Raw genomic sequence first — 284,362 nt, forward strand, 5'->3', positions numbered from 1 at the left:
CTCTCTGAGCCCCTTTCCCTGCCTCTTGTTGGGGTAATGGCTGGGGAGGTGGAAAGAAATCACGCTGAAGGACCTCAGTTCCAGGCTGGCGCCCTGGTGAGGGCTGGTTGGATAGGACCCCTGAAGACTGTGTGACCCTCATGAGCAGAGCCATTGCACCCACCCACAAGGGGCCTTTGGGTGAATTAGAAAAAGGTACCTTGGCTGGGTGCGGTGGTGCACACCTGTAATTCTGGCACTTTGGGAGGTGGAGGTGGGCGGATCACTTGAGCTCAGGAATTCGAGAACAGGGCAACATGGCAAAACTGTCTCTACAAAAACTATAAAAATTAGCTGGGCATGGTGGTGTGTGCCTGTAGTCCCAGCTACTTGTGGGGCTGAGGTGGAAGGATCGCTTGGGCCCAGAAGCTTGAGACTGCAGTGAGCTGAGATTGTGCCACTGCACTCCCTCCTAAGCAACTGAACAAGACCCTTTAAAAAAAAAAAAAAAAAAGCAAAAAAAGAAAAAGCCACCTGTGCAGTTCCCCAAAAAGTAAAACATAGAATTGTCACATGACATGGCCCAGAAATATACCGTCCCTAGGTATATTCTCCAAAGAACTGAAAGCAGACTCAAACAAGTACATTGCCTTAGTGGGAGCCTGCCATAGTCTAGGTGGTTTTTAAAACAACAGAAATTTATTTCTTACCGTCCCGGAGGCTGGAAGTTCCAGATCAGGGTGCCAACACGGTTGGATTCTGGCAAGGGCCCTTTTCTAGGTCACAAACTGTAGAATTCTCACTGTATCCTCACATAGCAAAAAGAATTTGAGAGCGCTCTTCAGGGTTCCTTTAAAAGGCCACTAATCCCAGCCAGGCACAGTGGCTCACACCTGTAATCCTAGCAGTTTGGCAGGCCGAGGCAGACAGACTGCCTGAGCTCAGGAGTTTGAGAGAAGCTTGGGCAACATGGTGAAAAAAAAAAAAATTAGCCGGGCGTGGTGGTGAGCACCTGTAGTCCCAGCTACTCGGGAAGCTGAGGCAGAAGAATTGCTTGAACCCAGGAGGCGGAGGTTGCAGTGAGCTGAGATCATGCCACTGCACTCCAGCCTGGTGACAGAGCGAGACTCCACCTCAAAATAAATAAATAAATAAGGCCACTAATCCCATTCACGAGGACTCCACCCAGGACTTAACTACCTCCCAGGCACATTGAGGGTTAGAATTTCATATATATATATACCTACATATTTCCCACTTAGAGATGGGGTCTGACTATGTTCCCCAGGCTGGCGTGCTGTGGCTATTCACAGGCACAATCCCACTACTGATTGGCACGGAAGTTTTAGCCTGTTGCACTTTCTTTTTTCTTCTTTTTTTTTCAAGGTGGAGTCTCACTCTGTCCCCAGGCTGGAGTGCAGTAGTGCAATCTTGGCTTACTGCGGCCTCTGCCTCCCAGGTTCAAGCGATCCTCCTGCCTCAGCCTCCTGAGTAGCTGGGACTACAGGCGTGCACCACCACGCCCAGCCAATTTTTGTATTTTTAGTAGAGACAAGGTTTCACCATGTTGGCCAGGATGGTCTCAATCTCCTGACCTCATGATCCACCCACTGTGGCCTCCCAAAGTGCTGGGATTACAGGCGTGAGCCACTGCACCTGGCCTACACTTTCTACCTGGGCAGGTTCACTCCTCCTTAGGAAACCTGATGGTCATCATATTGATGACCCAGGAGGTCATCATACTGATGCTGAACTTCGTGCAGACACCTGACAGGCATAGTGCACTAAAGCCCAGAACTCCTAGATTCAAGCAACCCTCCCACCTCAGCCTCTGGAGTAGCTGGAACTACAAGTGTGTACCACAATGCCCAGCTAGAATTTCAACATACAAATTTTGGGGGACACAAACATTCAGTCCATTGTATACATGTACATACACATTCAAGTAATATTATTCATGCTGAGTGTGGTGGCTCACGCCTGTAATCCCAGCACCTTGAGAGGCAGTGGGGGTGGATCACCTGAGGTCAGGAGTTTGAGACCAGCCTGATCAACATGGTGAAACCCCGTCTCTACTAAAAATACAAAATTAGCCAGGCGTGGTGGCGTGTGCCTGTAATCTCAGCTACTCTAGGGAGGCTGAGGCAAGAGAATCGCTTGGAACTGGGAGGTAGAGATTGCGGTGAGCTGAGATCTTGCCATTGCACACCAGCCTGGGCAACAAGAGCAAAACTCTGTCTCAAAAAAAAAAAAAAAAAAAACAAGCAATGTTATTGACAACAGTGAAAAAGTGGAAGCCAGGATCGGTGGCACATATCTGTAGTCAGCTTCCTATCTACCAGGCCAGTCCTCAAGCACCTGGTTACCAGGAAGAAGAAACAAAAATTGTTAAAAGCACCCTTCCTCAATGCATTTTATATCCATCTGTTAAAACAACTGCCATCATAAACTGATTCTGTAAGAATAAGACATACAAATGGAATCATACAATATGTGGCCTTTTGTGACTGCTTCTTTCACTTAGCATAATGTTTTCAAGGCTCATCCATGTTGTAGCATTTATCAGTACAATATTTCATTTCATTTTTTTCTTTTTCAGACAGGGTCTGGTTCTGTTGCCCCTCTGGAGTGCAGTGGCACTATCACGGCTCACTGCAATCTCTGCCTATAGTGATGATGCGCATATAGTCCCAGCTACTTGGGAGGCTGAGGTGGGAGAACTGCTTGAATCCGGGAGGTGGAGGTTGCTGTGAGCCAAGATCGCACCATTGTACTCCAGCCTGGGTGACAGAGCGAGATTCTGCCTCAAAAAAAAAAAAAAAAAAAGGCCAGGTGCAGTGGCTCAGCCTGTAATCCCAGCACTTTGGGAGGCCGAGGCAGGCAGATCACGAGGTCAGGAGATCAAGACCACAGTGAAACCCCATCTCTACTAAAAAAATACAAAAAATTAGCCAGGCACGGTAGTGGGTGCCTGTAGTCCCAGCTATTTGGGAGGCTGAGGCAGGAAATGGTGTGGACCCAGGAGGCGGAGCTTGCAGTGAGCCGAGATTGCGCCACTGCACTCCAGCCTGGGCGACAGAGCGAGAATCCGTCTCAAAAAAAAAAAGGACTGGGCACGGTGGCTCACACCTTTAATCCCAGCACTTTGGGAGGCCGAGGCAGGGTGGATTGTGAGGTCAGGAGATCGAGACCATCCTGGCTAACACGGTGAAACCCCATCTCTACTAAAAATACAAAAAATTAGCCGGGTGTGGTGGCAGGTGCCTGTAGTCCCAGCTACTCGGGAGGCTGAGGCAGGAGAATGGCATGAACCCAGGAGGCGGAGCTTGCAGTGAGCTGAGATCGCGCCACTGCACTCCAGCCTGGGGTACAGAATGAGACTGCATCTAATAAAAAAAAAAGAATGTCATATATTTGGAATCATACAGTATGTAGCCTTTTCAGAATAGTGTCTTTCATATGGTAATAGGCATTTAAGTTTCCTCCATGTTTTTCCATGGCTTGTCAGCTCCTTTCTTTTTAGTGCTGATTAATATTCCATTGTCTGGATGTACCACAGTTTCTTTCTTTCTTTTTTCTTTTTTTTTTTTGAGACAGAGTCTCGCTCTGTCACCCAGGCTGGAGTGCAGTGGCGCGATCTCCACTCACTGCAAGCTCCGCCTTCCAGGTTCACGCCATTCTCCTGCCTCAGCCTCCCAAATAGCTGGGACTACAGGTGCCTGCCTGCCACCATGCCCAGCTAATTTTTTGTATTTTTAGCAGAGATGGGGTTTCACCATGTTAGCCAGGATGATCTCGATCTCCTGACCTCGTGATCCGCCCGCCTTGGCCTCCCAAAGTTCTGAGATTACAGGCATCAGCCACTGTGCCTGGCCTTCTTTTCATTTATTTATTTAATTTGAGACAGGGTCTCACTCTGTCGCCCAGGCTGGAGTGCAGGGGTATGATCATAGCTCACTAAAACTTCAACCTCCCTGGCTCAAGCAATCCTTCCACCTCAGCCTCCAGAGTAGCTGGGACTACAGACACATGTGACAATGCTCAGGTAATTTTTTTATTTTTGGTTTTTTTTTTTTTTTAGAGATGGGGTCTCACTATGGTGCCCAGGCTGGTCTCAAATTTCTTCTCCTTTATTATTTATTATTTATTTATTTTGAGACGGAGTCTTGCTCTGTCACCTAGGCTGGAGTGCAGCGGCGCGATCTTGGCTCACTGCAAACCTCCATCTCCTGGGTTCCAGCGATTCTCTTGCCTCAGCCTCCTGAGTAGCTGGGACTACAGGCATGCGCCACCACACCAGGCTAATTTTTTCATATTTTTAGTAGAGACAGGGTTTCGCCATGTTGGTCAGGCTGGTCTTGAACTCCTGACCTCAAATGATCCACCCTCCTCGGCCTCCCAAAGTGCTGGGATTACAGGTGTGAGCCACTGTGCCCGGCCTCTATTCTTTCATCTGTTGACTGACACCTGCATGCTTTCCATCCCCAGGGCTTTGAGGCATGAGAAGTTCTGCATTGTCTCCAGCAGAGGGGGCGGTTGGGTCCCAGCCTGTTCTTCCAGTAAAGGGAAAGGGTGGCCTCCGGGAGGGGTTTGCTGGAACTTTTGCTTCGGGCCTAGCAACCACTTGGGCTGCTGCTGAGGGTGTGTGACGGTGTGTGTGTGTGTTTTGATTTTAAAATTACTTCTAGGCTGGGCGCTGTGGCTCACGCCTGTAATCCCAGCACTTCGGGAAGCTGAGTTAGGAGGATCACTTGAGCCCAGGCGTCTGAGGCTGCAGTGAGCTAGGATTGCAATAATGCACTCCAGCATGGGTCACAGAGCGAGACCCCCATCTCAAAAAATATATAAGTAAATAAATAAATAATAGAATCATGTAACCACACTCAGAGAACAAAGGAAATTGAGGGGGAACATCACCAAAAACCCCACTTCTCTGTTATATTTTAGTTTTGAGATTTAAAAACATAATATGGATTGGGGATGATGGAAATACTTGTTATCTAATTGTGGCGATGGCTTCAAAGTATACACAGATGTCAAAACTCATCAAATCGCACTCCTTATGCGCAGTTTATGACACTTCAATTATACTTCAATAAAGTTGTAAAAAAAAAAAAGCTGAGTGTGGTGGCTCACGCCTGTAATCCCAGTACTTTGGGAGGCCGAGGCAGGTGGATCCCCTGAGGTTGGGAGTTCGCAACCAGCCTGACCAACATGGAGAAACCCTGTTTCTACTAAAAATACAAAATTAGCCAGGAATGGTGGTGCATGCCTGTAATCCCAGCTACTCGGGAGGCTGAGGCAGGAGAATTGCTTGAACCGGGAAGCGGAGGTTGTGGTGAGCTGAGATCACGCCATTGCACTCCAGCCTGGGCAACAAGAGCGAAACTCCGTCTCAAAAAAAAAAAAAAAAAGATTGTAAAAAAAATTTTTTTTTTTTCTTTTCAGACAGAGTCTCGCTCTGTCATCCAGGATGGAGTGCAGTGGCGCAATCTTGGCTCACTACAAGCTCCGCCTCCTGGGTTCAGGCCATTCTCCTGCCTCAGCCTCCGAGTAGCTGGGACTACAGACGCCCACTACCACACCCGGCTAATTTTTTTTTTGTATTTTTAGTAGAGTCGGGGTTTCACCGTGTTAGCCAGAATGGTCTCGATCTCCTGACCTCATGATCTGCCCGCCTCGGCCTCCCAAAGTGCTGGGATTACAGGCGTCAGCCACGGCACTTGGCAAAAAATCTATTTTTTTTTAAATTACAAAAGATAGGTGGGTTGGCTTGTTTGTTTGTTTTTTCTTGAGACAGAGTCTCACTCCATCACCCAGGCTGGAGTGCAGTGGCGTAATCTCCCCTCACTGCAACCTGCGCCTACTGGATCCAAGCAATTCGCCAGCCTCAGCCTCTGGAGTCACCATGCCCAGCTAATTTTTATATTTTTGGTAGAGACAGGGTTTCACCATATTGGCCAGTCTGATCTTAAACTCCTGACCTCAAGTGATCTGCCCGCCTAGCCTCCCAAAGTGCTGGGATTACAGGCGTGAGCCATAGATAGGCGTTTTATTATGAAGAATTTAGAAAAGCATGATGATGAAGAAAATAAATGTCACCCACTGCTCATAGACAGCTGTGGAGCCCTTGGTGAAGCCCCCTCCTCCTGCTGAACCCCTCAGAAGGCTCCTGGGGTAGTGCTCAGGGCCCATCCAGCCTCCAGCTTCTGCAGCCAAGCTCCAGGGCCCACCTCTGCCCTGCCGGCCTCATGATGCCAGACTCAGCTAGCATCCTTCCCACTGAGGGAACAGCAGCTATCAGCATGGGGCTCTGCCTTCTTCACTGAGTCTTCTCCGCTCAGACTCCAGGGTCCCCATCATCTCCCTGGCCAGTCCCTTCTCAGTCCCTCTGCCTCTACTTCCCTCCTAGTCCAGTAACTGTCCCTTCTCCACCCAGCCTCACGCAGGCAGGGGGAGAGTCTCCAGCCCCGTGGCAACAAACAACAGCGATTCACTGGCAACACTCCACTTTCTCTCTGAGGTCTTCATTGCTCCTTGGTGCAACAGGGTCACCCTCTGCCTGATGCCTGCTCATGGATGGGCTATGCGGACCTGAAGCCCTGTGCAGGCCCCTCTGCTTGCCTGTTGCAGTCACCATCCCAAAGTCATCCCCATGAGCTGGCCTCCCTCTGTTGGGGAAAAGCTGGGTGTTGGGAGAGAAGCTGAGGCCGGGCTTGCATGTCTGCTAGACTTGCTGGCTCCTTCCTTCTGGCACTCTCATTATCTCAAGTAGCCATATGTTTCAAAGAAAATGCTAAACTGTCACAGCTGTAGCTCATTTGCTTGATACACCGCTTCCTTTCAACCCCCACATCCTCACCACCTGTTTCTTTGTTTGATCACCAATAAATAGCATAGGCTCCTAGGGCTGGAGGCCTTTGCAGCCTCTATACTAGCGTTGGCCCCCTGGTCCCACTTTCTCTCTTGCCTTTTCTCACTCCTTTGACTCCGCCAGACTTTGTCGCCCCCACGGCCTGGTGTTGGGTCTGATCACCCCAACATCCCTCATTCCCCACACCCACTCCATCTACAAGTCCCATGAGTTTTACTTCCAGAATGCTCCTGAAATCTAACCCCTTCTCTGGGGTACCTTGCTTCTGCCCTATTCTGGGTCACCAATGCCTTCCTCATGAACAATTGCCACAATCCCCAACCACTCCCCCTGCTCCCACTTCCCACGCCCAACCTTCCATGCAACAGACCCCAGCAAGTCACCCCGCTTCCTGTGCGGTTGAATACAGCAGCCACGGTGGCCATTGAAACTCACTAACACGAAACCAAACATTCAGTTCTTCAGCTGCCCCAGCCACGTTTCAGATGCTCAGTAATCATACGGGGCAGCTCGTGGCTGCCACATTGTGCAGCACAGATTACAGAACATGCCCATGGTACTGGAAAGTTCTATCGGACAGTGCAGGTCTAGAACCTTTGAGCAGCTTTTCCTTGCATTTAGAATAAAACCCAAACTTTGTACAGGCCTACAAGGCCCTGCCTCACCTCTGATCCCACTTCCTACTGCCCACACCAGCCTCATCTCCCAACCTGGCTGCTCCTCAAACAGAACTTTGAAGCCTCCTTGTCCTTTGCCTACCTGGTCCTTGTCCTTAGGACCAGCTCAGGCATCACCTCCCCTGGCAAGCCTTTGCCCGAACTGTGCCTTCTCCCACAGGACACACACACCTTTGCTATAGCCGGGCTGTGAATGCCTTATCACTTCCTCCCCCATACACAGGCATCGCTCTCGGTGACCTATCTGCCCTCCAGGGCATGCACACATCTGGTTCCTCATTCCACCAGACCTGGTTGAGCACTTACTCTGAGCTCACTATATGAGAGACATAGGGGAACAAGACAAACAGGTCTGTGACCTTGCAGAGTTTAGATCTAGTTGGAACAGACACTGAGTGGGGGATTACAGAGTGTTATGTGTGTCTAAACCCCATGCCCATGCCCATGCCCTGCTGCATTCCTCCCTATGGAGGGAAGGATGATAAGAAAACTGCAGGAAAGGCCCAGAGGCCCAGGATAGGGGTGCTTTCAGGGAAGTCCTGAGGAGAGAACAGTGTCCTTGGGGCCAGAAGAGGCTGTCCCACAAGGGAGAAAGCCACTATCTGGACGTGTCCTTGTGTCTAACAAAAAGCCATTTGCTATGCCAAGAGAACAGAGCATGCAAACTCAAACTAAACAGCTTCAGAGTTTACTTAGAGACAGGGTCTTGCTCTGTTACCCAGGCTGGAGTGCAGTGGCGTGATCCTAGCTCACTGAAGCCTCAAATTCCCAGGCTCAGTGCAATCTTCCCACCCCAGCCTCCTGAGCAGGTAGGACTACAGGCACAAGCCACCATGCCAGGCTAATTTTTAATTTTTTTTTGTAGAGATGGAGTCTCACTATGTTGCCCAGGCTGGTCTTGAACTCCTGGGCTCAAGCGATCCTCCTGCCTCGGCCTCCCAAAACACCAGGATTACAGGCATGGGCCACTGTGCCTGCCTTTATCATACCCATTTTAAAGAAGAGGCCATTGAGGGCTGGGTGCAGTGGCTCACACCTGTAATTCCAGCACTACAGGAGGCCAAAGCGGGCAGATCACGAGGTCAGGAGTTCAAGACCAGCCTGGCCACCACAGTGAAACCCCGTCTCTACTAAAAATACAAAAAACTAGCTGGGCGTGATGGCAGGCGCCTGTAATTCCAGCTACTTGGGAGGCTGAGGCAGCAGAATCACTTGAACCCAGGAGGCGGAGGTTGCGGTGAGCAGAGATTGCGCCACTGCACTCCAGCCTGGGCAACAGTGTGAGACTCCGTCTCAAAAAAAAAAAAAAAGAGGCCACTGAGCATGAAAGCACTGCTCAGTATGGAACTACTGGGATTCCAGCCCCTTTAGTGGCCAGGGCATCATTTGCATCTCAGTTTCCTCACATGCAAAATGGGCTATTTGCAGCCTGATGGGAAGGGGATGAGAAGGTCCGCTGGGTCCAAGGGACCAGGATGGCAGGAAGTTAGCAAGGCCTGCAGAGGGCAGCAGTGAGCTGCGCACCGCCCACCCAGCCTAGAAACTGGGGCCCATGGGTTTTCCAGGGCAGGAATGTTCTTCAGGGGCACCAATATTAACAGGCAGTCACGAAATCGACCCCTACACACCATTTATCAGGGTGTGTTTTATGTTTGCCCCATCTGGGCATTTTACACAGGACGCTCTCAACATTTTGTACCGTGGCCCACAGGACTGGGTGGAAGACAGGACAGGACAGCTCAGAGCAGGGAGTGAAACAAAATCTTTGATGGTTCTCTAGGGAAGCCTGGAGATCTGAGACAGGGCAAAGAGCAGGGAGTCTGATGAGCACAAACTTAAAATACCCAAACCAGCCTGCCGGGTTAGGGGAAAAGGAAGCAGGATTGGGCACATGAAGAACAGATGACAAAACTGAGGCTCAGAGAGGCTGAGGAGACACTGCTGAGGTCACACAGCCAGGAGTCGGCAGGAAGACCTGAACCCAAGCAGGGCTGGCCTGGCTACTAGCCTGGGCTCAGTCCTTTAGATTGGACTTCAAAGCATCTGCTCCAGATGACGCTGGCATTGGGAGGAGGGCATGATAATCCCTAACATCCACACAGGGACAACAGCACTTGGAGGTGGATGTTCTTCTCACTTCAAGGAAACTGAGGCAGAGAGGGAGAGGTGGTCAGGACTCAAGCCCAGTAATTCATTTGCCAAATCCTGTTTCCTTTTCCCCTAACCCAGTGGGCTGGTTTGGGTATTTTCATTTTGTGCCCATCAGATTCCCTGCAGAGTGCTCTCCACTGTGTCTCAGATCTCTGTGTCCCTACAGAACCACCAAAGATTTTGTTTCACTCCCTGCTCTGGGCTGTTCTGTCTTCCACCCAGCCCTGTGGACCTCAGTGCAGGCTGGCGGCCCCCTTAGAGGGAGGCTAATCAGGGAAGTTCTGAGTCAGGTCGTCCGGGAAAAAAACTACATTGACCTCTGGAGCTCAAGAGAGGCCAGGGGACAAACACATGGCTCTGCACACAGGAAGGCAGGTGTGGGTATTGAGTGACCTGAGGGAGAAACCCCTACTTATCATCCATCATGTGGTCCTGCTGTGACAGACCCGTGTGGCAGCCACCCACAGCAGATCCACAACGTGAGAGGCCCGCTGAAACAAGGGTGCTGGCATTGGTTACTCAGCCTGGCCCTCCCTGCCTCGCTGGCTGACCTGCCTGGTCCTGGCCTCTCTGTGAGTTGGGCCCTGCTGGGTGGTCCCTAGTGTGCCCAGCCCTGAGGCTGGTGAGAAGCCGGGCTGTGAGGTGTGAGGAACTTACCTTCGTCTCCATGGAAGGTGCCCTCCCCATCGTTGGGCCAGATCTGCCTGGTCTTGCAGACGCCCACGATGGTGGCCTCTGACACGACGACTGGGCAGTGCCGGTGACGCTTATGGCACTGCGGCGTGGTAGGGGCAGAGGGGGGAGGTTGCTTCTGTCCGAGGACTGCTGCGAGTTCTGCCAGAGAGAGCAGCTCTTGTCCCGGAATATGAGGTAGGTGGTGGGGCTTGGGGACACGCGGCTGGACTGGCCGGAGAAGTCCTCCTGGCCGGAGGGGAGCCAAGTGTTCCTGTTCCAGGACTGCAGAACTGGCCCAGACCTCTGTATTGGAAAGGTCTTTATGGACCAGGGAGTCCGGTGTCCTTTTTATGGGGGACCCCTGGGCTGCGAGTTGCACAGTCCAATTCGCTGTTGTTAGGGCCTCAGTTTCCCAAAAGGCACAGGGACGGGGGGAGGGTGGCGGCTCGATGGGGGAGCCGCCTCCGGGGGGCCCCCCCGCCCTGTGCCCACGGCGCGGCCCCTTTAAGAGGCCCGCCTGGCTCCGTCATCCGCGCCGCGGCCACCGCCCCCCGGCCCTCCCCTTCCTGCGGCGCAGAGTGCGGGCCGGGCGGGAGTGCGGCGAGAGCCGGCTGGCTGAGCTTACCGTCCGAGGAGACGGCGGCGGCGGCGGCGGGGCTGTGGGGCGGTGCGGGAGCGAGAGGCGAGGAGCGCGCGGGCCGTGGCCAGAGTCTGGCGGCGGCCTGGCGGAGCGGAGAGCAGCGCCCGCGCCTCGCCGTGCGGAGGAGCCCCGCACACAATAGCGGCGCGCGCAGCCCGCGCCCTTCCCCCCCGCGCGCCCCGCCCCACGCGCCGAGCGCCCCGCTCCGCCTCACCTGCCACCAGGGAGTGGGCGGGCATTGTTCGCCGCTGCCGCCGCGCGGGGCCATGGGGGCCGCCCGGCGCCCGGGGCCGGGCCTGGCGAGGCCGCCGCGCCGCCGCTGAGACCGGCCCCGCGCGCAGCCCGGCGGCGCAGGTGAGGCCGGCCGCGCCATGGTGGACCCGGTGGGCTTCGCGGAGGCGTGGAAGGCGCAGTTCCCGGACTCAGAGCCGCCGCGCATGGAGCTGCGCTCAGTGGGCGACATCGAGCAGGAGCTGGAGCGCTGCAAGGCCTCCATTCGGCGCCTGGAGCAGGAGGTGAACCAGGAGCGCTTCCGCATGATCTACCTGCAGACGTTGCTGGCCAAGGAAAAGAAGAGCTATGACCGGCAGCGATGGGGCTTCCGGCGCGCGGCGCAGGCCCCCGACGGCGCCTCCGAGCCCCGAGCGTCCGCGTCGCGCCCGCAGCCAGCGCCCGCCGACGGAGCCGACCCGCCGCCCGCCGAGGAGCCCGAGGCCCGGCCCGACGGCGAGGGTTCTCCGGGTAAGGCCAGGCCCGGGACCGCCCGCAGGCCCGGGGCAGCCGCGTCGGGGGAACGGGACGACCGGGGACCCCCCGCCAGCGTGGCGGCGCTCAGGTCCAACTTCGAGCGTATCCGCAAGGGCCATGGCCAGCCCGGGGCGGACGCCGAGAAGCCCTTCTACGTAAACGTCGAGTTTCACCACGAGCGCGGCCTGGTGAAGGTCAACGACAAAGAGGTGTCGGACCGCATCAGCTCCCTGGGCAGCCAGGCCATGCAGATGGAGCGCAAAAAGTCCCAGCACGGCGCGTGCTCGAGCGTGGGGGATGCATCCAGGCCCCCTTACCGGGGACGCTCCTCGGAGAGCAGCTGCGGCGTCGACGGCGACTACGAGGACGCCGAGTTGAACCCCCGCTTCCTGAAGGACAACCTGATCGACGCCAATGGCGGTAGCAGGCCCCCTTGGCCGCACCTGGAGTACCATCCCTACCAGAGCATCTACGTCGGGAGCATGATGGAAGGGGAGGGCAAGGGCCCGCTCATGCGCAGCCAGAGCACCTCTGAGCAGGAGAAGCGCCTTACCTGGCCCCGCAGGTCCTACTCCCCCCGGAGTTTTGAGGATTGCGGAGGCGGCTATACCCCGGACTGCAGCTCCAATGAGAACCTCACCTCCAGCGAGGAGGACTTCTCCTCTGGCCAGTCCAGCCGCGTGTCCCCAAGCCCCACCACCTACCGCATGTTCCGGGACAAGAGCCGCTCTCCCTCGCAGAACTCGCAACAGTCCTTCGACAGCAGCAGTCCCCCCACGCCGCAGTGCCATAAGCGGCACCGGCACTGCCCGGTTGTCGTGTCCGAGGCCACCATCGTGGGCGTCCGCAAGACCGGGCAGATCTGGCCCAACGATGGCGAGGGCGCCTTCCATGGAGACGCAGGTGAGTTCCTCACGCCACGTGCGTGGGCACACCTGTACGGGGGAGGAAAACCATAGACAAGTAGGGGATACAAAACAGAAGTTGGGAGGGAGGAGTGGATAGTTTTGAGTGATTATCAGGTGCACTTGTGGTTCACGCGGATCCTGCACCCGAACAAACTCCATCCCCTCCTCCTTCCTGAATGCATATTGTTAGTGTTTGGAATGGAATTGGGTTGAGGATGGTCTTGTGAGGGATGGGAGGTGGTTTGTTCCTTTGGTTCTAGAGCAATGTGTTTGTGAAGTACAGCTTGTGAGTTGGAGGAAGATGCTTCAGGCAGTAACCTCCTTGCTATGTGCTCTCTCCATGCCGGGCAGTGAGGATGGCATAAAAGCCGGAGTCATCTCTAGCGCCCACATCGGATGCTGTTAGCAGGGACTGATTTATGTCTTGGGCATTCCCCGCCACCCCACTGATCCTGTTCTGGAGGGATTATATGACACGTTTGTGAAACCTGAGATATGCTAGCTGCTCCTAGGCCATAGAAGTGTCAGGTTTGCTTGCTAACCAGCAGTCCTGAACACAAGTCACAGCAGGTGAGAATAGGAATTAGAAGGAAGTGAGGCGACAGGCAGTTGTGACTCAGTGGGCCACCGAAAATCAACTGCATGGAGATTTTATCTGGGGGTGAAGCAGAGCCACACCCGTTCTGATCTGCCTGGCTTTGATGGGAGGCTTCACCCATGATTATTCACCACCAGGCTCCTCCATGGTGGTAACCCAGCCCCATTTGCTGACCCTCCAGTGTGCTCCTGCTGGCTCATCTTGCCAAGGATAAGCACCCACAGGTGCTTATTTGGGGCCCCCAATCTGTGGTCAGATTCTAGCACTAAGATTAAAACTGTGGGATTGTACGCCTAACTTCTGTGCTAGATGCAAATACCATCAGGCATTTTGGGTCATGGGACTATGTTTTGAGATCCAGACACAGTTTGCCATTGGGGTAAGGAAAGGGTGTGTGTGTGAGGCTGTCGGGAATCTTTTGGAGTCCTGGTCCCTGTTAAGCTCATCTGGTTTTCTGCTTCATTGATTTTTCTTTTTCTGCTGAGGGAGGAGTTGAATGTGCTTGGTTTGTCAGAATCCTCTTGAAACGAGTGAGGCTATTTTTGGCTCTTAGAGCTGCTGCCTTTTTGTGGTGGGCACTCTGTCCTGTTTGTTTTAGGTACTTCCAGTTGCTGATCTTCCATTTGCAGCTGGAGTTTCCTGTGGTGCACGGCTCCGACCTGCCGTCTGGCCCGGCTGCATTCCCCAAGTCCCTATGTGGGGGCGGGGTGGAAGGCTGTACTATTCAGAAGCCTGCTTTGCAGGCACATCAGCTCGTTCGGGGTCTGGAGGATTGCCTTGTGGTTACTGGGCACCAGCCTTGTCTGGCCAGCTGTTGGTCAGGTGAGCCAGCTTGAACTGGCCCTCAGTGCCATGGTGCAGGCGAGTTATTAATAAAGAAGAAAATGAGAGGTTTTTAGGGAGATGTGCAAATTGAAATTGATAGTCTTTGCTGGTGGAGAATTCTGGGTTTCCAGAACCTTGGGCCTAGCCTTTCCTACAGCTCCTATAGACTTGGCCATGTTGGCCACATCACTAGACGCCGAATGCAAGTCAGTAAATGAAAATAGGAATTATTATAGAGGGATGGAAAGCCCAGTGCCTTGAGTCACACAGGGCAGGTCCTCAGGAAATGGCTGAGGAGGTAATTTTACCACTTGGACCCACTTTTAGGACTTTCTAGATTCTTCTCCGAATGTCCTCAAGGTCCCACAGTCTCTTTCCCTTTAGGTTTTATTTTTTCCCCTTAAATGTTTTGTTTGTTTTTTGTTTTTAAGAGACAGGGTCTGGCTCTGCCATCCAGGTTGGAATGCAGTAGTATGATCATAGCTCACTGCAACCTCAAAACTCTTGGGCTCAGGTGATCCTTCCACCACAGCCTTTTCAGTAGCTGGGACTGCAGGCTCAAACCACTATACTGGGCTAATTTTTAATTTTTTTTTTTTTGTAAATACAGGGTCTTGCTGTGTTGCCCAGGCTGGTATCAAACTCCTGGACTCAAGCATTCCTTCAGCTTCAGTCTCCTGAGTAGCTGGGGTTACAGGGATGAGACACCTCACCAGGCTTCTTAGACGTTTTTAGTAACTAAGGTCACTTAAACATTTTTAAAAGGGATTATTTTCCCTCAGACAGTTTTTCTTTTTTAAGACTTACTTTTTTTAGAGCACTATTAAGTTCACAGCAAAATTGATCGGGAAATATAGCAATTTCCCACATACTCCCTACCCCTACACCCCCACAGCCTCCCCAGTTAACATGTCCCACCAGAGGGGCATGTTTGTTACAGTCCATGAACCTACCTGCATTGGTGCCTCATTATTACCCAAAGCCCAGAGTTTACATTTGGGTTCACTCTTGGTGTTGTACAGTCTATGAGTTTGGATCCTGTTATGTTTTAAAACTCCTGCTTCTTTTAGCCCTGGGCACCTTGACACTCTGCCTAGCAGTTTCCCCTGACGTGGGTCCATGTATGGCAGGCATGGAAAGAGGAATCCTCACTGGCTCAGCCATCTGTCTCTGCCTGTTTACTGATGTTCTTTAGAGGGCTGTGGAGCCTGCTGGTCTGAAAAGGAACAATGAGGAAAATCACTCATGGGGGTGGGAGGGGGGGAGGAAGTCGCCCTAATGCTCTGCAGTGGCAGATGTGGTGGCCCAGATCTAATAACCTCAGAATCAGTCTGTTTGGATGAATGGACCGTCCCATTTCCAAGTTGAGGGCCCCTCAAGGGAGGGGGCCGAAGCCATCCCTGGGCACGGTGACAAAGTGCTTCCCGTAGAGCCCCTCATGGGCTCATCTGTCGCCCTGGGGTGGGGCTGCCCATTTACAGGTAAAGACACAACTGGGAAGTGGCAAGGCTGGGATTCTGGGTCGCTGTGTGAATGCAGAGCTGTTCGGTTTGGAATGTGGTGGCCCTGCGGTGTTCTTCCCACTACCCCACACTGCTACCTGCAAAGCACAACTGGGGAGGTTCAGGGGGTCCTTCCAGTCTTTGCACCCTGGGCCCGCCTGTGGGGGTAATGATAGACGGCTGTGAGCCCTGCTGTAAAACTATGCAGAACCCGGCTGGGCGCGGTGGCTCAAGCCTGTAATCCCAGCACTTTGGGAGGCCAAGGCGGGTGGATCACAAGGTCAGGAGATCGAGACCATCCTGGCTAACACGGTGAAATCCCGTCTCTACTAAAAATACAAAAAATTAGCCGGGTGTGGTGGCCGGCGCCTGTAGTCCCAGCTATTCGGGAGGCTGAGGCAGGAGAATGGCGTGAACTAGGGGAGGCGGAGCTTGCAGTGAGCCGAGATCGCGCCACTGCACTCCAGCCTGGGCGACAGAGCGAGACACAGTCTCAGAAAAACAAAAAACAAACAAAAAACTATGCGGAACTCACAGAAGGAGAGTGTGGTTCTCTTTGTTTTGTTTTGTTGTTGTTTTTTTTTGAGGCGGAGCCTCGCTCTGTCGCCCAGGCTGGAGTGCAGCCGAGCGATCTCGGCTCACTGCAAGCTCCGCCTCGGCTTCACACCATTTTCCTGCCTCAGCCTCCTGGGTAGCTGGGACCACAGGCGCCCACCACCACACCCAGCTAATTTTTTTGTATTTTTAGTAGAGACGGGGTTTCACTGTGTTAGCCAGTATGGCCTCGATCTTCTGACCTCGTGATCCGCCCGCCTCAGCCTCCGAAAGTGCTGGGATTACAGGCGTGAGCCACCGCGCAAGGCGGATAGTGTGGTTCTTGCGATCTGGGAACTTACAAGTTACCGGAGGAGAGGGAGAGGCACACATGTATGTGCTCAAGGGAAGTGAGATCAGAGAAGCTTCCGGAAATGGCAGGACTGAAGAGGACTTGATCAGTCAGCAGAAGTTGGAGGGCAGAGAGTAGCCGTTTGCCCTAAGGAAAAATGGCAGCAAAGGCCTGGGGCCACCCACGTCTGCCCTGTGATTCTAGACTGTGTGCTTTTCTTTAAATGGTAAAATATGCTTAACTTAAAATTTACCATTTTTGTAACTTTTAAAAAGTTTGGTAAAATGCACATAACAAAAGTTACTGTCTTAACCCTTTTAAATTGTTTCTTTGGGTAAGGCCAGTCAAGTGAAGCAGTGGAACATTTTAACCATTTTTATCCATACAGTTCTGTGGTGTTGACTACATTCACATTGTTGTACGACCATCACTACTATCCATCTTGAACTTTTTCATCTTCCCAACTGAAGCTCTGTACCCAATAAATAATAACTCCCCATTCTCTGCCCCCAGCCCCTGGCACTGCCATTCTCCATCTGTGTCTCTGAATTCAGCTATTATAGATACCTCATGTAAGTCCAGTCCTGCGACATTCGTCTTTTTGTGATTGGCTTATTTCACTGAGTGTAATGTTACCAGTGTTCATCCATGTGATGGCAGAAATTGTGTGGATTTTTTTTTTAATGGAGTTTCACTCTGTCGCTGGAGTTTCACGCTAGGCTGGAGTGCAGTGGCATGATCTCTGCTCACTGCAGCCTCTGCCTCCCCAGTTCAAGCTTCAAGCTTCAAGATTCTCCTGCTTCAGGAGTTCAGGATTCTCCTGCTTCAGCCTCCCGAGTAGCTGGGATTACAGGTGTGCACCACCACGCCGAGCTAATTTTTGTATTTTCAGTAGAGATGGGGTTTCGCCATGTTGGCCAGGCTGGTCTGGAACTCCTGACCTCAAGTGATCCACCCGTCTTGGCCTCCCAGAGTGCTGGGATTATAGGCATGAGCCACTGCTCTGGGCCAGCTCTGTGCTTTTTGAAGGCAGGAATAACTGGTTCATTTCTGGGTGTCCCGGGAGCCTGGTTCTGAGCTTTACACATAGCACATACTGGAAGAGCCCTTCCTCCTTTTCATAGCCCATGGGGTCAGGACTGGGGACTTTTACTGATCATTGGGAAGTGACTTATCAATTACTCGGTCTTTTTCTCATTTCATCCCTGTAGTTTACTTTCTGAGGATCTTTTTTTTTTTTTTTAAGTGGCTTAAAATACCTTTTTTTTTTTTTTCCCCATGGTTCTCTGGTTGGCTAGGCAGTTTTCCTGATGTGGGCCGACTGGGCTGAAATAGGATGGTCTAGTTAGCCTCACCCACACATTCTGTGATTGCAGGCTGATTGACATTGGGGAGGAGGGGCTGTCTTATTTGTGTTGCAGCTGGCTCGATATCAGTTGGGACAGCAGACGTTTCTCCTTCTCTTTCTCTCTCTCTTTTTTTTTTTTTTTTTTATAGGGATTGGAGCTCCCTATGTTGCCCAGGCTGGCCTCGAACTCCTGGGCTTAAGCAATCTACCCACCTCAGCCTCCCAAAGTGCTGGAATTACAGGCGTGAGCCACCACACCCAGCCTCCTCCTTTTTCTTTTTTTCCCCCATTGAGACATAGTAATTGTACCTATTTAGAGGGTGTGATATTTTGATACATATCTGCAATGCATAATGATCAGATCGAAGTGATTAGCATATTCATCACCTCAAACACATTTATTATTTGTTTATGCTGGGAGGTCTGAGGAATTCTTGATTCAAACACCCAGCCCAATGTGCCTGTCAACTTTCTTCCAGGTGTCAGTTGTGAGACAGGACAGATCTTGTATTTCTTCATGGACTTCCTGTGAGTGGCTGCCCTGTGTTTTCACATTTTTATTAAGCAGCTTAATTTGCCCTTTGGATTCCGGTGATGTGTTGGCGCCAGAGTGACCACTGCATTGTTTTTCCCTTGGGTGATGGGCTGGACTGGCAACCAGTTTGAGTGAGTAACTGTGGGGCAGAGAAAGGTCACCTGGGCCTGGAGTTGGCTCCATCGTCATCTCTTAAGGCCAGAGCCTCGTGGCCACCTCTCAGTTGAGTACAGGCTCCTTTCCATGGATGGAGACAGAGTGGGCAGATCTGGGTGGAGTCTGAGGCCGCTAAAGGCATCAACAGCACAGAAGCAGAGTCTAGATCAAATTTTACAAGCGTTCTCTGGTTCAGGAAGGCTGACTTGTTTTGGGAACAGAATGGAGCATTCTGAAACATTTCGCTGAAGAAGGAGCTGGGAGTGCTGTTGATTTGACTGGGTTCAGGGGAGCATGCCTTATCCATGACTCCCTTTTGCTTAGTTTGTTGCTTCTAGCTTTATAGCCTCCTTCCTTCCTTGGTTGGAAGTCCTGTGGCTGGGAGGGCTTGTGTTTGTGACTGCTGACCTCACCAGGACAAAGAGCCCAGGTGAGCTATGTGCTTGAGCACACTTGGGAGAGGACACAGCAGTGCATGAGGCCCAGGCTGCAGCTCACCCCTGTGGTTTGAGAGGGTCCCCTGTTTAGAGTGAATGAATGGGCATCTTGGAAGCTTTCTCAGGTTACCAAAGAGTAGGTCTGAGTTTTGGCTGAGGCTGCTGCTGAGGCTGTCAAGACTCGGGGAGGGGGGGGAGTGGATTAAATTAACTGTGAACCCCAGGGAATATCTTGACCCTGGCTGGAATACAACTGTTGTGGCTCAAGTAGGTTTTTTTTTTTTCCCCTTTTGAAAAGTGTAGTTATTTTAATTAAAATACAATATCCATGTAACATGTTAGAAGTTTGTTATTTTTATTATTGTAAAATTTATATTATATTTTTTATTTTTTCAAGACGGGGTCTCACTCTGTCACCTAGGCTGGAGTGCAGTGGCACGATCTAGGCTCACTACAACCCCCGCCTCCCAGGTTCAAGCGATTCTTCTGCCACAACCTCCCGAGTAGCTGGGATTACAGCTAATTAGCCCAGCTAATTTTTGTATTTTTAGTAGAGACAGGGTTTCACCATGTTGGCCAGGCTGGTCTTGAACTCCTAACCTCAGGTGATCTGCCCCCCTCAGCCTCCCAAAATGTTGGGATTACAGGCCTGAGCCACTGCGCCCGGCTGAAATTTATAAGATGCACCATTTTCTCCATTTTTAAGTGTACAGTTCAGTGGCGTTAAGTACATCACCTTGTTTTGCAACCATCACCACTTGTCAATTTCTAGAACTTTTTCATCTTCCCAAACTGAAACTTCATATCCATCAGACTTTAACTCCCCATTCCCCCTCATCCCCAGCTCCCGGAAGCCACCGTTCTACTCTGTCTCCATGATTTTGCCTCTCCTAGATGCCTCATGTAAGTGGAGTCTTATAATATTTGTCCTGTGTCTGGCTGATTTCACTCAAGCAGGGCTTTGAAGTTCCCCAGGGCGACACTCTCAGTCTTTTCTGTTTTTCTTTTCTTGAGACGGAGTTTCGCTCTTATTTTGCCCAGGCTGGAGTGCAATGGCACGATCTCGGCTCACTGCAACCTCTCCCTCCCAGGTTCAAGTAATTCTCCTGCCTCAGCCACCCAAGTAGCTGGGATTACAGGCGCCTGCCATCACACCCGGCTAATTTTTTTTTATTTTTAGTAGAGACGGGGTTTCACCATGTTGGCCAGGCTGGTCTCGATCGTTTGACCCCGTGATCCACCCGCCTCGGCCTCCCAAAGTGCTGGCATTATAGGCATGAGCCACCGCTCCTAGCCTAGCCCTCTCAGTCTTAAGACTGAGTTAACTCCCAGCTCTGATCCATCACAAGGGTGTTCTCTTCCGGAAAACACCCGTTAGCAATGGCGATCTTCCCTGGGCCTTCACGCCCTTAGCTTTGAAGTGGCCCAGAGTATTAGTTTGCCAAGGCTGTCCCATAACAAGATACCAAGACTGGGTGCCTTAAATAACAGAAATATATTTTCTCACACTTCTGGATGCCAAAAGTCCAAGATCAAGGTGCCAGCAGGGTTGGTTCCTTGGAGGGCTCTCTTTGGCTTGCAGGTGCCATGGTCTTGCTGCCTCTGCACATGGTCTTTTCTCTGTGCATGAACTCCCCTGGCATCTCTCTGTGTCCAAATTTCCCTTCTTTTTTTTTTTTTTGAGACGGAGTTTCACTCTTGTCACCCAGACTGGAGTGCAATGGCACAGTCTCAGCTCACTGCAACCTCCACCTCCCAGGTTCAGGCAATTCTCCCACCTCAGCCTCCCGAGTAGCTGGGATTACAGGTGCCTGCCAACACACCTGGGTAATTTTTGTATTTTTAGTAGAGACGGGGTTTCACCATGTTAGCCAGCCTGGTCTCGAACTTCTGACCTTAGGTGATCTGCCCTCCTCGGCCTCCAAAAGTGCTGGGATTATAGGCATGAGCCACTGCACCCGGCACAAATTTCCCGTCTTAAAAGGACACCAGTAAGACTGGATTAAGGTGGGCAGTAAAGACCCCTGCTTTAACTTAATCAGTTCTTGAACGGGCTTATTTCCAAATACAGTCACATTCTGAGGTACTGGGAGTTAGAATGTCAACATATGGGGAGTGAGGCATGGTTTACTTCGTAACACTTGGTGAGTCCGTTACTGGGCAGCAGAGGAAAGGGCTGCCAGGCAGAGGGAGATGGTGCTTGTGCCGGCTCCCTCAGATGTGTTAGGAGGAGTGTGAGCCAAGCGTCCTGTGGTTTTAGGCAGCCTAGAGGGGCCTAGAGGACACTGAGCCAGGCATCAGGAGGGCTGCGTGCTAAAGCTTCATGTGCTGCCATCTCTCTCCACATCCAGAAAGTAGGGGTGGGAACAGGTCATTGCTAAGGTTCTTTCCTTAGCTTCTTTAATTTTTTTCTTTAAATTTAAAATTTATTACTTTTTTTTTAATAGATAAAGGGTCTCGCTCTGTTGCCCAGGCTGGAGTATAGTGGCATGATCATAGCTCACTGTAGCCACAAAGTCTCGGGCTCAAGCGATCCTCTCTCCTCAGCCTCCTGAATACCTGGTACTACAGGCGCGTGCCACCATGCCTGGCTAATTTTTAATTTTTGTTGAGACAGGGTCTTGCTTTGTTGCCCAGGCTGGTCTCAAACTCCTGGCCTCAAACGATCCTTCCTGCCTCGGCCTCCCGAAGTGCTGGGAATAATTACAGATGTGAGTTACTGCACACAGCCTGAATTTATTATTAACACAACTTTTTCCATCTCTTTTCTGTTTATCTTGGTTTATGTCTCCCTTATTAAAAACGAAGGCAACCACCTCTCCCTATCCAATTGCTCAAAGGTATTTATTGAGCATCTACTTTTTGCCTGACACTATCTTTGTGGAAATCCTTTCTTCCTTATTCGTTGATTTATGGAAAGGCTGATCTCCAAGGGCCTTGTCTTTAAAACAACAACAACAACAAACAAACAAAACCTTTCTAATGTCAAAGCATTTTCCCCTGCGTATCTTTCTTTAACGGTATATTTGCAGCTGTTTCCTGTTAATCCTTTGTCTATCTGGCTTCCTTTTTAGGGTGATGGGATCCTTAAGCACAGAGTATGCCCTGCTGTAGTGTCCTGCAGGATGGGCCACACTCTGGCCCTTTAACAGTGTTTGATGTGACGATGCACCTGAGCCCATGGAGGTCTGTGTCTCGGGCTCCGTGGGTGTTTGCAGATTGAAGATGGAATGATACACACCATCTCTGAGATTTTTATTTGCTCAGACCTTCCCCAGTTCTGGCCCAACCCCGCTTAATCACGTCTAATAAGTGGTGGTGGGTTTTTGGGGGCCTAGTGATACAGGTGGCCCGGCGATGAAACGTTGGCTTTGGAGATTATCCCGCTGGTTCTGTTTCCTTCTTTGCTGATGATTGGTACTCCCTGGCTCACCCTTAGAGAACTTCCCGAATCCTCAGACTGGGGCCTGCTAATTAGCTGTGTTGGGTTCTAGCTCTCACTGCCACAACTTTGCAAAATGACTGTAGATGTGGATGGTGGCTGGTGCCCATGGGCAGAGTAATCAGCACATTCATAGACCCACCTTCCTGGGGCTGGGGTGGGAAGACCAGACACCCCACTGAAGTAGTAAATATGACTTTCATGGAGGCTGCTTCATGGGCCCTCGAAAGTTTCTTGTAAAGTGGCTGGAGCAGGATTATAATTATACTCCCTGCACTGATTGAGTCTGAGGGGGTATGAGACACTCTGGCCTGGAGTAACCTGCCCAAGGTCAAGTGGTTGGTGGAGGGGCTGGCGCTGCCTCTCTCCTCAGACTGAGTGGTTGTGTTAATCACATGAGAGCAGACACAGAATGACTTTGCGGAGGTGGAGGAGACCTGGATCATTTGCTCAGCAAACCAGTTTGGGGCACCTGCTGTGTTGGGCACAGATGGTGCTCAGTACAGTCAGGCAGGCCTTCCAGCAGGTCGGCTTTGGTCTGGTGGGAAGACAGCCTCATTAACCTAAGTGCCATGATAGAAATCAACTGGCCCCAGCCTTTAGTCTGGGTCTTGAAGGTGTCAGCTGTCTAGGAACATGTTTCCCCTCTCTTATTTTGCAAATCTCCAAGATAGGGATTTCCTGACTCTTGATAGCTCCTTCTGGGACACTTTGGTAAGGCTTCTCCAACAAGTTGTGTGGCAAGGGGCCCAAGAAGACAGAACTGTTGGAGGGGCGCTGCCCATCCATCTGCTTTTCCCACCAACAGTCAAGGGCTGTGAATGCTGACCAGCTGCTGACAGTGGTCTGTTGTGCAGGTTCTGGGAGGGGCAGAGGGACGAGGTCTGGCTGGGAAGATGTAGCGGAGATACACAGAGGTAGCCGGCTGTGTGTGCACAAGGCCAGGTGCAGGGCCCAGAGAGCCAGGTGAGTGACCAAGGAGCACTGGGAAGGAACCATCTCCAGGCAAGGCCAGGACACAGCCAAGGGGACCCCAGAAGAAGAGAGGGGAGCCTTGTGCAGCAGTCACAGAGAGAGAGAGCCAGGCAGAGCAAGGAATTGAGCAGCCCGGGGAGATCCTTGACTCAAGTGCCACTGTTGGCTCAAGAAGAGCTTTTGAAGATTCACTTCACTTTATTTTATTTTATTTTTTTTAGAAGTAAATTTATACTTTTATTTATTTTTCTTTCTTTTCTTTTCTTTTTTTTTCTTTTATTTTTTATTGATCATTCTCGGGTGTTTCTCGCAGAGGGGGATTTGGCAGGGTCATAGGACAATAGTGGAAGGAAGGTCAGCAGATAAGTGAACAAAGGTCTCTGGTTTTCCTAGGCAGAGTGTTTGTGTCCCTGGGTACTTGAGATTAGGGAGTGGTGATGACTCTTAACGAGCATGCTGCCTTCAAGCATCTGTTTAACAAAGCACATCTTGCACCGCCCTTAATCCATTTAACCCTGAGTGGACACAGCACATGTTTCAGAGAGCACAGGGTTGGGGGTAAGGTCACAGATTAACAGGATCCCAAGGCAGAAGAATTTTTCTTAGTACAGAACAAAATGAAAAGTCTCCCATGTCTGCCTCCCTCTACACAGACACAGCAACCATCCGATTTCTCAATCTTTTCCCCACCTTTCCCCCCTTTCTATTCCACAAAACTGCCATTGTCATCATGGCCCGTTCTCAATGAGCTGTTGGGTATACCTCCCAGACGGGGTGGTGGCCGGGCAGAGGAGCTCCTCACTTCCCAGCAGGGGCAGCCGGGCAGAGGCGCCCCTCACCTCCCAGACGGGGCGGCTGGCCGGGTGGGGGGCTGACCCCCCGACCTCCCTCCCGGACGGGGCAGCTGGCCGACCCCCCCACCTCCCTCCCGGACGGGGCAGCTGGCCAGGCAGAGGGGCTCCTCACTTCCCAGTAGGGGGGGCCGGGCAGAGGCGCCCCTCACCTCCTGGACGGGGCGGCTGGCTGGGCGGGGGGCTGACCCCCCCCCACCTCCCTCCCGGACAGGGTGGCTGGCGGGGCGCGGGGCTGACTCCCCCACCTCCCTCCTGGACGGGGCGGCTGGCCGGGCAGAGGGGCTCTTCACATCCCAGACGGGGTCGCGGCCGGGCCGAGGCGCTCCTCACATCCCAGACGGGGCGGCGGGGCAGAGGCGCTCCTCACATCCCAGACGGGGCGGCGGGGCAGAGGCGCTCCCCACATCTCAGACGAGGGGCAGCCGGACAGAGACGCTCCTCACTTCCTGGATGGGATGGCAGCCGGGAAGAGGCGCTCCTCACTTCCTAGGTGGGATGGCGGCGGGGCAGAGATGCTCCTCACTTTCCAGACTGGGCAGCCAGGCAGAGGGGCTCCTCACGCCCTAGACGATGGGCGGCCAGGCAGAGACGCTCCTCACTTCCCAGACGGGGTGGCGGCCGGGCAGAGGCTGCAATCTCGGCACTTTGGGGGGCCAAGGCAGGCGGCTGGGAGGTGGAGGTTGTAGCGAGCCGAAATCACGCCACTGCACTCCAGCCTGGGCGCCACTGAGCACTGAGTGAGCGAGACTCCGTCTGCAATCCCGGCACCTCGGGAGGCCGAGGCTGGCGGGGATCACTCGCGGTTAGGAGCTGGAGACCAGCCCGGCCAACACAGCGAAACCCTGTCTCCACCAACAAAATACGAAAACCAGTCAGGCGTGGCGGCGCGCGCCTGCAATCGCAGGCACTCGGCAGGCTGAGTCAGGAGAATCAGGCAGGGAGGTTGCAGTGAGCCGAGATGGCAGCAGCACAGTCCAGCTTCGGCTCGGCATCAGAGGGAGACCATGGAAAGAGAGGGAGAGGGTTCGGCATGAGAGGGAGACCGTGGAAAGGGGAGGGGGAGAGGGAGAGGGAGAGCTCACTTCACTTTAAAGGCCTGACATGCTTCCGTGTTTAAAGTGCTGTTGGGGTCAGTTTGTATGCCCGTAGAGTAGGGAGAGATTTTCTGCACATGACGAGGTATTGATGAGCATTCGAAGCAACCTACAGGCAACATATGTTGACAGTGCAGACTTTGAAGGGAAAAGATCTGGATTTGCACAGAGACCTGGCACTTGCCACTGTGTGGCCTCGCACAGGGACTTAATTCTCCCTTGACTTCTGTCAGCTGGAGAGGGTGACCCTTCCCCTTGGGGGCTTCGTGGGAGTAGCGGGTGCAGACCATCTGGCCTCCTGTCTGGTCTCATAGAGTCTCCTGTTCATGTATCTAATGTCAGTTGATTGAACATCACTTAGCAAAAAATCTTAAGAAGAAATGCATAATTTAGTATGGACATTTCACTCACTTGGCTCAGCCATTGTATAACCAGTATGAGCTCCGGGGGGACCCAGGGGTGTGCCAGGGCCCTCATTCTCCTCCTATAATCCTCCTGGGCTGAGTGGAGTTCTTACATTTTGAAGGTTATGCAATGGACTGCATGTTTGTATCCTTCTGCAAATTCCCCTTTTGGGGAGAGGCTGAGTTGCCCTGTGCTTGAGGGAGCTGGGCAGATGGTACTTTGTGTAGCCTGCTGCATTTTGCAGAATGTCTTCTCTCACAGGGGTCCCTGTGGAGGAGTGACAGGAACCCTCTTAGCTGAGTGTTGGGAGGTTTTAGGTGGAGGGCTCAGGTCACCCCCAGGGCTCATTTGACTCCTACCTTATCTGGGTAGATAGGATCATCTTTGTCCCACAGTCCTTCCCAGTATTGTGAAGTGATGCATTGGCGTGAGCCCAGGGGTGCCAAGGGTGGGCTGGCAATGCCCACATCCAGTTCTCTGTCCCTGAGGCATGGAGGTGGTTGTGTTGGACTCAGAGCCGCCGTCTGACTGGTTGGAAGCCCTGCTCTGATTTTGTGAATCACCCTAGTTAAGTGGAAGCTCAGCGTAGCCTGTTCCCTCTGTGGGGGTGTGCAGAAGCACTGTTTATTTTTGCCCACATCTTAGAGTGATAAATGGAACTCATTTATGAATTTTGACTTCCAAAAGCTTTCCACTTTCTCCCTTAGGAACATGGATAAAAATTGTCCACATTTGTTTTTGGAGACATGGATTGTTACCTGAAACCTACTTTTCAGATGTTCTTGATGTGAAAACTATTGCCAGGCTGGGCGTGGTGGCTCCTGCTTGTAATTCTAGCATCTTGGGAGGCTGAGGTGGGTGGATCTCCTTTGAGATGGGGTCTCGCTCTGTTGCTCAGGCTGGAGTGCAGTGGAGCAATCTCGGCTCACTGCAAACTCCGCCTCCCAGGTTCACGCCATTCTCCTGCCTCAGCCTCCCGAGTAGCTGGAACTGCAGGCGCCTGCCACAACGCCCAGCTAATTTTTTTTTTGTATTTTTAGTAGAGACGGGGTTTCACCGTGTTAGCCAGGATGGTCTCGATCTCCTGACCTCGTGATCCACCCGCCTCGGCCTCCCAAAGTGCTGGGATTACAGGCGTGAGCCACTGTGCCCGGCCAGGTGGATCTCTTATTCCCAGGAATTTGAGATCAGCCTGGGCAACATAGCAAGACCCCATCTCTACAAAAAATTTAAAAGTGAGCTGGGCATGGTGGCATGTGCCTGTAATCTCAGCTATTCTAGGGGCTGAGGCGATAGGATGGCTTGAGCCCAGGAATTCAGGGCTGGAGCAAACTATGATTGCACCACTGCACTCCATCCAGCCTGGGCGACAGAGCAAGCAAGACCCTATCTCTAAAAAGCAAATAAATAAATACACATAAAAACCATTGCTTTTTTTTGGCCGGGAGTGGTGGCTCATGCCTGTAATCCCAACACTTTGGGAGGCCGAGGCAGGCAGATCATCTGAGGTCAGGAGTTCAAGACCAGCTTGGCCAACATGGTGAAATGTCGTCTCTACCAAAAATACAAAAATCAGCTGAGCAGGCTGAGAGCAGTGGCTCACGCCTGTAATCCTAGCACTTTGGGAGGCCGAGGCAGGCGGATCACCTGAGGTCGGGAGTTTGAGACCAGCCTGACCAACATGGAGAAACCCTGTCTCTACTAAAAATACAAAATTAGCTGGGCGTGGTGGCACATGCCTGTAATCCCAGCTACCTGGGAGGCTGAGGCGGGAAAATCGCTTGAACTCAGGAGGCAGAGGTTGCAGTCATCCAAGATCGCGCCATTGCACTTGAGCCTGGGCTACAAGAGCGAAACTCCGTCTCAAAAAAAAAAAAAATATATATATATATATATATATATATCAGCTGGGCATGTTGGTGCATGCCTGTAATCCCAGCTACTCAAGGAGGCTGTGGCAGGAGAATTGTTTGAACCCGAGAGGCAGAGGTTGCAGTGAGCCAAGATCTTGCCACTGCACTCCAGCCTGGGTGACAGAGTGAGACTGTCTCAAAAAATAAAAACCGGCCAGGCGCGGTGGCTCGCACCTGTAATCCCAGCACTTTGGGAGGCCGAGGTGGGTGGATCACCTAAGGTCAGGAGTTCAAGACCAGCCTGGCCAACATGGTGACACTCCATCTCTACTAAAAATACAAAAAATTAGTTGGGCATTGTGGCAGGCGCCTGTAATCCTAGCTACTCGGGAGGCTGAGGTAGGAGAATGGCTTGAACCCGGGAGGCGGAGGTTGCAGTGAACCGAGATCGTGCCATTGCACTCTGGCCTGGTCAACGAGTGAAACTCTCAAAATTAAAAACAAATAAAATAAATAAATAAATAAATACCACTGCTTTTTTCATAACAGGTACAAATTTTAAAGAGAAATAAAAAAACATTGCCATCTTCAAATCTCCACAAAAATGGAAAGACTCCTGTCTTTCCATTCCAAAGTGCCAGTCAGCCACTTTCTGCAGTCGCCGTGATCCCTTCTCTCTCCCTCATTTTTAATGCGTGTTTTTTTAAATTGTAGTAAAATACACATACTCTAAAATGTACCATCTCAACCACTTCTCAGTGTGCAGTTCAGTAGTGTTAAGCCTCCAGTGTTTCATAAGTGGCAGAGTTGATGGGAAAACACTGATCTTCAGGAGGGGTTTTTTTCAGTGCCAGCGTCCCTCTGGATGTGCAGGCAGATAAGAAGGTGGCTCAGACACAGTCCTTAAATAGGTGCCAGGAGCCAGCAGGCCAGGGTGGGAGCTGGGACAAGCAGGCACCTAAAATAACGGTAACATAAGGCAGGTGGCGAGACTCTGTGGATGGATCAGTGCCAGGGGCTGTGCGGGAAGGGAAACCTTAACATCTGTCCTGTTTCTTAGGGGAAGAGGTTGTGGAGGGGAGGGTGTTCCAGGCAGGGAATGTGGGCAAGAGCTCGGAGGCTTGAAGCATTCAGTACAGTCGTCGCTTGATATCCGCAGGAAATTGGTTCCAGGACTCCCTTGGGCAGCAGTCCCCAGCCTCCTTTTTGACACCAGCGACCAGTTTCATGGAAGAAATTTTTCCACAGACTGGGGGTTAGGGGATGGTTTCAGGATGGGACTGTTAACAGCTCAGATCATCAGGTATTAGGTTCTCATAAGGAGCCCGCACAGCCTAGATCCCTCGCATACATAAGCCACAATAGGGCTTCTGCTCCTGTGAGAATCTAATACTGCTGCCGGCCTGACAGGAGGTAGAGCTTAGGCAGTAATGGAGCAATGAGGAGCAGCTGTAAATACAGATGAAGCGTCACTCTCCGCCTACCGCTCACCTCCCACTCTGCAGCCCAGTTCCTAACAGGCCACGGACTGATACCAGTTCATGGCCCGGGGGTTGGGGACCCCTGCCCTTGGGGATCCCAGAATCCTTGGATGCTCAAGTCCTTATGTAAAATGGCATAGCTAGCTTTTGCATATAACCTATACACATCTTCCTGTACACTTTAAATCATCTTGAGATTACTTATAATATAGTCATGCACCACATAACGACATTTTGGTTATTGATGGTGATCCCATAAGATTATAATACTGTGTTTTTACTGTACCTTTTCTACATTTGGTGTGTTTAGAAACAAATGCCACTGTGTCACAATTGCTTATGGTATTCAGTACAGTAACATGCTGCACAGGTTTGTAGCCTAGGAGCATTAGGCTGTACCACATAGCCTAGGTGTGTAGTAGGCTCTGTCGTGTAGGTTTGTGTAGGTACACTCTATGATGTTTGCATGAAGATGACATTGCCTAATGATGCATTTCTCAACATATCCCCTTTTAAGCAAGGTATGGCTTTATCTAATACAATATAAATGCTTTGTAAATAGTTGTTACAGTGTATTGTTATTACATTTGCATTATTCTTATTGTTGGTTATTTCTTTCCAAATAGTTTCATTCTGAGGTTGCTTGAATCTGCAGATGTGGAACTTGAGGCTGTGGAGGGCCAACTGTATGCTCAGAAAGTAGCAGGCTCTGGTTGGAGAGTTGGTATAAAATAAAATATGGGCAACAGGGAAGGTGAGGGATAGGAGAGTTGGGGTCATCCTATGTGGGTCTCCAAAGCCAGGCTGAGGGTGTTGTGCTTTCTTTGAGGATGATAGGGAGCCACTGAAGGTTGTTAAGCTGGAGAGGGGATGCCTTTGGAGCTTTGCCTTGGGAAGGTGAGTTTGGCAGAAGTGTGTGTGATGGTCCAGTGGGAGTCAGGTACCTGGAGCTTTTGTCTTGAGGGGTGGTGGGGAGGAATGGGGAGGGATGGAGAGGACAAGGAATATGAGCTGATTCTGGGGAGGGGGTGACAGAAAGGGAGGCTGTATGAGCCTGGGGATGGTGAGCGCTGTGCTGGCAGGTTTCAGGGCCTTTCGGAGAGAGGACCAGGCCAGGAATGGGGAGGAAGGACAGAAGCGTGGGTTGCGGAGGGTGTGTGGAGTGGGGGGCCGGAGCAGGCCCTCGGGCCTTGCGTCCTGGGGGAGGTCACGTGAGAGAAAGAAGTGGAGGAGTTTATGTTGCAGAAAGGCTAAAAGGAAGTGACTGTTAGGAGGTTATGGGATAAAGGGTAGAAGCCAGGCTCCAAGTGAGTGTAGGAGAGACCAGAGCACTAAATTGGACCGCAGTGTGCAGCATTCTGGCAGCAGGGAGGAGGGGGGTGGGGATTCAGGATTAGGGTCCGAGTGCTCCCCGAGTGTCCACCGTCGGCCTGCTCTGTTCCAGGGGCAGGGCCACATCTTTGTCTGTGTGCCGAGGAGGGGACTGGTGGGCTGGAGTCCCAGGGGGAGATTATTCCAAGTAGGGGCTCCAGAAAGATGAGTGATGTGTTTGGGTCTATGGGAAGGTTGGTGGCCCCCACAGAGAGGTGGCTGGGTTACTACTGAACAGCTATCGGGGTGATATGGCTTTGCAGGGGTCCAGTCCATGGGCCTGACGTGTTGTAGCTATGCTTTGAAGGCATTTTCCTGGTGGGAGGCCACCGCAGGTAAGGGGAGTGAAAGGGTGGCTATGGCTGCTGTTCCCTGTGGCTGGTGGCCATGGATAAGTGAAGAGGAACGTGGTGCTGGGCACCATGCTGGTGGTGCCTGGGGCAGAGCCTGGCCTTGTGGGGCTGTGGAGCAGGGTGAGGATCTGGGATCTAGGACTGCTATGCACCGGGCCGAATCATGATACCCAAGGGAGGCATCTTGTCCTGGAGCAGTTGCATGGGCCCGCCCTTGTTCCCTGGAGCAGCTGGTGAGGTACTGTTAGAATTTGGCCCTAACAGGACTGGGCACAGTAGGTCACACCTGTAATCCCAGCACTTTGGGAGGCCGAGGCTGGTGGATCTCCTGAGGTCAGGAGTTCAAGACCAGGCTGGCCAACATGGCGAAACCCAATCTCTATTACAAATACACAAAAATTAGCTGGACGTGGGGGTGCACACCTGTAATCCCAGCTACTCAGGAGGCTGAGGCTAAAGAATCACTTGAACCTGGGAGGCAGAGGTTGCAGTAAGCCAAGATCACACCATTGCACGCCAGCCAAGGCGACAAGAACGAAACTCCGTCTCAGAAAAAAAAAAAGAATTTGGCCCTAACAAATGCAGGTTGTGATTATTAACATAAGTCTGGTTTCCTCTCTCATGGCATTTCTTTAGTGGCCAGATGGTGTGAGTGGCTCCAGCAGACTCTTCTCTGTGCAAGAGCCAGGAAGGCTCTAGAAAGGAATGTCTGAGGAAGCATCGGAGACTGGGTCCCGCCATGCCTGTGTCATCTCCTGGCTTCCCCGGCCCTTGTGAGCCCCGCGGTTGCTTATTTATCCTGCTAAGGCCACAGTCTCAGGTTCCAGAAACTCAGGCAAGGAAGTCTGGGAAGGTTGATGGGGATGGGCTGGCGGGCTGGGAGAGGTGCTTTGTTCACTCCTCAGGAAGCTTGGGGCTTCTTGTGGAAGCATCTGCTGCTTTGGGCTGGGCAGCTACGCCCCTCAGAAAGCCAGCTAGGGGTCTGCCGCCTAATACCATGGGTGGAAACTATTGCAGTCAGCTGTTGGGATGCAGGGGAAGGTATTGGTAGGACTGGGGTGCCCTGTCTCCTTTGTCCCCATGAGTGCAGGGGATAGATCTGAAAGGAGAAGGGAAAATGGATGTTTTCTTCTTTGTCTCTCCTTTCTCCCTGCTCTCAAGTCTGTGAATTAATTGGAGTCATTCCCAAGGGAAGAGGGTCACTTTATTGAATTTTAAGACAAGGCGGGGCCAGGCGCGATGGCTCACACCTGTAATCCCAGCACTTTGGGAGGCCAAGGCGGGCAGATCATGAGGTCAAGAGACCATCCTGGCTAACACGGTGAAACCCCGTCTCTACTAAAAATACAAAAAAAATTAGCCGGGCGTGGTGGTGGGTGCCTGTAGTCCCAGCCACTCAGGAGGCTGAGGCATGAGAATGGCGTGAACTCGGGAGGCAGAGCTTGCAGTGAGCCGAGATCCACCACTGCACTCCAGCCTGAGTGACAGAGCGAGACTGCGTCTCAAAAAAAAAAAAAAAAAAAAAGACAAGGCATGACGGCATGACACTGACGAGACCTTGGACATCAAAGGCTGGAGCAGGACTTCCTCCTAGGGAACATCCTCAGATATGTAGATGTCACCGTGTGGGCTCAGACATCCAGGGTGGACCAGAGCCGGTGGCTTAGGTCTGGTGGTCTGTCCCTGACTGCACTTTTTTCAGAGCTGTTTTGGTTTGAAGCTCAAAGGGGGCTTTTTATTTATTTATTTAGAGACAGAGTCTTGCTCTGCTGCCCAGGCTGGTGCAGTGGCACACTCACAACTCACTGCAGCCTCAACCTCCTGGGCTCAAACAGTCCCCTCATCTCAGCATCTCAAGTAGCTGGGACTACAGGCATGCACCACCATGCCCAGCTAATTTTTAAATTTTTTGTAGAGACAGGGTTTCACTATGTTGCCCAGGCTACAAGAGGACTTTAAATTTTTTTTAATTAAAAAAAAATTTTTTTTGAAACAAGGTCTCGCTCTGTCGCCCAGGCTGGAGTGCAGTGGTGCGATCATGGCTCACCGCAGCCTTGGCCTCTCCAGGCTCAGGCGATTCTCCCACCTCAGCCTTCTGAGTAGCTGGGACGACAGGCACATGCCACCATGCCCAGCTAATTTTTGTATTTTTTTGTAGAGATGAGGTGTCTTCATGTTGCCCGTGCCAGTCTCAAACTCCTGGGCTCAAGCGATCCACCCACCTTGGCCTCCCAAAGTGCTGGGACTCCAGGCATGAGCCACCATGCCTGGCCAAGGGGGCTTTTCAAAGGCTGGGCTGGGCTGTTCATTTGGAAAAAAGGTTGGGGATGTTTTCACTTCACCAGGAGTTCTGCCAGTCAGCAGGCTGGTACATTAGGAGCCCAAGTTTTGCCTGGTGCTGGTGGACGTGTCCATGCCTGAGAAGCCGTAGTCTCCTAGTGCTTGGTGCTGCTAAGCCCAAGGAACAGAGTGGTTACAGGAAATGGAACATTTAGTCTGGCAGAGGCCAAGGGCAGCAGGTCCCTACTCTGGCTGCCCATGTAGTTAAAAAGTCACACACGTGCACAGCTGGTCTGATTAATGAGTTTGTTTTTTGATGTCACAGTTTCTGGGCACAGCAGAGCTGGCTCCTCTGCTTGGGGTCTCCTCAGGCTGCAGTTGAGGTGTTGGCTAGGGCTGCATTCCCTGCTGGGGCTTGGGGTCCTCTTCTGAGCTCACCTGGGTTGTTGGCAGTGCTTACCTCCTGGCAGTTGTAGGACTGAGTCCCCATTTCCTTGCTGGCATTGGCTGGAGGCCCCTTCTAGAGCCCACCCTGTTCATAGGCAGTTCACACACAGCTGTTTGCTTTTCTCTTCTCAGTGAATCTGGTTTTTTTTGTTTTTTGTTTTTTGTTTTTGAGACAGAGTCTTGCTCTGTTGCCCAGGCTGGAGTGCAGTGGGGCGATCTTGGCTTACTGCAAGCTCCGCCTCCTGGTTTCACACCATTCTCCTGCCTCCGCCTCCCGAGTAGCTGGGACTGCAGGCACCCACCACCATGCTCGGCTAATTTTTTGTATTTTTGTAGAGATGGTTTCACCATGTTAGCCAGGATGGTCTCGATCTCCTGACCTCGTGATCCGCCCTCCTCGGCCTCACAAAGTGCTGGGATTACAGGTGTGAGCCACCGCGCCCGGCCAAGTCTGGGTTTTTTGAAAAGCTCCCTGGGTGACTTGACTCTAGCCCTCAGGGTTCAGACCCTTTGGTTTCTGGGAGTCTGTGGACATTGGCTGCAGGTTTTGAAAGGCTGGCATCTCAAGAGGGGAGCAGATCTCTTCATGGGGAAGGTTTCTGTGCAGTATGAGGAAGGTTTAATTTTCTTGCCAACTTTTGAGATAATTATGTGTAAATCTTTTTTATATAGTTAAGATGTTGCTGTGTAGTTGGGTGTCCGGCCTTTGTTAGTTAATGTGAACGTTTCCATGTATTAGTAAATCTTGTGTAAATATTATTTTTAAGGGCCTTATTATTACTTTGTAGTGGAGTTATGGTTTAATTTATCTAATTCTAATGAATTTTTGTTGGACATTTCGAGTGGTTCTTTATGCAGCTGGTTAGTATAATGTTTCAGTGAACTTCTCTCTCTTTTTTTAAATAGCTTCACTGAGGTGATTCATGTACCATACAATTCAACCCTTTAAAGCAGCCAATTTAATGGTTTTTGGTATATTACATTATTAATTTTTAAAAATTGTGGTAAAATATATATACAAATTTGACATTTTAACCACTAAAAATTAAAATTATGGTAAAATAACATAAAATGTACCATTTTTAGCCACACAGCTAAATGGTGTTAAGTATATTCCTGTCATGCACCCATCACTACCATCCATCTCCAGAACCAAAATCTGTACTCATTTCCACCCATTAAACAACAGTGCTTCTTCCCCCACCCCCAGTCCCTGTAACCAGCATTCTCCTTTCTATCTCTATGAATCTGACGACTCTAGAAACTTTAAGTGGAATCATGCAGTATTTGTCTTTCTGTGACTTATTTCACATAATGTCCTCAAAGTTCATCTGTGTTTTACTGTGTTTCAGAATCCCTTCCTTTTTAAGCTTGAGTAATAATTCAATTGTTTGTGTATATATATTTATATATATTTAATCTATCATTCATTGATGGGCACTTGGGTCATTTTAACCATTTTTAAATGTACAGTTCAGTGGCATTAATTACATTCAGTGAATTTTTTTGTGGGGTTTTTTTTTGTTTGTTTTTGAAACAGGATCTCGCTCTGCCATCTCACTCTGCATCTGCACTGGTGCAATAAGAGCTCACTGCAGCCTTGACCTCCTGTGATCCTCCCGCCTCAGCCTCCTGAGTAGCTGGGACTACAGATGCACATCACTACACTCATCTGTCGTTTTTTTCTTTTTGTAGAGACAGGGTCTTGCTGTGTTGCCCAGGCTGGTCTTAAACTCCTGGGCTCAAATGATCTGCCCGCCTTGGCTTCTCCTAAAGTGCTGGGATTACAGGTGTGAGCCACCATACTTGGCCAAGTGAATACCTTTTTATGTGAGTTTCTGCCCATGATGGGGTGGGCCTCTGTCACTGGATTTACCAGGTCAGAGAGGTGGATGGTCTCTTAAGACCCTTGATGGCTGCTGCCAGGTCACCTTCCAGAAATCCTGCCCCAGTTTGCCCTTGGCTTTATGGTTAACCGCCTGCTCTTTTTTGACTTTTTTCTTGCCCTCCTTCTGTTCACAGGATTGTACTGAAGCAGTTCCATCAGGTGCTAAAAAGTCTGAGCTGTGTGGGGCCTTACCCTCCAAAAATCCAAAATTGTGATGTGGGATTTTCATTCCAGAGAAGCAGAATCTGAGATTAAGGTTTGCTTTGGGTCAGAGGAGTCTCTGCTAGACTGGGCTCCACGGTAATTCCCGATTCCTTGATGACCCTCGAAACAGCCCAGCCTTGATAGGGAGGAGCCCTGAGCTGGGGTCACACTGGTCCACTCTCTCATTCAGGAAGTTTCCTGAGGCCACTGGCTGTGTGACACTCAGTTCTTTGTCAGCGCTGTGGTTCTTGGTAGGGAAAGAACTTACTGTCCCCTTGTCTGTTGTGAAGTTTGCTAGTTTATTGCTGTTGTGGGCTGCTTGTAACTGAATCTGAAAAGCATTTTGGCTTCTCTTCTGTGCATCATGAGTTAGGTCTGCCAGATAGCATTGTCCAGTTAATTCTGGCTCATGGAGTTCCTGCTTGGCTTTCATTGAAGCTCCAAGGAAGCAGAAGGCCATGGCAGAAAAGGGTTTCTACAAAGGGAAGGGGACTTGCATGGCTGCACTTGGCTGGCAGAAGCTGGGCTGGGACGGGAGGACAAACACCTCCCTGTGCAGGCAGTGGGTTCAGATGGTCTTGGCTGGAAGGAGGGCAGATAATGGTGAGACCACATTTGGAGGGAGGGCAGCATGGTGTCACGGGCTTGGGGAGGAAAGGAGAGGAATGGCCCCTTCTTCAGCACTGACTAGTCATCCTGCACCGTGGAGGGTGTTCCGTCTTATTTTCCAGCGCTCACAACTAGGAGCCAGCAGTTCAGTTTTAGCCATCCCAGCTCATGGATTATGGAGCTGGGACCCACGCTTGCTCCTCTTCTTGCTCTGTGTTGCCCATCTTAGCTGTGCCCTTGGCCGCCACTCTGACTCCACTGAATCACATAGACTCCTTGGGCCTCTGAATTCCTGTCCGTAAATGATGAAGCTGAATGGCAGCATTTTTAAGATCCGTTAGTTTTGTGATTCTAAATAAAATTAAGTCATGTCGCTCTGAGTTCCCAGCAAATTATTTGGAAATCCCTCTTGGTGGATGTCCCAAAGCAGCCTTCCTGTAGGATACTGGTTGTGTCTGGCTTCCTGCAGTGATGTGGATTGGGGTGGATTGGCCTCTGTGTGCACCCTTAACGGGAACCAGGACACTGCTTTGCTGGCTGATTTGTTGTCCTCCTTTACTGCCCACTGGCCAGTCTACAGGTCACCACCAGGACTGGAACAGATTTCAGAGGCCGTGCAGGTTTCATCTGGGGCAACGTGCCAAAGTGCAGAGCGTGGGCAGCGGGAGGCCCTGCCGTCCGCATGGATGGGGGAGACGGCAGCATGGGGGTGTCTGCCAGGGCGGAGGTGATGATGTGCAAGCAGGTGGTTGGCAGCAGGAGGCCTGGTAGTGCTAGCTGGTGTCTTGCCAGCCAGAGCACAGCCCCGCTTGGTCAGGAATGCATGTGCTGAGGCCAGCACTGAGATGAGCAGGCATGCGTGTGTGGCCACCCCTATTTCTGTGCTATAGTGGGAGGAGCACATTAGGTACTTTGAGGCCATAATTTACCTTTGTTACAGATGACCAATTCCCCAACAGCCTCCCAGCCTTTTGCAGGCCCCACCTGGGATCAGAAGGCAAGGTATCCTTCCTGCAGGGAAAGCCTGTTAGTCTTTCCCGAGCATTCTTAGTGCCAGTTGGAGTAGGGGCTGTCTTGGTACTGAGCTGGCCGGTGCTGGAGATGGGCTGGTCAGTCTGGAGGGCATAAGGACAGGAAGGATACCGGCACTGAACATTGTCACTCCTGTGGGGGTACAAATGCCTCAGTGGAAGCCACGCTTTCCTTCAGAATATTGCATTTGGTGGGCCTGTCTCAAGGTGCGCTTTGACTCCTGAAGACCCTCCTTCTCCTCCTCTCACGGATCTGCCAGTGTTCCCTCTCTGGAAGGCTTGCAGGAGAGACAGGATCCCTCCCTTTCCTGGAACTTTGCACTTGGGTTTGGCTTTGTGCTTTGTAAGGGGATCCCATTCAGCGTCCAGGATCCAAGCCTTGCTCTATTTCTGCAAGGAGCTGGTGGTTGCTGCTCGCCAAGGGGATACTCAGACAGCCAAAGCCTAGGCAGGATCAGAAGCTCAGGCAGCAGAGCCAGGATTTGAACCAAGAATTTTTTTTTTTTTTTTTACTTTACTCTACAGTGTTGGGATTGGCTGAACTTTCCTTAAATGACCGGATAGTAACTAATTTTATCTTTGTGGCTGAGAGGCAAAATCGACGCTACTTTGTGGATACTTACATAACCATTTGGAATGTGAGCATGTGAAACTATAAACAGCATTCTTAAGGCCTAGGTCACATGAAAACAGGTGGCAGTGGGCTGGATTTGGCCTGTGGGCTGCAGTTTGCCAACCTGTGTTTCACAGCGAGCTGCCTCCAAATGCCTGGTGATCATGCAATCGATGACAGAGCCAGGTGTGGGCGTCTCACATCTGTGCTCAGGAGCTCACAGGAGCTTCTCTCCTATGGAACCTGTGAGGCAGGTAGGCTAGTCTTCCAAACCCCATGAGGATTCTTTCCTCAGAGAAGTTGCCGGAGGTGAAAAAGCTGGATGAGAGATGGTCACTTGGTTTCTAACTTCCCTTTCTCTTCCCTGTTTCCTGCTGCCTCCCAGGGCTGAATGAATATTCCCTGAAACAAGGCTGGCCATGAGCTAATAATCATTGAAGCCAAATGATGGGGTAATGGGCATTCATGATGCTGTGCTCTTACTTTTGTATTTGTTTGAAATTTTCCAGGATAAAAAGTTAAGAAAATAGGCTGGGGGCGGTGGCTCATGCCTGTAATCCCAGCACTTTGGGAGGCCAAGGTGGGCGGATCATGAGGTCAGGAGATCGGGACCATCCTGGCTTACACGGTGAAACCATGTCTCTACTAAAAATACAAAAAAAATTTAGCCGGGCGTGGTGGCGGGCACCTGTAATCCCAGCTACTCGGGAGGCTGAGGCAGGAGAATGGCATGAACCCAGGAGGCGGAGCTTGCAGTGAGCCAAGATTGTGCCACTGCACTCCAGCCTGGGCAACAGAGCAAGACTCCGTCTCAAAAAAAAAAAAAAAAAAAGTTAAGAAAATAGTCATTCATTGATTAAAGTTACCAAAAAACCCTTCCACATTGAGAGAACAGGGTGTTAAAACCCAGAAACCTTTTCAAGCCCCAAGATGAGCAAACTTGCTCCTCTTATTTCCTAGCAGCAGATGTTCCTGAGAAAGGGGTAGCTATGCTTGAGCCATTCCATCATTCATCCAAGCCATCCATCTATCCATCTATTCATCATCAATCCAAGATCCAAACATTTATCTATTTATCTATCCACCCATCCATCCAACCAGTCATACAACCATCCATTTAACTATTCTTTATTCATCCATCCAACTAAATCTATTCATCCCTCTGTCATCCATTCCTCCCTCCCTCCCTCCCTCCATCCATCCATCCATCATCTAACATCCAGCCAACCATCCATCCATTCAACATTCAACTATCCATTATTCACTCATCCATCCAAACATGCATCCATTCAGTCATCACCTATTCATCCATCCATTCATCCTCCAACCATTCATCTGTTCATTTGAAGTTGATGTGACACCTACTGGGGTCCAAGCACAATGCTTAGGCCTTGACTTTGTCCTTGACCTCAAGGAACCCATAGACATATATTAAAAACAGCTGATAAAGGGGTGCTGGGATGGAAGTGAGTACCAACCAGGCACTGAGAAGTGACTGACTCTGCTGGGTTAGCAGAAGGAAGACATTAAGGAGAGGATGGCCCATTAGTTGGATCTTGAGTGGACTCAAAAGGAGTATATTGTAATCCCAGTACTTTGGGAGGCTGAGTTGGGAGGGTCGCTTGAGCCCAGGAGTTCAAAACCAGCCTAAGCAACATAGCAAGACCCTGTCTTTACAAAAAATTAAAAATTAGCCAGGTGTTTTGGTGCACACCTGTAGTTCCAGCTACTCTGGAGGCTGAGTTGGGAGGATCGCTTGAGCCCAGGAGTTTGAGGCTGCATTGAGCCATGATTGCACCACTGCACTCTAGCCTGGGTGACAGAGACAGACCCTGTCTCTAAAAAACAAAACAAAAGGAGTATGTTAGGCCATTGTGGGGGAGGAGGAGAGGCCTTCTAAGCAGGGACTGTCACAAAGGAATGAAAGAGCCTAACAGCCTGGCCTGCCACAAGTTTCTCAGACACTTGGGATAGCTGGCACATGGTGTTGGGGTGAGAGACCAGCTGGTGATGATGTGGGGTGGTCTGGTGTTGACCCCCAGAGGCCAGAGAAGACTTCTGCATGGAGGATGGAGTGAGCATGGAGTGTGCGACTGCCATAGGCCCTGCTCAGTGCCCTACACCCCGTGTGTGCCTGTGACACCTTATGGCCTATGCACCCCATACACACAGCTGGACAGCAGACCCCAGCTGCTCTGGCTGAGGCAGGTGTGCCCATCTGTACCCACCTTTGCTTTGGCTCATTGGCTCCTGGTCTCCTGTTGCCGAGCACCTGTCTAGGCAGAATGATGTTTTGTGTCTGTGCAAAATAGACACGCTGGAGCTTCGTGTTTGCAGAGCTTCATGCTTCAGTTGGTACCTTGTGAGGCTTGTGTGGGCAGCTGTTCAGAAACCTCAGTTGGGCCCTCTGGCATTCATGAGAACCTTGGGCTGGAACCCACCCGGCTGGCAGTGCAGGAGAGCAGCCCTTGCCCCTCGAGGGCCTTGTCCCTTTCACCTGTGCCGTGTCTGTGTGACACTGAAGCTCTGTCTGGTGCGGGTTGAAGTTTGTGACCCCCGCTTACCAGGCCCAGAGCATGCATGGTGGACTGTGGGAGATAGTCATTGGGATTTTTCATTTGATTTTATGTTTTGTTTTTAATCAAGGTAAAATACATGTAACATTTACCATCTTAACCATTTAAAAATAACACAGTTCAGTGGTGTTGAGTATGTTCATGTTGTTCAGCCATCACCATCTATCACTGAATGTTTTTGTCTTGTACAACAAAAACTCTGGACTCAGCCAGGCATGGTGTCTCATGCCTATAATCCCAGCACTTTGGGAGTCCGAGGCGGGCAGACCACCTGAAGTCAGAAGTTCAAGACCAGTCTGGCCAACGTGGTGAAACCCCATCTCTACTAAAAATACAAAATAATTAGCCAGGCATGGTAGCGGGCGCCTGTAATCCCAGCTCCTCAGGAGGCTGAGGCAGGAGAATCACTTGAACCCGGGAGGCGGAGGTTGCAGCGAACTGAGATCAGTCCACTGCACTGCAGCCTGGGCAACAGAGCGAGACTCCGTCTAAAAACAAACCAAAAAAAGCTTCTGGACTCATTAAATATAAGCTTTCCATTTCCCCTCCCCGCGGCAACCACTGTTCTACTTTCTGTATGGATTTGGCTACTCGAGGTACCTCATATGAGTGGATTCATACAGCCTTCGTCTTTTGTTCCTGGCTTATTTCACGTAACGTCATGTCCTCAAGGTTCATCGGTGTTGTAGCATGCATTAGAATCTCCTTTCTTTTGGCCGGGCGCGGTGGCTCACGCCTGTAATCCCAGCACTTTGGTAGGCCGAAGTGTGGATCACCTGAGCTCAGGAGTTCGAGACCACCCAGGACAACATCATGAGACCCCATCTCTACTAAAAATACAAAAAAATTAACCGGGTGTGGTGGCACACGCCTCTAGTCTCAGCTACTTGGGAGGCTGAAGCAGGAGAATTGATTGAGCCCCAGAGGTGAAGGTTGTGGTGAGCCGAGATCACGCCACTGCACTCCAGCTTGGGCTACAGAGTGAGACTCTGTCTCAAAAAAAAAGAATCTCTTTTCTTTTTAAAGCTGAATAATATTCCATTGGTAGATACACATTTTGTTTATCCGTCTATCTGCCAATAGACACTTGAGTTGCCTCCACCTTTTGGCTATTGTGAATAATGTTGGCAGGAACATGGGTGCACAAATTTCAAGGCTTGTTTGCTAATTTATTTATTTATTTTTATTTTATTTTATTTTATTTTTTTGAGATGGAGTCTCGCTCTGTTGCCCAGGCTGGAGTGCAGTGGCACGATCTCGGCTCACTGCAACCTCCCCTGCCTCCCGGGTTCACACCATTCTGCCTCAGCCTCCCAAGTAGCTGGGACTACAGGCACCCGCCACCACGCCTGGCTAATTTTTTGTATTTTTAGTAGAGACGGGGTTTCACCATGTTAGCCAGGATGGTCTTGATCTCCTGACCTTGTGATCCGCGCCCAGCCTATTTTTTAATTTTTTTAGAGATGGGGTCTTGCTGTGTTGCCCAGGCTGGTCTCAACCTCCTGGCCTCAGGCCATCCTCCTGCCTTAGCCTCCTGAGTAACTGTGATTACAGACATGCACCACTGCGCCCCTACTCAGTGGTATTTTTCTCATATCAGATTTTTACATTATTTGCTCCTCACCCACTTAACAGCTATTTGTTTTTCAACCAACTTCCTTTCGTGTTTCAACAAATTTCCAATTATAGTAATTTTTACCCTAGAAAAAAGAAATTATGGGTTGAAGGTAAAACAAAAATACATATCTTGTGAATTATCTTTTCTTTTTCAAAAATCTTAAAGACTTAGGCTGGGCACAGCAGCTCACACCTGTATTACCGGGAGGCTGAGGCAGGAGGATTGCTTGAGCCCAGGAATTTGAGAGCAGCCTGGGCAACAAAGTGAGACCCCATCTCTACAAAAAAATTTAAAAATTAGCTGGGCATGGTGGCATGGACCTGTAGTCCTGGCCGCTTGAGAAACTGAGGTGGGAAGATAGCTTGAGCCCGGGAGGTCGAGGTTGCGGTGAGCCACAATTGTGCCACTGTACTCCAGCCTGGGTGACAGAGTAAGACCCTGTCTCAAAAAGAAAAAAAAAAAAAAAAATTAAAGGCTTGAAAGATGTCATGATGTCATTTGATGGTTGTATATGTGCACGTATGTGCATTCAGGTGTAATTTACAGACAATGAAAGTCACTCTTGGTATACTGTTCTGTGAGGTATGACAGCGTTCTGTAGCCATTACCTTCGTCCAGATACACAGCAGGCCTATCGCCCCAGAAACTTGCATTACCCCTTGTTCCTTGTAGGCATTTCTCCTACTTGCAGCCCACGACACCACTGATGTGCTTTCTCCCCTTACAGTTTAGCCCTTTTCCGAATGTCGTATAAATAGAATCCTACAGTGTGTAACCTTTTGGCTCTGGCTTCTTTCACTTTGATAATGCATTTGAAATTCATGCAAGTTGTGTGTACCAATGGGGCATTCCTTTTTATTACCGAGGATTATTTCATCCCACAGGTGGGTCAGTACTGTTCTTCCCCTTTCTATCCCACTAACATCTTTATTCAGATGTAACATACATACCATAGAGTTCACCCGTTTAAAGTGGACCATTCAGTGGTGGTTAGTATTATCTCAGAGTTGTGCAGTCATCATCACTGTCTGATTGCAGATCATTTTCATCACCCCCAAAAGAAACCCTATACCTATTAGCACTCTCTCCCCATCCCCTTCTTCTGTTAGTCCTGGCAACCACCAGTCTGCTTTCTGCCTCTATGGATTTGTCTTTTCTGGGCTTTTCATAAATGGGATCACATGGTACATAGCTTTTGGTGACAGAGTTCTTAGAGCTTCTCTTTTTGTTTGTTTTTTGTTGAGACGGAGTCTTGCTCTGTCGCCCAGGCTGGAGTGCAGTGGCGTGATCTCGGCTCACTGCAAGCTCCGCCTCCCGGGTTCACACCATTCTCCTGCCTCAGCCTCCCAAGTAGCTGGGACTACAGGCGCCCGCCACTACACCCAGCTAATTTTTTTGTATTTTTAGTAAAGACAGGGTTTCACTGTGTTAGCCAGGATGGTCTCAATTTCCTGACCTCGTGATCCACCTGTCTTGGCCTCCCAAAGTGCTGGGATTACAGGCATGACCACTGCGCCCGGCCCTTTTTTTTGAGACAGTCTCACTCTGTTGCCCAGGCTGGAGTGCAGTGGTACAGTCTTGGCTCATTGCAGCCTCCGCCTGCCGGGTTCAAGGATTCTCCTGCCTCAGCCTCCTGAGCAGCTGGGATTACAGGTGCCCACCACCACGCCTGGCTAGTTTTTTTTTTTTTTTTTTTGTATTTTTAATAGAGACAGGGTTTCATCATGTTGTCCAGGCTGGTTGCAAACTCCTAACCTCAGGTGATCCACCCGCCTTGGCCTCCCAGAGTGCTGGGATTATCTTAGAGCTTCTTAATAGAAGTCCTATCTTCCAGGCCACATCTCGCCCTCCAGGGGTAGGGGCTGGTGGAGCTGTTCTCACTCAGTTTGTCCTCAGTTCCTCCTTGAGCCTGGACCCTTCCCTCTAGATTTGGGGCTGCTCCTCTCAGAGTGCCCCAGAACAAAACCCCCTCTCTGTTCCCACTTCCCGCTGTCTGCAGGACTCCCCTGCCCCATAACCAGGGTCCTGCCAGCCCTACCCTCAGCCTCCCATAAGGGTCTGAAGTGGCAGGTGGATGGGAAACTGCACTCTCTGACCTCTGCCAAGGGGACTGCTGCTTTCCCATGAGCTTCTCCTCTTCCCGTTGCTGGTTTCTTCTTTGTTATCTTTGCTGCTGGAGTGGTCAGACCCTGGGAAGCGGGCTGGAGAGAGGAGAGAAGCCATCGAGCCACATGGACCCCTACAGCCCGGAATCTGAGCTGTGGTAGGATTGGCTGCGATTGGGATTGGCAGACACACTGGGTTTGTACAGGAGGGGACCCCGAAGGATGGGCTGTGGTCAAAGTGGGATCCCTTCACTGTCCATAGTCCTTGGATCTGAAACTGCTGACAGGTGCCCCTGGGAACTGCTGTGGTATTTGGAGTCTATAGAGACACCCATTGATCAGGACCCCAGGGCCTTAACAGGGAGTACACTGGCTTCTGGGAAGCTTGATGGAGTTGTTGCTGCATAGGTGTAGAAAATCCCAGCAGTGGAGTAAGGCCTGGAGTAAGCCCCCACTGGGCTCTGTGGGGCCTGGGGCAGCCTCCTCTGTTGCAGGGCTGCCAGCATCTCCAGCAGAAGTGCAGTGCTTGCTCTGGGGACACAGGGGCCTTTTGGAATGAGCATGTGGACTTGGCTTATGGATTGTGCCTACCCCAGAGCGTTGCTGTGTCTCTCAACACACACAGCTTCCATGGGCTGCTCACTCCAATTCTGATGGAGAGGGCATTTATGACTCTGTCCGTTGGTTTGTTTTCTCACTGAAGAGGAACATAGATGCACCTGCTCTCTGGGCAAGAGATGTGGCAGCTGCAGGCTGCACACCCTGTTCTGAATATTGCCCAGACCAGAATATGAATTACTTGGTCATAAATCAGTGTCTTGTCTGCAGAAGACTTGGCAATGTGAGGGACGGCAGCTTTAACTTGATTCCTGGGAGGCTGCCGGCCTCAAAAAGGACAAGGACTGGCAGTCAGATGGGCATTCTCTCTAATTTGGGAGGCTTTCGGGCTTCCTCACGGAGTGCTGCTCCTGGGGATGTACCACAAGAACCTCCCTTGTCTAGTTTTGTTCTGACTCTTGGGCTCATTCACCTGACTGTCTCCTTGCTTGTCTGGCTCTCAGGAAAGCCTTCCCGGAGAGGATGTGGCTGACCCCTGCAGCCATCTCTCCATAGACAATCATGGCCCTGAGCTTGGCTGTCCTTGGTTGGGTACATCCAAGGCTCTGCCTGCCAGGGTAGGCGCTGGCCAGGCTGTGGGATGGCAGCGTTGCTGACTTGTGCTCCTGAGTCCTGGGGGCCCTGAGTGGGGCTCCATGCAGGAGTCAGGGGCTGGGCTGAGAGGTGTGGAGAGTCGTTCCCTTAATGGATGGTCAGGCACAGCAGCTATGGGCTCAAATTCCGGAGGGACGCTGAGCCAGGTCCCAGCCTGTGCACTGAGCATGTCATTCACTTTGAGATCCCCTCTAGGGTAAGGCACACCGTTAGTGGATGTGCCACTAAGAAGGAGGCAGCAGGCTGAGCGTGGTGGCTCACGCCTGTAATCCCAGCTCTTTGGGAGGCCAAGGTGGGAAGATTGCTTGAAGCCAGAAGTTTGAGACCAGCCTGGGCAAGAAAGTGAGAGCTCATCTCTCCAAAAAAACGTGAAAATATTAATTGCTGGGGCGTGGTGGTGCATGCCTGTAGTCCCAGCTACTCAGGAGGCTGAGGCAGGAGAATCGTCTGAATGACCCAGGAGTTCAAGGCTATAGTGAGCTATGATTGCACCACTGTACTTCAGCCTGGGCAACAGAGCAAGACCCCTGTCTCTTAAAAAAAAAAAAAGAAGGAGGAGGAAGACAGTACTCCCAGTTATCATTGCGAGAGGCAGAGACGCGAGATTCCACTTTGAATTATGTTGAAATTTGGGGAAAATGCGTGCCTGATAATGGATAAAATACAGTAAGTTTCCTCATCTGTGAAATAGAAATCCCACTAGTCGTTGACTCAGGAACTTGCCGTGAAGATTAAATGAGATGATGTGTGCAAAAAAAAGCACCTAGCGTGGCTGCTGGCATGCCCTGAGTGCTTAATAACATTTGTTATTCTCATTTTATTGTTGTTATCGTAGTTGCTGTTATGACAGATAGCGGGAGAGGATGTTGGCTGCTTTATCAGCTGGCTGGATGTTTGGTGTTTGTTTTTTTGTGTGTGTGTGAGGGTTAAAGTGGGAGATGGGAAGCTGTCTTTTTCCATCAGAGTTGGAAAGGCCCGGAGTGTTCATTTCTCAGCAATAGTTGTTTTCAAATGGTTTTATTTTAGGGATAGATCCCTTCTTTGCCAATGGTATTTCAGATGACCCCCCAGTACATGAAAAAGATGAAAGAGGAGCCACAGGTCCTGAAGCCTGCCCAGCTCAGCCTCCCCACCCAACCTGGGCTCTGAGGACCTGGCTTGGGAGGTGCTGCTCTTGGCAGCCCCAGCCTTCCACCTCTGTGGCCTGTGCCATGGCCGGGAGGACCTGCATTTCCTTCGGACTGTCTCTCTGCTCAGGCGGATTATTTCGTGCTTCGTGTGCCCTCCCAGGGTAGGGACGGGGAAGCTGTGAGGATGCTCTGTGGGGATCGGCTCCCTATGTTGTCCGTGTCTTCTTTTAGGTGGAGTTGGCTAGGCAGGGAACCTGGCATGATTTCCTTCTCAGAGCAGAGAAACAGAGTCGGCGTTTGTGAGCGTGCATTGTCCAAACCTGCATTTGGAAGGGGTCAAAGTAGGCTGGGCTTTGTTTTTACTTTTTCTTCTTAAATTATGATGAACTATACATAATGTAAAATTTACCACTTCAGCCATTTTTAAGCATACGATCGATCCATGACATTAACTACATTGATGGTGTTGGGCAACCATCACCACTATCTATCTCCAGAACTTTTTCATCTTCCCCAGATTGAAAGTCTGTACCCATTGATAGCCAGTAAACAACTCTCTACTCCCTCCTCCCTCAGCCCCTGGCCACCACCATCCTACTCTATGTCTCTATGAATTTGACTACTCTAAAGACCTCATATGAGTGGAGTCCTACAGCGTTTGTCCATTTGCATCTGGTTTATTTCACTTAACATAATGTCCTCAAGTTTCATCCTTGCCGTGGCATGTATTAGAATTTTCTTCCTTTTTAAGGCTGAATAATATTCCATTATATGTCTGCACCACATTTTGCTTATGCATCCATTGGTGGATGGACACCTGGCTTGTTTCTGCCTTTTGTAAAGCATGCTGCTGTGAACACGGGTATACATGCTTTTACTCTTGACCCCTTGCAAACAGGTCTGTCTTGCACATGTGCTCCAGGTACCACTCAGCCATCTGCTCATTAATGGGAGAGGGGAGAACCTTCCCGGTTCTCTTGAGTAACTACCGTGATCACAGCTTTCTGGAATGTAGCAGGTTACTTGATAAAGAGGGCGGGAATTCTTAGAAAGGACGGTTTCTGGCTGCAAGCCCCATACCTGTTTTCTGCCACCTTCTCTGCCAAGGGAGCTTGAGCCAGCCATTTCTGGGAAGTGGTGAGCCTCAGATTTGGTTCAGGGAAGATGGGAAGTGTTACAGTGTAATTCCATCTGCTGATGGGGACAGGCACAAACCTGGTGGCTTGTTGTCCTTGGGCCAGTCAGTGATGAAAGCAGAGTGGCGGTAGGACAGGGACCCCGCTTAGTTATGACACTGCCTCCTAAGTGGAACTAAGTGGAAGGTCTAGTAGGGCCTTCTTCGTGGGTTGGGACAGTGGTTCTGCACCCCCACTCAGCAGCTCAGGAACTGAAGTTAGAGCCTGCCTTCAGGGGATGGGCATGTGTACAAGGGATAGGGGACCAGTTAATCCAGGAGTTAGATGGTGACTGAGACTCCAGGAATTTCCCCTTTCCTGTAAACATGGGTCATTTTCTAGAATTACCACGTTCCCTTTAATTTTGCCATGTTTAGGAAATCTGGCTGAGCTGGTAATTACCAAGTCTAACTGAGAAATGTCTTATATGTAACCTTCTGTTTCCCTTGAGTGTTTCGGAGGAAGCTGTGGGCACGTTTTATGGATAGGTGCTCCGAGTTCTTTCCGCTTTGGTCCAGCCTGAGTGGCTCTGATAAGCATTGGCAACACCACCGATTTTTGTGGGGCCTGGCTTCAGAACATGAATGTCTGTGTTTCTGCAAAACCAAGTGTACTCACTGCCTCCTTTTAAAATCATGCTACAAGGATGTCTTTCACTTTGAATTCTGCGCTTGCATTGTTCAAGAGGCATCACCATGTTTATAACCTCAGACGCAGTAATTCCACCCTAGGGCATTTTCCTAAGGAAAATTGCTTCCCCCTTTTCCTTTTTGGTAGTATTATGTGAAATTATTCATTGTATTCATAACAGTGGAAAGCTGGAAACAAACTGAGCATCCTGTAATACAAAAGGGGTTCCATTAGCTTGGTAGACTATTCTGTCATCATCCGATGGTAAGGATGAAAATGAATTAGCAACGTGGAACATTGTCATAAGTGGAAAAAGTGAGATGCTCAAAGTGTGATGATTTGTATCAGTCATCTCTTGCTCGGTAACAAACCATCCCAAAGTTTAGAGGCTTAAAACAATGCGATTTAATCGCAGTGCGATCTAGCTTGGTATGAGGTTCTTCTGCTGTCACACAGGCTTGGTCACGTGACTGTATTCAGTTTGTGGTTTGACTGCCGCTGGCATCCGAGGTGGCCTAACCATTGTAGCTAAGGACTTGGTAGGGACACCGGAAGGCTGAGACCTCTCTCTCCTTGTGGTCCGTCATTGTTCTGCAGTGAAGCCTGAGTTGCTTCTCATGGAGGCTAGGTTCCAAGAGCAAAGGTGGATGCTGCAGGGCTTCCTGAGGCCTGGGCTATGGAACTTCTCAGCTGAACTTCCACCGGATTCTGTTGGTACAGTGTGTCGCAAGTCTTGCCCAGATCTAAGTGGGGGTAGAAAGCTGGACTCTACCTCTTGATGGGAGGAGCAGCAGTGTCATGTGGACACACGGCATGGACACAAGGCATGATTCTCAGGGGCTCTGGTGATTGCTCCCACCACAGGATTTTAGTTACACAGTCACATGACAAGGACTGGAAGTGATTGTGGGAAAATGATCCTAGGCCATTGGTAGAGGAGGTGAGGTTGTGGATGACTTTTTTAGATTTTTGCTGTTGCCATGTTATAGTAGGCTTAAAGTAAAAAATCCTTAGCATGTTATCCACTGGACTCCTAGTTCAAGATTGCTGGGGTGTCAGATCCACTGTTAGGTCCCATAAACTTGCAGGCTCGGCCAGTGCAGAACCTCTGCAGCCTGGCCTTCGGGAAGAAGACGTCCAGAGATAGTGACCACACCATGGGGTACCTTCAAGCTCTGGTGCTCTCTCTTCACCTTGCTGACCTCGATGGAGTGGATAGGCCTTGGGTTCAACATGAATTGACCCAGGCCATGGGGGCATTGGTTGGCTTCCTCTGTAAGGTAGGCGTGGGGCTCAGCCTGCAAGAGCTGACCATACTTATGTAGGATTAGGGGGCATCGGTGGGAACCCTGGTGTCCAAAGACAGTATTGTCTGGTTGACTGGAGTTAGGGAAGTGGATGGGGAACATAGAATTGTCAATCCTTCAGGCTCCTTTTGAAGGTCATTGTTTTCCTAAACAGATGGTTATTTGGACTCTTACAAGTTCTCTGTAAGTTTGTAAATGTTTGAAAATAAAAAGTGGAATAAATAAATAAATACATGGGAAACCGCACTTTGCCTGCGTGTGGGATGCTCGTGAGACCTGGAGGGAGGGCACTGCCATGAAGGCAGGGATCCCGGGTAGGCGGTGATCTGCAGCTGTGGCCGCCTGCTCGGACAGGAAAGGCCTTGACGTCCAGATCCTGCTGGTGGGAGAGCCGTGGCCCAGGCTCCTACATTGCCTTGGGGAGGAGAGTCAGGCCCTGCAGGGAAGGGTTGTGAACCTGCTCTAGGCAAATGGGCCTGGCTCCTGGGAAACTTCGGGCCTACAGTAACCCTCCTCTGACCAGAGGAATCCTTCCCCTGTCACATTGGCGTCCCTCCCCTCACCGTTCTCTTCATTCTGGACCCCCTTGTCATCACGACGCCGGTGCTGTCTCTTTGGTGTGGGGTTTGTGCTCTGACCTGACCCTCAGGCCCTGCCAGTGCCCTGGCTCCAGGAAGATCTGGGCAGGCAGGTCTGAGCCCCCGGAGCTGGGTGAGCATCTGGGGCATGTGAGGATTGCAGGAGGTGACCCGGGACAGTGCCTGACGCCCAGGGTGACCAGCAACTGTGTTCCCTTCCCTAACCCACCGGGTTTCAACTTTTTACTTGCTAGCCATAGACCTCTTAATCAGACAACATCCAGGGGAACCCCCATTATATAAGGCTGGTAAAGCTGGTGGAAGCTCTCCCACCCACTAGTTGTCCCTGCTCAGCCTTGGCACGGGGCCACTGTGGGACCGGAGAGCTGGGAAGCCACCACCTCAGTCCCTGCCAGTCTCTGGTCTGATGGTGAGGAGGGGTCTGGCCTGCTCAGTGGCAGGGTGCGGAGGTGAGGTTGGTGGCTGTTCTTCAGCTGTGGGACTCATGTGGGGACAAGCTGAACAGTGTGCTGATCTCTGATAACCACTCAAGCCACAAGTGACTGGACAGGCATGGACCTGTGTCCTCATAGTGAGGACCCATGGGGCTTCACCCAGGACAGCCTGGTTCGCCTGCCCTCCAATGCTGGTGGAGGGGAGGCAAGGCAGAGGGGACTCCTGTAAAGGGCTGTTTTTTTTTCTGTCCTGGAATGAGCACGTTCTGAGGGTGAGTGGCTGTCAGCAGTTAGGAAAAATTGCCTGTTGACTTGTTTCATTAAGAGGCCCCTTGCCGAGGGTGAGGTCGCAGCCCGGCCCTGCTCAGGGAGGAAGCGGTGTTTACAGAGCGGCCAGCTGGTGCCGGGTGAGGAGGTGGCTGATCCCTCGTTATGGAGCTGAGAGGGCCTGCGGCTTCCAGCCCATTCCTGCCATGCCGCTGCCCTAATGGCTGTGACAACGGATGGATGGATGGACGGAGGGCCAGGCCAACCAGGCAGTGAAAACAGGAAACCTAATCTTTTAAAAATAATCCAGGGGGAGGGGAGAAAGTGAAGCAGCAAAGCCCTTAAGCCAACAGATGGCCCTAGTGGGGTGTGTCTTCCAACTGGGTAGGTGCTTCTCAAGGCTGAAAATTCCAGTGAGTCGGCGAAAGCTGAGCGTGCCCACCAAAGACACTTGAATGGGCGGCTGGCATTTTCAAGGTCTGTTCCTTATGTTAGACGATGTTGTTTTAGCACAAAGCCTCCTCCCGGATCCCAAGCCTCTCCCCACCATGGCTCCAGAGTCATCCCTATGTGGAACCCAGCGGGGCAGTCTGACCTTGTCCCTTTGGCTGTGACCGTGTCCCACCCTTGGCCTCTGTCCCTGGTTCCTGCCCAGGTCCACTATTGCATGGCCAGATTCATCCTCACAGGGACCTGACCGCTGTTCCCTTCTCACAAACCTCTGAGTTGCCCATGGGCTGAAGGTCAAGGTCACGCATCTCAGGCAGGCAGGTGTGCAGGACCCTCCACGCTCGTGGGCACTGGCGGTGCGGGAGCACAGCTCCCTCCTCTCTGCTAGCTCTGAGAGTCCCCCGCCACCCCTCTGTGTGCTTCCTGCACCCCCTCTCCTTGCCTAGAATGTCCCCGACAATGTCTTCACTTGCCCAGCTCTGTCCTCTGTGTCCGGCTTTGAGGCTACTTTCTGCAGTCACCACTGTTGTCCCACCCCATGTCGTTCTCTGTCCCCGACCTGCATGTAACCTGTTTCCCTCCTCCGGCCGCTCTCAGCCCCTCCTTCATGCCTCCTTCCTGCACCATCTGGGCTCCCTTTGGTACTTGTGTGTGCACCGCCTTCTTGCCTCCAAGTCTGCAGTTCCTGGAGCATTGAGTCATCCTGTTACCATTGCTTCTGACTCGGAGGACACGGCCCCTTGGGGCTAGCTGGTGTCATGTGTGGCTGCACAGAGGGGAGGGGCTGTTCTGCCACCTGCCCTTTGAGGCTGTCTGGGCACGGTTCCCTCTAGAGCTCCATGTCTAGCAGAGCATGCAGGGGTCCTGCTGTGCCCCCACTCCCATGGTGCTTGAACCACTTCACCCCTTGCATGGGGACCAACAGGATCTACCTCCCTCTGTCGAATGTACTTCTGAAAGGAGGAAGGTTACATTGAAGTTTCACCTGCCGTCCATGGGATTTTGACCCTGCTGTAGTGACAGCTGCATGTTTGGTTCTAGGGGAGGAGGGGTGAATGACTTACCTTGGAGAAGCCAGAGCCAGGTGTCAGGGAATGGCCTCTGTGTCTGCCACCTCCTGCTGCCTCTCTGCCTGGGTCATTTGGTTCAGTGGCTATAACTGTCTTGGAGCAGCATTTGCTTCCAGGTTGGGTTCAGGTATGAAGTGCTGAAAACATGGGAATCCCTGAGCCCAGCCCCACCCAGGCTTGGTCTGCTAGGGGAGCTGGAAGCAGGGCTTCTGAGGCCCTGAGGCTGCCTGGGGAGTGCGTTTCTTCTCCACCCACTTGCAAGCTCAGCTCACTTCCTCTTACTGTATACTTGGTGTTTCATTCACACTCCTTGCAGCATGCTTCTGGGATATGATGAAAATCAGCTGTGGGTGTTGATTTCGGAGCTGGGCAACGATCCTCTCTGGACCCGCGTTCCCATCTGTAAGATGGGGGTAGTAACCTCCACCCTCACTGCTTCCTGGAATTGTTGGTGCATCAGAGAGAGCAGCCAGTTTGCACTGTGGGCTTCCAGGGAGATTTATTTCATGCCATGGTTCCCCTTATGGATAAGGGGCTAGATTTGCTTTCTTCATCGGATTGTCCCCGGGGACACACACAGGAGTTGCTCTCACGTCGTTGCCTCTTGGTATCTTTGAAGCCTGTCTGTTAGAACCCACCTCTTTGATGGTAGGGCAGGATTTGCAGAGGTGATGGCCTCTTTGGGTTGAATTTCTCACTCTAATGGGCTCACAGTACCTTCTGATTACCTCCTGGTTCAGCTTCCTTGACAACAAACTAGAATTGCTTCAGATGCAATTCTTCCTAGTGCATGAGTAATTCATATCCACTATTTGCTCCCTCTTTTACAAATTGGAGGATGGCGATGCAGATGGAAGATGACCTGCTCATGCATCAGGCCAAGACTTCAGGCTTCCGAGGCACATGTTTGAGGTTGAGCCTCCCTAGGGAGAGTGGAGTCACCTTTGCTTTGCAGAGGAGCCATGGGGGACCATGTCTCAGCACCTCTGAAAGGTTTTCTGCCCCATCCAGTCTGCTGCTTCTCTCCCCTCCCTCCTTCACCCTGTTCCCCTTCATCAGGGGTGTAAATGATGGTCTTCCTGTCTCCCCATGCACCTCCCTTAGGACCAGAGCAGGTGGGAGATGGCTTCACAGGAGGGGTCCAGGATGATAGGTTTGGAGCAAAGGGCTGGGGGCTTCTGGGGAGCCCCATTCCTGCGCCTCCATGCTGAATGAAGAGGCCACACGAGGATGCTCACACTGCTCAGTGCTTCTTAGAGAAAGCTGCTGGCTCTGATTAGGTCTGGTAGGGGGCAGGGTCCTTATTTCTCAGGACTCAAGACAGATGCTCAATCAATGGCAAGAGTCATTTTTGTTTTCCCGCCAGGCTCACTAGAGTTTCTGTCTCTTCCCACTTTTCTTTGTGGGACAGCTTTCGGGAGGGTGGGGTTGTCTTTGTTATGAGAAGTGACAGCCAGATGGACTCAGTGGCTCACACCTGTAATCCCAGCACTTTGCGGGGCCGAGGCAGGCAGAATCTGAGGTCAGGAGTTCGAGACCAGCCTGGCTAACATGTTGAAACCCTGTTTTTACTGAAAATACAAAAAATTAGCCGGGCGTGGTGGCAGGCGCCTGTAATTCCAGCTACTTGGGAGGCTGAGGCAGGAGAATCACTTGAACCCAGGAGGCGGAGGTTGCAGTGAGCTGAGATCACGCCACTGCACTCCAGCTTGGGCAACAGAGTGAGACTCTGTCTCAAAAAAAAAAAAAGAGAGAGAGAGAGAGAGAAGTGATAGCCCTCCCCGTCTTCTCACCTGTCACTCCTCTTGGTCTCCCTGTGGAGCAAGTTTCCTGCAGTCACTATGTGCTTTGTTCACTTCTACATCCACAGTGCCTAAAACAATGCCAGCACGTAGTAGGTGCTCAGTTAATGCTTGCAGAGTTAACAGGTGACACACCTGCCTGGCGCGTCTTGGGCCCCTTATTAGGCACAGTGAGGCATAGAAAACTGTCTGATTCCGGCCGAGTTTCCAGGCTAAGTGGGAAGGTGGAACACAGCATATGAAGATTAAAATGAGAAGTAAAGTGATAGTTCACAGTATGTTGGTGGGAAAAGGTTGATATGATTGTCAGATAAATTGCACAAGTGCTAAGTGCTGAGAAAGTTCAGAGCAGGGGAAGTGGTTCCCGAGGAAGGAGGCAGAGGAGTGTAGATTTTGTAGAGAAGGCTAAGAGAGGGTGGGATTTGGCAAAGGGCGAAGGGTAGAAGGAGACATGACCTGGGAGAGGGGAGCGTGGCAGGGGCCCATGGGCTTCAGGGCTGTGACCAACAGCATGCTGGTGAACAGACCAGACGTGGGCTATGTTGTCTGGGCCTGTGAAGCTGAGTTCAAGAGCCCGAGCCTTCCTCCCTCATGCCCATGCCATTGGAACCTTGAGGTGGTTACCTGGGCGGAATTCCTGTCCTGGTCTCTGGGCAGCATCTCTCCTGCTTCTGATAAAGACTAACAAGGTGTCTTAGTCTGTTCAGGCTGCCATAACAAAATGCCAGGCTGGGCTGTTTATAAACAAGAGAGATTTAGTGCACACAGTTCTGGATTTGGGGAAGTTTGAGATCAAGGCACCTACAGATTACATGTTAGATAAGGGCTCCCTGCTCCATAGATGGCATCTTCCTGCTGTTTTTCATGTGGCAGAAGGGCCAAAGAAGCTCTCTTGGGCTTCTTATTGTAAAGGCATTAATTTCATTCATGAGGGTTCCACCCTTACGACCTCATCACCTCCCAGCAGCCCCACCTCTTAGTATTATCACATTGGGGGTTAGACTTCAACATAAGAGGTTTGGTGGGGGATACAGTATTAAGTCCATAGCACAAGGGGTGACACCTTGGAGTGGGTGGAGGGTGACCACCTAGCAGTGTGACAAGAACTCCACTAAGGGAATTGGGGTGTGAGTGTGAGCATGTGTGAGTATTTGTATGTGCACACTTGTGTGTGTACATGCATATCTCCAAGTGTCCATGTATGGCTGTGTGAGTACATGTGCCTGTGTGTGGCCCATTGGGAGACAGGAGCAGGGGCCTTGAGGCTGGGCTTTGGGCTTTGTATACATTTCTTAGCATCTTGTAGATGCGGATGCTGACTCCCTCCTACGGTGCCTCTCAAGATGAAATGAGAGCATATCCAAAGCCCTGTGTGCACAGTCGCTCCCTTCTCCCCTCTTCTCCTGGTATCAGCCCACCTATTCTGGCTGGCCGGGCCCTAGGCTGCCAGTGCAGGGGGTACTGAGGGAGGAGTGCTCAGGCAGGCAGCAGAGGCCTGGAGAGCCTGGCTCTGTGGGATCTGTGACCTTCTCCACTCCAGTTGGCAAGGGTCCAGGTGAGTCTCCCACCCTCCCAGTGCACAGCGAGATTTCAGGTTTTGTTTCTAGACCCTGATTGTCATGTGGTTTTCACCCCGCCTCTCCTCCTGACATTGACAGTGGGGGGCTTTGATTGCTGTCCTCCCTGTAATGGGAACACTTTGCTGACCTTTTCCTTCCTTTCCCCACTAAATGATTCCTGGCCAAGGCCCTGCCTCCCCATGGGGAGCCGCCTCTTCCTGCCTTTCCCAAAGGCACAGGCCCTGATGCCCAGGACCCCATGTAGGACACACAGGGACAGACAGGAGTGCCCTTATCTCACCCGCTGGTTTGGAGGGACAGTTTATCTCTCTTTTCCACATGGTCTAAAGGAAGCTGGTGCTGAAATGGCAGAGACAGGGACTGACTCCACAACAGGAAGACAGGCTCGGGCGCAGATCTCTCGACTGTGGCCGCCACACAGTGGTCACTGCTGTTGTCCTGGGCCACCTCTCTGATCCCCAGGGCTCTCCTGTCCCAAGTGGCTGCCTGAATTGGTTTTTTGCACCGGCATTTATACCTTTACTTGGTTAGTGATTCTTAGAGTTCTTTATGGACTGTAGGGGGAGGACCGAGGTCCAGGTGGTGGTGATGGCTGCTTTCTAACTGGCAGTCCTGGGCAGTGCCTTGGGGAGGATGTCATTTCTTCTAAAGCTCAGCTCTCACTTGTGCCTCCAGGAGAGTCAAACTGCCGCCTTGCTCTGAGCCATCTCAAAGTGAGGTGAGCCACATTCTCTCAGCAGGGTGGTGGGTTGGCTGATGACTTGAAGGAAGAGCCCACTCCCTGCTTACCCACTCTCGTTTTAATAAGCCAAGTCTGCCCAGAGACACTGGCCTCCTCAAAGGAGGAAAGACGCCCTCCAAAACCTGCTCAGAGGCCGGGCGCTGTAGCTCACGCCTGTAATCCCAACACTTTGGGAGGCCAAGGTGGGCGGATCACTTGAGGTCAGGAGTTCCAGACCAGCCTGGCCCACACAGTGAAACCCTGTCTCTACTAAGAATACAAAAATCAGCCGGGCATGGTGGCACACGCCTGTGATCCCAGCTACTTGGGAGGCTGAGTCAGGATAATCGCTTGAACCCAGAAGATAGAGGTTGCAGTAAGCCGAGATCACGCCACTGCACTCCATCCTGGGCGACAGAGCAAGACTCCATCCCCCCCCAGAAAAACAAAACCTGGACAGAGTGGCCCCCTGCAGGCCCCCAGCTTCTTGGGGCTGGAGCAAGTGTTCTTATAGATGTCTCTGGTCGTCTTGGCCACTGGCTCGGAGACAGCCACCGAGACCCGGCATTTGGAGCAGCTGGCTGGGATGCTGCAGGGAGGGGTGTCCAAGCAGGAGGCAGCCAAGCGTGCCTGGAGCAAGATAAGATGAGCTCCCCTCTGAGACTTGGTATTTTCTGTTCGATGAAAGGAACAGTCCAGTATTTGAGACAGGAGAACCCGAATTGACTTGACTGGTCTGTGGTGCTTTTTTTTTTTTTTTTTTCCTGTGCCTTGATTCTTCCATTTAAATACAGAGGACACCTGACCCTAAGGCGCATGGACCAGAGACATCATCTGAATGAACCCAGAGTAGCGTGCATGGTGATTAGTTTGAGATTTCCTCTCTGTCCCCATCTGGGCTCATTTTCACTGGATGGACCCCACCATGCCTCTTAGACCCTGCCTGTGGCAGGCTGGCCAGCCCAGGTGGAGGGCATGCGCTTTGCCAAAGGCGAGACCGCTGGCTGGAGACTGGACTGCGGGGCCATCCTCCAGGCTCTTGCCTGGGGACCTGGAGGATGTGGCCCAAGCTCAGTCTCCTTCAGTCTGCATTGGTGGTTAATCAGGACATGGGTATGGGGGAAATCCCTGTAGGTCTGGAGGTGGCTGGGATGGCCCAGGGCTTGTTTCTCACCCTTTACCTCTAGTTTATATCCCACTGACACCGAGGTTTATTCGCAATGCACTTCAGCAGATAGGGTGATGGGGTAGAATCACAGAGCTGAGGAGTCCACGGTAAAGAATTCCAGGTCCCTGTGCTTCTCCTGCATCCCAGCTCTTCTGTCATTGGAAGGCAGTCATCCAAGACTCCTCCCTTTTCTGGCCTTTGCTGTCAGGGAGCCTGGGGGCCAGTTCACTATTCATTTTGCACAGTCAGTGCATCCCAGGGCATGAAACACGCTTTGAGCCTTCATTTTTGTTTTCTTCCCAGTGGCCTTATTTTTACACTGTTTGATTTCTTAAGGCTGCTTTGGATCCTTTTAAAAGTAGGCGAGTGAAAAGCTACACAAACAAACTCCTGGGCTTGGCACCCTCCTGTGCCCACATCCGGCGCCCTTTCTTTGGGACCTGCCGGAGCCTGGGTCCCCTGGCAGGGTGGGGCAGGGTAGGGTGGGGTGTTGCCTGAGAAACGGTGCAAACCTTCTTGCGCTCCGTAAATGATTCATTTCCTTCAAATGTCCTATGCTGTTTTCCAGCAGAATCTCCATTATGTATGAATCAAGATCCTGGCTGACATTTTCTGCCTCGGCTGTTGTGAGCTTTTCCGTCAGAAATATCCTTCCCATGGGGCCTGAAGTAATTATTTTATATTTATTGGCGTTAAGTGTATGAGAGAGAGAGAGAGAGAGAGAGTGTGTGTGTGTGTGTGTGTGTGTGTGTGTGTGTGTTGGAAGTGGTGTATCAGCTGCCACATAGTAAGACAGCAAAGGATATTCTTTTGTCTTATGGTGTTTTACCTGTGCTGATTGGTTCTTGGCAGCCTTTAAATGCCTAGGCAGAGAGGAAGAGAGAGGTTCCTAAGCTTCATGGTGAATTTCTAAGTCTGTGTTGACTGCGGGAAACATATGAGGAAAGGATGGTGGTTGAGGCCTCTCCCTCACATTTAGGCCAGGGGTTGGCAAATTGCAGCTTAGTCCTGTCTGCTGCCTGTTTTTGTAAATAAAATTTTATTGGAACACAGCTTGCTCATTGGCTTATGTATAGCATTTGGCTGCTTTCATGCTATGATGGCAAGGTTGAGTAGTTGAGAAAGATGCCATGTGGCTTGCAAAGCTGAAGATATTCATTAGCTGGCTCTTTCCAGGAAAAGTTTGACCCCTGCTTTAGGATAAAACAGAGAAATGGAGAGACATGGAATAGCAGAGTATCTTTTCAACTAGGTTCAATATGAATGAACAGCTCCCCGCAATTGCACCTGAAAGGGGCCAGAAGTCCTATAGGTTTGGGTTTGGGGGAGATTGAAGTTAGACTTGCTTGGTTCAGAGACCAGGCCAGGATCGAGCATTTGCCATTGGTGACGTGGAGGTGTCTGGAGCAGGATCCTTTTAAATAGGCAAGCTGCTTGCTGGGAACACAGTTCACCTTAAGCTTTAAAAAAAATTCCTTCAAAGCCAAAAACCATGCAAATATGGAGCTGCCTGACAAGCCGAATGATTGATAGGGTAGAAAATAGGGTCTGTCATAAAGTATTTGAGGAGGTGGATTTTTACAGCAGGGAGAAGCAGGCTGACAAGTGCCACTTGTTAATGGTGACTACCACTTTCCGTACCTACTGTGTGCCAGGCATAGCAATAGACACTTTGTCATAGTGTTCAGTCTAGAAACAACCCTGCTAAGTAGCTCCCAGTATTCCCCAGTTACCAGTGGAGGCTCCAAAGATATATCTTTTGTGTGAATTGCACAGCCCACGATCAGGGAGGAAGCCATCCCCTGTGGTCCAGCCCTCTGCACAGGGAATGGGGGAATTAGCTGGAATTGCAGCCATCCTATAGGACATAAGGAAGAACATCTTGACTGTAAGCATGGTTAAACACTGGGATGAGCTGTCAGGGAAGTGTGAGAGATCCCCATCTGGGAGGAGCTTTGGAAAGGAGAAACATTTGTAAGTCTATTTTCGGCTTTCAGCTGCATGGTGACACAGGGCATTGGCCTTGATGGCCTGTAGGAGATCTTGTGACCTTTCTGATTTCAGCATTCTCTCTCCTGTCACATCAGACCCTTTGCTGGTTTAGATCACAATAGTACTGTCAGTGCTGCACCCTTTCAGAACTTCTAAGGCCATGAGTTATTGGAGATTCAGTTTCCAGGGTGGTTCTTGAACCTAAGAAATCTTCTAGAAGCCTGGGTCACGTTGTGAGGTCCTTGTGCCTGTTGAGTCGTGGTTCTGTCTGCCTCAGGTTACTGTTGGCCCCAGGGCTCTTTTTCCCGCAGGCCTTAGTTAGCACCATGAATGGTTAGGGGTATGGGGGTCAGGGTGAGTGGTCACCAGTGGGTTTCAAGGGATTGGCCTATTTCATCTAAGTTGCCAAACTTACGTGCACAGAGTCGTTCACAGTATTTCCCTAGCATCTTCTTAATGTGTGTGGGATCAGTAGTGATGTCCCCTCTTTCATTTCTGATTTTGGTCATTTGTGCCTTTCTTTTTTTGTTTGTTAGTCTGCTAGAAGTCTGTTATTTCTTTTTGTTGGGTTTACTTTGTTCATCTTTTTAAAAAAATTTTAGAGACCTTTCCTCTTTTCTGATATAAGCATTTGATGCTGTAAATTTGCCTCCAAGCACTGCTTTAGCTGCATCCTACAAATTTTTATATATTGCATTTTTATTTTCAGTCATTCCAAACCAGTTTCTAATTTTCCTCGAGACTTCCTTTTTCATCTATGGATCATTTAGTAGTGTTTAATAGTAATGTTTCATTTCTAAGTATTTGGAGGTTTTTCCAGGTGTCATTCTGTTACTGATTTTTAGTCAAAAATAAATGTATTAGTTTCCTGTTGCAGCTGCAATAAATTGCCACAAACTTAGTGACTTCAAACAACAAAACATACTACCTTACAGTTCTGGCCAGAAGCTTAAAAGAGGCCTTATAGGGCTAAGTCTTAGTTTTCCTTCATCTGAGAAGGTCTTTATTTTGCCTTCATTCCTGAAGGATATTTTCATTGGATATAACATTCTGGGTTGACAGTTCCTTTCTTTTAGGACTTTAAGATGTTTCATCCTCTTCTGGCCTCTATAGTTTCTGATGGGAAATCTACAGTTACGTGAATCCTTATTCTCCTGTATGTAATATGTTTTTCTCTGACTGCTTTCAAGACTTTTTTCTTTAACTTTGGTTTTCCGTACTTTTATTATGATATGTCTGGCTGTAGTTTTCTTTATTTATCCTCTTTGGGGTTCACTGCATTTCTCGGGTCTGTAAATTTATGTTCTTCCCCTAATTTGGGAAGCGTTCAGCTATTATATTTTCCGATACTGTTTTCTGCTTCCATCTCTCCTCTCTTTCTGGGACACCTGGGACATGAAATTAGACATCAACATCTTTTGATGTTGTTCCATAGATGCTTGAGGTTTTATTCCATTTTTCTCCATTCTTGTTTTCTCTCTCTTATTTAGATTGGATAATTTCTATTGATCTATCTTTAAGTTCACTGACTCCATTGTCATCTCCATTCTGCTGTTGAACCCCTCCAGGTAATTGTTTATTTTTTGGTTCTAAAATTCCTATTTGGTTCTTTTTTATAGCTTCTATTTTTTTTGGCTGAGAACGCCTGTCTTTTTATTTGTTTCAAGAGTCTTTGTCCTTTCTTCTTAGAGCATGGTTATAATAGCTGCTTTAAAGTCTTAGTCTGATAATTCAAACATTTGGGTCATCTTGGGGTTGATGTTATTTGATTGCCTTTTCCTTTCACAGTTTATGTTGCTTAGTTCTCTGTCAAGTAATTTTGGGTTATATCCTGGACATCTTGAATATCATGTTATGAGACTCCGGACCCTGTTTAAATGTTCTGAAAATGTTGACTGATTTTTTTTTTTTTTAAACAGGCAGTCAACCCAGTTAGATTCAGATGGCATATCCTGGCTCACTTTCTCAGCTCTGTGGTTCCAGTATCCACCCTGCTGTTGACCACTCAGGGATCAGTTTGAAACTGGGCAGTGATCTGTTCTGTGCTGATTCTAAGTGTTTTCACACATGTGCAGTTTAGGGGTGAGCCCAGGGCTTCTTATGAAGATTTAAAGGATCCCTTCTCCAGCTCCCTCTTCTCCATGATCTTCCCTATACTCTCTACTTCCCCATGTCCCCCCTTTCAGGTGTTCTGATTAGAAGGCATTTCCCACCCTGAGGGTCCACTGTTGCTGTGCTGGTGAAGGGGGCAGGGGCTTCACCTGTTTGGTGGCGCTTGGTTAGTGTAGAGAGGAAAGAGTCCACGGGTCTCCACCCCAGGGAGGCCGCTGCTTGCATCTGTGGGGAGAGGAATGGACATGTTGTTTGTGCTGGGGAAAGGTGGATAAAGCCAAAAGAGTTCAATCTACAGGATTTCTCCTTCCTGGGCCTTTGGTTAGAGAGAGCAAGCTTTTCTGTTTGGTTCTTTTTTTTTTTCCTCTTGTCTGTGCCTATTGATAGTTTCAAGCTACTCTAGTGCCCATGCTGGGAGGCAAAATTCCAAAAACTGAAAAACCAGAAAAATCACTGCCAAGGTGTCCTTAAAGTCCTGCAATCTCTGCTCAGTCCTCCTGCCCTTATCTACCTTTTTGAGTCCCATGATAGAGGTTTCATGCAGAATTTGTACCTGTGGATAGTGGGAAAGGCTGTAGTGTGCTTTTTCCATCTTGCCTGGAATTGGAAGTTCCAACTTCTACATTTAGACGTCCTTCTCTCTGTGTGTGGTGATGTTCCCTGGGATAGACCACTACTGCCCTTAGCATTCTGAGGGTGGTGGCCCACACTGATCACCTCAGCCCATCCCAGTAACTTTCCTGCGGCCCCTCCCAAGACCCCCGCCCCAACAGGGCTAAGCTGATACACACACTGCGGATGCAGGCCTGCCTGCTGGGCCTTCCTGGTGTTTGTTTTTTCCAGGCAAAGCACCTCTCTCTGCCTCCTGCTGGTTTATTCAGCAGTGTCCCAGGGTTTGCTCATTGTCTGCTTTGCTTGTCTGCTTTGCTTCAGACCCTTCTATCAAATTCCATTGTCTCTGTCTTAATGGTCTTTGCAGGGTAGGCATGGCCATCTGCATGTTCACTGAAGGGCCTGCCTGCATTTCCAGGGAGAGAAAGGCTTCAGGCCACTGGTGCATAAAGATCTTTGGAAATGTCCAGAAGATCCCAAACATTGCCTGTCCTGCATGCCAGGCCTTGCTTTCCACCAGCCTGCTCCCCAGCTGCACATCCAGCTGTCATTTCCTAGAGAACCCATCCCATGCAGTTGTTTTGGACACATAGCGTTCCTTCAGGGAATGTGGCCCCGGGGCCACAGGTGGAGTAGAGGGCACAGTATCCCGAACCATCTAACGGGGCCCAAATCACCCTCACCATGCACCAGGCCAGTTATGGTTTCTTTCTGTGTCTTATTTCCCCCTCCATCAAATGAGAGTTATTGTAGAAACCTTATAGTGCTGTGTTGGGATTAGCAGTAAACAGTTTGGCATGTGGTAGATGCTCGGGAAATGGAAGCTGCCCTTTTTTCCTAATGGGAAAGAAGGGATTTTGTTTTTGAGACAATTCCCTTCCTCTGCTGCTGCATAGGGACACCTGGGTGCCTTTCTAAAATTAGACCAGGGCATGGTGGCTTGCTCGTAATCCCAGTGTTTTGAGAGGCCAAGGCGGGAAGATCACTTGAGGCCAGGAGTTTGAGACCAGCCTGGGCAACCTAGTGAGACTCCGTCTCTATAAAAAAATAAAATTAGCTGGACGTGGTAGTGCACGCCTGTAGTCCCAGCTATTCAGGAGGCTGAGTCAGGAAGATTGCTCGAGCCCCAGGAGTTTGAGGCAATGGTGAGCCATGTTCATGTCACTGCACTCCAGCCTAGCCAACAGAGCAAGACCCCGTCTCATAAAATAAAATAAAATAAAATAAAATAATAAAATAACATAAAATACCAACAGCCTGTGCTGGCTGGAGCCGTGGTGTTAAAAGGCCCATGGACTTGGGCCATGCCTGAGCTGTCAGTGCTCTGCCTGCCACTTAGGCTGCCCCTCCCTGACCCAGCTTGTGTGGAGCAGGCATGGAATCCTGCAGGAATGTGAAGTTCATCCTTCCCTGGATACTTGGGCACCATCTGGCCAGGCTCATGGAGCATATGGGCCTGTGAGTTATGTCCCCACCCGTGCCTACGCCCAACCTTTATGCCCCGTTTTTAGTGGGAGAATTTTGTTTGGAGCTGCAGGTGTTGGGGGGTGGCACGTCTCAGGCTTTGGGGTCTTCCTGTTCTCTTTCTTGGCCCTGCTCCACTCCTTGGTTCCCCTGGCCCTGTCTTGCCTGCCTGTTACTTTGGGTACCCTCAGCCTGTCCCAAGGCAGCTCATCCCTCAGGCCCTGCCCTGTCTTGTCTCTCTAGCCTCCCAGCCCAGGGGCTTGCTCTCCATGTAGTAACTAATACCTTAGTGTGATCCTCTAATTTTCTGTTGCTTTCTTGCTTCCATGGTTGTTGGAAGCCTGGAGACCCAGTGTTTGGCCAAGGACAGGGCCTGCTGGTTTTAGAGCTCCTGGCCCAGTAGGGATGATAGGACCCAGGACCCCAAGTGCTCTAGGCAGGCACTGCTCTGGGTGCTGTAAAGCATGGTGCCTAGCACCTCACAGGGACTCGGGGTGTCATGGCTGACCAGCCGAATCCACTTTTTATTGACGAGAAGCCTGGGTCCCAGAGACATTAAGTAACGTGCTAAGGTCACCCACCTGGGCAGTGGTAGGGCTGGGTTTGAACCAAGGTCTGCACTGCCCAGCTCATGAATTCTGCTGCTTGGGAGCCAGCAGCACTGCTGGCACAAGGGTAGGGGGACCTCGGGCCTGTCAGAGAGGGTGCCTGGCTCTTTGGGAGTGGGGGGTGCACCAGAGTGGGTTGGAGACAGGACCCAGAGCACCACCCTTTACCTGACCAGCATCTTGGTGGGGTTCCCCACCTGGAAAGGCAGGACCCTGGGGTCCAACAGAGCCTATTGCAGATCCAGGTTCTGGCCCAGCTGGGATGCTCGCTGGCTTCTGTGGCTTATCAGCGAGCCTACCTGCTGCACCCATGAGCATGGGCGGCCCCATCTGCCTCCTCCTTCAGGTGAGATGGCAGGATCAGTGTCGCATTCATGTAGGAAGGCCTTATTTACAAACCATCTGTAGCAGTCAGAAGGCCTGATGTGGTCAGGCCAGACCATGGAGCCCCTGTTCTGGATCCATTTGGCAAAGATGAGAGAGAAGCTGGGTTAGGCTTTGTTGGGTAAATGCAAATGCCACATCTGTGTGTGCACACACATAGGCTGAGACACTTTTCTGCGAGGTGGGGGATCACATTGAGGGAAGAAAAGGTGCTCTAATAGCTTCAGCCTGGACTTGGGTCCAGAGCTTTGGATAGAAGCATCTTTCCAGACAATTGGGATCCTGTAGAAAATCTGCCCTCTGAGGCTCTTCTATGCCTTCTGTTGTGTCCTGGGACCCCTTGGCATCTCCAGGCAGAGCCTATACAGAGCATCCACATCAGAGTCCCCTGTGGGCCCCAGTGCCTGTAGTTCCATCTCCTGCCTGGATGCTCGGTTCTTGGAGCGAGCTTCCTGAGCAGCCTGTGCAGGCTCCAGGCTCTGGCAGCATCTCCACGCCGCTCCTGCCGGCCTTTCTCCTGGTGGAAGCAGCCTGCGTTGCTTCTCTGCCCAGTGGTGACAGGCTGTTCTCGTTTGGAAACAGAAGAGACACCACTGCTTCCCCACACCGACTTCCTAAAACATGAGGCTCCCTTCCGTGGTGTATGTGTAAAATGCCTGGCTCTGTGTATGCATGTGATGCACGCCTGGCCCTGGGGTCTTCACATTCGTCAGAAGAGGCCGGGCGCGGAGGCTCGTGCCTGTAATCCCAGCACTTTGAGAGGCTGAGGCAAATGAATCATTTGAGGTCAAGAGTTCAAGACCAGCCTGGCTAACATGGTGAAACCCCGTCTTTACTGAAAATATAAAAATTAGCCAGGCGTGGTGGCTTACACTCTTGTAGTCCCAGCTATTCAGGAGGCTGAGGCACAAGAATCGCTTGAACCCAGGAGTCGGGGTTTGTCGTGAGCTGAGATCACACCACTGCACGCCAGCCTGGGTGACAGAGCGAGACCCTGTCTCAAAAAAAAAAAAAAAAGAAAAAAGAAAAAAGAAAAAAAAGAAGAGCATGGTGACTTCACCTGCCCAGGGAGGCATGCCAGCCAGGGGCCCATGGAGAATCAGATATTCAGCCAGGGACAAGGGCATGTCAGTGGGCAGAGTGCCAGGGTGTGGGAGGCTCTCCGGGTGGTCAGTGACCAAAAACATCACTTTTGGGTTTTGTGACTCAGGAATGAGCTCAGCCTGTATACCCCGCAGATGTGATGAGCCCCAGGCTGAGTCCTCTGGGGGTGTCATTAATGGCGTGTGCATGAGCATTTTCTTCTGGCATTTTTACAGAGACCATGTGCAGCTGGACTCTCCGGAGACAGCAAACAGAAATTCTATTATGTGTCCTATCAGCTAATAAAGGAGGGGAGCTTGCCTTGAGTTGTGTTTTTCTGCGACCCTGTGTGTTTGATCCGTGTCTGCACCCAGTTTGGCCACCCTGACCTCTGTGACTCCCAAGTCCGAGGAACCAGTGGTTATGTGAATGTGAAGTTATTTACTTCATCTGTTTATTTAGATCTGGGCCCTGGGGTGGCCCCATGCGTTGAATAAGTGTGTTCTACAGAACCCATGGCCCCTGGGTTCTGGGTGGTCAGTGGCCTGAGGAGGGACCAGGCTCCAGCCCGTCCTAAGGAGCTTATGAGAAGTTTTGAGGGGACTGGTGCCTGGACATGGGCTGTAGCGTAGGTGGAGTGTCGAGGAGGACCCTACACACAGTGAGTGGGAGAAAGCACCAGGGAGAGCATCCCGCGGCCCAGGAGGGTGGTCAGGTTAAGTCACAGCAGGGATGGGGCTATCAGAATGGTGGGCTGTGAAGAACTGGGAGGGCCAAGACTCAGGGAGGCCATCTGGATGGGGAAGGTGTGAGCCAAGGCCCAGAATGGAGCACCCAGGGGACCCAGGCTGATCAGGTCGCAGCGAGCACAAGGGGGCTGTGCGAAGCCATGAGCTCCAGACTCCCCAGTCGTGGGCCCTGATGCGGGGGTGTGTGTGAGCTGGAGCCGTGGGACCAGGGCCGAACCCGCGTGCTGGACAGTCTTCGGGGCCCAGACACCAAGGGCCACCCGGAGCCTACAGGAAAGTTGGGGAGTAGAGGGGCATGGGTTGTATGGACAGAGCCCTACCATGCTTAGAGGAGTCAGGCTCCTCCCCCGACTCTGTGGCCACACATTGTCCCTCACGCTCTTGATTTCTCAGCCACAGTGAGGGTGAAAACCAGGGTCAGCTCGAGACTATGACCCAGTTCCCATTTCACCTCCTGGGTCTTCTCCAGGTTCTGGGGGGTTTTTTGTTTTGTTTTGTTTTTTTGAGATGGAGTCTCTCGCTCTGTCACCCAGGCTGGAGTGCAGTGGTACGATCTTGGCTCCTAGGTTCAAGTGATTCTCCTGCCTCAGCCTCCCGAGTAGCTGGGATTACAGGCATGCACCCAGCTAATTTTTGTATTTTTAGTAGAGACGGGGTTTCACCATGCTGGCCAGACTGGTCTCGAACTCCTGACCTCAAGTGATCCACCTGCCTTGGCATCCCAAAGTGCTGAGGTTACTAGTGTGAGCCACCATGCCCAGCCTTCTCCAAGTTCTGAATTCCCTGAAAGCAGCTGTGCTGTTGCCCTGCCCTCTGGGGCACAATGTTAGGAGTAAGCAGCGTTTAAGTGCCTTCCTGATTATAAAAATGTATATTTTTATAAAGATGTATATTCCCACTGGGTGGCGAGGACATAGATGTCCAGGCCCATGTGTTCCACGGCATAATGTGGGGACTGCAGAGAGGAAGGGACATGTTTATGTCCCAGGTGAGTCATGGAATCTCGGAATATGAGGGTGTGCATGTCAGATTTTTTCAAGGAGGGGTGTCTTAGTCACTTCAGGCTGCTATAACAAAAATGCCACAAACTGAGTACCTTAAACAACAAACACTTACTCCTCACAGTGCTGGAGGCAGGAAGTCAGTATCAAGGAGCTGGAACATTTGGAGTCTGCCAAGGGCCCACTTCCTGGTTCTTAGCCATCTTCTTGCTGTGTTCTCACCTGGTGTGGAAAGGATGGGGGCTGTCTCTGGGGTTTCAAAAGGGCACTAATCCCCTTCATGAGGGTTCCGTCCTCCTGACCTAATCACCCCCAAAGGCCCCACCTCTAAATACCATCACATTGGGGGTTAGATTTCAACATAGGAATTTTGCAGAGATGTGAACATTTATTCTGTGTGCTGTAAGGGGCATCTCAGAGTGCCACCCCCACATCCCCAAAGCTGCTGGACCTTGCATGTGGGAGCTGACTCTCCTGGGGCTGGTGTGACTCATGGCTGGAGGCCTGGCTTGTTAACCCAGCTCTGAGGTCCTCTGGATGCCACCTCCTGCACACCAGCCAGCCAGGTGGCCTCCACGTACCTTCTGTTTCATGGAAAGAGCTACTTGCTTAAGACAGGTTCCTCAAACCCCTGGCATCTGGTCTCAGGTGACTCTGAGCATCTCATGGCTACCTCCTCCCCACCTGCAGCCTCATCTCCACCCTGCCGCACTCTATGACTGAGCAGCACAGGGCGCCAGGGGATGTTTGTCTGCACTGCTGCTGTGTTGCTGACTTATGAGACCTCTTTGGAAGGGGCTCGACAGGTGAGGAGAGTGGTGTGAATCCACTTGTCCTAATAGACCACTCCAACTTTCTGAACATCCCAGGCTTTCCTGGTACAATCCCCATCTGCCAGCCAAGAGGAGAGCATGGCTCAGGTGGGATTCAGGCGAGAACAGGGCAACGCACACCTACTAGCCAAGATACAAAGCACTTAATACAGGGAGGAATCATGTGGGCAGAGCCCAGCAGGTCTGGGTTCCCCTCATGAGGACCGAGAGGGGACCAACACCTGTTAGATGTCTGCTGTGTTCCTGACGTTGGCCTCGGTGTGGGATGTGACTGGGTGTCTGTTGCTCTCCTTGGCAGGTGCCTGCCCTGGAGGTAAAGAGGCTGGGACAGTAACTTTAGGCAGTCAGCTGGGGTCTGTCTGTTAAGCAAGGAGCAGGAATCAGCCTTGTTCTCTACCGGCCTGTCTGGGAAGCGTGAACAAACTTTGTCTTGAATAGTACCCGAGTCAGTTGCCAGCCTTGTGCTGGCTCTGGCAGGGGGTAGCTGTGGAGGCAAGAGTGTTGGGCAGGGTGACCTGATTGAGCCAAGCTGTTATTCTTCCACCTGAGGATTTTCCAGAAGAAGTGCCAGGCTCAGAACCGGCGTCAGATACCTCTGAGAGTCTTTCCGGTTGCCACGGTTCTCCCAGGATCGTGGAGTTCTTGAAGGAAGGCCTTTTCCTGGCGTGTCTGCAGTGGCATGGTGATATATCCACGCTGCCCCTGTTTGTGAGTTGAATCTCTGCAGAACTCACTTTTCCCAGGAGGTGCTTTCAGAGTGCAGCATACCACAGTCCTCATCAGGATCTGCTCATTTGGCTGGGCTGGCAGGTGGCTGAGTTGGCTCCCGGAGCGGGTGTCTAGCAGCTGTGCTCATGGAGGCAGGCTGGGCGTGTGAATCTCACCTCCTCCCACGGCCCCCTGGGGAAGCAGGATAGGAGCTGGGCCTGGTTCCCGAGCCTGGCCAATTGGGAGTAACAGGTGGGATCTGGACCAGGTTGTCACACCCACAATGACAGCTGGGATTATCACTGTGGGTGGTAATTCCCACATGACAGTTTCGAGTTTCAGGTCAAGAGCTGGGTCCTCTCTCTCGCATCTGGACAGAGAGATCCTTGCCGGCTGGTTTTCTGGCTCGTTCCTCAGCTGTTTTCTGTGGCCTGCAGAGTTTGCAGCCCCAGGGGAGTGAGGAAAGCTCTGCTCTGGCCTGATTTTTGCTGGAGAAGAGAAATGTGGACGTCAGGGCGGTGGCCTTTGCAGTGGGTCAGCTTTGGGCTGCTGAGATGGGCGGCGTGAAGGCCGGCTTCCAGAGCCCTGGCTGGCCTTTGTAGTGGACGAGACGGACCAGATTGCCATGCTAGGGTCACCCGCTGACCTGCAGTGGCCTGAGCAGATACACGGCTCTGCCAAATTTCCTGAAGTGGAGCCCTCAGCCTCACACTGCATCCCCCAGAAGCCAGAGGAGGTCATAAGGTTTTCTGGAAAGGAGCAAAAGAGTGTGCTGCTAAATGTTGCAGGTGGGAGTGCGTGAATAGGTGAGGCTTCCGGTAATTATGATAAGTGAGGCTTATGCTTCTCAGTGCTGTTTCCTCCCTCTGATGGGGCCTGCTTGACACCTCGCAGGGAGCGTGGGTGGAGAGTGTCATTATCCCCATTTCATTGGTGGGAACATTGAGAGATGAAACGAGGAGTTTCATCTGCAGGCCCCTGGGCCCTCTGGTCATCCCGGTCATCCTGGTTGGTTTATCATCTTGTTTTTTAAGGGGGATGATTGAAGAAGGCCTTGGAGGTAGGGTGGGGGAAGCTGGGAACAGAGGGAATTATATTTCCTTTTCCAAATACTTGTTTAAGAATGGAAGAGTTCCTGGCCACATAATTCATGTGCACAGATTTTCCGGGGTAAAATCCATTTGAGTTTAGACTTGGAGACCGTGCCACCTCCCGGTCTGTTCCTCAGGCTTTTGACATCTGCCCACACCTGGAACATCTTAAATTCTGGTGGAGAATACAAAACATCACTCCCCTGCCCCAAGTCACCCCTAGTTCAGCCCCCCAGGATACCTGAAGTTGGGGATCCTCCTTCTTAGCTGTGGAGCTCAGGGTATGTTGGTTCCACATCCAAACCTTCAACCTTCATCTGTAAAATGGGGTACTGATGGCTCCCTTGCAGAGGCCTGGGGATTCGAGGCAGCACTTCTGGCCCGTACCTGTTGCCATTTCTGCATGTTGTACCCCTGGCGCTGACTCAGGCTGGCATCCTGAACACCTGTGCATCCACAACCCCATAAGCCTTCCAGGAGCACTATAGATCAGGGTGAACCAGGATTAGGCCGGGGGTGGGAATTACAGACTACCCCCAGGACTGACCCAGGGCTATACCCCTCCAGGGCCGGTGGGAACACGAGTGGTTTTTGTGTGTGTATGTGGCTTGCAGCTTGCAAGGGGGGTGGGGGGCAGGTGGCGGGGTTGGTTCGAGTCTCAAACTGTCCTCTGTCGGGTCGGGTCAGGCCTCAAACTCTCCTCTGGGCTATTTCCTTCTTTTTCTCAACAGAAAGAACCCAGGCTATGGAATCATGTGTGGTCCCAGCAGGGTTCATAGGCACCTTCTCAGTCTGTCTCCAGCGTTGGGCTCTTCTGGTCCTGCCCAGCTTGTCGCTTTAGTACCTCAGTTTCCTTATCTGCATGGAAGCCCACCTGTCAGCTTGGATGAGGGGAGGAAAGCAAAGCCCCTCAGGCCCTGTGTGGGAAGGAGAGTCTGAAAGTGCAGGGGCTGTGCTCAGGAAGGAGCGCAGCTTCAGGAGGGGCTGGTTGGCTGGCAGTGTTGTGCAGGACATTCAGAACGTGACTGGGTTTCTATTCTGATTTGTACAAGCACAGGATACTCAGGTGGCTCTGGTCTGTTCTCTAGCAGGAGAGTCTGGGGTCAATCTGTAATAATTTAGCTTCTGAGCAGGTGCCTGGCACTGGAAGAGGAGAGCCCAAGAGAGCACGGATACATTGTGTGGCTGAAGGGGGCAAGGCCCTGGGCTGCCTCCTACTCTGATCTTGTGGGCCTTGGTGTCTGCTCTTCCCCTCTGTCTGCCACTCTGAGTCTGGAATGTGGCAGTGATATGGGTGTTGTGGGCACTCCTGGCATGTGGGCAGCTCCTCAGTGCTGGTGTCTGAGCTCCACAATGACTTCATTCTCGTATGTTATGGCTGCGTAACAAAGAACCACAAACTGTGCAGCCCAAATCATAGAAATTTATCATCTCACAGTTCTGACAACTGGAAATATGAGATTGAGATGTTGGCCGGGTTGGATCCTTATAGGTGGCAGTCTTCAAGTTCACATGACATTCTCCCCATATGCCAGTCTGTATCCAAATTCCACCCACCCACCCCCACTTTTTTTTAAGAGACAGCGTCTCCCTCTGGCTCCAGTCCCAGGCTGCAGTGCAGTGGCGCAATCATAGCTCACTGTAGCCTCAGCCTCCTGGGCTCAAGTGATCCTCCCACCTCAGCCTCCCAAGTAGCTGAAAACTACACTTGACCACCATACCCAGCTAATTTTTATATTTTTTTGTAGAGACACATTGTTGTTATGTTGTCCAGGCTAGTCTCGAACTCCTGGCCTGAAGTGATCCTGCCTCCCAAAGTGCTGGGATTACAAGCATGAGCCACCACGCCAGGCCACCTGTTTTTTAAAGGACACAGTCATATTGGATTAGGACCTAACCTAATGACCTCATTTTAACTTGATGAAGACCCTATTTTCAAATAAATTTTGAGGTTAGGACTTCAGCATATGAATTTAGGAGGGAACACAATTTAGCCCCTAAAACTGTACTTCTTTTCTTTTGTTTTAAATTTCAGAGCCTGGCTGATCATGTGTGTGTGTGTGTGTGTGTGTGTGTGTGTGTGTGTGTGTGTGTGTGTGTGTGTGTGTGTGTGAGAAAATATACATAGGCCGGGCGCGGTGGCTCGCGCCTGTAATCCCAGCACTTTGGGAGGCTGAGGCAGGTGGATCACGAGGTCAGGAGATCGAGACCATCCTGACTAACACGGTGAGACCCCGTCTCTACTAAAAATACAAAAAATCAGCCGGGCGTGGTGGCGGGCGCCTGTAGTTCCAGCTACTCGGGAGGCTGAGGCAGGAGAATGGCGTGAACCCAGGAGGCGGAGCTTGCAGTGAGCTGAGATAGTGCACTTGCACTCCAGCCTGGGTGACAGAGCGAGACTGTCTCAAAAAAAAAAAAAAAGAAAATATACATAACATGTACTGTTTTAGCCATTTTTAAGTGTGCGGTTCAGTGGTATTCAGCACATCCACATTGTCATACACCTGTCACTACTGTCCATCTCCAGAACTTTTTCATATTCTCCACGCTGAAACTCCACTAAACGCTAACTCCCTCCTCCCCTCCTGTCCAGCACCTCACAGCCCCCGTTCTACTTTCTGTCTCTATGAATTTGACTACTCTAGGAACCTCATATACGTGGAATCTTACGGTATTTGTTTGTTTGTGCCTGGCTGATTTCACTTAGCATAATGTCCTCAAGGCCTATCTCAGTCAGCGTGTGTCAGAGTTTCCTTCCTTTTTGAGGCTGAACAATACTCCTTTACATGTATGTAGCACGTTCTGGTTTTCCACTCATGCACTGATGGATGCTGGGGTTGCTGCCACCTCTTGGCCATTGTGGATGGCGCTGCTGGGAATGTGGTGAATGTGCACCTCCTCTCCTAACCTGCCCCAGGCATCCTTCAGAAGGGGGGCAGCCCAAGACCGAGATGGGGGAAGAAGGTAGTTTGCCTGCCCTCCCAGGCTTGCTGGGTGTCTGCCCGTGGCTGGGCCCTGGCCCCGGGCTCAGGGTGGTGACCGCCAGCAGGGGGAAGTCCCTCTTCCTGCCATTCCCCCCCCCCGACCCACCCTCTGTATTTCGTCTTTGGAGGGGCAGTGAGTGAGAAGGGAGGACCCGCAGGTGTGCAGCAGCCATGGCCCGCATCCTGGCTGAGCACCTTTGCTGGTGTGGAGGGACTCCCTCCAGTCACTTTCAGACCTCACTCCCCATGCTGCTCCCACACCAGGGCACTGTTCCCACGCCATCCTCCTTTGAAGGGCACTGCCCACCTTCCCTGTCTTGCCCTTTCCCACCCTCTTCCCAGGGACTTTTCTGGTCAGTTCCCTGCTGCCAGGTCTATACCTCAGGGACTAGAAGCTCAGCGTCCCCTCTGCTCTTCCTCCTTTTGCCTCTGTCCTCTTAGCCAGACCCAGGCTCACTGTGCGTCAGTGCCCCTGCCTGCGTTTTTCTACCAACACCAGGCCTACCTGGAGTGACCATCGCAGAAGCCCCCAGCCCTGCCCCACCTCCAGTGCCACACTCAGATGTGCTGCCAGAACGTCACCTGTCTCCCTGCGGCCTCTAGGCTCCCCTCTTGTTCCAGACCCAGACACCTCCTAAATCGAGCCCAAGTCCTTGGCCTGAAGCCTGAGGCTCCCCACAAAATCACCCTCTTCCTCTCTCTCCTCTCACTGCCAGCCTGTATCCCCTTTCCCAGCTGTACCCCCTTTCCCAGAGACGACTTCCAGCCCCCCTTAGCTCTTAGTGGCCTCTGGCTGGATCTAGAAACCAAACTGACACCAGGTAGATCAACAAGAGAAAAGCACACAAATGTCATTAGTTTTACAGGTGCATGGGAAACTTCACCAGAGTCAAGTCCAGACAAGTGGCCGAAGCAAAATGCTTTATCCTTTTTCGATAAAGAACAATAAGTTTGAGAAGTGGCAGGACAAGGGGGATCTGGCTAGGGGCAGTAAATTCTTGAGGAGTCACTGGGAGATATATGAGGGGTGTAAACCTGGTGGAAGATAAGGGTTACTTTGTTAAAGCATATTTATTCAGGCCCACTGCAGCCCCCAATTCCATCTCAGGTGATAAGGGCTATTTTCTCCCCTGGTTCAAGGAAGACACCCCTTCCAGAGGAATCTTTATGGCTTGCTGAGTATAGCAAGAAACAGGTCTCAGCTAGCCCTTTCTGAAGCTACAGCTCGAAGTCAGTGTAGCCATCCGGTGTATTTTGGGATGGCGCGTCCTTCACTCTTTCCCAGCCTTTCTGCATTTGTAAGCCCCAGGAAAGCTGGCAGCTGAGTCAGCCTGAATCCCTCCATGGGGCATCTTTGCAGCTCCCTGCCCCTGCTGGTTGAAGGCTCTGTTGGTCGCATTCTTCTCTCTCACAGACTCTGCCCCTCCAAAGCCCTTCCAGCCCTCTCCTGGGGGCTGGGTTATCTCTGTCCTCAGACTCCATGGCACCGAGTTCAGGCCATGTCTTAGTGTCCTGTGGCTTCCTTAACAGAATGCCACAAGCTTAGTGGCTTACAACAACAAACATTCATTCTCTCCCAGTTCTGAAGACTGAAGTCCCACATCAAGGTGTCAGCAGGGCCAGGCTGTCTCTGGAGGCTCTAGGGGAGGATCCTTCCTTTCTGTTCCCAGCATCTGATGGCCCCCAGCATTCCTCGGCCTGGTGACAGCATCTCTCCAGTCCCTGCCTCCGCCTTCAAATGGCCTCCTGTATGCCTGTGTCTTCTGTCTCTTTAAAGATATTTGTCATTGGATTTAGGGTCCATCAGTGTGATATTGTGATATAAGAAACCTGTATGTGGTCTTCCTTCTGGTTTCTGGCACAAGCTCCTAAAATCATTGTAATTTCCTGAACGATGGGGTGATAGGAGCATCTTTTGTTATTCATACAAGCTCTTTTCTGTGGGACCTGAGGTTATGCTAATGAGGTGATGCTTGAGGGGCCCCTAGATAGCTGTGGGACGGGCTGGTTGCCAGAGGAACCAGCCACGTGATTAGAGGGTTGGAACTTTAGCTCCACCCCTGAACTCTGGGGATGGGGAGAGGGGTGGAGATTGAATTGATCACCCGTGTCTACAGCCATGCCAGCCTGATCTCGGCTGAACTGATCATCAGTGGCCAATGATTTAGTCTTGCCTACCTAGTGGAACCTCCATGAAAACACTACACAGTGAGGTTCAGAGAGCTTTCACGTTGGTGAACACATGAAGGTGCTGGGAGGGCAGTGCCCCAAGAGGCCATGGAAGCTCCCCCACAATACACACCCTGTTACCCAGCCCTCTTCCGTTTGGCTTTCGTGAGTGGTATCCTTTACAATAAACTGGTAAATGTGAGTAAAAGGTTTTCCTGAATTCTGTGAGCTGTTCTAGCAATTTTTTTTTTTTTTTTAAGATGGAGCCTCGCTCTGTTGCCCAGGCTGGAGTGCAGTGGCGAGATCTCGGCTCACTGCAACCTCCCGGGTTCAAACGATTCTCTTGCCTTAGCCTCCCGAGTAGCTGGGACTATAGGCGCCTGCCACCACGCCCAGCTAATTTTTGTGTTTTTAGTAGAGACGGGATTTCATCATATTGGCCAGACTGGTCTTGAACTCCTGACCTTGTGATCCGCTGCCTCAGCCTCCCAAAGTTGCTGGGATTACAGGCATGAGCCACCGTGCCTGGCTCTAGCAAATTATTGAACCTGAGGAGAGGGTTGTGGGAACACCCCACCTCCACTCCGAGCTTTAGAGTCAGTAGGTCAGAAGTACAGGTGGCCCAGACTTTCCCCCAGTGCGTTAAGTGGGAACAGTCTTGTGGTACTGAGCCCTTAACCTGTGAAGTCTGACACTTATTCCACATACTTACTGGCAGAATGGAATTAAATTATAGGACACCCGGCTGGTGTCCAGAGACTGGGAGGATTGCCTGGTGAAAGGAGAAAACCCACACGTGTGTTGTCAGGAGAGTTCTGGGGGAATAGAAACACATCATAGTAGTAGTAATTGGACAATCTAGGGTGATCTCATCTCAAAGCCTTTAACTTCATTACATCTGCAAAAAGACTCTTTCCAGGTAAGGTCGCATTCGCAGATTCTAGGGTTAGGATAGAATCTGTTCCTTTGGGGGCCCACTACAGTGGGCTTCTCACCTTGGTGTCCTCAGGGGAGCCAGTGTCTGCCTCCCTCTCCTCCGTTAGGTCCTGGCTCCGTGGTCATTTCCTCAGGGAGAGGCCCTGCTGTCCTTCCTGGGTCTGTCTTCCTCCCTCCTGCATGTGCTCCGGTGCCACCTGCCTCTCTCCCGTGGCCTTGTCGTGGTTGCTGTGATGCCCACGTCATGTGACTCCATGGATTCCGCTGGCTCCCGTGGGCAGGGGCTGGGTGTGCGGTGCTCACCATTCCATAGCCAGCACAGTGTCCTGCACGTATTAGGTACTCAGTAAGTACATTTGTCTGGGGCTAAACCTTCAGGGTCTCCAGGAAGTCTTTCTGAGCCCCAGAGTCCTAAAAAGCCCAGGTGCTGCTGAGGAATAATAACTGTATCATCCTGGGGCGGAGGGCTGCTGCCTCTTCCCAGCTGGGGTTTCAGCCTCTGCCCTGCCCCTGCACCAGCCGGCCCCCAACCTGAAGCCTAGATCATCAAATTATTATTGCCTCCGGGAATGACTGGGAGCCTTAGGCACAGGTGGGTCCTTGGAGACAGGGGATGGTCCTTTAACAGTGTTCTGGATCCTGATGGAGAGGAGAGGGGGTTCTCCTCTGCCCACACTGAGGCACACTCGGCTTGTGGAAGAAAACAGCTGACTGGTGCCCCCAGAAAATCGCCAGCAAAGTTGACCTTCTGGTGATTCAGTCTCCAACCAGCTCAGCCTTCAAGCAGGCAGAGCTGTCAGGGCTGGTTGTGTGGGTTGGACTTTCTCCTCCAAGAAAGCTCAGAGTTGTAAATACCTGTTTCTCATTTGTGGTGTCTAGGGTTGCCTGGGGAGCCAAGGCATCAGGGAGCAGGACAGGCTCAGGCCCTTCCCGACTGACATTTTCCAGCCTATGGGGGGCCTTGGCTAGCCTGGTGGCTTTCTCTGTGGCATACGCTGATTCATGACCCTGACCTCTCTCTACCCAGGCAGCTGTGGTTTTCCATTCTTGGGTGCTGGCCTGGTGATGTCATTGTTGGGGTACGGCATGAGGGCTGGGAGGCCACAGGATCCTGGGGTGCTCTCTGTGTACCCTTCCACCACAGAACCAAGGACCCTGGTGTCAGGCCTTTAGCCAGGGTGCGGTGGCTAACTGGATGGGGCACGTCTCATTTATAAAGAATTTTGAGGCACTTGGTGTGGATGCAACAAGGGGCAGCTGCCAGCCTGGCAGAGGAGGAGAAAGTAGAAAAACCACCAGAACCAACCACACATCTCCGAAAGCACTCACTGCCTGTGGGTGGCCTGAGGTTATGGCCAGGTGGTACTGACGTCCATCCGGAAGGATACTCTCAGCCCTCGGGAAACAGTGGAATTATGTTCCGGGTTCCCTGCTTAGGAGAGGAAAACAGGTCAGCCTTAAAAAAAAAAAAAAAAAAATTGAGGTAAAATTCACATAACATAAAATGAATCATTTTAAAGCGAACAATTCTGTGGCTTTTAGTGCCTTCACAGTGTTGTGCAACCACCATCTCCGTTTAGTTCCGAAACATTTTTGTCACCCCAGAAGGAAACCCCTGCCCGTTAAGCAGTCACCGACCTCCTTTCTGTTTTTATGGGTTTACATATTCTGGGGATTTAATATCAATGGAGTCATACAACATGTGGCACTTTGTGACTGGCATATTTCCCATAGCATCATGTTTTCAAGGTTCATCCGTGTTGTAGCATGTGACAGAATTTCCTTCCCTTTGAAGGCAGAGGCCGGGTGTAGTGGCTCACACCTGCAATCCCAGCACTTTGGGAGGCCTAGGCGAGAGGACCACTTGAAGCCAGGAGTTCAAGACCAGCCTAGGCAACATAGCGAGACCCCTGTCTCTACAAAAAGAAAAAAAAAATTATTTTAGCTGGACATAATGGCACACACCTGTAATGCCAGTTACTTAGGGGGCTCAGGCAGGAGATCACGTGAGCCCAGGAGTTCGAGACTATGGTGAGCAATGCTATTCCATTGAATCTGATGGACATTTGGATTGTTTCTACCTCTTGTGAATAATGCTTCTGTGAACATTCTGGTACAAGTTTTTATTTGAACACTAGTTTTCAATTGTTTTGATTATACACCTAGGAGGGGAGTTGCTAAGTCGTAAGGTTATCAATGCCACATCTTAGAAATGCCTTCTCTTTGGAATGAAAGTTGACCCAGCAGGCAGGTCACACAGGTGCAGCTGGGCACAGTCAAGCTCTGCCCGAGACTCAGTTTTTCCTGTCTGAAAAATAGCAATCTAAAAGTTCATGCCCACTCAGGTGCGTATTCCAAGAGATGATACGTGGGTTTTCAGCACCATATGTGACCTAGAGGAAGTGCCCCGTAAAGGGTGGCAGGTTTTTTTTTGCCCACTGCTTCAAAGATTTGGGTCTTTTTTGCTGTTAGAGGAACTTACCTCCCTGAAGCACTACGGATATTCCCTGACCTTACCTGAGGTTCTGCTACGATAGCCAGCTTCGGAGCCCCTAAGATCCACAGCCCTTCTCGAGGGTAGAGTCTGCTCTTGGTGGGTGCATGGTGGTAGGAAGGTTCCAGGCTATGGATGAGCGTGGGGTGCAGAGCCAGCTCCGACTGTGGACTCTGCACCCTTCAGTGAGACCCGAACCTCTGTCCCAGCCATGGTTTTCCAAGCCTCTCTGGAGGACAGTGCCTGCCTGACAATCCCTCCAAAAGACGTGTGCTGCTGTTTGTAGAAGTCGCTGGCACCATGCTGCCATGGCCTGCCTAGGACCTGGGAGAAGATGGGAGGCCAAGAGGAGGGCAGGAGCCGGGAAGGAGGACAGCTGCAGCCATGACAGGGTGGGGGTTTGATGTCCGCCTCTGTGAAAACCTCTCCACCACAGCTGGCCGAGCCACCGGATGTTTGATCTGCTTTTACCTTTGTAAATAAATACTGCCTAGTCTTTGGCTGCCAGTGTAAACAAGGATGGAGACCACTCTGCTGATGATCTTTGTGCTCCCTGGAGTTCCTGCCTCCTCCACCCAAATTCCTCCCAGTGCCCCTTTCTTCTCTTGACTCCAGTACATGTTGATCGGAGGGCCCTTTACAGCCGCTCTCATTGTTCTGGGTAGGGAGGGCCCAGAGCATGACCTCTGATCCCCTGAGGGCTTGTTCCCATCTCACCCTGGGGCACGTTGGCAGAGGGTGGGTCATGGGCTGGGTTCCTGGAACCCCACACCTCTGGCAGCCACACCACTGATGGAGGATCTGGGGTCTCTCTAGGCATATCTGGCCTGGGAGAGCCTCTCCTGCCTGGCTGCACCCAGGCATCACATGGCCGATGGTCTGAGCTCAGTTCTGCATGCATTTCCTGGGAGCCCACCGTTCCGCCTTCTGTCTCTATGAATCTGACTACTGTAGGTACCTCATATGAGTGGAATCATAACAATATTTGTCCTTTTGTGTCTGGCTTATTCCACTAAGCAGAACATCAGGGTTCATCCATGAGATTGCATGTGTCAAAATGTCCTTCCTTTTTAAGGCTGAATGATGTTCCATTGCATGTATACATTACATTGTGCTTCTCCCTTCTTCTGTCAGTGGACATTGGGTTCTTTCCACCTCTTCCTTCCCATGTTGTGATGAATATGGGTGTGCAAATATGTCTTCAAGTTCCTGCTTTCAGTTCTTTTAGAGGCTGGGCGCAGTGGCTTATGCTTGTCATCCCAGCACTTTGGGAGACTGAGGCTGGTGGATTACTTGAGGTCAGGAGTTCCAGACCAGCCTGGGCAACATGGTGAAACCCCATCTATACTTAAAATACGAAAATTAGCTGGGTGTGGTGGCGCACGCTTGTAATCACAGCTACTCGGGAGGCCAAGGCAGGAGAATCACTTGAACCCCGGAGGCGGAGGTTACAGTGAGCCAAGATCGCGCCATTGTACTCCAGCAGTGTCCAGGCGACAGAGTGAGACTCCATCTCAAAAAAAAAAAAATCAGTTATTTTGGGTACATAACTAGGAGTAGAATTGCTGGATCATGTGGTAATTCTGTTTAATTTTTTGAAAGATTTTTTTTTTTTTGAACCAGTGTGGTCTAGGGGATGTGACCGCAGCACCTACCTGGGCCTGGGCTGACTGGGACCTAACCAGGCGTTATTCTTTTCGCTATATTATTTTTATTTTTTGGCTGCCCTTTTTCCTTTTATGAAAGAATAGATTTGCAGAGTTCCGGGGTTGGGTTGCTAAGCAAACTGCCTGGAGAGAAGAGGGTTTCAGATTTCACTAGGCCTTCCCTCTTCCACACCAACCCTGGGCTGTCTGCACTGGACTTCCTCTCCCCAGCCCCACTCCTAGTCTGATTCCTGGTTCAGGTGAGCAGCAGCCAGATTCCATGCCCCCACCTTCTACCTTCTAGTGTTTGGGTTCTGCCTTGGATAAAGCTTTGCAGGAAGGATGTGGCTGATGAGACCATCAACCTCAGTCCTGCCAAGGGTGAGGAGGCCCAGAGAGGTTTTTCCACTGGGTATTCCTGGTACGGGGGCAGGAGGAGTCTCTTTCTCTAGTGATAAGTGGAAAAGAGGGATGAGGAAAGGGCTTTGCTGGCCCGACCAAAAACAAAACTAAGAACCCATGAGTGTATTCTCTCCCTTGGGCACTTGGACACCTCTGCTAGAACATTTAGTAGACGCTGACAATTCCAAGCTAATGTAAAAGCCAAGTCTGGAGGGTCATGGGGTGGGAGACTAGGGTGAGGAAGTTGTTAAAGGAGGCCAAGGGGATGGCAGGGCCTTCATCTAATAGTGACAGTAGCATTTTAGAGCTAGAGGGTCTTTATCGATTGTCTAGTTCACATGCATGATTTTAAAAAAAGGAAGCTGAGGCAGGAGGATTGCTTGAGCCCAGGAGTTGGAGACTAGCCTAGGCACCTTAGCAAGTCAACGTCTCTGTTAAAATTAATAAATGAAGTCAAGAATGGCGAGGCATGGACGGCCTCAGTAACCTGGACTAACTCACAGAGATGTAGCAACGGGGAGGGCCAGAGGAGTCTCGCTTCTGAGGGATTACACCACAGCTCACTTCCCCCACCCAAAGGCCAAAGGAACTGAGCGTTAATAACCAACATAGCGATCTTGGTACCTGGAGCCCCCTCGATGTCCCATGGATTAAGGAGACCAGATTCCTCCATACAACTTGTTGAGGGACTTGGTGGGTGCCCCCTGCTCTTGGGGTCTTCCTACTTTGGCTGCTATGCTCAACCCAGACCCAGCCTCTTCCTGGAATTCTCCTTTCAACACGCACAGAGACAGAACCCGGCCTGGACTTTGCAGCCAGTAGTTGTGTGCAATCACCTGGGACAGTGCTGCAGGTCAGCAGCCGGCAATGCTAGACACCGGGTTGGGGTCGCTCAGCAGGTCTAAGCCCTGGCTGCCAGCTAGATTCCCCCAGGAAGCCCCTATAGCTTCGGATTCGGCAGGTCTGTGTGGATCCCAGTGAAATCGTTTTCAAAGCCTCCCAGGTGTTGCCGATGTGCAGCCAGGGCTGGGGACACCTGTTAGAGGGTGCTGAGTCCTGTGGGACGAGAAGTGGAGAACCTGGGAGAGGGAGAGGCAGAGGTGTGCAAGGAAGCCGGAACTTCGGCCACCTGCACCCACAGCTAGTGGCAGATCACTCCAGACACACGGCTCTCCCCGGCCATCCACGTGGAAAGGACTGACAACAGTCTCCACTTCAGGATTGCTGGGTCAGTTGTTCTGAGTGCCTGAGGGCAGCCCTGTGCCCACCCAGCCTGGGTGTGTGTGGTGGCAGTCGTAAACTCCTGAATGAACACCAAGGTCACCTCTGCTGGTAACCTTTGGGCAGGGCTGGTTACAGGTGACTCATGGTGAGAGTGACGTCACCCCATCAGGGTGAGCTCTCAGAAGTGCCATGGGTCTCAGAGTCCCCCTTTGGAAGGAGTGGAGAAGGGATCCTCACATGAGCCATGGATTGGCCTAGAAGATCCTTGTGGGTTGACAGTGGTCGTGATGAGTCCACTGGCTTAGAAAACTCAGGCTGAGAACAGGCCATGGAGGAGCTCCAGATGGCTAAGGCCTTGGAAACACGTGTTGGGCTTTGTCATTCAGCCTGGGAGGAAGGGAGTGATTATCTCCAGGTGCCTCTGGGAGGAATGAATTACTCTATATAACCAGATAGTCCCAACAGGCAGGGGGCCTCTTGTAGGATAAGCCACTCTGTCCTCCTGCGGGTAGTCACATTGGGGTAAGGGTGGTCTGGGATTTTGACAGACCTGCTGGAAGGTGGTCTATGACTCAGCCAGAAGCTGGGCCGGACTGGGGGATGGGGGAACCTGTAGCCCCAGTTCCCTGGGCTGGGATCGGAATAGCATGGTAGGACTCGCTGCTCATGGTGGACAGAACTTGCACCCCAGCCAGCATGCTGGCCTGTGCTCCTCACCCCATCAGACCCCATGGGCAGGTGTGCAAGGTGCAAGGACCGTTCCTGACATCAAGACGGTAACGGTAACATTTTGGGTTTCCCTTTTTCTTTTCTTTTTTTTTTTTTTTTTTTTTTTTTTTGAGACAGAGTGTTGCTCTGTCACCTAGGCTGGAGTGCAGTGGTGCAATCTTGGCTCACTGCAACCTCCACCTCCCAGGTTCAAGCGATTCTCCTGCCTCAGCCTCCTGAGTAGCTGGGATTACAGGCACCTGCCACCATGCCCGCCTAATTTTTTATAGTTTTAGTAGAGATGGGGTTTCACCATATTGGCCAGGCTGGTCTCGAACTCCTGACCTCAAGTGATCCACCCACCTCGGCCTCCCAAAGTGCTGGGATTACAGGCATGAGCCACTGCACCCAGCCGGGGTCCCTCTTTCTATAGCAACCCAACCCCCCTGTATGGGGGAGAACCAACTATTTTCTCTGTACACAAGCTCAACGCAGAACACTTATGTGACCAAATGTAGGGGTTTTTCCCACACCAAGCAGTTCTCTGCAGACACCAGCTGGGTGTCCTACAATTTCAGCTCAGTTCTGACATTGTCTACCTGGAGTTAGCATCAGATCCCACTGTTAAGGGCTCAGCTCCAGAAGACTGCCCCTAACGTCAGGTGTCAGTAGCAAGTCCAGGTTATCTATTGGCCGTAAATTGGAGGTTCCTACAGCCCCCTCCTTGAGTTTGATCACTTGCTGGAACGGCTCAGAGAACTCAGGAAAATAACTTACTAGCTGACTGGTTTTTAATACAAAGATACAACTCAGGAACAGCCAGATGGAGGAGGTGCACAGAGGAAGGTCTGTGGGAAGGGGTGCAGAGCTTCCATGCCCTCTCGGGGCACTGCCACATTTTCAGCAACCTGGAAGCTCTCCTAACCCTGGCCTTTTGGACAGCCCTCATTGTGTAGGCATGATTGATTACATCACTGGCCATTGGTGATCAACTCAACCTTCAACTGTGGGTCTTCCCCAGAGAGTTGGGGGTGCCAACTCTCTAATCATGTGGTTGGTTCTCCCGGCAACCAGCCCCCTTCCTGAGGCTATCCAGGAGCCCCAGCCACCTGTCATTTACTAGCACACATAAAGACATGTATTACTTTGGAGATTCCAAGGGTTTTAGGACCTGCGTGCCAGGAAAGTAGAGGGTGGGATATGCAAAGATCAAATATACATTTCTTAAGTCACAACCCCCTGCCAGGGGCAGACGTATCTCAGAAAGCCCCTTGTATTGTCTGGGGAGTGAGCTCATGTTCATCCCCCCTCACCTTGTGGTCTTTGACCAGTCAGTTGTGAAGGGGACGTCAGCATACCCGAGGTTGTTGTGAGATGCCTGTTGGGGACAGAGATGGTGTCAGCTGGGTGCTTGCTGGGACGGGTTGAGTATAGATGCTCCCTTCTCTGTCTCTAACACAGGATGCTTCTTTGCACACACAGATGGCTCGTTCGGAACACCACCTGGATACGGCTGCGCTGCAGACCGGGCAGAGGAGCAGCGCCGGCACCAAGATGGGCTGCCCTACATTGATGACTCGCCCTCCTCATCGCCCCACCTCAGCAGCAAGGGCAGGGGCAGCCGGGATGCGCTGGTCTCGGGAGCCCTGGAGTCCACTAAAGCGGTGAGTCCCCATGGTGTACGTGTGGCAGGAGGGCCAGGTGAGGCTCCCTGAAGCGCAGCCCCATGCTCAGGGATATGTAGCAGGTAGGTGGTGGAGCAGCCAATGGTTTGGAAGCCGAGTGGGTCACCAAAAACTCCTTCCTCATCTCTACATGTGGTACACAGACAGCCTGCCAGATGTGTTGATCAGGGAGATCGGGGGATGCTTTGAACTGAGCATGGAGGAGGTAGGCAGCATGTGGTCTTGAGGCTGAGAATGTCAGCACCAGAGGCCACCACCAACACCTGCGTGGTGGCGCCGGCAACGCTCCTGAGCCAGGTGGTGTCTGGGCTTGGGTCCCTTTGCTTCATAGCCTTCTTGCTCCCTTTTACCAAAGCGTGTGCTGAGGATGGCTCCATCCATGTGACCAGAGCCTTTCCTGTGAGTTTTCACTTGACCCTCATTAATAATTCTTGGCCTTTCTGTCACTTCCACTTTACAAATGTGGAACTGAAGTCCAGTGGTGGCTTCCCCAAGGTCTCATGGCTAGTGAGTAGCGGCACATTCAGTAGATGCTCTGCCATGCCCTCCAAGAAAGCAGTGGACCCACGCCCCCCTCACATGAGAACGTAGCCCGGGCTGGTTGCAGGCTGGATGGTGCTGGACCGCCCGGCCCTGCATGAACTTCTGATTCCTCTCGCTGGTTCCACAGCTCAGGGGGCTGCTTCAGCAATGCTCTGGGGCCCAGATGCTCACCCCTTGCCATTGGTGCATGTCCCCCCACTTGACCTCTTGGGTTCCTTACTTCTTGGGCTGAGAAAATCACTGCCCCAGGGCAGTTGCTCCTTTTTGTCTTTTTGGTCCCTGATGACAGATTCCTTCCGCACTCTGCTTAGCTTATTTCTAGATGGTTTCCACCATAGCCTGGCATGGTGGCTCACACCTATAATCCCAGCGACTCAGGAGGCTGAGGTGGGAGAATTGCTTGAGTCCAGGAGCTCGAGACTGCAGTGAGCTGTGATTCTCACCACTGCACTCCAGCCTGGGCAACAGAGCAAGACCCTATCTTTAAAAATAGTAATAAAAAAATAAAAAGAGCAAGAGAGAGATGGACTTTTCCACATTTCTGTAAGGAAGCTCCAGAAGTGTATCTTCTCACTGAGCTGCTTTTTTCTGGGGCTGACATGTTAGCTGCAGGCCTGGGACTGCTGCTTACGTATATACTTTTGTGATTTCTGAAGGCCTTGGTGCTGGGCAGGCTTCTCGTTCTGAACCGAGAGGCTGGGAGAGGAAGCCAGTGGGTAACATGTACCTGCTCCGTGCAGCACACACAGGCTGCTGCCTTAGGTAGCTTCCTATCCCACATCGAGTGTCAGCTTTTTACAGACTAGGAGGCCGAGGTTCAGAGAGGTGAAGTAACTTGCTTGGGCCACACAGCTCCAGGGTTTGAAGCCTTCCTGATTCTTCAGTGGGCACACTTTCCCTCCCTCAACTGTCTTGTCTTTCTTGGTGCACCCCTTTCTTGCTGCATTGTGAGCGTGGTTTGGTACAAAGAAGGACCAAGTTCAGGTAGGCTAAGTGCTGAACTTGAGAAAGGCAATTTCTTTCCATCATTCTTGAGGGCTCTCTGCACCCAGCCAGTCCTTGATGCAGTTCCTGGCCCCGAAAGGAAGCTGATCTGCCCACTCAGTCCCCCAGTCCCTGTCCGGGGGTGGGGGCCTCCCACCCACACCTGGCTCTGACTTGGAGTACAGCCTTCATCTTTCAGTCCAGGGCTTCTCCTCTGTGAAGCCACTCCAGATCCTGGTCCCCCGACCCCTGCTCCCTGCTTCTGCCCTCACAGGAGCTGTAGATGTTTCTCATGGTGCACATCCTGCAGGAGGTTGCACATCTCTGCCTGTCAGGTCCAGAGTTTCCAATCCCAAGCACGCCCCTTGGCACAGAGCTGGTCTGAAGAGGAGGGGATTTGATTGGAGGAGAACTGTGTAGCTCCTTTCCAGAAACCTTCTGGTGCTCTTCCCAGTGGTTGGGGCCCCAGGACGGGTGCCCTTCACTGCTCTGGAGACAAGCGTAGCCTTGACTTCCTGGTTTCCCTGCCAGCCATGCAACAAGCCATGCAAATGTCATCTTTCATTTCTGATCTTTGGTTTGAAGACATGGCTGTCGCTTCCTAGGACACCTGACTTCCCCCAGGGAGCATGGTGATCTTGAGGCCAGAGGCACCCTGATCCTGACCATCCAGTGGGAAATGGGCATCAGGCTGCTCATCCCTCTCCTCCTGCATGCCACCCACCCCTCATTTGGTCCCAGATGCTGATCTTGAGTTTTTGGGGTCTCAGTGGACTCCTGTGGCACGGGTCTTCTCTGTGAATACCCACTCGTAGTGTAGACAGAGGCTGGACAGAGGCCAGGCACCCCCTTGCCCGGGGTGCTGTGGGAAGGATTCACACAGGCTGGCCTGTTGCGACAACCTGCAGCCCCAGGACCCTGTACAGAGGCCAGCCCCTTGCCCTCTGGTATGCCATGAGGGCCAGGTTCTTGGGGTGTTCGCCGGCTGGGCCGCAGGACAATGTCCAGTCTGTTGCTAATGAAAACCTGCCCTTGCCCACAGCAAGAGGGTCCTTTCTCCAGCAGCTGTGCTGGCTACACACTCCCAGCCCAGAGCAGCCTGCCCCTCGCAGTAAGGGTTTTGCACCCTGATCACCACTGGGCTCCCCCAGATTGGGGGGACTAGGAGGAGGGACTAGAAGGGGCCTCTTTGCACTCTGCCCTGTCCTGGAGCTCAGTTCCAGCTCCCGCCCTCAGTTCACCCGTCGGCCTGGTAGCCAGCTGACAACAGTTTTATTCACCTGTTCTCTGTTGGCTTTTCCTGCTTGGTTGTCACAAGCCCAGTTTGTTTTGTGGGTTCTTTATTGGCTTTTATTTAGCCTCAAGTTTTGTGTTTGTACCCGCCTAGGTAGGGTCATGGTAGGAGGGCCTTCCTTCCACGTCACTGACTTCTTTTTCCAATTTCCCTTTACCTCTGGCTTCCTACCCGCCCCAGCCTCCTTGCCTGCCTCTGTGGCCCTCCCTGCATTCACGTCCTTTCCCATAACTGGCACAAGCACAGCCCTGAGTTATAAATAGCCCCAGGCCGGGCCCTGCCCTTTGCTCTCTCGTTTTCTCTGCATGGACTTGGCTGATTTCTGAGCCGTCCCTGTCTGATGCCATCAGCACTATTCAGGACTCTAGAAGATTCTTAGTCTAAGGAGAAGTGCCTCATCCTGAGTCTTGTCTCCACCCCACCCCGTCCATGCCCTGAGCCAGATGTTCCCTGAGCGGCCCTGCCCTTCAGAACAGGGAGGGAGAGCCAGATTCTGCCTTCCTGCCTGCGCTGTTTTTCCTCCTGTCTTTCCAAACCATGTGGACAGAACGAGACACAGTGCTCCCACCCACGCCGGCACAAGCATCTCACACTGGGTGGGGCCGTCATGGGCCCTGCTGCCCTAGCAGCCTCCCTGGGCCTTACAGGCCGCCTGGTACTCATAGTAGCAAGATTGTCCTTAGAACATGAGCACGGCTGGCAGGCTGGGTGGATGGGTGGCGCTGCCCAAGGGACCCACCATTCCCTTCACCTCTTCTCCTCTTGTGGAGCAGGGAGCGGCATCTGCACACAGTAGGAGGCACCTGCAGGGGCAGCTGGGGTGCTTTCCCCAAAGACTCCACCATTCATGATGGGCAGAGAGGGGGTGTCATAGGTCGCCCCACCCTATGTGTATGTGCACCATGGGCAGCAGACTTGCTGAACTTGGGTAGCATTTCAGGGCACCAAGGCAGGCTCAGCTGACAGTCCTGGGTTCCTTGGACCCAACTGTCTCCAAGTGAGAGTATGGAGACCCTGAAGGAGCCCTCAGAGATTCATAAAAACGCAGCCAACACTAGGATACAGCCAGGTGTTTTGAGATCCACTCATTGATTTATTAAATGAATCTTAATTGAGCACCTGGGTGTTCTGGGCACTGTGCTAGACAGGGAAGTTCCTAGCTCAGGCACAGCCATGGCCTGGAGGCTCCCACCCGTGGAGTCACTGCCTACCCAGCCCTGGGGGGACAGGTGTGCATGGAACCTGCGTGTCCTTTTCCTTGGAGCTGCTCTCAGCCCAGATCTTGATGGCTGTCCCCCCCACACACACGTACGTGTGTATAAATGCATATATATACACACATATACACAGGCACCCGGGCATGCTGACACCTCATGCATACATTCACACAAGTGTGCACACACTTAGGAGATTCCCAGGGCAAAAAGGTGGCCCAGGAAGGCTTTTCAGATGGTCCCAGTGGGCAAGTGAGGATGTGTGGTCCAAGCCCCAGGGACTCAAATGGGGCACAGGGTGGGGCTCCCTCCCCGGGCAGTGGAGGCTCAGGGCCGGAGGGCATTTGCCTGAGACCATGGGGCAGGCCAGGCCCTGGGCGCTTCGTGTTGAACCTGCTGTCTATACCATGACATGCCTCCCTCCTAGAGGGCCAGGGAAATAGGACAGCAGGGTTGGGAGTAGGCAGGGGCTGTGCTGGGACCCTGATTCCAAGTTCTACAGATACCATGAGGCCTGAGCTGACCTCAGTCAGATCCTTCCTAAAACCCATCAGTTCTCACTGGAGTTGATTCTGCTCCCAGGGCATGTGTGGCAGCGCCTGGAGACATTGTGGCTGCCACACCTTGGGGGAGAGGGTGTTACTCACATACGGTAGGTAGAGGCCAGGATGCTGCACAGAATCCTGCAAGGCACAGGATGCCACCCAGCCCCTGACAGAGACTCCTCCGGGCCTAGATGTCAGCGGGGCCAACGAGAAGCCTGCCCGCAGCCAGTGATTTTCCCCAAAAGTGGGAAAGTGAGTGATCAGGGACCACCGCCGCAGTTCCACGCCTGTGAGCCCAGCAACCAGTGGAGAAGTGGGCGGGGCTGTCACAGACACCGGACCTGACACCACCCCCACCCCCCGCGTCCACACACTTTCCTCTGACTGCAGGCAGGGCCACTGAGCACAGGCAGGATAAAGGGAGCACAGCCTCAGCCCGGTGGAGCACTGAGGTGCTGCCATGGGCATGGCCAGCCTCCAACATTGCCAGTGGCCAGGGAGTAGGCGGGAGTGGCCAGGAAGTCCGGTGGCGGTTTCTGTGGCCTTTGGTGTCGTGCCTTTGCTGGGACTGTTGTAACAAAGCATCACAGACTGGGGGGCTTTAAAGAACAGGAGTTTATTTTCTCCTAGTCCTGGAGGCCTGAAGTCCAAGATCAAGGGGTGGGCAGGGTTGGTTTCTTCTCGGGCCCCTCTCCTGGGCTTGTCTTCTCTATGTGTCTTCACATAATGTTCCCTCCATTTGAGTCTGTGTCCTGACCTCTTTTACAAGCACCCCAGTCCTGGTGGGGTAACATGGCTCATGCCTGTAATCCCACCACTCTGGGAGGCTGAGGTGGAAGGACCACTTGAGCTCAGGAGTTTGAGACCAGCCTGGGCAACATGACAAGACCTTGTTTCTATTACAAAAAAAAAAATTGTTTTTTTTTTTTTTTTGAGACGGAGTTTCGCTCTTGTTGCCCAGGCTGGAGTGCCACAGCATGGTCTCGGCTCACTGCAACCTCCCCCTCCTGTGTTCAGGCAATTCTCCTGCCTCTGCCTCCCAAGTAGTGGGGATTATAGGTGCCCGCCACCACACCCAGCTAATTTTTGTATTTTTAGTAGAGACGGGGTTTCACCATGTTGGCCAGGCTGGTGATCTCGAACTCCTGACCTCAGGTGATCTGCCTGCCTCAGCCTCCCAAACTGCTGGGATTACAGGCGTGAGACATTGAGCCTGGACCCCCCAAAAATGTTTAAGTTAGCAGAGCGAGGTGGTGGGTGCATGAGGTCCCAGCTACTTGGGAGGCTCAGATGGGAGGATGACTTGAGCCTGGGCTCTCAAGACTGCAGTAAGCTGTGACTGTGCCACAGCACTCCAGCCTGAGCGACAGAGTGAGACATCATCTAAAAAAAAACAAAAAAGAATGGGACATATGGAACCTTTTGGCTTCAGTTTACCTTAAAGGCCCTGCCTTCAGATACGGTAACGTTCTAAGGTACTGGGGGTTAGGGCTTCCACATGAATTTGAGTGGCGAGGGGAGATGTTATCATAACTAGGATTAGAAGGTGGCCTTCCAGGGGCATGGGCTCTGTCCCCTACATCAACATCCAACAATGTGTCAGCTTCATCATTTGGAGACAAAAACAGTAGAGCTTCCCTGAACTTTCAGCAGGGATGCTAATGGGAAGGGGGGACTTTGTCATAGCCCACATGTAAGAGGGTCCCTGCCAGTCTGGTGATGTCGGGGTCTAAAAAGCAGGGTCAGGGGACACAGGCCTTGAGCCCCAGGGACAGGGTTCTTCTGGGGCAGGTGGTAGCAGTCCTTGTGGCTGGGAGGGAGGGCATCTGGAGAAGGCGGTGCTGCCTGGGCCCCGTCAATCGAAGGGTCATGTGGCAGCAGCAGTCAGAGAATCCAGGTGAGGCGGGCCCCAGGTGAGCTGTGGGGAGTGGAGTTTGGCTGCAGCAGGAGCCAGGTGGCCATGCTGTGGGCTCCGACGCCCCCTCAGGTCAGAGCCTCCTTCTCCTTCCCTGACTGTGTCAGGCAGCTGCCCTTGGGTTGCATGCAGAAGCGTGGAGGGAGGCCTGGCCCAGCCTGCTCCGCACCAAACTCTGTTTCACGGTATGGCAAGAATAAGGGTGGCCCTGGTGTTGCCAGATGACCCCCCTCCCCGGGATTCTCAGTGACTGTGAGCGTGTGGCTTAGTATGTGCGGAGGGTCCCCTGCCTCCCTTTAATTCCATGTGGAGCCTTTGTGGGGGCAGGGGTTTGTCCAGAGGTCAACAATCTGGCCCTCCTCTCTCAGAGGGCCCTGATGCAAGAATCCCCCTACCACCCTTCCGGGCTTATTTCTGTCTATTTCTCCTGCAGAGTGAGCTGGACTTGGAAAAGGGCTTGGAGATGAGAAAATGGGTCCTGTCTGGAATCCTGGCTAGCGAGGAGACTTACCTGAGCCACCTGGAGGCACTGCTGCTGGTGAGGAGGATTTAGGGAGCTGAGCAGGGCGGGATGGGGCAGGGTGACAGGGTTGGGGAGCCTCTTTGCCCTTAAGTCCCAGGTCAGCTGTCAGAGCCTGGGTGCAGCTCGCCATCCCTGGAGTGGATACCAGTGGAAGACTGAGTTGCCAAACCAAGCTGGTTTTAAAATTGTATTTGTTATGTGATTTAAAAATAAAAGTGCATATGTCAGATAACCATGACTGTCTACTGCCATACAATGCACCTGACGGATGGCAGCCCCTCTCACCTGTGCTACCTCACTTGTGCCCTCTTCCAGCCCATGAAGCCTTTGAAAGCCGCTGCCACCACCTCTCAGCCAGTGCTGACGAGTCAGCAGATTGAGACCATCTTCTTCAAAGTGCCTGAGCTCTACGAGATCCACAAGGAGTTCTATGATGGGCTCTTCCCCCGCGTGCAGCAGTGGAGCCACCAGCAGCGGGTGGGCGACCTCTTCCAGAAGCTGGTGAGTAACCCAGGGCCGGTGCTGGGACTACAGGCGTGTACTACCACGTCCAGCTAATTTTTTGCATTTTTAGTAGAGACAGGGTTTTGCTATGTTGGCCAGGCTGGTCTCAAACTCCTAACCTCAAGTGATCCACCTGCCTCAGCCTCCCAAAGTACTGAGATTACAGGCGTGAGCCGCCATGCCCAGCCCTTTTTTTTTTTTTTTTAATTTATATTTATTTAGATAGGTATTTTTAAAAAGAGATGGGGACTGACTACATTGTCCAGGCTGGAGTGCAGTGGCTATTCACAGGCGCGATTCCACTGCTCATCAGCACGGGAGTTTTGACCTCCTTCCTTTCCAACCTTGGCTGTTTCACTCCTTCTTAGGCAAACTGGTGGTTCCCGACTCCTGGGAGGTCACCAGAACTCCTGACTGAAGCCATCCTCCGGCCTCAGCCTTCCGCGTAGCTGGGGCTATAGGTTCACGCCACCACACCCTGTGTGTGGCTGGGACTACAGGTGCACGCCATCACACCCTGTGTGCACACACTTTCCCTGAAGCAGGCTTCCTCCGCTGGGAAACAAGTCCTCTAGGGGCAGGTGTGGCCAGAGGCCAGGCCCCCCTCTAAGTGTGAAGAGCGTGTGATTCCTTAAAAGCCCTTCCCCCAGCACTTCTGGACTACCGAGACACCCAGCTCTGGCCTCGGGCCTCCCCTTGGCTGGTGCTGGGGACTGAGTTTTCTGCTCTGAGGTGTGGCTTTCCTGTAGGGGGACCCCTCCCTCTGCCACCCTGCGCTGCAGACCCCCCAGACTCCAGGCCAGAGCTAAGGCTTGAGGAACACAGAAGGCACTTAATTTGTTCAGTTCTTGCTCCCTGGGGCTCTTTCCCCCATGGCCAGAGAGCAGGAGGCTGTATTTTGATACATGCCGCCCCCTCCATCTTTGAAGCCCCCCTCCCCCCCGTTTTTCCGTGTGTGTGTCAGCAGTTTTAAACCTAGTGGAGGGTGGTGGCTCGGGCTGGGCTCCGCGTCGGGCCGCCCCGCGGCTGCTCTTGGGTAGCCAGGGCCGCTGGGTGGGGGGCCGCCAGGAATGGCGGGCCCGGGTGAGGGCGGGGGCGAAGAGGCGAAGAAGCTGCAGGAAGGGAGGGTGACGAGGGGGAAGTGAAGGAAGGGGAAGAGGAAGGGAAAAGCGAGCGAGAGGGGCAAGGCGGAAGAGGAAGCAGGGCGGAAGGGAAGCCCGGGCCGCAGACGGCGAAGGAGGCAGCGGGCGGGGGGGCTGAGGCGGGAGCGAGGACACGCCCAAGAGAGGAAGCAGAGGGAGGCGGAAGCGTGGAGGAAGGGGCGAGAGGCATCATCAAAGGAGATGAGGGGAGCGCAGGGGCCGGGAAGGAGGCACAAGGAAGAGAGTATGGGAAGGGCGAATGGAGGGTCAGGGCTAGGCGGTGGGAGGGCACCAGGCCGGGAAGAGTACAAGGACAAGGGGGTCAGGCTTGGGCCTACATCCCGGGGACAGGGGCGGCCGTGGCTGCGGCAGCCAGGGAGAAGGAGGAGGAGGCGGCTCGGGAGTCAGCCGCCTGCCCGGCTGCTGCGGGGCCAGCGCTCTGGCGCCTGCCGGAAGTGCTGCTGCTGCTCATGTGCTCCTACCTGGACATGCGGGCCCTCGGCCGCCTGGCCCAGGTGTACCGCTGGCTGTGGCACTTCACCAACTGCGACCTGCTCTGGCACCAGATAGCCTGTGCCTCGCTCAACTCCGGCTTCACGCGGCACGGCACCAACCTGATGACCAGTGTCCCAGTGAAGGTGTCTCAGAACTGGATAGTGGGGCGCTGCTGAGAGGGGATTCTGCTGAAGTGGAGATGCAGTCAGATGCCCTGGATGCAGCTAGAGGATGATGCTTTGTACATATCCCAGGCTAATTTCATCCTGGCCTACCAGTTCTGTCCAGATGGTGTCAGCTTGAACCATCAGCCTCTGGGAGTCTGCTGGGCATGATGAGGACGTTTGCCACTTTGTGCTGGCCAACTCGCATATTGTCAGTGCAGGAGAAGATGGGAAGATTGGCCTTGGTAAGATTCACAGCACCTTCACTGTCAAGTACTGGGCTCGTGAACAGGAGGTGAACTGTGTGGATTGCAAAGCAGGCATCGTATCATTGTGAGTGGCTCCAGGGACAGGACGGCCAGGGTGTGGCCTTTGGCCTCAGGCCAGCTGGGGTAGTGTTTATACACCATCCAGACTGAAGACCAAATCTGGCCTGTTGCTATCAGGCCATTACTCAGCTCTTTTGTGACAGGGACGGCTTGTTGTGGGCACTTCTCACCCCTGAAAATCTGGGATCTCAACAGTGGGCAGCTGATGACACACTTGGACAGTGACTTTCCCCCAAGGGCTGGGGTGCTGGATGTCATGTATGAGTCCCCTTTCGCACTGCTGTCCTGTGGCTATGACACCTATGTTCGCTAGTGGGACTGCCGCACCAGTGTCCGGAAATGTGTCATGGAGTGGGAGGAGCCCCACAACAGCACCCTGTACTGCCTGCAGACAGGTGGCAACCACTTGCTTGCCACAGGTTCCTCCTTCTACAGTGTTGTACGGCTGTGGGACCGGCACCAAAGGGCCTGCCCGCACGCCTTCCCGCTGACGTCGACCCGCCTCGGCAGCCCTGTGTACTGCCTGCACCTCACCACCAAGGATCTCTATGCTGCGCTGTCTTACAACCTCCACGTCCTGGATATTCAAAACCCGTGACCGTCAGGGCCACCCCTGCCCGTGGGCCAAGGAGACCAGTGAGTCAGGGACCTCTCTTGCATGAAGGGTGCAGTGATAGTTCCTCCCCACTGCCCCACTGTGCTCCTGGGCCTGTGACCCCAGTGCTCAGGCACCTTGCAGTAGAGGCTTCTGACTCCTGGAGCTTTGTGGCTTACCAGAGATGCAGTCCCTTCCAGGAACCTGTTGGAGAGGCAGGACCTGCTGCTTTAGAGGAGTGCAGCTGAACCTGGGCCCTGCGACTCTGTTTGGCCAGAGCAAGGATCTGGCCTGGAGAGGCCCATCCTACACCCCTTATTAGAGCCGTGATAGCCTACAGAGTGAGGTGAGGTTCTCCCGCCTTCCCAGGTGGTTTCTTTCTGCCACTTCCTGGAAAGAAAGGTGAGGCTGCCAATAGCCCTCTGGCACCAGCCAGACCTCACGCTTGACCAACCTCTCGGGGCCAGAGGTTCATTCCTGGGGCACTGTGGCCTGGTTTGCTTTGAAACCAAGAGAGGGCAAAGGGAACCCAGCAGTTCTGAGTGAGTTCTAGCCAGCCCTACCTCAGGCTGGCTGTTGAGAGATTTTACAATTTTCATTTTTGTAAAAATAAAGCTTGATTGTTCACAGGAAAAAAAAAAAAAAAAACCTAGTGGATGTGACTTGGCCTGCCGCCCTCCTGAGAAATGGAGAATCGTGTTGTTGGGGGGAAAAAAACACACATCCAGAGCTCTTCGCCAGATAATATTCCGAAATCACTCAAGAGACTTTTTTAAAACTTTAATATCTGAGGAACACTGGAATTTAACTTTGGAAAGTTTCCGCTGGCTGCCCTGGAGGCCTTGAGCTACCTTCATGCGTCAGATGATGCAGCCGGAAGACTCGGAGGAGAGGCTGGGGTTGCAGTGGGAAGTTGTTCGCAATAACGACGAGCTGAGTACTCACGTGTGTTCAACCTGGGCTGGGTGCTGGGGACTCCCCAAGGACAGATAGGCCCGGTGCCTGCCCTTGTCCTCATGACCAGCACAGTAGGGTTGGCCCAGCATCGCTCTGTCAGGCTTCCGGGTTGGACAAGTCTTAGGACCAAAGGAGCTTGCAGTGCCCTTCCCAGCTCCGGTGCCTCTTCCAAGCCCAGGAACTCGTGATCCACGTCCAGTGGTTCAGAAAGCCAGACTCAGATGCGGCTTCTGCCACCTCCTCCTGCGGGGCTGCACGGGCTGACTTCCCTGCTCTGGGTTGTGGTTCTGGCTGAAGTTTTATCAACTCAGAATTTTTATTTTTCTAATTATTTCCAACTTACAGGAGAACTGTAAGAATGGGGCAAAGAGCTCTAGTATAGCCTTCATCCAGATACACTGATGGGAACTTTTTGCCACATTTGCTTTATCTCTTTCTGTGCACACGCAAACGCACATAGACACATACATACACACACAAGCACAAGAAGTTTTCCCCCTGAATACTTCATTTGCTGAGAACAAGGACATTCCTATAACTCACAGAATTTGTCAAATTCAGGAAATTTCACATTCATGAGATACTATTATTTAATATGCAGTTCGTATAAACTTCCCCCAAGTTAACAATTACATTCTTCACAGCTGTTTTCATTCTCTGATTCAGGACCCGGTTTAAGATCATGTTATGTACTTGGTTGTCACATCTCTCTAGTCTCCTTCCATCTGTACCAGTTCCTTAGACTTTGCTTGTCTTCCATGACCTTGACTTTTTTTTTTTTTTTCCTTGAGATAGAGTCTCACTCTGTCACCCAATCTGGAGTACAGTGGTGCAGTCTTGTCTCACTGCAACCTCCGCCTCATGGGTTCAGGCGATTCTCCTGCCTCAGCTTCCCTGAGTAGCTGGGACTACAGGCGTGTGCCACCATGCCCAGCTAAATTTTTTTGTGTTTTTAGTAGAGACAAGGTTTCACCATGTTGGCCAGGCTGGTCTCAAACTCCTGACCTCAGGTGACCCGCCCGCCTCAGCCTCCCAAAGTGCTGGGATTACAGGCATGAGCCACCGCACCCTGCCTTTTTTTTTTTTTTTTTTCCTTTTGGAGATGGAGTCTCGCTCTATCACCCAGGCTGGAGTGCAGTGGCGTGATCTTAGCTCCTTGCAACCTCTGCCTCCCAGGTTCAAGCGATTCTCCTGTCTCAGCCTCCCGAGTGGCTGGGATTATAGGCATGCACCGTCACACCCGTCTAATTTTTGTATTTTCAGTAGAAACTGGGTATTGCCATGTTGGCCACATTGGTCTTGAACTCCTGACCTCAGGTGATCTGCCTGCCTCGGCCTCCCAAAGTGCTAGGATTACAGGCGTGAACCGCCGCGCCCAGACAACCTTGACATTTTTTGAAGGGCACAGGCCCACTCGGGTTTGCCAGTTTCCTCAGGAATAGCTTCACATTCTGCGTAACAGCACCACAGCAGCGAGGCTGTGTGCTTCTCAGTGCATCAGATCCGGAGGCACGTTTTTGATTAGTGAAAAATGTGGAAAGGAATTGCTTAGAACTTCGCACAAGCCACCTGGAAGATGTGAGCTCCTGGAGCAGGAGGGAGGAGAAGTCTTGAAAGGAGTCCTCTTCCCAAGACCCCCCGAGACCTTGCTGAGCCGTCACCTCTTCTGAGAGGCTGTCCTGGTCCTGACCACATTCTCAAAAGCAGTCTCCTCGCTCTCAGTCCCTGTCCTGCTTATAACCATCTGCTATTACTTTGCGTGTGTGTGTTCATGCATGTGTTTATCAGGCGCTGTCCTGTTACAGCACCAGCTTCAGAGGGCAGCGCCGTGTCTGAATTGTTTACCACTGTGGTGACAAGGCCTAAAGCAGGCCCTTGGCTGCTTTGTACCAAGGCTGGGAGGCACTCAGTGACTTGCAAAGCAGGGAGGAGGGAAAGAAGGAAGAGCTCTGGGCCTCATCACTGCATGGATGAGGAAGAACCTAGAATTGAAGGATGCAAGGACTCCTCCGGGTGGTCAGCATGGCAGGGGCCTGGCAGGTGTCTTCCGGCTGCTACCCTTTCCTCATACACTCTAAGACCCTTCTTGCAGCCCTTGTAGGGAGCAGGGCCAGAAGATCAGACAGTGCCAAGGGTGCCTGGTTTATCCAGCATCTGGGATTGTCATCTGTAGAAACATAAAATTCAATATAAATGCAAATGCACATGGAAATAAAATTTAGGTTTGACACAAAACAAACACCAGGAGCCGTGAATGCCTTGGGCTTCCAGCTTGCAGTCAGCTACAGTGGGAGTCTCCAGCCCTGACCAGTGCATCTCCTGGGTGTGCCCTTATACTCCCCAGGCCTAGGTTTGCTGATTTTTCCCTCGCTGCCCATAAAGGTGTTGTGGGGCCCAGAGATGGCGGTGTCTACTGCACTCACACAAGTTGTTGCTGAATCGAGTGTGTGTCTGAGCTGGAGGTGCAGTGAGGAGATCTATTATTGCCATTGGTTTAATAAAGAACAAACAACACCTCTCGCCTTACAGCCAGTCGGTCTCCCCCCACCAGGTGTGTAGCATGACACCTGAGCACCCTCACCAGGCCCTGGATGGGCTTGTGTCTGTGCAGTGGGAGGCTCTCTTCTGCAAAGACGGCCGGACTTGGCATTTCTTATGTGTCTGAAGGGACTGGACATGCGTGGAACACCATGGGTGGGAAAGGGGGTGACCTCTGTGTCCAGGGTACACTCCTGCAGCCAGAATGGGAAAGTGCTGAGCACAGACACTTGTCCAGATTCACTGACAACCTCGAACTTCAGCTGCCGCTCATGGCACCATTTCAGTGAGTGGGGTGGGAGGAATAAGTAGCTCTGGAAGGGAACTGTTACCTGCCTGGTGCCGTGAGTCACTTCTCAGCATGTCATTTTGGGAGCGGGAAGTGTGCTGGGTGCGTGGGGAGGGGAGCAGGTGAGAGGGGGTAGCACGGAAGCACCGAGCCCTCTGCAGCCTGTGTGCCATCTGCTGTCCCTGGAGTTTCTGCAGAGCTGTGCACGGGAGCCTGCTCTTCAGAAAGATGGGGGAGCAGCAGCACCTGTCCCACTCTCTCTTCCTTCCTCCCCCTCAGGCCAGCCAGCTGGGTGTGTACCGGGCCTTCGTGGACAACTACGGAGTTGCCATGGAAATGGCTGAGAAGTGCTGTCAGGCCAATGCTCAGTTTGCAGAAATCTCCGAGGTAATGCCTTAATGCCGTTCAGACAGGTGCACCGCTGACTCCCACCTGTACCCTCCACCTCCCGAGGAGAACAGAGTGCACCAGATCAAGATCTGGTCGTGAACCCCAGCTGTTTCCAGATTCTGTTGGGTTCGTTGCGTCAGCCCTGTGCTGGGGATGCTGTTGTGCCCAGACAGAAGGAGCAGCCCACAGGGCGTCCTGCCTCCCCGGGGGCGAGGGCCTGATTCTGGGGTTTGCCGAGTTCCGGGGACACTCTTTGCACTGTCTGTCTGCAGTGAGGGGTGTCTGTAGTTCTGCCTGTGAGCAGCTCTCTCCACAAGAGTCCTGAGGCTGACTTTGTACCTGGCACTGGAGGCGAGGCCGGAGGTGGCCCACTCGTCCTTTTCTAGCCTGCCAGAGACCTTGAGAGCATTGAGGAAGCATTGAGGGGCTAGCGCCGTGGGGCGAGGGCTCATGGCACCTGTGCTCTGTAGACCCATGTGGGGAGCAAAGCGACAGGTTGGAGCTGCACTAACCCAGGCCCCGGGTCTGAGAGGCTGCTGACTCCCTGCCTGCATTTAGCCCCAGGAAGCTGAAACCTCAAACCATGCGTTGTTAGCGCTCAGGGCCTCGAAAGAGTCATTCAGAAACAGAGACCATGAATGGGCCGTTCAGGAGGCTGGTGGCCCAGCCAGAACCAGAATCCAGCCACACCCCTGGGTCTGCACTCCAGACTGGGTTCTTCCTGCCGTTCCCCAGCCTGTGTCTGCCTGGTGGTCACTCTGCGACATTTTCCTCTTTGGAGGCCCTTGCCTCTTCGTGAGCCCCCCATCTGGCTGTAGCTTTGCCTTCTGACTTGGCTTTCCCCCACCCAGCAAGGGTTCTGAGCAGAAAGCCCTCCATGTGAGAACCACAGGGTTAGAAAGAGACATGGGCACTAGAAATAGGGAGTGAATGCGGTCACCCTTGCTGGGACACACCCTCAGCTGTCACCCCTGGGCTTTGTTCCTGAGGCTTTGTGCCGTCTTATTGTTTATCACAGGATGGAGCATCACGGGCTTCGCTCTGATGTCTCCAGTGGTGACAGTACCTGCCGCTCTGTTCCTCCAGAGTCTGTGGGGCACCCTGCTCCGCCAGGTGCTGCTGGTAACAGGCTCTGCATGTATCCGGGGCTCCAGCTCCCTCCCCACTGCCAGACTCCCTCTGGACCATTCAATCTGTTCTCTTTTCCTTTTTCATTAAATGAGCAACCCTCCTCCCCAACAGCTGGAATGGTGGCATCGAATTTCAAGTGACCTTGACAAATCAAGGACCTGATCTTTTAAGAGCAGGTTACAGTTAAGCGGGCAAGTTCAAGTGCACCCAGACAGGTTTCTGCAGAGGAGGGAGGAAACACCACCGGACGCCACCTGGGGATCACGTGGTGCCACCAACCATGCACCAGTGGATTCTGAGCCATGGTTGAGATGCAGGGAGTGGGATGGGGCTCAGGACCAGCCGCAAACCGACCCACTGTGAAAGTTTGTGGCACCTGCACCATCAGGGCGACATGCACTTTGGTTCTCTGTGTTTCAAAAAAGACCCAGAGGAATTGGAGCCACCCAAAGAAAGCAGAGTCAAACGCAAGGAAGAGAAAGCAGCAAGCCCTGCAGAGGTGTTGGGGGGTCAGTGCTCAGGCGTGGGAGTTCGAGGATCACCCTCAAGTACAGGAAGGAGTGGAGTAGTGTCCGTCTTCTCCTGGGACAGTCCTGAGAGATGGGCAGCATCCAGTTAGATCTGGTTCCATGGAACACCAGCTCTCCAGATGGTAGGAATAGGAATTACATGAAAAGGGCTTTGGGAGTCAGGCCAGTTTGGGAAATGCAGGGTTAAACCAAACTCACAAGCTTTCTTGAGGCAGGTGTTCCTGGAGCTCCTAGATAACTCCCAAGCATCACACTGTCCACGGACACGTGGGCCGCCTCCCAGGCTCTTGTGAGCCCAGCACCTGGTTTTTGCAGTCTTTTGTTTGGCTCTCCCACCCCCTTACACCCTTTGGGAACTGCTGAGTCAGATGTACAGAAGAACAGTCACTGCGAGGGCTGTTAAACTCTCAGGAAAGGTACCAAAGTGCATGGCAGCGTTTGGCCCCAGTGAGCTGGAAAACACTTTCGTCTGGTCTTGAGATGTTTCCTGCAGCACAAGAGGTTGGCAGAGCAACCTCAGAACCTCTTCTGTCTCTGTTTATGCTTTTGTTCAGAAGCTTAGTACCAAGAATTAATCTCAGCTCCTTCCCAGAGGATTTTAGGCACACAGGGATCTTTTATTCTGCACTTCTCCAGTGATGCTTTCAACACAGTTGTATCAAAACAGCCTAAGCTATTCACTTACAAGCCCTGCTTTTGCCCTGGGAATCTTAGCACCTCATTTTTTAGTAAGTACGCTTGCAGATCCGGAGAGGGCAGGTGGAGGTATAATCCAGTGTCAGTCTGCAGTGGTGGGCCTGCCCTGGCCGTCTCCAAAGATGGGTGCTCTTCGGAACTGGCAGCCCCCTGCATGCTGTCTAATTGCCCCAAGGAAACAGTGACGTGTGTTTAGGAGCGTGCTCCTGTTGGCCTCCATTTACAGGATCCTCTGTGTCAGAGGATCTCAGCCAGGCGTGATTTTGTTCACAAGGGACACTTGGCAATGCCTGGAGACATTTTGATTGTCAAAACAGCAGGAAGGCAGGCGTGCTTCTGTACCTATAGGTAGAGGCCAGGGCAGCTGCTCAGCACCCTAAGGTGCCCAGGACAGCTGCTCAGAGAATTTGTAGCCCAAAATGTCAACAGTGACCTGGCTGAGAAGCCCTATCCCAGGTGGACCGCAGCATCCAGGGCATCCTGCGTGCTCAGCTTGCTCGTGGGTCCCTGCACACCCTGTGATTTCATTATCAGCTCAGAATGCACCTGGGGTTTGTTGTAGTGAGGGAAAGCTGAAATTGTTGCCAAAGGGGGAACTTTCTGCATCATCAAAGCTGCTTCTGTCATCTGTGTGAACATGCGCTTTTCTCTCTGCAGAACCTGAGAGCCAGAAGCAACAAAGATGCCAAGGATCCAACGACCAAGAACTCTCTGGAAAGTGAGTTCTGCATGCTGAGGTCTCTGTGTGCCCTCGTCAGGGAGGCTGCTGCTGGCAGAGGGGGCGTTGTGGAAAAGCAGACACAGTGCCCACTTGGGTCATCCCTTGGTGCCTTCCCTGTTCTCTCTTCAAATAGAGTGGGCACGAGGAAAGAACAGCTCAGGGAGGGCAGGGAAGGATACTATCAGGACCAGTTTGCCACCAACATTAGCAACAAGGTGCTGCTTAAATTGACTTAAATGTCATCGTGTTGACCCCAGTGGCCTCATAAGGAGGATTTTTTTTTTTTGAGGCAGAGTTTTGGCTCACTGCAACCTCCGCCTCCCGGGTTCAAGTGATCCTCCTGCCTCAGCCTCCTGAGTAGCTGGGATTACAGGCACACACCACCACAGCCAGCTAATTTTTGTATTTTTAATAGAGACGGGGTTTCCCTCCATATTGGTCAGGCTTGTCTGAACTCCTGACCTAAAGTGCCTTGGCCTCCCAAAGTGCTGGGATTACAGGCGTGAGCTACCGCACCTGGCAGTAACAAGGATTTTATTTTCTGTTTTTGCCGATGACAAGTTTGGTCATAAAGTAATCTGTGCAGAGCACAGGCTTTAAGTGGCTGGGCAGGAATTGAGTCCAGAGTTGCTGGGAAGTGCTATCAGGAATTATCAGTCACTTCTTATTTTCAGTTGTTAGGGTGTTGTGAATAGTTGCACTTGCAAAGAACAGCAGCCCCTGGAGCTTTGTCCTCCAAGCCTCAGTTTCCCCATCTGCAAAATGAAAATAGCGATGAGTGCCTTATGCTGGTCGTGGGAGTCTCGTGAAGAACATACTTGGCATGTCTCAGAACACACCTAAGCGTCTGTGCCTGGGACGGGCCACACTCACTGTCGTCATGGAGAAGCATGGGTGGCTGAGGCTGGCCAGGGCTCCCACCGTGCCAGGGAGTTGCTCCCACTGCAGTGGGGCTCATGTGCCTCTGGAGTCCGGGTGTCCTCGGGCAGGTCGCCAGAGAATCTGTCAAACCAAGAGTTGTATTGTCATCTGGGTAGGTTTCTGCCTGTCTCAGAGTCAGGTGTCTGAAATGTCCCGGGATCGATGGTAAGAGCAGCTAAGAGGTCTGCTCAGCTTACCCTCTGGGCTGGGGAGCAGGTCTCCCTCCAGAATTGGGGCCCACCCCAGCCCGTCCTTGCCAGGGTGGGTTCCCTGACCTCAGGCTAGAGGAGCAGCAGTGCTGAGCCTTTTCAGCTGTTACCACCGAGCCAGCCATGCAGGCTCGGGTCTGACAGCCGCTCTGGACTCTGCATGCAGTGAATGTCCTGGACTTAAAGTGTTCCTGTTGGGTGCTCTAGCCTTGCCCTTGTCACTGCGCAGAGGGGAGATGGGGCCTGTGGAGGCTGGGGCAGCCCCCTCCCCACTCACCCTTGCACCGAGGGTGGTCAGGCAGCTGGTGTGCTTCTCCATGTGCAACCTCTCTCACCTCCCCTCTCTCTCCACAGCTCTGCTCTACAAGCCTGTGGACCGTGTGACGAGGAGCACGCTGGTCCTCCATGTGAGTCACAGCGCCCCTCTGGACCGGGACCAAAACTGCCCTCTCGGGCACACACAGCAACAATGTTCTGAGACCTTTTTTTAGTTGTCATAGCTGCAGCCAAGGGGGTGCTACTGGCATCTAATGGGTAGAGGCCTGGGATGGTCTTGGACATTCTGTAGTGAAAGGACAGCTCTCTCTTGTCCCTCCACAAAGAGTTACTCCACGCAAAATGTCCACAGTGCTGAGGTTGAGAAACCCTGCCCTAGATCCTTACAGAGGAGTCCTTCTTGGCCATGTGCATGCAGCGTGAGTTTGCTGGAACACATGTAGGACCTGCTTCCAGGATGGTGCTCACACAAGCTCTGTCCACAAAGCTGGGGCCCAAGTGAGAGAGACTGTGGTGACACTGAGGGAGCCGGCGCTCTGGGCTCCGTCCACACTTTGTGTCTGCACTTTGCACACAGTGGCAGGTGCCAGTGCTCCTCTGTGTCTAACTGAAGTCTTTCTTCGTGGGGCAGGACTTGCTGAAGCACACTCCTGCCAGCCACCCTGACCACCCCTTGCTGCAGGATGCCCTCCGCATCTCACAGAACTTCCTGTCCAGCATCAACGAGGAGATCACACCCCGACGGCAGTCCATGACGGTGAAGAAGGGAGAGGTGAGTGTGGCAGGGGATGGCTTGGGTCCACCCAGTCTGCTGAGCTGGGGGCATGCAGGGCACCCTCGATCTGAGGTCTAGAGCCCTTCCTGGTCCTCAGCAGACCTTGCCTTCTGGGATTGGTGAGTTTGGCCGCACACTCAGTCCTGTGTGGAAGGTGTCTGGGTGCAGTCACAGGGGTGACCCTGCATGCACCATGCCCTCCAGGTGGCAGCCATCACCATGCCTCACTCAGCCACCTCTTTCCTTTTCTGTCATTGTGGCTTGTGTCCAGGGACCCCTTTTTTTATCCCCCACAGTCTTGCCAGCTCAGGCTCCCCAGCCAAGGAGACTTGTGCAAAGGAGGTGAGTAGGAGGATGGCATTTTGTCTGCCTGGAATCCTCCTACTTCCTCCTGAGTGCTTTCATTAAAAAACAGTTAACATCGGGTTTAAGGATTAGAAAGTGGGGTTCGTGGTTTGTGTCTGTGACGTGAGACTGGATGAAGCACTTCACGTCTTCCTCCAGGAAGACTCTCCTTCCCCTTCCCCCCCGTCACTGATGTACTCTGTGTGCACGTCATCGATGAGCAGGCATGGCCTGTGCCCGTGCCGCTCTGAGCCTTCCTAGGTGGGGCCTGGCACATAGTGAGACAGATGCATTCCCAGGCAGGTAGCAGCTACTGAGAACAGCCAAGGCATGTAAGCTGGGGAGCCGGTGTCCAGGGGGAGCAGCTTTTGTCAGAAGCAGCACTGAGGCGAGGGGAGCTGACCCACGGCCTCAGGGGTCTCATGCAGGGACAGAAGCTGTCTGGCCCAGGCAGGACACAGGCTGGCCGTGAACCTGACTGTAGTTGCCTCAGAACCACCTCATGGCTGGGTGCGGTGGCTCATGGCTGGGTGCGGTGGCTTACGCCTGTTATCCTAGCACTTTGGGAGGCCTAGGCGGGTGGATCAGGAGGTCAAGAATTCGAGACCAGCCTGGCCAACATGGAAACCCCGTCTGTACTAAAAATACAAAAATTAACTGGGCACGGTGGTGGGTGCCTGTAATCCCAGCTACTCGGGAGGCTGAGGCAGGTGAATCACTTGAACCCAGGAGGCGGAGTTTGCAGTGAGCCGAGATCTCACCACTGCACTCCAGCCTGGGTGACAGAGTGAAACTCCATCTCAAAAAAAAAAAAAAAAAAAAAAAAAAAAGAGAGAACCACCTCCTTCTCTTTCTTCTGGTTCGTGGGCTAGGTGGTCGGCACTGTACCAAGGACACAGGCCCTGTCCTCAGGGCCCCCAGGGTGGACCTGCCCAGCACATGGGGCTTGCTTTCCTCCTCCTGCCCTGGGCCACCAGGCAGGCAGCTGTCAGCCCCATCTGCCACACACCACTTTGGGAATGGTACCCTGAGTGTCCAGAGTCTAATCCGAGTTGACCTTTAGTGAGGGACTTGGTCAGGTTTCTCCTGGTGGGCCTGGCCCAGGAAGGGCATGGAGGAGGAGGGAGCTGTCCCTTCCATTCCACTCTCCGGCTTGTCCAAGCCCTGGAGCTGGGCAGACTCAGAGTCCCATGCCAGCATCGTGAGGACCGACCCACTGGGTGGCCTAGAGCTTCTCCCACCTGGGCCCATTCCTTGTCTTTGCAGCAGGGTGGGAACATGACCCCACCTCATTGGGCACCTGGGCTGTCAAATGGGCATGATTTAGTGGCAGTCCTCGCCATCCGTGTTGGCTCTTTGGCAGTCTCTGAGCGCATTGAAGGCGGAAGTGGGTCCCTGGCACCTTCCAGTGGAGGCGTTGAGCAGTGCAAGTGTTCCCCAGCTGCTCATCCCATGGCTGGGACCTGGGAGTGGTGGGGGATCAGATCTTGCTTTTTGGAGCAACAGCCGGGCCCTGCCCTTGATTCTCTTCCCTGGCTCAGGGCCCCAGAAGGAGAGCAAACCTGTGACAAACCTGTGGGCACTCCACACAGATCTAAGTGGATGTTGGATTTGCTTCTCCTAAGCCTCCACGTGCTGGGTGGGTTCCTGCCAGGCTCGCCCTACCCTCCTGAGAAGCCTGCTCTTTCTCTTCTACCGACTGTTCTTTTATGAGCGCTCTGACCTCCTGGGAAGTGAGTGTGGGCATCCTTTTTCCCATGGCTTCTCCTGTGCCGAGTCTGCTCCCTGCAACTCCAGCTGCCATTTAGCATTCCTAGAGACAAGGAAGGGCCTTCTCAGTGCTTGGATCATTGGAATCCACTGCTTTGGGGAATTAAGGAAAACGCAATGTTGTCTAGAAGTTGGCACCCAGGCCCTCGTTCCTGCATCCGTCCCCATGGGGGCTGACTTCCATGCTTACCCATGGTCATGTCTCGGGGCCACCAAGGAGGAAGTGTAATTTAAGAAGGGCTGGGTGCGGCTGGGCGCGGTGGCTCACACCTGTAATCCTAGTACTTTGGGAGGCCGAGGCAGGCGGATCACCAGGTCAGAAGTTTGAGACCATCCTGGCTAACACGATAAAACCCCATCTCTACTAAAAATACAAAAAATTAGCTGGGCTTGGTGGTGGGCACCTGTAGTCCCAGCTACTCAGGAGGCTGAGGCAGGAGAATCTCGTGAACCTGGGAGGCGGAGGTTGCAGTGAGCCGAGATTGTGCCACTGCACTCCAGTCTGGGCAACAGAGCGAGATTCTGTCTCAAAAAAAAAAAGAAAAAAAAAAAAAAAAGAAGGGCTGGGCGCTTCACAAAGGCAGGGGCCTGGATCTGCATCCTCCCCAGGACCTCGCCCTGGTGGAGGGTAACTTGCTCATTGAGGAGGGGTCACCTGGGTGCCTTAGCTGCAAAGCAAGATGGAGGTCTAATGACTCTAGAAAAGTCACCGTGAGTCTGACCGGCACCCCTTCACTCAGAGCTTTCTATCCGAGGCACGTTAAGGGAGGTGGCTTGATGGTGGCTAAGGCAGGATGATAGATGCCTGTGCTTTGCCCCTGCCCCTGCCATTCCTGGGACAGATGCTGCTGATCAGTTGGGCACTCCAAGCCTGGACATCCACCTCGGTATCCCCTGGCACTGCCCAACGGGTTTGCAGTCCTTGATGCGGAAAGAAAGATGCCAGATGGGCGAAGCCCCGCCAGGGTCCGCTCTCCCTCACTGCTACCAGTGTACTGACTTGGGGACACCCTTTTGCTTCCCTGGGTGTCCGTGCTCTCTGAGGGCAATGATGCAGGGTCCGTGGCCCCTCCACTGGGTGTTGAGACTGAAAAGGTTTCACAGCCTGCGAGGGACTTTATGAAAGTGAGGGGTGGTGGCCTGCCCACATGCCGCCATCTGTGTCGGAGGTGACGGGCGAGCTCCCCTGACGACACTAGCCAGGAAAGGGGGGCAGAAGCTCCAGGCTACTTCCTCTTAGAATTTGCAGCCAGGGGCAGGGCCTGAACTTTTCTCTTCTGCCCATCTCTTAGTTTGGTACATGACATGGAGTGTCAAGTTCCCAAAGGGAGAAAGGGACTGTGCCTCTGCATTCTCATGACAGTTCTGTGGGGTCAGAGGTGATCTCCCTTTTACAGATGAGGAAACTGCGACTCAGAGAGGTTGAGTGTCTTGCCCAGTCACACAGCCACTAAGTAGCTAAGCCAGGATGCGAGTGAGGCCATGGGCCCCTGGCCGCCTGTGTGCCCCTCGGGTGTGTTACTCTTTGGTTCCCTTCCTCTGTGAGCCGATAGGACGTTTCCACCTCTTCTCTTGTTCCTGCACTACCTGGAGGTAGGAAAGAGGAAGAGATGTCCCTTTTGGCTCCGCACATTACCCCATCCCCTGCTGCTGCTGCTGCTGCTGCTGCTGCTGGGAGTGTGTCAAGGGGTTGGGGCTGTTTCTGGCTTCCCTGGCATTTGATGTCAAGAGAAAAGCTGCTTCTGTTGGCCTGGATGTTTCGAGGTTCTCCTGTAGTCACTACTGGGCCTCCTGGGAGGTGGCCCATTGCTACCTGCTGAGCCTGGGCAAGTCTGGCATCGAGGAGAGGCCCAGGTGTGAGCCCTCTGCAGGATCAGCCACCCCAGCCCCAGACCCCCACTGTGGCTCCTATAGTCTCATTGCCCTTTTCAGCCACATCCCACGGCTCCAGGGCTGTGCTCTTTGGGGAACAGTGACTTTGGGCTGCATTCCAGGTGGCTCCCTGATGCTGAATGGTGGCCGGCAGGTGCTCCGCCTTCCTGGCATCCTGGCCCAAGCACACCTGGGGGCCGTGAGCCACAGGTGCTGCCCAAGAGAATGCCCTCCTTAGCCTCCCCAAAATGACAGGATCAAAGGATCCCGCAGGCACAGTTTCTTTCCAGGCCTGGGTTCTGAGGGCTGGTGGGTGGCGCTCATTTGTTTAGCTGAATTAACTTCACAGTTAGATAACCGATCCCCACTGCTGGGTGACTTCCCACATGGTTGCCTGTCTGTCTACTCGGAGCCTTGGCACCATGTGCTGCTCAGCACCCCCTCGGCCTGGGCTCGGAAGCATAGCGGACGATCCAGTTTGGATGTTCTGTTTCCCAAGAGCCAGCCAGGCACTGACCTCCAATACCCGTTCTCTGCCTGGGATTGCAGAGGCCCCTCTTTTAGGAAGAACACAGACAGCAGTCCAAACAGGAGCTGCAGGAAGGCCCTGGAGGAGGGAAGTACCACCAGTGCAGGCTTGAGGCTGAGAGATGGTGAGGCTTGGGCAGAGGAGAACCAAGGTCTTTCAGTTGATGATTAAAGAGTTGGAGAACAGGCTGGGCATGGTGGCTCACACCTGTAATCCCAGCACTTTGGGAGGCCAAGGCGGGTGGATCACTTGAGGTTAGGAGTGTGAGACCAGCCTGGCCAACATGGTGAAACCCTGTCTCCACTAAAAATGCAAAAATTAGCCAGGGATGGTGGCAGGTGCCTATAATCCCAGCTACTCGGGAGGCGGAGGCAAGAGAATTGCTTGAATCTGGGAGGCGGAGGTGGCCATGAGCTGAGATCACGCCATTGCACTCTGCACTCCAGCCTGGGCAACAGAGTGAAATTCCGTCTCAAAAAAAAAAAAAAAAAAAAAAGAGTTGGAAAACAGTTGGAGAAGCCAGACCCTGTTGGCAAAGTTTGTAAGGGGTGCTATGGAGAGGGAGGTGCCCACCCCAGGGGTGAAGACAGTATGGGTGGGGTGCTCAGCTCCACTGGACACCAAACAGAAGCTGTAAGTGCAAGGCTAGTGCCCATGTCGAGGGCTGGGCCTTTCTGGGCCCTTCATAAACATTGGCAAACAAAGCTTGGGTTCTCGGCTTGTCTGGGCCAAGTTCTAATTCCTTCCAGGAGCGTGGGCACGTTGCTTACCTCTGAGCTGTTTCTTCTCCAGGAAGTGGTGGAGCTGGAGCCTGCTGCATGGGAGGGTTCTGTGGAGTGAGATGAGATGTTTTACGTCATGCTCTTTTCACACCTTCTTGGCACCCAGAAAGAGCTCAGCAAACATTAGCTGCTACCAGCCACCCTGACTGTGGCTGTCAGCCAGCATTGTTCTTCCCAGGCCCTGCCCTACCCTCCTCCTGGCATAGTGTCTCTCAGGGCATAGGAAACTTTCTCGGCCAGATTGGCCATGGGAGGCTTTCTTGGGGACCAGAGAGTCTGCAGGGAGGGCAAGTCAAGAGCAGGTAAGAGGGAGGGAAGGGCGAGCAGGACCCTTGACCTCATTCTCGGCTGCAGTGTATATTGGCCTGCCTGGTGACCCTCCTTGCTCCTGGTCCCACTGCCAAACCTCTGGAGTCTGCCACATCCATGCATAGACAGGGCCACTGACAGGCAGTGGCAGCCAGTTCAGTGGCACTCAGCGAGGTCTCCAGGGGTGTGCGTTTTGCTCTGGGGGCAGGGTAGCAGGGGCTGAGGCCACTGGCTGCCTCCAGGGCCCCCCCACCAGCCAGCAGCTGGAAGCTCCACCTTGGTCTTCACTTGGGCCGTCTTCCTTCTCCACTTCCTCAGCTGCTACGTGGCCTTCTTTGGCAACTTTTCCTTGTCCCACCAGTCAAGGCCCTGCTGATTTGTTGATGATCAAACTGTAGTTCGTGTACCTGGGGAAGTTTTCCAGCATCTCCATGGAGCCATGGTCTCTGGTTCCTGGAGCATGTCGTAGTCGGTTCAGGCTGCTGTAACAAAGTATCATCTGCTGAGAGGCTCACACACAGGCCTTTACCTCTCACAGTGGTGGAGGCTGGAGATCCGGCCAGGGTGCCAGCAGGGTCAGGTTCTGGTGAGGGCAGTGAGAAGCACAGCTGCCCTCCCACTGTACCCTCACATGGCCTTCCTGGGAGTGGACATGGAGAGAGAAAAGGACCTCTCTTTTTTTCCTTCTTATGAGGACACTCATCCCATCACATGGGTTCCACCGCATGACCTCATCTACACCTACTCACCTCGCAAAGGCCCCACCTCCAGATACCAGCCCATTGGAGTTAGGGCCTCAGCATAAATTCTGAGGGGGACAGAAACTTTCAGCCCTAACAGTATGCTTCTTCCAGACTGGCCTTCCTGGGAAGGCCCTGGATAGGCTGTGCCTGGGGTTGGGGGTGATGTTGCACTGGCAACAGCTGGAGGAGGCAGCTGGCCTGGGGGAGGTCCCCTTAGCAAGGAGGTGCCCCTCCTCACTCCCACCAGCCTGATGCGACCCCCTCCTCAGAAGACAGGGCACATAATGTGACCTCACAGGGCCTCAGTTTCCTTGTGTGTAGAAATCAGGGTTATGGTGCCTGCCTCGTAGAGTCCTGGTGAGGAGTGAGTGGTGTGATTCACGGGAAGCTGTGACTGTCACATTCCCACCTGCAGAGGACATGGCGAAGGGTGACAGACCTGTGTGAGGCCCTGCAGGTCGCAGTTTCATTTAATCCTCAGAACATACCACCAGACTGGTCTTTCTCACCCCATGATGTTTAAGGAAACGGAGGCTCCAAGAAATGGAGGAGCATAGCCAGCATCATCGTCACAGAGAAGGAGAAGGGTGGGCTCGGGACAGTGAAGATGCAGGCTGTCCTGGCCACCCTTGCTTTCTGCGGGCTCCTGTGTGGATGATGATTTTAGTTGTTTAAGAAGACAGGTGGCGTTTCTTCCAGCTGGTGTTTCCCACCTGGGATGTGGGGGGGCTCCCCAAAGGGAGTGTTGTCCTGCCAACTGGGGCCTGCTGTCCCACTGCCCTGCCCCGCTCCAAAGCACACACAGGGACCCATGCCCATACGGGGTTACTTGCACCAGGACACACACAGGCCTGACACGCACAGGACATGCCCTTGCATGGGAACACACACACAGAAACATGGAGACGCACACAGTGAGACACACGGGCACACACCTACCCAGGCCACAGGCCTGTGTGGGGTTCCACGCACGAGGGCACGCTCAGGCACTCACACTCACACAAGTATGAACACACCCGGAAACATGGGGACACACAGACGCAGAGCACATAGATCTTCCCCTGTGCCCTTTTCACACACAGACTCCCATGGCCCCGGGGAGCCAAAGTGTGGTACCGTCCCTGTCCTGGGGCTGCTGAGGCCCTGGCCCTCTCTGTCCCACAGCTCCAGCTGGGAGTGTTTGCCCTAGGTGAGATGCTGAGCCTTGGGGACAGTGGTTTCCAGCCACGTGGCCTTATGCCGGCTTTGGGATGCAGTCAGGATTGTGACCCCGGCCCACCCTTGCCGTGTGCCTTGGAGGACGACTCGGGTGGGCTATGCAGGAAGCCTGTGCTGATCTCAAGGCCGACTGTCCTGTACTCCAGGCCGGGGACCAGGCTGCTGAGCGCTTCCGAGAGGGACATCTCCTGGGCAGGGAGTGACATAGGCCACGCCACGTGGGCCTCCCAGCCATGTGCTGGTGCTGTGTGGGCTGGGAGGGCAGGCAGGGGCCGAGTGACGGGGACTGCAGAGCGGGGCCTGAGATGCTGTGACATGCTGGGCTGCCTGTGGCTTTCGGGCTTCTCTCAGATGAGAGTTGCACAGGTGGGTGGGGGGTTGGGGAGTCTGTGGTAGCATCAAAAGAGTAGCCCAGAAACCGCCGAGTCCACTGTCCGAGCCTCCCGGGCCTGCAGCCCGCACCCCAGAGGGGCCACTTCCTCCCCACAGTCAGGCCTGTGTGTCCTCTCAACGTGGCAAGCCGGCATGTGGGTGCTACAGGTCCCCAGTGTGACACTCAGTAGCCTTGCTGAAGGCCGAGGTTGCCCCTTAGGTGGGTTGTGGGCAGCCTCTGCTGGAGAGGGAGCTGCATTTCTTGACCACAGGCAGAGTGGGCTGGGTCTGCAGTTTCTGAGCTGAGCATGGGGTGCCCTCTGCTGGTGATGGCGAGAAGCTCAGTGCCTTTGTGTGGAGAAGGCTGCCATCCAGCCCTGCCACTGCCCCAGAAGGAAGGCGCCTGAGACCCGTCCTCCTTGGCCGGGAGGCCCTTTGCTGTGTCCCTGCCAAGAGGACATACTGCAGTCCTTCCCGAAGGACCTCAGTGTCCTGGGACCCTACCCAGATCTGGTCCCCGCTGCAGACCCAGCAGTTTGAGTTACCCGGCTTCAGCGCTCCAGCTCTACATGATGTTTCTCCAGGTGCACATGCTGTTTCTTGCTTCCCGTGGGTGCCGTCACCAGGCAGCCGTCTGCCCTTGGCAGGCGGGGTGTGGGTGAGTGCCGATGAGTCATGGCCTTGGCACGCCGGCAGCCTTCCTACCCTTCCACTTATGGGCACCAGCAGCCCCTGCGTAATTCATTGGTTCCCCTTCGCAAGAGCTGGCTGCCTGTCGTGAGCCAAGCTGCTTATGATGGTGACATGAAGCCTCCACCTCTGAGAGTGTCGGAGGCCTGGCCCAGGCTGTTCTTGCAAATGGGGAGCTCTGTTGCCTCCGGCCCCAGAATGGGGGAAAAGTTCAGAGAGACCGAGGCTCCCCGAGAAGAACCTCAGGCTGCACGTGACAGCAGGGCGAGGTGCCTGGTCTGGCCCCAGGACCAGCCTGGCTCCCTGAGAGCACAAGGCCTCATCACTTCTCGAGATGAGGACAGGTGCACCGCCTGCGGGGAGACACCGGGTTTTCACACTCTCTGTTGTATGTGCCTCCCCTGCCGACCCTTCTGACTCTCAGCGCAGGGCGGGGGTCGTCCTCCCTGTGAGCCTCCCTGTGAGCCTTCCCTGAGACCACGTGGGCTGGGTGCCCACTAAACACTTGGCCTCTCTGCCACAAGGTTGTGGACTCCTGAGGGTAGAGGCCTGTGAATGTTACCCCTCTCTTTCTGCGCTGCCTGGGACAGAGGGTGGACCTCCCTGAAGCTCTGTTTTCTCATTAAGGACCTGCCTACAGCCTGTTGTGGGGATTGGATCAAATAATTCAGGCGATGTGCTCGTGCAGTGCACTGGTCCCAGCGTGGGGAAGGCTTGCTGCGACAGCCTCTCCTCCTGTCCCTGTACCCTCGGCACAGCGCCCAACCCTGTGAGGTACCAGGCATGGGTGACTTACCTAGACATGCCCATTCAGCAGCCCCTTGAGCAAGAAGGACCGACCCTTGCCTTTCAGATGCAGACCAAGATGCAGAAAGGCACCCTTCTCAGGCCGCAGGTGTCCAGGCAGGTGTCAGAGGTGCAGCCCGTGCACACCGGGGACCCTATCCATCCTGTCTAGTTGGGAGGACTAGGAGTTCCACATGTGGGGCCCTCAGTTCCTGCTGCCCTCAGAACCAGGCCCGACCCTTGCTGTGACCTCGAGGGCTGCCACTTTTCAGAGTGCACTGGGCCTGTCTCCACCCATAGACCATACTGCCCCATCTGTACCTCGGGCACCAATCTCTCCCCACCACAGCGGCCTGTGCCTGAGACGGTCCCTCTACAGAAATACCTGCTCCTGGCATGGCTGGCTTCTTGCCAATTCTGGATCTCTAGCTGCCACCCCAGAGAGGCACTGGCTTCCCTGTTTAAAGAGGGTCCCCCCATCACCCATCTTCACAGCAGACTGCTTGGCTGTGTGCCCCTTCAGACCCACACCCGTTACCTCCCCCTCTCCCCCATCCTCCCACCCTCTTCCAAAGGCTGAACACACAGGAGGGATTGGGAAATTTGTTGAACAAAGAAGTTACACATAAGCCCTGATGTGTTAGCAGGACAGTGAGATGAACAAAACATTCTGGAAAGTGGGTGTGAGGGTCAGATGTGGAGGGAGTGAAATCTTCCCAGGGAGAGAACGTCTGTGGGTCAACCTGCTCCTGCTGCGCTGGGAGGGCCGAACACCCCCCACCCATCACTCCAGGCTGGCCCTGACCCCAGCCTTCCCTGTGCCTGCAGCACCGGCAGCTGCTGAAGGACAGCTTCATGGTGGAGCTGGTGGAGGGGGCCCGCAAGCTGCGCCACGTCTTCCTGTTCACCGATCTGCTCCTCTGCACCAAGCTCAAGAAGCAGAGCGGAGGGTGAGTGACGATGTGGCCCCTGTCCCAGCAGTGACCCCACCCTGACTCTCCAGGTCATGGAGGGTCTTGTCATGGCGGAGGTCAGTGGTGATGTAGCTCTTTACATTCCGTTTCTCCTTGGGCACAATGCCAGGCTCCGGGTTAAAGATTGTCACTAGCAATCTGGAGACGTCATGGGGCATCATGGTGACCAGCTTTGACTCCTGTAGTGAGGGGTAAACCCGACCGTGGCTTCCGGCACCGTTGCAGAAAGGTCACCTCAGGACCCATCCGGGAAGCGTGAGATCAGGGGCTGCAGGCAGTGCTGGGTGGTGGCTGCTCCTTGTCTCCCCGAGCCTGGTGGTGGCTTTCCGAGTTATTCTCGGCATAGGCCTGCACACACTCCCCTCCTCCCTCCTCCCTGGGTTCACCCAGGTTGCACCAGGTTGGAATGGAGCAAAGAGGGCCACACTGGGAAGGACCAGCACGGGGCTCTTTCCTGCATCCTGCCGTTGCCCTGCTGAGTGGGTTTAATCAGTCAACTCAGAGGAGGGCCTTAGTTCCCCCATCTGTCAGGCGAGGGGATGACGCCAGCTAGATCTGTAGTCCTTCAAACTTTACGGCCCTGGGGGTGGATTTCAGTCCTGTCCTGTCATTGTGCAGCCTTGATGTGCTCCCACATGAGCCTTCAACCTTAGAGCTAGCTCAGGATAAGGTGGATCTAGACTCCTGAGATGCCTGGGGCCTGCGGTCACATGTTCAGAGTGTCTGTTCCCAGGAATCCTGGCACCTGCCAGTGGCCTCATCCCAGTCTGTCCCATGGAACACGTGCTGGGTTTTAGGTCAGGTAAATCATGTATGGCCGAGAACATCCTGGCTCTTGGGCTCTTGACAGCAGTGACATCAGCCATAGAAGGCAGTCGGTGCATGTGAACGTTCTTCTCTCCCCATCCCCAGCAAAACGCAGCAGTATGACTGCAAATGGTACATTCCGCTCACGGATCTCAGCTTCCAGATGGTGGATGAATTGGAGGCAGTGCCCAACATCCCCCTGGTGCCGGACGAGGAGCTGGACGCTTTGAAGATCAAGATCTCCCAGATCAAGAGTGACATCCAGAGAGAGAAGGTGCACACCAGGGGAGCAAGGGCCGGGTTTGGTGTGGTCAGAGTGGGCAGCAGCCCCCGCACACGGCCAGTGGGTGCTTTCTCCGTCAGGCCTCTGGGCCCCAGGTCTGGTCTCTGGGACCCCTGTAAGCTCTCAGCTCTTGGAGGGCTGGGCATCTGGGCACAACTAGGTGCCCAGTTGTTCTGAGAACCCCCAGCTAAATGGGGAGCACCATACCAGAGTGGCTGCCAACCCAGCCCTCCAGAAAAATGAAGGGAACTGGTTGTGGTCTCTACAGTGCGCCTTTCACGGGATACTTCTTAGATCTGGTGGACTGCCTCATGCTTAGTTGTCTGACCTGTGACCAGGGGTCCCTCACGAGAGAAACTTGTTTAAACTGTGTCCAGTTTATGCCCACCTGACCATTGCTGTGGCACTGGGAGCCTGGTTTTGTGTTTTCACTGGCATCCCCGGGGAAAACTTAACCTAGGCAAACACCTCCTAGTTTTTCGGAAACACAGCACCACAATAGGAAACAAGTTCAGAGATTTTACCTACAGGTTTTGGAGAAGGAGGTGCCATGAGTAGGGAGGGCAGTCTTCTGTCCCTGGGTCATGCAAGGCAGAAATGAAGAGTTAGCGCATGCCAGCTAGCAGTATTTATAAGGGAACAGGGTGTGATCACTTTAAGTTCACAGGCAAATGCCTGGATGGTCCTTTTAAGGAAGCAGCAGGAATGCGGGAGCTCAGTCAGCCGGGCGGGAGAGAGGCTTCCGGGTTCTCACCTCTGGCCACGGGCTTGAGCTGTTCAAGTGTGTCGTCTCCTGATACCCAGGCTGCGTCCTTTGCCGTGTGGTTCCATTACATGGGTGAAGTACTGAGTCACCAGAGAGAAAGTCACAGCCAGACAGTGGAGGGCTTGGAGTAGTCCAGGATGCAGGGTTGGGGGAGGTGCTGGCTGTCCCCCATACAAGCTACCCTGATGGGGGCCAGGCCCAGGTGGGAGTGCCACCCCCTCCAGGTGTTCAGGACTACCTGCCCTTGGTTTTTTCCAGAGATGTTTAAGACTGTAAAAATGGTGAGGACAAGCCCTTCAATCAAAGGTTAGCCAGGCCAAAGGAGGCGGGTGGCATCAAGGTTAGGCCTGGGTCCAGGTATGCCCAGGTAGGGTGGATGCAGCAGGACAGGAGGTCCTCAGCCCTTGCCCAGCTGCCCAGCCTGCTGTACCCAAACCCAGCACACTTAGGAACGCAGGGAGCTTCAAGACTGGGGTGAACATTCTATTGTCATCCTTGTGGGACTGTGACCTCCAGGGTAGGGTGTCCCCACACAGAGTGGGAGCCAGTGCTCAGGGCAGCTGAGGCCTATTGACTGTTACTGTTGCATTCTCCATGTTCAGCTCTTTGGGGGATGGGATGGGGTGGGGCCCTACCTGGTGACAGGCAGCACAGTTTTCTCCTCCCCAGGGATAGTGGCTTCTAGAGTGAAACCCACGGCTCAGCGTAGGAAAGGCCTTCCCATCCAGGTTCTGTTGACGGTCGTCTGGTCTTCTGCTGGCATCTCCACAAACGTGCCCAGGGGCCTGATGCTGAAACCTAGTTGGATTAGGAAGGGGGTGAGGGACCCTGTAGGTCACAGCGGCCTCCTGTACATTGTCTGAATTTGGGAAAATGAAAGGCAGGGATGTCGGTAAAAGTCTCTTCTCTCCGCCCTTGTGAGAGGAAAGACTTAATTCCTCCAAAAAAGGTTTACTGAGCATGTCCTGCAGCTTATGCCATGCCTTGACCCTGTAAAAAAGCTCTTTCTGTCCTCCAAAGGCCACCAGCAACTGCGGTCTGGGGCCCTGGTCTGTGCTGAGTGGAGAGATGGGATTCTTGCCCTCTGCAGGCTGAATGCAGCTGGTGGTGGGGATGGATGGAGTGGGAGTGGGTTGTGTGGGGCACTGGAATGGGAAGGTGAGGCTGTGGCATCTCCCCACAGAGGGCGAACAAGGGCAGCAAGGCTACGGAGAGGCTGAAGAAGAAGCTGTCGGAGCAGGAGTCGCTGCTGCTGCTTATGTCTCCTAGCATGGCCTTCAGGGTGCACAGCCGCAACGGCAAGGTGAGCGCCTGCTGTTCCGGCCCATCCTGCTCTCCTGGCCTGGGATGGGCTCCTGGTTGCCTAATGGCAGTGCGTTTTCACTTGGACGCGCCCCACTCTGAGAGAGGCTTGTCCGGCATGGTGCATGCAAGCACGCTCATTCTTTTGTCTGGGGCTTTGGGCCGTAGCCCCCAGGTTGAGTGGCAGCTGGCTCAGCTCCCACAGCTGGGAGTGGACAGGGTCTCCAGGGAGGTTATAGGGCAGGGGAGCCTAGCAGGTTTGTGCAGACCTGGCCCTTGGTACAGGGATGCTGTCCCGGGGCCTTGAGGGCCAGAGACACACCTTCTGTCCTGAGTCTGGCTCCTGCTGCCATCTGTAACCTGGGCCTCTCCCTCCTGTCAGTACATGTCTGTCAATGTCCAGAATGGCTTGTTTTCTAGCCTGACCAGGAGAGGCAGCTGGTGGGCTCTGCAGAAGCCTCACCTCTGGGCTAGTGTGGGGCTTGTGAATTGAATGCAGGAGGTCAGGTCTGGATTAACCTTCACCTCTGCAGATCCCACCTGGTTACCTCCATGTCCCTAAGCTGTGCCCCTCTGCCAGCATCACACCCTGACCCATGTAGTTCAGGTGAGAGATGGTGTGCCAGAGGTGCTGTGGCACCCAGCTGGCAGGAAGGGTAGGGAGTGCCAGAAGCGACATGCCAGGCCGTGAGCACACCTGGCCACTGGGCTCCAGCCGGCTGGAGATACGAGTTGTGTGCTCTAAGGTGCCCCGGGCCTACCAGGCATTTGCGTAGCCAGGGCGGAGATAACTGGGTGTGTTCTTCTTGCCCACCCTAGAGTTACACGTTCCTGATCTCCTCTGACTATGAGCGTGCAGAGTGGAGGGAGAACATCCGGGAGCAGCAGAAGAAGTGTGAGTATCCTCTGTCCTGAGAGGGGCTGGGCTTCAAACCATTAGGGCCAGGCTGGCAGCTCCTGTGGTTTTAAACCTTCTTTTTTACTTTGAGGGGTTTTATCCAAGTGAGGTGTTGCATGGAGGGCTAATTTAGAAAACAAGTTGGCGACAGCCATCCCGATAGGCCCCCAGCCCTCTTGTTCCCCTGCCAGCCTATCCTGCCCCCATCCCCTGGGCACTCATTTCCCCACTGCCCTGTGATCCCCTGTGAATCCCCCTTCCCCAGGCCCTTTCCAGATTCCACACCTGCCCCTACACACACCCCTGCCATCTCCCCCCAGCCTGCTGCCCATACATCGCACCCCCGGCCTGCCCCCTAGGCCTTTCTGGGACCCTGCCACCACCCCATTTTCTTGGCCTCCCCCATTTCCCCTCATCTACTCCCCGCCCCCTGGGCCTTCCCTGCCCCAGCAGGTGCTGATGCTAAAGGGGCCTTTGGCTGGGCCCACTTGGGCGGCCACACTGTGCTGGCCCCACTGCCCTGTTCATATGGCCGGGGTTGCCCGCTCTCAGCTCAGGGGCGCTCCCTCCTGTCTGGGGCAGCCCCTTCCTTCTCTGGGCACTTCCCTCTGTCAGGGCTCTCCTTCCTTCGGGTCCTGCCTGGCAGTGTCGGTGGGGAAGGCAGATCCGGTTCCCTCCTTGGAGGTTTGGGATTCACCCTGGGCTGGGGCTCTGCATGCCTCTGGCCTGGCCTGACCTCCCACCCCCTCAGGCTCATCATTCTCACCTATGCAGAGCCACCTCTCAGCCCCCAATGCCACCGTGGCCTGGGGGATCGAGGATCTCCGGGCAGCCCTGCCAGTGCTTGTGTCCCAGGGTTTCCTGTCATAACATAGGAGCCCCAGCCATTCCCAGAGTGGCAGCCTCTGTTCCCTGTTCAGCATTATGCCCAGAAATAAGCCCCTTTTCCTCACCTGGTGGAGAAATGGGGGCCTGTGTTAGCAGAGGACGGGCAGAGCCATGCTGCTGTCTGTATGGGGAGACCTCACAGGGAGGTGCTCCCAGTCCAGCCACTCATTCTCAGACCTGCCTTGTGGCTGTGCTTAGGTAGCGTGGGATGTGTGTGTTTGTAAGTCTCATGCTAAGACTCCTCCAGGCCTGGGCTCTCCAGGGCCACACCTCACTCTGCTGCCAGACCAGCACTGCACTTGAGAGCCAAGTGCCCTCTCCTGAGCCCGCAAGCCCTGGCACCAGTTCTTGCCGTGCCCCTTCCCCAGAGTGTGTGGTGGAGGTCCAGGGGGAGGGGCCAGAGGGCCAAGGAGCAGACTGACCAATTGGTGCACCTCTTTTCCAACCTCCCAGGTTTCAGAAGCTTCTCCCTGACATCCGTGGAGCTGCAGATGCTGACCAACTCGTGTGTGAAACTCCAGACCGTCCACAGCATTCCGCTGACCATCAACAAGGAAGGTGGGCCCCCCCGTCTCCGTGTACAGGGCACCTGCAGGGAGGGCAGGCAGCTAGCCTGAAGGCTGATCCCCCCTTCCTGTTAGCACTTTTGATGGGACTAGTGGACTTTGGTTCAGAAGGAAGAGCTATGCTTGTTAGGGCCTCTTGTCTCCTCCCAGGAGTGGACAAGGTGGGTTAGGAGCAGTTTCTCCCTGAGTGGCTGCAGCTGGGTGGTTGAGGAGATGCACGGCTTCTATTCCTAGTCACAGGGCTGCAGCAGATGCTCCTCAGATGCTCTGTGGCTTGGATCTGGCTCCACTCCCGTCCTCCCAGCCCTCCTCTCCTCCAGCTACCTGCCAGCCGGCACTTTTGGTCAAGCTGTTTTGCATTCACTGTTGCATGTATGCTCAGTCACACACACAGCGTACGCTATGCGCATGTGTCCACACACACCCCACCCACATCCCACCCCGACCCCCTCTGCTGTCCTTGGAACCTTATTACACTTTGAGTCACTGGTTTGCCTGTATTGTGAAACCAACTGGATCCTGAGATCCCCAAGACAGAAATCATGATGAGTATGTTTTTGGCCCATGACACTGGCTTGCCTTGTGCCAGGCAGATGGCAGCCACACAGTGTCCACCGGATGGTTGATTTTGAAGCAGGGTTAGCTTGTCACCTGCCTCCCTTTCCCGGGACAACAGAAGCTGACCTCTTTGGTCTCTTGCGCAGATGATGAGTCTCCGGGGCTCTATGGGTTTCTGAATGTCATCGTCCACTCAGCCACTGGATTTAAGCAGAGTTCAAGTAAGTACTGGTTTGGGGAGGAGGGTTGCAGCGGCCGAGCCAGGGTCTCCACCCAGGAAGGACTAATCGGGCAGGGTGTGGGGAAACAGGGAGGTTATTCAGATGACCACGGGACACCTTTGACCCTGGCCGCTGTGGAGTGTTTGTGCTGGTTGATGCCTTCTGGGTGTGGAATTGTTTTTCCCGGAGTGGCCTCTGACCTCTCCCCTAGCCTGTCTCAGATCCTGGGAGCTGGTGAGCTGCCCCCTGCAGGTGGATCGTATAATCACAGGGGTTTGGCAAGGACTTTGACAGACATCCCCTGGGGTGCCCAGGAGTGTTGGGTCCAAGCCAGGAGGGCTGTCAGCAGTGCACCTTCACCCCACAGCAGAGCAGATTTGGCTGCTCTGTCGAGCTGGATGGATACTACTTTTTTTTTCCTTTCCCTCTAAGTGGGGGTCTCCCCCAGCTACTGGAGCTGTCAGAACAGTGAAGGCTGGTAACACATCAGTTGCACTGTGTAAGTTTCTCGAGGCCGGGCGCAGTGGCTCATGCCTGTAATCCCAGCACTTTGGGAGGCTGAGGCAGGTGGATCGCTTGAGCTCAGGAGTTGGAGACCAGCCTGATCAACATGGTGAAACCCTGTGTCTACTAAAAATACAAAGATTAGCCAGGCTAGGCAGTGGGCACCTGTAATCACAACTACTTGGGAGGCTGAGGCAAGAGAATCGCTTGAACCCGGGAGGCGGAGATTGCAGTGAGCCGAGCTTGTGCCACTGCATTCCAGCCTGGGCGACAGAGCAAGACTCCGCCTCAAAAAAAAAAAAAAAGTTCCTAGAAACAGCAAAATGTGGAGACAGAAAGCTTACCAGGGATTGTTGGGGAATGGGGTTGGGAGAGAGGACTAACTGCAGATGAACCCAAGGGGACTTTATAGGTGAGAACAGTGTCGTGAAAAGATTGTGGTGCTGTTTGCGCTCACATTTACATTTCCTAAAATTCTTTAAACCCTACACTTGGAATGGATGAATTACATGACATGCAGATTGCACCTTCATAACGTAATCTTTCTCCTGGGCCCCTGTCTCTGGCTGCCTCATAAACGCTGGTGTTTCCCTCGTGGGCCTCCCTGCATCCCTGCATCTCCTCCCGGGTCCTGTCTGTGAGCAATACAGCGTGACACCCTACGCTGCCCCGTGGTCCCGGGCTTGTCTCTCCTTGCCTCCCTGTTACCTTTCTTTCTATCTCTTCCTTGCCCCATGCACTCAACCTTGCATCCCCAAACCAGACCTATTATTCATGGACCCCAAACTTGTTCCTCTTATGTCCTGTCCCTTTGAGGGGCACCACCATCCACCCGCGTGGCCAAGCCAGAAACCGTGGTCTGCTCTCCCTCCGTTAAATGCCATTCTCCATCAGTGAGGCTTCTTAGTCATCTCGGCTGCCTGGCCAGGCCCTGGCTGTGGCCTCCTCCCTGGTCTTTGTAGCTCTGGATATCCCTGCAGAAAGGGTCCCCACTACCAGGCCTCTCCATCCCCAGTCTCAGGTAGTTTTTCTAAAATGCAAACCCCACCCTGCAACTTACCGCCCACAGCCCAGCCCACTCTTCTCCAGGCCTCGCCTCCCTCCCTTCCCCCTGCACCCCACGACTTCTCCAGCACTGAGCTGCTTCCTGTGCCCCACAGTGGCCTGGAGTCCCCTTTGCCTTAACTCTTTGCCCCATAATACTTACAGCGGGGTCTGCTCTGATTGTAGGAGCTTCCCACATCCCCCAGGACGGCTGCCCTCTGCTGTGGCATCACTGTGTAATGATGGCGTGTACACCTCTCTGTCCCCACCAGTGCAGGGCCCTTCTCATCGTAGGGGCTTTAGCTGGGGTTTGTGGATCGACTGAGTGAACGAATGTTGTGGGAAGTCCCGTTTCCCAGCCGCACCCAGGGAAATTCCACAGAGCGGGCAGGGGCATCACATGAGGCGCTGGTGTTCACGCCAGACCACAATTAGGTGTTTAATTTTTAAAAAGAAAGTTACAACCTTTTTTTTTTATTTTTATTTTTTTCTGATTCTGCAAATAACACCTGCTCTTACAGACCATGTGGGTGATGTGGAAAAGACCTGTGACCTTCTCCATGTCCGCTTCTCCCCACAGATCTGTACTGCACCCTGGAGGTGGATTCCTTTGGGTATTTTGTGAATAAAGCAAAGACGCGCGTCTACAGGGACACAGCTGAGCCAAACTGGAACGAGGTGAGGAACTGATTCCACAAGGGCCCAGCCTGCCAGGTGGGGCACAGGATATTTTCCACTGGAGATAATCTAAACCTTCAGGGGCTCCCTGAGGGCTTCCCCCGAAGGCAGTGCTGCTGAATTCCAGGAATCTCCTGGGGGGCCAGTAGGTGACGTGTCCAAGAGATTTTATCTCCTTGTTCCTGAAAACCTTATCCATCCCTGTCATCACAAAGAAGCCACCTATTTTGCTGGAGAAGTGTTTGGAAAGAGACTTAAAAAGGCTTTTTGTCTGCCTTTGTTAGCGCTTATGTTTACTTGGTAGGTTTCCATAGTGTTTTTCCGCAGAAGTTGGAATGAGCTCCCGTGACCCTCTTGGCTTCCGGAAGCCTGGGGCTCTGCTGGTGGGGCTGGGACAGGGACTGTAGGGTCCTGCTTGCTTGTCTCAGGGTGTTGGGTTTGTATTGTGTGTCGCCGTGCCTTCCTCCACCTTGGAGAGCTGCTGTGTGAGTCACTTAGCCATTTGGCCCTGCCCCTTCGGGAGTAGGGGAATGATTGCAGAGAGGCCCGTATTGACTAAGTCCCAGATCCATGAGAGGTGCCATTTCCCAGCTTCTGCAGCAGCTGTGACCTCGAAGGTCTCATTCTTGATGCTGCAGGTAGAGGCCAGCTGGGCCTGCAGAGAGCTGTCTCCCACCCCTGCTCCTGCGAAGGAGGAAGCCAAGAGCCCCCAGGCTGCTTGGTCTACACGGGTCACGAGGCTGGTGGATCGAGCAGTGGGGCTGGAACTCAGGTTTCCTTTCTCAGCATCCACTACTCTTTGATCATTTTAGACATGTTGCTTGAATAGTACAAGGGCACAAGGAGCTCAGTAAAGTAACCTGGTCATTGTAGCTCTGGACATCCCTGCAGAAAGGGCTGAGTGGCAGCTGTGATGAGAGGGGGTATAAGAGCCACAGGGGATCCATCGAAGAAGCCTTTGCAGAGACCAAGAGTGCCACGACCCAGCAGAGACAACAAGAGAGGGTGCCAGGCAGTGTGCAAAAGGTTCAGGTGCCAGGCAGCCACGGAAGCTCCGGGGAGGCATGAAGACATGAGGGTTAGATTGTAGCAGGTCACCTCCACCACCCTCACTGTCCATGAAGATGTGGACCTGGGGACACTCACATGTTCCTGGCGCACACACACACCCACCCCCTCCCCTATTCAGGTTCAGAAATTCCTGCTGCTTTCTTCTTCCCGCACCCTCCTCCATTTCCCCGCCAAGAAGCCATGCGCGCACACGCCTCGGTGTGAAGTGCAGATTCACCAACGGCACCGTCAGGGTGATGGAGGAGAGAGTTAACACCACACACCCACGGCAGACAACTGGAAAGCTAGGGGAGCAGTTTTTCCTCCAAGTCCCTCTCCCTCCTGTATCAACCCCAAGGATCACTCTTTTGTTTCCTTTTAGATATAATTCATTTTTTAAAGAGCGGTTTTAGGTTTGCAGCAAAATGGAGCAGAAAGAACAGAGTTCCCATGTACCTCCTGCCCCCCATCTCGATTATGGACATCCCACTCCAGGGTGGGACATGAGTTACAGTTGATGAGCCTGCATTAACCCATCATTACCACCCAGAGTTCATAGTTGATGTTAGGTAGGGTTCATTCTTGGTGTTACACATGTTATGTGTTCTGACAAACGTGGAATGACGTGTATCCACCGTAATAATATCTTACAGAATAGTCTCACCGCCATAAAAGTGAACCTGCATCGACAGATCATTATCTTTCAGAGTCCATAGAAATATCTTTTTTTGAGGGAGAGTCTCACACTGTTGGCCAGGCTGGAGTGCAGTGGCATGATCTTGGCTTACTGCAGCCTCCGCCTCCCGGATTCAAGCAATTCTCGTGCCTCAGCCTTACAAGTAGCTGGGATCACAGGCATGCACCACCACGCCATACTATTTTTCGTATTTTTAGTAGGATGGGGTTTCGCCATGTTGGCTAGGTTAGTCTCGTACTCCTGGCCTCAAGTGATCCGCCCACCTTGGCCTCCCAAAGTACTGGGATTGCAGGTGTGAGCCACCATGCCCAGCCCATAGAAGTATCTCTTAACAAGTACCCTGGCGATTGTGAGGCAGGTGGTGTGGGGATCACCCTTTGAGATGCTGGTGTAAGGGGTTTGGATTAAGTTTGAAAGGCAGTCGGAGCTTCTGGAAGCATCCAGGCTGGGCCACAGTCTCATGCCAGGGGTGCTTACAAGGAACACTTCCATGCGTCCCAGGACTAAGGGAGGAGGGTCTCAGGCATTGGTCCCTCTGGGCCAGCAAGGGCGGCAGGGAGAGCCCCGGTTCAGAGGACCCTTCAGCCATAACATTGACCCGTTTGTTCACACTGGACTTCCCTTCTCCCTCGGGGCTGCAGGAATTTGAGATAGAGCTGGAGGGCTCCCAGACCCTGAGGATACTGTGCTATGAAAAGTGTTACAACAAGACGAAGATCCCCAAGGAGGACGGCGAGAGCACGGACAGACTCATGGGGAAGGGCCAGGTCCAGGTGAGGCAGCCATCCCTACCCTCCCCTGCCCGATGCATGGCGTCCTTTTTCATGCAGCCCTTGGGGACACTGAGATGGTGATGGCCTTGCACCCAGGGTGGGGTGGGGTGGGCAGCTGTGGCTCTGAAACATCCATCGTGGGAGACCTGAGCCGGTGCCTGCATGTATCTTGATGGGTCTTGATGTACCACCCTCTGTCTGCATGTCTGTTGCGTCGGCTCATTCCCAAAGGAATTTCCATTCAACTTGGTTTTGCAGCTGGGGCCTCAGTTCCTGCCCGGCCTTAGGAGAACCCAAAGGCAGAACAGTTAGATGGTGTCCTGGGCTGAAATTGGCCCATCCTGTGCCAGTCTTCTTAGAAAAGCACAGGGGTCCCAGAGGCTGCCTGCAAGCGCAGGGGTCCCAGAGGCTGCCTGCTTGGCATCCCCTATCTGTGGTCTAGACCCAGTTTCTAGGGTATAGGGCTGTATCTCTGAACAGGGTGCACACAGACAGGTCTCCTCCCAGGCTAATCTGGAAGCCCCCAGGTGAGACCGAGAATGTGTCCATACAGGACCAGCAAGGGGGCCCTGGTTCTTAAGGAGACTGCCTGGGCCCTCTGTCCTTCAGAAGCTTATCTAGCCGCTGGGAGCACGCCACCAGTGTTTCCTGGAGGATCATAGCTGGCGCCCCAGGCCCTGTTTCTCCTGTTCCCACCCTCACAATTCCGCGGGGGTAGCTGAGAGGAAGCCCTGGTCGTGCTTTCCTTATAGTGCATTATGTCAGTGGGTTGTGGGTAAAGCTCTCTCTTCCCAGGACCTTCCATCTTCACAAGAGGCCTCTAGAGGGTGTGGGTTTGGCATTCCACATGCCCCTAGAAGCACAGGGCTCCTCAGGAAGCCCAGTCTCCCTCCCTAAGCAGGAAGTAATCCTCTTGTGGTTAAATACCAAGTGCCAGGCTGGGCGCGGTGGCTCACGCCTGTAATCCCAGCACTTTGGGAGGCCGAGGTGGGCAGATCACGAGGTCAGTAGATCGAGACCATCCTGGCTAACACCGTGAAACCCCGTCTCTACTAAAAATACAAAAAAATTAGCCGGGCGTGGTGGCAGGTGCCTGTAGTCCCAGCTACTCGGGAGGCCGAGGCAGGAGAATGGCATGAACCTGGGAGGCGGAGCTTGCAATGAGTCAAGATCACACCGCTGAACTCCAGCCTGGGTGACAGAGCGAGAGTCCGTCTCAAAAAAAAAAAAAATACGAAGTGCCAGGAAGAATGAAGGGAGAGGGTGGCTCTTCCCTGAGTCACTTGTCATCTTTGCTGATGGATCCCACATTCTCATTCAGATCAGCAAATCTTTACCAAGTGCTGGCTTCACCCCCTTCTGCCACCCCGGCCTGGCTGGCCACATCTTCGGAGGTGCAGCTACTGCCCGTTTTTCTACCTTGGAAGCTTATAAGGGAACTCAGTGGCTCAGAGCCTCCTGGGGCTCCCTATACTTTGAGGTCGGGTTTAAAAGCAAAAAGACTCCTCTGGCACATGCCTGTATTCCAGCTACTCAGGACGCTGAAGCAGGAGGATTGCTTGAGCCCAGCTATTCGAGACCAGCCTGGGCAACGTAGTGAGACCCCTGTCTAAAACAAAATAAATTAAGTAAAAATTGCTCTCAGCTCTCCTGTCGCTGTCCCACTGCACTGTCTTGTTCACCCTGCCAGCCTTTGTGTGGATTCTCATGGTGGGAGATTGTACCACACAGATGGGCCACACCACTCTTGATGGAGTACTTAGTGCTGGTCTCCTTTGAGATCCGAAGTATTTTAGCATCAGTCAAGTGACGGTCATAGTTTGGGTGATGGTCACGGCTCAGGTTCTTTTTTACACGTGCTTGCTTTGGTGGTGGTGGTTGTTCTTTGTTTTCTTGAGACAGTATCTGGCTGTGTCTCCCAGGCTGGCATGCAATGGCAGGATCATAGCTCACTGCAACCTGAAACTCCTGGCTGAAGCAATCCTTGTGCCCTAGCCTCCCAAGTCGTTGGGATTACAGACGTGCCCCACCATGCCTGGCTAAGTTTTTTTTTTTTTTTTTTTTTTTTGAGACAGAGTTTTGCTCTTGTTGCCCAGGCCAGAGTGCAGTGGTGTGATCTTGGCTCTCTGCAACCTCCCGGGTTCAAGCGATTCTCCTGCCTCAGCCTCCCAAAGTGCTGGGATTACAGGCCTGAGCCACTGTGCCTGGCCACATGTGCTTTCCCATTCGGTCCTTGCAGCAGATCTTTGAGAGAGCTCATTTGACACTCAGGAGATGCTTCTCTAACCTGCTCAGAATCAGGGCCCTGGGTATTCAGGGAGGTAGAGGGAGCAGACTGCAAAGCCAGTCGTGCTCCCATCGCTCCCACTTCTCTCTCCCTCTCCATGTTTTCTGTCTCCCCCACCCAGCCTAGGGCATTCCTCCCCCACAGTCCAGCCTGCATCTGGCACAGTGTCACTGCTCAGCCCAGGGATACTCACAGCCTGGGTGCCTGGCTCCTTTTTTCAGCTCATCAAACCAGGTAAAGGGAGGTTCAGATTCTGCCAACCATTGACTCAATTCATCCAAATCTTCAATCACTGGAATCCTGGGAGTGGCTGGATTTGAACCAGGGCCTCTGAGTACTGTTGCTAAGTAACTGGGGGTCTCAGTGAAAGAGAGAAAAGAGCTGATAGGCCTCTTCCTGTGTTATCATGTCAGGCCATCTTTTGAAACTCTTTTCTGCAATGCTACTGAAGTATTTATGCACGTGACCTGTGCTCTCCTGTCAGTCTAGGGGTGCTGGCTGAGCACCCCACCCCATCCGGGGGAAGAGGAGAGCAGTAAGTGTCAAAGAAAAACCCGAGCTGGACAGCAGTTAAAGTGGTAAAAGCAGATTTTATTTAGTAACTATTGTGATAGGGAAAAGACTAGAAATGGAAGGCCTAGAAATGGGCTCAATGCTGAAGTCACTTGGATGAGTGGGGACTTGCAGCCAAGAAGCAGGGTAGGGGTTGATGGATGGAAAATGATGAAGTAACATCAGGGGGAAGAGGGATTCTGGTGAAACCGACCCGACAGGATTCTTGCTGAAGACAGGCCAAAGTGATCGATCTCCCCCGGGGGATGGCGTGGGGTGAGGAATCTGATCAGATAGCAAGGGCAGGGGGTTCTGGCTAAACGGACTTAGCAGGATTCTTGCAAAATTTGGGCTCCTGAGAACATGCCCAAGGATGGGATCTAGCTGGAATAAAGAGCTGGAGGGACCAGATGAGTTCCGTCAAGGAGAGTCTTTGTCACTCCCCCACCACACTCAGTGTGACCTGGGTGAGTTACTGTCCCACTGGCCCAAATGTGTTTCCTCACTTTTCCTTCCTTTCCTTCCTTCCCTTCCTTCCCTTCCTTCCTTTTCTTTCTTTCTTCCTTTCCTTTTGCCTTTCCTTCTTCAGAGTCTCACTGTCTTGCCCAGGCTGGAGTGCAGCGGTGCCATCTCAGCTCATTGCAACCTCTGCCTCCCGGGTTCAAGCGATTCTGCTGCCGCAGCCTCCTGAATAGCTGTTATTACAGGCATGTGCCACCACGCCTGGCTAATTTTTTTGTATTTTTAGTAGAGACGGGGTTTCACCATGTTGGCCAGGCTGGTCTCGAACTCCTGACCTCCAGTGGTCCACCCGCCTTGGCCTCCCAAAGTGCTGGGATTATAGGCGTGAGCTACTGCACCCAGCCTCCTCACCTTTAAATCTTCCCCAAATATTTGTTCAAAACAAACATCACTCATTTTGTGTTCCTGCTGCAACAGACCCCCTGGGGCCTGCCCCTCTCCAAGGCTGTTTTTTGTTTTTTGAGACAGAGTCTGGCTCTGTCGCCCAGGCTGGAGTGCAGTGGCATGATCTCGGCTCACTGCAAGCTCCGCCTCCTGGGTTCACGCCATTCTCCTGCCTCAGCCTCCCGAGTAGCCGGGACTACAGGTGCCCGCCACCACACCTGGCTAATTTTTTGTATTTTTAGTAGAGATGGGGTTTCACCGTGGTCTCGATCTCCTGACCTCATGATCTGCCCTCCTCGGCCTCCCAAAGTGCTGGGATTACAGGCGTGAGCCACCACGCCTAGCTCCAAGACTGTTTAGGGGCTACATAACTTTCTCTCCTATTGGTGCCTCTGCCACATGGACCATGTCTCATTCATCTCGGAATGCCCCCCAGGCACATCACAGACCCCCCTGCACGGGTGAATGGCTGTGTGGACGAGACCTACATGGCCCTGAGATAATCCTTGAAATACAAATGGGGATTCTCGATGCCTTCGTGGCCTTACCTGACCATACCTCCCCCAACTCCCATCACGTCCCCCGTGACGTGATCTTTATTTTGGCTTATGTTTGTCTCTGCTGCTGGAAAGTAAACATGGAGGACAGGGCTTTGTCCAGTTCATTCTCTGTGGTATCTCCAGTATCCAGAGACATAAAACATACATCTATATCTGTAAGTTATTTAATACATTGTTTAATGGATCTACAGTTTATATATATATATAGTAAAATATATATTGGCACAAAGCAAGTACTGTTACATGCACTGGAAATTGCTGAGCCAGGCACCTGCCCTCTCACAGATGAAGGTGCTGAAGTTCCCAGGGGTGGCTGGGGCGGGAGCCAGCCAGGCCTGGGGCTTCTCCGCCACGCTGTGCATGTGCCCAGTGGTGATCGGGGCCTTCATGGTGAGGGGGTCGGGGAGTTCAGAGTTTGGACTTCCACATGCATCCCTGCACCATGGGCAGCCTTTGTATCTTAGCCAGAAGGCTGAGAAGTAATTCCTTCCTTTTTAAGAAAATTGTAAAATATGCACAATGTAAAATGTCCCAGGTATTTTTAAGTGTGCAGTTCAGTGGCATCAGGCACATTCACATTGTTGTGCAACCATCACCACCATCATCTCCAGAACTTTTTTTTCATCCTCTCAAACTGAAACTCTACAGCCATTAAACAATAACTCCCAGGGGGGCAGGTGCAAAAAGAATAACTCCCCATTCCTCCTGCCCCCAGCTCCTGTTAACCTCTAGTCTACTTTCTGCCTCTGTGGATTTGACTACTCTAGCTACCTCATGTAAGTGGAATCATACAGCATTTGTCTTTTGGGCCTGGTTTATTTCACCTAGCAGCATGTCCTCAAGGCTCACCCATGTTGTAGAATGTGTCAGAATGTCCTTCCTCTTGAAGGCTGAGTAATATTCCATTGTATGGATTAACAGACATTCACCAGCAGGTGGACGCCTGGGTTCTTTCCAGTCTGAGGCTGGCATGGTCAGTGCTGTTGTGCACATGGACATAAGATCCACCCAAGTTGGTGTTATCTTTGCATTCACAGGCTGTTGCCAGGCACATCCATGGGCTCTCGGGGGGAACAGCTGCTGCAGAGTGGGCAGTCCAACAGGGAGACTGCCCGAAAATGGGTGGACCTCACTGCGTGGTGGGGAGTTGAGAGCAGCTGCCAGGGTGCCACCAGGAGGGCCCCAGTCAGACCTGCTGGCTTGTGCCTGGTCAGGTGCCCACATAACCCAGGCTGGCAGAGAAGTCAGGGAAACTCCAGCCAGCCAGCCAGAGCACCAGCTTCAAATGAAGCAGAGGCTCACAGTCCAAATCTCATCCCCGAGGCTCACATAAAACACTGGCAACAACAAAAATGAACTCTGATGCCCCCACTGGAACATGAGTTGTGAGCCCAGCAAGACACATAAATAGAGCAGGAGTAATGGGAGAAGACAAAAGTCTATGACTTGATAGAATGTTGCCCTCTAAGGAGAATAGACAGGACTAACATGATTTAGCAACCTAGAAAATTTGCAAATGAAGAGAGATGCACCTGTCATCCTAACACTTTGTGAGGCTGAGGAGGGCGGATCATTTGACATCAGGAGTTCAAGACCGGCCTGACCAACATGGTGAAACCCCGTCTCTACTAAAAACACAAAAAAATTAGCCAGGCGCGATGGCGCATGCCTGTAGTCCCAGCTACTTGGGAGGCCAAGGTAGGAGAATCGCTTGAACCCGGGAGGCAGAGATTTCAGTGAGCCAGGGTCATGCCACTGCACTCCAGCCTGGGGGACAGAGCGAGACTATATCAAAAAAGACAGAAAAAAACTGAAGAAATTCCTAATGGCAGCAAGGCTCCAATTTCCCCAGCTCTGCCAACTGTGGTGACTCCCTCTCTGGCCCAGGATGTGCAGGAGCACTGGGACTGTGTCTCTGGGCCCCCGTCCGTGTTGCGCCGCACTCGGCTAGGCTGCAGACTAGCCCTCCAGCAATGTGTCCCATACCCCGTCCCATGAATCTTGGATGGATGTTGATGCCTTCACCTTGAAAAATCCCTCCCTGAAGATACAGACTCAATGTTCCCTGCTCTGTGAAGGCTTCTCTGTCCCGTGACCTCACTTCCCAAGTAACCGTGCCATCTGAGCCACCAGTCAATCTGGGCCAAAGCCTGCCCTGGCTCTTGGCACATTTGCCACATCCTTCCTTTCCAGCTTCTCTGATCTAGACCATGAAGGCTGGGGAGAGGGGTCTTCTTGTTCTTGGGGACCCCCCCCCCCAGGCATGGCACACAGGAAGCCTTCCATGACTAGGGTGGCACAGCGGGTTCCTGGTGTCTGAGGATGGACCAGGATGGCCTCGCTCACTCAGATGGCTCATTCAGGCTCGGGGCTGGCTTGGAAGGGACACCCGACTTGGGTCCTCTTGCACCTGCCCACACACAAGGACTTCAATTTGTGCTGTCAGTGGCTCTTTTCTGGACTGTGGGCACCACCACAGCTTTGTCCCTGCTGTACTGTGTATCCCCTTGCCTTTCTGGCTTGCGGCTCTGAACAAAGCAGGTCACCCATCCCAATTTCTAGAGCCCCCCCACCGCCACCCCCACCCTCATGGAGCCTCTATCGTGCAAGAAGGGAGGTGGGGACCTGGTAAGTCATCCAGGACAGGCATTTGAAGAGCAGGAGCCAAAATCTGAGACTCGGGCAAGTGGTTCCTAAACCCAGCTCATCAGCACCATTAAGGGGAGCAAAAAACCAGACCGGGCCAAGCCCCCAGCCCAGAAGATCCCGACTCCTGCTGCCCACAGACAGGCACATGAGCAGCTTTGCTGAGGACTCCTTTCCATCCCAGACCCCTGCCCTTGGGGCCTGCCAGGGACCTCTGCCCTCATGGTTGGATCTGGACACTCCTGGGATGCTGCGGCTTCTCTACCTGCTGCAACTGCCTCACCTCACGGGAGGGTCTCTCTACTCAACTTCTGAGTCAAGGTGCATAAGCAGGGTGGGGGCTGTAGGCCCCTGTAGCTGGCTGCAGAGAGCCAAGCGCCTCCCACACGGTACAGCACAGAAGGCACCTGGTGTCACTGGGAAAAGCCCAGATTCAAAAAGGCTGGGCTCCGGAGTCATGCACATCCTCTCTCAGGTATCCCTGTGCAGAAAACAGTGTCCACGGGGGAGAAAGAGGCCAGGCTGGTGTCGCAGAGCGCCAATGGCATAGTCACCACCACTCCTCCGACTTCCTTCCTCCTGGGATCCCACAAACAAGCCCCCCAGCTGAGAGCCTGGAACTCCAGGGACCAGGGCAGCCGCCACCTACTTGGCGTGAGTCATGAATGCCCTTCACACAGCAATCAGATTCCTTCCTGTCTAGCCATGGTTCCCACCCATCACTCCCACTGACACGGACCAGGGGCTAGAGCCAGATAGTGCCTGCTCCATCGCCTCTTCACAAACGACAAATAAGGATGAGAACCGCAGCAAACGCTGACCCCCCACCCGTGAGAGCATAAGTCACTCAACCGTCAAGGCTGCGTGGCCCCCCCACCCCAATTTAATTCACCTGTGAGAGGGCAGGTGCCTGGCTCAGCAATTTCCAGTGCATGTAACAGTACTTGCTTTGTGCCAATATGTATTTTACTATATATATATAAACTAGATCCATTAAACAATGTATTACATAACTTATAGAGGTATGTTTTATGTCTGTCTGGGTACTGGAGATACCACAGAGAATGAACTGGACAAAGCCCTGTCCTCCATGTTTACTTTCCAGCAGCAGAGACAAACATAAGCCAAAATAAAGATCACGTCACGGGGGACGTGATGGGAGTCGGAGGAGGTATGGTCAGGTAAGGCGGATACCGTCATGAAGGCGCCGAGAATCCTCATTTGTATTTCAAGGATTATCTGAGGGCCATGTAGGTCTTGTCCACACAGCCATTCACCCATTCAGGGGGGTCTCTGATGTGCCTGGGGGGCATTCCGAGATGAATGAGACGTGCATGGTCCATGTGGCAGAGGCACCAATAGGAGAGAAACTTATGTATGTAGCCTCTTAAACAGACTTGGAGAGGGGCAGGCCCCAGGGGGTGTCTTGCAGCAGGAACACAAAATGAGTGATGTTTGTTTTGAACCAATATTTGGGGAAGATATGAAGATGTAAACATCATGAAAATGTAAGATCACATGAGCAAATTCTTACACAGATTCCACGGGATTCTTCTTGAAGAAGCACACTGCCATCAACATGGATAGTGACACAGATCCTCCTTGCTCTATTGAGAGCCACTTTTGGACCCTGTATTTTTAACTTTTGTACCATGAAATGCATCCATTTTTATAACCGAATGATTTTATAGTAAATTTACAGAGCTGTACAACTTTTACCAACAATCCAGTTTTAGAATATTTCTATTGCCCCAAACAATTTCCTTGTTGCCTTTTTTTTTTTTTTTTTTTTTTTTTTGAGACAGGGTCTTGCTCTGTTGCCCAGGTTGGAGTGCAGTGGTGCAACCACACTCAGCACAACCTTGATGTCCCAGGCTCAAGTGCTCTTCCCACCTTAGCCTCTCAAGTAGCTGGGACTACAGGCATGCGCCACCATGCCAGGCTTTTTTTTTTTTTTTTGAGACAAGGTCTTGCTATGCTGCCCAAGCTGGTCTCAAGTTCCTAGGCTCAAGTGATCCTCCTGCCTTGGCCTCCCAAAGTGCTGAGATTACAGGTGTGAACCACCGTGCCCAGCCCCTGTTCCCAGTTATAGCCACTCCCAGACCCAAGCCGATCTGCTTTTTGTCTTTAGAGATTTGCCCATTCTTCACATTTCATAAACGTGGAATCATACTAGAGTGGGCTTTTTTGACTGATTTCCTCCACTTACCATTATGTTTTTGAGGTTTATTCATGTGGTAGCATTGTTTGATTCCTTTTTATGATAATAATTTTCCATTGCCTACATATAACATGTTTTTATTTCTGCATTTAGTGTTTGACAGACACTTGGATCGTTTCTAGTTTGGGCTGTTAAGGTTGATGCAGCCACGAACATGTCCTTGGTACCAGTCTCTATATGGACGTATGTTTTCATTCATTGAGTAAACACCTAGTAAGATTGCTGGGCTGTGCAACAAGGTGACTATTTGGGGAACTGCCCTATGTTGTCTGGAGTAGCTGCACCATCTTACATCCCCAGTGGCCATGTATGAAAGCCCATTTCTCTACATCCTCACCGATGCTGGTTATAGTGTATCCTAAGGGAGAAGGGTGTGTTCCTTTTGAAGTGATGTTAGAGACTGGTTGGGATCAGAGAAGAGAAGCAAAGAGTTAAAAGTGGGATAGAGGCCAGGCACGGTGGCTTACGCCTGTAATCCCAGCACTTTAGGAGGCCGAGTTGGGTGGATTGCTTTAGGTCAGGAGTTCAAGACCAGCCTGACCAACATGGTGAAACCTCGTCTTTACTAAAAATACAAAAATTAACCGGGCATGGTGGCAGGTGCCTGTAATCCCAGCTCCTCAAGGGCTGAGGCAAGAGAATGGTTTGAAGCCAGGAGGCAGAGTTTGCAGTCAGCCGAGATCTCGCCACTGCACTCCAGCCTGGGCAACAGAGTGAGACTCCGCCTTAAAAAAAAAAAAGAAGGTGCAGGATGGATCTCAGGAGAGCAGATTGTGGTCATAGACTACAGCAGGAGGCCTGTGATCTCTCTCCTGGTGAACACAGAGGTTCTCTGGTGGTCTCAGCAAAGACCCACCCCCGGGAGTGGGTTGTAGTGCAGACACATGGGGCCCAGACAGGAACAACTGGGGTTGCCCTGCTGGACCATCCAGGCTGGTGACGATGGGCGTGAAGGAAGCTGTTGTCTACAAGGAGCTAAGTGAACGAGCATTTCCTCCTTTGGATGGTTTACTCATAGCCCCCTCCCTGCCCCTGCTGAGGGTGGGTGAGAGGATGTCCTCCGGCTGCCCATTGGTGACTCAATCCAGCCACACTGACTACAAAGCAAGCAGGGCAGTGCTGGGCCCCCAGCAGAGCCACCATGCAAAGTGGTCAGTGATGCTTCAGGGCAGCACACAGCACCTGCCCCAGTTGGGCTTCGGCCTCCCTCAGCCCCACCCCACCACTTCCCTGGGATGGATGTGCACGATAGTTTTCTAGGCAGACCTCCAGGCCACCATCTGCCAGGCCCGCTGACCGTAGTCATTCTTTCAAGGCTCCTGCCTTACCCAGCCCAGGGGGATAGGAACAGCGACCTGGTCCATCCTCCTGAGACCACTGCATGTGAGCAGACAGACCCCCGCCTGCCCAGTCCCCGGCCAGGCAGCAGGCATATTCCTCACCAAGACCTTGCAACCCAGGGGGACCCTGGACAGCATCCGGAGTGCCTCGGTTTTTCCCTTAAGGGAAAACTGTTTCCCCCTTGGTCATCTGTTTTTCCAAACCCCAGTCTTTTGCTTGTTTACTTCTCTGGTGCTTTAAATAACTGCACGAGAGAGCGTACCAGCCTTGAGCAATGTTTGGGATTGGCTGAGCTGAGGCACAGGCCTCATTATCATGCTATTCTTTATACGGCTTCCGCTCTGCGGAGCACACTCTGTTCTTTGGAACAGAGCCAGCCTTGGGACAGCCTTTCCCACTGGAGCTGCCAGTCAGGACCGCCGTGAGAGCCAGTGCCCGGAGGCCAACACCCTGGTCTTCAGTCACTGGGAGTCACAGAGAGGGGCCCGATAAAGAGCCCTCCTGGCAGCATCAGTGCCAGGTTGGAGTGGGCGCTGGACACCACCAATGCTGGGGAGTGGACGCTGGCTGGAGCCCCACCCAGGGCTGTACATTGCTCAGCCAGCTAGCTCTGGGGGAGCAGGACCTGAGCAGGGTGTCCTCCACCCTGGGTCCATCAGAGGCACTGCATGTGATTATTGGGGTTACCTGCTGGGAGTGGTGCAGATTCTGGACAGTCTGGATTGCTTCCAGCACAAGGCAGGCTGACCAGTCATACTTTACTCAGTCTCCAAACTTGGGCAACAGGAAACTAGCCACTTGAGAAGGAAGCTCAGCTTTTCTGGGCTTCAGAGGAGATGGAGACACGTTGGAAATTCCCGTAACCAATAGACTGGGGTGGGAGGGTGTTCTTCCCACACACAGACAAAAAAGTGGAACCCAGAGGTGATGGGAAGCTTTGACCTTGGCCAGCCAGACTGCGGGGTGGGGTTTCCCTCAAAGCCTGGTCAAAAGGCCGTGGAGGCTGGAAGCTCTCGTTTAGCCCCACCAGCTTCCCAGAGCAGCAAGACCAAGCATACAGGAGTCGCCATCCACCCTGGCCGTGATGCAGGGCCTCCTTCGGTACTTCCACCCCAGCCGGGCGGGCCGGAGCCGGGCAGCCTCTGCTGAAAAGCACCTGTGGGCCGTGGTTCCAGGGGGGCTTTGAGGGGCAGCCGCCTGATGTCTGGACAGCTTCTCTTTCTCTCTCTTCTTATCTGGACTCTGGGTTGCTTGTTAGCTGCTTCTGCCTGTTCTGGGTTTTCAAGGGGAGAGGGGCCCAGTGATGGCTGTTCTTTGAAGGAAAGGGAAGAATGTCTCCTGCTTAACATCTGTGTTTCCAGTTACTTGGTTGGTTAGTAGAGCCAGGGTCTCTCGCTTTGTTGCGCAGGCTGGAGTGCAGTGGCATGATCGTGGCTCACAGCAGTCTCCACCTTCTAGCCTCAAGTGTTGCCCCCACCTCAGCCTCCCGAGCAGCTGGGACTGCAGGCACATGCCACCATGCTTGGCTAATGCTTTTGAAAATTTTTTTTTTTATAGAGACAAGGTCTCACTCTATTGCCCAGGCTGGTCTTAAACTCATGGGCTCAAGTGATCCTCCTGCCTCGGCCTTTCAAAGTGCTGATATCACAGGCAGGGTTTCCATTTTTTAAAGCTCCCAGCAGTGGTATTAAACTCCTCCTTTCCAGAGAAAGCGCACTCTGTCCGCATCCCTCATGTTATCCTCTCCTGCCTCTGCTTAGGGTTCACTCCGGGGGAAAGTGCCACTTGAGAGTTTCCTTTTTGTGTGTGGTTCTGACTGACCGCTCCCTGCTCACAGATGCTGCTTCTCAGGGTGGGGTCCCTGAGGCCTGGAGTGCGGCCTCTGACGACCTTCGGGGCCAGGTGCGGAATGAGAGCCTGTGGCCACATGGCCCCTGGTGGAGACGTCCCGCCGCCCTTTGCTTCTCTGTGCCACTCTGGCTGCACAGTTCAGAGCCTTGGGAAACGTTAACCAGTAGGACCTAGAAGGGGAGGTGAGAAGGGGTCACCCCCCAGGTGTGCCTGTGGTGAGCCTTCGTGCTGAGCAGGTGCAGGGAGGGAGGCCCAGGTGCACACACCTGTGAAGTAGGGGCAGCTGGCTGGGCTCCTTGACCTGCTCCAGAGCATCTTATTTTCTGGCCACTTCACCTGCAGAAGGCCCAGGTGGCTGTGGCCTCTAGGGTCCCTTGCAGTGGAAATGATGCCTGTCCTCAGCCCCTCTCTAGGCCTGGCGCTGTGCTCAGCACCGTCGTGTGTATATATATGTGCACGCATGTGAATGTGTGCAGACATCATGAGGTGTGGTCCCTGCTGTTAGGCAGCTTGCCTTGTGGCTGAAGTGAACCATCACCTGAATCAAGGGATGGAAACACAAGGCCAGATGCAGTGGCCTTCTATGGAGTCAGACGGTGGCTCCGTGACCTGGCTTCACTCCAGAACTACCTGGGGTTTCTAGCTGTGCAAATCCCAGGTCCCACTCAGATTATGAGTCAGTTCTCTGCAGGTGGAACCCAAGGAGGTGTTTTTTTTGTTTTTGTTTTTGCTTTTATTTTTGAGATGAAGTCTTGCTGTGTCACCCAGGCTGGAGTGCAGTGGCGCCATCTTGGCTCACTGCAACCTCCACCTCCTGAGTTCACACCATTCTCCTGCCTCAGCCTCCCAAGTAGCTGGGACTACAGACGCCCACCACCACGTCCAGCTAATTTTTTGTATTTTTAGTAGGGACAGGGTTTCACCATGTTAGCCAGGATGGTCTCAATCTCCCGACCTCGTGATCCGCCCGCCTCAGCCTCTCAAAGTGCTGGGATTACAGGCGTGAGCCACCGCACCTGGCCAGGGAGGTGTATTTTTAACAAGATGGTACTGCTCATTCACCCAGCCCAGCCAGTGGTCTTGGCATACCCAGGAACCGCTGACATAGAACGTGCTCCCCATAAAACGGGAGACAGAGCCTTCACGGATGGGGGACATGTGGCTTGGTCATGACAGGGTGTTACATACCAGGACAGACTGTGTTCGGGTGACATTAAGGACAAGCTCCTGCAGGCTAGCTGTCTGGATAGTGCCGGGTGGGGGTAGAAGTTAGAGGGGTCACAGAGGGGCTTCCTCCCGGCCCCCTCATCAGCTGCTTGATTTAGGGCTTGTTTCTGGGTCCTTCTGGGCCTGATTCTGAACCATGGGACTGGTGTGGCCTGCAGGCTCCTCCCGCCACAAGCTGTTCATGGTGCAGGGGGAGAACAATGTCCACAGTTCCCCAGACAGCAGCTGTGGATGCCAGGCCCCCAGGAGTTGTTACTGAAGTTGCTGCTGGACAGCTCGCCTTTCACTGAGCTCCACATAGCACCCGTGGTGATGGGAGCCGGATGGAGAGAGCCTGCCAGCCTGCACATCAGCTCCCAACTGGGAGGGGCAGAGGGAGGAGGGGGTGGGGACCCCAGGCAGCAGGGCTCTGGGAGCAGTGGGGCCCTGGGTTCCAGGGGTGTCTGGCAGGCTCCTCCTTACTCTACGTCTCTCGGCCTCTGGATGGAGGTGCTGGCCGCAGTCGGGCTCTGCCTCTGACTAAGGGTTGGGGAAGTGGCGGGTGTGGGCTGCTGCCCCGTGGGGCCTCTGAACAGACCCCAGGGCCTCTGCCAATCATGACTCCTTGCTTTCAGCTGGACCCGCAGGCCCTGCAGGACAGAGACTGGCAGCGCACCGTCATCGCCATGAATGGGGTACGTGTCCGTGGGACTCTCCTGGCGCCCACTTCCCCCAGAAGGATAGGGTGGCCTCTGTTCATTTCAAATCAGTCAGAGGTGGCTGAGCCTGAGGCGGCATCTGAGAGGGAGCCTGGTTGGAGGAGGGAGGGCCCCCAAGAGCAGAACCACCATGCACGGGAATCGTCCTTCATTGGCTGGAATGCAGTTGCCAGCCAGGCCCTGAGCATCCCTCCTCAAACAAAGGTCTCATGGCACCACCAGGACAGGTGGGGCCTCCACTCAGGGACCTGGGGGCTGCCCATAGAAATGGAGACCCCTGATTTGTCTTTAGGTACCCCAGAAAGGTTTAGACCTTAAAAGCAACGACACACCCAAAAAGGCCCGGGTATAAATGGTAAAATGTTAATATTTGAGATTCTTGGCTTTTTCTTACATTATTCTGTCTTTCCTACTTAATTTTTAATTGTTACTAAGAAAGAGAAAGCCAGGCACAGTGCACCTGTAGTCTCAGCTACTCTGGAGGCTGAGCCAGGAAAATCACTGGAGCCCAAGAGGTCGATTACAGCCGGGGCAACATTGCAAGCTCCTATATCTAAAAAAAAGTAAGCAAGCAAGAGAAGCAGCGGGGATTTTAGGAGGTGCTTCTGCAGAAACCAGTCGTTTACATCATCTTCAACAATCCTGGCTCTTGCTGAAGTAGACTAGGGGCTTCCCCGAGGGGCGGCTCCACCTCATGCTGAGACCTCTGCATGCCTTGGGGGTGGAAATATTTGATGAGACTCCCAGGGGTCCTTGGGACCTTGGCCTATGAGGACCAGAAGGATTAGAGGACTGTGCCCCTTCTCCCCACTGTAGATCGAAGTAAAGCTCTCGGTCAAGTTCAACAGCAGGGAGTTCAGCTTGAAGAGGATGCCATCCCGAAAACAGACAGGGGTCTTCGGAGTCAAGATTGCTGTGGTCACCAAGTGAGTGGGGAGGGGCTTGGGCTCACGCACTGAGGGTGCCTGTCCCTTCAGCTGTTTCTGCAGAAAAGAGCATGTGTGGGTCTCTCCTCTCTGTGCGTGGCCGCTGCATGGTGAGGTCAGGCCCCAGGGAACACTGCGTGTTCAGCTACCTCCTGTGTTTCCTTCAAACCAGCTCAGGAATGTCCTTGCCACCTGGCTTGGAAGCAGTAGGCTGGCTCCAGGAACTGCCCAAGTGCAGGGTTTTCTGCCCTTGCTTGGAATTTATCACGGTCCCAGATTCCTGTTGAATGGCCATAACCCCTGCCCCTTTGTCACGAGTCAGTTGCCAAGAGAAGCCTGTTTGGTTTGAGAGCAGTTCATGCAGACACAGACCACTTCCTCTGAGAATTCATTTGCTTCCCCAGGATGGAATCTGGCTGGGCCTCTGACCTTGCTGGTCACGTGGGCCGGGGCCTCCATCAGTCATACCCTGGACTCCTATCTGTGTCTAAACACCACGCCCCACCCCCAACTGCATGGCAGCCACTTGCATAGCACTCTGGGAGGGCTGTGGGCATGAGCAGCGAGGACTCCATCAGCAGCTCCCCCAGATAAGCCCTGCTAATGAGGGGGCTTGCGAAGCAGCTTTGATGTGCTGGTAAATCCAGGTGCAAAACAGAACTCAAGTTAGGGCCTCCGCACAGCACTGCGTTCTAACTGTGAAGGATTCTTACTCTAGTGTCCTGTGTGGAGGTATTGGAATTGTCCATTGCTAAGACTCAGAGGAGAAAAGCACTTCGCATCGCAGGACTTGGAGCACCGGTGCTGAGGCAACCCTTCATTCATTCGTCAGATGTGTGTTAAGGCCCAGGGCAGGGGTCAGGGATTCTCATCTCACACAGCACGTGGGTGGCAGGACCAACACCGGGTCTGACCTCCCAGCTGGGGGCACAGGCTGCTAACCCCAGGCCTGGAATCTGTCAGATGCCCTTCCCGTGCTGACTTGACTTAGACAGGCCTCCTGACCTTCCCGCAAAGATCATGTGTGATTCGCAGGGGTTCTGGCTGCGTGAAAGGTTCCTGAGAAAGTACATGCAATGAGGACAGAGCTTGCAGAGGGAGGACAGGCATGCAGAAGGCTCTGTGTGCAGCCCCAGACCTGGGTACCTTCGTCACCGTCCTCACCCCACCTCCGGGTGTGCAGATAGGGAGCAGGTCTCCTGTGTTATGGCCCAAGCAGGGCTCTCAGGACACTGAGAACATTCCCTCCTCCCACAGGAGAGAGAGGTCCAAGGTGCCCTACATCGTGCGCCAGTGCGTGGAGGAGATCGAGCGCCGAGGCATGGAGGAGGTGGGCATCTACCGCGTGTCCGGTGTGGCCACGGACATCCAGGCACTGAAGGCAGCCTTCGACGTCAGTGAGTGTTGGCCTGCGCAGGACGGGATGGAGGTGTGGGCAATGGTGTCCGCGATGAGATCTCAGAGTGCTCCATGGCCCAGGCATGTCACATCCTTCTCTGTGTCTTTTCTTCATTTACTGTGTTATTATTTTAAAAAAAGAGAAGACAAGAGTTGTAGAAAAAGCCTCTGTAGAAACCAGTTTTTAAACCATCCTAGCCATGCATGCCACTTGCTGGGGTAGGCCAGGGGCTTCGCCTCTGCGGGGCCTTGGCCTTCCTGCCTTGGGGGTGGACAGGAGGTGGAAGCCCAGGACTCAGTGCAGTCTGTCCCCTGCCATGTGTGAGGATGTGGCAGGCAGAGGGCACTGATGAAATTCAGCCCAGGCTGGGGCTGCAGCATCTCTGCCTCCATCTCACGAACCCTCACAGGCTATGAAGGACCTGCAACTGTCACAAATGCCAGGGGAGGGCACCGAGACCCCAGAGGGTCCCTCCCAGCATCTTCAACAGGATTTTGTGCCTGCAGACCCTTCTTTGGGGCACACACCACCCACCCTGACCAGGACCCCTAGAATGCCCAGCATCCCTGGGAGGGCCCTGTGGTAGTTTCAGCTCCCTCTGGGGGCCCAGAATGGACCTGGCCTGTGGTGAGGATGTAAGCACCAGTGGCCAATTGGGTCCAAAGGAAGACACCGGTTCAAACACTGAAACCAATCAGATTCTCCCACGGCCTTCCTGCTATCAGAAGACACTGGTGCCAGAGTGGTTGCCATGTACAGGGCAGAGCCACCCAATCCCCACGCAGGCGCTGTGTCCTGCCACGCTGGCCTCCTCCTGGCCATCACATGAGGCCAAGCAGGGGAGAGGAATGGGAATGCCCACGCACCCCTATCAACTCTGCAGACACAGAACCATGCACAGTTCTTGGGAGGAGTCAGATGAGCTGCTCAAAGCCCAGGAGGGACCCGCACAGTGGTCAGAATGGCAGGGACGGTGCTTTAGCCAAGGCAGGGATGGTGGGAGACTCACTTGGGATCCTCAAGGAGGCCGCTGCATTTCCCTGCTCTTTCCAGATAACAAGGACGTGTCGGTGATGATGAGCGAGATGGACGTGAACGCCATCGCAGGCACGCTGAAGCTGTACTTCCGTGAGCTGCCCGAGCCCCTCTTCACTGACGAGTTCTACCCCAGCTTCGCAGAGGGCATCGGTGAGCACTGGAGGCCTTGGCCTCGTGGGAGACGTCTCCTCCACGTGCACTGCTGCCCTCGGAGGCTGTGAAAAGCGAGGTGTGGGAACCTGAGCTGTAACCCCTCTGCCATGGTTGGCATTTTAACCCAACCTCAAAAAGCAGGGGACCAGAACCGAGCCTGTCCTGGAAGGCCTTGCCCATCCCCAGAGGGCTCCCCATCCCTACTCCTCAAGGAGGCCAAGTGGGTGAAATCGTCAGCACTGCTGTGCTGTGGGGTCCTAAAGTCTGCTGTCCTCCTTCCTGCAGGCTAGGGCTGAACACTGGTGCCCAGGTGCTCTTGCCATGGGTCCTGGTCCAGCCAAGCATGGTTTCAAACATGACCTGACCCTTAGTCAACCTGGAGGCTGATGTCTAGAGTGGGCACTGGAGCGTGCAGCACCTGTGGCCTCTGCATCACCCTTGGGGCAGGTCTGCCTCCCGGGCCCATGCACAGAGGACCTGGTCTCCCAGCCTGCAGGTGCCCCTGTGGTGTCCAGGACGACGAGGGGGTCTCTGCGTACTTGGTGGGGCTGGGACCCTCCCACTTCCCACCTCCTTGTGTTCCTCACTCCCCTGTTTCATTCCATGCTGAGCCTCCCCTGCCTTGGGCTCCTCTGGGGAGGGGGTGGTGGCAGGAGTTGTCCAAGGGCAGCTCTGCCCACGAGCAGCTGCTCTAGCGGCTCCTCCTGCTGCTGTTCGCTGGGTGCTGCTGACCCCTGCGAGGTAGAGAAAAGGCGTTCAGGTGGTTCACATCCCACACAGGTGCCCCTCACAGGGTCCTCACTGGGGGCCAGAGCTGTGAGACTGAGGATGATGACGAGCCTGGGCTGTGCAGGGACACAATCCCCAGGTGCTCCGTGTGACCACCTCGGGAGAGGTCTCTGGCTCGTTGTGACCCCAAGGAGTAACCCACCGCCTTCTGCAGCTCTTTCAGACCCGGTTGCAAAGGAGAGCTGCATGCTCAACCTGCTGTTGTCCCTGCCGGAGGCCAACCTGCTCACCTTCCTTTTCCTTCTGGACCACCTGAAAAGGTAGCCCAGCTCTCCCATGGCAGCCCAGGGCTCCAGGTCCCCAGGCCGCAGAGTGCCCCTCTGCTCCCACCAGACCCCCAACACCGAGGACCTTTTCTCCTGACGCTTGTCTGCAGTCACTCACTGCCTCTGGCGACTAGTGCCACTGCCACCCCTGCCCCAGCCTCTCTTCTTTGCCACCCTCCTCTCTCTGCACTGTGGCCTTAAAAAAGAGCTCAGAGCTTTGGCCGTGGCCAGCAGTGCACTTGGACCCCCCTCTTCCCTCCCAGTCACATCAAGTAGGAGACCTCCCCACCAGCCCAGAGCTGGCCCCTTGTCCTGGGCCACTGAGACCCAGAAGTACCAGGGCTGGAGTCAGCTTGCAGCACAGCCAGGGTCGAGGTCACTCCCTTCCTGAGAACTCCAGCACGGCCCAGCCCCTCTGCCTCTCTCCTGGGGGTGGCGTTGAAACAGCACCCGCTGCTTTGGTCCTCTACAGGGTGGCAGAGAAGGAGGCAGTCAATAAGATGTCCCTGCACAACCTCGCCACGGTCTTTGGCCCCACGCTGCTCCGGCCCTCCGAGAAGGAGAGCAAGCTCCCTGCCAACCCCAGCCAGCCTATCACCATGACTGACAGCTGGTCCTTGGAGGTCATGTCCCAGGTATGGGAAGACAGGCTCCAGCCCATGCAACCCTGACCTGACAGAGGTGGCCTCTGCCTGCCCCACCCCCAGTCCTGCCCATCTTCTTACTTGCATTGTATGTGGTGTGGCCAACATTCACAGAGAGGGACTTGCGTAGGTCTGCATGGATGGGAGTGATAGTGGGGGCCCAGGCCACCTCCTGGTCCTGCTAGTGCACTTTGCTGGAAGCTTAAAACTACCTCAAGTGTTCGGGTGTGGTGGCTCATGCCTGTAATCCCAGCACTTTGGGAGGCCAAGGCAGGACAACCGAACCCAGGTGTTTGAGACCAGTCTGGGCAATGTAGCAAACCCCATCTCCAGAAAAAATACAAAGAAAAATTAGGCAGGCATTGTGGCACACATCTGTAATCCTAGGTATCTGGGAGGCTGACACAGGAGGATTGCTTGAGCCCAGGAGTTAGAGGCTGCAGTGATCCATGATGGAGCCACTGTACTCCAGCCTGGGGGACAGAGCAAGGCCCTGTGCATCTCTAAAATAAATAACCACTCCCCACCCAACAAGTCATGCCTTGTCAGGACCCCACCCCACCCCCGTCTCACTGTAAGGGGTTCATGACACCAGCAGGGGTTTCTATCACCTGAGGTGGACTTGGAGGCTTGGGCCCCAAAGACCTCCCACCAGCAGCTGTGAGCCCCCCTCTGAGCCACTCTTCTCTTCCCCACTCTGCCCGGGCAGGTCCAGGTGCTGCTGTACTTCCTGCAGCTGGAGGCCATCCCTGCCCCGGACAGCAAGAGACAGAGCATCCTGTTCTCCACCGAAGTCTAAAGGTCCCAGTCCATCTCCTGGAGGCGGACAGACGGCCTGGAAACCTCTGGCTAATCGGGCCATCCGTAGAGCGGGAACCTTCCTGAGGTGTCCTTGGGCCACCCCCAAGTGTTGGGCCATCTGCCAAGAGACAGCGACCCAAAGCAGAAGGACAGGTGGACTGGACAGATGCCGCCCAGGTCTGGGAGCCCCAGGCTGGCCTCCGACTAGTTTTTTATGTGGCCACCCGAGGGTGCCCCAAGCCAGTTCATCTCAGAGGCCAGGCCTGGCCCTGGGAGACAGGGTGAAGGGAGTGGTTTTTATGAACTTAACTTAGAGTCTAAAAGATTTCTACTGGATCATTTGTCAAGATGCGCCCTCTCTGGGGAGAAGGGAACGTGACTGGATTCCCTCACTGTTGTATCTTGAATAAACGCTGCTGCTTCATCTTGTGGGGGCCGTGGCCCTGTCCCTGTGTGGGTGGGGCCTCTTCCATTTCCCTGACTTAGAAACCACACTCCACTTAGAACAGGGTTTGAGAGGCTTAGTCAGCACTGGGTAGCGTTTTGACTCCATTCTTGGCTTTCTTCTTTTTCTTTCCAGAAGGATTTTTGTGCAGAAATGGGTCTTTTGTTGCCGTGTTAGTCCTCCTTGGAAGGCAGCTCAGAAGGCCCGTAAAATGTCGGGGGACAGGACCCCCAGGGAGGGAATCCCAGGCTACGCACTTTAGGGTTCGTTCTCCAGGGAGAGCGACCTCGTCCCCCGATCCTGACTGCCCTTCCGGCCCACGCTCTCCTGTTTGGCTTCCACAGGCCTGGACTTCTCTGGCTTCTCTGCCCACACACTCCCTGCCCCCAGTGTCCCTGCCCCTGCCCCAGCACAGGTGACTTCATTTCTGTCCTCTCAGCTCAGTGGACTCGCTCAACTTTTGTATAAGTCTCCACTTGGTGGTAGCAGCTTGCTGATGACTTGTTTTAAAACTTTCATCCTAAATAACCTTTTGATACTTGAATATTTTTAAGTTTTATACATAGTTTCTAATTTTTTTCCAAACAGATCCAGATACCTAATAAGATGCTGGAATGTAATCCCTGGACAATCCGTGTCCTGGCAGCATTTGGTCTTCCTCTAAGCGCCTGGCTCCGCTGTTCTCAGGAGTGGGTTCTGAAGTCTCTGGAGAACAGGATCCGTGGAGGGTTAGGAAGGGGCCAGGCCTAGAGATGGGAGACTCCCTCCCGGAGCAGGTGGAGGCACAGGACCATTCGCTACCCCATCTGCCGACACCTGCGGGGGAGCCCAGGCATTCTTTGTAAGCCCTCCTGACCACCTGGCTCAAAGAAAACAGAAGCATGGAGGCCGCCAAGTATTTTCAAGAAATAACCCCATGAATATTGCATCACTTTTTTAGAAAGAGGGGCTTGGGGCAGGCAGAGGAGAGAAGGGAGAGCAAACTGAGAGCCAAGTTTCCAGACAGTCCTGCAGGAGGAGAGGATGCAGCTGCCCAGAGGGAAGCAGGATCACATTTAAGGAAGTGTGTGGGGTCCCTGGATGACACCAGCACCCAGTGCGGCTCTGTCTGGCAACCGCTCCCAAGGTGGGAGGAGTGGGTGTCCCCTGTGTGTCAGTGGGCAGCTCCTGCTGAACCCGCAGCTCACTGGGGAGCCTGACAGTGGGGCCATGCGCCTGACACTCCTCTCTGCTTGTGGACCTGGCAAGTCAGGGAGCAGAAAACAGCCACTTGAAGGCTTTCTGTCTGCGTCTGTGTGCAGTGTGGATTTAGTTGTGCTTTTTTCTTGCTGGGAGAGCACAGCCACCATTTACAAGCAGTGTCACCCTCATGGGTGGCAAGGACAGAACAGGAGCCTCTGCTCTCTGTACCTATCTGGGCCCGGTGGGCTCCCCTGTCCTGGCTTCCATCTCTGTCTCAGCGACCATTCAGCCCTGCACAGGAACACATGTTGCTTAGAAAAGCCAAATCCAGCCCTTGTCTCTGTCTCCTCTGGTCTCATGATGTGCATCTGTTACCTTGAAACTGGAAACCAGTCTATCAATGTCTGTGCCAATTTTTTATTCCCTCCCCAACCTCCTTCCCCATACGACTTTTTATTTATGTAGGATGTGTGCTGTCTAATGATGGGATGACCACACTTTTCCATGTTCTAAAAGTGCTCCTCTCCCACAGGGTCCCAGGGCTGGTGGTTGCTTTGGGTCTACAGCTACGTCTTACCCGCCTCCTGCCTCAAAAGCCTGTGTGGTGGCAAAGCCGGTGTGGGGCTGGGGAACGCAGCGTTCTCCAGGAGGGGGACCCGGCTCTCCTGCAATGCAGGCGAAGGCCTAGATGCCAGTGTGACCTCCCACAAGGCATGGCTTCCAGACTCTCCGACCAGAAGTGATGCTTTTTTGCCTCGGGCCCTGGGTTTGAAGCAGCCTGGCTTTCTCTTGGTAAGTGGCTGGTGTCTTAGCAGCTGCAATCTGAGCTCAGCCACCTACACACCACCATGGGGGAAAGAACTGCCGACACTTTCATTAAAAAGTTTCCTGAGACGACTTGCGTGCATGTTGATTTCATGATCAGCGCCGCTGGGAAGAACCCCTGAGCCGGTGGGGTGGGGCTGGAAGCAGCAGGTGCAGTGATGGGGCTGGGTGCCCAGGAGGCCTCAGTGCTCAATCAGGCCAAGGTGGCCAAGCCCAGGCTGCAGGGAAGGCCGGCCTGGGGGGTGTGGGTGAGCACAGGCAGGCACCAGCTGGGCAGTGTTAGGATGCTGGAGCAGCATCCGTAACCCCACTGAGTGGGGTAGTCTGGTTGGGGCAGGGACCGCTGTTGCTTTAGCAGAGAGAGATGATCCCCACTGCGGAGAGGCTGTTCTGACTCTGCAGGTGGGACAGGGACAGATGGCCACCAGGGTGACCCGGCTGGTCTTCCTTTGCTATGCTAAGCCCTGGGACATGGAGGATTCCCGCCACACACAGCCTGGGCCCGGGTTCTTACCTGTGGCCACCGCTCTGGCACGAGCCCCTCAGTCTTGGATGGTTTCTGCCTGGTCCGGGATTTGGTGTTCCTGCTGAGTCCAGCCTTTCTACCACCTCCGCATGGGCTGTGGGTGTTGTCAGCTGCCTCCCGCCTTGGCTTCAGTAGCTCACCCAGCTTACAGGGGAGCTGCCCTGGGCTGGAGATGGGCATGCACCCTGGGTCCTACTTGAATGAATGCAGCTTGAGGAGAGCCGGCCATATCCACTGGGCCACAGGTTACCCTCGGCAATGCCCACATCAGCCGTCAGCCTGAGCCTCCCCAGGAGAGCAAGGCTCACACGACAAAGGCTGCCCGTGGCCAATGAGGTGGCTGAGCCCAGCCAGGACCTTTTTCAGACTCCCGGGATGTGGCTCTGCTCGTGAGCTGCCTGGTCAGCTCTCTCAAGGTGAGAGGGGCTTGTCACACGGGCCCCTGCCTGCAGTGTGACCCTTCTCAGCTTCTCTCAGCAGCCCTGCCTGTGGAGTGTCACCGCCACCCTGATCATTTCCCTGACACTGCGAGGGTGGGGAGACCTCCTGGGTAGAGACAGGGCCCGTGGCAGCAGCAGGCTCAGGGGCACCCTGCACTGGTGGGCTGGGGACCTGGTGGAGACCACACCAAGGGCTGGACAAGGGGATGAGCCTCCACCCTGGCCTCTCCGCAGGCCTCAGCAGCCCCTCCCACAGGCAGAAGGGTTGACACTGGGTTCTGCCCTCACTGCAAGAGCTGCAAGTGCCACATGCTGTTCTGCCCAATCTGGTGTCTGCAGGTGAGGGAAGGGCTGCCGCTGGCCCGTTTCTGAGTGTTCAGCACCTAAGGGTGACAGCACTGTTTGTTCCTACCCTCCGGGTCCTGTTTGAAAATCAAACCCATGCTCACAGGCCGATATTTTTTTCTTTTAGAGACAGGGTCTCACTTTGTCACCCAAGCTGGAGTGCAGTGGTGCGATTATAGCTCAATGCAGCCTCCAATTCCCGGACTCAAGGGAACTTCCTGCCTCAGCCTGCCAAGTAGCTTGGACTATAGCTGTGTGTTTTATTATTATTTTGTAGACATGGGGTCTGGCTATGTTGTCCAGGCTATTCTTAAAATTCCCGGCCTCAAGCAATCCTCCCGCCTCGGCCTCTCAAAGGTTGGGATTACAGGTGTGAGGCAAGGCACCCAGCTCAGCCACAGAGCCCTATTGCATCTCTCTTACTAAGAGCAAGAGCTGACTGCCCCCTCTTCCCCATTCCAGAGTGTTGGGGCTGTGTTGAGCCGAGGCCGGGCCACTGGCATGGCCCAGGGAGCGGGATCATTCACTGCTGCCCCAAATCTGAGATCATTCCACCTTGACAAGACTTCCTCATCCAATCCCTTTACTTGACAGCTGTGGAAACCAATGCACACAGAGCACCCCCAGCTCACTCGGGGTCTCAGAGCTGATCCATGAGCGGAGGCTGAGATCCTGGGATCTTGTCCCCCAGCCTCCCCGCAAGCTTACTCCCTTTCTGCTGGAAGAGATGGGGCCGGACCTCGACCAGCAGCCCTGGCCTGGACATGACTGTGCTCATGCAGGTATTGAGGCCGAGATGCCCCAGCATCACATTTTTTTCTTTCTTTTTTTCTTTTTTTTTTTGCGACGGTGTCTCACTCTGTCACCCAAGCTGGAGTGCAGTGGAATGATATTGGCTCACTGCAACCTCTGCCTCCCGGTTAAAGTGATTCTCCTGCCTCAGCCTTCCAAGTAGCTGGGCCTACAGGCTTGTACCACCACACCTGACTAATTTTTGTATCTTTACTAGAGACGGGGTTTCCTCATGTTGGCCAGGCTCGTGTCGAACTCCTGACCTCAAGTGATCCACCTGCCTTGGCCTCCCAAAGTGCTAGGATTACAGGCATGAGCCATGGCATCACTTAAACGTAGTGAGAGGCCGGGTGCAGTGGCTCATGCCTGTAATCCCAGTACTTTGAGAGGACGAGGCTGTCAGATCACCTAAGGTCAGGAGTTCGAGACCAGCCTGGCCAACATGATGAAACCGTGTCTCTACAAAAAAAATAGAAAAAAATATCCCTGCATGGTGGTGAGTACCTGTAGTCCCAGTTACTCAGGAGGCTGAGGCATGAGAATCGCTTAAACCTCGGAGGCGGAGGCTGCAGTGAGCTGAGATGGCGCCACTGCACTCCAGCCTGGGTGACAGAGCAAGACTTTGTCTCTAAATAATTAAATAAATAAATATGGCCGAGCGTGGTGCCTTAGGCCTGTAATCCCAACACTTTGGGAGGCTGAGGCAGGTGGTTCATGAGGTCAGGAGCCCGAGACCAGCCTGGCCAAGACGGTGAAACACTGTCTCTACTAAAAATACAAAAATTAGCCAGCTGTGGTGGCAGGCACCTGTAATCACAGCTACTCGGGACACTGAGGCAGGAGAATCGCTTGAACCTGGAAGGCAGAGGGTGCAGTGAGCCAAGATTACACCACTGCACTCTAGCCTGGGTGATGGAGCAAGACTCCATCTCAAATAAATAAATTAATAAATACAGAGCAAGATTCCATCTCAAATAAATAAATAAATGTACACCTGTAATCCTAGCACTTTGGGAGGCTAAGACAGGTCGATCACCTGTCAGGAGTTCAAGACCAGCCTGACCAATATGGCAAAACTCCATCTCTACTAAAAATACAAAAATTAGCCGGGCGTTTTGACGTTTGCCTGTAGTCCCAGCTACTCGGGAGCCTGAGGAGGGAGAATCACTTGAACCTGGGATGCGGAGGTTGCAGTGAGCCAAGATGGGGTGACTGCAGTCTAGCCTGGACAACAGAGAAACTCCGGCTCAAAAGAAAAATATAACTTCATAAAAACGAAGTAGGAAGAAACAGAAAAGTTTGTCTAGATCTAGAACCATTAAAGGAATTGAATGTTTATTTTAAAATCTGTATCCCATGCAGTCAAAAATCTCACAAAAAACAAAACCAAAGAAAAGCACCTGGCCCAGATGATTTTATAGATAAGTTCAGCAAACATTAAGAAGAACAGAAAGTCTTTATCTTCTACAGAATTTTGTAAAATAATTTATTTATTTATTTATTTTTGAGAGGAAGTCTCTCACTCTGTAGCCCAGACTGGAGTGCAGTGGCATGATCTCTGCTCACCGCAAACTCCGCCTCCCAGGTTCAAGCGGTTCTCCCTCAGCCTCCACAGTAGCTAGGATTACAGGTGTGCCTGGCTAATTTTCTGTATTTTTAGTAGAGATGGGGTTTCACCATGTTAGCCAGGGTGTTCTTGGACACCTGACCTCAGGTAATCCACCCGCCTCGGCCTCCCAATGTGCTAGGATTACAAGCATGACCCACAGTGTGCGGCCTACATAATTTTTTTTTTTTTTTTTTTTTGAGACATAGTCTCGCTCTGTCACCCAGGCTGGAGTGCAGTGGCGCGATCTCGGCTCACTGCAAGCTCCGCCTCCCGAGTTCAGGCCATTCTGCTGCCTCAGCCTCCCGAGTAGCTGAGACTACAGGCGCCCGCCACCACACCTGGCTAATTTTTTGTATTTTCAGTAGAGACGGGGTTTCACCGTGTTAGCCAGGGTGGTCTCGACCCCTGTCCTCGTGATTCGCCTGCCTTGGCCTCCCAAAGTGCTGGGATTACAGACATAAGCCACTGCACACGACCCTGGCCTACATAATCTTCCAGAAAAAGAACCAAATGGAATTCTCCCCAACTCATTGTGAATTTAGTATAAGCTTAAAACCAAACCAGACATAAATAGTACAAGGAGGCAAAAGTATGGACTAACTTCTTATGGATATATATGCAAAAATGCTAAATAAAATATTAGCAAATAATCCAGCAATGGATTAAACATGTATCACGACCAAGTTGGGGTTTTCCTAGGAAATTAAGATTATGTAATAAAAGAAAAAACTATTAAAGTAGTACAAACTATCAAAGGAAAAAGCTTGTCTGATCATTGCAACGGGTTCATTTGCGACATAATACAATTTCTTTTTTTTTTTTTTTAAGTCTTTTTGGCTGTAAGTTTATTCAATGCAAAATAATCCTCTCCAATTCTACTGAGGTGGCTGACGGTGTCCACGACCAAATTTGCCTCTAAACTGGAATTCGGTTGCTGACCCAGCCCCAGCCTCGGCTTTCTTGTCGGCACCGGGGGGCACAGCACTCCTTCTGCAGGTATCTCTGTCGGCTTCCCCTCTTGTGAGTCTTGCAGGTCGCTCACCCTCCAGACCTTTAGACCGAGGCCTGCCAGTCCCTGGACGGCTGCGGCGTAGGGTGGCAGGCACAATCTCCAGGGGCAGATGAAGGTAATCACGGAGATACTGGATATCCTCATTGGTAACGTACCAGTAGACATGTCTCCAGGCAAACTGTTCCTTCACGTAGTAGCCTCGGGACTACATGACAGGAAGGTTGGGCACATTCTTCTTTTTTTTTTTTTTTTTTTTTTTGAGACGAGTCTCACTCTGTCGCCCAGGCTGGAGTGCAGGGGCGCGATCTCGGCTCACTGCAACCTCCGCCCCCTGGGTTCAAGCGATTCTCCTGCCTCAGCCTCCTGACTAGCTGGGGTTACAGGGAACAGTGTTTTCTTTTGTCAAAAGAGCCTCTTAAGCCATTGATAATATTTCCCAAGCTTGTAACAGATACAAGCCTTTAAAGAATGACATTTGCAGTCACCCAGTAGGACATATCTTGAGATGAAATCAGAGTTGTGGGCTTTGTAGACAACAGCAGTCATTTCTGGTGGCTTCCGGGAGTGGAGGGGGACTGCAGCTTTGGCAATGTAGGTGATACCAAAAGGACTATAGTAATTTTTTCTTAGTAATTAAAAACCAGGCTGGGCGCGATGGCTCATGCCTGTAATCCTGGCACTTTGGGAGGCCAGGGTGGGTGGATCACCTGAAGTCAGGAGTTTGAGACCAGCCTGACCGACATGGTAAAATCCTGTCTCTACTAAAAATATAAAAATTAGCTGGGCATGGTGGCGCATGCCTGTAATCCCAGCTACTGAGGTGGGTGAGGCAGGAGAATTGCTTGAACCCGGGAGGCAGAGGTTGCAGTGAGCCGAGATCATGCCACTGTACTCCATCCTGGGTGACAGAACGAGACTCCATCTCAAAAAAACAAAACAAAAACCAGACATAACAAGGTCGAGCTCAGTGGCTCCCGCCTGTAATCTCAGTAGTTTGGGAGGCCGAGAAGGGCAGATCACCTGAGGTCAGGAGTTCAATAACAACATGGTGAAACCCCGTCTCTACAAAAAATATAAAAATTAGCCGGGCGTGGTGGCACACGCTTGTGATCCCAGCGGCTCGGGAGGCCAAGGCAGGAGAATCACTTAGGAGGCGGAGGGTGCAGTGAACTGAGGTCTCGCCACTGCACTCCAGCCTGGGCGACAGAATGAGACTCCATCTCAAAAAAGAAAAAAAGATCCCCAGCCATAACAATATACATATATGTTATACAATAACCAAACCAATATAGAAGGGTGTATAGTGAAAGGAGAAGTATTGTTGTGGGTAAAATTGTTTCTATGAATAAATGGCTAATCCAGTATTTTTTTCCTCCATAAAAACACCTTTTCCCCTTTGATTTAGTGTATACCACACAGAGTCGCTTAGCCGACTCAGTGACTTTTTAGATAGCTGGAGAATGCTTCCTAATGGTTGCAGGTGTGTAGGGGTTTTCTTGACATTTTCAGTAAGAAAGTGAATGTTGTGCCATAGGAAAGCTTTATCACAGGTGCACGCTGGTAGCCAACCAAATAACGTGAGTGTCAAGTACAGTATCTAGTGAGTGGAGAATAACTGTAATAATTACAATTACAGTTGTAGTTAAAGTGAAGTTTGTATCAAAATTTCTGTTCCAAAGGTGAACTTTTAGGAGGTGTATCTGCGGTGTTTCCTCCTCAGATGTGATTTCTCTGAAGCAGTGGTTCTCTATAACTGACTTGACACACAGTGCATCTGATATTTCGAATGACTTAAGTGATAGTATCAAAATTACTATCATATACATATTTAGTCACATGACTAACCTGTGTGTGGTATTACGCAAACTGCTCAGCTCAGTAAGGGAACAGAAATAAGAAAAAAAGGACAATATTGGGAGTCTTTTATACAATTCAATTTATTTGATTAAAGGACTATACTTTCTTAAAAAAAAAAAAAGTCCTGCTTTCTTGGTGTTAAAATAAAGCATCTTTTATGAAATGATGGTGATACTAAATGGTGATATATGGTAAATATAAGTAATAGCAAATACAAGGTTAGTTATCTTATTGTGGTTTGTAAAAATAAAGAGAGCCGAGAATCTCTTGTTTTGCTGCTGTTGTTTGGGAGTTCAGGAAAAAGTTCCTGGGGCTTTTGTTGTTAAGAAGATTCAAATACAAATTATTTCTTAAGAGTAAATATGAGTTTATTTCGAGGTCATTTGTCACAGTCTACTGAGAAATCCACTGAGAAAGCGTTTAAGTTTGCCTGGCATTAAAGATGTTCCTATTCTGATCATTGTTAAATAGATCTTTTCTTATTAGATATAAAATGTCAGGAGATATTTTATTTTGAGACAGAGTTTCACTCTTGTTGCCCAGGCTGGAGTCTAATGGCATGATCTCGGCTCACTTCAACCTCTGCCTCCCAGGTTCAAGTGATTCTCCTGCCTCAGCCTCCCAGGTAGCTGGGATTACAGGCATGAGCCACCACTCCTGGCTAATTCTGTATTTTTAGTAGAGACAGGGTTTCTCCATGTTGGTAAGGCTGGTCTGGAACTCCCGACCTCAGATGATCCGCCCGCCTCAGCCCCCCAAAGTGCTGGGATTACAGGCACAAACCCCCTCACTCGGCCCCAGGAGATTTTTTTGTGTGTGTGGTGGTGTGCCAACAAAATAAGCCTAGGCAGGGAAATTCCTTCTGGTGGTTGGAATTGTTAGTACTGAATAGACTAGCTGCGAGGTAAAGAACCCCCATGGGGTTTTCTATCAGCTCAGAAATCATTGTGACCTCAGTCTTTTGCTGTGAAATAACATGACCATTAAGAAAGTAGCCTTAAACAATGTATTTTGGGTATGTTGAGAGGGAGGGACAGTTACGATCTGTTCCAAAGTGAACATAACAGATGATCCCTGTGTCTGTGAAGCCTTTAAAATTTATAGTGCTCTTCTTCTGTTAATTTCAAGTAAGATTTAGTTATTGTGACATACTCTTAAAAAACCTGCGGTGTATCAAAAGGCTCATTTTTAAAGCATCTTGAAAGGAAATTAATAATGTAATATCTACTTCTTCAGAATAGTAGTGTTTACATTCTGAAGACTGACTGACTGCTCTCAGCCACTTCTGAGTTCTCTATTTTCAAAGGATAATTTGGTAACTCCATAAAGAAAATCCGTAAATAAGAGAAGAGAGTGAATATCTTCTTTTTTTTTTTTTTTTGTTTGAGATGGAGTCTTGCTCTGTCACCCAAGCTGGAGTGCAGTGGCGTGATCTCGTCTCACGGCAAGCTCCGCCTCCCGGGTTCACGCCATTCTGCTGCCTCAGCCTCCCGAGTAGCTAGGACTGCAGGCGCCCGCCACCATGCACGGCTAATTTTTTTTTATTTTTAGTAGAGACGGGGTTTCACCGTGTTAGCCAGGATGGTCTCGATCTCCTGACCTCGTGATCTGCCCGCCTCGGCCTCCCAAAGTGCTGGGATTATGGACATCAGCTACTGCGCCCGGCCCCGAGAGTGAATATCTTTTAACAGTGTTTTTCCTGATCTTTTCCAACATCTTCGTTGTGGTTCTGTCCTTTATTTTTTGGTTAAATCCAGAGGTTTACTTCTGCCTGTATCTTTCCAAACCATTAATCTGTTCACAATCACTTTCCCATTTAAACCCTTCAGCAGCCCCAGTACCTTCGTAATAAGGTCTCCTTAGCTTGGTATCCAGAACACTTCAATACTGGGCTTTGACCCCTGTTCTCCTTCCCCCACCTCTGTTTAGGTGCTTCACTGAGCTGCACCGAACAGCTCTTGGCCCCTTGAAATCTCTGCAGTCTCCTTGTCTCCCTCTGCTGGAATATTCTTCTCTTACTTCATCTGATCATTGCCTTCAAAACTCAGCTCATTTTCTTATTTCCTTGCCCTTTTCCGTGTCCCTTGTTTTCCTCTGATTAAATTAATGTTCCAAACTCAAAAGAAAAACAACTCAGCTCAGGCATCACCTTGCCTGGGAGGCTTCCCTAGTCCTCCTGCCTCCTGCAGACTTGTCTGGCACCCTGTGCATTTGGGATTTGGCACACTATGTCTCGTCTGCGGCCTCCACTGGACGATGAGACCGTAAGTGTGTGGCTTGACGAAAAGTTGTTGACTCTGCTGGGGTGCTGGTACAGTGCTGGCCACGGCAGTGTTACAGAGGAAGTGAGCCACTTAGTTTCTGCCCTTAGGAGCTTTTCTTCTAGTTGCAGTTGACCCTGCCAGCTGTGAGACACCTCCCAGTAGTGCGTACCAACTTTCAAAGTCTGTTTAATTGTACCTTAGTGTCTGATTCCAATTTTATTTCTTGAAGGAGGGGAGTGTCTCTAATGTCTTATTTTGGCACCCAGAGACCAGGTAGGCATCATTTTTGTCCCAAATTGTGGAAGGAATGTACATTTGGCACAGATCACTTCCCTTTTTTCTCTTGTACACCTTTCACCTTTTTTTTTTTTTTTTTGAGTTTGATGTGTTTGGACAGTAAGGGTTTAAGAGATTAAGATTAAATTTCAACTTTGTCTATTGTGCATATAGCCTAAGGAAAACAAAAAGTTAAAGAGGAAAAATACATTGCCTCTAAAAAGAAGACTCATTATTCAACTTTTTTTATTTTTAATTGTTTTCAGAGACTGAGTCTCACCCTATCACCCAGGCTGGAGAGGTGATCACAGCTCACCGTAGCCTTGAACTCCTGGGTTCAAGGGTTCCTCTTGCCTTAGTCTTCTCACTAGCTGAGACTGCAGGCCCGCACCGGCACACCTGGCTAATTTTACAAAAATTGTTTTGGAGAGACGTGGTCTTGCCATCTTGCCTAGGCTGGTGTGGAACTCCTGGGTTCAAGCAAACCTCCCGCCTTGGCCACCCTAAGTGTTGGGATTACAGGCGTCACCCATTGTGCCCAGCCTAAACTTTTTTGTTTTTTTTTAATGCTGAGCTGTACACAGAAGAAAGTAAAGGTCTTGGTCAAGCCTAGGAAAGAAGTATGCAAAGAAACTGGTGGCAGGCTGGATGTGGGCATATTTCAGGGCTTTGGAAGGTGGAGAGGAGAGGACTGCTTGAGGCCGAGAGTTCGAGACCAGCCTGGGCAACATAACGAGACCCTGTCTGTACAGATAAACATTTTATAACTAGCCAGGTGTATGTACCCTAGAACTTAAAGTATAATAAAAAAATAAAATAAAATTCGCCAGGTGTGGTGGTGCACACCTGTAGTCTCTGCTACTTGAGAGGCTGAGGCAGGGGGATCTCCTGAGTCCAGGTGTTTGAGGCTGCAGTGAGCTAGGATCACACCACTGTTCTCCAGCCTGGGCTACAAAGCGAGACTCTGTCTCTAGAGAAAAGCATACTGGTGGCATTGTCAAGATTTGTCAAGAAATAGCCATTATGCTGGGCCCAGTGGTGCGCACCTGTAGTGCCAGCTTTTCAGGAGGCTGAAGTGGGAGAATCTCTTGAGCCTAGGAGTTTGAGTTCAGCTTGGGCAGCATTGCAAGAGCCCAGTCTCAAAAATATTAGGTCAATAAGGTTTATTTTAATTAAACAAGAAAAAGAAATATCTGCTAAAATTTAAAGCTATTCTATTCTTCCTCTCTCTCTTCTAGTGTTCTTGGGGAAGATCCCGACTAAGCCATTTTCCAGTGGCACCTCTTCCATCATGAGTTCCTGAGGCAGTCCGATGGGGCTACTTTATTCCAGAACAATCACAGTGAGACCTTTTCTCCCAATAAATGCCCCTTTTCTCTCCTTAATATATTCTCTTGCTTACAAAACACTGGTGTCTCCTTATCATGGTTTGGTTCTACCCCACTGGGCCCAAGAATTCTTGCCCAGGAGCAACTGAATTTTCTTCTTGCTTGCTTTTTAAAACTTTGGTGGGATAGAGCCAATTTTAAATCTTCTGATCCATTTTTTCATTGTTTTTCTCACCCTTCTGCATTTTCTGCAAATTCCGTTGAATCACTGCAGTTACTTAGGTTTGCTTCGTCTCCCCCATTACAAACTACTTGCTGGATTTTTCAGCCCTAGTTCCCTCATTTTTATGATTTATGCTCATTTCTTTGTACACTTCGTCTTGCTCCATCTCCCAACTCATGGCCTCTGGCTTTGGATTATTGTTTTGGTCTTTTATTTTTTGTCTTCTTCTACCTCAACACTTATCTTCCTCTCCCAGTCTCCTGTACCCTATCACCAAGGTTGTCATTAACCTTTCATATTATTCCTCATTATCCATGTATTCATTTGCAAATAAGCGTATATTAACAAAATCACAGGTTTATGGAGATATAATTCACATACCTTAAAATTCAGGCTTTTAAAGTGTACCTTTCATGTGGTTTTTGGTATATTCACAAAGTTATGCATTGATCACCACCATCTGATTCCATAACATGTTCAATACCTCAAAAAGAAGTCTGTACTCATTAGTAGCCATTTCACATTCACCACTCCCTCTGGCTCTGGGCAGTCACTGATCTTTGTGTCTCTATGGATTTGCCTAGTCTAGGTATTTTTATGTAAATGGAATCATACAACATGTGACCTTTTGTTTGGCTTTTTTCATTTAGCAAAATGTTATCAAGGTCTATCCCTGTTGTAGCATGTATTAGCACTTCATTTCTTATATGCTGAATGATATACTTCATTTGTCCATCAGTTGTTCATGCTTTATTTGTCCATCAGTTGATGAACATTTGCGTTTTTTGCCACTTTGGGCTATTATGAATAATGCTACTGTGAACAAGTGTGTACAAGTTCCTCTGCAAATTTTTGTGTGGACATATCCAGTTCTCTCAGGTGTATATCTGGGAATTGAATTGCTGGGTCGTGTAGTAGCTATGTTAAACACTTTGAGAAACTGCTATAATGTTCTCCAGAGCTGTACCATTTTAAATTCTGTGTATGAGGATTCCACATTCTCCACCTCCTCACCAGTGTATGGATTTGGGGGTATACTTTTTAAAAAGTGGGATTAGGCTGGGCACAGTGGCTCACACCTGTAATCCCAACACTTTGGGAAGCTGAGGTGGGAGGATCACTTGAGCCTAGTAGTTTGAGACCAGCCTGGGCAACATAGGGAGACCCTGTCTCTACAAAAAATAATTTAAAATAAATTAGCTGGGCGTTGTGGCACACACCTGTAGTCCCAGCTACATGGGAGGCTGAGGTGGAAGGATTCCCTGAGCCCAGAAGTTTGAGGTTGCAGTGAGCCATGATGGCAGCACTATACTGTAGCCTGGGTGTCAGAGCAAGACTCCGTTTCAGGGAAGAAAAAAAAAAGTGGGATGATATTTTTGACACTTTTCTTCTTGTTTTCTTAATTTCATACTTCTGGAAATTCCATTAAATTAGCTGGTACCACTCTAACTCATTGTGTTTCATGGCTGCATAGTAATATTGCATAATATAAATATACCATTCATTCATCAAAGTTAGCAGATATTGACTGTTAGGTGCCAGGCACTGCTCTAAGCGTTAAAGAAAAACACACAAAAACTTTTGCATTCTTAGAGTTTATTTTCCAGTGGAGGGGGTGGAGGGAGGTAAGAATTTAGGAAATAAATTAATTACATATATAGCATAGGGTTTCACCAGTGAGTGCAGCTTGAATCGTTGGCAGCTTTCTTGGTAGTATAAATACAGTACTAAAGATGAAATTACTCTAAATGGTGTTACTTAAATTACTGGAATAGGTATTACTATTAGTCACTTTGCAGGTGAAAGTGGAAACACCATCGTAAAATGTAAAATAGGAAACAGCTGGTTAATGTGGATCTGGAGTTTTTCTAGGACATAAACTGATGAGCTAGAAAAGTAAATGTGTCAGTCCTTGGTAGCACAGTTTGTACGTTTATAAATTTTATCCAAATCCTCTTAATCTAGTGATTAATAGACACTCTTCACAAAAGGATGAGGGAGGTATATGTGTATGTGTTGAAAGGTTCCGAAGGATGCAACCGAGAGTACTTTGGGGGACATGGCAAAACTTCCAGGCCCATTCAAGAGTCTTGTTTTCTCCCTGAGCTTTTATGTATTTATTGTATTGCCCTATTAATTATTGAGATTGTGCCTTACAGTAAAAGCTGCTTTAAATTGTTGACGCTATAATTTAAAATAATCTGGGTCACCTAGAGTGGTTAAGCCTGGAAGAAAAGGATGTCCTTCCTGCCAGGGCAGATTGTATGTAGATACGCAACCTGGTTGCGCCTGTGCTACCCTCTACTCTGTTGGGCCTGGAAGTATGCAGTTCAACGTTTCTCTTCTGATGTTTTTTTTTGGGGGGGGGGGTTTGTTTTTTTCTGTTTGTTTTTTGAGACGGAGTCTCACTCTGTCACCCAGGCTGGAGTGCAGTGGCATGATCTCGGCTCATTGCAACCTCCGCCCCTCCAGGTTTAAGCAATTCTCTGCCTCAGCCTCTGGAGTAGCTGGGATTATAGGCACGTGCCACCATGTCTGGCTAATTTTTTTGTATTTTTAGTAGAGACGGGGTTTCACCATCTTGGCCGGGCTGGTCTTGCACACCCGACCTCATGATCCACCTGCCTCAGCCTCCCAAAGTGCTAGGATTATAGGCGTGAGCCACTGTGCCCGGCTTTTGTTCTGATTTTTTTAAAAAATTTGACTTTGCTTACTTTTTATTTTATTTTTATTTAGAGACAGGGTCTCACTATTTTGCACAGGCTGGTCTCAAATTCCCGGGCTCAAGTGATCCTCTTGCCTCGGCCTCCCAAATGCTGGGATTACAGGCATGAGCCACTGCACCTGGCCTTAACTTTGAAATGAAGTTAGAAATGTACATTTTATTATTATTATTATTATTATTTTAGAAACAGGTCTTGCTCTGTTGCCCAGGCTGGAGGGCAACAATGGTGTAATCACAGCTCACTGCAGCCTCCACCTCCTGGACTCAAGTGATTTTCCTGCCTCAGCATCCTGAGTAGTTGGGACTACAGGTACTCATCACCACAGCTAATTTTTATTTTTGTAGAGACAGGGTCTCACTATGTTGCCCAAGCTGATCTCACACTCCTGGGCTTGAGTGATTCTCCTGCCTCGGTCTCCTAAAGTGCTAGGATTATATGTGTAAGCCACTGTGCCCAGCCTAGAAATGCACATTTTAGACACACATTTACTCAACTTTCCTATTGCCTGCCCAGGACTATCCAACTGTATTTTTGTGCCTCAGAGTCCTTTCATATGTTCTGCTTTTACTGGGAACTCATAGGCAGTAAGATCAAATGCTGACCTTTGAGGCATCTACGCACTTCCAAAATCTGCTTCCTCTCTCATTTGCCACTTTATTTATTAATTTTTTGAGATGGAGTCTCACTCTGTTGCCCAGGCTGGAGTTCAGTGGCACGATCTCGGCTCACTGCAGCCTCCGCCTCCTAGGTTCAAGTGATTCACCTGTCTCAGCTTCCTGAGTAGCTGGGATCACAGGCAAGCACCACCACACCCAGCTAATTTTTATGTTTTTGGTAGAGATGGGGGTTTCACCATGTTGACCAGGCTGGTTTCGAACTCCTGACCTTGGCCTCCCAAAGTGCTGGGATTACAGGCGAAAGCCACCATGCCCGTCCTCATTTGCCACTTTAAATTGGAGGAGATGAAAAAATTATGTATCCTCAAAAGCTCAGGGTTTCCTATTTGGGACTTCAGTTACAGAGATTCATTTTTTTCTTTCCAAGCTGGGTGCAGTGGCTCACACCTGTAATCCCAGCACTTTGGGAGGCCAAGGAGGGAGGATTGCTTGAGCCCAGGAGTTCAAGACCATCCTGGGCAACATAGTGAGGCCTCATCTCTACTAAAAATAATTTTTAAAAAAATTAGGCATGGTGGCACTCGCCTGTGATCCCAGCTACTCAGGAGGCTGAGGTGGGAGGATCCCTTGAGTCTAGGAGATTGAGGCTGCAATGAGTTGTGACTGCACCACTGCACTCCAACCTGGGTGACAGAGTGAGACCCCGTTTGAAAACAAGCAAACAAACAAAACTATTTGTTTCCAAATGGCATGCAAGGAAGGTAGTAATCCCTGAGTGTTAAGCCAGCAGATTTTGCCACTTCATTTTGTGTGCTAACTCAAGAAATCAGGACACCTGATGAGTTGAGGTGTTCAAGGTAAAGCTCTGCTATGCCCCCTCCTTCACAGGCTGTTCTGCTTGGGCCTCCCAGTGATGGAGGACTATCTCTTTGCTTGCTAGAGTCTCTATAGTTTTCTTTTCTTTTTTTTTTTTTTTGGAGATGGAGTCTCGCCCTATCGCCCAGGCTGTGGCATGATCTCGGCTCAGTGCAACCTCCGCCTCCTGGGTTCAAGTGATTTTCATGCCTCAGCCTTCCAAGTAGCTGAGATTACAGGCATGTGCCACCACGCCTGGCTAATTTTTTGTATTTTTAGTAGAGACAGGGTTTCACCATGTTGGTCAGGCTGGTCTTGAACTTCTGACCTCAAGTTATCTCCCTGCCTCAGCCTCCCAAAGTGCTGGGATTACAGGCGTGAGCCACCATGCCCAGGTGAATGGAATAGTTTTTCATTCACCACAGTTTGTGACTGTCTCTACATTGTGAAGTGACAAGTTCTCTTTTCCTTCTGCCCCTCATCATCTTTTTCTTCCTCATTTCTTTTTTTGAATTTTGCTGTCTTGAATTGGTGTCTAAAGGATGACATAGCAGACAAGGGGACTGACACATGACTCTCATGAGTTACTGAGGAGTTTCTCAGTGCTCTATCTGCATCATCTGCTCGCTCTCTCCTTCCTAGGTGCTAGCCTGCCAACCTGCTTTGAGAAATTGGAAATGAATCGGGGGATAATCAGCCTCCCCTTGTACATGTAGGGACCGCATCTCCAATGCCTTGCTTTACATAATAATGAATGGTGTTTTGCTTACCTACTTCCACACAAACTGCTGATATGGTTAGGATTTGGGAAAAGGGAAGAAGGGAATTTTGGGTTTTGAGGAGTAGCTGGGGCTTGAACAAAGAAGAGGTAGTAATGAACATTCCTGGGGTGAGGCAATTAGTTAGCTGAGGGAGAAGAAGGCATATAATAAATTAGGGATTGACAGACTGTCTGTAAAGGGCCAGACAGTAAATGTTTTAGTCATTGAAGACCTTAAGGTCTCTGTTGCATCTAATCAACTCCATCATTGTAGTGCAAAAGTAACCACAGCCACTACAGATGTGAATGAATGTGACTGTTTCAGTAACATTTTCTTTCTTTCTTTTTTTTTTTTTTTGAGACAGTGTCACTCTGTTGCTCAGGCTGGAGGGCAGCAGCCTGATCATAGCTTATTGCAGCCCTGACTTCCCAGGCCCAAGTGATCCTCCCACCTCAGCCTTCCAAGTAGCTGGGACTACAGGCACACGCCATCACGCCCCACTAATTTTTGTATTTTTTGTAGAGGCGGCATTTCACCATGTTGGCCAGGCTGGTCTTGAACTCCTGAACTTCTGGGCTCACGCTATCCACCCTCCTCGGCCACCGAAAGTGTTGGGATTACAGGCATGAGCTAGTGTCCAGCCCAAAATAGTCTTTTGATTTTTTTTCCCCAACCATTTAAAAGTTCAAAACATTCTTAGTTTTTGGGCCGAAAAAAAACAAGTGATGGGTCAGATTTGGCCCTGGATTGTGGTTTGTTGACCCCTGTCATAGAGGAACAGGAAGCAGAGAGGACTGGTTATAAGGCCTGGGAAACCAAGCCAGGGAGTTAGACTTAAGGTAGTGTGAAAGAGGAAACCATTTTTGTAATGTAATGAAAAATTTAAAGGAAGGATATTTTGTATTTATATGTGTTCCTGGAAAATCTCAGTTTTTATTCAAAACATTTTCACTATGGAAAATTTCAAACATTTACAAAGTAGAGAGAATAATTTAATGAAATACCAAGTGATGTATTTATCACCTACCTTCAACAATTACCAGTCCTAGGTCCTTTGCATTTCTGTTTTAGAATCAACTTGTCACATTCTACAAAAAAGCTGGCTGGAATTTCTGTCGGGATTGTTTTGAGTCTGCAGCTAATTTCAGGGGAAGAATTGACTTCTTAATAAAATTGAATCTTCCAACCCATGACTATGGTATATTTCTCAATTTATTTAGTTTTTCTTTAATTTTTCTCAACAATATTTTGTAGTTTTCAGTGTACAAATCTTTCCAGTTTTTTGAAGGGATGTGGTCAGATTTACTCCTATTTCATATTTCAAATACTGTGAATTTCAGCTTCCAGTTATTCATTGCTAATATATAAAAATACACTTGGTTTTTGTATATTAATCTTGTATCCTGAGACCTTAATGTAATTTGTTTTCAAAGCTTTTTTGTGGATTCCATTGGCTATTCTGTCAATGTTGTCTGTGAATAAAGACAGTTGTACTTTTTTCTTCCCACTCTGAATGCCTTTTATTTATTTTTCCTTCCTTTACTGCACTGGCTAGAACTTCTAAGTACATAATGAATAGAAGTGTAACTGCCCAATGAGTTCACCTTGCCCATTGCCTAGACAGAGCCGATTCACCAAGACGGGAATTGCAATAGAGAAAGAGTAATTCAGGCACAGCCTGCTGGGTGGGAGACCGGAGTTTTATTATTGCTCAAATCAGTCTCCCTGAGCATTTGAGGAGCAGAGTTTTTAAGGACAGCTTGGTGGGTGGGCGGAAGCCGATGGGCCAGGAGTGCTGATTGGTCAGGGGTGAAATCAAAAGGAGTTGAAGCTTTCTTCTTGAGCTGAGTCCGTTCCTGGGTGGGGGCCACAAGATCAGATGAGCCAGTTAATCGATCTGGATGGTGCCAGCTGATCCATCAAGTGCAGGGTCTGCAAAATTTCTCCAGCACTGATCTTAAGAGCAGTTTAGGGAGGGTCAGAATCTTTAGCCTTCAGCTGCATGACTCCTAAACCATAATTTCTAATCTTGTGTCTAATGTGAGTCCTACGAAGGCAGTCTAGTGCCCAGGCAAGAAGGAGGTCTGCTTTGGGAAAGGGCTGTTACCATCTTTGTTTTAAACTATAAACTATAAGTTTCTCCCGAAGTTAGTTCAGTCTACACCCAGGAATGAGCAAGGACAACTGGGAGGTTAGAAGCAAGATGGAGTCAGTTAAGTTAGATCTCTCACTGTCTCAGTCATAATTTTGCAAAGGCAGTTTCAGTCATGGTAGAAGTGGATTTCCTTGTCTCATTTTTGATCCTATGGGGAAAATGTTCAGTCTTATGTCATTAAGTATGATATTAGCTACAGATATTTCATATATGCCATTTATCAAGTTTAGTAGGTTCTCCTCTATGTGGAGTTTTGTATTTTTTTAATAAGGAATGAATGTTGGGTTTTGTTTAGTGTTTTTCTGTGTGTATTGAGATGATCCTATGGCTTTTCTGTTTTAGTTTACAATGTTGGTGAGTTACATTGACTTTTGCATTTTTTTTTTTTTTTAAGATGGAGTCTCACTCTGTCACCCAGGCTGGAGTGCAGTGGCGCAATCCCGGCTCACTGCAACCTTCGCCTCCTTGGTTCAAGCAATTCTGCTGCCTCAGCCTCCCAAGTAGCCAGGGTTACAAGTGTGCACCACCACATCTGGCTAAATTTTGTATTTTTAGTAGAGGTGGGGTTTCACCATGTTGGCCAGGCTGGTCTCAAACTCCTGACCTCAAGTTATGCACCCATCTCAGCCTCCCAAAATGCTGGGATTACAGGCATGAGTCACTGTGCTCGGCTGATTTTTGAATGTTAAACCAACCTTGCATTTGTGGGATAAACCCTACTTGGTTATGATGTATTATCCTTTTTTTCTAGATTGTTAGACTCAATTTGCTAAAATTTTGTTTGTAATTTTTACATTTATTTTCACAAGAGATATGGGTCTGTAGTTTTCTTTTATCGTAGTGTCTTTGTCAGATTTTGGCATCAAAGTAAATGCTGGCTTCATAGAATGAGTTGGGAAATCTCTGTTTTCTGGAAGAGTTTGTAAAGAATTTGTTTTATTTCTTCTTTAGTGGAATTCCTGAGTGAATCCATCTATGCCTGGAGTTTTCTTTGTAGGAAGGTTTTTAACTACAAATCCAATTTCTTCAATAAATATAGAGCTATTCAAGTTACCACTTTTCGATGAGCTTCAGTAGTTTGTACTTCAAGAAATTCATTTATTTTATCTAAGTTCTTGAATTTACTGGCACAAAGTGGTTCCTAATAGTCCCTTATTATCCTCTCATAGCTGTAGAATCTGTAGTGTTGTCACCCCTTCCATTCCAGGCCAGTGGAGTGACTCATGCAGAGTAGAGGGAGAAGAGAAAGGGAGAGACACATAGTTGCCAGTATTTTTCAGCAGTAATTCATGCTATTCACATCATACCTTTGATTTTCGTCTGTTTTTCAAGTAACAGGCTGAGGCAGAAGAATCACTTGAACCTTGTAGGTGGAGGTTGCAGTGAACTGAGATCACGCTATTGCACTCCAGCCTGGGCTACAGAGCAGGACACCATCTCCAAAAAAATGAAAATTACAAATAAGTAAGTGTGAATTTCAGATAAATAGCGATGACTCTTTTGGTCTAAGTATACCCTAAATGTTGTCTGGATAAAAGACACTTAGGTGAGTGCTGTGGCCAGGAAGGCAAGAGGGATGGGGGACCAACCAACTAGAGACAAGGGAAGGTATCACTAAGGACACGGCAGTGGAGCTGAGTCCTGAAGTGACGCACGAGCAGTTATTTCTCAGGGAAGAAAGTGGTAAGGGGTTTTCAGGGGTAGGAACAGTAGGAGCCAAAGTGTGGGTATGTGAGAGTGTGTGACTATGTGTGCACGTAAAATGGAAATGAGATGGAGGGATGGGTTGGAGCCTGGATTTGAAGAAGCAGGTATCGGCGCTGGGGTATTTGGCCTGGGACAGTGAGGCATTATTTTACAGGAGAGTGGCCTGGTGGGATGTGTGCTTTAGAGTGTGGACACACAGCTGTGGCACAGAAGGATTGCTGGCAGGGGAGGGCGACAGGAGGCTGCCAGAGTTGTCCAGCTGGACTTCTTCCCTGACACAGACAGGCTGGCATAGGATTGGTGTGGTAGTGGGGATGGGAAGGAGGGAATGCCGCGAGGTCAGGAACTTCCTCCAGTCGCCAAGAGGCGTCTTGACCGTTTAAAAATGTCTCTGAAGATTTAGCACACCAAGGCCCCCTGTAGTCCCAGGGTATAGGCCACCCTTGAGATTAGAAAGAAACCCCTGGGAGCTGTGGTGGGGTGGGTGTGGCTGTTGGAGGTGCCCCTATTCAGACTCCTGCTCTACCATTTGCTTCGGGATCACCTTTTACAGTGGATCTGATATTATAATACCCACTTCTTATGATGAAAAGGAACTGAATGAGTGTGGAATCCCTAGGACCCCGCTGGAATATAATGGGCCCTCGGGGTTTAGTTTCTTTCCTTCTTGCCGGTGAGGTTTGAGAGGGACTGGAGAACAGTGGATTTCGACCATCCATTTGGGGTTGTCAGTCTGTGCCAGGCCAGCTGGAGACTACAAAACGGAGGTACAGGTAAGCAATGAGGCCCTGTGGTTCATTCTCAGATTTCATTCCGGGAGATCAGAGAGAGCCCTTTCTGGAACTATATCCTTTCTTGGGAAATATGGGTGGAAATCCGAGGGCCCTGTGCATAGATTTTCCCTTCTCTTTCAGCTCTGCCAGCTGCCAGAACTGTGGCTTTCTCAGCAGATTGTCTGTACACATGAGACCTTATTTACGGAATGGTTTACAGAAAGACAAACCCTTCCTTCCAAGTTTAACCAGTCCCCTTATACCAAGGTTTCCCAACCTTGACTGTATTGATATTTTAGGCTGTATAATTCTTTGTCGTGGGGGGCTGTCCAGTGTGTTGTAGGGAGTTTACTAGGATTCCTGGCCTCTTACACACTCACTGTCTGTAGCACCTTGCCTCCCACCCAGTTGTGACAACCAAAAATGTCTACAGACAGTGCCAAATATCCCCTAGGGTACAAAATTATCCCCTACTCCTCATTAAGTACCACTGCTTTATACTCACTAGACACAAGGAAAAAGAACTTCTTTTATTTTATTATTTTTTTTTTTTTGAGACAGAGTCTTGCTCTGTCATCCAGGCTACAGCGCAGTGGCGTGATCTCGGCTCACTGCAAGCTCCACCTCCCGGGTTCATGGCGTTCTCCTGCCTCAGCCTCTCGAGTAGCTGGGAATACAGGCATCTGCCACCACACCTGGCTAATTTTTTGTATTTTTAGTAGAGACAGGATTTCACCGTGTTAGCCAAGATGGTCTCGATCTCCTGACCTCGTGATCCACCTGCCTCAGCCTCCCAAGGAAAAATAACTTCTTAGCATTTTTTATTAATTTCTTTTTAACCTAACCAGTGAAATGCTTGTTGAAAAAAAGACTTCGCTTTTCCTAAACTGAATTTGAATTCCAATCTATTTTAACTTATTTAGTTTAGAAAGACTTCCTTTGCACCACTGACAAACTTTCAAATATAAAATTTTAAGTTTGTTTTTTTTTTTGGACATAGTCTTGCTCTGTCGCCCAGGCTGGAGTGCAGTGGTGTAATCTTGGCTCACTGCAACTTCTGCCTCCTGGATTCAAGTGATTCTCCTGCCTCGGCTTCCTCAGTAGCTGGAATTACAGGTCTTTGCCACCACACCCAGCTAATTTTTGTATTTTTAGTAGAAACAGGTTTTCACTATGTTGGTCAGGCTGGTCTCTAACTCCTGACCTTGTGATCCGCCCTCCTCAGCCTCCCAAAGTGCTGGGATTACAGGTGTGAGCCACCGCTCCTGGCCAATTATAAGCTTTTTAGAAAGGATTTTTTCTAAGGGTGGGGTTTCTGAGTCACTGAAATAATTTGCCATCCCTGACCTTGGATTGTTACACCATTTTTCCTTTGACCTTTGATCTGTGATGAAATAACTTCTGGTAGTGGGATATCAGGAGTTATGTTCTTGTTGGTTTACACATGTTAACTCTATAAACTAGATTTTATCAGTTCTTTTTTATAGGAGAAGAAACAGATTTGCAGATACATAAAGTGATTAAGTGATTTGTCCAGAGTCACACAACTTGGATGGCAGAACTGGAGCTTGAACCCAGGTCTCTTGACCTTTAAGTTCAGTTCTCTACTCACTGTATGGGAGACCCGGAAGGAGATTCTTTTGGTGTGTCACATAGCCTTACCATTGCTCTGTCCTATGTAACGTCATCAATTATGTGAATTATCTGACATTACAAGAGTCAGAAGGTGTCGTAGAGATGCCTTAGAGTCCAACTTCCTTTTTATTGTAGATGAGAATACTGGGTGGCCAAGTGACTTAGATTGAAGACAGCACTTGTTAGAAGGAAGACTAATGGGTTTCAAGTCAAAGTCAGAATTTAAAAGTATCCTAAAGGCTGGAACCTTGGGCTGATTTACCAAATAAAAATTTTAACAGATAAAGGTTTAGATTTTTTAGAATATAGATTACACAGCAATGAAGAGGAAGAGCTGGGCATGGTGGTGTGCTCCTGTAATGCCAGCAACTTGGGAGGCTGAGGCGGAGCTCGGGCTGTAGTGTGCTATGATAGAGAAAAAAAATTAAGAAGAAAAGGAAAGAAGTGGGATGTTGCTTACTGTACAGTTTTTTCAACATTTCTGCATGTTTGTAAAATTTCATAATAAAACATTAGGGGAGGCTGGGCACAGTGGCTCATGCCTGTAATCTCAGCATTTTGGGAGGCTGAGGCAGTGGGATCACAAGATCAGGAGATCGAGACTATCTTGGCCAACATAGTTAAACCCGTCTCTACTACAAGTACAAAAATTAACGGGGCATGGTGGCACGTGCCTGTAGTCCCAGCTACTCGGGAGGCTGAGGCAGGAGAACTGCTTGAACCCGAGAGGCGGAGGTTGCAGTGAGCCGAGGTCGTGCCACTGTACTCCAGCCTGGCGACAGAGCGAGACTCCATCTCCAAAACAAAAAATAAAAGGGGGGAAAAAGAGAAAAGTAGCTAAGCAGCAGTTTGTGTGGTAAAAGACTTGAAAATATTAGATAACCATGAATTTATTATGAGCCTCTGGAAGCTCCTAGAAAAGCAGATTTTTTTTTTCTTAGATTAAGGTAGGAGCAGCTCAGTTTCTAGATCGAGGGAAATAATAGTCTTGCTGAGCTCTGTGCTTGCCAGACCAGATCTGTCTTGTATCTGCGCGCACTTCCGAGGTTATACTTTGTTATACTTTGATGCCTGTTGTACTTTGATGCCAGTGGATACAGGGTACTGAAATCTGGAGGAGTGGATGGGGAATGTGTGGTACTGACTTGGAAGGAGGGCCAATTTAGGGAAGCTCCATGGTGGTCTTCAGATACTGGGGGAGTTGTGGAGTGAGAGTGGTACTTTTATTTTGAATATAAAGCTTAGATTAAGGGAGAGCAAAGACATTACAGGGAATTAGATGCCCATTCTGTTTTCCTCATCCCTGACCCTCCCATTCTGTATCTTCAGTACAGCAGCGCAGGTTAGTCTTTGGGAACTGCAAGTCAGGTTATAGGACTGCACGGCTTTTATTCACCGTCCTGTGTCACATGAAGTCCAGGGCTTGACTGGTCTTCTGGCCCTTGCCGACAAGTCCTCATTTTGACATTTCTGTATTCTAGCCATACTGTATTCTAGCCAAGTCGTTAGAGTTCTTCAGTTGAACCTGTGTTCACTCTCATACCTTCGAGGTGTACCTCCTACTTTGTTGCCCAAAGTAAGGCAGAATTGGGGATCTTTCTGCTTCCATTGTATCCTGTACATATACTTGCCCTGTTTTTTGTTTTTTAAAGTAGGTTCATAAAGGATGGGGACCTATTTTGTTCATTTACATGTCCTGTTTATTCCTGTAGACTGTGAACTCCTTGAAAGTAGGTATTTTTGTCCTAGTCCTTTTTTTTTTTTTAGATGGAGTCTCACTTTGTCACCCAGGCTGGAGTGCAGCGGCACGATATCGGCTCATTGCAACCTCTGCCTCCCGGGTTCAAGCAATTCTTCTCCCTTAGCCTCCCGATTAGCTGGGATTACAGGCACGCACCACTACACCCAGCTAATTTTTTATATTTTTGGTAGAGACAGGGTTTCACCATGTTGGCTAGGCTGGTCTCAAACTTCTGACCTCAAGTGATCCACCTGCCTCGGCCTCCCAGAGTGCCGGGATTAGAGGCATGAGCCACCGTAGCCGGCCTGTCCTAGTCTTTATATGCCGATATATTTGACTAGGTTCCCAGAGAATTGGTGCTTGGCTTGCCTGGACATGGAATAAACGTTTATTGATAAATAAATGTTGTGCCCACAGTGACTTGCCTCATAACTTTTTAGTAGTCAGGATCCTCCCACAGTAGACTCTTGTAACTACAAGAATATTTTTTTGTCGATGTTGCACGTAGAGTTTCCTGTAAAATGGCTTCCAAGATATTTTTCATTTCTAGTAAAGAGTCTGTGAGCCGAGTTTTAAACAGTATTATGTCTGCCTTATGTGGTAGGTAAGAGATAGCCCTTTGTTTTCCTCAGGAGGTTTTAATTATATGATCTCCTCGTAGAAGTAAAGGAAACTCTGGAGCTTCCTGTGTGGCTGTGAATGTGTAATTAGCTTTGGGCAGGGCTCCCAGAGCTGTGAACCCTGTCCTGAGGAGCACTGGGACATTCTAGTGAGCGTTCAGGCCACCCAGATTGCGGCCTCATAAATGAAGGGTTTATTTCTCTAATGAGAGTGGTTTGTGTCTTCACCCAAATAATATTTTAATATTAAATTATGACAAATATTTTAAATTTAAAAGTAGATATACATAAATTAGTATGATTTTTAAAATAATTTCAGTAATTGTTTAAAAAAGTAATTTTAATACATGTCAATAATTTATTTTAGACTCAAGGGGTACACGCACAGGTTTGTTGCATGGGTATGTTGCATGATGCTGAGGTTTGGGGTACGGATCCCATCACCCAGGTAGTGAGCATAGTTTTTCAACTCATGCCCATCCCTCATTCCCTTCTTCCAATTAGTATGATTACAACTAAGAATTTTACTTTTACAGCTCTAATTTAACACATATGGATCTAGACCTGGCAATAAATATTCTGCTCTAAGAAAGGTTTTATGTTAAATAACATGGTAGTTAGTCCCTTCAAAATAAAAAATGTTGATTAAGAATACCAGCACGGTCCCGGCGCGGTGGCTCACGCTTGTAATCTTAGCACTTTGGGAGGCCGAGGGCGGATCATCTGAGGTCAGGAGTTCGAGACTAGCCTGGCCAACATGGTGAAACCTGTCTCTAGTAAAAATACAAAAATTAGCCAGGCGTGGTGGCAGGCGCCCGTAATCCCACCTACTTGGGAGGCTGAGGGAGGAGAATCACTTGAACCCGGGAGGCAGAGTTTGCAGTGAGCCGAGATCGTGCCATCACACTCCAGACTGGGGGAGAAGAGCAAGACTTCATCTCAAAAACAAAAATTATACCAGCACTGATGACAACATTGGACAAGTAGACAGATCCAGAAGGGGCAGGTTGAGCTGTGTAGTTTTAGTGTTGTCACGGTTTGTTTATATGTTGTGAAATATTCATTGAGATCAAAATCTGGCATTCCTAACTTGTGTTATGTGTATATTGGAGGCCATATGGAGTGGCAGAAGTGAAGTGGGGTTTGAATTCAGACTGTTGTTCCTCAAGAATGAATTGACCTGGAGAGAATTACTTGCAATCTCTGATCCTTAGTTCCTTCATCTAGACATACCCACCTGGGACCATGTGAGGATCCAGTGAACTGTACAAGGTACCACACAGGACATGGTGCTTGCTGCCTGGGAGAGGCTCAAGGCCTTCAGTGCCTTTCCCTGTTATTTTGGGAGCAGTGCATCTATTTTGGTGTTTTTAAGAAACACTGTTTGACAAATACATGAGGCATACTTCATGGACTATTGTTTCAGATTATTCTTAGAACACAGAGGCAGGATCCACAATGTTTTTATGAGGAGAGCTACTTTTTATTCCCCCAAACCTTGACTTTCCTGGACTAGAGGTCTCAGTGATGTGTGCTGATGTGACACCCTTGAGCAAAGTTGGAGAAGAGAGAGTGGTAATTTCCACCACTTCCCCTTCTCCAAGACACTGGAAGTGCTGTGAACTGTGCTCCTTCGCTCCTCCGCTCTGTAAGCTCTGCCTGGAGGGCTCTAGAGGGGCTCTAGGGAGGAGTGTCAGCCAGTGATTCCTCCCTCTCGACCAGGTAGGGACCCAGGATCTTCTGGTGAATTCTAATTTGTTTTTTTATGAGCCTGAGGGTCATTTAAGGAATTTGTGGAAGCATTTGTGATTGTCTCAGTGGTTGGTGGGTGCTATAGGCATTTATTTAATAGGTAGGGCCCATGGAATTCAAGGCTTAGTGTGGTGACAGTTCTGTAAAATAGAACTTTTCCTATGATCTGCACAGCTTTAGAATATCTTTTTTTTTTTTTTTCTGAGACCAAATCTTACTCTGTCACCCAGGACAGAGTGTAGTGGTGTGATCCCAGCTCACTGCAACCCGGGTTCAAGCGATTGTCCTGCCTCAGCCTCCCAAGTAGCTGGAATTAAGAGATGTGCCACCACGCTCGGCTAATTTTTGTATTTTTAGTAGAGGCGGAGTTTCACCATGTTGACCAGGCTGTTGTCGAACTCCTGACCTCAGGGGATCCATCCACCTTGGCCTCCCAAAGTGCTGGGATTACAAGCATGAGCCACTGCACCTGGCCTAGAATATCTTGCTGAATAACTTATGTAGATAGAAAAAAACTGTTTAAGGCTGAACCTATAACTGAATTCCATTTTACATAAAGGATTTTTTAAAATGTAATTTTAGTAGAAATGGAAATTTCAGGAAATGGAATTAGTCTAGACTTTGAAGGGAAATTATCTCATTTTGTTCTTAGTTTTATTAAGTGTATTACTAGTCTTGGTTCTCTCAAGAAACAGAACCGATAGCATATATATATATATATATATATATGTCTCCAGTAGGACAGAGAGAGATGTTTATATATATAGTATATTTAACTATATTTAATCAATATATATGATTGTGTCATGCGCATCCTATTGGTTCTGTTTCTCTGGAGAAAATATAAGTATTCACCAGTTGCCCTTTATCTATGGTTTTGCTTTCCATGCTTTGAGTACCTCGTGGTCGACCAAGGTCTGAAAATATTAAATGGAAAAATTCCTGAAACAGTTGGTAAGTTTTAAATTGTGGACTGTTCTGAATGACATGATGAAATCTTGTGCGGTCTCACTGTCACACCTGGAAGATGAGTCCTCACTTTGTCCGATGTATCCATGCTGTGTGTGCTGCCTGCCCATTAGTCCCTTAGTCTTGGTTATCAGATTAACTGTCTGGTATCACAGTGCTTGTAACCCTTATTTCACTTAATAATGGACCCACAGTGCAGGAGTAGTGATGCTAGCATATTGTATTATTGCTTACTTTATTATTAGTTATTGTTGTTAATCTCCTACTGTGCCTAATTTATCAACTTAACTTTATCATAGGTGGTATGTATACATGGTCCCCAACTTACTGTGGTTCGACCTAAGATTTTTCAACTTTATGATGGCGTGAAACTGTCACATTTTTAATGTAATGTATAATATTCAATAAATTACATGAGGTGTTCAATACTTTATTATAAAATAGGCTTCGTGTTAGATGATTTTTGTCCACCTATAGGTTAATGTAAGTGGCCTGAGAATGTTTAAGATAGGCTAGGCTAAGCTATGACGTTCAGTAGGTAAAGTGCATTAAATGCATTTTTGACTCTTGATATTTTCAACTTACAATATTTTTATTCCATCATAAGTTGAGCAGCGTCTTTATGTATAGGCAAAAACATAGTATATATGGAGTTGGGCAATATCTGCATTTTTAGGCATCCATAGGGGTTCTTGAAACATATCCCCCTTGGATAAAGGGGAAGCATTCTATATATAACAAGATCCTTATTAAAGGAATTGGCTCATGCAATTATGGAGGCTGAGAAGTCCCAAGATCTGCAGTTGGCCAGCTAGAGATCCAGGAGGGCTGATGGTGTCATTCTGATCTGGCTCTGAAGGCCTGAAAACCAGGAGAGCCACCGATGTAAGTTTCTGTCTGAAATCCAGCAGGCTTTAGACCCAAGGAAAACCAATGTTTGTTTCAGTTTGAGTCGGACGGCAAGCAGAGATGTCCCAGCTCAGCAGTCAGGTGGGAGGGGCTCCCTCTTACTTATCCTTTTTGTTCTATTCAGGTCTACAGTTGATGAGATGAGGCCCACCCACATTAGGGAAGTTAATCTGCTTTAGACAGTCCACTGAATAAAACGTTAATTTCATCCAGAAACACCCTCACAGAGACACCCAGAGTAATATTTGACCAAAAGTCTGGGCACCCCATGATGCAGTCAGAAGACACATAAATTAACCATCACACTAAGAGTGATTCATCTTTTTAGGTAAATGAAGAATCAGTCACATTATTGATAGCATTCATGATAGGTAGTGTGGTATCTGAGTTGCCAAAATGACATACCCAAATGAAGAGTATTTGTAGCTGTGAAATTCAGTGATTCAACTTAGAGATGTGGATTTCTGACCATTCTGCCTGAAAATTTACATATTGAAATTTATATTTATTTATTAAAAATGGTTTTTATATCATAGTTGCTGTGTTAAGTAGATATTTTTGGAAGATATATCTAATAAATAAGTTATTTCTGAATTTCATTTCAGGATAGTAAAGGTATATTTTCAATTGTTTTTAAAGAAAGGGGATGAGGCATGATGGTTCACACCTGTAATCCCAGCTACTCGGGAGGCTCATTGGGAGGATCCAATGAGCTTGGAAGGTCAAGGCTACAGTGAGCCATGATTGCACCACTGGACTTCAGCATGGGTAACAGAGTAGGACCCTGTTTCAAAAAAAAAGGTGCTCAGGGGGTATTTGGGTCTGATATGGCCAAGAACCAGCGGTCTAAGTGATCTCAAGCTGCCAGCCTCCTTGAACAGTCTGCATCTCAGCATCTTTAAAGCTTTGACTGTGTTTCTTTTCTCCTCTTGGACCTCTGCAAAACCATAGTCTTTCTTCTTATCAGATATTTCACAGTGTTGGGATATATTTTCCAGAAATGTTTGTTCGATGTTGTTCATTAGGTTGTTTTTTTTTTAATTTTAGCTTTATTGATATGTAATTTATATGTCATACAATGCACTTAAAGTGTAAAACTTAGTGGTTTTCAGTATATTCATAGGATTGTGCAACTATCACCGTAATCTAATGTTAGAACTTTGCATCACTCCAAAAACAAATCCTGTATCCGTTAGTAGCCAGCCTCTATACTCCCTACCCCAACCCCTGGCAATCACTCATATTCTTTTTATCTCTATGGATTTGTTTCTGCTAGATAATTTGTATAAATGGAATCATATAATACATGGTCCTTTGTGGCCTTCCTGGTTTTTTGTTATTTAAAAAAAAAAAAAAGAAAAAACAGGATACATGTGCAGAACATGCAGGTTTGTTACATAGGTATACATGTGCCATGGTGGTTTGCTGCACCTATTGACCCATCCTCTAACTAACGAGGGGAGACTGTTCTCTCCCCTTGTTCCCCACCCCACAACAGGCCCTGGTGTGTGTTGTTCCCTTCTCTGTGTCCTTGTATTCTCATTTTTCAACTCCACTTATGAGTAAGAACATGCAGTGTTTGGTTTTCTGTTCCTGTGTTTGCTGAGGATGATGGCTTCCAGCTTCATCCATGTCCCTCCAGAGGACATGATCTCATTCCTTCTTATGGCTGCATAGTATTCCATGGTGTATATGTACCACATTTTCTTCATCCAGTCTATCATTGACAGGCATTTGGGTTGGTTCCATGTCTTTGCTATTGTAAACAGTGCTGCAATAAACATACTGTGTGTATATACATATGTAACAAACCTGCACATTGTGCACATGTACCCTAGAACTTAAAGTATAATAAAAATATATATGTATATAAAATAAACATACCATATGCATGTGTCTTTACAGTAGAATGATTTGTATTCCTTTGAGTATATACCCACTAATGGGATTGCTGGGGTGTTTCTGGTTCTAGATCGTTGAGGAATCGCCATACTGTCTTCCACAATGGTTGAAGTAATCTACATTTCCACCAACAGTGTAAAAACATTCCTATTTCTCCACAGCCTTGGCAGCATCTATTGTTTCTTGACTTTTTAATCATCGCAGTTGTGAATGGCATGAGATGGTATCATAGTTTCAGGTTTAAATCTACATTTAAATCTTTGAGTTGAATTTTGTATATGATAACAGTCTAGATTTATTCTTCTACATGTGGGTGTTGGGTATTTCCTAGCAGTTTATTGAAGAGATTGTTATTCCAGAGGGTGTGTTCTTGGTGCCTAGGTTAAAAATGAGTTGACTGTAAATGCGTGAATTTATTTCTGAGTTCTCTATTCTGTTTTCATTTGTTTATGTCTGTCTGTCATTTGTCTGTCTCTCTCTCCTGCCCCTTTTTTTGACAGTACCATGCTGTTTTGATATTATACTATAGATCTGCAGTTACTATGGATTTATAGTGTATTTTGTAGAATATTTTGAAATCAGGTAGTGTGATGCCTCCAGCTTTTCTTTTTATTCAAGACTCTTTTGTCTCTTTGAGGTGTTTTGCATTTCCATGTGAATTTTAGAATCTTTTTTTTCTATTTCCATGAAAAATGTCTTTGTACTTTAACATGGATTGCACTGATTCTGTAGATCACATTGAGTGATAGAGATATTTTAACAATATTCTTCTAGTGCATGGATGTGGGATATCTTTCCATTTACTTGTGTCTGCTTTAATATCTTTGATCTATGTTTTATAGTTTTCATTGTAGGATCTTTCTTGGTTATGTTTATCCCTAGGTATCATCATTTTGGAGGGCGGGAGTGGGTAGCTACTGTAATTAAACAGCTTTCTTGATTTTTTTTTATGTGTTTCACTGTTGGTGCATGTGTGTGCTACTCATTTTTGTATATTGATATTGTATCTCACAACTTTACTAAATTTATTATTTCTAGTAGTTTTTTTTGTAGAATCTTTAGGGTTCTCTCTCTAGGTATATATGATCATGTCACTTGCAAACAGAAGCAATTTGACTTCTTTTCCCCCAAATTTGGATGGGTTTTATTGCATTCTGCTGTCTAATTGCTCTAGCTAGGACTTCCATTACCACGATGAATAAAAGTGGTAAAAGAAGCCACACTTTAACAAGATCCTAGAGGAAGAGCTTTTAATTTTTCCCCATTGATTACGATGTTAGCTGTGGGTCTGTCATATATGGCCTTTATTGTGCTATGTTTCTTTTGTACTCATTTTGAATTTTTATCATGAAAGAATGTTGAATTTTTTTTCAGCATCTACTGAAATGATTAAATGGTTTTTGTTCTTGATTCGCTGAATGTGATGTATGACATTTATTTATTTGTGTTTATTGAATCATTCTCGTATTCCTCCGATGAATCTCCAAATACTTTGTTGAGGATTTTTACATCTATGTTCATCAGGGATATTTATTTGCCTGTGGTTTTCTTTCTGTGTTGTGTCCTGGGAACTGTTTTTTTTCTAGCAGGGTAATGCTGACCTCATAGAACAAGTTTGGAAGTATTCCTTCCTCTTCATTTTTTGGGGAATATTTTGAATAAAATTGGTATTACCTCTTTTAAAAATGTCTGGTAGAATTCAGCAGTAAAACCATAATTCTTCTGTTTTTCTTTGATGGGAGATTTTTATTACTGCCTTAATTGCATTACTCATTATTAGTCTGTTCAGGTTTTTTATTATTCTAGCTTGTGAAATTGCTATGCTTCCAGACATTTATTCATTTCTCCTGGATTTTTCAATTTGTTTGTATATAGGTGTTTTTAGTAATCTCTTACGATCCTTTGTTTCTGTGTTATCAATTGTAATGTCTCCTTTTTCATCTATGATTTTACTGCAGTTTTCTTTCTCTTTTTCCTAGTCTCATTATAGCTTGTCAATTTTTTTTTCAAAAAGCCCCCAGCTCTTTGTTCCTTTGTCTTTTTGTAATTTTTTTTTAGTTTCTATTTCTAAAATTTCTTCTCTAATCTTCATGACTTATTTCTTTCTACTAATGTTAGCATGTGATTTTTCTTGCTTTTCTCATTACTTAAAAGTGTACTGTCAGATTGGCTATTTGAGATCTTTCTACTTTTCTGATTAGGCATTTATAGCTATGCACTTCGCCTCTTAACTGCTTTTGCCGCATCCCACAGGTTTTGTTATGTTGTGTTTCTATTCTTATTTCTTTCAATTAATTTTTAATTTCCCTTATTCGTTTCAATGAATTTTTAATTTTTTCATTTATTGGTGGTTTGTGGGCATGTTTTAACTTTCATATATTTGTACAGTTTTTAAAGTTCCTGCTGTTACTGATTGCTAGTAGTATTCCACTGTGCTCAGAAGATACTTGATGTGATTTCAGTTTTTAAAAATGTGCCGTTACTTGCTTTTCGGCCTAACACATAGCCTATCCTGGAGGATAATCCATGCGCTACTGAGTAGAATGTGCACTGTGAAGTCGTGAGGTCGTGCAAAGCTGTGTGCATTTCTGTTTGGTTCATTTGGTATAGAGTACAGCTTAACTGATGATTTTTTGTGGTCTGGATGATCTGCCCATTGACGATAGTGGCGTGTTGATTATAGTGGAGTGTGGAGGTACTCTATTATTATTATTATTATTAATATTTTTTTGAGATGGAGTTTCTCTCTTGTTGCCCAGGCTGGAGTGCAATGGCACAATCTCAGCTCACTGCAACCTGCGCCTCCCGGGTTCAAGCGATTCTCGTGCCTCAGCCTCCCAAGTAACTGGGATTACAGGCATGTGCCACGTCGCCCTGCTAATTTTTCGTATTTTTAGTAGAGACTGGGTTTCTCCATGTTGGTCAGGCTGGTCTGGAACTCCCGACCTCAGGTGATCCACCCGCCTCGACCTCCCAAAGTGCTGGGATTACAGGCGTGAGCCACTGTGCCCAGCGGGAATCTTAAAAAGTTTAATACATGGAAGCAGGGTAGAATTGTGGTTACCAGGGACAGGGAGGTGGGAGAAAAGGGGATCTGTCAGTCCAAGAGTACAAAGTTGCAGTTATGTGATTATAGTCAGTAATACTGTATACTGCAAATTTGTGAAGAGACTATATTTCAGGTGCTGTCATCTAACTATATGAGAAGATAGATGTGTTCATTAGTTTGACTGTAGTAATTAACTATGTGTATATATATATACACACACAAACACATATATACATTTTCATATATATGAATCAAAACAGGCTGTCCACTTAATATATTCAATTTTATTTTAAAAATAAAAATGAGACAAAGAAAAAAAAGCATGCATATAGTCAAACTCAATTACCAATATATATAAGTGCACAGCTAATCAGAGCAGTGAATTAAATGTCAGTTATATTTGTTTATATTGTAATGTTTCATTTTCATATGTTTTCTATTTATAATTATGAAAATATTTAATGAGTTCACAATGGAACTATATATTAAATATCCTCAACATATTTTAGAAGTGATGAATGTTGCAAGCTTTAGGTCATAGTCACTGTAAGAATATTCCCTTGGGAAGTGTTATCTTCTGTTGGTTTGTATTTTAAAACATGCACCACTACCAAGAGAGAGCCTGGGTTTTTCTAATGTTTACCCACCATAAATAATGTTATAATGAATGCCTCTGAGCATATATCACTATGGGCAATTAAGCATATTTCTGACAGATAGCTTCTCAGATTTGGAATTGCTGATCCAAAATCAATGCATTCCAGAGGTCAGCCCAGTTCTAGGACTGGCAGAGGCAGAGAGCCTGAAGGAAACTTTGGCCTTGGGGTGGAGCTCAAAGGGGAGAGGTGCACTCCCCATGGGCATAAGTAGGGGATACCTATACCCAAACTTTCACAGGTACCTAGTACCCCTAAACCCAGGGAGTCTTTTCTGTCTATTCTGATTGCATAGGTGCATGATGGTGTCTTTCTCTCCATTAGTTAACGTTTACTTTCTCTGTTCTAAAACTAGTTCTCGGCCGGGCACAGTGGCTCACGCCTGTAATCCCAGCACTTTGGGAGGCTGAGGCAGGCAGATCACGAGGTCAAGAGATCGAGACCATCCTGGCTAACATGGTGAAACCCTGTCTCTACTAAAAATAAATTAGCTGGGCATGGTGGTAGGTGCCTGTAGTCCCAGCTACTTGGGAGGCTGAGGCAGGAGAACTGCTTGAACCTAGGAGGCAGAGGTTGCAGTGAGCCGAGGTTGTGCCATTGCACTGCAGCCTGGTAACAGAGCGAGACTCCATCTCAAAAAAGTTGGCCTTCCAGTGTCCAAAATGCTGTCATTTCTTCTTCCACAGTTTGTCTATGTGAGTTTGTAGCTTTAAAAACTTTATTTCATGGTTTTTTTTTTTAAGGATAATTGGAGGCGGGAAATAAAAAATTTTGGATCCCTCTTCTTTCACAGGAAGTGGTGAACCATTTTTCATTTACACAAACATTTAAAAACAATTTTTTCTACCTTTTGACAGCTACATTGCTTCCCATAGTGTAATACTCAATAAATTATTTAACCATCTACTATTGTTAGCCATTCAAATCATTTCCTATTTTATACTATTGTCAACTTCACTGAGGTGACCATCTGATACATATATCTTTGGGCTCATTCAGAATTATTCCTAGAGAATAGTGCTTTAAAGTAAAGGTTTTATTATTATTTAGGTATGGTAGGGCCAACAGATCAGATGTCAGCCATTGAAAAAGCAATTTGGGCCGGGTACAGTGGTTCACGCCTGTAATCCCAGCACTTTGGCAGGCCGAGGTGGATGGATTACCTGAGGTCAGGAGTTTGAGACCAGCCTGACCAACATGGTGAAACCCTGTCTCTACTAAAAATACAAAAAAAATAGCTGGGCATGGTGGTGTGTGCCTGTAATCCCAGCTACTTGGGAGGCTGAGAAAGGAGAATTGCTTGAACCTGGGAAATGGAGGTTGCAGTGAGCTGAGATCGTGCTAGTGCACTCCAGGCTGGGCAAGAAGAGTGAAACTCTATCTAAAACAAAAGAAAAGAAAAGAAAGAAGAAAAGAAAAGAGTAGTTTGTTACTCACAAATCCCAAGACAAGGGGACACTCCATGCCATGGGAGCAAGAGGCTGCACAGAGAATGCTGGAGTCTGTGTCAGAAGGTGGTGGGGATGGGGGATGTTGCAAGAGGTGTTGCTGTGGTTTCCATAGGAAGGAAGAGGTAAGGCAAGGTGAGCAGGTTTAGGATTGGTTAGTTCCAACAATTTCAGTGGGCTCTGTGGCATCGGGGCTGTTCCCTCTGGTACCTAGCCCTGGTGTGATTAGGGTGTGAGGCTATTAGTCCAGAGTGGGAAAGCCCCATAAAGGAGGTGGTTGGGGATGTGGACTCTGGATTGGTGAGTTTGTATATGAAAGGCACACTAAGAGACAAGTGGCTTATTTCTAGGAATTGGCTAAACCTGGGAGGAGCACCCTCCAGGAGAAGCAAAGCCCTGGATGTTAAAGTATCAGAAAGGAGACAATAAAGAACATGGTTAGTAAAAAATAGCTAGGGCAAAAGAGATGCCCCTTTGAAATGTTAGCATAGATTTTGCCAAATTGCCCCCAAGAAAGCTTGAACTAATTGATCTCTCACATCAATGGTGAAAGTTCCTGGTTTTCTATATTCTTGCCACTAGGCACTACCACTGAAAAGAGTAGTGGTAAAGATCCTTGCAAATTCAATAGGTGCCATTTGGATATCTGGTTTGAATTTGCGTGTCTTGGTGTGCATGCTATTGATCTATGAAAATGGTATTTTGTGGATGTGAAGACCCCTTGGAGCCTGGTTGGTGGGATGGAGAGGACTGTGGACTGTACCCACCCTGATGTGCTCCTGGCCTCCATGGAAGGACAGCTATGTGGGAAGTTTCAGAAGGGCTACAACTTCCCCACCCCAGCTGCGACCCAGCCCACAAAGGATTCTAGAGATTTCGTCCTTTGCACGACCTTCTAAAGTGAGAACACAGGGCCAGCATCAGTAGCTCCTGGGATTTGGGTAGACATTTCTGCAGTCCAGCTTTTTGGAGAAGCTTAATGCCATTTATGCCTGCTGAGTCCTGTGTAAGCCCCAAAGCCAAGCTTTTGCAAGCATAGGACTTAGGCACCTTTAAAAAGGAGTTGTTTACCTTCTACCCTCCTGAAGAGTGTGTAGGAGTTTCCCCTTGAGAATAACCACTGGTCCCTTCAGATGGCTTGGCTGCTTCTGCCAGGTTCTACTTTTGGAAATGCCCTCCATCGTGTCAGTCTCAGAATTAAAGACTTTCAGCATCTCCTCCCCATTGTCCAGGGATGAAGTCTGTTCTCCTTAGCTTGGCATTGAAGCTCTCTGTCTTCCATTCACCCTTCCAGTCCAACTGGCCTCCCCAAGAAGCCCCTGAATCTGCCTTGTACCAATGTTAATTTCTTCTCTGCCTCTCCAAATTTTGCCCATCTCTCAATACCCGGTACCATCAAGACACATCACAGTTTTGGGCATTAAGATATATGAACACTGACAGTTCTCAGGGCAAGAAAACACACAGAACATGCCTCTCTATGGAGGCCACTCTATTCACCTGGATGCTTACAATGTAATCTATAGTTTGAATTTACAGGGCTCTTTCCAGATTATAATTCAATCTTAACTTCTCTGAGTCTAAATTTTTACATTGCTTTCTGAATCATCTTTGTTACCATTTTATTCTTAACAGGCTAAAGGAAGGCTTAACAGAGTAGTGCTAACAAATAGGATCTGGGTTTATAATCAGGCTTTTGTGATTTGAATCAAAGAAACACAAAAACTTAGTGTTTATCAGAGTGTGGTGCACTTATTCCTGGAGTTATGCGAGATCATTTTAGATGGCATAGAAACTATAAAGCACTTATAGAATGGATGTGTATTTATTTTGCATTAGGAAAAAAAAAACCTTACTATGGAGTCCATGGTTTAATGGATATTACCTGTGGCAAGGATTGCTGGCAGTCTGTTAAAATCTGTCCCACCTTCCTTGGTACACGGCCAGATTACATTTTCCAGCCTTGGTTGCAATTAGATTGACCACGTGAATAAGTTCTCACCAATGGGCTCTGAGTGGGAGTGAAGAGTGCCACAGCCAGGCCTGGCCCATACAAATGCTCCGTGGTCACACTTCTGCTCCTGCCTGTTCCAGGTGATGGGGAATTGACACCTACGGCAACTTTAGAAACCATGAGTTAAGGATGGCAAAGACACCGTAGTCTAGATTAGGAGTGAGTAAACTACAGCCTAAGGGCCAAATCTGGCCCACTGTCTTTTTAAAAAGAAAGTTTTATTGAAGCACAGCCATGCCTATTTGCATAGGTATTGTTTAAGGGCTACCTTCACTACCACAGCAGTTGTCACAGACAGCCCATGGCCTGCAAAGCCCAAAGTACGTACTATCTGGCCCTTTTATAGGGAAAGTTTGCTGACACCTCAATTTCGATCTCTGAATGACCATATGGAGGACAGCCACCTTATTGACCAGAACAACATTCTAGCCCTTTACCTAAGTGAAAAATAAGCCATTGAAATTCTGGGCCTATTTGCTACCATAGTCTACCCTGCTCTCACTAGTAAGTCTTGCTCAGCAGTCTCAGGGTGATTGCCTGATGAATGTACATGACCCGATTTCCAGTTGTTTGAGCCAATGAGGCTGACTAGTTATGCCCACGGGAGTACAAGTCTCTTCTCTACGACCCACCACCAGGCCAAAATTTCCTCTAGATGCTCTGACCAGTCAGTCCTAGGACCTGACTGACTCCAGGGAGTCTGACCCCCTAAGTGTAACACAACATCATGGGCCTGGGAAGGTATAAACATAATACAACTCCTGCCCAGTGAACTGAATGTTAACAGGAAGATGTTCCCTGAAGCTCAAGGAAATGACTTTGGTGACAATGACCCTTGCCAGAGCCAATGCCTTGTCACCTACCTGGTGGTCATGATGGCGATCAAGGTTGTCCCTGCTTTCATGTAACTAACTTGCCTTCAATGGTTCGCTTTTCCCATTAAGTGACTTTTTTTCAGTTATACACTTTTGTAAACTAGAAGTGTTTTTACTGTCATTTCTTTATGTACTTTTTATTTTTACCATCAATTTAATTTAAAAAACTGCACTCACACATTTTCCATGCATACCTCTAATTATTGCAGGTTATACAGGTCTTGCACTTATGGAAATGGTATAAAGTCTCCTTTTTGAGTGAGCATGTTGAAGTAAAAAGAGTTACTTCATTTAAAGAAAACTGCTCATAGAAGTACAGATGATAACGCTGATAAGGCAAAAAACCATGATATTAGTATGAGAATAACTGAGGTTCCAGAAACACTGCATATGCCCAGGCTGCAGTGCAGGATGTCATAGAATCCTGGATTCATAGAGTGCAGAGCCACAGTGAAGGGTGCGTGAGAGCCCCTCCCCCAGAGCAACCCCGTCTTTCCACAAGGAATCCCCAAATGTCACCCAGTGGATTCTCAGACTTCTGTCTTCCAGTTCAGTGTTCTCCACCACAAAATCTACACCTGATCAATCCCATGGTTCACAGACAAAGCTGAGTGAGGGGCCCAGTAGGACATGGGCTTGCTGTGGCCCAATGCCTGCTCTAATATGTGCTTTCCATATATCTGCTGGGGTAAACTGATGGAGGTGGACAGGTTTGGGGGAGTTCATTTGAAGCCCCCAGATATGCCCATTCTCCCAAGTCCTACCCAACTGCGTAGAAGTTAAGGCCAGTTCCTAGGATTTTACTCTCCACATCATGTAGTTCCACATGGGAAACCAGAGGGTGTTCCCCAGAAAAAAGCAATAACCCCAACCAACTGCCACTTAAACAAGAGACGTATTGCTTACAGCTGAAGTGGTGCCAGGGGTGTTACACGTATTAAACAAAAATGAGATCTATTGTGAGGCTTGGTATGCTCCAGCCTCACCCATCACAATCTGCAGAGTCATCACGAACCAGAAATTGGCTTCAGAGGCTGCAGCCAGACCCTGGCAAAACCTAGGAGTGGCCAAAAGATTCTCTGTTTGCAGAATTGGCTAGTGTCACAAGCGGGCATGTGATTGAGCAGTGGATCAAGAGAAGAACTAATCCTTACCTTTTATATTTTGCAAACACAGCACCATAAAATCATAGGCCAAGAGCCAGGGCCGTTTCCCGGGTTGCAAAGGTCAGCTGGCTAGGGCAACAGGCAGGATGGTTAACAGGCATGTGTGTGCACGCGTGTGTGTGTGCGTGTGTGTGTTGTGCCGAGTGAGACTAGCCTTGCGGATGTGTGGTGGTATTGTGGTCGACCTTTACTGGACACTCTGCCGGATAACTGAAGTGGCACTTGTGCTTTAGTCCAGTTGGATATCCCTTTCACCCTGGGAATTCATCAACCAGAGGAAGGAAAAATAAGACATCGTAAAGTGAGAGAAGTCCCTTATGAGTCTTTCGACTCTCACGTCTAATTAGGCGCAATTGGAGTCCCACGGGGATATCAGATCCGTTTGATGCCCGAAATCAAATAGCTGCAGGATTTGAGTCAATATTTTGGTGGGTGACAATTAACAAAAATGCAGATTGGATAAACTACATCTATTACAACCAGCAGTGATTTATTAACTACACTAGATATGCTGTTAAAGGAATAGCTGAGCAATTAGGGGCTACTACCAGATGGCTTGGGAAAATAGGTTAGCCTTAGACATGATATTAGCAGAAAGAGGAGGAGTTTGCGTCATGATTAAAACTCAATGTTGCACCTTCATCCCAAACAACACCGCCCCTAAGGGAAGTATAACAAAGGTATCGCAAGGTCTGACTGCTCTATCCAATGAGTTAGCCAGCAACTCAGGGGTAAATGACCCCTTTACAGGATGGCTAGAAAAGTAGTTCGGGAGGCCGAGGCAGGTGGATCATGAGGTCAGGAGTTTGAGACCAGCCTGGCCAACATGGTGAAACCCTGTCTCTACTAAAAATACAAAAAATTAGCTGGGCGTGGTGGCGCATGCCTGTAGTCCCAGCTACTCAGGAAGCTGAGGCAGAAGAATCTCTTGAACCCAAAAGGCGGAGGTTGCAGTGAGCCAAGATTGCGCCACTGCACTCTAGCTTGGGTGACGAGTGAAACTCTGTCTCAAAAACAAAACAAAACAATGAAAAAACACCATAATGTGATACTACTTCAAATCCATTAGAATAGTCATTATTTAAAAAACAGCAACAGAAAATAACAAATGTTGGTGAAGATATTGAGAAACTGCAAACCTTGTGCATTGCTGGCAGGAATGTAAAACGGTGCAGACACAGTGGAGAACAACATGACAATTCTTCAAAAAATTAAACATAGAATTACATATGATCTAGCAATTCTACCTCTGGCATATACCCCAAATAACTGAAAACAGGGACTTGAACAGATATTTCTACAACTATGTTCATTGCAGCATTATAGCCAATAGCCAATTGTAGTCAATAGCCCATTGTTCATTGCACAATAGCCAAAAGGTGGAAACAATGCAAATGTCCGTTAATGAATAAATGGATAAACAAAACATGATATATACATACAATGGAACATTATTCGGCCTTAAAAAAGAAGGAAATTCTGATGTATAGTATAGCATATAGGAACCCTGAGACCTTATGCTATGTGAAATAAGCCAGCCAAAAGGACAAATATTTGTATGATTCCATTTGCATTGGGTAACCAAAGTCACTAAAGTAACTAAAAAGTCATAGAGACAGAAAGTGGAATGGTGGTTATTGGGGTCTGGGGGAAGGAGGTGTGGGGAGTTATTTTTAATAGGTACTGAGTTTCAGTTTGGGATGATAAAAACATTCTGAAGATGTATAGTGGTGATGGTTGTACAACCATGTGAATGTATTTAATGCCATTGAACTATACACTTAAAATGGTTAAAATGGTAAATGTTTTATTAAGCATATTTAACCACAATTTTTAAAATTTAAAAAAGTATGCCATTTTATTTATAAATATTTGTGAATTTTCCAGATTTCCTTTTGTTCTTGATTTCTAATTTCATTCTCTTGTGGTTGAAGAAGATACTCTGCATGATTTCCATCCTTTTATATTTATTGGGATTTGTTTGGTGGCCTAACATATGGCTTATTCTGGAGGATATTGCATGTGCACTTGAGAAGAATGTGGAATCTGATATTACAGGGTGGAGTATTGGCTGCATTTAAAATAGTTGATTTAAAGTCTATTACTTTAGGAGTTCCATTACTCCTTATGGCTAAAATGTTTGTTCCATTACTACGTATGGCTAAGATGTTGGGGAAGACATTTCCAGAAAGAAAAAATCCTGGGGGACGGCCCCCAGAAAATTATAGGGAGAATGGGAATTTTCTACCTGGTCCTGAAGAGCAGGCAGGAACAGAAACAACAACTGATCAACATTCCCAGACTCTGAAAGGCAGGTGAATGGCACAGGTCACCATGGTACAGTTCCATCCACACACACCTGGGAATGCCCTCTCCATGAGGAAACAGAGGCAGAGGAGGCAGCCAGTCAGTAGACAACATGGATCTCCTTGGCCATCAACCTCGCTGGGCTGTGGTCCTGAAGCGGGGTGCTCAGAGACTCACCTCTATGATACCGAGCTGTGATCAGCTTAGGGATCACAAAGAACACATCTCTAAGCAAGTCCAGAAGACTGTCTCGGATTTCAGTCAGGGAGCGCTTGTCATGGAAGTATTCACTAGCCACAAGGTGCAAACAATTGGGCAGGATGTGCTGTGAAAAAATCGTAGTCATAGGAGATCCAGGTCAACCACAATGGCCAACACGTTAACTCTGCAGGTATGATTCTGAATGCTTTACCCACATTGCTTCATTTAACCCACACAGCAACCCTGTGATGCAAGTATCAAAACTAGCCCCATTTCTCAGATTAAGAAACTGAGTCTTAGAGAGGTGAAGTCGTTGGGCCCACCTGGAAGAACCAGGATTCTTTCAAAAGTGTATTTGCATCCAAATCCCATGCTCCTGGGCCTCTCTCTTGTGTCTCAGAATGAGCCACTACTGGCTGCATCATCTGTGGAGCTCAGTGCAAAGTAAAGACAGAGGCTCCTTGTTCACAAATCATTAAGAATTTCAAGATGGTGACAGTGGAGCATTCAACCAAATGTAGGACCCTTCTGAGCAACAAGGTCCTCTGTGACTACACAGGCAGAACATCCATGAAACCAGTCCTGCTCCGGTACCAGTGCTGCTTCCTGCACTTAGCTATTATCTTACCTAAGCTAGTTGGTCTCTTGGAGCCTCAGTTTCCTCATCTCTAGGGATGTGGAGGATTATAGAAGATATGAAGAGAAAAGCATGCTGCTTGACCCAGAGCAGGTCTTCAGTCCTGTTGGTTCACCCAGGCCCCATTGCTGAGTGCCTTAATAGGACATCTGATGCTTCTCTGACCTGGCACCAGCCTGCCTCCCAGGCTTCTCCCTCTCAACTTTCCCCAAGCACAAATGGCAAAGAGTGCATGGTAAATTCTATGAAGATTCAGGGATCTGGTGCTCTGGGAAATGCTGGAAAGGTGTTGCAGCTCAAACCCCTACCACTAAGACAGCAGCACAGCCCTTGATGGGTTTCTTTGGAATTTGGAGGCGAGGCAGTGTACATAACATTTGGGAATGCTGCTCAAACTTGTTTATCTCGTCCTCAGGAGGCTAATGGTTTTTAATCAGGCCAGAGCAAGGGAGGCCTCTGCAGCAGGTCCAGTCTATGGTGTAAGGGCCTGGCCTCTTTGGCCATATAACCAGCAGACCCCATGGTGCTGGAGGTGCCCAAGGTGGGTACAGATGCTGTGTGGAGTCTCAGGTAAGCCCCCATAGGACAGTCAGAGTGCAAAGTCCTAGGGTTCTGGAGCAAGGCTATGCCTTCTGTATCAGAGAACTACTTACTGTTTGAAAAGCAGCCCCTAGCATGCTACTGCGCCTAGCAGATACACATGCCCTTGCATTCCTCTTGCACTTTCTTGCACAATCTACTTCCCACTCTACTTGAAATGTCCTTCTGCTCAGTTGTTCCCCTCCCCTAAGGCTCAGATCATCGAGCATCTTCTCCATAAGGCCATCTCCAATCCACCTGAGAATTCCACTGTATGACTCACGTCATCAATATCTCTCAACCTTATCCCAGTTCATCATCAGACAGCTGCAACTCATCAAACATCCCTCCACCAAGGGGGCCTGAGGGATCTCTGCCTGTAGTGTTTCTTTCTGCTTTCCTTTTTTTTTTTTTTTTTTTTTTGAGATAGTCTCTTGCCCTGTTGCCCAGGCTGGAATACAGTGGCAAGATCCTGCAGCCTCAAACTCCCAGGCTCAACAGTCCTCCTGCCTTGGCCTCCCAAGTAGCTGGCACCACAAATGCACACCACCATGCCTGGCTAATTTTTTTATTTTTTGTAGAGACAAGGTCTCCCTATGTTGCCCAGGCTGGTCTTGAACTCCTGGGTTCAAGCAATCCTCCTGCCTTGGCCTCCCAAAGTGTTGGGATTACAGGTGTGACCCACTGTGCCCAGTTTCAGAGGACTTTTTTTAAAAACAGAAATCAAATAATGTCCTTCTTCCTTCTGTTCTCAGTCTTTAGGATGAAGTCTACGCTCATTATTACCTAGCTTACAACAGCTGAAAGCATTCTCTCCTGCTGCAGCCAACCCTCAGCTGATCTCTTCACACCCCTCTGCTCCCAGTTGGTACTCTTGGTTTTTCATAGTCTCTCCACCCACCCCTTCCATCACCAGACAAGCTCCATTAATCCTCCAAACCCTTCTCCCCAAGGGAGGCACCTGTCCCCTTCTGTGGGCACCACAGGGCCTTGGACATTCCCCTGCTTCATGTGTGCTGTATTGAACTGTCTTGTCATCTCTGTCCACCCCACATTGTACCCCAGTGCCCAGGGAAATGCAGGGGCATGTGGACTCTCACTAAACATGTGTTCCATGGACAAATGAGCAAAATGAACATTAGCACTGAGTCCACACTGAATAAATGTTTATGGAAAAGAGGAAGATGGAAAAAGGAGAAAAGGAGAAATGGAAGGAAAGCAATCCATCTCTATATCCTACTCTCTAGAGTAAGACCAGATACTGCTGAGTTTGTGCAGTGAATGAATGAATTAGTGATGGAACAATAAATGAGTGAATGAATGAGTAAATAACTGGTCTTGTCAGAACCTGGCCCAATGCCTGGCTGGTGTGTAGTGAATACAGGTCCCCAGTCCCATGTGTGTTTCAGCATTCGGAGCTTTTCAGACTGTAGGTAGACAATGCAGCACCTATGTTGCATGTTATCACACAGGCTTGGGGTGGGGTAACACCCCAACACCCACATTAATGCATCCACAGAGAAACATCTGAATACTGGGATAAATAAAATGAATGAATGTGTAAGAACAAAAATGACTGATAGCCACAAATCAATCAAGGTGTGGTTTGGCTGTTGGGTGGGTTACAAAAACCCTCTGGGTTTTTGGAGCTCTTCCAGGTTGGGGATTGTGCATTGGGATTGTGGGCCTATTGATATAGGTTGGACCTGTGTCCCCCACCAAATCTCATGTTGAATTGTAATCCCTAATGTTGGAGGTGGGGCCTGGTAGGAGGTGATTGGATCATAGGAGTGGTTTCTCATGAATGGTGAGCACCATCCCTTTGGTGCTGTTCTCGTCATAGAGTTCCCATGAGATTTGGTTGTTTAAAAGTGCGTGGCACCGCCTCCCTCTCTCTCTTCCTCCTGCTCTGGCCGTCTAAGACGTGCCTTCTTCCCCTTCGTCTTCCACCATGATTATAAGTTTCCTGAGGCCTCCCCAGAAGCTGAACAGATGCCAGCATCATGCTTCCTGTATAGCCTGCAGCACCATGAGCCAATTAAGCCTCTTTTCTTTATAAATTACCCAGTCTCCAGTATTTCTTAATAGCAGTGCAAGAGTGGACTAATACACCTATGCTTAGTAAAGTTCTACTGAATGACTGAGTGAGTGAGGAGTGTCTGTGCCCCTGGCTGCTCCCGCTGAGTGTGACCCAGGGCTATTTGTTAAAGTGCATGTGTCTCTAGAGTACTGCAGCCTCCCAAGCTACTCACCAGGATGTTTTGTATCAGACAGAGGGCAAGGGACTTGTTGGAGCCACTGAGAATCTCAGGAGCCTCCTTCTGTGGAGAGAAGCAGTGCCCTCCATAAGCTATCTGGTCATCAGAAGGTTAAACCCATCTCCCCGAGGGCCTGGGCACCCGACTTTCACAGGGGAAGCTGGGAAGGGCAGGAGCCCTCCAGCCCAGGCAGCCACGTGTGGAAGTGGCCTCAGTGTGCTGCTCAGATAGTTAATTTCTTCTTCTCACTTTTGATAAAAGGCAGCTGTTCCCTGTCATTCCACCTGCAGCCTTGTGGGGCCCGAGTGGCCACCTTGTGGGAAGGCTCCCGTTATGAGCTAAGTTGTGGCCCCCTCAAAATTCACACGTTGAAGCCTTAACCCCTCTTCACCTCAGAGTGCGACTATTTGGAGATAGTACTTTTAAAGGGGTGATTATGTTAAAATGCGGCGTCAGAGTGGGCCCTAATCCAATCTGGCTAATGTCCTTATGAGAAAGGAACGTTTAGACAAACAAAGCAATATTAGCACCTTGATCTTAGACGTCCAGCCCCCAGAACTATGAGAACATGAATGTCTGTCATTTAAGCCTCCCAGTCTGTGGCATTTTGTTATGGTAGCCCTGACTGCCTAAGAGACACCAACTTGGCTTTGACACCAAGTTCAAAGACAAGCCAGAAAATTTCAAAACTGGTATTTGCTGTTCTCCTTCTAAAGACCTTTGTGGGTGGGGCCTCTGAGAAGCCACAGTGGGAGGTCAGGCAGTGGCAGTGAGGCTGGTGGCCACCAGCTGAGAACTTGGCAAGGGACTCAACTTTTCCTGTCTCAGGCGCCTCATCTGTAAGATGGAGTTTGCAACAGGTACCTCCTGCCAGGGTGGTGATGAGAACTGAAAGAGTTGATATTTGTAAAGCTCTTACAATGGTACTTGGTATGTAGTAAGCGCTTTGTGTGAATATTTGTGAAATTACCATTTTCTGGCAAAATTACAGCTTTAAAATGTGAGGCAGCAGAAATACTATCCACCTGACAAATAAATTTTCTTGGTATGTTTTCTGCTGAAAATCTTGGGGTAATGAATCACTAGGGCCAATACTTAAATGAATACTAGGGCCATACCTGTCTCCTGGAATCTCAGGGGAACCTCAGAGTCATTCATGTTACCTACAAGCATATTTTAACTACTAAAAACCTTCTTGTACATTAAGGAGCTGGGATTTGTTTCTGGGGGATTTCCTGTGGTTTCTAACAGCTAGCAATGGGTTTAACTGCAAATTCACATGGAATTTCAGCACCCACACAGGCTTTTGAGCTCTGCAAATTCTGTCAGTCGAATAACTCCAATATCTAGCATTTACTGAGGACTGACTATATGCCAGGCTGTTTGATGTATAGCTGTGAGGCAGGTGCTAAGATTAGCCCTATTTCACAGATGAAGGAATGGAGACTCAGAGAGGGTAGGCAAGTTCCCTAATGTCACACAGCAGGTAAGCAGAGAACTCGGCATTTAAAGGCAGAACCTAGTCTGGGCACAGGCTCATGCCTGTAATCTCAGCACTTTGGGGGGCCAAGGTGGGTGGATCACTTGAGGTCAGGAGTTCAAAACCAGCCTGGCCAACATGGTGAAACCCTGTCTCTGCTAAAAATACAAAAAAAATTAGCTAGTCGTGGTGGCAGGCGCCTGTAATCCCAGCTACTCTAGAGGCTGAGGCAGAAGAATCGCTTGAACCTGGGAGATGGAGGTTGCAGTGAGCCGAGATTGTGCTACTGCACTCCAGCCTGGGCAACAGAGCGAGACTCTGACTGAAAAATAAAATAAAATAAAATAAAAACAGAGCCTAAATGCATAAAAATTACACACCAGTGTCTCCTTACTAGCTAGGAGATGCTGGAAAGCCACTTTAGCTGCTCTGAGCCTCAGTTTCTTTAAAATAGGGATAATCATGCCTGCTTTCAAGTTCCTGCTTGGATTGCCTGTGCTTGGCACTAGAAGGCATTGGGGAACTGGTTACAGTAGTTACAGTGGTGGTTGTCATCACTAGCACTGCCTTCTTCTTTCTAATACACACCCAGAAATCACTGAAAGGCCTTACTTAAGCCATGAACTGTGATTCACTGGCCTCATCTGCAACATGAGGACAAAAATCCCTAGTCCCACTTGAAAACATTGCCTTGGAGGTCAAATTAATAATGGTACAACATGCTTTCACAACCCAATGAACTCGGGATTCTGGTTCTAGCAGCCATCAACTAGCTTTGTAATTTGGCAAACCTCTTTATTTCTTAACCCCATTTCCCCCAGCTTAAAATGAGGTCAGTCTATATAAATGAGCTTCAACAGTATTAGGAATTTGAAGCCTCCACTCTTCTGAGGACAGATGAAAAGTTTATTTCCAATGAAGAGAGTCTTCCTAAACCATGGAATCAAAAAATCATGGGTCTTTCTCGGCACCCGGGCCTCAGCTCAACAATCTCTCCCCAGAGGAGCCTTTCCTAACCACCTGTTGTCTCCCTAAAGATAACTTCTCTCCCCACTTGTGCCCTTCATAGATAGCATCTATCACTCTCCGAAATCATCTTCTCAACGTCGTGTCTCATCTGTCTCTCCCCACTAGAGTGTAAGCGCTCAGAAAGCTGGTACCACACTTGCTGCCAACTGCTCAGTTTTTATAAGCCTGTAATAAATACTCAGCACATACTTGTTGAATAAATAAAATGATTCAACAATTTTGCAACTTATACAACCTTAGCATTCTTGGATGTCAAGATGCTAGAACCAAGGCTGGACATGAAAAGTTTAAAGGACTGAAGTTTTTCAAACCTATCTGAATGTCAACTCTGAAGTAGTAACTGCATTTTTTGGAAACAATCATTTATAGTATTTTTTGAACAAAGACCAAATGGACCCATCCCCTCTTTCCTTTTTATGTAGTTGTTTCTTCCACCCTAAACCTCATCACATGAGGAGCAAGGCAGACACTTGCTGTGACTGGCCTGGCCTGGTCCTCGCTTATCCTCTTTCAGAGAGAGGAAAAGTGATCACTGTATACTTGGCTGGTGGGCTCCAGCACTTACAACAGTGGATGTCACCTGTGGAAATGCCCAGCTGTTGAAGCCAAGAGCTGCATCACAGTTTGAGGGAGTGGCAGTATGGACAGCCAGAATTCTTACCATAGGCAGCGGGAAGCCACACTTGGGGTTATTGACTCCGATGATGGAAGGAATTGCTTTAAATGCTTTCTCAGACAATAGATCTAGAGGCTCATTAGGAAAGAAAGCACCATCAACCACTTGAGTGAAAGCCTTTGTTTTCTGTAATAGGGAAGAAAAAAAATCAGCAACTATTTCTGTTCACAAAATCTGCTGTCCCAAATCCTGGCCAAGCAAAGCCAACCCAGTCTAGCAGTGGCTTAAATGCACTTAAAAAGTAAAAGCAAACACTATGGGCCCAGCTCAATATATCAGTCCCTGGCAGCTCTGCCATGTACCTGGGCAAGGGGGCTAAACTTGTCTGTGCCTTATTTTCTTATCTGCTAAATGGGAATAATAATATCTACCTAAGAAAAACAGTGGCCTCGGATATGGTTTGGCTGTGTCCCCACCCAAATCTCAAATTATAGCTCCCATAATTCCCACATATTGTGGGAGGGACCTGGTGGGAGGTAATTGAATTATGGGAGCAGGTCTTATTCATGCTATTTGCATGATAGTGAATAAAGCTCATGAGATCTGATGGCTTTTATAAAGGGGAGCGCCCCTGCACAAGCTTTTTTTTGCCCACTGCCATGTAAGACGTGCCTTTGCTCTTTCTTCACCCTCCACCATGATGTGAGGCCTCCCCAGCCATGTGGAACTGTGAGTTTATTAAACCTCTTTCCTTTATAAATTACCTAGTCTCAGGTATGTCTTTATTAGCAGCGTGAGAAGAGACTAATACAGCCTAGCACAGAGATTCTCAAAGTGTGGTTCCTAGACTAGCAGCATCAGCATCATCTGGGAACTTGTTAGAAATGCACATTCTCAGGTCCACTTCAGGCCCTCAATAAGAAACTCTAGGGTCGGGGTGTAGCCCAGGAACCTTCTTGTAACTGAAATGCCTAACCTTGTTTTTACTTTAACTCGTTACTTTGAATTTTATCCTGCTTGTCTCTTTAATCACCTAGCCTTGCTTCTCATGTAAATAAGACTCTCTCCAGCTAGGAAGGCCGGACAAACTCCAGTTGATCCCTTAATTTACAAGACACTGAGGGCTCCTCATCCAACCCGCTTTCGTAAGGAGTTGGCCTAGGTAAACAGATCCTCAGCATTTCAAAGGAACCCAATTAACTGATAAGGTACTAGCACCAACAATGTATGAAGTTCCCAGGATTTCTCTCCAAGAGATAACAACATAAAACCTTGAGTTCATGCACGGCATAGACTCTATATCCAACTATAACGAAAGACTTAGAACCTTGCACCTGATACCGTTGCTCTTCTTGTAACTATTTGTCTTTTAAGTTGTTTATCACTCTGTAACCATTTTGCTTCTTTTGATTCTTGCATGTTTTTACTTCTGTAGAATTATTACATTTGAGTCCCCCTCCCCTTCCTAAACCTAGGTATAAAAGTTAATCGAGCCCCTTCCTCGTGGCAGAGAGAATTTTGAGCATTAGCTGTCTCTTTGGCCACCGGCTTAATAAAGGACTCTTAATTCTTCTCAAAGTGTGGCGTTTCCTTAACTCACCTGGGTACAACATAACCAGTCCTCCAGGTGATCCTGATGCATGTTCAAGTTTGAGAACCACTGGCCAAATGCAAAGGGAAAAATGGTGGTAGATGGAGTGGCTAGGACTGCAGGGGTTGGTGTGAACACCTTTCTCAGATGTCTCCCTGAGACACAGTGCCTGGGACATGCCTGGATATTTTTTGGGTCTCAGAAAGCAACACTCAGCTCTAACCACGGTTTCTTCAGGTTTCTGTTTTGGGATTTGGGTAGAAAGGAGCACATGAAAGAGTTCAGTACAACGTCAGGTCCAGGACTTATCCATTTCACTGAGGCTAGCATGGCTCAGAGTGGACATTCAGTACACACCACCTAATTAGCAAATGTTGAAATCTGAAAGATAATGATCTTGTTCATTCAAAGACTGTCATCAAAGGCTCTCAAGGTTGGAAGGGACATAAAAGATCACCCGGTCCAATTAACTGTCACTGATTGAAAGTCTGTCAGTGGTCAGCTATATTTTGCTTGAATACCTGGAATGGTGGGCATCTCACCACCTTCTAAAGGAGCCCAGTCCTTTTCCAGACAACTGAGGTCTTGAAAAGTTTTCAGTTACACAAAACTAAAATGACTTCTGAATAGAACTTCTAGCTTGTGATCTTGACTTCAGCTTCTGGAAGCATGCATAACAAGTGTGGTCCCTCTCTCCAGTGAGATGCCTTCAGGGACTTAGAGACAAGCCTTGTACTTTGCTGAATCTTCTCCAGGCTAAGTTGCACCCCTGCCCCAACAATGTTCTTAAATTACCTACAAGGGTTCTATACCCCTACTTATTTTTTTACAGCTGTTACCAAGTATCCCCAGTCCTCCTCTTTTCCATGTTCCAAATCCAAATAAATAACAAAAGCGTAGGATTTGTTCACCTCTCTATTCAAAGGGCAACCCTGTCCCCAAAACTGCCCCCTCTGTCCTCACCTGGCTGAGGGTCAGCAGATCCTTGAAGGATTTTGTCCTCAGGCACCTCAGTGGGGCCTCAGAGTCTGATGAATTGTACCCACAGAATTGTGCAACTACCTGCAGCTATTTTCAGAGAAAGACCAGGTCAGAGCATGATATTGAAAGCATCTAGGAAAATGAAACCTGGAAAATGCCCTCCTATCAGCCACAGGCTTGTCCTCCATATATAAGTCCATCCTGCTACCCCTGCCTAGCCCCACGCCCCTATAACGGAAGGTGCACGTGGCAGACAGGTTGCCACCGCCTCACCCTCACTCTCTTGCCTGGCTCGCCTTGTCATCTTTAGCAAACACCACAGCTGGGGATGGGTGTTTGTCAGTCTGTGGACATGGAATGGAATCAAGATTCCTGGTCACAAAGAGATCAGTCCTGTGAAGTTGGCTGCATTGGTACTTGGCTCTTCCGGAGTCTAGAAGCCCAACCTTGAGGTGCTAAATGAAGACAGAAACACCCAGAGCGAGGAACAGCTTTGCAAGCTCCTTCAGTGTCAGTAGAGGCAAGGCTCCAGATCAGATTCGCAGCTTGTCAGCCCTGCCCAAGCCCCAGGCCCACTCACAGCCTGGAATGTCCTACCTGTCTTTTTTCCTGCCTGTATACCAATCCTTCTCATTCTTTAAAGCCCAAGTCCTGCCCTCCACGATGTCCTTTCAGGGCACTGCAGCCCCCAGAAACCCCTTTCTCATCCAATCTCCTCTAAGCTCGATGTTCCCCACCTTCCATGCCTGGCCCATTGCTGAACACCTGCTTTCCTTGTCACTGAACCTTCCATATTTGTAGAACTCACTCCCTGAAAGTGGTGGCTCTTAACCTTCTGGGAGTCGTGGATACTGTGAGAATCCAATCAAAGTTACAAACCCCCTCCCTGGGAAAATGTGCAGGCATGTGGAGTCTGGTTCAATTGCGGGACCACTTCCCAAACCATCCATGGATTCCAGGATTTAATCCTATCCATGGATAGGTGATAAAAAGATTATATTGCCCTCAGGTTTGGATGTGCTTTCTCCACTGATAAATCCCAAAGTTCTAACAGAGCAGGGAAAATAGTGGGCACTCACTGATGTGTGTCAAATGAATAAATATATGCCCAAACTGAAAGCAGCTTTATGGAGAATGTTACCAAAATCAATGTTTCCGCGTATTGAGGGTATTTTTTTTACAATTTCATAACTCTACGTTTCTGCTCTTGGTTATATACTGTTACTTTCTATAAAATGTTTAAGAAAATTTACCACTAAAATCATTAATACTCAAGAGATGGCTCCACAGCCCAGTGCTTAATTAATATGCATTGAATGAAACAGCTCGTTCATTAACTCATTCATCCAGAACATTTATAGCTGCCTGATATATACCACTTATTATGCTGGCGGCCTGAAGGACAGAGAGATCCCGGTCTCTAGGGCCTCACTCTGTAGTAGATAATTAAGAGACAGATGACAAATATCGTGGGATAGATGGCACATGGTGAGAAGGTGCCTTAACACATTCTCCCCTAACTGAGGAGAGGAAGCTGGCAAGGTGTTAACAGTATTCGTACGTCCTCACTCTTCTCATAATCATGGGCCTTCAGGTAAAGGATGATGGCCACCCCACTCTCCATGATGGCTTTGTGGAATAAGCCTTCGGCCATGGGAGACAGCATCTGGAGAGAGAACACAGAAGATCCAGGAAAGGTTATGCAGAGGACTCCCCACCGATCACAAATACCATTCATCCCTCTTCAAAGAAACCTTCCCAGGAAGCCTCCATAAAAGCTCTAAACTTAGAGGGGAAAAAAAGCCCTTTTTTGGGGGGGTTAAAGGACTAGCTGTGAAGGTTTGGGCAAGTTACTTAACCTCTCTGAGCCCCTGGTTCTTCATGAACTTTGATGTCAAATGTTCAGGCATGTGATTTCTAGCTCCTTCACTTCCTAGCTGGGTAACCTCGGACAAGTTGCTTAATATTTCTTTTTTTTTTTTCTTTTTCTTTTTTTTTTTGAGATGAAATCTCACTCTGTGGCCAGGCTGGAGTGCAGTGGCGTGATCTCGGCTCACTGCAACCTCCAACTCCCAGGTTCAAGTGATTCTCCTGCCTCAGTCTCTGGAGTAGCTAGGATTACAGGCATGCACCACCATGCTCAGCTAATTTTTGTATTTTTAGTAGAGACATGGTTTCACCGTGTTAGCCAGGATAGTCTCAATCTCCTGATCTCGTGATCCGCCCGCCTCGGCCTCCCAAAGTGCTGGGATTACAGGCGTGAGCCACCGCGCCCAGCCAAGTTGCTTAATATTTCTAAGTATCAGTTCACTCCCCTGTAAAACTGGAGTAAAAATTGAGCCCGTATCACAAAATTATTGGAGGAGCAGGAGTAGTAACAAACATAGAAGTCTTCACAGGAGGTCTGGTCAAATTTCGTTCATGAAATAATGGCTGTTATAATATATGAAAAGTTAGGTTAATATAATCCACCTTAGAAGGTAATTTTCAAGATGTAAAAAGACCACATATATTAAGTGCTAGTCAGCAGAAGCTCTCTTAACACCATGTCACTGATTTCTGCAATTAACCTGCCAACTGATGCCAAGGAAATGGTGACCACACTGAGCCAATGGACCATTTTCTAGCACCTCTGTCCATTTCTCTTCTCATCAGTTTCTTGCCAAGAATCAGGTGTGTTTGCTTCCAAACCTGTTTTGTCAACTGCACTTGTTATTGTAATTACATAATCAATGAAATATCATGAGAACAAATGAACTGTATGTGTAAAAGAAAATCAAATTATGTCTGGAAAAAAATTCTTGATAAAGGATGGCTAAAAAATATTGCTCTCGGGCCAGGCATAGTGGCTCACGCCTATAATCCCAGCACTTTTGGAAGCCAAAGCAAAAGGATCACTTGAGCCCAGAAGTTCAAGACCATCCTGGGCAATATAGCTAGACCCCATCTCTAAAAAAATGAATAAATAAATAAAAATTAGCTGGGCGTGGTGGCACATGCTCCTTGTGAGGCTGAGGCATGATGATTACTTGTGCCCAGGAGTTCAGGTTGCAATGAACTATGATCACCCCACTGCATGTCAGCCTGGGCAACAGAGTGAGACCTTGTCTCAAAAAAATATATTGCTGTCGCTGGGCGCGGTGGCTCACGCCTGTAATCCCAGCACTTTGGGAGGCCAGGGCGGGCAGATCACTTGAGGTCGGCAGTTCGAGACCAGCCTGACCAACATGGAGAAAACCCATCTCTACTAAAAATACAAAATTAGTCGGGCATGGTGGCACATGCCTGTAATCCCAGCTACTCGGGAGGCTGAGGCAGGAGAAAAGCTTGAACCTGGGAGGCAGAAGTTGGGGTGAGCCTAGATTGCACCACTGCACTCCAGCCTGGGCAACAAGAGTGAAACTCCGTCTCAAAACAAACAAAAAAAGCCTTATATGTCTGTGTGTGTATATATATGTGTATAAATATATGTGCATGCGTGTATATACACAGTATATATAGTGCATATATGCACTATATATGTATATATTCTACTTATATTCTCTATATATGCACTATATATGTATATATTCTACTTATTTCTTGTCCACACATAATTTGACAGCTATATATATATAAATATTATCTAGTATATATATAAATATCTAGTACATATATATCTAGTATCTATAGATGTATAAATAATATCTAGTATATATACACACACATACAGTGTATATAGTGTATAATGTATATACACTATACACTATATACATGATATAGTAGTGTATATACACTATACACTATATACATCATATATGTGTGTATGTATATACACTATATATATACTGTATACTACTTATTTCTTGTCCACACATAATTTGACAGCTATATATATAAATATCTAGTATATATAAATATCTAGTATATATAGATAAATAATATCTAGTATATATACACACACATATACAGTATATATAGTGTATATATAGTGTATAGTGTATATACACTATATATATACTATATATAGTATATATAGTGTATATACACTATGTGTGTGTGTATATACTAGATATTTTATATATATATATATGATATATATATGGCTGTCAAATTATGTGTGGGCAAGAAATAAGTAGAATATTTGCAGGAAAAGTATAAAACTCCAAAATGTGCTCAGGCATCTTTAAGTTTGTGCCCACCATAAAGAAACTGAAACTGCAATTTGAGGACAGCAACATTTGCAGTGGTTTATGCAAGGTAATCCATGTTGGAACTCCAGTCAGCAGACCAGCTCTGCAAACATAAGGCCCTGTATCAAACTGTTGGTGAGGGAATGTACATTTTATGGTTTAAATTAAGTTAAAATAAAATTAAGTTAAAATTAAATATTTATATGCATCTTTTGATATTTCATGCTTTAGCTGAGTTTTCTATTAAACAAGTAATTACCGCTCTGGTAATTGAATACTAGGGTTTCTCCTCTACAAATATAAAGGAGGTTTCCTCAAATCATTACTCACCATGTGACCTTGGGTGATTTATTTAAAGTTTCCCAGTGAGGGCTATCTTGTCCATGAAATCAGACTGAGCTCCTAACTCATGATGTGTTTGTGAGGCTTGAAGAAGACAATGTGCCTTAAAGTGTCTGTTGTGCATGAAGGCACCAATCAAATGTTAGTGACTCATCATCATCATTTTTGGAACCTCCCGCACTGAGATTCATTCAAATCACAAAGCAGAGAACTTACAAGGCTGGAAACACTTATGGCTCCCACGGACTCGCCAAAGATGGTCACAGAGCTGGGGTCCCCACCGAAGAACTCGATGTTCTTCTGGACCCAGGATAGAGCAGCCACCTGGTCCTTGAAGGCCCAGTTCCCGGGAGCATGCTGATCCCATGTGCTGAGGACAAGAGGCAGGGTGAGAATTCTCAGTTGGCCATGGCGTGTTTCCCACAGCCCTGGAAGTTCTCAGCAGAGGCTGTGGGCAGATGTCAGTGGGGAGGGGACTGAGAGTCAGAGGTCTGGAGGAGCTGGGGAAACCGGGCTCAGTTCTCACACTTTGCTGGGATTTGGATTTGAGAATTTGATGAAAGCTATGCACCCGAGAAGAACGCACATACAATACTGTAGGTGCAATTTCAAGTATTCATAGGCTCCTCAGAATCCATGAATCCCAATGCGTGAATCCTGTGTTGCCCAGGCTGGTCTGGAATCCATGAATCCTTTTCTAAGAGTTGGTCTGTACTAGAAAGCAAGGGTTTTCTGAGCACAGAATTTTCCATGAAACTAAATTAATAATAATCATAATAACAATAACAGCAGGTGCAGCATGTACCGGACACTGTTCTAAGGGCTTTAAGGCTAATACTCCTACAACCCTCACACCTATGAGGTAGATGGTGCTGGTTTTTCTCCCTTTGCTTCTCTGGGTCCTCTCCACCCTTCTCTGCCCTGTCCCCCAAAAGCTGACCTCTAGGAATGTCATCACCCAGGCCTCAGCTGTGTGCTGTGAGGGTGGGCTAGAGAGAGACTGGGATGTTTATCCCACCACCCCGTGCTCCCTCTCTGCTGGGAAGTGTTTGGGCAGAGGCTGCTTTTCTCCACAGCAGTAGCTCATGCCAACTCCCTTCCACTAAACCTGTGAGCATGCTGTCAGGAGATGAATGGATACATAAACTCTTTAATTCAGGCACTGAGAGGTTAAACTCCCTTGCTCAAGAGCTAGAAAGCTGCAGATTTGGGATCCCACACCGCCATGCTGCTGCTCCTGCACAATTGCATGTTTCCTGGGATGGAATTAATGGGAGAACAAATGAAACAAGTGGAAATCCCACAGAACCAAAGAAATGTCTAGACCGAAAGCATGCATGCAGTGCACACCATCAATGCAAGTCATCCTGGGGCACATTCCACTCCACTCCATTCCCCAGTTCCCCAGACTGCTCCTTCCCCTGGGTTCCCTCCTCTATCCATGACCACTGAGCTGGCTCTGCCTCCACCTTCTCTCTCCCAGTCCCCTGCATCTGGTCAAGAGTCAAGCCCTGCCAATTTTACCTCCATTCCACTGTGGCTCCCACCCTGGTCCCCGTTTCTCCATCTGTTTATCCTGAGAAGCATTATACCTTAGTGGTTACTATCTCAGCCTCGAGCACAGGATTCACAGCCTGGCCACTTATCATCTGGGTGACCTTGGGCAAGTCACTTAACCTGCTGTGCTTCAATGGTTCTCATGTCTAAAATGGGGATAGTGCCCACTCCACATGGTTGTGAAGATTGATGGTGCCAGGCAGACAATAAGCATGTCATATACACCTGTTATATACATGTTAGCTATTGCTTTTGTGGTTCAACCACCCCGTGGCCCGCATCAAGACGGTGCCTCCCATTGGGGGTCCGTATCTGCAGCTGGGCACCCCTGGCTCAGCCTCCATTCTGCTCTGGAGTGAGGTTCCTGGTACACTACTCTGAGAAAGGTACTCCTGGTCCCTCAATCTGTATTGGATAAAGCCCAAACTCCACCTACGGCCTGGCATTCAAGGTCTTTCCCTGTCAGGCCTGTCCTTGTCTTTCCGCATCCATCTCCTGCTGTAGCTTCATCTACCTATGCTCAAACCAGATATGATAAACAATTGTTGAAAACGTTCCTATCAAAGGAATCTTACGCAGAATCCTAATGTATAGAGCAGCTAGAAGTGTAATTGCTCGGGTCAGGGCACCCCGTCAGCCTGTCCTGCCTGCACAGCACTCCCAGAGCCACATTCCAGGCCTACAGGCCCAGTGCAGTTTGAAAAAGTATTGCTTCATCATCATGTGTTGCTACCTCCCTTCCAACTTCCTAACCTTTGCACAGGTAGCACCCTTTGCCGAGCACACGTTCTCTCAACCCCTTCTCCTCAAACCCAACCACATCCTTCAGGTGCAACTCCAATGCCACCCCTCTTCCGAAGCCTCCCCGATCCCTTGCAACTCATTCCTCTGTTTCCGCAGCCCCATGCCCTCTCATTCTTGGAGAATTAACCATGTCCTTCTTGGTAATGTGGAAATTTTTGTCCCTGCATTATGTCCCCCATAGTCAGGAGCCTCTGTAGGGCAGGATTCATATTTTGAATCATTGCTGACTTTCCCATAGTATGTGACAGTGACCCCCAAGCATAATCCTGGCCCCACCTCTCACTTCTCTTTGCTTACATTGGTCCCTGGTCAGGACTTCTCCTGCCATGTTTTAGGCAGGATATTAGAAGTGGTCAAGAGACCTAGCTCTGTTTTGTGACCCCTGGGAAGCTGCTTGGCCTCTCTGGGCCTCCATTTTCCAGCTGTGAAATGAAAATAACAACAGAGAATCTTCCTTGAAGGATTATTTTGAGGATGAGTTGAAATAATGCGTGCCTGGTTCATTGATAACCCAATACATGTTAGGCATGATTGGAAGAGGGAAGCCACTGTGATGGAGTGATGATTCTCAGGTGAGCATTTGAGAAGCCTTGGGGTGAGCCTCAGGTAGACACTACCAACTGCTCACACAGTGTCCTGTCTTCCAGGGCATGCAGTGGGGCTACACTGCCCCACCTCGCTTGCAGCTGGATGTGGCCATGTGACTGAGTTCTGCCAATGGTGAGTGAACAGAAGTGACGAGTGCCACCTGCAGGCTGGGCCAGGAGACTCTCCCTTGCATGGTCCTCCATGCTTTCTCCGCCCACCTGCCAAATGCAGAAGATCCGGGGCCCTAGAGAATCCACATCAGAGCTCAAGATGTAAAGAGCCAGATCCCTGGCTGACCATGGGGAAGAATATCTGCTGATCAGGGATGTTCAATTAAACTTTACTCAAGTGAGAAAAAGATTTTTATTGTGTTAAGCCACCAAAATTTGGGGATTTATCTGCTACGGCAGCAAAAATTACCTAAGGAACTAGGGCCAGTTTTGTTCAATGTCCCAGAAGGCTCACTCCTTCTTAGGTTGCTGGGCACTGTCTATGGCTACCGCACTGCTGCCCCTTGGGGATCTGGGATGTCGATCATTTGAAGAGACTCACGTGAAGAAGCCAAATATTCCCAGCCGGTACTGGACGATCACAACCAGCATGTCCTCATAGGCAGCCAGGGAGGACCCATCGAAGATGGAGGCTGAGCCAGTCTCGAAGGCACCGCCTGGAAACCACAGCAAAACCTGAGGAGGAGACAGGAATGTCCCATCAGCCCACCAGGCACCACCTCCCCTCCCCATGCAGTTTGGGGCACACATTCTTCAGATGAAATATAAATGTCCCACTTGCTAAGCAGGGTGTGATGTTTCATCTTTTGAAGGCCCAGGGTGAAGCATGTAGGCTCTGGCACCTGAGTGCCTGGGTTTGATTCCCAGCTCTGCCACTGACTAGCTGTGTGACCTTGGGCAGTTTACTTAACCTAAGGCTCATTTTTCTCATCTGTAAATGTGAAGAAGGAAAGTATCTCACTCACGAAGCTTTATGAGGTTTAAACAAAATTCTATATCTAAAGCTCATAGAACAGAGCATATTTCAAGTTTCAAAGTGCTCAGAAATTGTTCACTAAGTATCAGTGAACCTGTGACCCACAGGAAGATGGAAACCGTTGTAAGCCATGTCTAAAAGCAAAAACAGCTCAAGGTGTTTCAGAGGAAAGCTCTCTACCTTCAGAGGGAGGGGAGGAGAGGGGAGAAAAGGGGAATGGAGGGGGTGAGGGGAGGGGAGGTGGAGAAAAAGAGGAGGAGGAGAAGAAAGAGGAGGAGGAAGGGAGAAGGGGAAGGAGGAGAAGGGATGAAAGATGAAGAAGGAAGAGAAAGAAGGGTCAGGAGCGGTGGCTCACGCCTGTAATCCCAGCACTTCGGGAGTCTGAGGCGGGTGGATTGCCTGAGCCTCAGGAGTTCGAGACCACCCTGGGCAATATGGTGAAACCCTGTCTCTACTAAACAAAACATTGCCGGGCATGGTGGCAGGCACCTGTTATCCCAGCTACTTGGGAAGCTGAGGCACAAGCATCACTTGAGCCCGGGTGGCGAAGGTTGCAGTGAGCTGAGGTTGCACCACTGCACTCCAGCCTGGGTGACAGGGTGAGACTCTGCATCAAAAAAAAAAAAAAAAAAAAAAAGAGGGAAGAGTTAAAAACTTTATTGATTAGAAAAACTGGGACCAGGGAACATAAAACGTTATTCAAATGGCATTATCTCTATTTATATATTTAATAAGAAATCCGTTCCATTATCTTTCTTAGGGTCATGTTAGAGATTACAGCCTTTGGGGCAGGTAAAGAGAGGAAAGCCACTGAGGAAAGGGGAGGAGGACAAAGCACTGGCTTTGGTGCCAGAATCTAGCACCTACTGCATGTACAACATGGAGGAAGTCATTTATGCCATTCCTGTGCCTCATCTCCATCTGTGGAATGGGTCCAAATGCATGATTATGTTTTATAAATGTCTGTATTTAGCCAGTTCTTGTTTTTCTTTCAATGCAGCTACAAGGCCACCAGCTATGCAAGGCCACAAGTCATGCTATGCTATAGATTATGTGACCTATCACATGAGTAACTGCTTTTATTTATTGTAAGTCCGCTCATAAAAACCCCCGCTCTCTCTCTGTTTAATGCTCAGCTTCTTGGATATGAATCCACTGAGCCGGCACCTACCTAAAATAAACATTCCTCCTGTTTCTCATACTGGTCTCTCCGTTCCTCAGTTTACCACAACAGTCCTGCTCAATGAGGTGAGGGAGCCACATGGTGGTGTCAGTTGGAAGGCAGGCCAGACAGGGCAAGGAACCAGGATCAGAGAAACCGGCTTATGTGAGGGGAGGAGATCCCCAAGTCCTGCTCCTACTTGGGCTCCTGGCAGCTCCCAGCCACTGTCCAGAGCTGCAGAGTCAGTAGCCTGAGGGTGGAGGGAGCAGGCCTGCTCTGCCTGGGATCACCCTCTTCATCCCTCTGCAGCTGAAGGCTTCACACCAATAAACACATGAGGCGGCAAGGATTACAGTAGTGCCAAGCAGACACTCACACTTTAGTGAGAATTGGTGGATGAAGTAGCCCTGGGCTAGATCCCAGGAACATGGCAGGTCAAGTTGGATGGTGGAGGGGGTTCACCCAAGGCCTGGAGGGTCTGGGGCAATAGAAGAACCAGAGACTGGCTCATGGGGCAGATAATACCCCCACCCACTAGCCCAGATATCCAGAACACCTGCAGGCACAGGGCAGACTCTTGAGCCAACCCCATGGCCATCCACAATCCCAGTGAGGCAGGAAGAGACACAGACTCTGCCCACCTGGCCCAGTACTAAGAAACACCCCTGCCTTTGCATGTGCGTGCAGGGTCCTCAACCCGTGTGTGTTGTGGGGGGGTCCTCACACTCCAAGTATGGGTAACAACCCCTAATACGTGGCACCAGGACACAGTGGGCCTTGGGAGGCCAGTCTCGGCCCAGTCGATGTGGCCACCCCCAGCACCAAGGTGCCCTCACTGTGCAGGGCATCAGCAACTTAGATGAGTTTTCATTTAACATTCTCTTTATCACAATTACTTTGAAAACTATTCAGTGCAGTTATTAATAATTAATTATTATCTGCTGTTATATTAATTATCTGGCCATCAGGAATGTCACCAAAATTTAAAATTTTTAATTGTTAATAATATTTCCTGGACATGGGAGAGGTTTCCTGCATCTCCACACATGCCCTCCCTGCTCTGGGTGAGGCTGGCTAGGGCCCCCCTGTTGTGGGGAGCGCCCACTCTCGCTGGCATCGCCTGCAGGTTGCCCCCATCAGTTCATCCTGGGCCCTGAGCAGAGCTCTGGGCAGGCCTGGGTGACTGAACCCTCCCTCCAGCTGCTCCCACGGGGCCCTGGTGTGCCCATACTCGTGAGCTCTGTGGCCTATGCAGGTCCTCAATGGCCCCCAGGATGGGGCCGCCCTGGCACCGAGGCCTGCCGGGATTGCAGTGGGAGGCTGCGAAGCGCCTGCCACGTGAGAGGTGGCACCAGTGGCCTGCTGCGCTAGGTCAGCCCCAGCTGCAGATCCCAGGCTGCTGCGCTCCCGCAGGGCCCCCGCCCAGCCCCGCAGCGGTCTCCAGTGTCCTCATCAGCCCTGTGACCAGCAGCCTCAGGGAGCCACAGGAGACAGGAGACCCTCCATTGGGTGCACACAGACGGGCCCGGGGAGGACAGGATGGGCCACATGGACGGCTGGCTGGGGCTGCGGAGCCCAGGGGTGGTGTCGCAGGCACTGGGAGGTGGCATTATGTGACCACGGCAGCCTAAGACCACCACTGTGGGCCCAAGCTGGCAGCTCGCTTCCCACTATTCTCAGTGAGAGGACACAGGCTACCCCTTGAGGCCAGCCCACGGCTCTCTTACCAGGCAGCACCTTACCACCCCTCACTGTGTCCTGTCGCTCTGCTCTTGCGGCCTGCTGTGCAGCAGGCACCACATCACCCGTTCATAGATGAGCAAGCCAAGGCTCGGGGCAGGAGACCGGTGCAGCAGGCTCTCACCACCTCATGGGAGCAGGCTCTGCACACGGCATGCTCTCAGGCCCCTTTGGCTGAGTGCCCAGCCCCGACCCCAAGCTACCCTGCTGGCTATCCAAGCACTGGCTGGAGTCTGGAGGAGAATGGTTAGGTGCCTCCTCTGGGTGGCCCCTCACTTTAAGGCGGCTCAGGGGCTGTGCTCCAGCCTAGGTGGACGTGGTTGTGGCTGCCCCTGTCCCTCCTCCTGCCCCTGCCCCTCCTCCCACCCTTGCCTGCTTCCTCTGCTCCAGCTCAGTCAAGAAGCGTGGGGTGCTGCTGAGACAGAAGGGGGCCAGGGAGAATGCCTATGGCATGAAGTCCTCCAGACCTGCCCTAGCCTCCCCCTCCCCACTCCACAATGCGCACCACATAAAGACCTTTGTCAGGCATCCCCTCCAATGCAATCAGACCAGCGTGGAGCCTCCTGTGCCTGAGGAACTAGTCCCAAGCAATGGCAGCCCTCAAACCCACTGTGGGCTTGTCAGCATGGTGCTGTGACAGTGCTGATGACAGTAGTGAGGATGGGCTCAGTCACAGTGACCATAGTGATGGAGGTGTGGTGATAGTGATGGTGATGGTGGTGGTGCTGGTGGTGGTGATGGTGATAGTGATGGTGATGGTGATGGTGGTGGTGGTGGTGGTAGTGATGGTGGTGGTGGTAGTGATAGTGATGGTGGTGGTGGTGGTGGTAGTGATGGAGGTGTGGTGATAGTGATGTTGATGGTGGTGGTGCTGGTGGTGGTGGTAGTGATGGTGGTGATAGTGATGGTGATGGTGGTGGTGATAGTGATGGTGGTGGCGATGGAGGTAGTGATGGAGGTGGTGTTACTGGCGGTGGTGGTGTGGAAGCGGTGATGGTGGAGGTGATGGAGGCTGTGGTGGTAATGATGGTAGTCATGGTGATGGTGGTGGTCAAAATAGAGGTTATGTGGTGGTACTGATGGTGATGGTGATGGTGGGGATGGTGAGGGTAATGGTGGTGATGGAAGTTGTGGTTACAGTGATGGTGTTGATCGTGGTGGAGGTGATGGTGCTAGTTGTGGTGGTGATGGTGGTGGTGGTAGTGGTGGTGGTGGTGGTGGTGATGATGCCGGTGCTGGTGGTGATGGGGTGCTGGTGGAGCTGGCCATGATGGTGGTTATGGCCATGCTCATGGTGACAGTGGTGATGATGTAAATGGATTCTCCTCCTGGAGTTTCCTGGAGAAACAACTCTGCTTCCCCAGGGCTGCCTAGTCCCTCCCTGCCTGGGGGTGGTCCCCGGAGGCAGGAAAAGCAGAGCATGGACTGAGCCTGACAGGCCAGTCAGTATCTTGAACTCACAGAGAACATTTAATCTTAGTTAAAAGTAAATAAGTTCATTTACTGGGAGGGGAAGAAGGGCCCAATATTTACTGCAAGCATGTGATTACTCCAGGAGGTTCCCTCGGGATGCCAGGCTCCATCCCCACTCCTGTCAGGTTCACCCGTGGCAGGTGGGAGGGAACGGCATGGGGCCACCCTGCCCTCAGACCCCCAGAGGGGCATCTCTCTCCTACCCCCCCAGGGTAGGGGCTGCAGGGTAGGCGATGCCCCCTTCCCTCCCTCAGCCCCCAACTCTTGGCAGGGCCCTGGCCCACAGACCCCTGGATTCTTGCATGTGGGCACACCTCAGTCCCAGGCAGGACACCCCCAGGCCCTCACTGGCTCTGTTGCTCACCTGCTGTGTGACCTCAGGAACCCTGCCCCTTTTTGAGCCCCTGTACTCACCTAGGAAATGGGTGATAAAGGCACTTGCCCCTGGTGGGGGATGGAGGTTGGTGCTGGTGGTCAGTGTTCCCATGACAATGATCTATTGGCTGTGCAGAAGGTGAGCCTCATCTTCCGAACTCAAGGAGTCCTTCATGAGCACAGCCCTCAGCCACCAAGATCCTCCAAACTCCCATAGTTCCCGAATCTCCACGGCCAAGGGCTGAGACAAGAGCCCTGGGGCTCGAGGCCCCTCAGGCAGGGTGCGGTGAGGGCCCGTCGGAGGAAGGGCTTCCTCCTGCCCACCCTGGCTGGGCGCTGTGCTGGGCTGCAGGAGCCTGCGTTGGGGTGGAACAGCTTTCAGGGGAGACAGAGTCAGATCCAAGGTCAACTGCCCAGCTCAGCCCAGGACTCCAGCCCTTTGCAGCAGGATGGGCCAGGCCCCTCGCTGGAGTCTGCTCAGCAAGGGGCCTGTGGGTCCCTGGGCAAGCACTAGCGGGGTCCTACCCTCAGCCTGGGGCCTCCTTCCAGGTGCAGCCCAGCTAGAGCTCGTTCATCGCCTGGGGGCTCCCGCCTCCCCCTTCCCTGGCCCTGCACTGGGTGAGGGCGCATCTCTTAGAAGCAGCCCCTCAGGGTCTGCTGAGATTAGGGGGCCTGGAGGTGACCCCAGGGATACCCTGCCCCTGTGCCCCAGACAGGTGTCCCCCCCACTATGGGTGATGAATGTCGAGGAGCTGCTGTTATAATTAGTGTGGAATGTGCCGCCTCTCCCAGGGAGGAAAATCCCATCTTGGAAATACACCTCAGATGCAAGTTCAATTTCACCCACGGGGCCATAAAACCATTTTTTCAATCACCTGGTGCTGTTGGAGGCTGGCACCATTAATCCTGGAGATGTTATTTAGAGCCAAGACATCACTTGGGGAAAAAAATCAGGTCCGCACTCCACGAGGAACCCCTCTCTATGCCCTGCAGAGGCCTCAGGAGATGGACGAGACTGCTCGGGCACCAGGCAGGGAGGGGCAGGGACGCAACTACCCTCACAGCCACCCTCACGGCCCAGGAGCCATGCCTCACTTCATCAGCCCCTGCCAGACCCTCCCTACCAGAGATGGCCCCATCGGCAGATGGGAAGACTGAGGCCAGAGAGGAATGGAGGAGCTGGAGGGCTGGAACAGCTGGTGGGCCGGCCCAGCTCCACTTGCCCTGCCTGCCCCCAGCAGACACTGCCCTCCTCTTCGTCCCCAAAGCCCCCACCCGGCCCAGATCCTCTCCTGAGACCATCCAACAGCCTTTTATAAAAAACTGTTTCCTTGATTACCGAGGGTAACAATGAAAACATGTAATTGAATCTCCAAGAAATTACCATTTTTATAACTTGCTCCCAGTTCCCGAGATAAATTAAACGCCTCCCCTGTATGGTGAGCCGCTCACTGCGCATCAGAGAGGGGCTGATACTGCCCTTTATCATCGATGCGGGACTTACTAAGAAGAATGCCACACTGCCACCCGGAAGGCTCCTGGCACCTCCAGCTCATGGCCCTGAGCGGGCAGAGTTGGCCAGCTGGAGGTGCCGGGTGGGTGGTCAGGTGGGCCCCCTCCTGATCACTGCTGGCCCTGTTACTGGCTAGCTGCATGGTGGTGTGGGTGGTAAGTGGGAGGGCCAGTCAGAATCTTAGCCCAGACTCCCAAGAAAATCAGGCCTGTGCGCAGCCGGGCAGCGACAGCTTTCTGAGCAGTGCAACCCTGGAGCCAGAGTGGGGAAAAGGCAGGGAAGCCGGGTAGGAGGAAGGAAGTGGAGATGGCAGAGAGGGAGGATTTACCCACCTGCCCCCCACTTGCTGGCCAAAGCTGATCCCACCCAATTGCACCAGTGCCCAGAGGACCCAAGACATCACAAGTTCAGGCAGCAGAGCGGCTCTGGGGGAGGTGAGGCCCCGCTGAGGCAAGGCACTGCCTGGCACAGGGTCCGGGAGCAGGTGGGGGCAGCAGGGTGGCCACACCCACCCAAGGAGCTGCTGGGTTGGTCAGCAGAGGGGCAGGGAGGTGGGGCCAGCTACCGGGATGGGCTGTCCATCTGTGAGCGGCTGGTAGTGGGTTTCCTGCTGGCAGTTGCTAGCGGCTGGGTTCTCATGGCTCTCTGGCTGGCTGGAGGCTGTTTGGGTTGTGGGGAAGCAGAAGCCTCCAGCCTGTGGACTGAGTTTCCTGAAAATGTCTGTAGGCTGCACTCAGCAGAGCCAACTTCAAGCAAAGGACCCAAGTGACACTATTCACGAGTGACACTATTCACGTGCAAACCACCGCCCCTCCCAGCATGGCTGGTTGCCTGAGGGCCCAGAGCCACCCCCTGGGGAACATTGCCTAGTCAGAACCCTGGCAGTGGTGGCTGCACAGCGAGGAGGGGTGCTGTCAGGGGACAGAGGACCTGCTCCCTGGGAACGGGAGAACTGAGGCCCAAAGAGTGGCCTCCCACTTGATCTAGGCAAACTCAGGGTCAAGGGCAACAGGCTGAGGTCACCAGGAGCCTCAAAGGCTGGCTCTGAAGGTGAGACCTTCTGAGGAAGCAGGTGGCCTCAAGCAGCACCCTCTGGCAGCCGGCCCAGAGGACTGGAGTAGGGTGGGCCGGGAGGAACACCGTTCGGGACGGGGTGGGTGCCTACACCCACAACTGTGCTCCTGCCTTCTCTCCCTCCCTGGCCTGGTTCCCAACTTCCCAGGGTCCCCTCCTGCCCCCACGAGGCCCTGCCGCCCAAGGGCCTGCCTGGATGCTCCAGTGGGGCTTGAAACCCCCACAGTCAGGTAGCAGACTGTGACTTCTCAGCTGTGTGTCCTGGACAGAAGCAAAGGAGGCCCCAGAACCTCTCATCACAACTCCAACCAACATGGGAATCTAGGGCTGCAGGGGGCAGCCTGCCTGGGGACAGGGCTGGGCTCAGACCCCAAAGCCCAGGGTCTGCAGCCATCCCAGTCCCATTCCACAGAGCCTGAGGCACCAACCTCAACCTACACCCAGCCCCACTCCCACCCCATGCCCCAGATCCCCCATCCCACCAGAATACACCCAGCCCACAGCCTGGCTCCAAGGAACAGGCTTGTCGGGCCTGAGGGCCTCCAAAAGGGCTCTGTCTCCAGGCCCAGAGGAGGGCAGAGGCCCCAGCCCAGGTCAGAAAGGGGCAGAGTGGATGCAGGGCCCCAGAAGGCCAGCGCTGAGATCCCTCCCCTGCCCTGTCCCCAGTAAACCTCTGGTGTGTCCCGTTGAGGCCCCCATGAGAAGAATGAGGCAAGCAGGGTGGAAATGGTGTGGTCACTCCAGAGCAGTGGCCGTATCCAGCCTCCCGGCCAGCCCTCCTCCCCAGACCAAGGCCCAAGTGGCATCTCCCAGGGCAAAGCCAGGACCAGCCTCCCACCCTCCCCTGCTGTGGGGGCCGAGGCAGCAGTTGGAGGTGGGGGCTCCACCTCCCCAGCCTCCGTCATTCCTTCTCAGGTGACTCTTCATGTGGTTTGTTTTGCCTCTTGGAGTCCCTGCAGGGTGCCCCTGCTGACCCTAAGCTGGCCTCCTGCACGCTGGGAACCCGGCCATCCCTCTGGTTCCTGGTTCTTCCTCCAGATGAGCTCTCTCTTAGCTGAGAGCAGCACCTACACCCGGGCCACCCTCCATCCACAACCTCACTGACCCAGGCCACAGCGGCTGCCACACCCTGGTCAGGGGCAGTCATGACCTTGGACAGGAGCTGGGACCCCTCCCCCAGCCCCAGCTGCCCACTGACAAGTGGGACAACCTGGGGCCAGGCCGGGGCTGCCCGAAGGCTACTATGCTTGGGAAGGCCCCAAGACAGGAGCCCTGCCCCTTGGGAGGGGTGGCAAACTGCCCCGGGACAGTGCCGGGGTGTCTGGGATGATTCGTCTCCATGTGAAATGTGGGATAGACACCCTAGACTCAGCAAAGGAACTTCTGGCTACCCAGTCAGCCCCTGCCCCAGGCCCCCATGAGAACTTCGGATCCACGTGGGGAGGGGGCTCCCCCAGCACTGCCCCTGACCTCCCAGAGCTTCCCCTGCTGGATGCTCCAGCTGCAACTCCCAAACCACTTGGCCTGCTCTGGTCACTGTGTCTGCAGGGGCGTAGTGCCATCTGGTGGTGAAACTGGGAACTGCACCACAGCTCCAGCCCGTACCTGCCGCACACAAGTCCTGGAGACTGAGGGGTGGCCATGGAGGGATTCCAGGGGGCCTGCCGCTCCTCACCTGCTCCCCACCCACCCCCCGTCTCTCTCTCAACCTAGAAGCCTGATGCTGGGACACAGAGACAGGCCCTGGGAGCTCACAGCCCAGCACCGTGTTTCCTGCTCCAATAGGCAGCCTAGTCCCCAGCAGGTGCTGGGCAGGCACAGGGCAGCTAAGGGGACGGGTAAGGAGTCCTGGCTCTTGGCCCCAGCAAGGACCTGGGAGATGACCTTGGCACTGACCATCAGGCACTCGCCACACTGTCTCCGCAGGCTCCACTGTCTACCCAGGCTCCGACTAGAAGGGACAGGTGGGCAGGGAGTGCCAAGAAGGTGGACTGGCCAAGACAGTGGGCTCCTCACAGGGAGGAGCCTGGGCCTGGGCAGGGGTGGGCACGTTCAGTTCAGCCCCGGCAACCCTGGAGCCAGGGGCCTGGCAGCCCCAGCACGGCCACCTCCTGGGGCCTTGGAGCCCTGGACACCCCGGCTGACAGTCATTTACTGGGGCCACATTGTCCATGAGAGGTGACATTCTTATATCTCTCTGATTCCTAAATAAAAAATGTGAAAAGCCGTGTCCAGAGCCTCACCCAGGAGGGAGACAAATGGCCTGCCATCGCCCGCACCCTGGGAGCAGCTTTGCCATGCTGAGGACGGGGCAGACAAAGGGTGAGCCCTTACCTCTCTGAGCCTCACCTCTGACATGGGAAGGCCCCAGGGACAGGGAGGTCATGGGCTCAGCAACCCCAGCACTCTTCCCTTCCCCCACACCCTGTTCCCAGGACCCAGCCCTCATCTGTTCTCTGTCCCCTCGGGGGTGCCCCACAGGGTGGGAAGGCAGGGGAGGCTGCCCGGCACTCGGGGCATGTGTCTACTCGCCACCCTGGCCCTGGACAGGGTGGGGCACTCTGCAGGCCACCGCATCCCTCACACAGCCCCCCGCAGACCCGTCCTCTTGGCTGTGAGTCTAGGGGAACCTGGGAGGCCCAAGACCACCCTTGGAGCCCCATGGGCCCTGACCGAAGGCCACCATGCACCTCTTCCCCTCCTGAGGCAAAGGAGCACTCACACCTCAGGCCACAGCCCAGGCCCCGGGAGGACATGAAGGGTAGTGCCCATGCCAGGGCCCATGGCCATTTCTGCCAGGTTTTCTGGGACCCCCAACCCTCCCCATAGGGCAGCTCTGAGGGCTGGAGAGGGAGCAGACCCTGACAGGCAGCCTGGGTGGGTGTGGGCCAAGAGCCCAGGTTAGGAGGGGGCACGGAGATAGGGTCCCCTGAGGGCTGTGGCTAGCCCAGTGACCCCGAGTTCCATCCACTCAGGGCCTGTTCCCTGGCTTTTGAGATATGCTTGGGAGCAGCCAAGCACAGGCAAGGTGGCTCACACCTGTAATCCTAACATTTTGAGAGGCTGAGGTGGGCAGATCACTTGAGCCAGGAGTTTAAGACCAGCCTGGGCAACATAGCGAGACCCAGTCTCCACAAAAATAAAATAATAAAGAATTACCTGGGCATGGTGGCGCATACCTGTGGTCCCCAATACACAGGAGGATGAGGTGGGAGGATCCCTCAAGCCCAGTTGGAGGCTTCAATGAGCTGTGATCGAACCACTGCACTCCAGCCTGGGCAACAGAGTGAGATCCTGTTTTAAAAAATAAAAAAAACGAGCTTAGGGCATGGAACATCAAGGCGGCAGTGCAGACAGCAGAACAGCCCCATCTGGCCCCTGCCCTGCACTGCAGCCCGGCTCCAGCAGGAAGGACTCGGGTCTCCATGCTGGGCGCCCCAGCCTCTCCTCCTCTTTGCCCTCCAAACCCATTCCTGGGCAGCAGAGGAGGGGCAAGGGCACAGGGCAGACCCTCTGAACCAGGCTCCTCGAGGCCATCTGGACGCTGTGGCAACATGGGCAGGAAGCGGCTTCCATTGCAAATGATATCCAGGGAGGCGCCGGCCTGGCAACAGGGCCACGGCCCTCCCAGCACGCTGCGCTGGCCACACTTTCTGCCCTCGAGGCCGGGAGTTCTGGCTTCCGGCCAGTGCCCCCACCGCAGCCGCGCCCTGTCCTGCACGACATCCCGGAGCCTGGACCTGAGGCGAACCCCCATGCCCACCCCAATCCAGGACACCGCTTGGCAGGGCGCTTGGCCTTTGTTAGCGTATATGACCCCGTGAGTGGGGGACCCCAGGGCTGGGGATCCAGGGCCCCGTCTCTCCAAGAGTCCCCCACCTTCTCGGGCTCAGGGTGATTGGCAAGGATCACAGGGAGGGGTGAGAGGGGCTGGGGGAGGAGGGGCTTCAGGGCTGACTGAGACAGCAGCAGCTTTCCCTGGCACAGGCGGGGAGAGGGGCAGGGGCATCAGGAAGCTTGGGGTTTCCAGGCCAAGGAGGGTGGTGCCCAGGGTCAAGGGTGACGGGAGGACATTGGGCCATTCAGGGGGTCCTGGGCGCCCCCTCGGGGCCACTGGGGAAGCTTATCTGGGCCTGTGCACCTACGGTGTGACCTAAGGACCCCGCCCTGCTGTTCGCCCAGGAAGCCAGTGTTGTCTTCCTTATTACAGGAACCACCGGTCTCTGTGAGGACCTCCTCCTCCTCAGCATCCTGGCCCCTGTGGGGCACCTAGCAGGCTGGGGACACACAAAGCAGGTGCGGCCCCCACCCCACTCACTCAGGGACACAGAGAGCAGGAGGCAGCCCCCGCCCCACTCACTCAGGGACACAGAGAGCAGGGTGCAGCCCCCCGCCCCACTCACTCAGGGACGCAGAGAGCAGAGGGCAGCCCCCGCCCCACTCAGAGACACAGACAGCAGGGTGCAGCCCCCCGCCCCACTCACTCAGGGACGCAGAGAGCAGGGGGCAAGCCCCGCCCCACTCACTCAGGGACACAGAGAGCAGGGTTCATCCTCCCGCCCCACTCACTCAGGGACACAGAGAGTAGGGGGCAGGCCCCGCCCCACTCACTCAGGGACGCAGAGAGCAGGGGGCAAGCCCCGCCCCACTCACTCAGGGACACAGACAGCAGGGTTCATCCTCCCGCCCCACTCACTCAGGGACACAGACAGCAGGGGGCAGCCCCCTCCCCTGCTGCTCACAGCCTCCTCCACCCCCCCTCAGGGCCACCTCACCTCAGGGTTCCTCCAAGAGGCCTTCCTTAGCCCCCATCCCAAGTTGCCCCATGGGGTCTCTGAGCTCAGCACATCCTGAGACCCATGACATTCCAGCAAGGAATGAACAGGGCAGAGGCCAGGGGAGGTTCCTGAAGGCTGCCGCCGCCCTCTGGCAGCTAACAGACAGCCTCCAGTAGCCAGGGCCAGGTATCCAGCCGCCTCTGCTGGGGAGGCCCCACATGGCACTGAGAACAGGAGAGAGGTCATCTGCAGACAAGATCTTTCGAGACACTTCTTGAAGTGGAGAGCAGAGGCTAACATAGCAGGACACCCTGGCAGGAAGAAGGCAAGCAGCTGGCAAGCAGTAGCCTCGTCACTGGTATGAGGAGACATGTGCTGCAAACAAGCATGGCAGGACAGCAGTGGGAGCTGGTACTGTCCCCACTCCAGACCGCAGCCCCGCAGCCCGAGAAGAGTGGGAGCCGGGACTGTCCCCACTCGACTGCAGCCCTGCAGCCCGAGATGCTGCCTGGAGGCAGGAGGCCTCCCTTCCAAGACCTGGGTGTCCGGCTTTCTCAAGTTAACAAGGAGAGAGGAGTGTCGGGCAGCTCTGCCTGCCTCCCCTATAAACAGGGATCAAAAAGAAACAAAAGGCTGGGCGCGGTGGCTCACGCCTGTAATCCCAGCACTTTGGGAGGCAGAGGCAGGCAGATCACAAGGTCAGGAGATCGAGACCATCCTGGCTAATGCGGTGAAACCCCATCTCTACTAAAAATACAAAAAAATTAGCCAGGCGTGCTGGCGGGCGCCTGTAGTCCCAGCTACTCGGGAGGCTGAGGCAGAAGAATGGCGTGAACCCGGGAGGCGGAGCCTGCAGTGAGCCGAGATCGCGCCACTGCACTCCAGCCTGGGCGACAGAGCGAGACCCCGTCTCAAAAAAAAAAAAGAAAAAAAAGAAAGAAAAGCCAGACATTTGAGCACTGAGTCTCATGGGAAGTTCCAAGACTAAATAAACAAAAAAGAACCATGAGAGAAAATGCAGAAAGCAAAAGATTCGCCTTCCTCCAAACCCACTTTTATCCCTAAGAGCAGAACTGAATTCTCTGGAACAAGAAGAGGGGAGCTCGGGGAATGATAGAGACGTCTTGGAAATGAAAAACAGGACTGCTAAAATCCAAAACCAATTTTTAATTTTTATTTATTTTAAAACAGAGTCTGGCTCTGTCACCAGGCTGGAGTACAGTGGTGTGATTTCGGCTCACTGCAACCTCCGCCACCCGGGTTCAAGCCAGTCTCCTGCCTCAGCCTCCTGAATAGCTGGGATTACAGGTACACACCACCACATTCAGCTACTTTTTCTATTTTTAGTAGAGACGGGGTTTCACCATGTTGGCCAGGCTGGTCTGGAACTCCTGACCTCAAGTGATCTGCCTGCCTCGGCCTCCCAAAGTGCCTGGGACTACAGGTGTAAGCCACTACATCCAGCCCCAAAACCAAGTTTTTAAAAAGCAGAGAGAGAGAGTGTGTGTGTTTGGATTCAAGGAAAGTCTTATCTATAAGCAAAGGTAGAAAGAAGGACTCACAGAATCTATCCAAAAGGCCCAACATCTGACTGACAGGAGTTCCAGAATGAGCAGGAAACGAGAAGAAATGTTATCAAAGAAATGCCAGGTCTCAAGGCAGAACGTGCTCACCAAGTGCCCAGAGTGGTGAGGAAACACCCGCAGTTGGTGTGACCCCCCAGAGGTGCAGGGATCAGAGGGGACTCTGCAGGCTTCCGGGGAGAAGGCCGGCAGCCTGGCTAGCTCTCACCACCAAGGACCACGACTGGCCTTCCAGTCCTGTTGGAAAATGCCCTCTTCCCCGATTCTCTCCCCAGCCTGATGTCCAGCAGGTGTGAGGTCAGGGTAAGACGCTTCTAGTCCCGTGAGGCCTTTTTTTTTTTTTTTAGATGGGGTCTCGCTCTGTCGCCCAGGCTGGAGTGCAGTGGCACAATCTCGGCTCACGGCAACCTCTGCCTCCCAAGTACCACACAAGGACTTCTGCGAGCCAGCTTTCTGAGGGTTAACTGAGGGCTGAGGGGTTCAAGAAGGAGGACACGGGCACAGGGACTCACGGGCAGTGAGAGGCAGCGGGGCCGATGGCGTGAGGAGCACCAGGGAGCAGGAGGGGACGGGCCCGGGGCGTGAATCCGGCCCCACTGTCGGATGAGTGCTCTTCGGGCACCCAAATCCGGTCCCATGGGTAACAGCGTGGCCTTCGGCAAGTGACTAAAGGGCTTCCTGCCTCAGCTTCCCCACCTGTAAACAGAGGATAACAATGGCATGTACTGGATCTGGCATAAAGTAAATGTTCAATACATAGCTAGAAAAGAATGTTTTAAAACCTCAGAGATACATTAGATGAAAATAAAAGCCGGGCTACAGAATGACCTCTTCCGTGGGGACGAGGGGCAGGGGACGGCAGCCCACCTGCAGGAGGAGCTTAAAGAGGCGGCTCCTGGCTGCAGGGACAAGAGATAGAAGTGGGAAAGGCTTGGGCGCCATTTTTATTGTTTGGTATTTTTTGAATCCACACTGTGTGTGTGTATTATCTGTTTTACATCTTAAGAAAAATAACCAGGCTGGGTGCAGTGGCTCACGTGCGTAATCCCAACACTTTCAGAGGCTGAGGCAAGAGATCGCTTGAGGCCAGGAGTTTGAGACCAGCTGGGCAACACAGGGAGACCCCCCCATCTCTGCAAAAAATTTAAAAATTAGCCAGGCATGGTTGCATAAATCTGTAGTCCTAGCTACTTGGGAGGCTCAGATGGGAGGATTGCCTGAGCACAGGGATTGGAGGCTGCAATGAGACATCATTGTGCCACTGCACTCCAGCCTGGGTGACAGAGCAAGGCCCTTTCCCACAAAAAGAAAGAAAGAAAAAAAACTCGCATGGTGGGTCAGTGGGTCAGAGGCAGTGAGGTCATCAGGCGGGGCAGCTTCAGGACCAGGTGGAAGGGGCCCATTGTGACCTCCCTGGCTGCACCCAGGCCTTTGTGACTGGGAGCCAGTGGGTCACCCAGAGCCCTCAATAAGAGGGCAGCAGGTCGGGCCAGGCCAGAGCCTGGACCTGGGGTCAGGAAGGGGTTGAAGGGAAGGATGGAGGGGCTGAAAACCCTGGGCCCCTGCGGCCCACCCCCAACCCCAGTGTCCCCCAGCCGCAGCCTCCAGCAGCCATGGAGGATGCCTGGACTAGCACTGCCAGGGATTTGTAGTGTGACCCTGCGTGGGCCCCATCTCCTCTGCTCACTCAGTGCAGTCCCAGAGACCTTACCCAGTCCCAGGGGCAGGGGGGAGGGGGGAGGGAATCCAGGGTGGAGGGAATCCAGGGTGGAGGGCGAGGCTGCCAGGATCTTTTCTGTCCAGCGAGGAGCAGAGAGCGAGAAACCCTGAAGGGCTGAGACAAGGAGACCTGGAGTCAGGGCTCGGGTGGGGCTGGCCCCTGCACCCAGGGTCGAACCAGGGGGCTCCCAGGCAGGGGGGATTCACTGGCTCTGGGGTCAGACCCTGCCCATGCCCACCTCTGTCACCGGAGGGAGGGGCCCTGGCCTTGCCCAAGGCAGCCCTGTCCCAGCTTCAGTGTGGGCCTCTGGGCTCTGCAGAACAGTCCTTCCTGGAGCAGGAGAACCACAGCCTGGTGAGCACCCACCCATCACCTGGCGCCCCTGCCCCAGCCCCAGCCCCAGCCCCAGGAGCGGCCATGACAGGCAGTCCTCTCTCTCTGCCCCCCACCCCAGAAAAGGCAGAACCAGGACCTTCGGGAGCAGCTGGGGGCCCTCCTGGGGCCGGGGCAGCAGTTCCTGCCCCTGTGTCCCGAACACTCAAGCTGCACTGCTCTGGCCTGGGTAAGTACAGGGCCCAGGGACCCCATGCAGCCAACGCCCCACTAGCCCACAGCCTTGGGGCTGATCTGGGGGCTCTCCCACAGCCCCCCGACCCGGCTGGCACGCAGCCCTTGGGGAACAGGGCACCTCTACAGCTGCTGTGGCGGCAGCTGTCCCAGGGGCAAAAGGCTTTCGTGCAGCAGTCCCAGGTAGGCCTGGGGGAGGGGCTGTGGGGGGAGGAAGCTTCCTACAGCACTCCAGGTGGGCCTGAGGGGTTCATTAGGGAGGGAGGTCTTCGTGCAGTAGGCCAGTGGGCCCGGCGGGGAGGTACCGGCCACCCTGCTGATGCTGCCCAAGCCCACCCTGGGCCCCACCCTCAGAACAAGCTGCAGCAGATCCGCCTGTGCTTTGAGAGGAAGAAGATGGTCATCACAGAGGTGCCCGCCTGGCTGAGGGGGAGGGGTGCTGGAGGCCCACCCAGTGGGTCCTGTTCCTCAGGCGTGACCCCACCTTCTCCCAGGCGTGGGACAACGTGGCTGAGATGCACACGGCCCTGAACAACCAGGCCACCGGGCTCCTGGTAGGTCCCCACAGGGCAGCACCCAGAAGGATGGGGCCTGGCGGGCGAGAGGCCGGGGAGGGCAGGGCCAGTGGCCTCATGTGCTTACCTCCTCTGGCCCCCAGAACCTCAAGAAGGACATCTGGGGCGTGCTGGACCAGATGGAGAACATCCAGCTGGGGATTCTCAGGTAACACGGGGGCAGGGGCCGGGCCGGCTGAGCAGGGTCTCGGAAGGGGTCCTGGTCAGGACAAGGCAGATACATCCTTGACCCTTGACCTTCCCCCGCTACCTCCATAGCACTCAGCCGGGGGTGGGTGCCGGGGTAGAGGGCGTGGGGTCTTGACAGTGAGGGCTCTGCAGGGAGCGGGCCCAGTGCCACACTCAGGCCAGGAAGGAGCCGCAGATGGCGAGCATGGCAGTGAGCCCCCCATGCTCCACTCTGGGTCTGGAGACCAGCCCCCCACCCAGCACCCTGCTTGGGCAAGGGGGAGAAATGAGCTCCAGCAGAGCAGGTCCAGGGTGGGGGGCATCTGAAAAGTGGCTGCAGGAGCCTGTGGAGGAGGAATGGGCCAGGGCTGCAGTGCGGGGAGCCCTGTCTGAGGAGGGTTTCCCAAAGCCAGGGATCCCCGCCCTCAGCCTGGACCCTCGGAGTGGGCTCCCCTCCCCAACACAAAGGGAGGCCAAAGTTGGAAAGCTCCAAGGGCCTGGCAGGCCAGCTCTGGTAGGTGACTGTGTGGCAGAGCCCAGCCCCCAGACCCCCTGCATGCCCCTGGCCCTGACTGCCGCCGCCCGTAGGCTGCTGATCCTGAGGCTGCTGCTGGGCACCCTGCTGGTCGCCTACATGTACATGGTGAACCCCAGGCCCTTCGAGGGGCTGGTGCCGCCCCTGCTGAGCCGTGCCACCGTCTGGAAGCTCCGGGCCCTGCTGGAGCCCTTCCTGCGCCTTGAGGTGGACGGCTTCCTGTCCTTCTAGGCCGGAGGCCCAGCGGCCCCAGCAAGGAGGTGGCCAGGCGACCAGCGCTGCCCCAGACGCCCAGTGGCTGCGCTGGCCCCCTGCACACGGCACCACTGTGCACCGTCCCTGCCAGGAGCTGCAGAGAAGGGGGGTGGCGGGGTCTGTCCCGAGGGTTGGGCCTGTGGTTGGACATAGAGTCATGACATATGTAGCTGGTGAGCACGTCTCTGTGGAAATTGGGGAAGGGACGCTGGGGCGATCCGGCAGCGAGGGTCCCTCAGGGTGGAGACCCCAGCTCAGGGCCGGCTTCCCACCCCACATCCCACCTGCCCTCCAGAAGGCAGCCCCTCTGCACGGGGCTCTGACCCCCCAAGGCGTCTTAGGAGGGTCTCCACTGAAAGGCAACAGCAGTAAGGACTGGGGGCTCCTCAGGTCTTGCCCCCTGGGCCAGGCCCTCCCAGGGACCTCAGAGGTCAGGTTTTCAGCGCTGAACCTGCTGATCCACTGACCTCATGCCCCTCATGCAACTCCCCTCCCTTCCTGGCCACCACCCTCCCTGCCCAGGTCCTGTCACCTCCCCAACCCAGGGCCCTGTCCGGTCCAGGGGGCCACACTGGTAGACAGAACTGTGGAGATCAACACCAAAAATTGTATCTGGGGAATTAATTAGCAGGGATACCCTTAAGAACAATAGAGAATGGTTTTGTGGCTTTCTCATCCCAAAATGGGAGAAATAGAGCCGCAGCCCAAGGTAAACCAGGGACAGGGACCCTGTGCTGGAGAAGGGCTGGACGGGATGCCACGCTGCCATAGGCTGTACCACTGCTGAAGGACACAGGACTTGGGCCTCGGGCCCTCTGAGCTCCCAGCGGCATCATCTTTGGGTGCAGGCAACCCCAGTGGGGCCCAGGCAGAGCTGGCCATGACCACAGGACCTTGGTGGCAGGCAGGGGCCAATGGCTCACCAGGCTGGCGGCTCCAGGAAGTTAAGTCATCTGTTCATGTGTCAGGGGAAGGGAAGGAGGAGTACAGAAACCTTCGGGGGCAACCTGAGACCCCCCCCCCAGCCCACTCCACGGAGGCCTGGGCTCCCAGAGAAGGAAGTGGCTTAGTCTAAAGAGGTTGGTTGGGCAGGGAGGCTGGGCAAAGGTCGTGCTGGTCCCCACAGCTCTGGGGCTGCCCCCTGTGGGGTGCTGCACCCCCTGCAGCAGGTGGGGGACTCCTTGAGGTCACGTGGACACAGGGTCTCGGGCGCTGGCAGGCTGGGAGTCTGTCAAGCTGTGGCTGGTGGAGAAGAGAGACCAGCCCACCCCCAGCCCTGCCCCAGGGTCCATGGCAGTCTGACCTCCTGGGTCCCCAGCTGGGCTGCCCCAGACCCCAGAGCCGCCTATTTGTCATCCTGTTAGGGCCCGGAAAGGCTGGGGAAAAGACTGGAGGCAGCCAAGGGCAGGCAGCACATGGCCCCGCATGGGGGTGCCCCAGCGACCAGGCTCCAGGGGGCCCGCAGTGGTGGGTGGTCCTCCGGGTGGCCAAGGTGGCACAGGTGCAGCCCAGGAGGCACCCAAGGCTGGCCACACTGCCCCCATCCACAGGTGCAGGTGCCAATCCACCCCGTGGGCCATGGCATCCATGAGAGAGAGAAGCAGAAAGTTGGTCAGCACGGCACCAGCTTCAGGGCCCTAGAGCTCACACCCTTCCCGCATTGAGATAGCCCCAGCCCAGGATGTCTCAGCCCCGAACAGCTGTGCACCCCTCACACTCCCTCAGCGCTGCCCCTGGCATTTGGCAGGCAGGAGAGTTCTAGCAGGTTCAGCAGCCCCTACAGGGCCCTGAGCCAGCAGGTGGCCCCTATGCACCCCCATTTCATCTCCCCAAGCTCTCGGGTTCCTGGGATTCCCTGTGGGTAGCGGCAGACCCAAGTCTTTCCCCCAAACACCCTGTCACTGCCAGAACTGATGCAGACCCAAGGCGAGAGACCCTCACACTTCCCAGCCACAGACCATCGGCCACCCCCTCCTTCCAAGCCTCTGACTCAGCCCAAGTCCACAGAAATGCCCCCAAGGAACCCACCGACCCCTGCACACCAGACAGCAGCCACCCCCTCTTCTGAGGCCTGGCCCCTGCCCTCCCCTAACTCTGGGGGTCCTGCAGCAACAGTCCTGGCCTTGCCCGAGGAAAGAATCAAAATAACTTTTTTAAAATAAAATTATAGATATATAGATGTAGATATAAAAACATAAAACAGAAACAACGCAAGCGGACGCTGTTGTGTGCTTACTCTCAGGTCCCTGACACCAAGGGAAGCACTGACCCCTCCCCAGTGTGCTTTGCCACGGCGTGAGCACCGCAGCCAGGCCGGGGCTGGGGACGTGGCATGCCTTGGGGAGGGGTTCTCCAGTTTGGCAGGGAGGGCCTGAGGGCTGGGGAGGGGGCTCTGGGTGTCACAGGCCCCGTGGCAGCATCACCCCCGTGCCTGCTCCCGCCTGCCCCGTTGCCTCCCATAAGAGCATAAACAAAGGTTCAGGGTTTGGTGAAAGGGACGACGGCGGCCGGAGCACTGACACATGGCTGGCCATCTGTCCACCTATCCACCACCACCCAGAGCAGATCACAGCAGAAGCATCATTGGCCTTGCCAAGCTACGAGCTTCCAGCGGGGTCCATGAAAGGCAACGCGTTAGGAGTAGCCTGGCTGGGGACACTCGGTCTGGGAACCCACAGGCTGTGTCGGAAGGACGGCGGGGGCCCTGGGTGCCTCTGTCGATCTCTGGGACCCATCCGTAAGGGGACCGTTGGGGGCTGGCCTGGCGATGACCTGGGGTGCATGGGTGATGGGAGTGGGCCAAGCCTGGCTGAGAGAGGGTGCCCCAAAGAGACTGACTGGGCCCTCTCACTGCCCCAGCCATGGGATGGGCCCAGACACAGACCAGCCCAGTGGCCCTTGGCCCAGTGAGCCAACTTCCCCATGGGCAGATGAGTGGACGGGCAGGCAGAGGGCTTGGGGCAAGCTGTGGAGGTGTGGCACTCTCTCCCACCAATGGGTCCACACCAGGCTGGGGTGGCCTTGGGTCCCTGGGGCAGAGAAGTTGATGGGGAACGGGGGTGCGCTGCGGGGTCCTGGTCCCCGCGGCACCACGGCGGATGGGTGGCGGTCAGTCCTCACACCAAGATCTCGTACGTGGTCCCACCCATGCCAGACACCTTCTTAACCAGCGTGTGCCATGTAGATCTGGCAGAGGGCCCTGGGGGGCCTGTGGCAGGTCCCAGCCGGGCCAGGCCCGGAGACTGCCCATTAAGCTTACCTGGGGGAGTCTTCAGCTGAGGGTGGTCCCTGCATCAGAACAAGCACATACACGCATGCACACGGTGAACACACAAACACATGGGGACAGAGGACGGAGGAGGCAACAGGACAGAGACGACACAGACGTGGACTGGTGTAGCCATGTCGTGGGGCCCTGGGCAGTCCCTGCCCTCTAGGCTCGGAGGGTTCACCCAGAAAGTAGGAGGGAGATGCAGAGCCTGCCTGGGGAGCGGCTGTGCCATCACAGGACAGATGTCGTCAGAACTGCCACCACCCTCCCAAGTCCCTGGGTCCCTAGGCAGCGCTGGCCACAGAGAGCATGGGGCAGTCAGGTAGGCACTGAATGGAGCCCCTGCCCTGCTCTGCACTGGGAGCCCGGCCACTCTGCCTGGCCTCATTCCTGCTCTCTCTCAGGAAAATGAGGGGCTGCCCTCCCGCCCACCAGCACTGACCAACAGCAGCTCTATCCTTGCTGCTTAAACTTTCTCGAGGTGAGAGCCCTTTGTCCCCGGGCTGCGATCCCTGCCTGGCTGCAATGCTGCCCACTTCTAGGTCTCGGGCTCCCCACTCATCACTCCCAGTGGCAGCCTCCTCCCCAACTCCACAAAAGCTGAACAGACTCCTACCCTGTGGGGTAGGGGAGGCCTCCTCAGGGCTGGACTGCTGTGCCCTCAGCCCCTTTGTGGCCAAGTGGCCTGGGCTGGGCTGGGCTCTCCCCCTGGGGCCGCATCTGACGATAGGAAACAGCTGAGCCTGTGCTTGAGGTTTCCAGGCCCAGACAGGGTGACAGACGACAGATGCCGTGAGGACACCATGCGTCCGCGGCGTGGGTCCTGGCCCCAGCAGGTGTGCAGCTCTCCTACCTGGACCTGGGCCTGTGAGCCAGCTGACCCCGCTTTCTCAGTCACCAACCTGCCGGGTGCCTGGAGCCAGCCTGCTTTCTCCAGTCCTCAGTTTCCCCACTATGAGCAGGGAAGCCCCTGCTTCCTAGAACTATGTCCCACAGGGAGGGCCAGGGCCCGGCCACCCAGGGAGGCACATTCTGCTGCTAGGTAATATCCTCAGCCCCAGCCTCCTAGAGATGCAGCAAAGCAGGCCCAGGGAGAGCACCGGGTAGACAGGGCCACTGTGACCCAGGAAGCCAGAGCCACAGCCTAAAGGAGGCCCAGGCTGCCACATGATACTGGCCCCAAAGAGAAAGCCCCATGGCCTCCCACGTGCTGGGTCTGTGCCAGCTCTGGAAGAACAAGTCATTGGGATCAGGACACAAATTCCCAAACCCTGTCCCCAGAGCATGCCCAGGACATCCTCAGAGCTGGGCCACACGGGCTAGCCAAGGCCTTCAAGGCAGGGTGAGGCGCATCCTCCCTGTCTCGTCCCCAGAGAAAAACTCAGGCCCCTGGGATGACCTATGAGTGGCCAGCCAAGAGGGGCCCTGCAGACAGCTGGACAGCTGCCCTGTGCCAGGAAGCCCACCCGCACCTCCCAGCACCCACCTCTGCACAGTCAGCGAGGGCGGTGGCTCTGGGAGGTCCGTTTGGATGAAGGTGACACCTTTGGGGCCTGTGTAGGACGGTGAGTGGGGAGTGCCGGGCAGGGAGGGCAGGCCCTGGCGTGCGGGCGACCTGTGTGAGCCACTGCTGGGCCGGGACCCCGGGGCTTTGCTGCTGACCTGATCAGCCTGCAGGGAGGAGGACGACGTCCGCAGTGCACGGCTCACGGAGCTGGACAGCGAGGACAGTGATGTCTGCAGGACAGGGTTGCAGGCACCACCGAAGCCGGGCCTGGCCACAAGGTCATCTCTAGAGCTGTAGCACAGCGTAGGACCTCGGAAGCCCTCGGACAGCACACTGGCCTGCTGCAGGCTGTAGGAGCTGGGAGCGTCATAGACGCCTGGGTCACCGAAGAGTAAGTCGGCCTGGGAGCGCAGCAGGCACTCACGCTCTTCCCTGTCCTTGCGCTCCTGGACGGATGCCATGATGGTCCTGGACAGGATGTCGTAGAGCACAGGCGAGGGCTCCTGGGGCTGGGGGCCCAGCACGGGACTGAAGCTGTGGGGCAGGGGCCGTGGTGGGTTGCCCGTTGCCCCAGGGTGCAGGTAGGGTGAGTGGTATCCGGCCACGCCAACTGCTGGATAGGCGAGACAGGCGTGGCCACCAGGCGAGCCAGGGTTGAGCACACTATTGTAGGACAGGCTGCCATTGCGGTTGGGCAGTGCATGGGGGAGCAAAGATGCTACGGTGGGGCATGGGAGGCCCACCCTCGGAGCACAGGGGCTGCAGGGCCACGTGGTCCCTGCCCTGCCGGCTTGAGGCCTTGAGGCTCAGGGAGCACAAAGCAATGAGAAGGCATCAGAGGCACTGAGCGGTGGGGATGGCAGGTAGGCTGCGTGCAGGCCCCCGGGCCCATAGTCAGGGAGGTCCAGGCTCGGCTCAACACAAAGTCCAGGCTATGGATGCTGTCGTCCCCCAGGATCAGGGAATCGGGGCCTGGAACCTGTAGGCAGAAGGCATTCTCACCACTGCCCACCTGCTACCCTGCCTGCAGCCGCCAGTCAGCACCCACGGGGTCCACACCTGGCACCGCGGCCTCAGGAACTGGGCCTCAAGGAGCTGTAAGAGCCACATAGTGACCCATGGCCCTGTCCCTGAGCATCCATGGCTGAGGGGCAGGGGCTCTGCAGCAGGAGGGAGGCCACAGCTGGCTACTGCAGACACCCAGGGCTCAGCCTTTTGAGCTACGCAGTCCCAGGGGCCTACCACTCAGGGCAACCACAGGGAGGAGGGGCCTCGTCTAGCCTCTTTGATGGGCACGTGGGCATGGGCTTGGGCTTGGGCTAGGGACAAGAGCCTCAGGAACCACAAAGCCAGAAGGGGATCAGGGCCAATGTAGGCTCAATGCACTTGGCCAACCAGACCCAATCCCCCACTGGACCCAGGAGTCCCAGGAAGATGACATACCCGGAGCCCTCATCTCCAAGCAGGGCTACCACCTCCTAAGAGGCATGGCCCCTGCATGCCTGCAGACTCAGACCCTTGATAAGGAGCCTAGACTCACTGCTCCACCATGTAACTCTCTCCAGGAAGGACATCAATCCTGAAGGGAGAGGTCCCCAGGGATGGGGCTGGTCTGGGTGCACGGGCCCAGCCACAGGCCTGCCTCTCTGGGTGGCCCAGAAGGAGGGATGGCGCCCTGGGGCTGTTCAGCATTCCTGATCACTGCACAGACCGCCCTGTGCTGCTCACCATTCCAGTGACCACAGAACACTCATGCAACTCAGGGAAGAAAAATGTGCTTTCTCTGGCAGGTCTCAAATTCTTCCAAAGTCTTCCCATAGGCCTTACAGAGTGACTAATGGTGGAATTCCACGCATCCTGGTACACAGTGCTCCTGGGGCCAGCCGCCCACCTGGCCTAGGACAGTGCTGGCCAAGGGACAGATGCCAAGCCTGGACGTCCCGTGCCAGCCCCTTCCAGGACACCCTGCTCCCCTCCGTGGGTCCCAGCTCTGGGTGCACACAGGCAGGGTCCTACCAGTCACGCAAGGCCCTTGGTGACCCAGGCAGAGCCCTGAGGGGTGTGGCCTCAGGGGATGTGGCCTCTGCTGGAGAGGTGGGGCTGGTGGGGGGGGCCTTCACGGGGTGAGAGCTGTGGGGAGAGCTCCTGGAAGCAGGCCTGGGGGGCAGGGCTTGGGCGTGCAGGGGGCAGGGGGCAGGGGGCAAGGCAGGGGAGGAGTGGGGGGCAGTCCACGCCTCTTTACCTGCTCGCCTCATCCACAGAAAGTGCCTTAGGACCCGTGAGCCGGCCTAAACTTGTACATGGCAGGCGTCGGGGGGTGGCAGAGGCTGGTCCTCTGCACCAACAGGGCACTCTCTGGGGATGTAGACCACTGTCAGACTGAGGGCAGATGGGGGTCAACCCATGTCCCTCCCCAGGTGTGGCTGCCCCGACCTCACCAACACTGCCTGGACGTGGGGTCTGCAGGTCACTGCTGAACGTGCCAGCCTCTATCTTGGGGGGCAGCGCCGGCCCCAAGTCCAGCGGCTTATCTAGCGGGTCCAGGCTGCCCTTGGACTGGGAGGGGGCGGGGTCAGTGGTGTGTGGGGCTTGGATGATGGGCAAGGCTTCGCTAGGGATTCGACCTGGAAGCTAGTCCCCTCCCCAGAATCTGTCTACGGCTCCACCTACCCCATCCACCCCTTTTAGGCCCCCCTAACTTGCCTGTTTCCCCATCCGAGGGCCTGACTGCCAGCTTAGGCCCGCACCGCAGACACTCACCTCCAGCAGACGCCCTCTTCATCGTAGGGGTGGGGCGGGGCGCGTCGAGGACCGAAAGTCGCTTTGGGGCCGGCGCCCGTCTCCCCGCAGCCAGGTCCACATCCAGGCGCCGCCGCTCCGGCCGGGCCTGGCCGCGGGACAAGTCTAGGCGGATGAATGGCTTATGGAATCAGGTGGTTTGACGCGCGAGGAATCCGCCCAGTTCCCCTGGGCCGGCCGGGGCGGGCCGGGGGCGGACCCGGGCTGGGCCTCGCGGTGGGCGGGGCGCTCACCTGGGCGCGGGCGCGGGGCCCGGGCCGGGGCTGGCGGGCACGGGCCGGCGGGAGCGCGGGCGGGGGGGGGCGGAGGGGGGTTCGTGGGCGGCCAGGCGGCAGGAGGCGCTCAGCCAGCGCAGTGCACCCGCGCCGCGCGGGCCCAGACAAAGGTGGTGTATTCCTAAAGAGGCGGCGGCCCCTGCAGGAGGCCGAGGGGATGGCGGCCCAGGCCGCAGTGGGCCGGGCCCCAGGCCTGAGAGTGTGGCGGCCTAAGCTGGCCCGCTCCCCAAGCGGGCAAGGGCTTTGTCCGGAGGCCTGGGCATGGCCTCTGCCTACCCACTCCCTTCCTGGCCTCACGAAACCCATGAACCCCTCCCCGCCGGCCCCCTGCACAGAAGCCCTTTGCTGGAGCACGGTCGCCCCCATTTTTCAGTAAGAAACAGGCTCTGCACTGTTTCTTAGGCTTAAGAGAGTTCTGGGGGCCCTCCTGGGCCTTTGTGGCCCTCTCTGCACCAACCTAGGGACGGGATCCAGGACTGATGTTACCCGTAACCCTTCAGGGGTCCCCCACCTCTTCCCGCCTGCGGAATGGGGACTCCAAACCCAGAAGACGCTCTCGGAGGCCACGTCCTTAGTATCCCCTACTCTACCAAGCCAGCTCCCATGGGGCAGGGGGGAGGGGGGACGGGCATGGGGCCAAAGAACCCAGTGACACCCCTGCACACAGGGGTGCAGGTGTCCCTTCTCTGCCTTCTGCTCGGGGCACCCACTGGGCCTCACTGATGAGCTCCTAAGTGTATCCCGGGGTCTTCAGACAACTGCCAGGCTGCCCCTGCACCTGGAGAAGTGCTGGGAGTCAGCTCAGCCAGGCTGGGTCCTCCCCAGGCCCACCCTGCATGAGAGGACCATGCAGATGAGGGACTTGCAGGCCCACCTGGTGTCAGTCTGTAGGACCCTGACTCAAGGATGGAGTGGGCCAGCCTGAGGCCTTGATGGCCCTCCTTAGAGCCCAGGTCCACTGATATGAAGCAGAGAGACCTGGTGACTGGGCAGCCCTGTGCTCTCTGCCTGCCCCGGCCATGGAGGTGGCCCTGAGGGACATGAGCAGGGTGCAAGGCTGGTGGCCTGCCTGCTTTGTCCAGAGGAAGTGAGGACCTACCAGAGCCCTGGTGCTCCCATCTCAGCCCAGTGGCAGGCAGTTTCGCGGGACGGAGACATACTGGATGGGCCGGGCCCTCTGCCTGGTGTGGAGGCTGCACTGTCCACATACTTCTGGTTGCCACTCTGTGGCCCTCATCACCTTGGCCTGCTTTATCCCTATCACCCTTGTCCCAGCCTAGGCTTACCAGGGCATTGTGGAGTGCATGCCATTCCCAGTCGCACAGAAGGTGAGGTGAGGCCCAGACACCCCCCAGCCACTCTGCCCCCTGGCCTCCTGAAGGGGTGGGCTGTGCACACACTGCCACCTCCCCAGGGGGTACTGGCTGCCAAGTGCCACCATCTCAGCCCTTGCGGTGGCTCAACGGGTCCTCCCAGAGCCACATCAAGACATCGTCATCCATTCCACAGATGGAGAACCTCAGGGGAAGCTCACATAGCCAGTGGGAGGCTGAGGCCTGACCCCCAAACAAGCATTCTTGCTCCAGGGTCCCTGCACACAGCAGCCTTCAGACTAGGAACTGAGCTCTTGCCACAGGGATGTATCAGACCCTAGATGAGTCATGTGGCACTGGCCATCAGTCTGAGGACAGCACTGGGGTGGACCAGGCTCCAGTCTTGGGCTGGTCTGTGCTTGCAGAGAGGCCTTGAGACACTTCTGTGCTTACTGTGCAGGCGTCACTTCCATTATCAGTGACCCAGAGCGGCCCACTACAGCTGAAGATCGTGACCCCACCCCCTCTCTCATAGGTTTAATGCCCCTCCCACCCCTCCTGCAGCAGCCGAAGTGACCATCCTGGGGCATGGGAGGAAATGGGGAGCCAGGGCTGCCCTGGAGACTTCTGGTACCAGAACCCTCTCCAGCCACCAAGCCCAGCAGTCCCCAGTTGCTCTGGGCTGGGGCCTGGGCCTCCACTTCCCCACAGGTCTGTGCAGTGGGAGCAGGGCGGAGGCCCGCAGAGAGACAGGCTGGTTTCCTGTGTCTGCCAGCTCGGTCAGCACCTTGGCCAGCGCCCTCCCCGCTGGAAGCTGGGCCCACTCCTGGGTACTGGCTGGCTGATTAGGTGTGGGGCCAGCGCTGACAGGGAGTTATGGGGTGCAGAGGCAGAGTTGAGCAGAGCTAGGCGGCTGGTTGGTCTGCTGCCAGCAAGGCACAGCCCGCTTCTCAGGCTGCGCACGTGGGAGGGCTTGGTAAGGCACATTTTACAGGGTGTAGCCAGGTGGGGGGCAGCATGGGGAGTGGTGCACTCTCTGGGCAGGCGATCGCGGAGCCATCACCCCCCAGGGCCCAAAGGGTAAGGGAGGGAGAGCAGCTGACGGCTGGTGAGGGGCCAGTGGGGAGGGCTTGACAGGGGCACAGCCAGTTCTATGGGATGACCTCATGGGAGGAGCCAGGGACCCTGTGAGCAGAGCCTGGCCGTCTGCTGCCTGGAGTCTACACCAGTCGGTTCCTAGGAAGCCCCAGCAGGGGTGCTGGAAGGACAGGCCATCTGTGCCCAGCTGATCTGAGCGCCCAGGTTTTCTGGACACGTGGCCCCGGGGATCAGGAGTGAGCTGGAGACTGGAGACAGCTGTACCCTCAGGGCTGGACAGACCTGTCACACCCTGCCTGGGCTAGGTCAGCAGGGCCACACAGGCATCTGCCTCAGTTGCTCCCCACCTCACACCCACCCTGTAGGGCACATCCTCTGCCAGTTTGCTCAGCCCACCAACCCCCTCCAGTGAGGCCAGAGGCTGCCTCACCTCCAACACCCACCACCAACCTGGGGCTCAGCTGAGCAGGGGTCAAGAAGGGTGGGCACGCATTTCGAACCTGCCCTGGTTTTGAGCTGAGGGAAGCAGAGGGTGCAGGAGTTGCCCGCTCCAGAGGCCCTGGGTGTGCGTGAGGAGCCCTAAGGCTGGGCTGAGCCGCTTGTGGGAGACACTGTGCCCCCTCCATCTGAGATCGGGGCCTGGGTGCCCGGACACTACAGACCTTTTGGGGAATCTGGGAGTCGGGAAGTCTAGAGATGGGACCCACAGGCTGGAGTCTGGGCTTTCATCCACACTCCCCCCCGCCTGACACTCCCCCAGCCACCGCCTGCACATCAGGGGAGACAACATGCCCCCACGCCCACCTCTGTCCCCAGCAGGGCTGTTCCTCCCCTCATCTGCTCGGATCAGTGCTTTCTTTAACTGAGCCCCATGGTGGCGAAGGGAGAGCTCCAGGGGACCAGGCAGCAGAGAGGGGAGGGCAGAAGCCCTCAAACAGGCCATGCGCTCTCCACAGAGCCGCACACAGCAGGAGGGGGCTGGGCAGCCGGCTCAGAGCCCATTCTCTCCTGGGTACTCTTCTGGAATGGCCCCCGGCCCCACTCTGTTCCAAACATGGGACCCTCCAGCCCAGGGACCCCGGATGGGGTCCAGCCTGGGCAACAAGAGTAAAACTCTATCTCAAAAAAAAAAAAAAGTAGGAATTAACTAAGGAGGTGAAAGACTTGTACAATGAAAAGTACAAAACATTAGTGAGAAAAATTCAACATAAATAAATGGAAACATATTCCATGCTCATGGATTGGAAGACTTTATATTGTTAAGATATCAATAATACCCAAAACAATCTATAAATGTAATGCAATCTCTACCAAAATACCATTACTTTTTTGCAGAAATAGAAAAACCTATCCTAAATTCATATGAAATATCAAAGGGCCCCGAATAGCTACAGCAATCTTGAAAAAGAAGAACAGAGCTGGATAAGTCACATTTTCTGATTTCAAAACTTACTACAAAGCTACAGTAATCTAAACAGTGTGGTACTGACATAAAGATAGACATACAGAGTGATAGAATAGAATAGAGAGCCCAGATGTATAGTCAAATGATTTCTGATGAGGGTGCCAAGACCATTTAATGGGGAAAGAACAATCTTTTCAACAACTGGTGCTGGGAAAACTGAACATCCACACACAAAACAATGAAGCTGGATCTTTACCTAATAGCATATATAAAAATTAACTCAAAATGGAACAAAGACATAAATGTAAGACTAAAACAATAAAACTCCTAGAGGAAAACATAGAGGAAAAGCTTCATGACACTGGATTTAGCAATGATTTCTTGCATATGACACCAAAAGCACTAATAGCAAAATAAAAAGACAAATTAGACTTCATGAAAATTAAATTTTTATGTGCAACAAAATACACTATCAACAGAGTAAAAAGACCACACACAGAATGGAAGAAAATATTTTAAAATCATATACCTGATAAAGGATTAATAAACAGAATATATAGAGAACTACTAAAACTCAACAACAAAAAAACCACCAACCCAATTTAAAAAATGAGCAAAGCAGCCAGGCACTGTGGCTCACATCTGTAATCCCAGCACTTTGGGAGGCCGAGGAGGGTGGATCACTTGAGGTCAGGAGTTCAAGACCAGCCTGGCCAACATGGCAAAACCCCGTCTCTACAAAAAACACAAAAATTAGCATGGCATGGTGGTGCATGACTGTAGTCCCAGCTACTCGGAAGGCTGAGGCACGAGAATCACTTGAACCCAGGAGGCGGAGGCTGAAGTGAGCCAAGATCACAGCACTGCCCTCCAGCCTGGGTGACAGAGTGAGACTCTGTCCACCCCCTCCAAAAAAAAAAAAAAGCAAAGGACTTAACTAGACATTTTTCTAAAGGTATACAAATGGCCAGCAAGCACTTGAAAGGATGCTCAACATCATGAATCATTAGGGAAATGCAAAGCAAAACTGCAATGAGACACCACCCCACACCCATGAGGATGAATACCATCAAAAAAAAAAAAAAACAGAAATTACAAGCGTTGGTGAGGATGTGGAGAAGTCAGAACCCTTCTTCATTGTTGGTGGGGCTGTATGATGGTACAGCAGCTGTGGAAAACAGTATGATGGTTCCTCACAATATTAAAAATTGAATTGCTGTATGCTTCAGCAACTCCACTTCTGGGTATATACCTGTGAACCCAAAATATCTGAGACAGGTCTCAGTTTATTAATAGAAAGTTCATTTTCCCAAGTTTAGGGACACACCTGTGACACAGCTTCAGGTGGTCCTGATGACATGTGCCCAAGGTGGTCGGGGCTCAGCTCGCTTTTATACATTTTAGGGAGACATGAGACATCAATCAATATGTGTAAGATGTACATTGGTTCAGTCTGGAAAGGTGGAACAACTCGAAGAGGCAGGGTCTTCCAGGTCATAGGTAGATAAGAGACAAACGGTTGTATTCTTCTGAGTCTTTTATCAACCTTTTACTGAATACACAATTTGGTCTGGCTCAGTGAATTTGCATTTTTGCATAAACAATAGGCAGAGAGAGGAAGCAATCCAATATGCATCTGTCTCAGGTGAGCGGAGGGATGACTTTCTGTCCTACATATTTGAAGATCATCTATCAGTTTATATTGCCAGGGTGAAATTCAACAGAACTGTTTTAGGGTAAAGATCTTGAGGCCTGCGAGGAATTCCCTTGTAGGCAAATTGTGAGGGAGGTATGTAGCTGTTTTGTTTTGTTTTGTTTGAGATGGAGTTTCACTCTTTTTGCCCAGGTTGGAGTGCAATGGCGCGATCTCAGCTCACTGCAACCTCCGCCTCCCAGGTTCAAGTGATTCTCCTGCCTCAGTCTCCCGAGTAGCTGGAATTACAGGTGCACGCCACCATGCCCGGCTAATTTTGTATTTTTAGTAGAGACGAGGTTTCACCATGTTAGCCAGGCTGGTCTTGAACTCCTGACCTCAGGCGATCTGCCCACCCCAGCCTCCCAAAGTGCTGGGATTACAGGCGTGAGCCACCACGCCCAGCCGCTGTTTTTAATCTTTGTAGCTATCTTATTTAGGAATAAAATGGGAGGCAGGTTTGCCTGACACAGTTCCCAGCTTGACTTTTCCTTTGGCTTAGTGATTTTTGGGTCCTTAGATTTATTTTCCTTTCACATACCCAAAAGAATTGAAAGCAGGTTCTCAAAGAGATATCTGTACATCCATCTTCATAGCAGCATTACTCACAATAGCTAGAATATGGAAACAAGCCAAGTGTTCATCCACAGATGAAAGGATACACAAAATGTGGTCTATGTATACAACAGACTATCATTCAGCCTTAGAAAGGAAGGAAATTCTAACACATGCTGCTACATGGACGAACCTTAAGGACATTATGCTGAGTGAAAGCCACAGTATGATTCCACTCAAATGAGATATGCAGAGGAGTCTCAATCATTGACAGAAAGTAGAATGGTGGTTGCCAGGGCCTGGGGTGAGATGGGAATGGGGAATACTGTTCAGTAGGCACAGTTTCTGTTTCACAAGATGAAAAGGATTCCAGAGCTAGACAGCGGTGATGGCTGAGGTAGAAGGATCGCTTGAGTCTGAGAGGTTGAGGCTGCAATGAGCTATGATCAAGCTACAGCACTACAGCCTGGGTGACAGAGCAAGATTCTGTCAAAAAAAAAAAACAAAAAAAACCTTAACATCGCTTGGCCAACCTTATTCAAGAGCCCAGTGTGTCTGGGCCCCTTCAGAGTTAAATTTCCGTGAAGTCAACATACAGCACCTTTCACCGTGGTCACTGGAGGTTCCCTCTTCATTTCTCCTACACTCTTCGCTCTCCCACCAGATCGTCCCAGAACTCCTCTCTCTCTCGCCACTGATGAACTGTTGTGGGAAAAACCTAATGGCCACTTTCCACTGCCCATCTTCCTGGACATCCTGGCAGCAGTCCGGGTGAGGGGCTCACCTGCGATTCTGAGGACCCTCTCCTCTCTGGATCCTGACATCAGAACTTGCTCCTCCCTCTCTGGATGCTCCTCCCCAGCAGCTTTTGCCAGCAGAGACTCCTCTGCCTCAGTTTACAATCTCCAGTGCAACACAGTTCAGGTATGGCCTTATTATTCTATCTCTACACTTAAAAACATAACCTCTGGGTGATGCAATCCATTTCCAAGGCATTAATTATTATCTCCATGCTTATAAGCCCAAGGTTTTATCTTCATTCAGAATTACATAGATATAGAATTGCTCTGTTGATTTTCTGGCTTGGTTGTTTCACAGACATTACATATTAAAAACAATCCAACCCCCAAATCTTCTTCTTCTATTTGGCTGTGACCCAGACTGTCAATAAATTGCACCAGTGTTTTTTTTTAAATTCCTTTAGAGACAGGGTCTCCCTCTGTCACCCAGGCTGGAGTACAGTGGCATGATCATAGCTCACTGCAGCTTCAACCTCCTGGGCTCAAGCAATCCTCCCAGCTTGGCCTCCCAAAGTGCTGGGATTACAGGCATGAGCCACTGCCCCCGGCCTGTGCCCGTGTATGTTAATTTGTGTATTAGTGTAGGACTCTGGGAAAGTTTCCTCATCCTCTATGTCCCTATGTCCTAAACAACCTGTGGCCCAGTCCTGTTCATTCCTCCTCTAATATGGATCTCCAAACGCTCCTCTTTATTTCCACACCCACTCCCAGCCTTTAACCTCTTGGCCCTTGAAAGGCCTCTGAGGAGCTGTTCTTAGGTTTTGGCTTTGAGGAACGAGCCCGCTGAGGTCACTCGTGTCCAGAATTTTGTGTGAACTAAGTGTTGTCGGGTGAGGTCCTCCAGACATCCTTGAGTTGGACGACTCCCTAAAAGGACTCAAAGAACTTCATGAAGCCCAACTCCCTGAAGGACACCACCTGGCCCAGGGCCCCACCATAGATCAGGCCGTCAGCATAAACTGCCCACAGCCCCAGCTACGAAAAGACACTCTTATCAGGCGAGTATTTCAGTGGTTTCTGGGCTTCCTCCCTGGAGCCAGGCAAGGCCAGACATTCTCTTGCAATGAGCAGGTTCTGAGCATCCCAGACCAACTGCATTAATTCTCTGCCACACCGTACATGTTCATTTCTCTGGGGCAAATGCCCACGGACTGAGTTGCCAGGTTGTTCCGTAGTGGCATGTTTTGCTGTTGGTGGTGGTATTTGCTGTATTGGGAGGGGGAATTGCCACACTCTTTTCCAGGGTGGCTGTACCACGTTACATTTACCCAGCAATGTGTGAGTTGCCCAGTTTCTCCCCATCCTCACCAGCTTGTGGTGCTGTTTCTACATTGTATTTAAGGCATGTTGATGGGTGTGTCATGCTGCCTCACCATGATCTTCATGTGTATTAGTCTGCTTGGGCTGCCGTAACAAAATACCACAGGCTGGGCGACTTCAGCACCTTAAACTGTTTTCTCACCATTCTACAGGTTGGAAGTCCCAGATCAAGGTATGGCAGCATCAGTTCCTGGCAAGGGCCCTTCCTGGTTTATAGATGGCCCCTGTCACTCTGTCCTCATGTGGACTTTCCTTGGTGTGTGTAGGTGGAGAGAATGGGAGCCAACTCCCTGGGGTCTCCTCTAACAAGGACACAAATCCTGTCTTATCAGGATCCCAACTTATGACCTCATTCAACCTTAATTATTTCTTACTCCAAATTCAGCCACACGGGGTTAGGGCTTCTACGCATGAATCTGGGGGATATATACATTCGGTTCATAACAATACCTTGCCAGGAAATGGCGAACATCTTTTCATGTGCTTACTTGACATCTGTATATACTCTTGGTGAAATGCCTATTAATGTCTTTTGTCTATTTTGTATTTGGGTTTTCAAAAAATGCTGTTGCATTTTGAGAGTTCTTGGCACATTCTGGATACTAGCACTTGGTTGGACCTGAAATTTGCAAATCCAAGCAGACTTCATCTTATTATGCTTTGCTTTATTGTACTTTGCTGTACAAATTGAAGGTTGTGGCAATCCTGCATCAAGGAAACCTACAGGAACCATCATCCCAACAGCATGCGCTCACTTTGGGTCCCTGTGTCAGAATTTTGGTAATTCTCACAACATTTCAAACTTTTTCATTATTATGATACGTATTATGATAATCTGTGATCTTTGACGTCACTATTGTCATTGTCATTGTTCTGGGGCACCATGAACTGCACTCATACAAGACCGTGAACTAACTGATAAATATTGTGTGTGCTCTGAAAGCTCCATCAACCAGCTGTTCCCTCAGGTCTCTCTCTCTCCTTGGGCCTCCCTATTCTCTGACACACAATATTGAAACCAGGCCAATCAATAACCCTACAGTGGCCTCTAAGTGTTCAAGTGAAAGGAAGAGTTGTGCATCCCTCACTTCAAATCCAAAACTAGAAATAATTAAGCTTAGCCAGCAAGGTATGTTGAAAGCTGAGATAGGCCAAAATCTAGGCCTTTTGCACTAAACAGCTAGCCAAGTCATGAATGCAAAGGAAAAGTTCTTGAAGGAAATGAAAAGTCCTACTCCAGTGAACACACAAATGGTAACAAAGTGAAACAGCTTATTTCTGATATGCAAAAAGTTTTGTTTTAGTGGTCTGGTTAGAAGATCAAACCAGCCACAACATTCCCTGAAGACAAAGCCTAATCCAGAACAAAGCGTTAACTATCTTCAATTCTATGAAGGCTGAGAGAGCTGAGGAAGCTACAGAACTGTTTGAAGCTAGCAGAGGAGGTTGGCTCATGAGATGAAGGAAGGAAGCCATCTCCCTAACAGAAAAATGCAAGATGAAGCAGCAAGTGCTGATGCAGAAGCTGCAGTAATTACCCAAAAGATCTAGCTGAGTTCACTGATGAAGGTGGTGACACTGAACAACAGATTTTCAATGCAGACAAAACAGCCTTTTATTGGAAGAAGATGCAATCTAGGACTTTCCTAGCTAGAGAAGGAAAGTCAATGCCTGGCTTCAAAGCTTCAAAGGACAGGCTGATTCTCTTGTCAGGGGTGAATGCAGCTGGTAACTTTAAATGGAAGCCAATTCTTATCCACCATTCCCAAAACTCTAGGGCCCTTAAGAATTGTGCCACATCCACTCTGCCTGTGCTCTATAAATAATCAACAAAGCCTGGATGACAGCACATCTGTTTACAGCATGGTTTACTGTAAGCCCTCTCTGAGATCCACTGCTCAGAGAAAAGGATACCTTTCAAAAGATTACTGCTCACTGACAATGCACCTGGTCACCCAAGAGCTCTGCTGGAGATGTACAAGGAGACGAGTGTTGTTTTCACACCTGCTAACACAACATCCATTCTGCAGCCTGTGGAACAAAGACTTTCAAGCCTTGTTATTTAAAAAATACATTTCATAATGCTGTAGCTGCAATACATGGTGATTCCTCTGATGGATCTGGGCAAAGTAAATTGAAAACCTTCTCAAAATGATTCACCATTCTAGATGCCATTAAGAACATCTGTGATCAAATAGGATGAGGTCAAACTAGCCACATTAACAGGCATTTGGAAGAAGTGGATTCCAACCCTCATGGATGACTTTGAGGGGTTCAGGACTTAGTGGAGAAAGTCACTGCAGATGTGGGGGAAATAGCAAGAGAATTAGAATTAGAAGTGTAGCCTGGAGATGGAATTGAATTGCTGTGATTTCATGATCAAACTTGAACAGATGAGGAGTTGCTTCTTAGGGATGAGCAAAGAAAGTGGTTTCCTGAGATAGAATCTACTCCTGGGGAAGATGCTGTGAACATTGTTGAAATGACAACAAAGGATTTAGAATAGTGCATAAACTTAGTTAATAAAGCCGCACCAGGATCTGAGAGTACTGACTTCAATTTTGAAAGGAGTTCTACTGTAGGTAAAATGCTATCAAACAGCATTACAAAGCTACAGATCAATCTTTTGTGAGAGTCAATCGATGTGGCAAACTTCATTATTGTCTTATTTTGAGAAATTGCCACAGCAACCCCCCCACAACAACCCTTCAGCAACCGCCATCCTCATCAGCCAGCAGCCAATCAGCTTCACGGCGTGACTCCACCAGCAAAAAGATCAAAAAGATTATGTAGGGGTCTCTAAAGGCTCAGATAATCCTTAGCATTTTTTAGCAAAGTTTTTTCTGTATCACAAGTCATTAAGCAAACCAATACTCTTGGTTTTCTTTTTTTGAGACAGGATCTTGTGCTGTCACTCAAGCTGGAGTGCAGCGGCACAAACATGGTTCACTGCAGCGTCGACGTCTCAGGCTCAAGCGATCCTCCCATCTTATCTTCCCTAGTAGCTGGGACTACGGACGTGTACCACCACACCCAGCTAATTTTATTTCTTTTTGTGGACCACATTGCCAAGGCGGGTCTCGAACTCCTGAGCTCAATACATCCACCTGCCCTGGCCTCCCTAAGTGCTGGGATTACAGGCGTGAGCCACAACACCCCGCCCAAGAGAGTATTTTTAAATTAAGGAATGTGCATGGTTTTTAGACATAATGCTATTGCACACTTAATAGTTTACACCGTAGCGTAAACATAACATGTATATGCACTGGGAAACAAAAACATTGTGTAACTGAGTTTACTTCCATATTTGCTTTGATTGTGGGAGTCTGGAACTGAACCCGCAATATCTCCCAGGAATACCTGTCTTTTCTCCTGGTCTGTACTTTTTCATTTCATCCTCTTAAGCTAGTGTTTCATGGAGCCTAGGTTTTAAATGTTGATGAATTCTGATGTATCCATATTTGTATGGGTCATGCTTTTGGTGTCAAGTTTCAAATCTCTACCTAGTTGTAGGGCTCCATTTTTTCTCTTAGAATTTCTCCCCTAAAGTTTTATAGTTTTATGTTTAACATGCGAGTGACCCATTTTCAGTTAATGTTTGTATGAGCGAGGTGAAGTGCATTTCATTGAACAGTTTGTCATCAACATTTACCTTATTTTAAAAAACCCACAAATTCATGGTATTTCATTGTTTGGATGCACTGGGATTTATTGAACTAGGCCCCTCTCAATGCCTATGGTTTCTTCTTCCTTTTTTGTTATTATAGTAAGTAATGCAACAACCATTTTGTTGTTTTGTGTGTGTGTTTTTGTGGAGATGGAGTCTCAGTATGTTGCCTAAAACTCCTGGCCTCAAGCGATCCTTCTGCCTCCTCCTAAAGCACTAGGGTTACAGGCGGGAGCCACCACGCTTGCCTGAGAACGATATTCTCATCACAAATATATTTGCACAAATGCGCCCCCACACCTGTTTGTTGTCATTCGACTCGGTCATGCAGTAGGCAAAGATAAATTGTTTGAACTTTATGTGGTCAGGCTATTTCTTTGATGGCTTCTGGGCTTTGTTTTATGATTTAGAAAGACCTGCATTCTTTGGAGTGGAGGAATTAAATGGAATTAAAAGTGTCACATCCATGTTTCTGCAATGCCTTTTGTGGTCTGTTTTCCAGATCTACCACTGCTCGGAGCCCTGCAGCTGCTGGCGCAGCCCAAGGAGGTCCTGGAGGGGCACCCCGGCCTCCGCGCCCCTGGGAAAGCTTCCCACCCCTCTGGAGCTTGGGCCCTGCTGGTACAGACCGGGAGTCCCAAGGGGAGTCGGTCCCCTTCCTGGCAGCCGTCCCTGGTGAGGAACGGAAGTCGCAGGGACTGCATGTAAAAATGTCCCAAGTACCCCTTCTCCTGCTGGGTTGCACCGTGCCTGGCGGTGGCCGCTGGGAACTCCAAGGCTGACACCCGCTATGGGTGCTGGACGCCCTCCGTCGCCCCGGGCCGAGACCACCACCTGAGGTGGATCTCTTGTTCTCGTAGCTGGGACCACAGGCGAAGCCACCGTGCCGGCCTCTGCACCCATTTCTTGTGCAGTCCTCTGACCCCATGAGGTGGTCAGGGAGGATGGCCCGGGCCTCCTGGTCCTGGTTAGCACAGCAGGGCACTGCCAGGCTGGCTCACTGTCCATGGCAGGAGGGTGCAAGATGCAAGGTGGCAGAGGGGTGGCCCGTAGGTGGGAGGGGGAAGGCCCGTGGGCAGGGACTGGTCTGTGTAGCCGGGCTGGCTGTGCTCCACCTGCTCCAGCCACAGCCTGGAGCACCTGGGCCCAGGTTCCTCCCCCACGCAGGCAGCCTCGCCAAGGCCTCTGGACGTGCCCTCCCCGCTGAACGCACAAGGTATCCTCTGCTCTCCCAAGTGAAGCGGGGTCAGGCCAGGATAGGAGGTGGACGGAAGAGCGCTTGGAAATACAGGGCCCTGTAGGCATCTTACTGCTCTTGACAGCCAGACCCTCTCTCTCCTCTTGCAGTAGGACTCGGCCCAGCGCTCTCCAAATGCAGCCAGCCCCTCCGCCCCAGCCCAGCACTGTCCCTCCCACTCCCCCGGACTGTATGCAAACACACTGGCACACAGCAGCTTCGGCCTCTTCAGCCAGCTGACCCAGAGAAGACCCGTCCACAGCACTGACCCACACCTCACTACTCCCTGACACCGTCCCAGACCACACCCTCCTCCAACCCAGTCACTCACTTGGTGAGCAAAGATGGCCTGCTTTGCCCCAGGTCCTGCTCAAAACGCTTAGGAATCCATCAGAAAACAAAACAGGGTTTCTGACTTCATGAAGCTTCCATTTTTGTGGGAGAAGACGGACAACAGAAGCTGTATTTATTAAACACTTACATAACATAGCACTGACTCCATGGCAGGTGTTATGCTACACATTTTATAAATACAAATTCATTTGATCCTCATGAAAATTCTGAGTTAGGTATTGTTCATATAAATAAGGAAACCAAGGCAAAGGGGTTAAATAATCCACCCAAAGCCACATGAGTAGCAAGTGGTGAAGCCACAACTCAACCCCAGGCAGCCTGGCTCCAGAGCCCAGGCCCTCTACCTCTCAGTAAGCATGAGTGAGCAACACAGCATGCTAGAGGGTGAGTGCCCCGGAAAAATGGAGAGTAAAGCAGAGTAAAGGGAATCCGGAGCACGGAGGGAAGGAGACACACTGACATTTTAAACTGGGAGGCATGAGGATTCCCAGAGGAGCTGACATCTGAGCAAAGGCATGCAATGCAAGGGTTGAGGGAGTGCGCATGCAATATTGCAGGAAAGAGTGTTTCAGGGAGGGGGAGTCTGTCCCACAGCCCTGAGGCAGGGTGTGCCTGGAGCATGGGAGGAAGGTCCCGACAGGGATGGAACAGCACCTGCCTTTTGTGCAGCAGAATGCCCATGCGTGCTGCGTGCCTGTGCCCTGCCTCCCTGGTGCCCGTGGTGCTCTTTTAGTATTCATCTTGACTTCCAAAGTGAACAGTGAACTTAGAGAACAGAGCCCCTGACCTCTACTCCCTCTGCTTGTCCCTGGTACTTTCAAGCTGATGTTTGCTGGATCTGTCTGCCTTGCCTTGTGGATTCCACACAACTACAAGGTCCAGGAGGATGAGCAGGTCCTGCCAGGGAAGCTTCTGACACCTCTGTCACTGGTCCTCCTACACTAGTGGTGAGCAGTAGCCTCTGCCTGGGGCGGGGAAGCAGCAGTAAGTAAAGGGCACTTGTATTCTGTATTTTCAAAGCATGCCTGCCCAATTCTATATTCAAATTTTATTCCCAGTAGGACCCTTTAAACTGGTAGGCAGCCAATTCCACCCTACTTGACGAATGGCAAAACCACCCACCTCGGCCTCCCAAAGTGCTGGGATTACAGGCGTGAGCCACCGTGTCCAGCCTCAAGAATGACTCTCAAGAGGTGAGTAAAGACCGGGCTGGGCGTGGTGGCTCATGCCTGTAATCCCAGCACTTTGAGAGGCCAAGGTAGGCAGATCACCTGAGGTCAGGAGTTCAAGACCAGCCTGGCCAAGATGGTGAAATTCTGTCTCTACTAAAAATACAAAAATTAGCCAGATATGGTGGCACACGCCTGTAGTCCCAGCTATTGGGGAGGCCAAGGCAAGAGAATTGCTTGAACCTGGGAGGCAGAGGTTGCAGTGAGCCAAGATGGTGCCACTGCACTCCAACCTGGGCAACAGAGCGAGACTCTGTCTCAAAAAAAAAAAAAAAAGAAAAGAAAAGAAAAGAAAAAGAAAAAAGAAAAAAAAAGGTAAGTAATGACCGAACAGTACAGGGTCCCAATCCCATCTAAGTAGGCTTAAGGGAAAGACTGAGCATTTACTTAAGTCACAGAGAATTTAGCTAAACGCAGTGAGTCACCCACTTCACACAGAGAAAAATGCATCCCTCTACTCCTGTCTCATCACACGCAGAATGCCCAGATTTCTTTCCCATAGATCCCCTTGAACTATGCAGGCTACTCATAAGGAATTAAGAAATATGCATCAGACACTTCCCTATTTCTAGTTTCAGTCTTTAAAGTAGCCAAAAGAAAATGCCTTTTTGTCCTACATCAGAAATGGTAGGACATCTCTTTCCTCCCATTTATTTCCAAAGTAGATTACACCAATTTAATTCCATTTTATTTTCCAGAATAAGCATACAAAAAAATCCATCCTGGAAGAACCATTTTCAACTGGGCGTGGTGGCTCACATATGTAATTTCAATGCTTTGGGAGGCTGAGGCAGGAGAATCATTGAGACTAGGAGCTCGAGGCCAGCCTGGGCAACACAGCGAGACCCCATCTCTACTAAAAATAAAAGAAAAATTGGCCAGGCATAGGGGGGCAGCCACGGAGTCCAACCAGCTCCGCGGAATCTAAAACATTTACCTTCTGGCCTTTTACAGAAAAAAGTTTGCTGACTCCTCCCTGGCTGATCTTGCTTGACTCAGTTCTCCCGCCTCCACAAGATTAACTGACCTAAAACTCGACTTCCACCGTCGCTCTGTGTTCAAACCCCCAACAGGTTCCCTGATGCCCATAAAGCCCACACTGTACCCTGACATCCATTCGACCAGGAGAATAAACAAGAAAGCCCTCAAGGCCATGCCTTTGCTCATGCTGTTCTCTGCCTTTCAGGAAGCCCTTCCTGCCTTCCACTGCTAAGCCTGCCGCTGCTTACCTTGCCGTTGCAGTCAGGGCAAGGCTCTGGGAATGCTCCCGGCTCCCTGTGCTCTGCTCCCACAGCTCCCTATACTTACCCTCATCACAGCTCTTACCACTCAGCGCTGAAATCAACTATTTGTGTGTCTGTCTCGCCAGCTGCAGCAAGATCCCAGAGGGCAAGGAATACATCTTACTTATCTCCCACCACCCAGACAGAACCCAGTACAGCAGCTCATCAATGCTGAACGCAACCCCAGCCTGGCCAGGCTGGCCTCCTCACTGCCCCTGAATGCATGCTGCTCACGCTCAACTCTGAGCCTGCGCTCACCCCAGCACCCCCACATCTCACTTAAGACAATCCGACCATGGCCTGGGCACAGTTCAAATTGCATCTCCTCCGTAGGCCCACGGAAGTCAATAGGGTCGCAGATTCAAACCCCCAGCTCCTCTCACCCATGTGCCGAGTGCCCTTGCACAAGATGCTTCTGTCTCTGGGTTCTCATCTGTTAAGAGGGAATGACTGAGTATCCCCTAACTTGCAGGGCTGACAACGCATATAAAGCTTCTGAACCAGTGCTTGGCATATAATAGATTTTCAAGAAGTAATAGTTAGCATGCTTGTTTTCCTGAACCACACCATCTATGCCTATTTCATCCCTTTTCTTCCCCGTAACTGTTGTGTATATCACCCTGGCTCTCCTGAGGCAGGTTTGTCATGAACACAGACACGGTCGTAGTACACTTCCATGAAGCCGCCCCGCCCTAAAACCCAGGACAACACAACACGTGGAGGAAGGGACCAACGGATACAACTTTAATAAATAAGTTATTTCAGGTTATTTAGGTTTAAAGAATTGCTAATAAAAAAAAAATGCAAAGCCCCAGGGGATCAGGAGTGAGCTAGAGAGCAGGCTTTTGCAGATGCTTTCATACTGATGACAAAGGCAGTTAGAGAGTGGGAGCAAGTGGGATGAGGAGGGGACCAGCAAGACAGGAAAGAACTCCCCCTTGGAGGTGGTACTGTTCATTCTCACCCATCCAAACACTGCAAAGAAACCTGTGCTGACTCACTGGACAGTCTGGACCCAGCATGCTCCCCTGAAGACTGTCTCTGGATGAGAGGAAGCCCCAAGCCTCAGAATTCCATTCCAAGTTTCATGAGCACTAGTCAGTGACAGTACCAGCTGATGTGTGGGGTGCTCACTGGGTGCTTACCACATGCCTGGGAGGATTCTAAATGCTTACGACCATACAAGGTTTGGAGGACTGTTACGCCCTTCATTGCACAGATGAGGAAACTGAGTCTCGGGAGGATAAGGAACACACTCCCGGTCACACACTCTAGTAACCGGTATAGTACAGCACAGTCTGGTTCCAGAGTCCAAGCTCTTAACCACAACGCAGTTTGAGTGTCTTACTCTGATTTAGCTCCGCCATTTACCAGGTGAGAGATCTCAGGCAAGTCATCTAACCTCACTGCGCCTCATCTTTCAAGTGGGCCTCATACGGGTAACTTTGTAAGATTGTCATGAGGATTGAAGGCAATCATGCCATGACACATATTATGAAGCGGACTCCTGAGAAATCAGTTCCCTCCCACTTTTCCCATATCCCAATATAAGTGAGGTTTTTAGCCAAACCCCTTGACCTCTTTTACTACTAGGAATCATCTACATGCCCTGCTGGATTTTCCTGCCTACTGCCTATGCCTAAGCATTTGGACCTCATAAAAACTTACAAAAATGGCCTGGAGACAAGCAAGAAAGGAAAGCAACTGCACACAGAACTGAGTGGGGCAGCACAGCAGAGATGGCCCAGACGGCTCCTGGTGTGCAGATGAATACTGCATGAGCAGAGGTTGGGCCAGCCAGGCCCTGCCAGGACACGCCACGACTGACAGCCCGTGACAGCACCTAGATCCATGTGCTGCACCAACAGGCCAGATGACAGGCCTAGGAGGCTGTAGGCAGAGCCAGGAGCACCTGTGCCTCTGAGCCTGCGTGTGTGTAAGTGCTGTAGGGGGACAAAGAGGGGCAGGCAGGTTAATGTGACAGGCAGTCATTCCCACCAATGGTGGGATATCAGACTGCCTAAAATGTTGTCTATAGCAAGGTAACTGTTTAAATTCCTACAGAAGGAATTCTGCTGCAAAATTCCTTTACTGTGAAGAATTTAATTTCAAGCCAAGAAGTACAGATACACACTAGTTTATTTTGAAGGTAAATCTACATTTCCATACATCAAGTTTGCTTGAAGGGTAAGAGATACCTTTAAGCCATGAACCCTTCCCCTGGGCTGGTGGTCATGCACAGAGGGAACCTGTCATTAGCAGCATGTAAAAGTGTCCTTCAGGGCCAGGTGCAGTGGCTCACACCTGTAATCCCAGCACTTTGGGAGGCTGAGGTGGGCGGATCACAAGGTCAGGAGTTCGAGGCCAGCCTGGCCAACACAGTGAAACCCCGTCTCTACTGAAAATACAAAAAATTAGCTGGGCATGGTGGTGCGTGCCTGTAGTCCCAGGTACTTGGGAGGCTGAGGCAGAAGAATTGCTTGAACCTGGCAGGTGGAGGTTGCAGTGAGCCAAGATCTAGCCACTGGACTCCAGCCTGGGCGACAGAGCAAGACTCCGTCTCAAAAAAAAAAAAAAAAAAAGTGTTCTTCGAGTTAGCAAGTCAGCTCAGTTAATATAGCAGGGAGCAGAAGCCAGGTGTTTAACTCATTTCTAGAAGATGTAAGTAATTTCTATTTGAATGGACCTGATCAAATGGATCCAAAGGTCTTAGAAAATAAAAGGTTAAAACCCAAGCAAAACGGTATCTCACTCATCATATCCAGTACTAAGAAGTCCTATTAGGCCTTTTCCCGCAATACATCAGCTTCCAAATACAGCACATGACAAAGAAATACTTCAGGAAGATGGAGGAATGGGGGGCTTGCTACTGTGCTGGCTGATGACATTATTACAAGGCTCCAACCAGCTCCGAGGCCGTGGTAGACACATCACCGTGGTCCTAGGGTTAGAAAGGAGCCCCAGAAGCAGCATGGACAATGTAATGCCCAAAACATGGATGAGGCGCCTCCATGCACAGGACTGCTCGCATCCACCGTTGCTAGAGCACCTAGGAAAGGGCACAGACTGCAAAATCCTCCTCTAGGAAGGGCTGCCCAGTCCACCGCGGGCAGCTGTATCTCTCGATGAGTAGCTGGGCAAGGACAAGCACATTGAGAGCACCAGATCCAAAGTGGTGACGGGCCCAAGGGCAGCCTGCAGGCAAGGGAAATGGTCCCAGCCTTTCCTGCAGCCAAAGTGCAGGGCTGGTCCTCAGGAAGGAGTTGCAAAATGATCCTGTTTGCAAAACACAAACATTCCACAAACAGCAGACACAGCGGGTAGGTAAGTTCTAGAAATTCTCAGTCTTAGGTGCAAGAAATAAACAAAACCAAATCAAGAAGAATATTCTACTAGTTAGCATAAATTTGCTTAGCACTCAATGTCCAGGGCTTCCTGGCTAGTTAAATCCAGGTTACTGCACTTGCATGGCTGACAATGCATCCAACCTCTTAGAAATATCAACCTCTTGCAGACGCAGGCTGTCTTACCGCGTGGCACTGACATACAACAGGTGCTCAATAAATGTGCTGAAAAAAGTCAGTGTGTAAAGGATTCCTAAAGTAGGAATCCCCCCTGCTCCCTGGCTCCCTGAGGGTGGTTGAGGCTCAGGGGCTTGTTTGTGTCCCCACCCTACTACGCTAGGGCCTAGCATGGTGCTCACTACACCCGGAGGGCCGATTCAAGCTGCCACCTGTGAATTTCTTCCCTGCCTCATACTGTCTTTTTCTGCCCCATTCCTCTTCCTTTTGCTCCCTGAACATGTAATCTCATGGGATTTGGAGTCATTAGGTATGCAAATTATTGGGTTTATGGCCCTTTACCTCACTGGAACAACTTCCCTGCTGTAAAATGGGGTGAAAGGACCCTACCTGAAGACTAGAAATGATGTGTGCACAGTCTGGCCACAGTAAGGGGAAGTGATCGCTGTTATGACTTGCTTATATAATTTTCCACAGGCCCCACTGTCTAAAGGAACTTAGAATACCAAAAGCAGAAAGTTTATTTGTTTTTCCTACCCCTGGCAAGGGTGGTTTTGAGAAAGCCTACCTGTTTTGGAAAGAAACTGACCCAAGCCCATGTCACTAGTTAAAATATTTCCTTTTTCCTTTTTCTCAGGGAAATGGATGACTGACTAGTCATGGCCAAACTGGGAAAAAGGTTCTGTTCCATAAGTTCACGTGCCAATTACACACAGCGATTAGGATTCCCAGATGGCTCATTCTCTTTTTTTAAAATTTTACTTTAAGTTCCAGGATACACATGCAGAACGTGCAGGTTTGTTACATAGGTATACATGTGCCATGGTGGTTTGCTGCACCTGTCAACCTGTCATCTAGGTTTGAAGCCCCACATGCATTAGGTATTTGTCCTAACGCTCTCCCTCCACTTGCCTTCCTCCACCCCTGGCCCAGCTCATTCTCTTAAAAGAATCACCCATAAAGGAGTTTAGCTGGCGCAATAATGGATCTGCTTGGGTTCCACAACTTGGGAATCAGAAGGAAGGGAAGGACTTCCTCACCTTTTCCAGGAACAGGGCTGCCCTCAGCACTCTCTGGATTCCCAAGGCACAGCCCCCAGGTTCCTGAACACACAGTGTCTTAAGTGCCCCCCTGGGAAGCCCCCCTGCGCCCACACTCTCCTCCCAGTGCTTTAGAATTACCTCCTGACTCTGCCCCCTGAGAAACAGGCCAGGAATATTTCAATGAATACGCCAATTAACCTCAATGCACCTCTCCTGGCATTTCACTTCCCAGTGTGAAAAGCAGGAATCATAACAGCACCCCATCTGTCCGCTGTGGTGAGGACTCAGCGTGTTAAGACAAGTGGGCACTCAGGACAGAGCGTGGCATGGCCAACGGTCTCTAAGCGTCTCTGCTGCTGCCATCACTGCTGTGCTCATCAGTGCCAGGTGCTGCTGTCCCACCTGTCCCTGTCCCACCACAGCCTGACAATTCTCAGCCACAAGGAGCTTTGGCAGTGGAGGCAGGGAGGAATATGGCTAGAACCTTTGTAAGCTGACTTTCTGTAGGCTGGGGACAGTCCACGCTAAAGGGTAGCTGCCATACCCCCGGGAGCTGCAGGTGCCAGGAGTGAGCACTCTGCATCTTCCCCCTGACCAAGCTGCTCCTCCTCTCTTCCCAAGCTTCCAACACTGGCACTGGCCTCCCAGGACCCATGCCACCTCCAGACTTCAACTGGCAACAGAAAAAAGACAGGGGGCTGGGTGCAGTGGGCTGCCTGTAATCCCAGCACTTTGGGAGGCTAAGGCTGGAGAATCGCTTGAGCCCAGCAGTTCAAGACCAGACTGGGCAACACAGAGAGAGTTTGTCTCTACACAAAATTTAAAAATTAGTCGGGTGTGGTGGTGTGGGCCTGTAGTCCCAGCTACTCAGGTGGCTGAGGTTGGGGAGATGGCCTGGGCCTGGGAGGTCAAGGTTGCAGTGAGCCGAGATCATGCCACTCTAGCCGGGAGGCCACAGAGCAAGACACTGTCTCCAAAAAATAAATAAATAAATAAATAAATAAATAAAGAAGAATGGGCAGGAGAGAGGAGAAGGCTGGGACTAAGGTTTCATTTCGCCTTTAAATAGGAAAAGTCAATAAAAGCTACCAGTTAACCACGTGGCTGTGCTGTCCATCTCTCTCCTGCCAGAGTTAACCAGACAGAATCTCCTGCCAGAGTTAACCAGACTGAATTCTTCAGCAGATATACAATTCAACAGACACCTGCAGACGTGCCTAATGCAGGAAGACTCCTCACTAGATTCCCTCACACATAACCCACGTGCACTCTGAGCTGGGCGCTAGAGAGACACGGCCTAACAGAACACGAAAAAGATACTGTTGTCCTTGCCAAGGTACTCACTACTTAGCAGAAGCTCTTGCCCTTCCGCTTCCACCTTTCATCAAGTTATAAGCCAACAGTCTCACTTCTTCTCTCTTCTTTAATCTGATTTCTGTCTTCCCTTTCTTTTTTCTTTTAAGAGACGGGATCTCACTGTCACCCAGGCTGGAATGCAGCGGCATGATTATAGCTCACTGCAGCCTCAAACTCCTGGCCTCAAGTGATCCCCCCGCCTCAGCCTTCTGAGCAGCTGGGACTATGAGTGTATACCACCATGCCCGGCTAATTTTTAAAATGTTTGTAGAGACAGGGTCTCACTATGTTGCCCAGGCTGGTCTCACCTGGCCTCAAGCAATACTCCTACCTTAGCCCCTCAAAGTGCTGGGATTACAGACATGAGCCATTACACCCAGCCTTTTCTTTTACTTTTTTTTTGTTGTTGAGACAGTAAGGTCTTGCTCTGTTACCAAGGCTGGAATGCAGTGGTGCGATCTCCGCTCACTGCAGCCTTGGCCTCCCAGGCTCAAATGATCCACCTACCTCATCCTCCTGAGTAGCTGGGACTACAGGTGTGCAACACCCACACCCGGCTAATTTCTGTATTTTTCTGTAGAGACAGGGTTTCACCATGTTGGCCAGGCTAGTCTGGAACTCCTGACCTCAGGCGATCTGCCCGCCTCAGCCTCTCAAAGTGCTGGGATTACAGGCGTGAGCCACCACACCTGGCCTCTTTTTTAAAACTGTGGCAACCGTCTCTCCTCTGTTGAACTCGTCAATGAGAAAAAGTCAATGGGGCCAGGCATGGTGGCTCACGCCTGTAATCTCAGCAGTTTGAGACGCTGAGGTGGGCAAATTGTTTGAGCCCAGGAGCTCAAGACCAGCCTAGGCAATGTGGCAAAACCCCATCTCTACAAAAAATGTAAAAAATTAGCCAGGCTTGGTGGTGCACACCTGTAGTCTCAGCTACTCAGGTGGTCAAGGTTGCAGTGAACCATGATCACGCCACTGCACTCCAGCCTAGGTGGCAGAGTGAGATGCTGTCACAAAAAAAAAAAAAAAAAAGTAATCAACTGCAGGGTTTGGGGTGACAGTTTCCTGGTCATTCCTCCCAGTTTCTTGGTGTCTTTATAGCTAGAGATGGCTAAAGGCCACCCGCAAGAAAACAATTGAGGCCCATGGGGGCAGGATGCTGTTCTCTCCACCGGAGCAACCCAACCACTTGGGTATCTGACACCACCCATCACCCCCCCAACTCCAGGGGATCAGAGCTGAATTCTGAAGAGTGGAACCAAAGATGACAGAGTGCGTGGCTGGAGAGACGGGGAAGTAAGTCCACAGAGTTTAGGTAAATTTCTGAACCACATCCCCACCACGCCCACAATGTACTGCATTAAAGTACACTGGAAGCTAAAGACCAAAAAGGAATCAGATTTTCAACTCTGCCACCTAAAGGAGAAACTGAGAGCCTTATTTACTGCACAGATTTTAGCCCAAGTGCCATGCCTCCAATTTCACAATTTCACCAGCAGCTTAAGCAAAATGGCCTGGACACTAAAGATGGCCTCTGGGTCAGAGTATCACTAATTTCCTCTGTCCATAAACCACTTTGATTCTCTTTGATTCTCTCTGTCCCTAATCTCCCCATCTAGTCTTTTTTTTTTTTTTTTTTTGAGACAGTCTTGCTCTGTCACCCAGGCTGGAGTGCAGTGGTGTGATCTCAGCTCACTGCAACCTCGGCCTCCTGAGCTCAGGCAATCCTCCCACCTCAGCCTCCAGAGTAGCTGGGACCACAGGTACACACCACCACGCCCAGCTAATTTTTGTACTTTTTGTAGAGATGGGGTTTAGCTATGTTGCCCAGGCTGCTCTCAAACTACTGGGCTCAAGCAATCTGCCCACCTCAACCTCCCAAAGTGTTGGGATTACAGGCATGAGCCACTGCACCCGGCCCATCTGGTCTTATTAAATACTTCATTCTCTGCAAATGCAGATGTTTTCTCAGCTCTGATTATTTTTTCTAAAGTAATGACCCTCCACCTGGCTAGACAAATGCTTCTAGCAAAGGAAAAGACCAGGGTGTGAAAACTGTACTGCAATAGAACATAAAGCCTGTCCAACCCCACCTCCCATCAGACCTGGGGTGGTGGCAGCAGCAGGCGTCAGGGCTCTCAGGCCTGCCCATTAGTCATCCCTAAGGCCTGTTAGCACACAGGTTAGGAGGAGCACACACTCTGGAATCAGAAAGCCCAGGATTGAGCCCAGCCCTGCTTTCAGTCAAGGCTTTGTCACTCACTATCACTCCCGTGACCTAGCACACAACCTTGTCATCTGTAAAACTGGGGATAATAAGTTCTACCTTGAATGTTATTGTGAGGAATAAATGAGGTAATGTCTATGCAGCACCTAGCACAGATTCCTGCAGATAAACACTCAATAAATGTTAACTATCATCCACTATCTAGTTATCAGAAAAGCACAATGATATTGTATCTTTAAGTCCTTCCACTTCCAAAAAAAAGAAAGAAAGAAAAAGATGTGTGGATTTTTTTCCCCTAAAGGTATCAGTGAAGTGAAATTTAAGAAGGAAAACCTGGGCCGGGCACAGTGGCTCATGCCTATAATCTCAGCACTTTGGAAGGCCAAGGTGGGCAGATCACCTGAGGTCAGGAGTTCGAGACCAGCCTGACCAACATGGTGAAACCCTGTCTCTACCAAAAATACAAGAACAGCCAGGCGTGGTGGCGGGCACCTATAGTCCCAGCTACTTGGGAGGCTGAGGCAGGAGAATCACTTGAACCCAGGAGGCAGAGGTTGCAGTCAGCCAAGATCGCGCCACTGCACTTCAGCCTGGGCACAACAGAGCGAGACTCCATCTCAAAAAAAAAAAAAAGAAAAACCCAATTTAAATCCCAGTTCAGGGATGAACTCACTTGCAACTTAAAGTAAATCATGTCACCTCCATTTCTTTTCCTATAAAGTGGGAATAATAGACCCTACTAAACTTTGACGACCTCAGAGACGAGTAAGAATCAATGAGATAACAGGTCATGAAAAAGCTTTCACTTCCTCAAATAAAAAGCAACAAGTAGTAAACCCAGAGCATAATTATTATTAAACTGCCAGGCCCCATAATATTATGGAACATAAATAAGCCAGTGATGGCTTATTGAACATTAGGTTTGATGGCCCTTTCGTCTATTCACATGGAACGTGCTAGAAGCCGGAGGAGGCAAACGGCTGCTCCTAGCAGACCCCAGTTCAGAGGCACGGCCCAGCAAAGCTAGCACTCTGCCAATGGTCAGGCTTCAACCATCCTGGGCCACTTCTCAGAGGCCAGTGCCAGGAGAAATTAGGTAATTCATCTGGTTCCAGCTGGACATGTGAAACCAACGACAACCAAAATCCTCACCTGCAGGACTACTCGACAGATGCAGGAAAGGGTCCCCTTTGACCCTCTGGCCTTCCGTACTGAATGGTGTACCACTCTTCCAGGGCATGTGCCATCCTTCCTTTAAAGTGCACCACATGATCCAGGAGGAAGAGCTCAATTTTTCCTTATTTTTACTTCTAGGACCAAGATGTGAGTTTCATTTTTAATCTACCACGGAAATGTCTGGAGAGCTGGAAGTTTGAGTGGGAGGAGGAATGGGGGGGACCTCATCTCCCTAATTTAAAAACGGAGCATGCAACCAAAACTGCATCCAATTTCGTCATCCCCAGGTCTCTCAAACCCAAGGAAGAGAGGAAAAATTTACTTTTATGTTTATTGAACATCTGCTATGTGCCAAGGACTGTGCTAAGTTCTTCACTTACATTATTTCCAAAGCCCATTTCCTCTTCCACGCCTAGTAACACCATGGAATAACCACCACGGAACAGGATCATCTCAGGTGGGGAGGGTAGGGGGAAGAATCACAATATGTAGTCAAGTTTAAGACATTTCAAATGTTAGCGCTGTAAACACAAATAAACAGCCTTGACTGAGGAACGAGGTCTAAGTTCTGAAACATCCTTTACAGGAGGAACACACAAACCATGTCTTTCCTATAATGAAGAAATTAACTCACGCTACTTAATACACTATAAAAAAGATTTAAAACTTTTAAAACCTGGAGCACAAGAAAAACTCACTACAGGACTCGAACAATCTGGGGCTGGATTGCTGACCTGAGAAGTACATCTGGCAATCAAATATGGAATGAACGGCATCCCCTGAGAGGCCCTAGCGATGTGCTCACGGGAGAAGGCAACCACAACGAACTGGCCTGTGTGCAGCCAGGTAACCAGAAGGCCAGAAGGCGGAGCTTTACCGCAGGCGGCAGCGACTGTAGGAAAATGTCTTTCTCAGTTTAAAACCTAGTTGATCCTCATCCCTGGGGTACAACGACTGTCTATGGAGCAAAGTGTCAGATGGGACCAAATACACGTTGGTGACCTGATATTCAAATGTTATCCTCTCCATGCACATCCCACTAAAAAGAAGCTTAGGGAAAAAACGAAAAAACAACAACAACAAAAAAAAAAGCTGTCCACCTGTCCACAGTTGACCTGCATTCCTCTGCATCAACCCATTTCACATAAATCACAATTAACATCCGCACTAAACACCATTAAAAGAACACAAATGTGGTTTGAACTCTTGGACATACTTTCTCTGCATTCAGAGTCAGGAAAATCAGCCAAGCTATGGGGCTGGTCCCCGCCCCTTAACGGGATGCGGCACAGAGGCCTTGCCTGAGGGGCCTGCCAGACCCCTTCTTCCCGGCTACCTACTGAGCAAGTGGGGTGGCGGCTCACCAGTGCCCCATGCCAGGTGGAGGCTCCCGGCAGCGGCCGGCTTTCTGCTAGGCCAGGCAAGCCCGGCTCCGTGTAGGGCTCCTCAAGGTGGTTTCTAAGCTGGGAATTTCCAATGTGCCCGGGAGACCTCCAAGAGCGCGGTCCCCTCGGAAGGCAGCTAGGTAAGGGGACCAGAGGCGAAGGCGGCTGCCATCGCCCGGCCGCGCCCACCGCCCCCACAAATGTAAAGGCGCGCCAGGGTGCTCTCGGCCACCTACCTGCCAGGGTCGCAGGAGCCCACCCTTGGCGCACGCCACCGCCAAGCCGGGACAGCAGGACGGGGTGGCCCCGGGGGCCGGGCCGCGGAGGCAGGATCCGGCGGAGCCTCGGCCGCGGGCCTGCGGACCCGGGTAAAGACAGAGACCTCCACCGCCCCAAAAAGCACCCCCACCCAGCGCCGGGCTAAGCCTCCTCCCTCCGCCTCCCGCGCCCGCCGCCCCGGAACTCCCGACCCGCCGGCGCACCTGGCCGCGCATCCTCCGGCTGGAAGTGACCACACGGGCACGCGGGGCGGGGGCTTCCTCGCGCCCCCCCCCCCCCCCCCCCCCCGCCGGGCGCAGGGCTACAAGCGCCGCTGGAAGGAGGCGACCGCGCCGCGGCGGTTCCGGGTCTCGGCGCTGCCCGGGCGGGAGACTCGGCGCGCGTCCGCTCGCGGGGCCACCCGCTCCAGAGTCGCCCGCAGGGGCGAGCCCGGGGCCCGAGACCCCCAGCTCGGGCGCGAGCAGGATGGGGCTCCCCGGGGGCGTTTGGCGCCAGTCGGAGTCCCGAAGCTCCGTCCTTACCTCTGCTTCATGCTGCGGTGTCCCTCAGTGCCGGCGTCCCCTTGGCCGGCCGGTACCGCCTGTCCCGCAGCCCCGGCGTCCGTCGAGGTAACTACCAGCCAAAGCAGCGGCGCAGCCGGGGGAGGGGCGGGCACAAGGAAGAGCGGGCATTGAGGCCCTCGGGCCGAACCACAGGACCCCAGCCTCGGGGGCGAGAGATCTCAGTGCACCTCGGGAACTGGCACCGCGGCTCCCGTCCTCAGGGACCCCATTGGTACCTGCACTCTCAGCCTTGCCAGAATCTCATGGGATATGTGCAAAAGGCAAGGAAATAAACTGTCGCCACACCCTTCGTCCTCTCCGTCTCCCCGCAGGGTCCATACGGTACATTCCCCAAAGCCCAACGGGAGACAGGAAAGAGGTGATTGGATGGAAATCTTGGAAGGGGCGAGAAGCCACACGAAGTGGCCAATGGAGAAACCCGGTGGGCATATCAAAGCGTGCCAGCAGAGAGAAGGGAGGATGGATTCAAAGGGAACTTGTTGGCCGGGCGCGGTGGCTCACGCCTGTAATACCAACACTTTGGGGAGCGGAGGCGGGCGGATCACTTGAGGTCAAGAGTTCAAAAGCAGCTTGGTCAACATGGTGAAACCCCATCTATATTAAAAATACAAAAACTTAGCCAGATGTGGTGGTGCATGCCTGTAATCCCAGCTACTCAGGAGGCTGAGGCAGGAGAATCGCTTGAACCCGGGAGACGGAGGTTTCAGTGAGCCGAGATCGCGCCATTTCACTCGAGCCTGGGCAATAAGAGCGAAACTCCGTCTCAAAAAAAGAAAAAAATTTTCTGCTTTTTTTTTTTTTTTTTTTCCTTTTTGAGATGGAGCCTCACTCAGCTGCCCAGGCTGGAGTGCAGTGGCGTGATCTCGGCTCACCACAACCACCATCTCCCGGGTTCAAGCGATTCTCCCATCTCAGCCTCCTGAGTAGCTGGGATTACAGGCACCCGCCATCATGCCTGGCTAATTTTTGTATTTTGGTAGAGACAGGGTTTCACCATGTTGGCCAGGCTGGTCTTGAACTCTTGACCTCAGGTGATCCCCCTGCCTCAGCCTCCCAAAGTGCTAGGATTACAGGCGTGACCCACCATGCCTGGCCAATTTTCTGATTTCAGAAGTAACTCATGTTCATTGTAAAAGAATTTTTTAAATAGAGAAAAGTACAAAAAATAAAAATACCCATTATTTTCACCAGCATATCGTTGTGACCATTTTGATGTATGTGTTTTCTTGTATTTTTCTGTGTACATGTGTCATATAGCTTCTTTTTCTGTATTATCTTTTTAACAAAATTTGATCAAACTGCTTTGCAATCTACTTTTCTACTTAATAGGCTAGGAATTTTCCTATGCCATTATATATTACTTAAAAAATGATTTTTTTTTCTTTTTTAGAGTCAGGGTCTTGCTCTGTTGCCCAGGCTGGAGTGCAAGTGGCGCAATCATAGTTCACTGCAGCCTTGCACTCCTGGGCTCAAGTGATCCTCCCACTTCAGCCTCCTAAAGTGCTAGGATTCCAGGCCTCAGCCACTATGCTCAGTTTTGTTTTTGTTTTTGTTTTTGACTTAAACCAGTTTTGATCAGCTGTCTGCCACTAGCTAGCAAAGTAAAAAATGCATGGTTGGGGCCGGGTACGGTGGCTCACGTCTGTAATCCCAGCACTTTGAAAGGCCAAGGTGGGCAGATCACCTGAGGTCAGGAGACCAAGACCACCCTGGGCAACAGGGCGAAACCCTGTCTCTACTAAAAATACAAAAATTAGCCAGGTATGGTGGCAGGTGCCTATAATCCTAGCTTCTTGGGAGGCTAAGGCAGAAGAATCACTTGGACCTAATTTATTGATTTTTTTGAACTTGGAATATGGGGTCATGACAAGATCATGCCACTGCACTCAATCCTGGAAGACAGAGCAAGACTCTGTCTCAAAAATAAAAAAAAATAAAAAGAGGTTACTTTTTATTTTCTGAAAAGCTTGACTTCCTGACAATGAAAGCCCTAAGGAGCTAGTGGACAGAAGACAGCTGGCAGTCATCGGTGGGGCAAAGGCGGAGATACCACTGCTGACTCTACTGGGCCTCAGGCCTCGGCCCTTATGGAGACCCTCTTTCAAACTTTTGGAGGAGTAAGGGAGGGCCAGGCAGAGCTGAGACCAAGGCAATGGCGGTCGGCGGGGGGCCTGAAGTTCTATCATCTAATTGGGCTTCTTCACGGGTGCATCACCCATAAGTGCCATATTGATTCCCTCAGCTCCCAGGGCTGCCAGATAGGGCCGGGGTGGCCAGAGCCTCCCAGCCAGTCTCCTCCTGCAGGAGCACCTTGTCAGTTTACCTCAGATATTTGCTGCTCAAATACCATCTTCTGTGTGTATCACAACATGACACACCTATGAAGAATGCTGAGCTAGGATTTCTAGATGTACTGTTACACGGTGATTTACTTGTCTGGAATTGCTGCTTCACAGGAGGTCAGGTGAAAACACCACCAGCAAAACCAAGCATTTATGGAGCCACTCCCTTGTGCCAGGTCCTGGGCTGGGATGTCTGACTGCATCAGCTCCACGGTGGACAACTGTGGCTTTAGCCTGCCCAGCATTCAGACCCCCTTGCCTGGTAACAGTGCCTACATCTTAGCTTCTATTGTGGAAACTACCTTTCCCCCATTGCATGCAGGCCTGGTGGGCATGGGGATGGAGGCACCTTGCTCTCCATCCATGAGGAAGGCAGCACATGGCCCAGCCTCGTCCAGTCTGACCTGTCTTCCTGGAAGTTGAGTGTCAAGCAGAGAGCCACAGAACTGAAAACAACTGGAGCTGCTTCATGCAGTCAAGAATCCCCTGAAGAAGGAAGGCAGTTACCTCCCTATTCTCGAGATCTCTTCAGCTGGCCTGGCTCTCATCCTTTCCAAGACCTGGCTGTTTGCTTTGCATTCAGTTATATGAGCTAATTCATATCCTTCTAATAAATGTCTTCCATGCTTCTCCAAAGTTAGCCCTAGAGTATATTGCTGTTGTTTACAATCAAAAAGCCCTAGAAGTGTACTCTCTAATTCTCTTAATAACCTCATTTTCTATCATTGCCCCTGTTTTAGTACAAGTAGCTGAGCTTCAGAGAAGTTAAAAGATGTGCCCAAGGTCGCACAGCTAATGAGTGTCACAGTCAGAATCTGAACCCAAGTCTGTCTGATGTGGGGTCGTGACAAGAGCATGGGTTTTCTTGGGAGAACAAAATGACTTCAAATCCCCACTTCCCGCATAAAAATGCACAATGGGTGTAGCAATGCCGAAGCCACAGAGCTATTGAGGATGGATGGAGGTGACGCATAGGAAAGCACATGGCCTAGGGTATGTATTCCCAGCACTTTGGGAGGCCGAGGTGGGCAGATCACCTGAGGCCGGGAGTTCAAGACCAACCTGGCCAACATGGAGAAACCCCGTCTCTACTACAAATACAAAATTAGCCAGGTGTGGTGGTGCATGCCTGTAATCCCAGCTACTTGGGAGGCTGAGGCAGGAGAACCGCTTTAACCCGGGAGGCAGAGGTTGCAGTGAGCCGAGATCATGCCATTGCAGTCCAGCCTGGGCGAAAAAAAAAAAAAAAAAGAAAAGAATTAAGAAAAAATATTTGAACACTTCTTTTTTAATTTTTTTGAACTTGGAATAGGAACACTATTGCCAACAAAAGTAATTAGAGAATATAGATGTTAAATCTATTCTGTAAATGAATTATTGCTTATTTTAAAATTACATATTAATTAGTTACAGGAAATTTGAAAATTAAGAGACATATCAAGAAAAAAAGGTAAAAATGAATTCTAATCCCTCTGACAGTTACCCATTAATGCCATTTTTGGTATATTTCCTCTCAGTTCTTTCCCCCTCCACCACCAGTATGTGTGAGTAGTTTATATTTATGTTTTATAAAGCTGGGTTCATACAATCTGATTTCTTGGCTGGTGTGGTGGCTCATGCCTGTAATTCCAGCACTTTGGGAGGCTGACACGGGAGTATTGCTTGAGCCCAGGAGTTCCAGACCAGCCTGGGCAACATAGTGAGACCCCATCTCTACAAAAAGTAAAAAATTAGGTGGGTATGGTATCACTTGCCTGTAGTCCCAGCTACTTGGGAGGCTGAGACCAGAGGATCACTTGAGCGGGAAGCGGAGTCTGCAGTGAGCCTAGATTGTGCCACTGCACTCCAGCCTGGGTGACAGAGTGAGACCCTGTCTCAAAAAACCCAAAAAATATTTCCCTATAATTTCTTTTTTTATTCAATAAAATATTGTAGTTTTCTCCATCTTGATTAAACAGTCTAAAATGGTTTTAATGTCACTGTAGTATTCCATTTTATCAATTTGTCAAAATTTATTTAACCCGTATTGTTACATTTCCATTTTTTAAAATAGTGCTGCAGCTGTTGACTTGAAAGGATACTTTTTTCAGGTAGTTGACAACCAAAATATCCCCTTGGTGGGTTCTGGCATACCCCACGCCTCAGTATCATGCAATAAACCTTTGTAACTAACCTGCACGGTACCCCCCTGCCGATTCTAAAATAAAAGTTGAAAAAAATCATCTAGTGTTTTAAAATGAATTATATATTATTTTTGGGCCAAGCGTGGTGGCTCACACCTGTAATCCCAGTTCTTTCAGAGGTTGAGGTGGGAGGATCACACAAGAGGATCCACTGAGACCAGGAGTTTGAGACCAGCCTGGGCAACATAGTGAGACCCCCATCTCTACAGTAATTTAAAAAAAAAAAATTAGCTGGGCATGATGGCATGCACTTGCAGTCCCAGCTACTTAGGAGGCTGAGGTGAGAGGATTGCTGGAGCCCAGGAGTTTAAGGTTACAGGGAGCTATGATGGTGCCACTGTACTCCAGCCTGGGTGAGTGAGACTCTGTCTCAAAAAATATATACTATTTTAAATGTATAAATCACAATTGAATTACATTTATGTAGTACAATGTGATGTGTGATATATGTATACTGTTAAAAGAAAAGCCTTAAGCTAAATTTGACAGAGTTTAGTTAAACAGAAAAAAGATTCGTGAACCAGGTAGCTCTGAGAACCAAAAGTGGTTCAGAGATCTCTGCTCCACAAGTGGGCAGGGAATATTTATAGCCAGAAAATGTAAGTTTCATGCAGAAATAGCCTGTTGGTTACAGCTCTGCAGTTGCCTTATTTGAACTTTTTGGCAGCTTGCATCCTGTGAAGGGCCGAGAGCTCTGCTGCTGTGATTGGCTGAGACTGGGCTACTTATTCCAAGGGCATATTCTCAGGTTAGGTTGCAGTTTGGCTTTTTTACCTATGTGAACCCCAAATAGCTGAGACAGGTCTCAGTTAATTTAGAAAGTTTATTCGCCAAGGTCGAGGACACATGCCCATAACACAGCCTCAGGAGGTCCTGACATGTGCCCAAGGTGGTCAGAGCACAGTTTGGTTTTATACATTTTAAGGAGACATGAGACATCAATCAACATATGTAAGATGAACGTTGGTTCGGTCCGGAAAGGCAGGACAGCTCGAAGCAAAGGTGGGACAACTTGAGATGGGGAGGGGGCTTCCAAGTCTTAGATAGATAAGAGACAAATGGTTGCATTCTTTTGAGTTTCTGATGAGCCTCTCCAAAGGAGGCAATCAGATACGCATTTATCTCAGTGAGCAGAGGGGAGACTTTCAATAGAATGGGAGGCAGGTTTGCCTAAAGCAGTTCCCAGCTTGACTTTTCCCTTTAGCTTCTTGGGGCCCCAAGATTTATTGTCCTTTCATGTCTATTAAGTTAGGTTACAGTGTGCTATATATGGAGGCAGCTTTATTTTATTTTAATTAATTAATTTATTTGTTGTTGATGTTGATTTCTCTTGTTTTAAAATCAACTTTATAGGCTGAGCATGTTGGCTCATACCTGTAATCCCTGTACTTTGGGAGGCCAAGGCAGGGGATCACTTGAGGTCAGAAGTTCAAGACCAGCATGGCCAACATGGCAAAACCCCATCTCTACTAAAATATACAAAGATTAGCCAGGCATGGTGGTGCACACCTGAAATTCCAGCTACTGGAAGCTACTTGGGAAGCTGAGGCAGGAGAATCACTTGAACCCAGGAGGCAGAGGTTGCAGTGAGCTGAGATTGCACCACTGCACTCCAGCCTGGGTGACAGAGTGAGACTCCATCTCAAAAATAAATAAATAAATAAATAAAATCAACTTTATGGAGAAAAATTTACATTCAAGAAAATATGCCCATTTTAAGTGTCCAGCTGGATGAATTTTCAGAAATGTGTGCACCCTCATGACCACTTCTACAATCATGATACAGAACATTCCCATAAACTTAAATCCCTGTAGCCCTTTGCTGGCAGTTCCCCCACCCACCCCCAGGAAACCCCTGATCTGCCCTCTGTCACTGTAGACTAGTTTTGCCTTTTCTAGAATTTCATATACAGGGAGTCATGCAGTATGTACTCTTTTGTAGCTAATGATTTTGAGATTCGTTGGTGTTGCTGCATTGTTTTCTATTGCGGAATAGTATTCCCTTGTACAAATGTACCATAATTTGCTCATCTACTCTTCTGTGGCTGGACTTTCCAGTTTGGCGCTAATATGAATTGTGGAGGCAGTTTTAGACCAAATTTAACTTAACAATACAATATGGAGTGATTAAGTCAAGCTAATGAACATACCTGTTACCTCACTTACTTGGCATTCTTTTATGGTGATACACCAAATTTCCTCTTATTTTGAAATATTCGTTATTATTGACTATAGTCTCCTGCTGTGCAATAGACCTCAAAACTTTTTTCTCCTGCTTGGCTGAAACTTTGTACCTTTTGAAGACGAAGTCTCCATTCCCTTGTTCTACCACCTTGCCAGCTCTGGTAACCATCATTCTTCTACTTTCTACTTCTATGAATTCAACTTTTTTTTTCTTTTTTCTTTCTTTCTTTCTTTTTTTTTTTTTTTTTGAGATGTTGTCTCACTCTGTCGCCCAGGCTGGAGTGCAGTGGCACAATCTCAACTCACTGCAACCTCCGTCTCCTGGGTTCAAGTGATTCTCCTGCCTCAAGTAGCTGGGATTACAGGCGCCCGCCACCATGCCCAGCTAATATTTGTATTTTTAGTTGTTAAGGAGCTGGTTCCTGGGGCCATTTGTGGTGCAGAGTTTGGTGTTAAGGAGCTGGTTCCTGGGGCCATTTGTGGTGCAGGGTTTGGTGATAAGGAGCTGGTTCCTGGGGCCATTTGTGGTGCAGGGTTTGGTGATAAGGAGCTGGTTCCTGGGGCCGTTTGTGGCACGAGGTTTGGTGATAAGGAGCTGGTTCCTGGGGCCATTTGTGGTGCAGGGTTTGTTGTTAAGGAGCTGGTTCCTAGGGCCGCTTGTGGTGCAGGGTTTGGTGTTTCTCAAGACTTCAGTTCTCTACATTTCTAAAGGAGCAAAACTGCCAGTGGCTTCTCACCTCAGCACCGACCCAGGATCAGAGTCACGGCCGCCCTGGTGATGGAGGGCAGGCCTGGGTGTGGACCCCAGCGGTGGGAAGGGGTGCGAGGGGCCGTGCAGCGGGCCTGTGGCAGGGCAGTGGCTGGAGCCCATGTCATGCCCACCCAGCAGCCTTCTTGCTCCCTGTGCAGGTGTGTGGCATCCTCAGAGGTGCTCACGCTCCAGGCCTGGCTGAGGAAAGGAGGTGAGCAGGACCCCGTGGCCACGGGTGTTGCTGATAGGAAGTAGTTAACTGACAAGGCCACCCCAGCAGTCCCTGGGAGGCTCCAGCCAGAGCAACGTCAAACACGGCCTGCGCGCCCCTCACCCCTTCCCTCCCTCCCTGACAGGCAGGCAAGGCCGTTCACAGTCTCTTCTGAAGCCTTCCCATCTCCCGCTGGAGCAATGAGGTCTACACAGACAGCTTCATTTGAATTTGCCTCTCTGGGTCCCCTGAATTGAGAGTGGAGTTGCTTTCAACGCATGCTGACTTCACGTCCCATCTTGTTGCTTCAGCTGTGGTTCAGGATGTCCAAGCAGCTATGTTTGCGTGTGCTAACATCTCCCAGGTGCCCTCTGCCCGGCACACTCGCCTCCCGAGGCACCCCGGGGTGTGGGCATCCAGCCCAGGGTGGGGTACTTGCAGTAAAGTGAGCTTTGCCCTCCCAAGGCTGCCCCTCCTCATCTCGTGCCCTGGCCCCAGCCACAGACCTTCCTGGTGGATGTGCATGGTGAACGGTGTCTGCCTACTGCCAGGTTCAAGCAGGCGGAGGCTCAGAGTGATTCTCGGTCCCTTAGAGAGGGTGCGGGGGAGGTCGCCAGCTGTGGGGCCCGAGGACACGGGCAAGCCTGTGGCTCAGATCACCCTTCTACCGTGGCACCAGCCACACAGGACTGCTGACCAAAATCACAGCGTTCCTCATATCCGCATAGAGAATTCTTCATGGCTTAATGAAGTATGTAGGAGAAGATGCCAGTGGCTCATCACCCGTCACCTGGAGTGAGGGGGCACCATGGGCCTCGGGCCGTGTCTGCTGCCTTCCCGCCACCTCTGTGTCCCCACATCTTCATGTCTGTTTCCTGGTGAAATCGGGGCTGTGACAGATCGTTTTGTTTCCTGCTCTGTCCCTTTGACACTATATCATGAGCATTTTACGCTCAATTAAATATTTCCTCGATGATGGTGTTTAATGGTTGCATAATGTGCTATTTCGTGGTTGTGCCATAATTTACTGAAAATATTTCCTTGTTGTAGGACATTTAGCCAGCTCCTCTTTTTATTTACTCACCTGTTGATTTATCTTTCGCTGTGTGACAAAGCATCTCAGCAATCATCTGTCCACACAGATCTTTCTCTGGCTACTTCTTTAGACTAGGGTCCTCGTAGATTGATTATTAGTTTGGATAAAATTAATTAATTAGATAAATTATTAACCCATTTATGCTGGAGGTTGCAAATTTTTTTGTGAAAAATCAGACCTTGGCGATAACTTTGAACACCAGGATATAAATAACTCCCACAAGCTTAGTGTTCCAATAATGGAACACTGGGAAGAAATGGGTTAATTCAAATGCGTGACCATTTAAACCCATATTTCAGTTGTTTTGCATCTATTTCAGCCATATAAGACTTCCGGGAATGAGACTTGGCTCACCTTCTGTAATTCTGAGACTGCAGAGCTGGGAGGACTTTGTCATGGCTCATAATCTTAATGAAACCCCAGGTATGTGATGGAGCAGTTCCTGTCTCCATCTTATGAAGATCAGCACACCGGGGCCCTGGTTCGCCTAAGGTTCTGCAGATGGACAGGGTCTGAGCAAAGAACCAGGCATCCTGCCTAGAGAGCCCTCTGTCAGCTCAGCCCTGCAGCCCAGACTTCCCCTCCAGGCTCCAGGCTCCACTCCTAAGCTGAACCATGGGGCTGCAGTGGCCTGGGCAGGGAGCAGGGGGGAAGATGGGGCTGTTCCCAGCTCACCGTCTCTCAGTTCCATCTCTTCTCTGGATCCCAGGCTCCCCATCAGCAGTGAGATCCCTGCCTCCACAGGGTCCTGTGAGTGACTGGGACGCCCTACAGCTTGCCTGCCCTCAGGGGCCGGGTGCTTTCTGCTGACCACCCCGTACTTCCTCTTGCTTTGGAAATGACAGTGAAGATTGTATGTGAGCATCCTTCTGGGGTTTGGTGTGGGGCCCCTGAGATGGGACGCACGCAGGTTCAAGAACTACACTGTTTGCCAAATTGAGGGCCCACTGTGACTGCAGGAAGTCAGTTTCTAGTGAGCGGGGAAAGGCCAGGAGGCTCAAGGAGGGGAGGACTTTGGGGCAGCCTGGCCATGGCCCTTTGTCATCACTGTGTCAAGTGGCCTCCCTTCCTTCTGAGGCTCCAGCTTTCCTCAAGTTTGGGCTCTGCAGGGAGGTCCTAGCAGCTCCCCAGCTCCTCTAACCAGGACAGCCTCAGCTTCTGGGGGCCCTGCAGAGACATCATGACCTGGTGCAGGGCTTCCCAAAGCTGCCTGTGGCACCGTCTGCCCAGCCTGGGTCATCACAGGTAGGATCCAGGAACCCGGGTGTTGGCAGGCTCCCAGGAAACATGGATGTCATCAGCCCAGGTTTGAGGGCTGCTGATTAGGAACACTGTGAGGATACAGAAGGTGTGTCCGGTTCTCAGCTGTCACTCCTGTAGGAGTTGTGGCAAGTCCTAGTTGGCCTATTCCAGCAACTCGTTTAAAGGAATATCCTTTCCTGATTGAATTACCTTGGTACTTTTGTTGAAAATCAGTTTGCCGGCCAGGCGAAGTGGCTCACACCTGTAATCCCAGCACTTTGGGAGGTCGAGGTGGGCGGATCACCAGGTCAGGAGATGGAGACTATGCTGGCTAACACGGTGAAATCCCGTCTCTGCTAAAAATACAAAAAATTAGCCAGGCGTGGTGGCAGGTGCCTGTAGTCCCAGCTACTGGGGAGTCTGAGGCAGGAGAATGGCGTGAACCCGGGAGGAGGAGCTTGCAGTGAGCCAAGATCATGCCACTGCACTCCAGCTTGGGTGACACAGTGAGACTCCATCTCAAAAAAAAGAAAATCAGTTTGCCATATGTGTGGTTCTGTTTCTGAACTCTGTGTTCCATTCAGGTGACCTTGTGCTGCTATCCTGAATACTGCAGCTTTATAGTAAGTCTCAAAGTCAAGTAACGTAAGTCCTCCAATTTTGTTCTTTTTCAAAATTATAGCTATTCTAGATCCATATAAATTTTGGAATCCGCCTGTCAATTTCTACAAAAAAGCCTGCTGGGACTTTGATTTGGATTACATTCAATCTGTAGATCAATTTGGGAAGAATTGACATTCTTTCTTTTTTTTTTTTTTTTTTTTGGAGATGAAGTCTCACTCTTGTCACTCAGGCTGGAGTGCCATGAAGTCATCTTGGCTCGCTGCAACCTCTGCCTCCCAGGTTCAAGCAATTCTCCTGCCTCAGCCTCCTGAGTAGCTAGAATTACAGGCACCTGCCACCACACCCGGCTAATTTTTGTATTTTTAGTAGAGACGGGGTTTCACCGTGTTGGCCAGGCTGGTCTTGAACTCCTGACTTCAGGCAATCCACCTGCCTGTAATACAGGCATGAGCCACCGCACCCAGCCGGGAAGAATTGACATTCTAACAATATTATGTTCCAATCCATGAAAATGGTATATTTCTGTATTTATAGAGGTCTTTACCTTCTCCCAGCAATGTTTTTTATTTTCCAATATGCAGGTTATGTGTATTTTTAAAATACTTAGCTTTAACTAGTTCATGTTTTCATGCTTTTGTAAATGTGCTTTAAAATTTTTATTTTCCAATGTTTCATTCCTAATATATAGAAATAATTGACTTTTATATATTGATCTCGTATTCTGTAACCTTGCTGAATTTACTTATTAGTTCTAGAAATTTTTTGTAGTTTCTTCAGGATTTTCAACATAGACAATTGTATCGTGTGCATAAAGTTAGAGTTTTATGTCTTCCTTTTCAAATTTTATGCCTTATATTTCCTTATCTTGCCCTTCAGTATTGGCTAGGAATTTCAGTACAGTGCTGAATAAGAATGTGGGGGGACATTTTTACCTTGTTTCTGATGCTAGTGAGAAAGCATTCAGTATTTTGACATTAGTATGCTGTTAAATATGAGTTTTTCATAGATACCATTTATCAGGCTGAGAAAGTTCCCTTCTGTTCTAGTTGCTAAGAGTCGAATTTTGTCGGTTTTTTTTACATCTATTGAGATGATCATATGAACTTTCTTATTCTGTTGATATTGTAAGTAATACTGGTTGATTTTTTTTAATGTTAAACCAACCTTGCATTCCTAGGATAAACCGCACTGGGTCCCTTTTTATACAATTGATAGATTCAATTTCCTAATTTTTAGTGAGAATTTTTGCATGTATGATCTTGTGCAATATTCGTCTGTGGTTTAGTTTTTCTTGTAATGTGTTTGTTTGCCTTGGTATCAGGATGATGCTAGCCTCAAAAATGAATTGGGAAGGGTTCCCTCCTCCTCTTTTTTCTGGAAGAATTTGTGTGAGATATTTCTTCCCTAAATATCTGATAGAATTCACTAGTGAGGTCATCTGGGCTTGGCATTTTCTCTGTGGGAAGCTTTTTAAATTATGAATTTAATTTAATAGATATAGAACTACTCAGATGTTTTTTGAGTCAGTTTTGGTCATTTGTATCTTCTTGAGTTTTTGCTTATTTTGTGTATACTGTCAAATTTATTGGCATAAAATCATTCATAATAATTCATTATTATCCTTGTATTACCCATAGCATCTGTAGTGCCATCCCTTCTTCCATTTCTGATTTTGGCAATACATATCATCTCTTTTTTCTTCATCACTCTAAGTTTTATCAATTTTTTTATCTCTCTCCTTTCAGATCTGTCAGGTTTTGCTTCCTATATTTTTAATCCCTATTTTGGGGTACATATGCAGTTAAGATTGTTATATCTTCTTGATCACTTGCAATTGTAATTATAATTATGCAATGTCTGTCTTCATCTCTTAAATATTCTTGTTCTGAAGTCTGACTTGAGTAATATTAATATAGCCACTCCTGCTTTCTTACAATTTTAATATTTATATATACCTATCTATATTTCTAATCTTTTAATCTACCTGTGTCTGTATATTTTAAATGGATTTTTTGAAGATAACATCTAATTGAATCTTGCTTTTTTATTCAGACTGATAATCTATGCCATTTATATTTAATATAATTTTTATGACATTGAGTTTAAATCTGCCATCTTGTCATTTGTTTTCTTTTTGTCTCGTATATTCTTTTTTTCATTTTTCTTGCCTCTTTTGGGCTGTTTTTTGGTATTCCATGTTTTCTCCAACATTGGCTTATTAATTATACCTCTTTGGTTTTCTTCTGCTTTGGTTTAGTTATTGCTCTAGGGCAAGGGTCAGTAAACCTTTCCTGGAAAGAAACAGGTATCAAATATTTTAGGCTTTGGGAGCCATACTGTCTGTGTCACACCTCTGCTGTTGTAGCACAGAAGGAACTGTTACATAATGAGCTCAGATGTGTGCCAGTAAAACTTTATTACAAAAGCGGGCGGTGGGCCAGAATTGGCCCATGGGTTGGAGTTTGATGACCCCAGCTCTATGTCAGTCTATTTTCAAATAATCTTACACTAGTTAACATAGAGCATTTTAAAAGTATTTTTCCATTTTTTCTTTTTATGTAATTTTTGCACAAAATTTTTTTGTGAAATTATTTTTTCACTTTAGAGAGTGAAAATTATCTTCTAAATTAAAATGATTCAAAAATGCTTGTTGAAGTGTATTCACATATTTAAATACGTGAACTGTATTCACGTATTTACTGCTTCTGGCAGTAGTGTTCCTTCCTTTGTGTTGATCCAGATTTCCATCAGGCTTTTTTTTTTCTTTTGCAGGAAGCACTTCCTTAACATTTCTTATATTGTTGTCCTGCCACTAACAAATTTTCTCAGCTTTTCTTTGTCCCAAAATGTCTTTATTTCATCTTCATCTTTAAAGGATATTTTCACTGGATATAGAATTCTGTGTTGATGGTCATTTTTTTAAGCATCTTAAGAACGTTTGTTTTGTTGTTTTCTGGCTTGCATGGGTTCTGACAAGAAGTCTGCTAGTAGTCTTATCTTTGTACTTTGTATATAATATACGCCCCACCCCCAGCTCATTTTCTTTGTATTTATCCTGCTTATGGTTCATTGAGCTCCTTGGATTTATGGATTTATAGTTAGTCAGATTTGGGAAATTTTGGCCATTGTTTCTTTAAATATTTTTTCTGTTTCCCTCCCCTTTTTCCAGTACTCCAGTTTTACATATTTTAAGTCACTAATATTATCCTAATTACTGAAGCTTTGTACTTTTTGTTTTTTGGTTCTCAATCTTTTTTCTGTGCTTTAATTTGGATAGTTTCTGTTCCTGTCTTTAAGTTCACTGACCTTTTATCCTGGAGTATCTAACCTGCCCTTGATTTCATGCAGTGGAGTTTTAAAATTTCATTTGTTTTTCATGCCTAAAAGGTCTATTTGGTTATTTTTTTCATATCTTTGGTTTCTCCTTCATTTTTGTAGTGTGTTGCTACGTAACAACTTTCTCCAGAAGTTAGCACCTAAAACAGCAGGCATTTGTTGTCTCGTGAAGTTTTTGAAATTCAGGAACCCAGAGCAGTTTAGCTGGATAGTTTTGGCCCAGATTCTCATCAGAGGGTGCAGTTAGGGGCTTTTGTCCTGGGTTGCAAAGCTGAAGGCTTGACAGGGGCCAGATGATCTGCCCAAATTCATTTAGGTGGACCTTGGCAGGAGACTTCACTTCCTCTCCATATGGACCTCTCCATAGGTCTGCTTGAGTGTCCTCACAACATGGCAGCGTTCAACGCAGAGTGAGTGTTGAATGAGTTAGAAAGAGACAGACAGAGCCAGCCCAAGATGGAAGCTACAGTGTATTTTATAACATAATCTTGGAGTTGATCTACTATCACATCTGCCTTTTTTTTTTTTTTTTTTTTTTTTTGAGACAGTCTTGCTCTGTCACCCAGGCTGGAGTGCAGCAGCACTGTTATAGCTCACTGCAACCTTGAACTCCTGGGCTCAAGTGATCCTCCCGTCTCAGCCTCCTGAGTAGCTGGGACTACAGGTGCACACCACCATGCCTGGCTCCGCCGTTTTCAATTGATCATGTAGGCCAACCTTGGTATGATGTGGGAGGAGACAGCACCAGGGTGTGACTGCCAGGAAGCAGGGTCGCTCAGGGCCATCCTGGGGGCTAGCAGCCATCCCCTTCACTGTGTTCAGGTTTTCCTGTAAATTCTGCAGCATATTTATAATTGATGTTTTAAAGTCCTTGTCTGCTGATTTCATCATTTCTGGACTTATTTCTATTGGCTGAGTTTTCTCCTAGCTATAGACCACATTCTCCTTTTTTTGTATGCTTAGTAATTTTTGATTGTATGATGGTAATTGTTAATTTTATGTTAAGTGTATGAAAGTGTGCAAATTTCCTTGTTCTTTCTTTGAAGAGTATTGGGCTTTTTCTGGCAAGCAGTTAAGTTATTTTGGGGTCAGCTTGATCCTTTCAAGAACTGTTTTCACACTCTCTTGGGGCTTGTATGGATTTGCTTTTATTCCAGGGCTAGTTTAACTCTGCTACTAAGACATGACCCTTCTGAAGTTCCTAGCAGATGCCCTGGGTGCTCAGCAAGAACACTTGCTCTGGCTGGTCGGCACGTGCCTGTCCCCGGTCCTGTGTGACCTCTGGAGTTGTTCCCTGGCAGCTCCCTGATGTGCTTGGTTCAGCCTTGTGGAGTTGCATGCTGTGTGCGTAGAGTGTATTACTCAGCAGCTCAGCGAGACCTTTCTCCAGGTTGCCAGAAGCCTTCTGTGCACAGCTCCGCCCTCCACAGATCCTCCCTTCCTCTCAGCAGGACCATCATGCTGAGCTTGAGCTGTACCCCACAGCGCCAAGCCTGGAAGAGACCACTGGGCAGAGCAAAGGGTGTTCAGAGGTTCACTTCATTTGTTTCTCTGTCTTCAGAGATCACGGCCCAGTGTCTGTGAACAGTTACTGTGTGTATTTTGTTCATTTTTCTAGTTGTTTACAACATGAAGGCAGACCGGGTCTCAGTTGCCCAGCATGACGTCCCAGATCCACATGTGAGGAGGAGCAGCAGCATGGGGGTTCCACTGCGAGCTCAGGGCAGGGGTCTGTATTCCAGGAACTTGGGTGGGCTTCATAGACCCCTGTCATTCCCAGAATTATAGGCAGCATGGAGTGTGCTTGTGCACACTTTCCTGGGTGGAGAGGTACACGGCACCTCACGCATTGAAGCGTTGTGGCCCCTCGGGGAGTTAAGACCCAGTGGGAGGAGGACCAGGGCGGGGGGCCTGGAGATGGAACTGCACCTTCCCATGCTGCCTCGCTAATTCTACAAATACTGTTGACATCCTGTGCGTGTGGCCTTGGGCAGAGGGGTAAAGACCGGGCAGCCCCGGCAGGGGCTCTGGGGCCAAGGATGTCACCTTCTGGGGGTAAGAGCGAGATGTCCTTCCAGAGCCTGGGTTTTGAGAGGAGGTCACCCTGGCCTGGTTAGGATGAGTTGTCATCTTTTAGCTTTTGGTTTGGTTTCTGTTTGTGTTTATTTTCACTTTTTGCCATGGAAAGTTTTAAGCATATATATAAAAATATGGAAAACAGCATCGAGAAGTCCCTGTGAGCCCATCCCACTCTCTTCCCCCTTCCTGGATTATTCTGAAGCAAATCCAAGATATCGTAATCAATTTAGCTGCAATCATTCAAATATTTTAGCATGTGTCTCTGAAAGGCTGGTGACTCCATAAAGCCCTAACCAGAGTCCTTTTATTGTGGTAGGACCTGGTCTCGGTGGGTGAGGACAGTGGGGAAAGGGGCAGCGTCCAGCAGGGTGACCACCTGTGCAAAGGAGAAGAGAGACAAAGCACCTGGTGTTGGACCAGACAGGGGGCTCAGGACCTTGGGCTGCAGTTGACCACGTGAGGCCCTTAGCCTCCAGAGAAGGAGCTGGTTTAACATGACCCATGGTTGTGGAGACCTTGCTTCCTAGGTGGGGCTGCCGTGCCCCTACCATCCTCCCACATAAGCACGTTACAGAGATCTGTGGAGCCAAGGGGCTAGTTCACCAAAATAAGACCTGGCCGTGTCCACCACTCTGCTGGTCTGGCTGGGGCTGCCGTCACAGAGCCCCACAGCGGGGGCTGAGACCGCAGATGTGTGTCTCACACAGTTCTGGAGGCTGAAATCTGAGATCAAGGGTCACCGGAGTTAGCCCCTGGGGAGGACTCTCCTCCCGGCTTGTGGACGGCCGCCCCTTGTATTCCTGTGTGGCCTTTCTCCTGTGCACTTGGAGAGCTCTGGTGCCCCTGCTGGATCAGGACCCACCCTTATGACCTTCATCAGACTTGACTTCCCTCCTTAAAGGTCCTATTTCCAAATACAGTCACATGGGGATTAGGTTAGTATCTAAATTTGGGGGACACAGTTCAGCCTGTAACAGTTGCTCTGCACAGCCCCGCTCGGTTACATCATAGATGTTTGCACACATCTGTGCACGTGAACTACGTGTTATCTGTTGCACATGCAGCGTTACTAAACAGGGTTCCCTTATACCTCCCGGGGTTCTCGGAGTGGCGTCTTCTCTTTTGCTAGGAACCTTGCCGCCTTTCCTCTCCCTGCCCCTCCCAGCCCGTGTGGGCCACCTGCTCTCTTCCACGCCTTCCTTTCTCCTCTGCTTGTGCAGCGGAAGGTTCTGCCAGCAGGGGAGTTAGTGAGCAGCCAGTGGAGGGTGTGCCCAGCCTTCCTGCTGCAGACCCGCCCCCAAGTCAACACGGACTTCCCTCCCTGCGCGCCAGAACTTTGCGTTGTTCTTAGTGGCATCTGGGGTCGAGGAGGGCGACTGTCAGCCAGTTGGGGGATGTTTTCTTCTCGGTCTCTCGGCTTCTGCTTCCCTGTGAGCTGGGCAGCCTCAGCCCAGGTCCTATCCGGTACTCAGCTGGCCTCGGTGTGCACAGCGCAGCCTTGAGTGCAGCCGTGGGGGCGGGCAGGGCAGAAGCAGGGCCCCTGGGAACAGCTGAGTCTGAAGGGTCAGAAGCCACGGCCCCTGTGGGGGGCTCTGGGGCAGCCAGGGGAGCTGCTCGTTAGTCGTCTCTGGGGCAGAAGGAAGGGACCTTCACCTGGGTTGGGACTGGGGCTGGGTCCCCAGTCTCACAGGGAGCTCGTCCTGATTGTACCTGCCCGGCTGTGACGGCTGAGGCCGGGCTCCTGGAGGCAAGGCCACCTCAGGCCTCCAGGGCCGGAGCCGCAAGGAGCTGCTGGGTTTCCACAGGGCCACGGGGGCTGCGGCCACACGGAGCGGGAGCACAGGTGGGAAGGGTGTCTGTGAAAAATGAAATCTGTTGCCGCTTCCTCTAGCTTAATTACCGGCATGGTAGTTGCAGAGTTGAAATGCAGCTTTAAAAGCCTTTGTGAGTAATTAGTGTCAAACACACAAGATCTACAAAGCCATAAACTCACAGCTTGGTGATATTACCAAGTACTAATTAAGAAAGAAAAAAGAAAATTCCCTTTCATGATCAAATTTTCAGCCCTGCCAAAGATGAAAAACAAGGCAATTTGCAGCCGATGGCGACGCCGGAGGGTAAGTGGCGTCCACAGGAAGATGGCGGCCGAGCGCGGCGAGCAGGCAGGGTCTGGTTGAGGGCTGGGGTGGTGACGGCGTGATTGCGCCTGGCTACCGGGTTCTCAGCCAGGCGGCACCTGATTCCCAGCAGAGATGGAATCCCAGCTCAGAAAGGGGAGACTCATGCGAGGGCAGAGGCGAGGCACCCGCCCAGAAGGATTGGGGGTCTCCCCATTTCACAGGTGGGGACACTGAAGCTGAGCTCACAGCCAGGACAGGGACAGCAGAGTGACGGCCGAGACCATCTGCACTGCGAGGGAAGCAGCGCCCACCTTCCTTGGTGGTCCGGGAAGGCCGGACCGGCCCCTTGGGCCCCACTGGCCTCAGCCACTGTGGGCTCGTCCAGCTTCAGGCAGGCGCCCGGCCACTCACCTGGGAGGCTCTGAGAACGACAGCTTCTGTCTCGTGAGTGACGTGGTGCCCGCTTTCATCCTGGGGCCCACACCTGCCAGAAGAGGCCAGGCCGAGGTCAGGAGGCTCAGCAGCTGGTTCCGTGACTTCCTCTTCGCTGAGGAGGTCAGGACAGAAGCTTCTAGATGACAGGCCGCTCAACTTGGTATAAAACAGCAAATTTCTGTGCCTGTGCTGTCGGGCTGTGAATGACTTCTCGTCTGTTTCATGAGATGTAGCTTCAGCCCAGGGAGCCATCAGATGCAGCCGGGCGAGATGCGGAGCCAAGAGCTGTCTTCGCCCCCCATGTGAGTGACTGGAGAGACGAAATTCTCAAAGTCTTGTCACTTACGGGGATATTTTTAAACCAGGACCAGGGAAGCACAGCTCTCATTGGTGGCCGTGTGCTCTGGCGCTTGGGCAGTGGGCAGCAGCCAGGTTATCGGGACGTGCTCAGGCCCAACAGGACCCCCAGAGCCGCACCTCCCCCCCACAGAGTAGAGCCGGCCGGGGAGCGGCCTTGGTCACATCTAATCCCACCAGCCGCCGGCAGTGGAGAGCTGTGCCTGGCCCAGAGATGTGGGCATCACATCCAGGCTGCAAACGCACGGGGACCACCTGGCCTCGCCAGGGTTCGCTCTATCCTGGCTTGGCCTGCATGGCCTCTCGCCGTCTGCACGGTCCACTCACCCGAGTCAGGGCTGGGGCATGCAGGGAGTGTGCAGTGACATTGGGCAGAGGGAGGCTGCTCAGGTCCAAGTAGGCAGAGAAACCACATGCCCAGGCCACTAAAACCTTGAACTGCAGGAGCCCTGAGCTGCTGTTGCTGTTTTATTGTTTTGTTTTGTTTTGTTGTCAGATGGAGTCTCATTCTGTTGCCCAGGCTGGAGTGCAGTGGTGCGATCTTGGCTCACTGCAACCTCTGCCTCCCGGGCTCAAGTGATTCTCCTGCCTCAGCCTCCCGAGTAGCTGGGATTACAGGCGCCCGCCACCATGCCTGGCTTTTTTTGTATTTTTAGTAGAGACGGGGTTTTGCCATGTTGGCCAGGCTGGTCTCGAACTCCTGAGCTCAGGTGATCCATCTGCCTTGGCCTCCCAAAGTGCTGGGATTACAGGTGTGACCCACCGCGCCCGGCTTGTTTTACTGTTTGTGACGCGGCTCTGCTGCCGCTAGGACAGATACTTGTACAGCCCGATTCAAAGACTGTGCAGAGGCGTCTCCCAGATACCCCGGGGCACACTGCAGTCAAGGAAGGCTGCCTGGAGGAGGTGGCCTGGAGCTGGGGCTCACGGGTGAATTAGAGTTTGTCTGGCTGGGTTGGGGAGATGTTTCTGGCCTCAGGATCTCACGTGCTCATGCTCACCGGCTCCAGGGCACCCAGCGTGCAGGGAGAGCAGAGGGGTAGGCCTCGGGCTCCAGGCCAAAGTTGGGGAAAGAGAGTGTCAGACCTGGGCTTGGGGGACGACTCTGATGTCGTCCTCATGGGGGATGGTTGAGGAAAGGGTGGGGTGTGGCTCACTCGTCTGGCCCTTGCCCATGTGGAATGCCCGCCGTGCTGGGCCCTGCTGCAGGTGCTGGACGTGCAGCAGTAATGCGGGGGTCCTACTCCGCCTGGGCACGTCTTCCAGCAGGGATTGGAGGGCCGATGGCCAGGCAGGGTCTGTGCTCTGTGTCTAGGTGGTTATGGGGGGAGGCGGGGAGCCTGGGCCTTGGCCGTGGGTGGACCTGTGGCTTGTTGACCTGGTGCCCAGCTGCCCCACCTCCCAAGCTGTGAGAAGCCAGGACCAGCCCCATCCTCCATCCAGATGGTCTCTGACGTTGCCCTGGGAGCCGGGGGGAGGGGTGGGGGATGTTCTAACTGAAGGGCCTGGGCGGCCTAGAGCCCTTCTGTATCTTCTGGCCAATGGTTTTATCTGGTCCACTGCCTCCCAAGCCTGCACATCCCATCGCGCGCGTTTAAACTGTTAGAAAGTTACTCCTTTGACTAAGCCGGAAATGCTCTCTATGGCCCTGTGGATCTGCGTCCAGTTCCCCACGACATTCCGTTTTTGGAGCCTTTGTGAAGAGGCTGGGGGTTTGTCAGCCCCACTCGGAAGCGAACAGGCTGGTTCCCCGCCCCAGTCCCAGCTTCTCCTGCGGGCAGCTGGCCTGAGAGCCAAGCACTCCCCAGGCCATGGCACCGGGTGGGCAGGACGCTTTCCTGCCAGGCAGGAGGCAGAGCCCTCCCCGGGACCCCGAGTGTCTGTCCTGGGTGGGGACTAGACGGTGACCACCACCTCGACCCCGGGCAAGCCCACCCAGCCCCACCCCCCCACCAAGCCCTGCTCCACCTACACGAAGCTGCGGCCAGCCCCTTTTGCCCCCAACCTAAATGACTGAGAAGTCTGTTAGGGAGGGCCTCCCTGTCACTCTAAAGAGCAGGAACAGGACATCCCTGCCCCAGGGCACGGAGGCAGCTGGCCATCTGCGAGTGGGACCCGCCACAGTTGGCCAAGCTCAGGCCATATGAGCTGGGACTGGCAGGCAGTTCCTGGCTGCCTCAAATCTGGGGTCCAGACTCTCTGCTGACCTCCCAGAGCCCGGCGTGTCTTTGCACACTCTGTCCTTGTCCCCAGCCTCCTCCCCGCCCCAGGGTGTGCCTGGGACTTTAGGTAGTCTTACCTGTCAGTCATACCTTCTTCTCGGCCAGGGACTGTGGACGGCAGGACGTTCACCCCGTGGTCAGTGGCTGGGCCTTTCTCATGAAGCAGCTTGATTGAGATGTCATCTACAGAGCGTGCAGCCATCATCACAGTCTATCTTGGAATGAATGCCTTTATCACCCTGGAAGGAAACATGCCCCATAGCCATCCCCTCCCAGCCGTTGGCAGCCGCTGTCTATGTTCTGTCTCTAGACTCCCCTACCGGCAGTGTTGCAGGGAGATGGGCTCAGCGGTGAGTGGGCAGTGTTGCAGGGAGATGGGCTCAGCGGTGAGTGGTCTCTGGCGTCTGGCGTCTTTCACTGAGCGTAAGGTTTTCACGGTTCGCTCACATTGGACCACGTGCTGACGCTCCATTTGTTACTGATGAATCATACGGTCTAGTGTGTGGATAGACCATGTTGTTTATCCATTCATCTGTTGATAGAACATTTGAATTGCTTCCGTTTGGGGCTATTACACACAGTGCCGCTGTGAACATTCTTGTACAAGCTTGTGTGTGGAAATGCATTTTTGTTTCTCTCGGGTGTACACTCATAAGAGGAAGTGCCGGGGTCACATGGTAATTTAACGTTGAGCTTTGTAAGGAGCTGCCTCTTCTCCCAGGTTCTCCCCGTCCTCCCCAACACGCGCCACTGTCTGCTTTTATGATGCTTTTCCATCCCAGGGGCTGCGGGTGCCGCTGGGTTACAGGGTCCGTGAACCTCCTGAGATTCAAATGCAAAATGTGAAGTGGGTGTTGGCGTGGGTTTCGGGTAGAGGGACTGCAGCCCCTGCACGGGGTTAGGAATATGTTTCCCAGTCCAGGCAGAGCTACGCGGAAATCGCCTCTAGACACCCAAGAGGGAGCAGTTTTGTCTGGAGAAGTAGCACGCTGCCGTGTTTCACCAGGCTGGCCTGTGACAGCTGGACCTGCCCCCGATGCCACCACCTCCTCCTGCCAGGGCTTCCCTGTTTGCTGAGTCTGCGTTATTGATGAGCCACCGTCTGTATACACGCACCCGTGAGGCCGTCAAGGCAGTGAACAGACCCTTCGTCCCCAGATCCCAGGCCCTGTGCAGCCTGCCTTGCCCCTCCCACTGCAACCTGACCCCAAGCAGCCACTGATCCTCCTGTGTTTCCTGTCACCACGGGTTCATCCATGTTTTCTAGAGTTTCTGTAAGTGGAATCACGCAGTATCTAGCCTTTCTCGTCTGGCTTCTTCCACTAAGCGTAGTTAGTTTGAGATTTATCCATGTTGCTATGGTATCAACAGTTTATCCCTTTACAGTCATACGGATAGACCACAATGTCTTCACCTTTCTCGTCTGGCTTCTTCTACTAAGCGTAGTTAGTTTGAAGTTTATCCATGTTGCTATGGTATCAACAGTTTATCCCTTTACAGTCATACGGATAGACCACAATGTCTTTATCCATCCAGATGTTGAAGGGCATTCCGGTGGCTTCCAGCTTGGGGCTGCTGCAAATAAAGTGTACAGTGAACGTTCACATGCAAGCTTTGCACGGACATTTATTTCTTTTCTCTTGGCTAAATCGGAGTGGAACTGCTTGATTGTGTGGTCGGTGCATGCTTAACTTTACAAGAAGTTGCCAAGCTGTTTTCCAAAGTGCCTGCACCATTTTCCATTCCCATCAGCAGTATAGGAGACTTGTAGTTTCTCCACACGGTCACCAGTACTTGACATGATCAGTCTTTCTAATTTCAGTCCTTCTAAGAGGTGACTGATGGCATCTCATTGCGGTTTTAATTTGCATTTTCCTCATGACGAATGACACTGAGCATCTGTTCCTGTGCCAACTTTCTGGTCTTCGCTGAAGTGCCTGTTCACATCTTCTGCTAATTATTTATGGGGTTCTACGTTTCCTTAATGAGTTTTGAGAGTTCTTTGTATACTCCAGATGCAAATCCTTCATCAAATATGTACATTGCTGGTGTTCTCTCCTTATATATGACATGTTTTTTCATTCTCTTAACAATGTCTTTTGAAGAGCAGACATTTTTAATTTTGATTAAGTCTAACTTACCCGTCTTTTATTTTATGGAGTGTGCTTTTGCTGTCGTATCTAAGAAATCTTTACCTCACCCAAGGTCACAAAGACTGCCTCCATTTTTTTTTCTTCTAGAAGTTTTATAGTTCTAATTTTACATTTGTGTTCATGATCCATTTTGAGTTTTTTTTTTATATGGTGCAAGGTCTGGATTGACTCTTTTTCATTTTTTATTGCATATGAATGTCCAGTTACTCCAGTATCAAGATCATTCTTTTTTACTGAATAGCCTTTTACATCTTTGTCAGCCTGCTAGGATTTTAATTGGAATTACGCTGACTCTATAGATCATTTTGGGGATAATTGACATCTTAACAATATGGAAACTTCTAATCTATGAACAGTTACTCTCAGCAATGTGTTCTCATTTTCAGTGTGCGGGTATCAGAGGCATTTGAACCAGAGTGACTTCATTTTGAATAAGGAGTGGGTGAAATAAGACTGAGACCTACAGGGCTGCTTTCCCAGAAGGTTAGGCATTCATAGTCACAAGATGAGATAGGAGATCCGCACAAGATGCAAGTCACAAAGACTTGGCTGATAAAACAGATTGCAGTAAAGAAGCTGGCCCCAAACCCACCAAA

At 51.0% G+C, this 284,362-nt stretch overlaps 3 protein-coding genes, 1 long non-coding RNA gene and 3 pseudogenes across 8 annotated transcripts; 5 read left to right on the forward strand and 2 right to left on the reverse strand.

Moving 5' to 3' along the window:
* The first annotated feature begins 11,257 nt into the window (after positions 1–11,257).
* Positions 11,258–148,498, forward strand: BCR (BCR activator of RhoGEF and GTPase). 2 transcript variants are annotated; one of them, XM_031005674.3, is made up of 23 exons: positions 11,261–12,646; positions 84,365–84,546; positions 91,496–91,600; positions 91,901–92,086; positions 98,878–98,985; positions 102,003–102,063; positions 103,551–103,603; positions 104,104–104,244; positions 114,492–114,613; positions 115,550–115,718; positions 117,677–117,796; positions 118,615–118,690; positions 120,035–120,139; positions 120,852–120,926; positions 123,055–123,152; positions 125,541–125,672; positions 139,878–139,937; positions 140,778–140,887; positions 142,145–142,284; positions 143,340–143,474; positions 144,421–144,526; positions 145,005–145,167; positions 145,886–148,498. In XM_031005674.3, the coding sequence occupies exons 1-23, from the start codon at positions 11,368–11,370 to the stop codon at positions 145,973–145,975; spliced, it is 3,816 nt and encodes a 1,271-aa protein (XP_030861534.2). In that variant the 5' UTR covers positions 11,261–11,367; the 3' UTR covers positions 145,976–148,498. The 2 variants fall into 2 exon arrangements, with proteins under 2 accessions (XP_063560700.1, XP_030861534.2); XM_063704630.1 differs by lacking the exons at positions 145,005–145,167; positions 145,886–148,498 and having other exon boundaries at positions 11,258–12,646; positions 143,340–143,553; positions 144,421–144,507.
* LOC109024511 (F-box/WD repeat-containing protein 4-like) lies at positions 93,169–95,444 on the forward strand (annotated as a pseudogene).
* On the forward strand, positions 147,503–148,525 carry LOC109024533 (uncharacterized; annotated as a pseudogene).
* A 40,693-nt stretch (positions 148,526–189,218) lies between these two features.
* On the reverse strand, positions 189,219–221,896 carry LOC101136153 (carboxylesterase 5A-like). Of its 4 annotated transcripts, none has more exons than XM_019018754.4 (7): positions 221,771–221,896; positions 207,126–207,259; positions 203,841–203,994; positions 200,672–200,776; positions 196,584–196,724; positions 193,408–193,476; positions 189,219–190,063 (listed from the first exon to the last, which is right to left on the reverse strand). In XM_019018754.4, exons 1-7 carry the CDS (start codon positions 221,894–221,896, stop codon positions 189,839–189,841), a joined length of 954 nt encoding a protein of 317 aa, XP_018874299.3. In that variant the 3' UTR covers positions 189,219–189,838. The 4 variants fall into 4 exon arrangements, with proteins under 4 accessions (XP_018874299.3, XP_055231080.1, XP_055231081.1 ...); XM_055375105.1 differs by lacking the exon at positions 221,771–221,896 and adding an exon at positions 210,979–211,202; XM_055375106.2 differs by lacking the exon at positions 221,771–221,896 and adding an exon at positions 208,050–208,179.
* Positions 220,828–234,709, reverse strand: LOC101136879 (palmitoyltransferase ZDHHC8-like; annotated as a pseudogene).
* LOC134758219 (uncharacterized) lies at positions 224,188–227,292 on the forward strand. The gene is made up of 2 exons (XR_010133153.1): positions 224,188–224,268; positions 226,629–227,292. It is a non-coding gene; the product is annotated as an uncharacterized lncRNA (long non-coding RNA).
* LOC109024617 (uncharacterized) lies at positions 224,313–227,292 on the forward strand. Its single transcript, XM_063704908.1, has one exon. It carries the CDS (start codon positions 224,485–224,487, stop codon positions 225,052–225,054), a length of 570 nt encoding a protein of 189 aa, XP_063560978.1. The 5' UTR covers positions 224,313–224,484; the 3' UTR covers positions 225,055–227,292.
* Positions 234,710–284,362: the final 49,653 nt, after the last annotated feature.

Source organism: Gorilla gorilla, chromosome 23 (assembly GCF_029281585.2).
Source record: "Gorilla gorilla gorilla isolate KB3781 chromosome 23, NHGRI_mGorGor1-v2.1_pri, whole genome shotgun sequence".
NCBI classification, from domain to species: Eukaryota; Metazoa; Chordata; class Mammalia; order Primates; family Hominidae; genus Gorilla; species Gorilla gorilla.

Excerpts from the sequence above, each read along its gene's own strand:
- BCR (XM_031005674.3), top strand. The coding sequence starts at position 11,368 with ATGGTGGACCCGGTGGGCTTCGCGGAGGCGTGGAAGGCGCAGTTCCCG. Across the intron at positions 115,719-117,676 it reads GTGACATCCAGAGAGAGAAG|AGGGCGAACAAGGGCAGCAA; the intron begins GTGCACACCAGG and ends ATCTCCCCACAG. Across the intron at positions 120,140-120,851 it reads GCTGACCATCAACAAGGAAG|ATGATGAGTCTCCGGGGCTC; the intron begins GTGGGCCCCCCC and ends TCTCTTGCGCAG.
- LOC109024617 (XM_063704908.1), top strand. The coding sequence starts at position 224,485 with ATGGCGAGCATGGCAGTGAGCCCCCCATGCTCCACTCTGGGTCTGGAG.
- LOC101136153 (XM_019018754.4), bottom strand. The coding sequence starts at position 221,896 with ATGGGACCGGATTTGGGTGCCCGAAGAGCACTCATCCGACAGTGGGGC. Across the intron at positions 207,260-221,770 it reads CCCGCTGCCTCTCACTGCCC|GTTTTGCTGTGGTTTCCAGG; the intron begins GTGAGTCCCTGT and ends TCTCCTCCTCAG. Across the intron at positions 200,777-203,840 it reads CCATAAGTGTTTCCAGCCTT|ATGCTGTCTCCCATGGCCGA; the intron begins GTAAGTTCTCTG and ends TTCTCTCTCCAG.